Here is a 288358-nt window from a genome sequence, read left to right as displayed (position 1 = left end):
AGGCCATAGAACAAAAATAAAAACGAAACACCCACCCCCACACCCCCCCCACCCTGCACCCCTGCTGATGATTACGGCCACCCCCGTCACAGCGTGCCTGTCGCCCAGTAACCAGAACTCGAAATATAGTAGAAAGGGAAAGAAAGGAAAAGGCAAAGAACCCCACACAATGAGGGAAATCGGAGGAGGGCATAGTTCTACGGGCTCCCGGTCTCCTTCCCCCATCGTAGCCAGACCCGCACCGGACTCCGTTAGGTCAATAATAAACAATCCCGTTAAACATAGTGCCACAATGAGAGACTCGGAGAAGAACCTCAACCCTGGCCCCGTCGATCAAATTCACTGAATTCATCAATTAAGGACAGCACTTCCCACAAAGTACTGTCAAAGTCTACCGAACAGGAGTACACAGATGAGAGAGGAACGGCAGGTTCTGATGTAGATGGCTGGTACCAATGTTGACCCTCCCTGCCTCCGAAGCCAAGTTTTACCCCATCCGCCATCTTGAGAGACCGACAGGGGAGGGGTGTCGACACGGTCCGAAACAGCAAAGGATAGAAAGTGGAAGGATCCAAAATGGAGACGACATGTAAATGTTCCGGGGGATACACAATCGGGGGTTCCAATGGTTCCGTGGGGTGACCAGGCACAGTACAGTCAGGTAGATCCACTTCAATAGGGGCAAACACTGCTTCCATCGTCGGGTCAAGATACACCTCCGAGACATCCATTGAAAAGCGGGCTGGCTGCCGGGTGGCGGGCGTCGAGTCAGGATCCGGTCTCATGCCAAGTCAAGTTCAAGTTTATTATGATAAGGAACTCTTTATGAGGTCCACATAAAACAACATGTACATCAACACAAGAAATACATAAAATATTATTCCATCACAATTACCAAAAAACATCCTAATACAGGTCCAAAAAACATTTAAAAAAGTTGTACAGTTTAAAAGCAAACATTTCATTAGGTGGGTTAATCAAGGCTGCCTTAAATGAAGAAGCGGATAGTATGTTGAGTTGTAAGCAAATTGGTCTTAACCATCTACGCCTGCAAGACATCAATGCAGGACAAACAAACATGACGTGATTTAAGTCCTGATCAAACAATTGACAAAGATCACAGCATGCCGAATGACCATACCAGCTGGCATGTAGAACTTTCAACGGAAGCAAATTATGTCTTAATAAGAACATAAGGCGTCTAACGCCATGGGCAATGTTCCAATACATATATGGTTGAGCTTTCCGCAGGGTATAAGATTCAATAACAGGCGTACAACCTTTTCTCGCTAAACAGAAGTCTCTATCCTGACGAAACCCCAATTCCCAAGAGGCTGACTTCAGAACAGATTTTAATTGATGAGAGGATAATAAAAATAAAGTCTCCTCATCCAATTTCAATTGCAGCACAGCAAATCTGAAGTTTTTTACAATCAGGGAGAAATCATTAAAAGATCCTAATAATTCATTTTTTATAAGATCTCTTAGAGTATTAGGTTCACCTTTAGATAAAGCTACTACCCAACGTATAATACTTGCCAGACCTTGAACCCAGCTACTACGTTAACCTAGTTCCTGTCTCAAAGAAGCGTTCGAATTTGCTGTACCTACAGACATTAAATTGCGTAAAATTTTCCCTTCCACAGAGTTTAAAAAACTCCATTTTTTTAGGTCAATTAGCTCAATTCCGTATAACAGGGAGGCCGGAACTTTCGCTCTGAAAACATCTAAAAGAATAGAAAAATGCCTTCTACCTGTGGCTTTATACAGGGAAACTAAACTCTTTCCCTGAGAGATAGCTTTCCGCGAGTTATTGTCAATGTGTAATTTGTCACTTAAATTATAAGTGACAATTTTGCCTAGGAAGGTATAAGTTTTCACACATTCCAGTTTTTCCCCCCCCACAACCCATGGATAATTAAGGCATTTAGACTTTTTTCTACCAGAAAAGCAAATCACCTTGCTTTTTGCCGTATTTATTGATAAGAAATGACTTTCAGCATATTCAGAGAGTGCTTGCAACCGATTGTTCAGGCCCTTTGGTGTGAGATCCAAAATCAAGATGTCGTCTGCATACATAAGGCATGCAATTGGAACTCCACCCAAGGACGGGGCAATACCGGCGCAAGCAGAAAGAGTGACAGGTAAATCAACTGTGTATAAGGAAAATAGCAAAGGAGCCAAAAGGCAACCTTGCTTCAACCCATTGGAAGTGGGAATTAATTTAGATACACCACGTTCACCTCCAAGTAGAACCCTGCACCAAGTGTCAGAATAAAGGGCGCGGATTAACTTAATAAGGAATGGGGGCATACCTAAATTAACTAACTTTCTCCACAGCAAAATTCTATCTACTTTATCAAAAGCGGTGGAGAAGTCAATAAAGGCTCCATATACCTGACCGCCACGGACTTTCACATATTTTTCACTGATAACTTGCAATGCAGTCAGGTTATCTAAAGTTCCATGATTTTGTCTGAAGCCTGTTTGTTCCATGGGAAGAATTTTATGTTCAGATACCCATTGATTCATTAAAGTAAGCACACATTTTGCGAAAACCTTACCAATGGCATCAAGCAAAGCAATTTGACGGTAATTTTGTGGTAGATCTCTTGCCCCTTTTTTATATAGAGGGACAATAATACTTCCTTTCCAGGAGGGGGGGACTGTTCCACTAGAGAAACAAAATTTAAAAACAGGATAGAGTATTTTACTCCAAAGTTCACTCTGGTGTTTTAATACTGAAATTGGGATTTTATCAGGACCCATCGCACCAGAGGAACGCATATTCTTAATGGCACATTCAATTTCCTTTTCCGTTGGACAGTCAAGTATACGTGAGACATTATCAGATTCAACATTAAAAACTTGAGAATTATTATTACTGTACAACTTTTCGATATAATGAACCCACACCTGTTCCTCAATGGCAATAGGCGTTGGACTGGCTCTGGTACCGCAACCTTTGCCAATTAAGGACCAGAATGTCTTGGCCTGGCCATTATAAGAAGCTTCCCTCAATTGAATCCAGAGGGCATCTTCCTTAGAGCGTTTTAAACGGGCCTTAAGCCTGACTCTCCTTCTTTTTAAGTTAGACAACTTAGACTTGGCTTCTTGGGAAAAGAATAAAAATTGCCCCCTTACAACTTTGTTTATTTCTCTATTTATAGCCCGTAGAGAATGAGGGACTACGGAGGATTGTTTCACACCTGGTTTCTTTTTTGCACTAGCAGTTACAGAGTCTAAAAATTTAATAAAACTCAACAGCTCTCTCCCTTCCCAGAGAGGTAAATTCTCAATAGTAAAATACAAAAGAGGCACCACATTTTCAACAATACAAGGGTTCCAAAAACATTTCCCTGAGCTGGAATCAAAGTTCACAAAATCTGTATCCAGACTCCACGGATCCACTTTCTGAAGATTAATGGAGACAGCAAGCATCAACGCATTATGGTCACTGAGATTAGACTCAATGACCTTCATATCCCTCAGTAGGTGAAAACCGGCATAATCTACCATGATAAAATCAATAATAGATTTTCCCTTATTAGATTTACGGGTATAAGCTGCCGGGGTGTCAGACGGAAGCCTCCCATTTACTATTAGGCATTCAACTTTAAAAAGACCATCTAAAATAAGTTTACCTCTTTTATTAGTTTTAATTTTGGGGGGTAACTGGGCTGATGGAATATTCAAAGACTCTTCCATTTGAATATTTCTAAACAATTCCAACCCACAGTTAGATATATTACAATTTAAGTCCCCAAACATTAACACATGCGGAGTTGGGGAGATATCCAACGTTTTAGTTAAAAAAGTGAACAAAGTTTTTAAACCGGCATTAAAACTACAATTGGGGGGAATATAAATATTTACCACAATCAACAATCTATTAGGGCAATCCGCAAATATATCTTTTAGGGTTATTGCTTGGAACAGTTTCCCTGGATCTAGATAGTGTGAATAGTTCCATTGCAATCTGTTAGATAACAAGCATGCTAACCCTCCCTTAGCATGGCCTCTTCTAGTGCTGGTTGCGCTGTATTCCAAAACAAAGTAGTCTTTTTCCAAAGCTAATCTTCCTTCAACCCAGGTTTCTTGCAGGCAGATTATGTCTGCCTTTTGGGAAAGCAAGAAACCCAATTTCTCCTTATAATCCTTGAATCCGGCAGTGTTCCATGAAATAAATTTCAGCTCTCTGTTAAAAATTAGAATGTTGTTTAGAACAGGGAGCAGATTTACTCGCTAGAACTCCAGGTAACCAACTCCATTTAGATTGATCATCCTTCACTGTCTGTTTAAGGGGAGGGTTTTTGTATGAAACTAGCCTTTCATTCCTAGCCACACAAATTTTTAGGTCCTCAGATCTAAGATTAGACCAATCCGACAACAGCACACCCGTGTTAGAGGGAAGTGATAGTGAAGAATTGGCGAGAATACCTTGAGTACATTTTTCCCCAAAGTGAGGCATGACATCTATCCCTCTAACTTGTAATTCCTCTGCCCACTGTAGAACAAGATTTAACACAACTTTCGAATGGAATTTCACCCTTGTTGATCTTATTGGCTTCCCCACAAAGGAGTTAAGGAGAAATACAATATCTAAATCGGACGTTTGAATTAATTTCAAACTTTCGATCTCTTTAAAACAGATCAATAGGGCAGATCTATTTAAGATTAAATCTGGTTCAAATAAGGGCGAGAAATCAAGATACAAAGTATCCACATTTATTTTTTCTTTAGGGAGATTAACTATCATTGAGGCCGGAACCTGAAAGGATCTTGCTGAAGGATTTAGAGAAGTAGGGGACGGAATGACAGAAGGAGAGGTAACCTTAGAAACTACTTGGCAAGATCCTGCTTTAACATTGCAATATGATGAAAAAGGATTAGCGGAAGGATGGAAAACCTTGGGAAGGAAAGGATTAGTAAAGCTTATAGGACCTAAACCAGAGGAAGGGGCATCTTCTTTAAGCGAGACAACCCTAGCTTCTACATGAGAGGTAGGAGACTGCTCCACCTGCGAAGGATCTTCTAGACTTAATTCAGCATTCTTATCAAAGAGAAGTTTCCTCTGTCTTTTTTTAGCAAATCTTCGGATGGGTTTCCTCTTCTTCATTCTAATCTTTTTGTTTTTCAGGGGACTCGCTTTTCCCTTCAATCCAGTATTTACTTTAGAAATCTCCTCTTCTTTGCTTGATGGCAAGGAGAATATAGGAAAGAGGGATGGAATTTCGAATTTGGGAATGAGTGGAGAAGTTGCTATTGCCTCTATCTTGTCACTGATTGGAGCTATACAATTGGCGCCTGCCGAAACCACTTTGGAAGGATTGGGGACAGCTGGGAGTACTACAGGCTTCTTTTCCTTTTGACCTTCTGTCAAAGGAGAAGCTTGAGCTGAATCCAAAACTGCCGAAGCGGAAGGAGCACTTATTTTTGAGGGCAACAACACAGAAGCCGATGAAATGGGCAGATCTGACACTAACTCATTTTTACTTAGCAAGAGAACTTGCAAAATTTGCGTTACAGTGTCAAAAATACATTCCGAACCTCCCACAAACTTTTCGAGTAAGCTCAAAATCGAGGAAAGAATCGATTCCAAGGAGGACAAAGAATTAGAAATTAGCCTCCCATTAATGTTTGGAGAACCCTCGACTAAATTGTTCAACACTGGACCTGAACAAGATGTAAAGTTTAATTGTGGAAGGGAAAAATCTAATTTATTAGAAGGTGTGCTACTTAGAGGACCGGTACTCGAAATAGTTATTGCTTCCTCTATAGGCACACCTTTAGGGTTCCCATGTATCGATCCCACCCGCGCCCTATGAGCTGTTAAATCAATGTCAGGAAGTGTAAAATCATTCCCTACTACAGGAGATTTAACTACCGCAACTGACAAAAGATCAGTATTCACTGAAACTTCAGGCACATCCATTATTGCAACCTGGGGGGGGACAATTTTATCAGTTTTTGAGGTCATATTACCCGAAGAATCAAGGGGAGCATTCTGTTTCAGATGTACATTATTTGACACCGAAGGCGGGCCCCTTAGTTCCTCGGGACTAACTAAAATAGGCAAAGATTGACTAGCAACCGAGCTTAACCTAGAGGAAACATCAATGACCCCATTAACAGGCACCGAATCGTTAGAACCAGGGATTTCATTTAGGGCCTGTGGATCAGTGGGTTTATCTTTCCCTTTGTCCCATAAATTGAAAAGTTGACATTGGCCTTTTAATTGCATAGAAGATGCAATTTTATTCCGTAGGGGGTTAGATTTGGTTTTAGACCCCGATCTCCCAACAATCACTCGCCCAGAGCGTAGTTTTTTAGCCGTCATGAGACTGTATTAGAAGAAGAGTAAAAATAAATTAATAACAATTAAAAAATATGAAACCAGAAACCCTGAAGTACAATACAAGACTGTAGAGGCAACGACACACAAATTTGATAACGGAGAACCAAGGGAGGGGGCCCAGCCCAGCCTTCTTCAGCCTCTGACGGCCTCAGACGGTCCCGCCCTTGTCCCGGGCTTCTCCCGGCGCGCTCCCGCGCGCTCCCGCGTTGCGGTGTCACAAAGGTGGATTATAGCCGCGCTGAGGCGGGGGAGGAGCCAGCAGGGAGAGCGGGTCAGCTGCTGGTGATGCCGAGGGTCAGGCGCTCCTGGGACTTGAAGTCCTCGCCTGACCACGCTCGCAGCCCTGCCCACACCACCGCCACAGAGGCTCTGTTTACTGAAGTCCTCGCAGTCACAGCGCACTTCCAGCAGCGCTGACAGAGAGCCAGAAACGAAGCGGGACCAGCGGAGCTGGTTCCGCGAGGAGTTGATGAAGGAGAATTACAGGAAGAGCAGCTCCAGCGTGCTCGCAGTCCGAAGCTCCCACTTCTGTCCAAACAAGCAACAGGTGAGGAAACCAACTGGGAAACTGACGCGCTGAATTTAGCCGCGCTGAGGCGGGGGGGGAGCCAGCAGGGAGAGCGGGTCAGCTGCTGGTGATGCCGAGGGTCAGGCGCTCCTGGGACTTGAAGTCCTCGCCTGACCACGCTCGCATCCCTGCCCACACCACCGCCACAGAGGCTCTGTTTACTGAAGTCCTCGCAGTCACAGCGCACTTCCAGCAGCGCTGACAGAGAGCCAGAAACGAAGCGGGACCAGCGGAGCTGGTTCCGCGAGGAGTTGATGAAGGAGAATTACAGGAAGAGCAGCTCCAGCGTGCTCGCAGTCCGAAGCTCCCACTTCTGTCCAAACAAGCAACAGGTGAGGAAACCAACTGGGAAACTGACGCGCTGAATTTAGCCGCGCTGAGGCGGGGGGGGAGCCAGCAGGGAGAGCGGGTCAGCTGCTGGTGATGCCGAGGGTCAGGCGCTCCTGGGACTTGAAGTCCTCGCCTGACCACGCTCGCAGCCCTGCCCACACCACCGCCACAGAGGCTCTGTTTACTGAAGTCCTCGCAGTCACAGCGCACTTCCAGCAGCGCTGACAGAGAGCCAGAAACGAAGCGGGACCAGCGGAGCTGGTTCCGCGAGGAGTTGATGAAGGAGAATTACAGGAAGAGCAGCTCCAGCGTGCTCGCAGTCCGAAGCTCCCACTTCTGTCCAAACAAGCAACAGGTGAGGAAACCAACTGGGAAACTGACGCGCTGAATTTAGCCGCGCTGAGGCGGGGGAGGAGCCAGCAGGGAGAGCGGGTCAGCTGCTGGTGATGCCGAGGGTCAGGCGCTCCTGGGACTTGAAGTCCTCGCCTGACCACGCTCGCAGCCCTGCCCACACCACCGCCACAGAGGCTCTGTTTACTGAAGTCCTCGCAGTCACAGCGCACTTCCAGCAGCGCTGACAGAGAGCCAGAAACGAAGCGGGACCAGCGGAGCTGGTTCCGCGAGGAGTTGATGAAGGAGAATTACAGGAAGAGCAGCTCCAGCGTGCTCGCAGTCCGAAGCTCCCACTTCTGTCCAAACAAGCAACAGGTGATGGACTCACATGCCTATGAGTCCATCCGTCGCAGACAACAAACTGCAAGTCTGGACTTCAATAGTTCCCTTAAGTGCCCTAAGTGCCTCCAGCACCGTACTCAGTGACGGGTCATTTCGAGCCTGTTCCGCTAGATTCGTTTTGTCCTCAAACATGGTGGACCCCATGGAGAGGCGCCTTCTCCGGGGCAAAATTAGGCGGAGCAGGAGTAAGCCATGAGGGACTGACGGTTAGCGAGCAGTAGTACGCAGCGAGGCACCGATTCGGGGGAACGGCGATGTGAATACGGACCCCCGGTCAGGGACCCCCGCGACACAGCACCGTGCGTCACTCGTCACCTCACCTTCTGTAGGGCACCACAGGAGCTGATGGTAGTAAAACATTCAAAAAAGTCTGAGTGTTCCAGAGACCGGACCCAACCACCTTCAGCAGTTCGTTGTTATTCAACTCGGACCCGGCAGAGCCAGCACTCGAGACCCCGGCTTCTCTGCTGGGTTAGGCCTCAATGCGACCATCGACGTAGCTCCGCTCCACAACGGCGGAGAAACTCCGGGATTGCACCACTGGAGTGCGGGTCGGATATCACACACAGATCCAGTGCAAGTAATCAGGATAAGCAACAGGATGATAGAGCAAAGGACGGAGGTCAGCGGAGCCGGGAGACTATGCATCCATCTTGGTTGGTGTTGTAGCTCCTCCGATGAGGCATTATCTTATGTCGATGGCATCTATCTAATAGACGATGACTTGGACAGGCACTTAAACAGAGTGAACACCATAATACTTTGTTTCGGATCTGAAGGGTATAAATTCAACTTTAAAAAAGCAAGAATTGCCCATCTCAATATCCTATTCTTAGGATACAAACTTTCAAGTGAAGACAAAAGCCTGGGAGCAAACTTTTTAGAGAAATGTGCGCTGCCCCAACCTCCAAAAACGCTGAAAAACTTACAGTCAATTCTAGGCTTCCTGAATTTCGGAAGAACTTATATTCTAAATTACGCAGAAAGGGTTAAACCTCTCTACGAATTAATCAAACCTGATTGCAAACCAAGTAATTGGATTCAAAAACACACAGAAATTTTGCGTTCAGTGCAAGCAGATATGTTAGCAACATCTCATTTACAGACATGCGTAAACATACGCAACATTGTAATCAGAATAATCCCAGGAAGATGCAGATTCATGTACTTAACCTTTAATGAAGGTGAAAAATCACCCTTGTACACACAAGCTGAAATGAAATTCACTTCAACAGAAAAAATTCTGACAATGGTTCAGAATGCAGTAGCAAAAGAGAGAGCTCTAGAACAGGGTAAACGCATAATGGTCGTTACTCTTGTACCTGCCTTAGAGGCAGTGACAAAAGCAAACATCTTAATGCAAAGGCTTTAGATCCAAGATGGATACAATGGGTTAACTCTCTTGCTGCAACAGACGTTGAATACGTTTTTTGACCCCTGTTTGAAAACTCAAGAACTTTTACAATACGAACAAGAATGTCCTCTGCCCACTGAGATTCTGCCTCTGGAATAGTACGAATGTATAATTTATACAGACGGATCAGCACAGCCCGTAATTGGGGGTAAACAAGCTTATAGTGCTGCGTGCGCAATTGTTAAAGGTCGCTGGCATGATGGTAAATTTTGACCTATGGATACAAAAACTCAATCTCTAGGAGACTGTACAGTTCAGCGAGCTGAACTACAGGCTTTCAAGATGGTGCTTGAAAATACCGATCACGAATTCCCCACACTCATAGTGTGCGATTCGTATTACTGCGTCCAATCTTACAATGAATACTTGCAGAACTGGGTTCAAAACGGTTTCAAAGATGCAAAAGGTGGTACAATTAAGCATAAATTGCTTTGGGAACAAGTAGTTCAATTTCAGAAAGAACTACAAAAGACTCACGTGATTCATACAGTGAGTCATCAACATGATGGCGTTCATGTTGAAGGGAATTCATTGGCTGATGAAGCCGCGAAGGCAGCTGTTCAAACGGCTTCCATAGCTGCAATCACTCGTTCAAAAACAAAAATAGACAGCAAAATAATGCAGGCTGTCGCGCTTTCAATAAAGACAGCGGTAAAACGTTAACAAAGGAATTTCCACTCAAGTACCCATATATAACTGATGTAAATAATGTTCCTTTTTCTCAAATCCCTGGAGTGGGGGATAGAGTAATTCCAAACATGGAACATAGATTAGGATTAGTTTTAGCAGCACATGAAGGGCTCGCCTCTGCACACGTAGGTGTTTCCGCCACAGTGTCAATGTTAAAACAAAGATACTGGTGGCCGCGCATGAGGAAACAGACCAGAAAATATGTTTTGGAATGTGAAATATGCCAGAAAATGAAGGTTTCAACAGTGAAACGCCCGGCGCAGATGCCCCTTTAAATCTGAGGTAAACCATTAGCATGTGTTTACCTGGACGACTGTGGTCCCTTACAGAGGGATGGCAACTATAAATATATCATGGTCACAGTGGATTCATGCTCAAGATTCATTTGGATGTGTCCTCAGCGCTCGGCTGACGCCCAAACTGTTATATAGCCCCATATTTAGGCAATGTTGTGACCTTAATTAAATTCAAAGAACGCCACCATATGCCACCCTTTTCATTTTTTTAAAATAGCTACCAATATTTATGACGATTTATAGATAGTGGGCTTTAATAGGAAAATTTAGAAATAAAATGTGTCTGGGTAGATAAGTAAGGCTAAGTTTATTAAAAGATCCTTCTGCTTGGATTTGCATCCGAAATGACTGAAAAAGGCATTTACATTTCTGGGACAATTCCTGAGCAAGTACATTATATAGAGCATATTTTCTAAAAACAATGTATTTTGTGGAGCATAGTAGTGGGTTCAGCCGGACTGTTCCTATTTCTTTCCGTGAGAGGTATGAGTTTACAAATGCATTACTCTTTGTTTTTGAAGGAGGTGGTTACATCTCTTAAAGACAATAGGTATAAATCATATAAATTAAAGTACTAAAAATGTATGCGTCATTATAAACAGGACTAAAAGCCTAATTTGGAGTTTGGCGTACAGGTCAGTCAGACACAAAAGTGACACATATGTCTTCCGCCCTATTATTTATTTATTTATTTATTTATTTATTTTAGAGGTTTTATATAGCGCTAGCTGGACCCAGGGGTATCAGAGCGCTTTACATTTTAGAGACAAGAAGGTCAATAAGACAGGGGACATACATAGCATCAATGTATATAAACAACATCTAAGTCTCCGCCTGACAGATTTCAATAAGATACATATGGGAAATAAGCACATCAAAATATGGAAGATGTGAATAATCGAAAATATCAAAAGGCAACAAATTGAAATCAAGCGGGAGGGGCAGAGGTGATGGGGTGGTTGGAGGGGATGAGGGCTGAAGATGGACAAGGGAAGGGGGTGCAAGGAGGAGTGAAGGTGGTAAACAGGGAGGGGAAAGTGACGAGGAGGAAGGGCGAGTAAGGCTTAAAAAAAACAAGCATTTGCAATGCAATAGGTCTCGCATTAGGAAAGTTTGAGCTATTGGTATTGTAAATGACACATTTTTTATTTGTGTTGGTTTGAAAATAGTGAAATTTATAGCTTTGTCATTTACAATGCCAATAGTTTTAACTTTCAAAAATGTGACACCTATAGCATGTTGTATTTACGTGGCTTAGATGTATTGATATTACAAATAAAAATGGCTTTTATTTTTTTTAATAATTAATACTTAAAAGTTATTGTAATTTATAATGGCAATAGCTTTTGTAAATAACTTTTGTGAAGATTATGTTCATTGTATTTTATTGTGATGAAAATCCAAGAACAAAAGTGAACTATTAACATATTTTTGTGACATTTGTAATGAAGCTTGAAACATTGAGAGAACATATTTGAACCAGTTGTTGTTGAATGGTTGCACAGATTGATATTGTGGTGGCGCGGAGTGATGTTGTAGTGGCGACGAGTGATGCTGTGGCGTTCAGTGATGCTGTGGGAGCGCATAGTGATGTTGTGGTGCCCCTGAGTGATGCTCTGGTGGTGCTGAGTGATGCTGTGGTGATGCGATAGATAGATAGAGTCAGTGAGATAGATAGATAGATAGATAGATAGATAGATAGATAGATAGATAGATAGATAGATAGATAGATAGATAGATAGATAGATAGATAGATAGATAGATAGATAGATAGATAGATAGATAGATAGATAGATAGATAGATAGATAGATGGCGACAGATAGATAGTGGGAGGGTGATAGATAGAGTGAGGGCGATAGTTAAATAGAGTGTAATTTTGTGGTGTGTAATTATGTGGCAATGAGTGGTATTTGGAGTGTATGTTGCATTGAGCACAGTGTAATTATGTAGCGTGTAATTATGTGGCACTGAGTGGTAATATGGGGAGTGTGTGTTGCATTCTGTAGAGTGTAATTATGTGGTGTGTAATTATCTGGCACTGAGTGCTATTTGGAGTGTATGTTGCGTTGTGTGCCGTGTAATCATGAAGCATATAATTATGTGGCACTGAGTGGTATTGTGTGGGGGGTGTATGTTGTGTTCAGTAGAGTGTAATTGTGTGGCGTGTAATTATGTGGCACTGAGTGGTATTGTTTGGAGTGTATGCTGCATTGAGTGCAGTGCAATTATGCAGCATATAATTATGTAGCACTGAGTGGTATTGTGTGGAGTGTCTGTTGCATTCAATAGAGTATAATTATGTGGTGTGTAATTATGTGGCACTGAGTGGTATTTGGAGTGTATGTTGCATTATGTGCAGTGTAATTATGTTGCATATAACTATGTGGCACTGAGAGGTATTTGGAGTGTATGTTGCATTGAGTGCAGTTTAATTATGTGGCGTGTAATTATGTGGCACTGAGTGGTATTTGGAATGTATGTTGCATTGAGTGCAGTGTAATTATGTGGAGTGAAATTATGTGACACTTAGTGGTATTTGAAGTGTATGTTGCATTGAGTGCAGTGTAATTATGTGGTGTGTAATTATGTGTTAACGAGTGGTATTTGGGGAGTGTAGTTCAAGTTCAAGTTCCAACATTTGTATAGCGCACTACTCACCCAGAGGGTCTCAAGGCGCTTGAGGGAGGGAGGAGTATTTATTTATCGAATATCCAAGTTTTTAGTTGCTTTCTGAAGGAGAGGTGGTTCTGTGTAAGGCGGAGGTGGGTGGGGAGAGAATTCCAGGTTTTAGCTGCTAAGTAGGAGAAGGATCTTCCTCCCATGGTGGATCTGTGGATGCGCGGAATTGCGGCGAGGGCTTGATTGGACGATCGTAGTAGTCGAGGGGGGGTGTAGAAGGAAAGACGCGTGTTAAGGTATTCGGGTCCTAGGTCGTAGAGGGCTTTGTGTGCGTGGGTGAGGAGACGGAACGTTATTCTCGTGTTGATAGGGAGCCAATGGAGTTCTTTCAGGTGGCCGGAGATGTGGGCTTGCCGAGGGATGTCCAAAATGAGTCTGGCTGAGGCATTTTGGATGCGTTGGAGTTTTTTCTGTAGCTTGGCTGTGGTTCCGGCGTAGAGGGTGTTTCCGTAATCCAGTCGGCTTGTGACCAGTGCGTGGGTGACCATCTTTCTTGTTTCGGTGGGGATCCAACAGAAGATTTTTTGGAGCATTCGTAGGATGTTGAAGCAAGAAGATGAGACGGCGTTGACTTGTCTGGTCATCGAGAGGGAGGAGTCCAGGATGAAGCCCAGGTTACGTGCATGGTCCGTAGGTATGGGTGCGGTTCCGAGGGCCGGAGGCCACCATGAGTCGTCCCAGGTAGAGGAGGATGGCCTTAGGATGAGGACTTCTGTTTTGTCCGAGTTTAGTTTTAAACGGCTGTTCTTCAACCACTCCGCTACTTCTTTCATTCCTTTGTGTAAGTTGGTTTTGGCGGTGTTTGGGTCTTTGGTGAGGGAGAGGATCAGCTGGGTGTCGTCTGCGTAGGAGATGATGTTGAGGTTGTGTTGGCGTGCGATGGAGGCGAGGGGACTCATGTATACGTTGAAGAGGGTAGGACTGAGTGAAGATCCTTGGGGTACGCCGCAGATGACTTCAGTTTCCTCTGATCTAAAAGGGGGGAGGCGGACTCTCTGTATTCTTCCGGTGAGGAACGAGATGATCCAGTCCAATGCTTTTCCTTGTATTCCGACGTTGCTGAGACGTTGTATGAGGGTGCTATGACAGACTGTGTCAAAGGCTGCGGAGAGGTCAAGTAAGATGAGAGCGACTGTTTCTCTGTTATCCAGTAGTGTTCGGATGTCGTCAGTTGCGGCAATGAGGGCGGTTTCGGTGCTGTGTTTGGCTCGGAAGCCAGACTGTGAGGGGTCGAGGGATTTGTTGGATTCGAGGAAGGCGGAGAGCTGACTGTTGACGGCTTTCTCGATGACTTTGGCAGGGAATGGGAGGAACGAGATGGGGCGGTAGTTCTTAAGTTCGGTTGGGTCTGCCGTGGGTTTCTTCAGAAGGGCGCTGAGTTCGGCATGTTTCCAGTTTTCCGGGAAGGTAGCGGAGTTGAGGGAACAGTTAATGACATCGCGGAGATGGGGTGCGATGATGGAGTCTGCTTTGTTGAAAATGTAGTGGGGGCATGGGTCGGTTAGTGATCCTGAGTGGATGGAGTTTATCAGGCAGATGGTGTCTTCGGTGGAGAGTGGGTTCCAGGCGCAAAGGTTGTTAGAGTGCGGTTTAGGTTCGGAGGTGGTTGGAGTGAACTGGTCTTCGGATTGGTTTTCAAAGCTATTATGGATTTTGGCAATTTTGTTGTGGAAGAACGAGGCTAGAGAGTCGCAGAGGTCTTGGGAGGGAGTGATGTCATTAGTGCCGGCGGAGGGGTTAGTGAATTCTTTGACGATGTTGAAAAGTTCCTTGCTGTTTTGGGCATTGTTGTTGAGCTGATCCTTGAATGCTGATTTCTTGGTGGATCGGGTGATAGAGAGATAGACAGATAGAAGGGTGATAGATAGATAGACAGATAGATAAAGTGTATTTATGTTGCATTGAGTAGAGTGTAAGTATGAGGCATGTAATTATATGGCACTGAGTGGTAATATGGGGAGTGTATATTGTATTCAGTAAAGTGTAATTTTGTGGCGTGTAATTATGTGGCACTGAGTGGTATTTGGCGTGTATGTTGCATTGAGCACAGTGTAATTATGTAGCGTGTAATTATGTGGCACTGAGTGGTAATATGGGGAGTGTGTGTTGCATTCTGTAGAGTGTAATTATGTGGTGTGTAATTATCTGGCACTGAGTGCTATTTGGAGTGTATGTTGCGTTGAGTGCAGTGTAATCATGAAGCATATAATTATGTGGCACTGAGTGGTATTGTGTGGGGAGTGTATGTTGTGTTCAGTAGAGTGTAATTGTGTGGCGTGTAATTATGTGGCACTGAGTGGTATTGTTTGGAGTGTATGTTGCATTGAGTGCTGTGCAATTATGCAGCATATAATTATATAGCACTGAGTGGTATTGTGTGGAGTGTCTGTTGCATTCAATAGAGTGTAATTATGTGGTGTGTAATTATGTGGCACTGAGTGGTATTTGGAGTGTATGTTGCATTATGTGCAGTGTAATTATGTTGCATATAACTATGTGGCACTGAGAGGTATTTGGAGTGTATGTTGCATTGAGTGCAGTTTAATTATGTGGAGTGAAATTATGTGGCACTTAGTGGTATTTGAAGTGTATGTTGCATTGAGTACAGTGTAATTATGTGGTGTGTAATTATGTGTTAACGAGTGGTATTTGGGGAGTGTAGTTCAAGTTCAAGTTCCAACATTTGTATAGCGCACTACTCACCCAGAGGGTCTCAAGGCGCTTGAGGGAGGGAGGTGCTTGAGGGCGGCAATGAGGGCGGTTTCGGTGCTGTGTTTGGCTTGGAAGCCAGACTGTGAGGGGTCGAGGGATTTGTTGGATTCGAGGAAGGCGGAGAGCTGACTGTTGACGGCTTTCTCGATGACTTTGGCAGGGAATGGGAGGAGCGAGATGGGGCGGTAGTTCTTAAGTTCGGTTGGGTCTGCCGTGGGTTTCTTCAGAAGGGCGCTGAGTTCGGCATGTTTCCAGTTTTCCGGGAAGGTAGCGGAGTTGAGGGAACAGTTAATGACATCGCGGAGATGGGGTGCGATGATGGAGTCTACTTTGTTGAAAATGTGGTGGGGGCATGGGTCGGTTGGTGATCCTTAGTGGATCGAGTTTATCAGGCAGATGGTGTCTTCGGTGGAGAGTGGGTTCCAGGCGCAAAGGTTGTTAGAGTGCGGTTTAGGTTCGGAGGTGGGTGGAGTGAACTGGTCTTCGGATTGGTTTTCAAAGCTATTATGGATTTCGGCAATTTTGTTGTGGAAGAACGAGGCTAGAGAGTCGCAGAGGTCTTGGGAGGGAGTGATGTCGTTAGTGCCGGCGGAGGGGTTAGTGAATTCTTTGACGATGTTGAAAAGTTCCTTGCTGTTTTGGGCATTGTTGTCGAGCTGATCCTTAAATGCTGATTTCTTGGTGGATCGGATCAGTTGATGGTGTTTGCGGGTGGCGTTCTTGAAGGTTGCTTGGTTGTCAGTGGTCGGGTTTTTTCTCCAGGTCTTCTCAAGAGTATGACAGAGCTTCTTGGATTTTTTTAAGGTCATCGTTGAACCAGGGGGCTTTTTTGCTACCTTGCTTGATTAGATGGATTTTCAAGGGTGCTAGTTCGTCAGCGCTGTGGGTGATCCACTGTGTGAGGTTGGTGGCTGCTTGGTTAGGGTCCGCTGAATTGGGAGGGGGGTTTTGGAGAAGCGATGTGAAGAGCTGGTCGGTGGAGATTTTGTTCCAATTTCTTCGGGGAATGGGCTGTGGTGGGTTGTGGGTCGTGGACTTTATGTAGATGAAGTGAACGCAGCTGTGGTCCGTCCAATGGAGAGCTGTGGTGTAATCGAAGGAGATGTGCTTGCTGGAGGTGAAGATAGGGTCAAGCGTGTGTCCGGCTAAGTGGGTGGGGGTGTCAACGAGTTGTTTTAGTCCGAGATTGGCCAGGTTGTCCAGGAGGGTGGTGGTGTTGTTGTCGTTTTTCTTTTCCAGGTGAAAGTTGAGGTCTCCCAGTAGAATGTATTTCTCAGATGGGAGGGCATGTGGGCTGATGAAGTCAGCGATGTCTTCGCTGAATTGTGTTCGGGGTCCTGGGGGTCTGTAGATGAGTGTGCCTCTGAGTGTGGTTTTGGGGTCGGTGTGGATCTGGAAGTGAAGGTGTTCGGCGGTAGCGAGGTTATCGTCGGAACTGGTCGTGATGCGGATGGTGTTCTTATGGACAATGGCGATGCCTCCTCCTGGTTGGTTGGTGCGATCTTTTCGGATGATCTTGTAGGTGTCTGGGATGGCTATGGCGATGTCGGGGGCTGATGAGGTGTTCATCCATGTTTCTGTAAGGAAGGCGACGTCCGGCGATGTAGTGTCGAGTAGGTTCCAAAGTTCAATGGCATGTTTGTGGAACAGGCGGGTGTTGAGCAGGATGCACTTTAGTTGGTTAGTGTCGGAGCTCTGTGTCTTCCATTGCAGAGCGTGTGAGGGTGCAGAGTGTGAGGGAATGGTGGCATGCTGCGCTTTAAATGAATATGTTTAAAAGTCAAGTGTGCCATACTGCGATTGCTACAATTGTTAATTGTGGTTGTGTTAACAATTGATGTGTGCACTGATGGCTGGTGGTGTGTGTGCCTGTAGAAATGGTGCACGGATGGCTGGTGGTGTGTGTGCCTGGTGAAAGCGTGCACAGATGGCTGGTGGTGTGTGTGGGCCTGGCCGGCAGGTGGTGTGTGCGCCTAATGGAAGCATGCACTGATAGCTGGTGGTGTGTGTACCTGGTTAAAGCATGCACTGATGGCTGGTGGTGTGTGCCTGGTGAAAGCGTGCACTGATGGCTGGTGGTGTGTGTGTGTGCCTGGTGAAAGCGTGCACTGACGGCTGGTGGTGTGTGCCTGGTGTAAGCGTGCACTGACGACTGATGGTGTCTGTGCCCGGTGAAAGTGTGCACTGACGGCCGGTGGTGTGTATGCCTGGTGAAAGTGTGCACTGATGGCTGGTGGTGTGTGTGCCTGTTGAAAGCATGCACTGATGGCTGGTGGTGTGAGTGTGCCTGGCCGGCTGGTGGTGTGTGTGCCTGGTGGAAGCATGCACTGATGGCTGGTGGTGTGTGCCTGGTGAAAGCGTGCACTGACGGCTGGTGGTGTGTGTGCCTGGTTAAAGCGTGCACTGACGTCTGGTGGTGTGTGCCTGGTGGAAGCGTACACTGACGGCTGGTGGTGTTTGTGCCCAGTGAAAGCGTGCACTGACGGCTGGTGGTGTTTGTGCCCAGTGAAAGCGTGCACTGATGACTGATGGTGTTGGTGCCTGGTGAGAGTGTGCACTGACGGCCGTTGGTGTGTATGCCTGGTGAAAGCGTGCACTGCTGTTCTGGTGGTGTGTGTGTGTGTGTGTGTGCCTGGTGAAAGCGTGCCTTGACGGCTGGTGGTGTGTGCCTGGTGGAAGCGTGCACTGACGACTGATGGTGTCTGTGCCCGGTGAAAGTGTGCACTGACGGCCGGTGATTAATCACAGGATGTTGAGTTGATGCCGGGATACAAACCTGGTTCCTCAGTTTCTATATTGGCAGCTCTGGTCGTTAGGTCACATCTAAAGAGAGATATACGAAGTACTGAGGAAGACAAGAAAAACTGCACTTCAATAATAATGTTGAAATTAAGTTAGTACCTCTGTGATCGTTTTACTGCAAAATTGTGAAAAGGATGAGACTCTAGTGCACAACAGTTCGAATTTAGTTGTAGGACAAAGTGCAAAGTGTTGGAAGCAACTCTGGCCGAGCATCTACTGTAAGCAGAGGCCACGTCATCAGTAAACTTGGAAAAATATGTAGCCTGGCCCAACCTTAAAAGTATTGCCGTCACTGTGGGTGTAGCCCATTATGTGGCCGACTTGATTATGCTTTTAATAGAATAATTGGATTCTCAAAAGTGATACGTGGTGCAAGAGACCCGAAAGGAGTGAGGGTGACAATACATGTATGGTTATACATACTAATTAAACAAGCAACCTCAAAGCCGTTTCGGAGTTTGTGTGCCTCCTTATAAAAGATGACCTTTCGGTCCTAGACACAGTAACCATGGGGCTCACATCTGGGCGTACCCGTCAACCTTTCAGCATCTCACAGAGAAAAATAAAACAAGCGAGGGAGCAAGATGACCGGAGAGAGTGAAAAAGCAATGTAGGAAGAGAGAAAAGAGATGGGGGATAGGAAAAGTGAAAGTGATGAAAAGTCCAAAGTAAACAGAGAGCCCCTTTTAAACAGAACACACAGATAGATAAAACCTTGGGTAGATGTTCACAAGCCACATTATCTCGAGAAGTATAATATCTGCAGTATTATGGAGCATGAAAACTGTAGAGATCACGAATGTGACAGAAAAGAGATGGTTCATGTGCACTTGGAGGCGAGATTCTTTATCTTTGGAAGGGGAGGAGAGATCAGCCTGGAGTGAGATAAGAAATACAGGGGGGTCTCCAAGGCTTATAAAGTGTCAACCAAACAAAATGAGCAAGCGGCACCACCGAGGAGCCAGCCATACAAGGAAAATATGGCTCAAAAGTACAGCACCTTTACAAACGGAGTACAGAAGAGCTCACTGAAGAGACTTGCATTTGTCTCCTTGTCACGGAGATAGGTGTTGTAAAGACTGGAAATCGATGACCCAGGAAAGCTACCTACCCTATCTGGTAAATAAGTGCGGATGATGGTGAGGGTGGGGAGAGGGGTTTCAGCAGCATGGAGAAGTGGTGAGTGGGTGGGAAAATAAAGAACACTGGCAACACGTAAACATATATAAAAGTACCTGAACCTCTATGAACTAAACTCCCATAACTGCAGTAATTCAGGTTAGACCCCCGACTGATAAGAAGACACCCCGTCGGCGGCAAAGTTCCGAGACAGCACAAAGGCGGGTGGTTGACGAACGATAAACGCCGGATGTGAATGGGCACGGGTGGAAGCGGAGGAGTAACTGACAGAGCCCCGCCCCCTCCCTCATTACGGAGAAAAGTCGAAAGGGGGGGGGGGGTGCGCACTGTACTCGCGTGCAAAGGCTTGCGGACTGTGGTTTCTACCTAGGAAATGTGGGAAACGAGAATGACTCACTGCATGGAAGCCTGGAGAGTGGTCTACGCAGCAAGAGGCTGCCCCCAAAAGTTGGACCGAATATGGGGAAGGTGGAGACAACACTCAGGATTGATGTAGGACAATTGAGAATGACCGAATAGCTCTCTGGCAAGAAATGGAATCCGTACTGCAGACCCTGTCCCCTGACATCTGTGGAGACAACACCCCTTGTCAGTGGCTGGATCATATGTAGCCTGGAGGGGATGAGATTTGGGTAGGCAGCTGCCACTACCGGAACTTGTCCTCTGGGAGGAAGCATACAAAGATGGATGGGTTGATGGTCACATCCTTGTGGCATTTAGCTTGAATTTGTTTGCAAAATTTTTAAAATAAAAGTAAAACAAAAAACACATCATTACCGATGCACACTGCTTGTAAGCAACTTGCTGCGTACATTGTAGAGTAGGCTTCTCCAAACTGTAGCTCATGACTGCTGGTAGCTCTTCAGCTACCTGCAAGTAACTTGCAAGTAACTCCTGTGTGCAGTTCAGCCTAAGTCTGAAACTTTGGTTGGCTGAATGAATATATTGGACACCAAAGTTAAAACGTATGTAATTGAGACTAATATGTATTTATCCCACGAACCAGCCACATCACCGGACATCTGAGAGACCTTCACTGGCTCCCCGTCAACAAAAGAATCACCTTCCGCCTCCTCACCCACGCACACAAAGCCCTACACGACCAAGGCCCGAGCTACCTCAACAGCCGGATCAACTTCTACGCTCCCAAACGCCACCTCCGATCAGCCAACCACGCCCTCGCCGCCGTCCCCCGCATCCGAAGAGCGACTACAGGAGGAAGGTCCTTCTCCTACCTGGCCGCCAAGACCTGGAACTCCCTCCCTCCCGACCTGCGCCTGACCCAAGACCACCTCTCCTTCAGGAAGAAGCTGAAGACCTGGCTGTTCGAGCAGTAGCGGCACCCCCCCCCCCCCCCCCAGCGCTTTGAGACCCTACGGGTATGTAGCGCGCTCTATAAGTGTCACTGATTGATTGATTGATTGATTGATTGAGAAAAATGTTTCCTTTTCCAAAACTAATATTTGACTGATAAATCAGGTAGAATTGAGGGACACGTATTACTAGTTTTATTAACCTAATGCCAGAAGCCTTGCAGCTATAGTCACGATGTATTAGCCTCATGTTAAACTCAGTACTATCCAGGAAAAGGCATTCTAAATTATTTTTTACATTACTGCAAGTAACACTGCCAGGTGGACAGGAGGTGTTCACTGCTGACAATGATATGTAATGTGGCCACTAAGTTATTTAATCAAATTGGTCAATATCACAATATTATCATTAAACATAACTCGTTCTTATTAAAGAAGAGGTTGCAGGCCCCTCAGATGCAGAAATTCCAGCTCTGCAACCTCATACTCTCTATCGAAGGATACTGCTCTCCACTACACATCACTGCGAGGGCAAGCATAATAACAGGATCCCATAAGCTCCGCTCTACCCCATACAATGCGGCACGAGTGCAAAACCCTTTTACATGTCTGTTGTCTCTTACGCTTGTAGGTGTGGATTTGCAGGCATGCGGTCTATACCATTAAAATACAGGTCTAGACCCTGCACACAATGTGCGACCATGTAGTACATACAGTATGCATGCACAGACCTCAACCCCATCCTACACAATACTACTACCTCAGCCCCAAAATGAATAGTGAGCAGTAGAACACTCTCATCCCCTCCGTACTGAGAGACAGTTCAGCGCTCAGTAAGCAAAATAGAAAAAAACACGGTTTGCGACAATCGGACACATGCAACGCATAAGCAATGAATAACAGATGATCAGATGCTCTCTTGATTCTACCCCTCCTTGTTAAATGCAACAAAAAGTATATCATAACAAATCAGATAGGCATTATGGGGAAAAGGCACACGTGGTACACAAAGCGATACTGTATCACATACAAACTGGTAGCTCGCTGTGAAAGCCAGTTTTACACCAGTAGCTTTAACCCTGTCTGAGTACAAACAGGAATGCTCTAATGTAGAGACAGGAGACAACAGATTCGTCAGCCAATGAGGGGCCGTGGATTGAAGGCTCGGGGCGGCGGACGGGGGAAGCCGCGTGACACTCCGTACAAGCCAAAGCAAACTCGAACAGAGGCAAGAGGAACTAGCCAACGACACAGCAGTGCTAAATAGAATATAACAGATATATGAAGTGTGCTGTGATCAGTCTGTTGTTTTTCCTATTTTCTAGCGCGTAAGGGGCTGCATATAAGGGGGGGTGCTGTGGGGCTCAAGGGGCGCATTTCGGCAACAGGCCTGAGTCGATTTACAGTTTTTAAGGGGAGGCTTTGGGTTGCGGTGCTGACACTGGTGGGTGTGGCATCCATAAGGAGGAGTTGTAAACTGGGGTCCGGAATATGGGGGGAGTCGGATCCGATCCTCATACGGAGAGGACTCTGGGAACTGCTGGAGTCCTTGGTAGGTGGTCCGGGTACAGTGGACGATGGAAGGTGAGGGAGGGCTCAGAGTGACGTCACCTGCAAAGGACGCGAGGGGCAAATATGATGCTCCTGAGGTGTTGATTCTGGGTTTGGTACAGGGGTGGAAGAAGAGTTGCGATTGGTGGCATGCCGGGCTCGAGAGGCGGACGGGGTGACCGGGTCTATGGGGGGGAGAGCGTGTGCTTTCATTAGCAGCCTACAATACTCTGAGTACTGAAGGTTACAAACATATGTAAAACACGGGTGGAATACAGTTTAAGATATGGACATAGCTGCTGAGGTCTCGGATAGTTATTGTGTAATAGTTTGTATTTTAGGCAGGGTTGTTGTGAGTGTCGTTGAAGCCGCAGTGAGGGAACCTGTCCTGGGGGCAGGGGGTCGGGCACGGAAGACGTGGGAGCCGATGGGAGGGCAGCATCTCGGAGGTTTTGGCCGGGGAAGCTTCAAAGTATGGGATGGTGGGATTTGTGGCCTCTCGGGCGTCCTTTGGGCATCGCTCCCGTGCAGAGCCCAGGGGGGGAGTCGCGTCCACCCAGCCTCGGGGGATCTGGCGCTGGCTGGGTAGGGGTGTTATTGCAAAATACGGGGGTAATGTGTTAAGTCACACAGCACTGAAAGGGGGCAATAAGGTTGGGTGCAGGGGCAAGAATTGTGAAGAGAGACTTTTTTCGGATTGGCTGGAGGCTCCCTTTGGGAGTGTGCTGGTTATAAAGGGGGATCGGGAGCACATGCGTTATTAAAGAAGGCAATAGTGGGGTGAGATTGGGATCCCAGGGGGAGGCGACAGGCCGGTGGTCTTGGGCAAATTGTTTGATGTCTTCGGAGGAGGACTGGCAGGTGGGGACATGGGCACAAGTTACGCAGTCTGGGAGCCTTCAGCATTTTAGGCCGGTCGGTTGATGGCGATTACTACGGGGACTACGGACACATTGGGGGGGTGGTCTGAGGAGGTGGTAATTGTGGTAAGAAAGGTGGGGAGGCCCTGGGGTTGTTGGTGAGGGGGTAGCCTTCAAGGGGGTAGCTCAGGGGAGCTGGCACAAGTGGGATGCAGCTCAGGGCTTGGTCAAATGCTAGTTAGCGGGTGTGATGAAAGTGCCAGACTCCTCACTATAAAGTGCCAGACTCCGCACTACAAAGTGTGCAGGAGGCCTCCTTCAGCAAACTACAAGCATGCTTCACTCGTAAAGTGTGGCTGTGGCCTTCGTGCACCGCCATGGGTGCGAGCTTTGTGCAGGGTGCTGGGTGGACACGTTGTGTAGAGGTGAGCCCTCGCATGGATTTTGCATGCAACAATTTGCACAAAAGTGCCGACTGAGTCCTTTATTAAAAGTGCTGGATGTGCTCTTTGTGCAAGGTGTGAGCCCTTTGTAAAACAAGCAACGTTTTAGAACATGGAAATGGGATTAAAAAAAAGCCGGGAAATGTATTTTCTGCATTGATTTATTTAAAAGCGGAGGCAATTTTGGACTGGGGACCGCTGAAATAAAGCAGTTTTGGCTTGAAAAATCGTCAGCCACACTATCAAGAATCCTAAATAACAAGTGATTACAGTATAAGCAGGAGAAGGGCAGGGGGTTTCAACTGCAATTGCAGTGTCACGCACGCTGTAAAAAACAAGCAGCACAGGGAAATCTGCTGGCGACGGCCCCAATGTAAGAGAAGGAGGGGGAAGCCTGCTGCCGATGGCTGCTTTACCTGAAGGTGGGAAGTGCAGGGCTGGTCGAGGTCGCACAATCATGGGAGGCCCCTGGGTGACCAGTGATGAAAGAGAGGGGGGAGGAGAAATCCGAGTAAGGCTGTGTGCGGGGAAAGAGGAACAGATGGCCGTGAAGCAGGGGGCGGGGCAGCGGAACCCTTTGATGTGGCCTGGCGACCGTGAAAGGAGAAATGCTGCTGCCAGGGGGAAGGCTCGTGCATGAGAGCAGGTCACGTGATTGTGATTCACTTGAACTGTCCAAAATCCTCTGGAGGAGAGCCCTTGGCCTGAAGTTGTGGTTTAGCTGCATTAGGGCTCTTTTTCCTATTCCTGCGGAATAGGCAAGCGGCGAGCCCTAAAAAGGGAGAGCAGATGCATCTAGGGTCGGACAGATGTGGCCAGTGGAAGAGAACAGATATGGATTAGGGTCCCCAGTATTTATTGAGGAGATGTAGTTTGAGTTCTTTTTTGAAGCTGGAGTAGGAAGGGTTGCAGCGAAGGTCAGTTGGAAGGACATTCCAAATGCAAGGAGCGTTGCCGGAAAAGGATCGTGCATTATATGTAAGGCTCCCTGTTCTCCGTTTTTACAGATTTTTACAGATAAATACAGAGAGAGAACTATTTATTTACCTGTCTGTATTCATTTTTAGATGTGGATAAAAACGGAAATTGGGTCGTTTTTGACTGATTCTAAATGTTGTCAATCATGACTGCCAGGCCAATAGCTGTGTGGATTGACAAGCAAGGGAGTTAAAATAATATAGGGATTTTAGAAAAGAGCCTTAAACAGCAATAGAGTTGCACAGCCTTGATTCTTAAATTTACATATTTTCTTACAAGTGCATATTTCGCCACCTGAGTGTGTATATATCATTGAAACCTGTCAGCCGTTTGGGCATGAGTGCACGTTAAATAAATGCACAAATATACAAATTTCAGCTTAATTTTTTTACAAAACCTATAATAAATATGGATAAATACAAGTAAAATTTGCAAAAAATAAATATGGATGAATACAGACGGAAACGACAATAATATATATACCATTAAACCGGGAGCCCTAATCATATCCAACTTCCGTTTGTTTGTGACGTAGAAACCTGTCCACCGAACTCTTAATCAGGCCCTAAATCGTCAGTATTCATTTGCTCTGTTCACCCATAGGCATTTTATCTGATCTTGAATAATGCATAGTTCTCCCACTTTCATCATATTCCAGTAAGAAAAGTTATTTGGATCATATAAACGGGTTCATTCGACTTCTTCTTTTTTCTGGTGACCCTTTGTCATTCTGCATCTTTTGCGTCATTTTACATGTGTTTCAAACACCCAGGTTCTGTATAAATGATTGTAGATATTTTTGGTAAGAAAATTAAAGGTTTAACATTAGGATAACAGCCATGGCATTATTTTTCTTGGAGTGAACAGTACCCAGGTCTGGCAGCTCAGTGAACTGCTTACTACATGTACTACAAGGAGCAGTATTTAACCTCTTGGTCAAAGGTTTGAATCCTGGTGGGTCCACTCAGCCTTTCATATTTCCGAGGCCCACACAATGAGCTGAGTAAACATTGTATCCCTTGTTAAACACCAAGAAATCCTAAGTGGCAGGTCTGTGCGTTATATATATATATATTATGATGCGTGTATAGTATTTTTAATATGCGGGCTGTTTTGAACAGTAACGCCCAGAAGAGATTACCATAATATCGATATGATCTTTTTCATACATGTCATATATAAACAAAACGAAGCAAGCTGGACCCATTCAACAAATCATTGTATTGTAATTGAGAACATTATTTCACAGTCTTGTAATTGCTATTTTTTATTTTAAAAAAAAAGCATCCTATGTGAATGATTAGCTCACTGCACTGCGCCCATGATAATAGTTTGTACAGTTTTGCAAAAAAAAATTACAAATTCTCATTTTACAACATAAAAAATTAGCTCATGATACATGATTTTGCATATAGTAAAAAATCACCCCAAGTTCTTTGTTTCAATGCTCCAATTAATGAATATTGATTTTCGATAAATCATTGCTAATATGCTCAAGGTATCTAAGGTAGGATTTTAGTTGGAGTTTGCTAAATGAAAATTTCGTTTTGGAATTAATGAAAACGGATACACCGAAGATGTTATACTCCTTGTCATCTAAAAATACGCCAACTCTGTACTCGGGGCGGGCAAGAAAGTGTGTATGTCCGAGTTGTTTTCAACTGGAGCCATCCCCCGCCCCAGGCGACATGGGCAGAGTGCCCAGGACCGAGCCATATCTCAAATGCAACCATTAGCCTGTTTCTTTAACTGATAAACCGTGTTTGCAAAATGGCTTCCCGGGAAGGTCGCCTGCTCAGAAACAACAGAGAGAAAGGAGCAGGCAGCAGGCTTTCCTTTCAAAGTCTCCGCCGTGAAGGGAGTGGAAGTTATTAGTACTGACCCCGTTCACTTGGGAAACGAGAGACCAGACAATGGATGGGTCGTTCATCTGGAAAAGCATTAAATCAACCAGATATCTGCAAGGAGAAAACCAAACAGATGTCGTGCAGGAGATTAATCATGCTTGGCTCATTACAGAAGGAATTCAGCCTTCAAGAGACCAGCTTCATTGAAGCACTAAAATCAAAGCTTTTATGAACTCGACCAATGTGTTTAGAGGGCGATGTGTAGCGCGAGCGGAGTTTAGTTTGCTGAAGTGCACCACAAAAGGGCGCGAGCAGATGTCGGTTTTATTGTCAGCATGTTTAGCAACAGCGCTTAATGCGCGAGGCCCCTCTCGGCATGGCACATGGAAACCACAGATGTTCTAAAATAACGCCCGCTCTGGGATTTGCAGGTGGGCAACAGGTCTTTTATGTCACTTTACATTGCATAGAGTGCACGCCTGCATGTAAAATCAAAGATGTTTTAGGAACATTTTATTGTCCGGACCTATCATCATGGAGCAAAAGGCGCTTTAAAGAAAAAGCCTGTTTTATGCAGGTGAGGATTTCGAATTTGGGTGTTGGGGTATGGGAAGAAGGGACTCTACATATATCTATATGGCAGAGGCGTAAGTAGACCCAAATTTCGGGGGGGGGGGGGGCTAATACAAATTTTGAGGGGGTGGGGGGCTAATTCTTCCAGCAATAGGCAGAGTGGAGATGCAGGGGCTCTAAGAAGAGGTAAAACCACAACAAAGCCTTGTTAACAAGTAAATGGTCTTTAAAGACCTGTGAAATACTCAGGTGCAGCTGCAATAAGACCTTCACCAGCCGGGGAAGCTGTCTTAGCCCGGGCTGCCACACACACAAACACACGACATGCAGGCCCGGACTGGCCGTTGCGGGCACCGGGCAATCCCCCGGTGGGCCGCACGGGTGGGGGCCGGTTTGGGGCCCCTGGGGGCCGCTTTTGTTACAGGGCTGTTTTTGCAGCATAGCTGCAAAAACGGCCCTGTAACAAAATCGGCCGAAAACCGGCCCTGGCAAAGAGCGCGGCCGGCCCCCCCTCTCCCCCGGGTGGAGGGGAGGGGGGCCCGGCCGAGCACTTTGCCAGGGCCGGTTTTGGTTCCCAGTCCGGCCCTGACGACATGTGGGGGGTTGGAGGGGGCCAATGGGCGCCGCTCGCCTGCTAGATGGTGTATTGCAGTGATACTCAAAGTATGGCACGGGGTTGCATGCAGCGCTCCTGACCTTCATATGCGGTCCCCGGCTGATCGACTGCACAGGGCTGCTGTTCACTTGATGGAGCACTAACATTCAGAAAGATGTTAAATAAATGGCAAGCGTTTATTTACACTAACTGCAGGGTTTTAAGTGGTATGAAAAAACTGGAGGGGGTCTCTTAACCCCTTGGGCGCGGCGGTAATTCCGCCGTGGCGCTAGGGGGGAGGGGGGCCGTGCGGCGCCACCATGCTCGTGACGGAACCACTCCGTCACGAGCCGAGGTGGCGCTGTGCTTTTGACGGAATGGTTCCGTCACGGCCCCGCCCGCTCAATAGAACGCGCCGCGCAGGCGCGAAATCAGCGCCGCACAGTATTTTGCTGCTTCTGTCTTTGCATCTAGATATATAATAGAAGTATAATGACACCTACAGCAAGCCAGGACTATTGGCTTTGTCGATGGTTTTTAGTTGCGTAAGATAAATAAACAACTATGGCTTCATTATATAGAATACTGAAAATGCTTCAGTTCTGACATAATTAGACTGTGAAAGAACTATAACGAGTCTCTTCGAAGTTACATTAAAGGCAGTGATGAGTGGTGCTGCTGCAGAGTTAAGAATGTATTTTCTCCCTGAGGGTGAGGTAAAAAATGGAGAACCCAATAGGGATCCATCTCAGCACCTGCTTTTCAGAACTGCTGATGCTGAGCCCAGCAGGATCGGGCCCACTTAAAGCCCTGACTAACTAAAGAAAAAGAGAAGAAACAAATAAGGTGTCCTGCAACACAACTTTAGGTAAGCATTATTTTTGAAATACATTTAGCAACAAGTGTTAAAATGTGATAAAGTCTCTTTAAAAAAAAGTGTATTTCATTAACATGCAGATGCATTTCACCTTAGTACATCAGATTATATCAGTGCATTCAGAAGTATTTTTAAAACTGATAGTTTTCAAAAATGAATGTAGAAACATTCCTACCTCTGCCCCCTCTGACAACAATGCCAATAGTGAACTAAGAGGTAAGTCAGCTGTCACACAGAACCTTCTGGGTGACCTGGGCTGTTATTAATGGACAACATTATAGTTTATTCAATCAAACACAAAAGAGAAGGTTTAGTACATTCCTCATCCTGAACTCATGTTTTCAAGGTGCACTTACATTTCATAACGAAGAAAAAAGAGGAAAAGTGAATTTAGACAACTGTCTAGGATCACACAATTTGGTCAAATAGGGAAGCCAGGGCTGATCCCAGGTTTTCTGGTTTCACATTACGCAATTCTATTTCATTCCAATTCAATAATCAAGTTACTTCCTTTTTACACTTGAATCTTCCAAGCTAGTGATAGAACCGATCTACACCCCTCTTCGGACAAAGTCCCACTCCACCATGCTGGCATCAATGTGGTCCTCCAGCACACCACAGACCACACATTGCAGCCCTAGGGGAAATCTTTGTGAGTACCCATGGTGTAATGGGTCCTGTTGGGAGCAATTACAGAAGGCATGACTTGGTAAGACAGGTAGGATCAGAAGACTGGGATAGTCCTAGGCAGCACACTTTGCATGTTAACATAACATAACAGTGCACAACACTATCTCAGAATTTGGTACTGATGGGTGCTGGTACTTTTCATTTAAAAGTATTTCATTCCTGCTGAGAATTGCATGTACTCTCCCTTTCAAATTAATGAAGTGCAAATACTTAGAGCCTGGCATTACCTGCCTATTAAAGCATTGTATCTTAACTACAATTTCAGGAACAAAAGAGATCACATGATATGACTCAGAATCAAACAATTTTTGGTTCAGTGGAAATGCTGGTATTAGAAATTCGGCGTCCAGGTTTCTGAAACAGGAAGCTTGCAGGCAGGTGAATGGATGCCAGTTTAATTAGCTTGGGTTTATTAACAAACTCAACATGAAAATAATGCTGCATTCTCAAAAACAATTTCACTGACCCAATGGAAAACAAATGTTCAAGTGTTCAATACATATAATATTGCCTCAGGGAAATGTTTCTTCGGAATGAAATGTCTGACATTGCTCACATCTGCAGTGAATGAAGGCAATCGCATGGTCTATTTTAACCTTTAAATATGAAAGCTGTCTGCTCCTAAAGTCTGAGTAGACAGGAGATCTGAGACTCAGCTCACCCCCCCCCCCCCCCCCCCCCATGGAAAACAAGTCTGGGAACCCTGACCCCTGCCCCCAGACTGGTACACAACCCCACCGATTGAAGAACACTCCACTTTTCAACCCATTGTCCCACTTGCACAGAGCTCTTATGGTGAGCAGGTCATATATAGTGACAACAAGGTTTTTTTTTAAAAATTGTAATCAACTGTGTATTTATTGCAATTGACTGTACACTTTTTATGACTGTGTTTTCTTGTCTTTATATGATATTAATTTATCGAAAATAAAGGAATTGACTTGACTTGACAACAAGGTGGAACTTAGTGCTGTCCAAAGGCCAAAAATAAATAGTTAAACACATTTCATGTGCAAAGGCATGAAATCTGGAACCCAGTTGAAAACGACGCCGACCTAATTTAGGCCTATAACACAAGAGGAGCTCTAACAGACAACAATTACATCCTGCTCAGAATTGTGGATTGGGGGATCTTTTGGGGGACCACCCAAAGGTGCAGGGTCACCCTATAGTCCACGGGTCTGAAATACAAACTGAGACCAACTCTGGAGCACGGAGAGAAAGGATATTTATTACTATCTCATGAGAGAGAAAGCATCAACAACAGACACCCATAGCTGTCTGAGGAGGCAGTCTGCTGAGTGCTTTGGTTCTGCACCTTATATACCCTTCATCCCCACCCTGTGGTGCTAGGTGAACAATAACAAACACCATTAGTTTACAGACAGCAATGGTCAGTTTTGATACAATCAACAGGTGGTGGCTGTTGGACCCCTGCAGGGCATAGGTGAAAAAGGCATGATTATATGTCAAACAAAGGTTAATCTGATACGTCCACGGATGGTAGCGGTGAGGCCCCTGCAGGGTGTAGGCGAAAATCATGTTTCTACGACAAGTAGAGCTCCATCTGATAAGTCCGCAGATGGTAGTTGTTGACCACTGCAGGGCACAGGCGAGAGGAATGATTACACAGCAAGCAGAGGTCAATCTGATAGGCCTGCTGATGGTAGCTGTTGGATGCCTGCAGGGCGTAGTGTGCAGGGTGAGGATGATAAACATCTGGGAAACTCCCTGTCCGACTGGTTGAGCATGGGCTGGTCAGTTTGTGGCAGGCCAAAGCATGAACAGGATGTGAGCATCTGTGCAGGAATGTGGCAGGTCAAAAGCGGAGCTCCAGAGTGTTTGTGATACAGAGAGAAGGTCAGTCATGAAGGGTATAGCACAAAATGGCAGAGTGAATGGCAAGATAACAGACCTACTTTTCCACAGAAATGAGGATGGAGAAAAATTAAAAACTGCAGGCTATCCTGGAGAGTGGAAGGTGATCACGGTACCATCCTCCTTGATATTAGAGGCAATAACCTCAAGCAGTTTTTGGACACTCAGGATCTGAGTAGTACATGAGAGTATGGATCCAGGGTAAGGTGGAACTGGACATTATGTCAAAGAAGGAGGGGAGAGGCAAACAGGAGTCAGGCGTGCCATCCACTCATATAGTCAAACAATTAAATATAAACTCCTGCTCAACCACCCAATGTTGTTCACCATAAGCATCACTGTTAGTCCTAGTTATATTTCAAGGGCATCTAAGACCAGCCTTCAATTGGTTCATTGCAGATGGTACTGGTGGTGGAATTAAAACAGTGGTGACTTCTGTAGAAGTAGGAGACACCCCATGTAAGCTACAGAGGCAACAACACTGGATGTTCATTTATTTAACACAGGCTTCTCATCCTTAATGTGTGGGGCTGTCCGTCTGACCATGTGTCAGACCAACGTAGTTGTGCTATCCATCTAACCTTAGTCAGTTTACACCTCTGCTTAGTTGTGTGTCTTTTCTGGACCCCTTTCAAAGACATCCTACACTCCGTCAGTGTAATGAAAGTAAAACATTTGTTCTAAAGGGCAATCCACATTTTAGTTATATGTGGTCCCTAAGCACATAGTTGAAGCACACTGATACAAGGTTATCTCCTGTGGGTTGTGTCAGGTCAACATGTTCCTAAGTTGGTAGGGTATGGCCAGACGTGGATCCCTTGCTCACTTTGCCACTGGATTTCAAGCTAGCCTAGCTGATGATGGGTGCTACTCCAAAATCGGTCCCAGGATGCTTGTTTCTGGTCCAGGTAGACCTTGCTTGGCAGTTCGGGCTGGACTATTCCCATGAGGAATAGGGTCAACGCTGATTTGCATATGGCTGGGTCTGAACTGGGGTGGCGAAGTGAGCTAAAGAATGATGATGGATTCAACCAAGATCTGTGACTGGGGGTGAGTATCTGAAAAGTTTCAACGCTCTGTTCATCATCTCCTTGTGTTTTCATTGCTGCATTTCATCATGGCAAATTGAACAAGGCCGAAGGACTAAAGTACACACCCATAATAAACCACAACCATCTGTCACTTGAATGAGAGCCAAGCATTGGACAGTTTCTCCAAAGTAAAAATTTTTTTTTACTTTCATCCATCTGTTGTGATGGCAGTTTCCGGCGGTTTTTGGCAATGCATTGCAATGGAACCAGACATTAGAACCCATTTGAACAAAGAGGTAGAGAAATGACCATGAAATCCAGGACTGTCATGTGAAGTTGCAGAACACAGTTGCATATGTGGGACACGGGTTGACCTATTACTAAGGTCTCCTGGGCTTAATAACTCTCATAGGTACGAGACATCCAAGCATGAACAGACTGAGACTTCCAAAGAAACCTGATAATGTGCCCTTGTTCAATGAGTAGTGCAGACAAGTAAAGAAGTATTGAAAACTCAACTCACGTAAGAAGCTCCCTTTGAGGAAATAAAGAAGCAAGGGAAGGCTACAAGATGCTATTAAAAAGGAAGAATTAGGCAAATCTGAAAGCTGAAATACCTTGGATAGAGCAACCCTAGAGAATGACTTCCTCACCTCTGGAAAAGTAATTGGGGAAGCTGTGGATGCCCGAAGGAGCCCACTGGAGGCAAGCATCACAGAAGAAGCCTGGATAAGCCATTTCAAAACAGTAGTCATTGTAGAAATATCCAACAGCTGTGATCTACCAAACACAACTCCCAAACTATCTCCCTCAATGAATGAAACAGTGGATGGAAGAAGCACCAGAACCTTCATTCCTGGAGGAAAAATAAAGTTTGTTATCAAGGAGCTCTCAAGGAGAAAAGGCCTGGATCTGAACACAGGGGCAACTGGTACCCTTTGAAAGTGCCAGGGTGAGTGAAGTGCCGCACCAATTCCCAAAAAACTAAATAAAACACCCCTCCCTCCAAAACCCAAAAGTAAAATACCCCTTCCTCCAAAACCCCTAAATAAAATACCCCCTCCCTCCAAAAGCTGAAAAAGTAACTACAATAACATTCAAATAAATTCAATTAATCTTACTTAAGTCTGCTTTGGGCCTACAAGCTCCCCTAACCAATCCAAACTCTGCTCTCATGCTATTAACCACAGTGAGAAAAGCGCCTGGATTGGATTGAGCGGGCTGGCTGGATGCGCCTCCAAGCTCTGGCGTCCTATGCTTGGTCGCCACCCAGCTGTCTAAGACAGCTGCTGTGGAGAGCTTCAAAGTATGCATGTCACTTTTTCGAGCGAAAGACAGCCTGCCAAGTGACATGCGCACTTTGAAGTGTGTAGCCAGCCACTGCTTCAGTCCTCCATGCTGCCAATTGGCAGAAGAGTACATGCCCAGCATGTCTCTATGCTCCTGTATGCTGGCTGAGTCGGTGTGCACATTGGTAAAAATTAAAATTGGAATGAAACCTTTTCATTGACGTTTTATTTTTACATAAATTATTGCAGCAGACGGGGGTGATGCTCCTCCTCCCTCATGAAGAAATGGCCCCTGGCCAAACATGATCCCACCAAAAGGTTTTAAACAAACTTCTGAATGGAGATCAAAAATTCTAAAAGCAACCTTCTCAGAGATTTTTGCCTCCCAAACCTGTCTCCTTTCATGGCGAAAAAGCATTGTTATTCTACTCTACAACAAAGGCCCCAAAAATAAACTCACATTATTCAGGTTCATTATTCTTATTGATACAGCTGTAAAATGTTTTAAAAATTGCTGGTGAAATCATTAAAGCACTACATCAAAACAAAAACGTCTTAAATCCAATTCAAGGTGGTTTTAGGGAGGGGACTTTTCGTGGCAGACCAAGTATTTGAATGTCTTTGCATTGTCCACCATTACAGCACATTTAAGAATAAACTGCTGTATATTGTCTTCCCAGATGCACCTTGGCCTTCAACCTTGTTCCTTGGCTAAGACTGTAGAACAAACTCTCACATATGGGACTTGACCCTGCTCTGCTGGCACTCATAAAATGCTGTACTCTGACACAACATCTCAATTATAAACCACAACAGACACATTTGCTTGTGGAGTTAAATAGGATTGTCTAATCATCAGCTACTGTTTTAACTTTACAACAGCAACCTTTACTATGAAATTTTAAATGTCTTTTGCGATATTCCTTTTCAATCAAGGACTTCTAGATACCTGCGTTATAATGTGAAGATGACTGAATGCTCCTCTCACTCACACACCTTAAGTTCTCCAGATACAATTAACTGCAATTGAAAATTGCTGCTTGTAAAGTGGGATCAAGATAAATAAACAATGTTCATCAGGAAAAATTATAGAGAGAACATGACCATTGGTGATACAGCCTTGATGAAGTAAACTCTTACATACCTGGGATTTACCATAATCTAGGTCAATGAAAATATGTGATTCTGTGGCTGCAAAAGTCTTTACGTAATTATGGATTTACCACATTTACCGCTTGTTGTTCTGCAGGGCCATTCCTAAACTTTTTGCCTTCACTCTCCTGTTTTCTAAACTTGTTAATGTTGTATTTTAGGACTCTGCACACTTTACTACTGCTAGCCAGTGCTAACGGGCTTGGGCTCTCTCATTAATCATAGTAGAATTGGCTTACATCTAACTGTCACATTTAATTTACTTACAAGCCCCTAGTAAACTGGTACTACATGTACCCAGCACCTGTAATTTTAATGCTACAAGTGGGCCTACAGCACAGAGTGTGCCACCCACTTAATAGCTCTTTCAAACATGTCTCACGCTTGCTATTGCAGCCTGTTTTGGCAGTTTTTAACTGTCATTCCGATCTGGCAATATAAACCTTCTTCCAGGCCTAAACCTTCTTTCCTAATACAGACAAGTCACCCCTAGGGTTGGCCCTAAACAACCAGAGGCACAGTGCATTGTATTAAAAAAATTGGACATGTACTTTTACGTTTTATATGTCCTGGTATTGAAAAACACTTAAATTCATTTTTCACTGCTGCAAGGCATGCCTCTCCACTAGGATAACACTGGGTTATCTTATGACACTTAATAAGTGAAAACTTTCAGTTGAAAGCAGGTAGGAATGTTGAGTATGGTGTCTAAGAATTGTAATTTAAAACCCTCTTTACTGGTAAAGTTGGATTATAAATCACAATTCGGGAATTGATTGGCAGCAAGCTCAATGACCCAAGAGTGCTTGCAACAGAGGCAGACCTCAGGATCAGTACTAGAGAGCCCAAGAAGGTACCTGGGAGTGTCCCCAAGAAGGGTGGTTCAGGTTCACCTTGACAGAGTGAGGATGAGGGTGGGAAGATATAGACAAGTCCCAGATTAAGGGGGAGAGAGGAAAGGGTTTCCATGCCCCTTCTGAGAAACACAGAGGAGGTTCTGGTGGGCTGTGGCACAGGGCACACCATTTTCAACACTGGTGATTTGATTGTTCTGAGTTAGGACACAAGTGAGGAGACTCTGTCCAAAGGAGCCATCAATTGTTGGGACCTCGACATTGAGGGGGTCAATGTGACCTTAGAGGGGAGTAGTACCAAAGTGCAGGTCATAGACCATGCCATGATCTCCCTTTGCTGGCAGATCGACTCAGATAGTGAATTGTGATCCCTGAGGTTGGAAGTTATCACTTCCACCAGGTGAAAGTAAAACAGATCCCTGTCAATGCTCTGAGAGACACCGAGGTTACCGTGCTTAGCCAGACCATGGTAGTTGAAAGGCTGGTTTCCCCTGAATAGTACACTGGTCAGTTGTGTAGGATAACTCAGGCTCTTTTTCCACCCCACGGCCCTGGTATTCCTGGCGTGGGTTGGAGAGGTGACCCAGATGAGGTTCATAATTAGTCTCCATATAATTCATCACCTGTAGAATTTAACATTAAGATCTCAACCACAGTAGGTTAGGCAAATGCGTCTGTTGTAGGGCAGACTGCCAGTGTTACTGTCAGCCCAATTACGATGTGCCTTCTCGCCAACGTGACTGTAGCAGTCCAAACCCCATATCTGATCTGGCGGAAAGGGAGGAATATAAGGCTGACCCTCACCTGCACTCAGCTTAACATGTCCTGCCACCACCATGGAGCCAATCATAAACGTCCTGCTGCTGCTGTTCCTTCTTGATGACATCTATAACCGTATCTGTCAAGAACGTAACTGATGTTAAGCTATACTCATACCCATTTCCATCGACTGCTCAGAAAATAAATGCCTGGCCATTGACCTGGCAAGGGGTTCGGGCTCCCTGGGTCAAACATATTTTGTGGGCCCCCATTCGGAATTGTTCTCTTTTTTAAAACATTTTTATTTTATTTTTCTTTTAACCATGATACATGAAGATATCCAAACAATCAAGTATTACTCCCCCCCCCACCCCTCGTGACCATATTTACAAACGGAACAGATGCAAAAGGTTTGAAAATAAGAGAGAGGAAGACAAAAACACAAGGAAGAGATGTCATATTTGGCAACATCATGAACAGGCAGTAAGGAGAATAAGAGAAAGCATGGCTCTGAGAGAGGTCCAGCATACAGCGGAGGATCCCCTATGGAGCATTTCTAACCAGGTTGCCCCTGTTGTTCAATCCAAAGAGAGAATTTTTTCCCAAACCTCCAAACCTTTCTTCCTACCTATACGCCCTTTTTTAGCATACACCTCTTTTTCTAAGTGGAAGGTGGCTGCTAGCCTAGCCAACCAGTGAGAAAAAGAAGGGGGTTCAGTATCTAGCCAGTCAGAAGAAACACAAATCCTCCATACTGCCATTGCAATAAAAACCAGTCCATCTTCTTTAATCCTCGATAAGCCCAAAAGAATGGTTGTGGAGTTTAAAGAGATTGATTGGTTAACAATTTCGCTAAGCAGCTCTTGTATTCTGAGTAATATAGGGGAGAGTTTTGGGCAAGTTGCAAAAATGTGTATTGAATCAGCCCCCACTTCAGAGCATCGTGGGCATAACGTCCCTTTACCCACTCCCCATTTGATGATTTTGCTAGGTGTCATGTACAAAAAAAAAACGGTTTTAAAATGTTGAGCTTGTATTGTAGTTTAGCGAAATTAAAATCTGTTGTGATAAGGCTAAGGAATTATAAAAGATACTTTGGGAGGAGTTAAGTTTGGTATGCCATTTATTAGAAATGGGCAGTTTTCCTCGGTGTACAGCTTGGCGTAATAGCCCTGGAATTCCCTCCGTATTAAACTAGGGTCTGTGGTCTCCGTGCCGGAAGGGAGTCTGATTACATGTATTTCACTGCTAGTTATCTGTTGTCTAGTCCTAACGGCAAGGTGCTGCCCAATACTGTAGCTACACTCGTAGTTTTTTTCCCTTGTGGCTGCCCACTTTGCTGCAATTTTTTTCCATAAAGTCAGCTCCTATCTTGACTTTGGCCAGAACTACCTCTTTTTGGACAGACTGGCTGTCTTGTCCTGTGTGAATCATTTGAGTTAATTTAGTTTGAAATCTTATTAATTTGCCTTGTAAGTTGCTAATTAGGGTTTTTTCTGTTTTGTTTTTCTGTATTGAGAAGCTTAAGGTCTCACCTCTGATCCCCGCCTTTAAAGTGTCCCATACAATCATGAGGGAGGCAGAGCCAGTGTTTATTTCCAGGAATTCCTGGATCCATCCCTGCATGTGAGCTAGATATCTGGTATCGTATAGTAGCGCTTTCTCGAAGCTCCATTTAGTAGCCTCCTTCAATTGCCCAAGCCCCTTAATGTTGATAATGATAGGATTGTGATCGGATAAAAAAGTGGGGTGCGATATCGATAGTATAGCTATTGGCGAGTGAAGCTGAAATAAAAAAGTAATCTAATCTGACTAGAAGTTGGTGTGGGACAGAAAAAAAGGTATATCCGGGTTGTGTGGGGTTTTTTCTAGCCCAACCATCTATTAAGCCGTGGGTCTGCGCGAGATTGACAAAGGCATGGAAGACTAGGGGATTCCTACCTTTGTATTTCCATTTTTTGTCAGTCTCCCAGTCACTGGGTAGGTGTATATTAAGATCACAGCATAGTACAATGGGAGTAGGCCAGTGTGCTAATTCCCCAGAAACCTGGTTGAGAGCCCCGGGGTCATCGGCATTGCTCCCGTATATTGAACAGAGGGTAACAGATGTATTATTGGGAAGTAGGAACTCAGTGATAACCCATCTCCCTAATGGATCAGATTTGGTTCGGGGGTTGCTAGTAAAGAGTCTTCTTTCTGCCATGATTCCAACTCCCTTTGTTTTGCCCCCCTGTGTCGTGGCACACACTACCTTGAACCCTAGGGTGTCTAATAGGTGTTTTTGCGAGTTTTCTACGTGAGTTTCTTGCAAGCATATGATGTTCCCCCCAAGGGACCACAGTCCTTGAGAAACCTTCTGTCTTTTAGAAGAGTCATTCAGTCCACAAATGTTGATTGAGACAATTCGTAGTGAGTGTCTACACTAGCCATCTAAGGATAGATATGGAAGTAGTAGGAAGCAATACATATTTTTTTGCTGTTTCTTTGCGCTGTTTGAAGTTTATAAATGTGCTTAAAAGTGTAATTGTGCGAGCGTGTAGGTGTTGTGAATAGGTTTTGCGCCTGAGTGATCTTTTTGTGTCCCCTCCCCCCCAGACCACCCATCCTCCCCACGCACCCCTTACATGAGCAATCAGGAAAAGCCTGAATGATGGTGGTCTGTCATGAGCCTCGGCTGCTGATCACGCCAGTTAGAAATAAAAACAAACAGATCTATGATCGGCCCTGCCACAAAAGATGCTGCGTGGACTAAGTACTAATGAAAAAAAAGAAAGTTAAGGATCAAGATTCTCAACAGAAATTTTGAAAAAACTAAAGAAGACAGCGTCCCCTTAGTTAAGATACATTTTTTGCTGTATAAGAATAAAGTCGGGTGTTTTTTGTTCGTTTTTTGCTTGTTTTTCTTTTTTTTCTCCTTGGTGAGTTTATGGTGCCTCTTTCAGGTGGCCCAGTCAATGCGTGTGAGAACATTTAGTAGAAGAGAAGGGTAAGATAGCTTGGTCATTTATTGTCCTTCTTAGTTTTGATTTCCTCCAGATACTCTCTGGCTTTAATTTCAGACAGGAAGACCTTAGTAGTGCCATTGAGGATGGCCTTCAACCTGGCCGGGTTCATAAGGTATACCTCCGCTCCTTGTTGCTGGAAGGGAGAGATCAGTTGCCTCAAATGCCGCCTCCGTTCCACGGTCTGATGGCAGAAGTCCGACTTGGCGAAGAATGTAAACCTGTTGGCCCCTTTCTTAAATTTGGCTGAATTTCCTGAAACAGCATGACATCCTGGCTTTCCAAGAAACATGGGATGTAGACTCAGGCTTCATATTAGACGGCTACCAAAGCTTTGCTATTCCCGCGGTCCAAGGCTCAGCGGGAATACCCAAGGGGGGCTTATTATTCCTGATTTCCCTGGATTTGACAGGTAAATTCCAAAACCTTAAAGGGAACTCAGATAATCTCCTTATAATTGATTGGCTGATCGCCGACCATCACTACCTTTTAATAAATCTGTACAACGCCACAGGAAACTCCCCGCAAGAGGATCATTTTAGTACATTAGATCGTTATTTGTCAGCATATAAGTCTAAAAACTCGTTTGACTTCGAGATAATTTTTATGGGGGATTTTAATTTACACCCCTGTCAATGGGACTGTTATGGCAAGGATATAATGGGTCTAACAAACGGGAAACTTCCCCACTTCGAACACACTAAAATGGGGGGCATTTTAGAGGAACTACTATCCAAGCTAAATCTAACTGAACCAGACAAGGAAGAGGGAGGAGAGCAGGTTGCCACTTTTATGGGTCGAGGTGTGGAGTCTGTGATCGATTATATCTTTGTCTCCCCAGGTATTAAGACAAACACTTGGTCATATAAGGTGGTGACATCGACTTTTAGCGACCAAAACCCGCTTGCATTAGAAATTAAACTGAGGTGCAAGGGCACCACTAGCGATCTAGGCAAGGCTGTCTCTATGCCCCTGTCGACGAAAGATCAAGGAAGACGAATAAAATGGGAGGCGGTAGTCCCAGAAGCTTTCTTTGAGAACTTAGCGACCCAAGTGGAGCCCGAACTTGGTATATGCCTGGACGAGAATGCCGAGGGGCCAGATATCCTATCCTCCTTTTCAGTAATTTGTAATCAAATATCTGAAAATCTACACAAGGAGAGCAGGTCCTATAACAACAAGGCATACAGATGGTTTGACTCAACCTGTACTAAAGCACATGGGGCTCTCCTAAAAGCCCTTAAATGCACCCCAAGGGATAGAACTCTCGTCTCTTCCCTTCGCAAGGAATACAAACAGGCAATATCTATACGGAAAAGTAAACTCAAAGAAGAGGCATGGGACAACCTGCAGTCAATAGATGTATTGAAAGACAGCAGGAAGTTCTGGGCCACCATAAATCAGTCCTACTTTTCGGAAAGGGCCAACCCAGACACAGATTGTGTGATCCCTGATGAAGCCTGGCTAAATCACTTTAAGAACATCTACAGTGACAGGGATCATCAGGAACCATACCCTAATGACTTGACCTTGAGACCTCAACTACAGCCGGTGAAGTTTAGAATAGCGGATGTAGAAAAGGCCATACACGAAACACTGAAACACAAGGCCCCAGGCCCAGACGGGGTGCCCGCTGATCTTTATATTTTATATCCCACGTTTTGGGCAAAGATCTTAACTAACATTTTTAATGCAGCATCTACTATGGGTTTCCCGCCCTCTTGGGCATCTTCAGTAATAGTTCCCATATTCAAAAAAGGGAGGAGAGAGGACCCCGCCTGTTATAGACCAATCTCCCTCTTGGACTCAGCAGTTAAGATCATGGGCAGAGTCATCTTGCAGAAATTGGGGGATTGGTTGACTGACAGGGGGGTGCTCTCCAATCTACAGTATGGATTCAGACAACACAGAAGCACCATAGATCAATGCCTGAACCTACATCTTCTGATTAATAAATACACTGTGGCAAAGGATGGGTTTTTATACCTTGGGTTCATGGACCTTTCGTCAGCTTTTGACATGGTGAATCGTTCCAAACTGTGGAATATATTACTGGAACTGGGTATTGAAGCACCCCTAGTTTATTTCTTCAGTGATCTCCATCAGAACCTTACAGCAGCGGTGAGGGTCACCCAGGGGGGTAGGTGTACCAGCCCTTTTAATTCTAGGTGGGATGTCAGACAAGGCTGCATTCTGGCACCTCTGTTACTTACTATATACATTAACGGCCTTGAAAAATCATTGACTGGGGTTGGGGCAGACATTTCGCGTGCAGGGGGATTGGGTATCCCGGTTCTCCTATACGCAGACGATGCCGTCTTAATCGCACGGACGGGGATGGGTCTCCAGAGGCTGCTGGATAACTTTGGCACCTTTATGGAGTCCTTAGACCTAAAAGTTAACAGCAGCAAATCACATGTAATGATTGCGGGACGTAGAAGGAAGACCAGTAAAGTCCCCACATTTAGGTGCCTGGGTAACAATCTTACAAGGGTACCTGCTTTTAATTATTTAGGTGTCCTTTTTGATGAAACAGGTAATTGGCTCCCCCAAGAGAAAATGAATAGCAATGCTGTTTTAAGATCTACATCAGCCTTACTCAACTTTGCTAAAAAACTGGGAGCCAGACCCATGGAAGCAATGCTAAAAATATATAAATCTAAATGCTGCCCTATTGCTTCCTATGGGGCATCTATCTGGGGCTATGCTTCCGTTAGCAAAATCCAGCTTGTGGAAAATAGATTCCTTAGATCCCTGTTATCTGTCCCACAGTCAACCCCAACTTTCTCCATACATTCGGAATTAGGCCTAGGTTACATTACAGATCACCTAAAGACCGCGCCCCTGATCTGTTGGGCATCAACATGGCTCAATGAGGAAATCACACTTAATCATTTGATCCTAAAAGATTGTTTGGCATTGGAAAAGGCAGAGGGAATCCACTGGCTGGCATACGTTAGAGCGGCGTGTGCAAGACTGGGCAGACCCGAACTTTACACAGCTCCTGAGACCATCAAGAAGGAGGATGTGGTTTGGATCATACAAAATTTTAAAATTTTGTTGGAGTCTGATAGAGAGGAAGAGGAGCTAAAAAAAAAGGCGTAAGAAGTATTTACCTTCTGCAGTCATCCCCCTCACTAGAACCCTACTTAAGGATTGTCACAAAACCTTTCCATCGTTTCTTGCTGACAAGACTCAGGTTTAATTTAATACACTTTTCTTTGGGTTCCTTTGAACAATGGGCGAAACCGGAAGATTCTGCACCTTGCTCCTGTGACAATTTCTCCTCCCAAGATATACTCCATCTAATTATGTTTTGTGAAAAGTACTCTGTGCCCTGTAAAAAAAATGTATTGCCCATACTAAGGAAAGCTGGATTCTTGCAAGTGAAACCAGCCCTCTTGCACCTGCAGCTACTGGGTAGCGTACACACTATTTTCAGTGCAGCTAGCTTCCTGGTGGCAGCAGTGAGGATTAATAAAAGTATTGGGAACACCTGTCCACCTCAGGATGTAGCAGATTGAGAAGGGGGTAGTCACTTTTAGTAAACAGATAAATAGAGGTGATGTAAGAACTTATATATATGAATACATTGTGAGTTGCAACTAAGAATGTATACTTGAACTTTATATCTATTTGTATAACATTATACCTGCACAGAGCTTTTGTGGGGCTACAAAATCTGCTATTTGCACCTTCAAACTTGCTATTTGCACATATTTGTACATATTATGCACAAATCATGAATTGTATATACTTCGTATATGTTTTAATAGCTGCAAAAATTAGTACCCCCATCCGTTTGTGTATAGCTTTTAAAAAAAACTTTTTTACCTGTATGTATGTTGTCTTCGATGCTGCTTTTATGATTTTAATTAATCGAATAAAGACTTTTGACTGACTGACTGACTAAAGTTGGGACGGGCCTGGTCGTATACCATTTGTCTTAGGAGAAAATTACCAAAGTACACAAGGAACACACTGGGCTGGCCTCCAGTTGTGTTGCCGCTGTTATACTGCCGTTTCAGGAAGAATGGGAAGTGGTGCGCTCGCTGTACTTCTCGGTCCCAGTCCCAGCCTGGATGTTCCGGAAAGGAATCTTGTAACAGCTTGACAATAAATTGTGTAGGATCTTCCCCCTCCTTCTCCTCCGGAATACCAAGCAGGCGGAGGTTATTCCTGCGTTCAAGATTTTCTTGTTCTTCCATCTAAACCATCAGATCTGTAAGGCATGCAGTGTTGGACTCAATCAGTTGTTTGGAGGCCCCTGCTTCGGTTTCCAGATGCTCTGTTCTGGTTTCCACCATGCCCACCTGGTCGCTAATATCCGTGCAGGTTTTATTCAGCCTTCTGAGCCCCCTGCATCTTTTTAGCGGTGTTTTTAGCTGTCCGATTGTCGGCCCTCACCTCCTCCTGGAATTCTTTGATCAAGGCTAGTATAGCTGAAAGCGAGGGCTCGGCTGTCTTGGCCATTTCAGTTTGTAGGCTTCTCAGGCTATGCAACTGTGGTTGGCTCGAGCCGTCTTCCTCCAAAGGGTAGTAAATCTGTGAGTCGGAGTAGTCCCACTTGAGTTGGCTACGCCGCTTACTCTTACTTCTTGGTTTTTTGGGGTGCATGACTGTCTCAAGATTGTTACGTGAGACCTCGCTATCGTCTTCACTGGCAACATCATCATCATCGTCCTCGGTCCCCCCTCCACCAGAGGAGCTGGGTGTGCTATCTGAGACCGAGTAAAAGTCCTCAGGGCCAGTTTCTGGCCTCCAGGGGTTCTGCATTCCGAGTGGGATCTCCAGGTTTTTAATAACGAGTTCAGTCCCCGCTGAGTGTGCTCCCACATCAGAAATAGCAAGGGTTGTGCAGACACCGTCATTGCTTGCTCCCTTATGTGGCTCCAGCTGTCCTTGAGTGGCGGGCAGAGCGTACAATGAAGTATCTGATGGGGCAAAGTTACCAGGGTTCTCTCCAACCTGGTCATGCTCATGGTCAGATCCCCCGGTGGAAGCATGTGGGGCGGGAGCAGGCTCGATCAAGCTAACTAGGAGGTCGCTAGAGTTTATGCTTTTGGTTACATCAGTGCTAGTGGGTATAGTCTTCTTGGGGCCTTCTTTGGCAGTAGCGTCATCTTGCCGTGAAAGGACTTTAAGTGAGGTAGGGGATTGATTCCCTGTATTATTTTTGATGCTGCGAAAATACCGTGAAAATGTTCGCAGGGGGGGTGTGAGGATCCAGGGTCTTTACAGTCTTTTTGGATGACCCCCCCTGTCTTGTCCAAGTTAAGCTTTTTCACCCCACCTACCTGATCGTGTTTGGGTTTCCCGGCTCCATCGCCTGCTGAGGGGTCCTTGGTAATTACAGGCGTCTTCTGTTTGAGCCCCTTCCTTGCCCCACGAGCGCTCACCTCCAGGTAAGTGCCAATGTCCGTGATAAGTGACAGCTTTGGGTCTTCCAATATTGAGGAGCAATTCTGAGGTTTCTGTGTACAGGTCAGCGCCGCAGCCGTGGCCACAGCTAAGGGAAACCAAACGCTCCAGCTCCAGACCAGTGTTGCGAGTGCTCTGTCAAGTGCCTCGCACCTATCCCCGCAGGCTGCGTGAAAACGGCAAAGTTTGTTCCCCCAGGCCAGCAGGTCAGCAGGCAGGTTAGAGACGTTCTTGCGGGGCCCCTTGATCACATATGCGGGTCCGGTGGAAGGATGCACAAGCCTGAAGTATCCAGGAGACAGCCGCGGCGTTTTCCGCTGTCTCAGTATGACAGGCGATCTGTGTGCACAGCAGCCCAGCATCTCCTACACTGATGCAGGGCGGCTAGCCAATCATCTCCGCATTTGGCGTGGGCAGCCAAGCAGCGCGAGCACTCACGCTCACTCCATCTTGCTCGTCACTCGTTCGGAATTGTTCTCAATGTATGATCCAATTACAGCTCTATGATGCCCTCTTTGGACAAGTCACAGACACTGCACAGCCACACTCTACTAAAGTCGACATATGTTCACATCTCATAATCAGGGACAGTGATGTGTGCATTAAATTGTGTCACACAATGGAATCTCCTCGTCAATGTCACACCTATTAATCTCTGTGACACCCTCACATTGCTCAGGTGCTAGGTCCTGTTATACATCTGTATGGATGACTCATAAAACTGAAACACACCGTCTCTGCTAAATCTCTGTAATGGAATCTCACACATCACCCACATTAAAAGGTAATGTCAAATAAATGGGATTCCAATTAATCAGTATGAGAGTCAAAGGTCACAATGTAAAGACTCTCTGCAGAATAGGTATGCCTCTACTCGGAGGATCCCTAGAAGGCAGGGGTACTGGGCCGCAGTCCACTTTGCACATGCCTCAAAACCTCTGTATGCACAGGACCTGTGGATTGCCATATATCAAGGACAACCAATAGCATAACTAAGTGCCATGCTTATGTGGGAAATGTGTAAGTGCAAGCAAACGCAGCTGATCATTTGCCACACATTTAGATATAGTATGTGTAAGGTACACACACAAAAAAAGAACACATGTCGATAAAAATGTCTACAAAGGTATGACAATTTAACACCCTCCATGTGTGGATACACAAATATCTATCTTGCATACACCAAATACATCATAGGGAGAAATGCAAACTAAATGATCTTGACATTGGCCAAGCCAAGCTGAAATAGTTGCCATATGAAAAACCACCCAATGCAATGCCAGCCCAAATTGGATTTCATCCCACATATCCATCCATTAAACATTTCCCATTGTCTTGGGCAACTCCATCACTGGTTTAAATTTAAGATCATACTAACCACTTCGAATGGATCAGTAATCAGGGTGAAACAAGCACAACAGGAGTCACACATCATAAAGTGTCAAATAGCATCAAACAGTTAGAAAAGTAACGGCAGGAATAATGTGTTCAAACCAGCCAAATATTTGTATTTGTCTAAAAGAACTAGATGGAGTAACCCAAAGCCAATGGGTAGTTCTTGTTTACAATGTGTGCTCCAGTATTGGGAGGGGTGGGTTTGATTTTGAGAGAGGTGGTCCTGACTTTGGGAGGGATTTTAGTCTTCGTGGGGGTACAGCTGGGTTTAGTGATGGGGAGCAGGTTTCTCAGGGGTTGATTGGGATGTGGAAGGGATGGGTTGGGGTGTGAAAGAGGTTCTTTTAGGTTTGGGGGCAGGTTTGACAGTGGTAAGTGCAAGGGTAAATAACACTTTCACAGAGAAAATGGGCAGGGTGTTTGGGAGCGAGTACAGGTTGGGAGATAGAGCGAGTGGAAATGTCAGGTGTGGGTGGGTGTGCTCTCAGTACATGTGTCTATGTGTCTGTTGTATCATGTGTGTGTTTTGTAGGTGCCTGTTGTGTGGGTGGGTTTGTGTTTTTTGGATTTGTGATATAGACATGCCGAGTATGCTGGGTGTTGTGGTGGGGTCTGGTGATGCATATGTGGTTTCTGGGGGTATGCTGTGGTCGTTGGTGGTTCTGGTTGTGCGGATGTGGTTTCTGAGGGAATGCTGGTGGTGGCAGATGGGCCTGTGGGGGTGGTTGTGGAGACTAGGGGAATGTTTGTTAATGGGGATGGGTCTGTGGGTGCAGGTGTGGTGTCTGGGGGTATGTTTGGGGTGGGTGATAGAGAGGGGGTATGAGTGTTGTGTGAGTGATTATGTGCTTGCAGGTTTTCTGGTGTTTCTGTTTGCATATGCTGCTTGGGGCTGTTGAAGTGTATGTGTGCATATGTGTGAGTGTGATTGGGACCAGCACAGGAATAGGGAATTTAGATGGGGAAGAGGCAGGAGGTGGGGTGGAAGTTAGGAATGGGGAAGGCTACCGCGAGGGATGAGGCCAGAGCCTGGAAAGATCTCTGTAGGACAGACATAGCACTGTGGATGCCTTCCAGCTAGGCCACTATCTCTTGCAGGTGGCTGCCTTGCCCCTGGATGGCATGCAGTAGTTCCATCTGACACACAATGATGTTTCTCAGGAGGTCAATAGCCTCCTCACTCATGGCACCGGGGGTAACAGGGGCAGGGGGACTGAGGTACCTGGAGTGAAGGGGATGGCTCCCCTCTTAGGGTAGCAGGCTTGGCCAACTAGGTGGGGAGCAACCGGGAGGATGGAGATGGAACAGGGGGTGGTGGACAAGGATGAAGGTGGAACAAATCCTGTAGGGGCCACCACCACTCGGGAGTGTCAACTGGAGGATGACTCTGATGATGAAGAAGTCAAGCATAGATGCTCCGTGGCACTCCCCACACCTTCTTAGTCACTGTGTCCCTCCTGTCTGAACTCTCACGACCGGAACCACTATGACCAGCTGTGTCCCCAACGATGTTGGTCCTTTCTCCTTCTCTTGCCCTCGATGAATGTGAAATGACATATAAAATTGGTTTATTGCAACTGCGTTACCACACTTAACCATCAAATATGAACCCAAAAGATTTCTAAAGTGCTCAGATCACACCGGCTGCATGATTCACTACATAGGCTTCAACATTAGCATGAGTATATACATGCATGTTACATGACCTGTAAACAGTTGCTCACAGCGAAGTCATAAACACAGATAACTTCAATTGCATGAGTGAAGCTGTCTGATCTCCATCCCCATTTATCTAGTAGGATACTTCATCACCTTATCTATGTTGGCTCTTGTAGTATACCTTAGTAACCTGATGTCATCAAATAGGATGGCAATGACAAATTCATTTCTACATATTCCACACAATGTCCTGCAATCAGAAAATGGTCATAAACCTAATACCACATCATGATGAAATGTTGGTCAACTAATACAGCTATGTTGCACAGATGTGTACCGTAGCAGGAAGATGGTGACATGGAAATGCTCATTTCACACTATTGACACTTCCTAATAGAAACATCCTCATATGTCCATAGTCAAAATAGTCTCCTGAAAGCTGTGCTTAAGTACCTTCGCTATGTTTCATGTGTAGCACAGAAAAGGAGACTGAAGACAATCTGGCCCAAATATCTTGGAGATTTGTCTACAAATATTCCCAGCATGACAAAGCAGCTAGGCCTAGGGCCATCCCCAGTCCAGATTGGTACTGGTGAGCAAACCATTCTTACATTGCATACCTAAAAGCCAATAGACAATTGAAGGTTGTTGAGGTTTAGGAATTCACCATTATATGAAGATGTGGTATAACATGTGCCCTAATGGTAGGGCACATCACAGTACCTTTTTGTCTTGCAAGCACAAATTCCTTTGTATTACTGAGTGTAAACACTCACCTACGATCTCTACATTTCCGCATGTTACTCCCTGATGCATCTTACCAGTCAGTGAATGAGCCTTGACAAATCAACATGTGCATTTCACATAACTGAATACTCCCACATCAATAGAATAGAAATTCACCCTGTGAGAAACTACTGTAAGTCTACCTGTCATGTCCTTCAGTGCTGCATCAATTGGACCTGACTAATGACATTGAGTAATGGCTTAGGGTATGTGTGACCCACCCACCAATGTCTATACACTCCTGTCTGTGGTAACACATTAACTGTATATCCATCACAGGTAACTATTTTCCAATACATATTGGCCTACACACACATTTGAGATGGAATCAGATCTCAACCTATGAAAAATAGGTAGATCAGGTATTAAGCAGTAGTGCATATGATACTACAACAGGGAAAGGTACACATGCCAACATGCAGGCAGTAATACTGATGGCACCAGTAATGTTTGCTGTCTCATGTTACTGTACATTCCCCACATACCAAGGGGAAGTATTGCTGAGTCACTGCATCCAAAGTGCACGGTATGCCATGTCACATGTAAGGGGGCCACCATCACATGAGTCACAGCAGTGAGTGGGCATCACTCCTGACACAATGAAGACAAGTGGCCTGTTTGGTACAATTTTTATCCACAACATCAAACACCATGAGCTGATTAGTCACTTTACCTCAGCCATGTTTCTGCTCATGACAGTAAATTAGTATTGGACTGGTATGTGCTGCGGTCCTAGTCAAAAAGACAATAGGAACAGCACGTCAGCTTGCACCTACTACCAGACCTACACAACCAATAACTCTTCTTGTGTATCGCAAGTAGGCCACCCCCAATATTGATGGGCAAAAAGCCTACCTGTAACACACAAAGTTGGCAATGTAACACGTATGACTCTAAACAGAGCGTACCCCTTGTAGCTGCTGTTGGGCCCTCAACTTTCCATCAAACTCCAGGTAGGCCACCACCAGTATGCGGGCAATTGTGGGGGTCAGGGTATGGCATGCGCCCAGTCCACGTTAGGAGGACGTCCTCAGCTAGACCTCTGTGATCTTCTGGGTACAGCACCTCTGGTCCTCCCTTCTTTTCCTGCAATGGATGCTGCACCGGCGATAGACCCCCAGGGTCCCCACCTTCCGGGCGATGACTTTCCAAATAGATTACTCCTGATGGGCGTTGACCTGTATGGATGCAATAGATGAAAAAATAGATTAGAACTGCAAGTTTTAAGATATCTGTTTGGTTGACACACATTTTGTATACACCTAGCACAAGCATTAATCATTAGTTAACATACTACATGCTTAAGTCACACATGCTGAGCACTACAAAGACTTGAATACACACTTTTGTAGTCATCTGTTGACTATCCTCAACCCAGGTCATAAGTTGTGATGCAGTTTGAATGTAAAGTGTACATGCATTGTTCCTGGAAATGACTAACAGTCTTTGGGTGAAGAAGGACTGAACCAAGACAGCTTGCACAGCATTAGGATGGAAGTTAAGAGAAATCCATCAGACTTGTCCCTTGTCATGTGGTGGCCCTAATGCAATATGCGTGCCATCATGTGCTCCACCAAAATGTTGTTGTGGGCCTAAATCATGCTAGAATCCCTTCTCATTGGCTAAATCTAAATTGTATTTGTGTATGTAGCTATTGATGTGTCTCCACATTGTAGGCCAAAGTGCGTGTGGCACATCACTGGCATTTGTTTGTGACATTCCACAAAATACTCTTTTACAAGGGGGGTTATGTCCGATAATGTGGCCGGGTAGGACAATATTCAATTGGGAAGAAAGAGAGGACCCGGTCACTGATTTTTGTTCTGCTATCTTTTTTATTTAGAGCAGAATCATACACTAAGGTATTTAATCCTTAGATGTATATTTATATTTTAAGTAGATGAAAAAGAAAATTGCATCTATTTTTACGTAGTTTTGACAGTCCGAAGATTTACTCACTGTCCTACACAAAAACACATATATTTACAAATGACTACAAACGTACATTACATTGATAACCAAAAAGAAAATTGGACATTTGAAAAAATTAGACATTTATAACAATTCCAAACAGAAAATATTCAACAAATGGATTACTTTTTTGTAGAAGTACCCTGTCCACTATTTCTGTGTCAGGCCACTAGGATGCAATTGTTGTTCTGTGTTTTTGGCCTGATAGCGCAAAGGCAAGTATCACAATAAACATTCAATTATGTTTGATGATATAGAACAAAGCCTTATGCGCAACAAAAAAACATTCGAATTTAAGACGAATGAAAAGCCTGTAAGCCGACGCGTTTCTGAGCCTGTCTCTCTACTTGTTCAGGCTCTTCTTCAGGGCTTCGGGGCTGGGTACCTATGTGAATATAAGTAAAGGGCATATTAAGTTTGGGACCCTTACTTATGCTGTCACTAGTTTAGTTAAGCATGCATTGTTATTACCTTGTTTCTGAGTTTAACAATTTTCTTGATCGTGTGTCAGATTTCTTGGAGGACTCCTTGTATTCTGCAATGGAAGCAGTGGTATAATATCTGTCTCCTAGTGATATTTTGTACCGCTAATTGTTGACAATCATTGTGCACTTCACTCACGTGTTTTCCAGGCAGAGCGTTTTCAACTAAGTTGTGGATTTCAGTTTGTGAAGTTGACTGTCGCTACGGCTGAAAAGTCAACAAACGTGTGTTTTTAGAAATAATCGATCTTTTTTTGAAAAGAAAGCGAAAAACTTCACAATATTCTACAGGCAACTGATTGTATCAGCACTTACTTCTTAATGTTCAGTTCGGCGCGGAGCGCCTGGCTTGTCAAGGCATGGGACGCCACCTCTTGTCTTTTGAATATTATCGGCGCTGAAAGGTTTTAAATGGTGTTACATTTTAGTAGGACACATGTCTAATCGTCCTATATGTTCAGAGGTTTTTAATAAAGTAAAACACCTACTTGCACTCCATTACTAGGCGTGCCAGACGCCAAGCCTTTGCTGAGCGAGGGCGTTACTCGTTTTCTTATGTTGTTCCGTGGGAGCCGTTAATGCTAAAAACAATCAACGGAACAAGGGTTTTAGAGTTTGCGATACCCCGTTTTTGTTAAAACGTTGTCTAGTTCAAGCGCATTAAATCATTTACCTGGAGAATCATTGCGAGACGCTGCTGTCTGCTTCGAAGTTCCTCGAGTGAGTGAATGCTCAAGTCACGCAGAGGTTTAGAGCTTAAACATGTGACTTGATGCTTCTGGGACTTGTAGTCCAGAACTTGCATAATGATTATTTTGCGGTGGTCTATACAACCTACGACTCAGTTACTGGTTCTGGCATTCAGTATGTTCGTTCAATCCGGCACTCACGCAGTCATATTTCAAAATTAAATATGCTTCCCTTTTTGATAGCAGTGCCTCTACATTGCCCCCTCTTGCAGGGGCTTTGATTTTTGATAACATGGACCACTTCAAATCTTTTTCTGTGTGACCAAGGTCTATGCAATGTTGTACCATTGGTGCATTGAGAACTTTTTGTTTTATCCTGGATCTATGTTGAGCCAATCTTTGTGAGACCTGTTGTGTAGTTTTTCCAATGTAAAGTTTGTCACATGGACAAATAATTACATAAATTACATTTTTACTCTTACAGTTCGTGAATTCCACATGGGTCCATTTAATGCTGTGGTGTTCAAAAGTAGAGCCTTCAATGGTATTTGTACATGAAATGCAATTACCACATTTATGGTGTCCTTTAACCGGATCTAATTTCCACAATGTGGGTAAATCACTTTTGGGTTGCAGAATGCCCAGATCCGCTCGGATTATTTGTTGTCCGATGTTTTTGTTCTTTTTTAGGGCAAACAAAGGTTTTGGGAACGGTATGTCTAAATTAGACAACAAATGCCAGTTTTTTAATACTATGGCTTTAAATTTGTTTGTGAGTGGGCCATACGTGGTAACACAAACTAGTTGTTCCAGTGGTTTTTTTCTTTTTTTGTTAGCAACACTTCTCTGGGCGTGAACCATGCACGTTTAGTGGCATGTTTCAACATTTTTCTGGGATATCCTCGTTTGAACAATTGACCACATAGTGTTTCTGCGTGTGTTGTATAGTCCTCTTTCCTCGAACAGTTACGTCTAATTCGTAACAATTGGCTGTAGGGTAAATTTGCTTTCAAGCTTTTAGGATGGAAGCTTTGGTAGTGTAGAATCGTGTTTTTGTCAGTTTGTTTACGGTGTAGGGTGGTGGCTAGCTCACCTTCTTGTTGAAACACTTCTACATCTAAAAAAGTTAAGCGAGTGTTGCTGCTGGTCATGCTGAATTTTATGTCAGGGTGTCTGTTGTTCAGCCATTCATAAAATTCTTTTAATTGTCCCTCAGTTCCTCTCCACTGACACCAGATATCATCGATATAGCGATACCATCTCTGGATGTGTATGCTATATGGGTTTTGGTGGTAGATGAAACGTTCTTCATACAATGCCATGAAGAGCACCGCCATTTCTAGGGCATAAGGACACCCCATGGCGGTGCCCTTCACTTGCATGTAAAAAGTGTCCATAAATCTGAAGTAGTTGCGTTTGAGGTCCAAGCTTGCCAATTCTATGATGAATTTGGTTGGAACTCTATGGGGTCTGGGATGTGTTTCTAGAAAAAATTCTATGGCTTCTAATCCCTCCTCTTGGGGGATTTGTGTGTATAGAGAGTTGACGTCAAGGGTGACCATCAACTCTTTCTTGTCATCAAACGGTGTGGTTTCTATTTTTGTGATGAAATCAGTTGTGTCTTTTATGTATGATTTTACCTCACACATGAATGGTTTTAGGAACACGTCGACATATTTGGCCAGCGGTTCCAGGATCGAATCACACCCGGAGACTATCGGTCTTCCGGGTGGATGTAGTAGGTTCTTATGAACTTTCGGTAAAAAATAAATTACCGGAGTTCGGGGATTTCGCTTATTCAAATAGTCGAATTCTTTTGGACCCAAAATTCCATCATCTAATCCCTGTTTCAATTTGATTTGAATTTCATTTTGGATTGTAAAGGTGGGATCTTCTGTTAGCTTCCTGTACCATTCTGTGTTACCAATCTGACTGTTTGCCTCATCAATGTATTTTTCTTTTTGCCACAACACTAAGGCTCCCCCCTTGTCGGCCGGCTTGACCACTATATTTGTGTCAGTGCTGAGTTGTTTAATGGCTGACTGCTGTTCTCTTGTGATATTTCGTCTGAGGTAATTCTTCTGTTTGCCCAACTGCGTGAGTGATGACAGAACGACCTATTCAAATGCCAAAACTTGTTTAGGTACCATTTGGGATGTAGGGGTAAAAGACGACTTATTTGATAAATTAGATGGTTCTAGAGTTCGATTGTTTTCTCTATCGTGAAAGAAAGCCTTTAATCTTACCTTTCTGAAAAGGTCTTGTGCCTCTATTTTCAGGTTGACTATGTCTGTATTTACACTGGGTACGAATCTGATCCCAAGTTCCAAGACTGATCGTTCATGAGTAGTTAGTATTTTAGGTGAGAGGTTAATGATGGATGACTCTTCTATTGTTTGTAATAGTTTTTGTTGCGGGTTCTCATGTCCCATGTTTGTGGTGGGGGTTTGAACCTGACTCTGCCTCTCCCTTCGCCTTTCTCTAAAAAAGGATTTTGACGTTTAGATGTTCCTTCCCTTGGATCCGATTCCCCTGAGGTCTCAGAAGATGAGCTTTCTGAGAATGTCAAAAAGCGATTTTTTGATCTTCCCTGATACTGTGACAGGGCACGGCGAGATTCTTGTTGAGTGTAATAGTCTTCCCTTAGATAGGGGTACACTGTTTCTATGTTAAACGATTTCAGGTCTTTCTCAAATTTATTAACTCTATAGTTGATTGTATTGTCTTTAAAAGTTTGAAGATCTTTCTCTATTTTTTCTAATAGGTCTTTTGCTTCCTGGCTATTATGATTGTCATTAATGGCTTTAGTCAAAGCGTCTATTTCCTCCTTTTCTTTTGCACAAATCCTTTGAGCTGTTTCAACAGTATGGACCATCAGATCCCGACTGCATTTTGTGGCTATAAAGCTGAAACCTTTTTTATAAACTGGGTCGTCTGTAAAGACCACCGGTACGTTTTTCACTTGGAGTCCCCAAGGTATTGTTCCTGTTTTTAAGTGCTGGAACAAAAAATGTCCGTGTAATTCAGTGCGAAAGTTTTTCTTGCTCAAGCGCATTAACTTATCTGTTTCATTTTGTTGTTGAGCATTGGTGCTCAATTTTAGTGACGCGAAAGGTGAGGGTCCTGCAGTTAGGTTTTTGTATTATGCCTCTGTGAAGGACAGGGTTTCTTCTTCGGACATATCTAAACAGACTGTGACACAGTCTGTTGTCAAAATTAATCAGTGCTTTTATTTATATTGCACTTGCTTGGGTGTTGTAACCCTCGCGGAGAAATTACCGCTCTTTGAACTCTTTTACAAGGGGGGTTATGTCCGATAATGTGGCCGGGTAGGACAATATTCAATTGGGAAGAAAGAGAGAACCCGGTCACTGATTTTTGTTCTGCTATCTTTTTTATTTAGAGCAGAATCATACACTAAGGTATTTAATGCTTAGATGTATATTTATATTTTAAGTAGACGAAAAAGAAAATTGCATCTATTTTTACATAGTTTTGACAGTCCGAAGATTTACTCACTGTCCTACACAAAAACACATATATTTACAAATGACTGCAAACGTACATTACATTGATAACCAAAAAGAAAATTGGACATTTGAAAAAATTAGACATTTATAACAATTCCAAACAGAAAATATTCAACAAATGGATTACTTTTTTGTAGAAGTACCCTGTCCACTATTTCTGTGTCAGGCCACTAGGATGCAATTGTTGTTCTGTGTTTTTGGCCTGATAGCGCAAAGGCAAGTATCACAATAAACATTCAATTATGTTTGATGATATAGAACAAAGCCTTATGCGCAACAAAAAAACATTCGAATTTAAGACGAATGAAATGCCTGTAAGCCGACGCGTTTCTGAGCCTGTCTCTCTACTTGTTCAGGCTCTTCTTCAGGGCTTCGGGGCTGGGTACCTATGTGAATATAAGTAAAGGGCATATTAAGTTTGGGACCCTTACTTATGCTGTCACTAGTTTAGTTAAGCATGCATTGTTGTTACCTTGTTTCTGAGTTTAACAATTTTCTTGATCGTGTGTCAGATTTCTTGGAGGACTCCTTGTATTCTGCAATGGAAGCAGTGGTATAATATCTGTCTCCTAGTGATATTTTGTACCGCTAATTGTTGACAATCATTGTGCACTTCACTCACGTGTTTCCCAGGCAGAGCGTTTTCAACTAAGTTGTGGATTTCGGTTTGTGAAGTTGACTGTCGCTACGGCTGAAAAGTCAACAAACGTGTGTTTTTAGAAATAATCGATCTTTTTTTGAAAAGAAAGCGAAAAACTTCACAATATTCTACAGGCAACTGATTGTATCAGCACTTACTTCTTAATGTTCAGTTCGGCGCGGAGCGCCTGGCTTGTCAAGGCATGGGACGCCACCTCTTGTCTTTTGAATATTATCGGCGCTGAAAGGTTTTAAATGGTGTTACATTTTAGTAGAGCACATGTCTAATCGTCCTATATGTTCAGAGGTTTTTAATAAAGTAAAACACCTACTTGCACTCCGTTACTAGGCGTGCCAGACGCCAAGCCTTTGCTGAGCGAGGGCGTTACTCGTTTTCTTATGTTGTTCCGTGGGAGCCGTTAATGCTAAAAACAATCAACGGAACAAGGGTTTTAGAGTTTGCGATACCCCGTTTTTGTTAAAACGTTGTCTAGTTCAAGCGCATTAAATCATTTACCTGGAGAATCATTGCGAGACGCTGCTGTCTGCTTCGAAGTTCCTCGAGTGAGTGAATGCTCAAGTCACGCAGAGGTTTAGAGCTTAAACATGTGACTTGATGCTTCTGGGACTTGTAGTCCAGAACTTGCATAATGATTATTTTGCGGTGGTCTATACAACCTACGACTCAGTTACTGGTTCTGGCATTCAGTATGTTCGTTCAATCCGGCACTCACGCAGTCATATTTCAAAATTAAATATGCTTCCCTTTTTGATAGCAGTGCCTCTACATTGCCCCCTCTTGCAGGGACTTTGATTTTCAATAACACGGACCACTTCAAATCTTTTTCTGTGTGACCAAGGTCTATGCAATGTTGTACCATTGGTGCATTGAGAACTTTTTGTTTTATCCTGGATCTATGTTGAGCCAATCTTTGTGAGACCTGTTGTGTAGTTTTTCCAATGTAAAGTTTGTCACATGGACAAATAATTACATAAATTACATTTTTACTCTTACAGTTCGTGAATTCCACATGGGTCCATTTAATGCTGTGGTGTTCAAAAGTAGAGCCTTCAATGGTATTTGTACATGAAATGCAATTACCACATTTATGGTGTCCTTTAACCGGATCTAATTTCCACAATGTGGGTAAATCACTTTTGGGTTGCAGAATGCCCAGATCCGCTCGGATTATTTGTTGTCCGATGTTTTTGTTCTTTTTTAGGGCAAACAAAGGTTTTGGGAACGGTATGTCTAAATTAGACAACAAATGCCAGTTTTTTAATACTATGGCTTTAAATTTGTTTGTGAGTGGGCCATACGTGGTAACACAAACTAGTTGTTCCAGTGGTTTTTTTTCTTTTTTTGTTAGCAACACTTCTCTGGGCGTGAACCATGCACGTTTAGTGGCATGTTTCAACATTTTTCTGGGATATCCTCGTTTGGACAATTGGTCACACAGTGTTTCTGCGTGTGTTGTATAGTCCTCTTTCCTCGAACAGTTACGTCTAATTCGTAACAATTGGCTGTAGGGTAAATTTGCTTTCAAGCTTTTAGGATGGAAGCTTTGGTAGTGTAGAATTGTGTTTTTGTCAGTTTGTTTACGGTGTAGGGTGGTGGCTAGCTCACCTTCTTGTTGAAACACTTCTACATCTAAAAAAGTTAAGCGAGTGTTGCTGCTGGTCATGCTGAATTTTATGTCAGGGTGTCTGTTGTTCAGCCATTCATAAAATTCTTTTAATTGTCCCTCAGTTCCTCTCCACTGACACCAGATATCATCGATATAGCGATACCATCTCTGGATGTGTATGCTATATGGGTTTTGGTGGTAGATGAAACGTTCTTCATATAATGCCATGAAGAGCACCGCCATTTCTGGGGCACAAGGACACCCCATGGCGGTGCCCTTCACTTGCATGTAAAAAAGTGTCCATAAATCTGAAGTAGTTGCGTTTGAGTGCCAAGCTTGCCAATTCTATGATGAATTTGGTTGGAACTCTATGGGGTCTGGGCCGTGTTTCTAGAAAAAATTCTATGGCTTCTAATCTTTACATTGGAAAAACTACACAACAGGTCTCACAAAGATTGGCTCAACATAGATCCAGGATAAAACAAAAAGTTCTCAATGCACCAATGGTACAACATTGCATAGACCTTGGTCACACAGAAAAAGATTTGAAGTGGTCCGTGTTATCGAAAATCAAAGTCTCTGCAAGAGGGGGCAATGTAGAGGCACTGCTATCAAAAAGGGAAGCATATTTAATTTTGAAATATGACTGCGTGAGTGCCGGATTGAACGAACATACTGAATGCCAGAACCAGTAACTGAGTCGTAGGTTGTATAGACCACCGCAAAATAATCATTATGCAAGTTCTGGACTACAAGTCCCAGAAGCATCAAGTCACATGTTTAAGCTCTAAACCTCTGCGTGACTTGAGCATTCACTCACTCGAGGAACTTCGAAGCAGACAGCAGCGTCTCGCAATGATTCTCCAGGTAAATGATTTAATGCGCTTGAACTAGACAACGTTTTAACAAAAACGGGGTATCGCAAACTCTAAAACCCTTGTTCCGTTGATTGTTTTTAGCATTAACGGCTCCCACGGAACAACATAAGAAAACGAGTAACGCCCTCGCTCAGCAAAGGCTTGGCGTCTGGCACGCCTAGTAACGGAGTGCAAGTAGGTGTTTTACTTTATTAAAAACCTCTGAACATATAGGACGATTAGACATGTCTCCTACTAAAATGTAACACCATTTAAAACCTTTCAGCGCCGATAATATTCAAAAGACAAGAGGTGGCGTCCCATGCCTTGACAAGCCAGGCGCTCCGCGCCGAACTGAACATTAAGAAGTAAGTGCTGATACAATCAGTTGCCTGTAGAATATTGTGAAGTTTTTCGCTTTCTTTTCAAAAAAAGATCGATTATTTCTAAAAAAACACGTTTGTTGACTTTTCAGCCGTAGCAACAGTCAACTTCACAAACCGAAATCCACAACTTAGTTGAAAACGCTCTGCCTGGAAAACACGTGAGTGAAGTGCACAATGATTGTCAACAATTAGCGGTACAAAATATCACTAGGAGACAAATATTATACCACTGCTTTCATTGCAGAATACAAGGAGTCCTCCAAGAAATCTGACACACGATCAAGAAAATTGTTAAACTCAGAAACAAGGTAATAACAATGCATGCTTAACTAAACTAGTGACAGCATAAGTAAGGGTCCCAAACTTAATATGCCCTTTTCTGATATTCACATAGGTACTCAGCCCCGAAGCCCTGAAGAAGAGCCTGAACAAGTAGAGAGACAGGCTCAGAAACGCGTCGGCTTACAGGCTTTTCATTCGTCTTAAATTCGAATGTTTTTTTGTTGCGCATAAGGCTTTGTTCTATATCATCAAACATAATTGAATGTTTATTGTGATACTTGCCTTTGCGCTATCAGGCCAAAAACACAGAACAACAATTGCATCCTAGTGGCCTGACACTGAAATAGTGGACAGGGTACTTCTACAAAAAAGTAATCCATTTGTTGAATATTTTCTGTTTGGAATTGTTATAAATGTCTAATTTTTTCAAATGTCCAATTTTCTTTTTGGTTATCAATGTAATGTACGTTTGTAGTCATTTGTAAATATATGTGTTTTTGTGTAGGACAGTGAGTAAATCTTCAGACTGTCAAAACTATGTAAAAATAGATGCAATTTTCTTTTTCATCTACTTAAAATATAAATATACATCTAAGGATTAAATACCTTAGTGTATGATTCTGCTCTAAATAAAAAAGATAGCAGAACAAAAATCAGTGACCGGGTCCCCTCTCTCTTCCCAATTGAATATTGTCCTACCCGGCCACATTATCGGACATAACCCCCCTTGTAAAAGAGTTCAAAGAGCGGTAATTTCTCCGCGAGGGTTACAACACCCAAGCAAGTGCAATATAAATAAAAGCACTGATTAATTTTGACAACAGACTGTGTCACAGTCTGTTTAGATATGTCCGAAGAAGAAACCCTGTCCTTCACAGAGGCATATATCAAAAACCTAACTGCAGGACCCTCACCTTTCGCGTCACTAAAATTGAGCACCAATGCTCAACAACAAAATGAAACAGATAAGTTAGTGCGCTTGAGCAAGAAAAACGTTCGCACTGAATTACACGGACATTTTTTGTTCCAGCACTTAAAACAGGAACAATACCTTGGGGACTCCAAGTGAAAAACGTACCGGTGGTCTTTACAGACGACCCAGTTTATAAAAAAGGTTTCAGCTTTATAGCCACAAAATGCAGTCGGGACCTGATGGTCCATACTGTTGAAACAGCTCAAAGGATTTGTGCAAAAGAAAAGGAGGAAATAGATGCTTTGACTAAAGCCATTAATGACAATCATAATAGCCAAGAAGCAAAAGACCTATTTGAAAAAATAGAGAAAGATCTTCAAACTTTTAAAGACAATACAATCAACTATAGAGTTAATAAATTTGAGAAAGACCTGAAATCGTTTAACATAGAAACAGTGTACCCCTATCTAAGGGAAGACTATTACACTCAACAAGAATCTCGCCGTGCCCTGTCACAGTATCAGGGAAGATCAAAAAATCGCTTTTTGACATTCTCAGAAAGCTCATCTTCTGAGACCTCAGGGGAATCGGATCCAAGGGAAGGAACATCTAAACGTCAAAATCCTTTTTTAGAGAAAGGCGAAGGGAGAGGCAGAGTCAGGTTCAAACCCCCACCACAAACATGGGACATGAGAACCTGCAACAAAAACTATTACAAACAATAGAAGAGTCATCCATCATTAACCTCTCACCTAAAATACTAACTACTCATGAACGATCAGTCTTGGAACTTGGGATCAAATTCGTACCCAGTGTAAATACAGACATAGTCAACCTGAAAATAGAGGCACAAGACCTTTAAGAAAGGTAAGATTAAAGGCTTTCTCTCACGATAGAGAAAACAATCGAACTCTAGAACCATCTAATTTATCAAATAAGTCGTCTTTTACCCCTACATCCCAAATGGTACCTAAACAAGTTTTGGCATTTGAACAGGTCGTTCTGTCATCACTCACGCAGTTGGGCAAACAGAAGAATTACCTCAGACGAAATATCACAAGAGAACAGCAGTCAGCCATTAAACAACTCAGCACTGACACAAATATAGTGGTCAAGCCGGCCGACAAGGGGGGAGCCTTAGTGTTGTGGCAAAAAGAAAAATACATTGATGAGGCAAACAGTCAGATTGGTAACACAGAATGGTACAGGAAGCTAACAGAAGATCCCACCTTTACAATCCAAAATGAAATTCAAATCAAATTGAAACAGGGATTAGATGATGGAATTTTGGGTCCAAAAGAATTCGACTATTTGAATAAGCGAAATCCCCGAACTCCGGTAATTTATTTTTTACCGAAAGTTCATAAGAACCTACTACATCCACCCGGAAGACCGATAGTCTCCGGGTGTGATTCGATCCTGGAACCGCTGGCCAAATATGTCGACGTGTTCCTAAAACCATTCATGTGTGAGGTAAAATCATACATAAAAGACACGACTGATTTCATCACAAAAATAGAAACCACACCGTTTGATGACAAGAAAGAGATGATGGTCACCCTTGACGTCAACTCTCTATACACACAAATCCCCCAATAGGAGGGATTAGAAGCCATAGAATTTTTTCTAGAAACACGGCCCAGACCCCATAGAGTTCCAACCAAATTCATCATAGAATTGGCAAGCTTGGCACTCAAACGCAACTACTTCAGATTTATGGACACTTTTTACATGCAAGTGAAGGGCACCGCCATGGGGTGTCCTTATGCCCCAGAAATGGCGGTGCTCTTCATGGCATTGTATGAAGAACGTTTCATCTACCACCAAAACCCATATAGCATACACATCCAGAGATGGTATCGCTATATCGATGATATCTGGTGTCAGTGGAGAGGAACTGAGGGACAATTAAAAGAATTGTATGAATGGCTGAACAACAGACACCCTGACATAAAATTCAGCATGACCAGCAGCAACACTCGCTTAACTTTTTTAGATGTAGAAGTGTTTCAAAAAGAAGGTGAGCTAGCCACCACCCTACACCCTAAACAAACTGACAAAAACACGATTCTACACTACCAAAGCTTCCATCCTAAAAGCTTGAAAGCAAATTTACCCTACAGCCAATTGTTACGAATTAGACGTAACTGTTCGAGGAAAGAGGACTATACAACACACGCAGAAACACTGTGTGACCAATTGTCCAAATGAGGATATCCCAGAAAAATGTTGAAACATGCCACATTGTGGAAATTAGATCCGGTTAAAGGACACCATAAATGTGGTAATTGCATTTCATGTATAAATACCATTGAAGGCTCTACTTTTGAACACCACAGCATTAAATGGACCCATGTGGAATTCACGAACTGTAAGAGTAAAAATGTAATTCATGTAATTATTTGTCCATGTGACAAACTTTACATTGGAAAAACTACACAACAGGTCTCACAAAGATTGGCTCAACATAGATCCAGGATAAAACAAAAAGTTCTCAATGCATCAATGGTACAATATTGCATAGACCTTGGTCACACAGAAAAAGATTTGAAGTGGTCCGTGTTATCGAAAATCAAAGTCCCTGCAAGAGGGGGCAATGTAGAGGCACCGCTATCAAAAAGGGAAGCATATTTAATTTTGAAATATGACTGCGTGAGTGCCGGATTGAACGAACATACTGAATGCCAGAACCAGTAACTGAGTCGTAGGTTGTATAGACCACCGCAAAATAATCATTATGCAAGTTCTGGACTACAAGTCCCAGAAGCATCAAGTCACATGTTTAAGCTCTAAACCTCTGCGTGACTTGAGCATTCACTCACTCGAGGAACTTCGAAGCAGACAGCAGCGTCTCGCAATGATTCTCCAGGTAAATGATTTAATGCGCTTGAACTAGACAATGTTTTAACAAAAACGGGGTATCGCAAACTCTAAAACCCTTGTTCCGTTGATTGTTTTTAGCATTAACGGCTCCCACGGAACAACATAAGAGAACGAGTAACGCCCTCGCTCAGCAAAGGCTTGGCGTCTGGCACGCCTAGTAACGGAGTGCAAGTAGGTGTTTTACTTTATTAAAAACCTCTGAACATATAGGACGATTAGACATGTCTCCTACTAAAATGTAACACCATTTAAAACCTTTCAGCGCCGATAATATTCAAAAGACAAGAGGTGGCGTCCCATGCCTTGACAAGCCAGGCGCTCCGCGCCGAACTGAACATTAAGAAGTAAGTGCTGATACAATCAGTTGCCTGTAGAATATTGTGAAGTTTTTCGCTTTCTTTTCAAAAAAAGATCGATTATTTCTAAAAAAACACGTTTGTTGACTTTTCAGCCGTAGCGACAGTCAACTTCACAAACCGAAATCCACAACTTAGTTGAAAACGCTCTGCCTGGAAAACACGTGAGTGAAGTGCACAATGATTGTCAACAATTAGCGGTACAAAATATCACTAGGAGACAGATATTATACCACTGCTTCCATTGCAGAATACAAGGAGTCCTCCAAGACATCTGACACACGATCAAGAAAATTGTTAAAGTCAGAAACAAGGTAATAACAATGCATGCTTAACTAAGCTAGTGACAGCATAAGTAAGGGTCCCAAACTTAATATGCCCTTTACTTATATTCACATAGGTACCCAGCCCCGAAGCCCTGAAGAAGAGCCCGTACAAGTAGAGAGACAGGCTCAGAAACGCGTCGGCTTACAGGCTTTTCATTCGTCTTAAATTCGAATGTTTTTTTGTTGCGCATAAGGCTTTGTTCTATATCATCAAACATAATTGAATGTTTAATGTGATACTTGCCTTTGCGCTATCAGGCCAAAAACACAGAACAACAATTGCATCCTAGTGGCCTGACACAGAAAAAGTGGACAGGGTACTTCTACAAAAAAGTAATCCATTTGTTGAATATTTTCTGTTTGGAATTGTTATAAATGTCTAATTTTTTCAAATGTCCAATTTTCTTTTTGGTTATCAATGTAATGTACGTTTGTAGTCATTTGTAAATATATGTGTTTTTGTGTAGGACAGTGAGTAAATCTTAGGACTGTCAAAACTATGTAAAAATAGATGCAATTTTCTTTTTCATCTACTTAAAATATAAATATACATCTAAGGATTAAATACCTTAGTGTATGATTCTGCTCTAAATAAAAAAGATAGCAGAACAAAAATCAGTGACCGGGTCCTCTCTTTCTTCCCAATTCCATAAAATACAGCAACAGCGGATTCAAACGACCCTGTGATCAGAAACTGTTGTACTGCCATGTGTCTGTTGGTTGGTTTAAATGATGTGGGATTCCTTTTGTGAGGTAGGCAATACGGCTCCATCTGATGACATAGACCAATTTTATTTTGCCTCCTCAATAGGAAATTGTCTAATGTATCCCCCCCTTCCATGTTGTTAAGGTGTACACCTGAAAATGTGATCACTGGCACAGAATATTTGAGTCATGTTTGATTTGCCATGTTTCTGACATAATGCAAGCCTATGATTGGAACAATGGATTAAAGATGTTATAAGACACTTGTATGTATGTGTTTGCGTGACTTGGTTTTGATCCTGAGCTAAACATTGTGTGCATGCAACATATCCATGCTTACACAAGTAGCTTAGTTTGGCATTGTAAAGTCCACATGGGAGTACATATATACATTGCTAGATGTGAGATTTACTACAGCTGACAATCAGTTTGTGACTTGTGTATTTATTGACGTTATAAAGGTGACGAGATACGAAACACAAAAAAAGTGAAGTAGTCAGTCATGATGAAGGAAGCTATATTCATAGAGGCCAAATTGTCTGAAATCTAAAGTCCAAAATTCTACTCCCATCAAAAAGGAAAAAGTGTCCAGAAATAGTCCACAGAGAGAATGTGTTGCACACACTCGTGGAAATTAAGGTTGAGATTTTTGGTGGCGGTGGTGGGTGTCTTGCCATGCGTACCTTTTGAATTTTTGAATGGATGTCCCCGCTCATGACCACGAGGGATCCACTGCTGCTGAGACAGGGGTGTCTGTCAGAGTGTGTTCCTTTGACAGTGCCTCCCTTCTTGTGGCTGCTGCACATGTAGACAGGCTGGATGCAGTTGGATTACAGGAAGAGATAGACAGTAGTGGAAAAAGCTCTCCAGACGGTTCTGATGATGTTCTGCAGCACTCCAATGAGCTGGGCCTATCTTGGTGTTGTGGGTGGGAATCTCCTGGTGTCTGTCCCTTTGCAGCTATTTCATCTCCCAGATTTCCATCAATACCTGGCCCATCACACCTTTGGAGTCTTGATAGGCTCACATGACTTGGTTGATGGTGGCCTAGGTGTGAGTAGCCCCAGTGGCCTCACTCAGCGGGTCCACAGTTACCCTCCCACAACCCTATTCCCACAAGCCTGTGCCCTTGGTCCAGGGTGCACTCTCCCACTGGTTCCTGATTCCTCTATGACTGGGTTGGTGATTGTCACCTCAGGATCTAGGACTGGGGGAATAACATGGTAGTGACTGTGCTAGGCACACAGGTTGGGGGGAGTGGGGTTGGCTGAGGTGTTGCAGCTGGGGTGGGAGTGTTGATATGGGCACAGTGAGACTCACTCTTGCCATCTGCCCAGGCTGACCAGATGTGCTAGGACGGTCAAACATGTCCACATGTCCACAAGTGTTGTCATCACTGAGGGCTTCATCCGGTGGTGGAGTGGGAGTCTGTTCAGCGGCCAAACTCTGCCCAGGAGCTGTGCCAGATCGACTTGTTCTGAAAAAGAGAACATTGTAATTGGTGGAAGTGTGGAATCTACATCCAAATGTTTTGTGTCACAGTAAGTAGAGACCTAGGAAAAACTAAATAGGCAAAGACTACTATTGTAATATATTTCCTTGGTATTGAACTCATTAACAAGACATTAAATAAATGTATTAGAATTGAACAGCTCATTAGATGTGCTGATATGTTGCATTTTGGAGTGAGGAATGAACATGACATCTCCCAAATATTAAGGCAGCACAGTAGAGAATTAACGTGTATTTGACCATTCCAAGGCGTAGTTGTGTACAATACAGGTGAACTCACAACTTGGTTGCATATTTACCATTAGTCATCATGTGAGCAGTGCAGTCAATGGGTCACTTGCCACTTCGAATCAACTGAGTTGCCCTAATGCCTTACAAATATTTGAGGTATACACTTGTTATGGTGTCACTAATGCCATCAATAGTTTCAGTTGTGGAGACCAGGACAGTATCAAGCTAAAAAGGCAGAAATGTCTCTGAGTAGAGCATTGTATGTAGATTGCTCAGTCCATGAGAAATGAACATCAGTTGTAAAATGGCAGACAAGTAAGACTGGGCAAAATCACTATTGCATCTTTTTTTTGAGCTACAGAATCAGGGCCTCGTGATAGTTTTCCCAACACTTGACAAATGGTTAACTCCATGAAAAATTAATATCAGTTGTTACATGGCTGACAAGTGAGACTGGGCAAAATTACTATTGCATCTTGTTTTGAGCTGCAGAAACAGGGACTCGCAGTAGTTGTAGTCATTTCAATCTCTACTTGACGACACTTGACAAATGGTTAACTTCATGAGAAATTAACATCAATTGTTACATGGCAGACAAGTGAGAATGGGCAAAATCACTATTGAATATTGTTTTCTGTTACAGAAACGTGGCCTCATGGTAGTTGCTGTCATTTCAATATCTATTTCCCAATACTTGCAAAATGGTTAAGGTAACATACCTGTTGTCAAAATGCAGTTGGGCTGGACCATACCTTTACATATTGACACATATCATGGGTCCTGGGATAATGCTGTAATAGAAATACATTTACAGACACCATTCCAACATGTGGCATGTCATGGAGATTGATACATTTGATCTTATATTCAACAATACACATTGAGACTGACAATCAAACATCTCTGATACTTTTAATAATGCATATTAGAAAAGTAGATACACTACACAATAGCAAAAGTTGAGATGAGATGAGAACATACAGGACATTGAAGTATTGTGACAGTTATTGTGGTGTAACCAGACTCCACTTCCCCAGCTACTCCTGTGAAGCCCTCAGACCACAGGATCGTAAAGACCTTCTCCTTCCAATGAAGCAGTTGTAATGGGGTGCTGGGAGGACCACCACCAGTCCCCTGAGCTTCCAGGTGTTGCTTGGAGGCCAGGAAACACACCTTCCCCCTCAGGCCATTCACCTCTTCCTAATTTCCTCCTTTGTGCGCAGGGTGGTACCTACAGCATTCACTCTATTGACTATCCTGTCCCACATTTCCCTTTCCCTACTGAGAATAGTATGTTCAACTTGGGCTCCAAACAATTGTGGCTCTACTCTTATGATTTTATCCACTATGACTGACAACTCAGCTTCTGAAAAACTTGGATTTCTTTTAATGTAACAAAAGTGCAACAAAAGTGTGTGGAGAGTGTTCAATGGGATATTGAAGATAGGGCTGTCTTATCTGACCAATCTTGCTGCTCTGACTTTCTGTGCTGCAGTGGGGAGCCAAAGGATCAGGATGTGGGATGGGGTTGTGATTTGCAACTGTGCCCACTTGGTCAATGGATATCTGCTGTGTTGTTTTTGTATTCATACAATGGGCACTGTTTTGGTGTTTTTTCTGGGAGCGTACCACAGCGATCTACTGCTGTCAAGGAACCGCCGCAAGGGGACCACCAGTACAACTGTGTTTTCGTAATTGGCTTGGTGGGAAGCCGCGGCTCCAACGGCGTTGGAGTACACATCACCAACATGCAGTCCACAGCGGTGGAATGGTAGGCGCATGGAAGTGCTAGACTAGGAGAATTGCAATATTTTGTAATGATTGGTGCATGCTACGTGCACTAATCTATTAGTGAATGCAGGTAGAACAGAGGTAGGGAGAAATAATAGGTCTGATTCACAAAAGTAAACTTACATTTTGTGTAAGTTTATGATTTTTTGCAACTTGCAAAGCAACTGTACGAGTGGTAGCTTTGCTACTGCTTATCCTTTTATATGTGAAGTCTCCACCAAGTGCTGAGACTCTGCAGTCATAAGGATGCTACTTGTAAAATTCCTTGGTGAATTGCAAAAGATCACAATCTTACACAAAAGTGTAAGTTTACCTTTGTGAATCAGGCCCAGTGTCATCAGTTTATGCCAGGCAACTAGAACCATGGAATTTCCAGTTTCAGAAAGAAAGTGAACCAAAACCCAGCCAGCTGCCCTTTGTAATTTGGATGCCCAAAAATACAGCCCAAAATCAGGGACACCAAGCCCTCCATGAGTAGTGGGTTTCTTAACTTTGGCCAGTGCCACACTCCTTTGGGCCTCATTCCAAATGAGATTAATCTACTTAAAGCGCTCCGAAGTTGTGAAAAGTGAGAAGGATCACAAATACATAAAAGAGATTCAGGGAAAAAAACTGATTTCTTTAATTATCATACTTCCGAGTTTAAGTTAGCTGTGTTGGACCTGCATGAAGACAGCACCAAGGAGACCAATTAGAGCAGGCAGCACAGTATTGTCTGTATTTTTGTAGCATCTTGAAACCTGGTGTGACTTGTGGGGGCTTTCTTTCAGGCAGGACGAGAGGGGGCATGCCACGAAGGAGGGAGGGAGGAGATAGAGGGGTGGATGGGGCAAGCCACAATGGGTAGGGCAGACTTGAGAAACCAAAATGCAAAAGGGGTGTAAGCAACAGTGAAGGAGGGGGGAGGGAAGAATGGGATGCAAGTAACAGGATAAAACGTACGTCTGAAACCAGCGCGCAGTGGAAGGATACTGGACAAGGGAAGCAGTACTTGGGCCATGATCCATTGTGCAGACAAATACAAGAATAAGAAGTGAAACCGACATTTGCTGACCAAAGAGAATTAAAGGATATGAGAGTGACAATTAAGTCAACCAATGGTAGGCAATGGGATGGCAATGGGGCGGGCTCTAAGCCCCCGTATGTAAACAAAATGTCTACCAAGCAACAGCTCATGTGCTGTCTTAGGCGCAAACTAAAGTACAGTGCATGGGGCAGAAAGAAGAGGCGAAGTGGTGATGGTGCGCAAAAAACATATTGAAGGCCATAAAACAACAAACAGTGCCCCCAAAATATTTAACGGCCTTAGTGTATAGGCAGGAGAGTATTTAAGGAGGGAACAAGAACGAGTCCTTCCTGAAGGAAAATAGGTCAAGATGGCAAGTCCTTGGCCTATTGAGAGATGCTGCAGATCACCTCTCTAGAGTTTGGGTAGATGGTACCATCAAAAGGGGTTGTTCAGCCTAGTCCCAATGGGTGGTTTGGTGTGTGCAAAGGAGTCTGGATCCTGTGGGGACGGACATTGTCCACATCCTGAACTTCTCGGTATTGTGAACGGCAGGAGGAATGGCGTACAGATCGGTCAAAACATTTAGATAAGTGATTTCCATAGGCCACGTAGTGATTGCATCCTCTACTTCAGATGTTGCTCCATGGCATTAGAACCTAGATACTCGGTACTCTGGGACGTAAATAAAGTTTTAGAATCTCCTGTTCATATGGCCAAGTAACAGATACATTTCCCTGAAACAATTATCGGCTAATCTAGCCATCCTGCTCTGCTGGATTCCCTGCCACAAGGAATGCTTATAATGATTCTATTTATCAGTAAATACACCCTTTACTGCGCTCATTTACATGACTGTTGTCGCCCTTAAATGCTGCACCTGTTTAGCATAAGAACTGCAGCAAATTGATGGAAGTAGAAAATAACTGGATTCTAACAAGATCTCCTTGAAACCTTTCCAAATTTGTTATGTCTTTATCATTAGCAAATTGTTGGAGCATTGAGCAAGTCATGTTTACGTCTATACTAAAACACATAGGTCTAGACTAGAGTCTGAAGATTTCAATGGGTTTAAATATGCTAAAATGCTGTGCCAAGGGTCCTGTTGTGCATAATGCCTCCCCCCCCCCCCCCCCCACCCCACCTTCATGGGAACAGCTAAGAGATTTGATGATGTATAGTATTATATGTTCACTATAAAAAAATCAATTTCTTATACAACTATGTAAAGCATTTCCTAGATTTTCTGGTGAGTTAGTTCTGTTTTGGGTTTCCTTCTAATGCTTTTTTTCCTTCCTATCTTAACAGCCTAAAATATGTGGATTATGCAAGCTTCAAGACCAGCTAAATTGAAAATTAAAATCAATCTTGTTTCATATGAAATCTACTGTTGTCATCTGTAACATCCTGACTGTCGCAAGTTCAAATCCGGGCAAAACCAACTTAGACTTTGCTCCTTCTGATGTCAATAAATTGAGTACTGTTGAATATGTGTTCCAGCCCCTGCCCATGCACGGAAGAGTAGTTGGGCCGAGGGGGGGGGGGGGGGGATTTTGACATTTTGACAGATGACGAGAGAAAATTCATTATTTATTTAATTTTCCTCACCGCTCTTACCTGCATGGGCCATTGCTGATGAGATCTAGTAATGTCTATACTATGGATCTTAGAAACTGCACAAACTGCAGTTAAAAGTGCTCTTTAACAATCTGCGTCGAGGTATTTTTGCATACCATTAACATGTAAAAAGGAAGAAAATGCATCTGGATGGATGTTGGGGTTGGAAGGAAAGGAGAGTTCGCAGCACCAGAGAGAGGTGCCGTCCAAAACAAATAGGGAATGGCGTCCGGGTTTTGACCACAAATGAGGATTTTGGGGGGTGCACATCCAAGGTAAACTTAGTTCTGATGTATTCCTCACATTTCAAGTGTTTTGTAAAGTAACAACATCTCTCCTCTGGATCATCTAAGAGCCCGTGATTGGCTGTGACATAGCAAATGTACCAATCCAATAGCAGCATCCTGAAAATTAATTCAGTGATATTTGACAGTTTCAGAACCATGCATCTCTGGAGCAAGTAGAGTAGTATGTTACATGTGCGCAGCATCATGAGTGCTCTGATGAACTTCTGACAGCTACCAGTTGACAGACCATAGTCGTGATCGAAAGAAATACACCATTCCTGACCTGATGACCATGATTGCATTGGTGCACGTTTGGTTCCAACATTTTAGGGTCACATAAATTGCACTGGTGGTCGTGTAATTTTAATCGAGATTTGCACCACCAGCAAAAACTAACTTTTGAAATGACAAACCATTTCACAGACATTTTGTACCCATCAGTCACTCCAACTTTCGATGCAAGGTTTGGCCTCACTCCAGGCTTGCTTGCTTCCGTAATTGCGGATGCTGGAACCCATCTTTATGAAGTCTGTACAAAATCAGAAATCGAGCGCCTATTGGTTTGACTCTAATTTCCTTTTCCCGAGTGGCATGTACTTTCGCCCTCACGTGCACTCACATGCTTCTGATTTGTGGAACTTGGAATGGGGGGGGGTAAAAGTGCACTGGGAAAGAAAACATACCAGGGAACATAAGTAAAGTAGCTTAATGGCTAGAGTGCATGTCATTCCTATAAACTGTATTCCATAGGTTAGAATTCTGGCATAGTGCAGTCTGCCCTTCATCAGCCTTATGTGCATATTCAATTTCTGATTTGAGGCAAACAAACTATATAAGAAAACTGTTACTGGAGACTTAAAAGCCCCTTTGGAGCTTAAATGAAATAGTAACTTGAATATAGGGAAATGCCAAATCCCTGGCGGTTTTGATTGCTTAATATGTGTGTTTGTCACGAGCAGCAGGATGTCAGAGATCTAGCTCTGAGCTGCTTCCTGTCCGCTGCCAGATTAAGATCAAAGGAAAGGACACAATAGGAAGGGTTGGGTGTGCTGTGTAAAAGGAGCTGGCCCCATGCTGGTCTGAATTTGATCAGGACTCTGGTGAAATATTTGGGACTGAATATTTGGGACTGAAGAGTTATAATGTTATAGCCTTTTAGAGTTCTTCTTTTTAATTGGAGGACTCTACTGAAATAGAGCACATACTATTGTTGCAATGGTGGGAGGAGCTATCTCTCTAGGCTAGGTGCATTAACTCACCCATCAACAGCATTTCAATTGGAACCTTTGAGAAATCCACACATATGCACACTTTTCTGTGGTAGGCGCATAAACCCACTGAGCTTTATTATTTTTTACAGAGCTTAATAAAAATTCATGAATGCGGTATTAAACCTGCTCACCCACACCGGCCTTGCTGTCGTAGGCAAGAAATCTCCAGGATGCGTTGAAAGATAACAAACCACAGCAGTTCTTGACAATCTTTGTATATGACAATATATTCAGACAATAACTAACAGATATTACTATTTTTCGATGTTTTGTACTTACTGTCAGAATATGTGGGTATTCTGTACTCGAACTTGCGACTTTTGTGGGTATTTCTGTACTCGAACTCGCGACTTTCCAGTCACCACTTTGGTCAAAGCATGAATACTCAACTCACTGGGCTGGTCCTTCTTCATGCTTTGTATGGTTTGACGGCTGAGGGAAGAGTGCTACATGACAGAACCGACATATCAAATGAAGCTACTATGCTAAACATGACATGCGCCTGAACACTGTAGGAGCCTATGACAGATTGTTATTGACCCGCCTACGCCTTGGCATTTTTCACACTAGGGTTACCTTCCCAAAACTTAAAGACTGGTCCCGCACCTTATGTCTATGCCCGTATGACAATATCTCTGTTCAGTCGACAATCCATGTTATGTTTTTTTGCAAGTTTTATTCTATGCCCAGGAAAAAATGGATATTACCAATTTTAATGAGTTATGGCTTGAGACAATGTCGCCCCGACGTTCTAAAGCTGCAATATCTGAATGACAGACCAGTGACTGATCACATTGTTAAATATTTGAAAGGGGTGGTTAGACAACGGCTGTCAATGGATGGTACTATTTCTTCTTAAAACATCGCGTGAATTTGTATTTTGTATATATACATGAAATGTATGTTTTTATTGTTTATTATGTTTTGTGCTTTTATGGTTTAACAATATTTAAATCGAATAAAGCTTATTCTGATCTGATCTGAATCATGGTTTACCCACTGAATTTCATACTCTGCCTCCTTTATCTCTCAACCATTTGGCATTTTGTGCTATTTGCTTTCTCCCTGTGCTGCTTAGCCATTTTACTCCATTTGTGACCATATTTCATCTAGTTTTTTTTCCTACCTCTTTTTAGATTTCTGCTTTTTTTCGTTCCTTCTCTCCTTAGTCACAACATTGCTTTTTACCATAGCGTTCCGCTTTGGCCTCTGTTTTCTGTGTCCTCCCTGCCTGTATTGATGCAGGTAAAGTAACAAGGGTAGCTGAATGTTCTTCACTTGGAACCTGACTTTAAACTACAGCAGACCCATGTACAAAGGAACAGATGTCACAGCAGTAAATCAGGTATCCTCTTGCAGTTGAATACCTGCCAGTTCCCTTCTCTTGCCCCTTCCTTACAGAGCTGCAGAGCCGGGACGTAGCTTTCATTGGTGCAACAGGTGCAGTGCCACCGGGACCAGAGGCCTGAGGGACCCACTCAACCCTGATTATTGCTTTTTGTTATAATTCAAACAGAAGCCAGAGGTACAATGTCCTTACTTGCACTGGGGCCCATGACAGCCTGGCTATGCTACTGCTGCAGCGGCTCACTTAGTTGCCTGGTGCTTCGATGCTTAGGGAGAGTGAAGACAGCAGATGGCCTAGTAAAAGCAGAGAGAACATTCACTCCTGCAGGGTTGTCTTCAGTCCTGGAGAGGCAGACTCTCCAACTCTGAAAACAGCCCCTCTCAAAACATCCTCAAATTGTGAGGTTTCCCAACACATTCATGTCCTGTGTTCAAGTCATACCTGAATCCCTCCCTTTTGCATAGTCAAGCTACACTTGTGTTCCCAGGACACTCAGGGTTCTTGGCTGAGAAATCATCTGGCTCATTTGATAAGAGAGCTACTTCTTGTCTTGAATCATTCATTCCATTTCTGATCCTTGCCAGAAGGCTGCGTCTCTGTTATACCTGCTGTTTAGCATCTTATCCTAAATAAATCTACATGAAGAAACTACCTGGACTGGACCATCTTTTATTTTATCACAGTACCTTTAAAGATCACAATCTGATTTATTGAGTATGCTATGGCCATAATAGAATGAAAGGCCACGGCCCTTGAGCTACATGAGTGTTGAGGCTGTAGAGAGCTTCTGAAAATAATTACATTGAGAGGAGCTCAAAAACAAGCAATCTGGCATTGTGACAGTAGGGGAAGTGTATCCTCCGGTGGAAGTGACCAATGGATGGGCGTTGTGTTCTTGAGAGTTCTTTAGGACCTTGATTGAGTCAACATTGTTTGTGTTGACTCACTACCGAGTGAGTCAGTAAATGTACACCTTTTTGTAGCTCCACATGTCTATTTGCTCTTCGTTGTAGATTATAATATTCTGTTATTTGGTCAGACAGATTACTGTTGGTTAATAGAACTACTACATTGATACGTTGTCATTCTTCCAAAGCTATGTAATGAGCACCATTGAGTTTGCAATAATTGTAAATATCTAGACAAACCTAACCCCTTAAGTGCTGCGTCGGGGCGTTGGCCGATGGCAGCACTACCTCCCCAGTGCTGCGCACGACCATTGGACGTCCATTCAGCACTAGTTCCAATGGACAGTGCAGCACTGGGGAGGGATATTTGCGCCGCATCTATGAGGTTAAGCATCACTATCATTATTACGGTTGTTAGTGTTATTGTTGTTGTTATTGTTATTATTATTGTTGCTGTTAGTGTGTTGTTGCAGCTGCTGTTTTTGTTACTATTGTCATTATCATTGTTATTAGTTTTGTTTATTTTGACTTTGGTTGAGGTTACTAGGCGTCTGTTTCTCTCTGCAGACTTAATATGTGCTGTGTCCTTTCTTAAATACATTCACTGTGTGCTTTCTCTTACTAGGCTCCACTGCTAATTTAAGACTGTTTTAGGGACTGCTGATCATAAATAAATACAGTGGACTAGTTCAGAATATACTGCTATGAGTTTAGAAAAAAACACTGAACACCACACTATAAGGAGAAACAAAATCTGATCAGAGAGGTCTATTTCAGCCATGATTTATGCCAAAGCTGAAAAATAGAGATAGGTGCTTGTATGACGCAGATCTACTTCTACTCCTATAAATCCTTAACCCCAAAACTACTCAAGGGAAGGTGAAAAGCGGGCAGAGCATGCACCTTTCCAATAGGACTGTGCAGTCTTTTTTTTTTTGATTTCAAAGTATTTCATTGATTTTTTTTATAATCAAAGACATTAGCATTTCTGTTACAATGTTAGCCATTCGTAGTTTGTACAAAAGTGTTTATAGTAATTTCGAAGCATTTGCTTGGCTAACCCCACCTGACGTGGCTTAGTGAGAGAAAGAAAGAAGGTGATAGAAAAAAGCAGGAGAGAAAGGGGTGAAAGAAGGGCACAAGAAAGGCTCCATATTTGTGGGACTTGTAATCGCCAGGCCAAGCCACCACATCACTAATTTACTTGTGGCGAGTTAGGGAGACAAGTCAGTCCAACCGATCCGTAGGGGCGTAGTGATTGAGCTCAGTTACGTTCTTTTTACCACACTTAACGGAGGTCAGGGGGTTGTCTTAACCGGACTCAGGAAAGGGTTGTTCTGGCTTCAATTATGTCCACCCTAGCCTAAACTGTTGTTAAGACTGCCATTTCTGGTTTATGAGAATCATGAATAAACCAACGATAACATTTAGTAACTCAGGCCCTATGTTCTCTCAGGGTTCGGACTTGGACAGAAAATAGGACAGACGCCGAAATAAAGGCAGTCCCCATTAGTGAATCCAGCCGCTAAAAAAGTGGCCAACTTTTTTAAATCAGGGCTGTTATGAACATGCAAATACAAACTGTACAGGACAAGAAAACGGTAACAATCCAATACAATGCTGTCATTACAATGCACTACCTTTACAACGCATATCACTACAACGCATGCCATTCCAACACATATCATTAAAACGCATACCACGAAAACGCATTATAAGGTAAGTAATGGAGATTTTTTAGGTTTAGGGTGGGTATGGGTTTTGGGGTACATGGGAATAGTAATTGTTACCCCTACACTATCCAACACTCTCCCTACTGTTGCACTCACTGGAGTGGAAATAGTAATTTTTACCCCTACACTATCCAACGCTTACTCTACTTTTGCACTGCTGTTGCCCTAAAAGTATTATGCGTTGTAATAGTGTGCATTGTAATGGAATACATTGTAATAGAATGCGTTGTAATGGTAGTTTTATGGTAGTTTTAAAAAATGTGTTGTATTGGCATGCGTTGTAAAATCATGCAATGTAATTGTAGTTGTGATGTAAAAACTGCATTGTAAAAGCATGCGTTGTAATTGTTTGCGTTGTCACGTCATATATTCCAAGAAAACACAATGAGCCACCACAAAGGCATGCCCATCGCAGTAAAAGTGCTAGAAAACACTCCTCTATTCCATCAAAACAACATTGTTGATGATGCTACAGATAAACATAAAAAAAAACAATTTTCCAAACTTGGGGACGAACGCTTCCACAAAAACTATGCATATGGCAAAGCCGACCTTAAAGATGCCGTTGAAAACTCACATTCAAAATAGGCCAACATGAAGATATCTAAACTTGAGAGCAGAGGGCAAGATCATGAACATCACTTGTCCATTTTCTCAGTGCCCTTGGAAAATCGAGCCTAGTTTTTTCTTGACAAGTTTAAACCATTTTCTGCTGGTGTCACTGTTGCTTATCTGCTTTAAATTGTGTAGGGAGGTGGGTTTGCCTTTCCTTCATTGTGTCCAGAGACTCCCGTTATTAGTTGGTGAAAATTCGCATTTGCATATTTTGAAAACTCAGTTCTTTCCGAAGGTGCCTGAATTTGCAGTTATAATGTATAGAAACATATAGAACGACATACATTTTCCATTTGTATGAGGAAGTGTTACATTTAAATATCAACAATGTTGAACTACCAACAGTTCTTTATAGTATAAACCAGGGCTTTGTTTATCAAGTTCCCTGCATGTTGTATAAAGTTTCCAGCACGTATGTGGGGGGCGTGGCCTGGAGCTGTTGATGGTGGACGTGTAGTTTGCCAGCTCCGTCCTGTGCCCTGAACACTAGCTGATTATCCTGTGATCCCCTGCCTGCAACCCACCTGATTCCTGCCCAGGTTGTCTCCAGGGAGAAGCGGCGTGTAACGGTGCCTCGTTGCCCCGCCGGGCCCGCTCCTGTGGGAAGCTCTGCCGACGGACCCTGTGGCGGCCTTCAGATCGAGGTGAAGCCCCGGCCTCGAGTGACTGGCCTGACCGGCCTGCCCCCATCCTCCTTCGTGGTCCGATCGGGACCCGGGATCGGACTGCTGCCGCTTCACTGGCCGGTGCCGCAGGGTGCGGTACCCCCGCTGAGGCTCCATTGCCCCCCCCCTCCCCCCTCAGCTGCTGCAACACGGACTGCCTACGCTGCTGCGCAGCCCCTCCGAGGCGCAGGAGCGCTTCCGCGCTGTACCCCAGCCGCCCAGGTACTCAGCGGGGCTCCGGCGTTACCACCACCGGGTTAAAGTACTAAGACCGGGCGGAGAACGCGGCGCAGCCGGCGCCGCAGGCTAGCATTGTCCCACATAGGACATCAGCGCCGCGGAGCGGTTCTGGCTGGATTTGAGGTGAATACTGGCGCCATCTTGTCGCCGCTTGGGAGCTGAGTGGAGACCCTCGGACCCTGGCAGTCTTGCCCCCATTGACCACGGCTCCGCCAGTCAGAGGATCAGAGCCGGCCACGTTCTGCGGGGCGACAGACATTGGAACCCAGCAGCCCACGGGCGTGTGGGCCTGTACAGGGGTGGTGTGCCTCGCGCTTTGACGCCTTCTTACAACGCTATAGGCCGGACCTGACTGCGCTCTCGGCAGCCACGATACCCTTGCTTTGTAGCAGTCTGGTTCCCGTCACCATTGCCTCCCCCACCACCGCGGCGGACCTCACCAAGACACCAGGGGCGCACCGACCCACCCTGCATTGACGCCTCGTCTAGGTCTGCTACACTGCCTCGCCAGCCCTGGGATCTACGCTGCATCTGCCTCTCCACAGCACATAGTGGTCGAGCCATAACCACTGCCATATACACAGAGGGACCACGGTGAGCGGCTGCCTCTACTACAGCGACACCCTGCTAACAAGATCTATGGGCAGGCCGAGGGGCAAACCTCAGGACCAGGGCGCCCGAATGGATGTGCAGTCCACGGGGTCGGAGGACCCACTAGCCTCCTCCAATATGGACATCATCCCGCCGACCGGTAAGGGCTCTCAAGACGCCAAGCTGGACCTGATACTGAATGAAATACGCGCGACGCGCGAAGCGCTAGAATCGCGCATAGACAATATGGCGACTGGCCTATCCTTACTTAAGGCGGACCACAACAAATTGGCGGATCGAGTGGCGGAGCAGAAAATAGCGCTGGACGACATTATCCCGCAACAAACGGAACACTCCGCGAAACTTGAAAACGTGGAGAAGCAACTGGGGAAGAGTGGACGAGGCGGAAGGACGGGCCCGCTGCAACAACGTCCGCATCCTGGGCATTCCGGAGAGAAGCGAGGGGAGAGACCCCACACAGTTTGTGGAGGATTGGCTAAGGAAGCTGGTGGGCCAGAGGGATCTCACTGCTCTCTACAGTGTAGAGAGGGCGCATAGGATGCCATCACGGCCCCCACTAGCTGGGGCGCCTCCGCGCCCACTGATCGCTCGTCTCCTCCATTTCAAAGATCGTGACACTATCCTTCAGGCGGCGAGGGAGGAAGCGCCGATACGCTTCGAAGACAAGACCATCTCGGTCTACCCTGATTTCACACCCACTGTACAGCGAGCCAGGTCCACCTTCATGGGGGTGAAACGCAGGCTGCGGGACAGGAACATGAAATATGCCCTTTTGTTCCCTGCTCGGCTAAAAATCCTGCATAACAACAAGTCCCACTTCTTTGACTCGCCTGAGGAAGCGTCTGAATGGATGGAGGTCGCCCTGACTCCGCCGACATCACAGGACCAGTTCACAGGCCATCACGGCAACGCCCGGAGGGGCTCACCAGAACGACGAAACAACGCTCACAGCCCTGGACGACACTCATCTCATGGAGCAACAGGAGCGGCGCATACCCTTGGACAACAGGCGACGGACCCCACGTCATCTTCCACGCATCAGCGTCTCACTGAGGCGGCCCTGGCTGCCCACGACGCGGGAGCATCCGGAGACAGACTCACCGTTACCACTGACACTCATACTGAAGTGTCTGGTTCAATTGACAGCCTACAACTCTTTCCGAAGATCACGGCACAGATGGCGGCGGAGTTCTGAGCCACGACACAATTACTTCCCTTCAAGTGGTAACGTATGCCAAATCCCTTCCCTCATATAGGGTGGGTTGAGTGTGCAGGGATCCACCATATTGTGGGCTTTTACGCCCACGCAGACAGTTCAGTGCCAACCGTCGGAGGTCCACCACCCCCCGGTATGCACACGTACTTGACTGTGTTGTGCCCACGTTGGACACCATGGTTTGGCTCCTGGGTACGTTGGCTCAGGGACCTTTTTGTTTGGGGGTTTGTTGTTTGCGAGACACTCTTCTATTTCAGCACAGCAGAATATGTGGGGTCACCCAGTTGTTGCACATTGACACACTACACAGATGGGAATGGGACCTCTTAATAATTACCACTTGTGCACCTGGAATGTTCGTGGCTTGGGATCAGTGCATAAACGTCATAGAATCCTTGCGCAACTCAACCGGAGAGGGACACAAATTGCCTGTTTACAGGAAACACATTTGAATGCTGCTGAAGCGGTGAAACTACGAAAAAAGTGGAGAGGACAGCTCTATGCCACCTCATATTCCGCATTCTCAAGGGGGGCCGCAATTTGGATGCGTGGGTCTCTTCCTTTCCAGTTGTTGGAACAACGGGTGGATAAGGAGGGTCGCTATGTGTTTGTGAGGGGTCTGTTGGATGGGGAGGAAATTGTTGTGGGATGCATGTACTCGCCTAATACGAACCAGTTGGGATTTCTGTCCAGTATCAACGGGGTGCTTGCAGACTGGGCTGACCTTCGCTGGGTGGTAGGGGGAGATTTTAATGCTGTACTTGATGTCTTACTGGATAGGTCGCACCCCCCATTAATGGCTACTGAGAGCAGGAAGCAAGCTGCTGCGCTTGCGAGTTGGGCTGAGGGCTGGGACTTGGCAGATGTGTGGCGTAGCATTCACCCCACGGACAGGGAATACACCTTTTTCTCCCCTCCCCACCAGCTTCACACCAGAATCGATCATGTGTTCTGCTCAAGGTCCCTTACTGCATTGATTGTCCAAACACAACACATGGGGAAAACGTTCTCGGACCATAGCTCAGTGGAGGTCACATGGCAGTGGGGTAGGAGGCTAGCCCCCATACCGACCTGGAGACTAAACCCTGAACTCCTTGAGGACTCGGTCTTCCGGTCCTCCCTCTCCGACACTATTGATACCTACTTCTCCACGAATGCGGGCACGGCTAGCTCCCGACAGGTAGAGTGGGACACTTTCAAAGTATGCCTGAGGGGGGCTGCTATGACTACTAGGGTGGGAAGGAAACGGGAGGTACTTAGCCAGCTTAAGGAGGTGGAGGGCTCACTTGCATCATTAGAGAACGAGGCAGCGGGTACCAATGCTCCCTTTTCACCACTACAGGAGGCACGTATTAGACATGCAGAGCTGCTAGAAGAGCTGCAAGTTGTTGACTATAGGGAGTACACGAACAGGCAGCACACACAGGCCGACCGAGCCGGCCCCCTACTTGCCCGCATCCTGCGGGACTCCCCGATCAGCCAACCCATTCTGCGAGTCTTGGACCACTCTGGCCAGCTGGCTACCACCCAAGTGGGGATTAATACAGCATTCAAAGACTACTATACCGCGCTATATGGCCCCCCACTACCCCTGTCCGAACCCGCATTAGTGTCCTTCATGGCGGAACTGGTTCTCCCGCAGCTTACTGCAGATCAGAATAAAGACCTGAAGCGTGCCATCACATTGGCAGAACTCAGACAGGCAATCAAAACCCTCCCTAAGGGTAAGGCCCCTGGAACGGATGGCCTGCCAACCGACTTCTACGCCACTTACATGGACCTCCTGGCACCGCGACTACACATTGTTTATCTGGAAGCCCTACGCACAGCCTCTCTACCACAATCAACCATGCAGGCTCTGATTACGTCCCTCTTGAAACCGGCCAAAGAAGGTCTACAGCTGGCCGATTACAGACCCCTGTCCCTTCTTAATACTGACTCAAAAATTTTGAGCAAGATACTGGCGTCAAGGCTTGTACAATATGTGCCACACTTGGTCCATCAGGATCAATGCGGCTTTGTCACAGGCCGTAATACGGCCATGAACCTTCGGCGATTGGCCCAGCTCATGCTTGGGAACGATACGGCCGTGGGCTCCGAAGGATGCATCTCCCTGGACTTAAGACAGGCTTTTGATTCCCTGAGATGGGACTATATGTTTGCCACATTATTAAAATATGGGATCCCACCGGAATTCCTCGCTTGGGTCAGATTATTATACACAATCCCCACGGCGAGGGTACGCACTTCCAACCAAATCTCGGGCCCCATGGCCATTGCCAGAGGCACCAGGCAGGGCTGCCCGCTTTCCCCCCTCCTATTCGTTCTTGCCCTCGAGCCATTGCTCTGCAGACTTAGGCTGCTAGCCCCCCATTACGGTATACGGCGGCATGGGACGGACCACATTGTTTCTGCATACGCGGATGATATCATCTTATATCTCCGAGATTTGAGGGGTGAGCTGGGCCCAATTTCCCAGGTTTTTGAGGAGTTTCGAGAAATATCTGGCCTCACCATCAGCGAGACTAAGTCCTACGGATTTGCCTTTGTAGATGCGGGTGATTCGACCCCCCTGTCTTTTGCCCCACATGAATTCCAGATGGCGGAAACCACCTTCCGTTACCTGGGAATACAGATATATAGAGAGGCGAACATGATGATAGATGGCAACCTGGGGAGGGCCATTAGAGCACTGAAGTCTCAAGTTCAATTTTGGCTTACGTTGCCGCTCTCCATACCCGGTAGAGTGGCAATTTCCAAAATGGTGATGTTGCCCCGTCTTCTCTATTACTTCACCAACCTGCCGTTTCAGATCCCAGCGGTAACATTCAAGACCCTCGACTCACTGCTCACAGAACTTGTGTGGGGCCATGGCCGCAGGCGTATAGGGTTGGCTAAGTTGCAACTTCCCTCCAACTCCGGAGGCATGGGCTTGCCGGACTTTAGGGCTTATCATTATGCATGTCAGCTACAATGGTTGGCTTACTGGGTGGCGGGCCGCAATCTTCACGAGATTAATCTGACCCGAGAGGACCTTGCTAAGGGGAAAATACACCTCCTGCTCCTACCTGGCTCGGATCTGCCTAGAAACACTGCGCCCCTACTCAAACTGGCGATCACACTCTGGCGAAGGGCTTTGAAATACACGTCCGCAGGGACACCTTATGCCCCCACAATACCACTCCTGGGCATACCGCTGGGCCCGGGCACACTTACAACGACTCTGCTGGAGCCCTGGCATGACGCGGGTGTGACACATGTGGGTGACCTGTTTGAGGGGGGGCACTTGTTGTCCTTCGCAGACTTCAAAACCATGCAGGGCAGACCCGGCGGCTCCTTTCTCCTGCATGCCGGTCTCCGACATTATATCTCGCACACCTGGTCACCCGACGGACAAGAACCCATTGCAAATCCTCTAGTCACTATGCTTTACCTCATGGGGACGGGCGGCCATCTAACTAAGTGGCTCACTGTTAGCATTAAATCGGGGAGGGCGCTTACACTGGCACCACTAAGAGCGTCTTGGGAGGCGGATATAGGGAGGCCATTAAGGGATAAGGAATGGGAGCGCATATTGCAATTCCCCAGAAAGGTGGCTAGAAATCCTAAATACAAGTTCATCCAACTGATGGTGCTACATAGAGCTTACCTAACACCACACCGCTTACATATGATGTTCCCTACGTCCAAGAGCAACTGTCCCCGGTGTGATGCAGGCGACGCGTCTCTGGTACACATGTTGTGGCAATGCCCCAAGCTGGGGTATTTCTGGACCACTGTACATGGCTCACTTGAGAAGGCAGGTACATTGACTCGATCACCTACACTTGAACACATGCTCCTAGGGCTAGGTCCATCGACTCGCACCAGGACCGTGGCGGCACGCTTCTCGGATCTGGCCCTGTTGTTGGCTAAGCGTGCCATCACGATACGCTGGAAGTCATCGAAACCGCCCAACCCTGACATGTGGAGGGCGGAAGTTGTACGTTGGGGTAAGGCTGAGGGCGAGGCACTACAAAGGGAAGAGAGTAGGGGCCTCCGCAAGACACCTATCTCACTGGAATGGTTTGACACATTAGGGGTGTTTGAGGCTGGCAATGACAGTGATGATGAGGATGTTAGTGAATAGCCACTTGGGGTGCGGTTGCGCCCATCATATGCACTACCACGAATAGTACCTGCGGTGCACTATGAGACTACACGGGTAGATCGTACCCGTCTATCGCATTCCACTGCCTAACCAGACTGTGTATTGACCTTAACTGTGTGTAAATGACTAAAGTGTGACCCGCATAACGATATTTAGATCATATGCCTAGTTAGAGAGTGAAGGGTGGGAACTCGCAGGGTGGGGGGTGGGGTTGGGAAAGGAAGGGGTTTGTTAGTTGTAATGATTCATCGACAAAATGAAAAATCGAATTTATCATGCCTGTATACTTGATATGAGCAACCGCATACGTGTGCAACGAAGTTAAACATTAATGTTGTATAAGCATGTCTATACTCTATTGTTGCTCTGAAACTTTGCTAATAAAAAGATTTTCAAAAAAAAAAAAAAAAAGTTTCCAGCACGTATGTATTGGTATTTATTGAGCACAAACCAACCTGGAGAGCAGTTTGAGATGAGGGTGATGGGAGACAGGATTGTGAAGGTCAATTTGGGACTTGCATCTTTGAACTGAAATATACATTTTACATTTTAATGTACAGCAAGACACATTTACCTATCTTGGGCTCAAGGAGGTTAAGGGACTGATGTAGAGTTGGCGGAGAGGTGCTCTGTTACAACCGTGGCAGATACCCTGTGCCATAGTTGATGATGCTCTTGAAATATGCTGGACGGGGTATCCCTCACATTGATGATGGATTAACCAGTCCACTGAAGTCAGCATCAGGCCCTAAGGGGCTTGACCAGAATCACATGATTTTCAGTCAAGAGCCAAGCCTAGGATTCAAATCCAAGCCCACAGGTTCCATAGTCAGCAGCATAGCCGCTATGCCAGGTCTCCAATAACCAGCCAATGATTAGTATCCAGATGACCAGCAATTCCCAGAATGCACCTCTGCCCATAATTACATGGTGCTTTGAATAAAGGATTAAAGTGCACCACTAGATACAAGAATGCATAACGTATTTTGAATAAGTAGAATGTCTGGTGCTACTTCCAAAGTGTGATATTGAGAAGGGCAAATAAATAATTGAATTAAAGGGAGCATCATTCACAAATCCTATCCAAGAAAAGATGCCATAGGTAATCTTCTTGCCACGTTTGTGAACTAGTTGCCAACATTTTTAATATTAACAAAAAGAAGAAGCAGAAAAATAAACAAGGCAGACGTCAATGGACTGACAATAGCTTATGCCACTCGCTTGTGGCTGCACTAATTGCTTTAAATAACCTGTTTATTGTCTCACAATGGGGACACACCACTGAAGACAGTTGAAAACTAGGTGATGCACTGTGTTGCAGCTACAGAGACTGAGGAAGGCATCCAGCTCACATTCCACGCATCCTTAACATGTCCACTGAGCGAGGTGATGGAGTGGAGATGTTGCAGAACAGCCATGTGAAAGGCCCAGAGGAAGACAAAACATTCCATACATAATCTAACATCAAAGTAAATTCTCCAATGGTTCTTCAACTATAGATCTCGTTTTTGCCCTATTCAGTGGTACTCATTTTACCTTCTGCAGAAGGGTCAAAGTCCGCACTGCTGGGATGACTGCCCATGAACTGAATGCCCTTGGGCAGCTGTTTCTCGTTGGCATACTCTTTAGGTCTTTGGCAATTCAGGTGTGAAAGAAAACATGTGTGCTACTGGTAAGCAGTTATCAGGCACGGCCCGTGCCAGGCTTTATACTGGGGCGGTGACATCAGGCAGGGGAGGGTCAGGGGGGGGGGATGTAAAATGCGGGATATGGACCATTAGAGGTAAGTACCGAAAAAAAAACAACGAATTTCGTTGCCCACGCTGCATCGCCAAATGTGATGCAGCGTGGGCAACGAAATTCGTTTTTTTTTTTGGGTACTTACCTCTAAGGTGCTGTTTGCCTAACTGTCAGACCCATTTGTTTAGGGTTCCTTCTTACTCCAAACCCTATGGCTGCTAAGCTAGAGGTTCTCCAGAATATATTGTATGCTATCATTAGAGCACCTTTTAAGTTGGTCAGGGGAGATCACACAGAGAATCAACTGAGGTAGCAGGTCCCAAAGCTTGTGAAGCAGAATCAAAGTTTGAATACAAAATATTCTGGTTACACCGTGTGCTCTAATAAGGTGTCTCCTGGGTGGTGCATTTATAGGGTTTTGTGAAAATATAGACTATTAACCACTGATGTGTTAAAACGTCAACATTTTTGCATCCCATATTCACTTTTCTATTAGGGTTTGGGAACCAACAAAATGTTCTATTCTGTTGTCCTCTTCTTACCCATCTTCCATCGCTCTCTTCGTTTTTGTGCTTCTGCAGTGTGCTGCTTTGCATGGGGGTTGCCTTGGTGGTCTCGTGCTGCAGTACCCCTTGGCACAGAGTCCTCTGTCTGTTTCAACTTCCAGGAACGCGGAAGTTATACACAGCCCGATTTACAGCTGCTCGCTAGCTGGAGGCTTACTCGGCTGCAGAACGTGGATCATACACACGGTACAAGAGGTGGGACAGTACAATGGCCAGGCTCTATTGATGATGAGTATTAGAGGGATGAGGAGCATCTGATTGTTCTCTAAAACACAGGGCTTCACTACGCAGACTCTGTTTTTTTTTTAATTTCCGTAATTTTTTATTGGATAACAAATATATATTTACATGGAGCATGGAATATACATGAGTGGAGGGAGAGAAAGGAGAGAGAGAAAGAAAAGAAAGAAAGAAAAAGGCGCCAGGAGGTGAGGGGGGAGTGTGGAGTGTTGGCCATCAGCCTTCCTTGTCTTTGCAATAGTTCGGTCTTTGCAATGGTTCGATAGATCGGATAGTTCGAGTAGTTAGCACACCTATACAAAGCCCTCTGCCCCAAACACACCAAACTCAACGATAAGGTCACAAACTTCTGGGGGACTTTGGCAGGGAAGGAACTAAGCGAGGCCGAGAAAGCAGAGCTATGGAGATCAACCTCTAGGAAAAAGATAACAGCAGACTCTGGTTTTGATCAGGCAAATTCTTCTCTCCTTGGGAATTGAGGAATAGGGACACCCTGAATACGAAAAGTGTTATACCCATTATCGAAATTGCATCCCATCGACTACGCATTCGGATCAAATAATTCATGGAAGAAGTCATTCCTTTCAACCACGTTCTGGATTGAAGAAAACTTCTTGGGCGCGTGGGAACAATCGCCACCTCATTCTTCAGAAAGGGGTCATCCATTACCCTTGGTTGCCTCGTTACTTCTTTGTCCTGATGAAGACTCACATGGCTAAGGCTTAACTGACCGACAGGCTACCTGGACTATTCTGTCTCTGTATATGTATGTGCAGACCGTATTGTTGACACTGATTAGTCATGAACATTCAAAGATAAACATTTGACCTAATTTTTTTTGTTTGTGGCCAGGTTGTATACTACAATTAATTAATTTCTTCGTATGATACATAAAAAAAAACAGTTACGATTATTTTATGTCACAAATATTTTTTGTGAATTCCTTTTCCGTCTTTATCCTTCACACACCTTTTCACCCAGAGCTTTTCTATCTGCACGCTCGTATTGGGGCAACCTTTGCTATTTAAAAAAACAAAAATTTTGAAATGAGTAATTTGCTGACCTGGTAATATTAAAATATTACTTGCGTGTTTGAATATAATTTATCTTTTGCTGCTGTTTCTTTTCAAATGCGTTTTGGTTTCTCATGTCTTGTAGAGTGAGATGCATTTACTGTGTTGAGCTGATCTGTAATGACAAGCTCTCTAGTTGGAAATTTACTGATTAATTCAGGGACATACGAAAATATATAGGTCTTGGACCAATTGTTTTGTATCGTACCCCTTGGCACGACAGTCATAAAATGTTTTATGTGGGTTGTTGTGCTACCTAAATGTTTCATGGTTTAACTTCTCCCATTAAATAGCCAACCCCCGATCTCAATGTCACATTGCAAATTGGCCGCAAAATCGATGGATGCCAATCGCCAGCCAAACTGTGAAATTGTGGCATGTTTTATGCTTCAAAACATCTCATACAAATACGGCGAACACATTTTTATGTTTGCTGCCAAAGTTTTGAAGGCACTAACATCATTCATAAAATAGGTAAGAAAAAAAAATACTACATCTGTGAATTGCTTCTTCGATTTGTGTATGTTTTTCTTCATCAGTTTTCCGAATTATTAGTCCTTTTTGCCTGTCTCATTATTTAAAGCTGGGTGTTTTTTTTTTAACGTAGAATGGTGCGTTGCGGAAAGTGGCAAAAGAATGCTAGGTATTTATTTTGAAAACTTCACAACTTGCCTAACCAAGGAGGCTTGTACGTCACTCACTGTACATACTTCCCTGACAGGAGATATATTGCGTCTGGTGTCAGCCAGCCTGTCGCCTGTGTGTATTAGGGGTCAGCAGACTGCATGTTTGTGCGGCGATGAAACCTGTTACTGCTGCCCCGGCTTTTTTTGGGAAGTCTAAGGTTAGAACGATAGATAGAAAGGCACGAGAAGGGACGTGTAAAGAAATGTGGGTGTGGATTAGGGTGAGGCTTTTACAGTCGTTTGTCAAACAATTTACCATATAAAACATCTTTCCACATTCTCTGCCTGACCTGTAAACACGTTTACAGGTCAGGCAGACCTGACCTGTAAACGTTCTTTTCCATTATCTTCGTCATTTTTCGGACGTGATAAAAAAAGTTGATTTTTGCAGGGAAAAACAACTGTACTGCCTATGAATAAACGATGTGAATGAAATCAATCTAAATATACAGGGAATGTAATGTGTCCAAGCACTGTAGGAGAAACACCTGACAGTTTAATTAATTGTCATTCTATATTTATGTAAAGTATGTATTTATTATTTATTATTTTAAAGTGGGTGTGTTTAGGCACCTTGCTATATCTAGGTTGTTACATCTCAAGGCACCCTTCTGAGTCTGTCTCCATAACGGTTGTATTTTGAGTGCGTTTATATAGCGCTTATTACCCCCTGACGAGGCATTGGAGCACTTCACTCCAGGTAGCATGGGGCTTCAGAACATAAGGTTAGTGAATAATACAGTGGTCATTGTTTATTGTTGGTTATCAGGATTAGTAATGTGCTCTCAAGAAAGCCATTCCATGCATATACTCCAGTTTTTTTGCGGTGGATTAAATTAATAGGAGTTATGTGTGATTATTAGATTGGGTGGATGTTGAATGCGAGTTCATGCAGATGGTTGATGGAATTAATAGAAATGATAGAAATGCCTAGGTATTGTTAGATTGTAGGTGTGGATTTCAAAGAAGGAACACTGATTTTTTTGAAATTGTAGAATGCAATGAGGGTAATTTGCAAAAATGCATTAATAAAGGTACAGGTAAACATGCATGCAACTTAAGGTAGGCTGTGCGCACAGAGGGGAGGCATGCAGAAGATGGAAATTAAGGAGAAAGTCATTTGAACAAAATGGAAAGGGAGGTTTTTCATGGAGGATTTTGGGAATACAAGAGAGACTTTTTTAGATAGAATGTAATAAAAAAATATGGATAATGCTTGATAATGGGGTCTCTGCTGAGCCTCATTGTTAAGCCATAAATTGATGAAAAATTCCTTCTGAAAAAAGCCTATTATTTTTAAAAGGACTGCCAGTTTTAAAATAAGTATACATTATACTAGATGTGCATGTTTCAACGTGCCACTTTAAGGTCCCTTTGTCCTGATGAAGGCCACATGATTACTGCGGAGGGCCAAAACATACACAGACTACATAGACATTGCATATTTGGATCACATATTTACTTAACACGTTTGTTCCTAATACTTGATCATACGATGTTCCTGAGGTAGTTGAATATGCATGTTGTAATATTGAAATATTGCATGTATGTAAAAATATTGTGCTAACTTTGCAACTATTTATTTTGAAATGTTGTATAGTGTGGATGAGACCAGAAAACTTGACACTTTAAATTAAATAGCTCTAATAAATAAGCACCTATGTTTCATCATACATCTTATTTTGCTGTGGAAACAATTCATGTTGCAGGTTACAATCAAACAAGCTATGCAGATCATGTTCTCATTTTTTGCCATAATCAAGACAGATATGATAAGACGGAGGTGCTTAGACATATTATCCACCTGTTCGTTATTTGGGAATGGAGCTGCTGTCAGTCCAGTACAGACATGTCTGCCACTTCCATTCCTGGGATGGGGCAAATCAAAGCAGGGTTCCAGTCACATCACGTCCCAACTGCTTGGCATTTCCTGGCTGAGTCTTAAAATATATAATTTGCAATGCTAATATGGACATCTGGAGAAGTTAGGTAGAAATTGTGTTTACACATTTACTTTGTGGGAGTTAGCATATTTATAAAAGTTGCTAAATCGGACAGGCGAGTTTTACTTCCAAACTGGTCCTTGCAAATTTAGGATATGCGATAACCCTTACTGCAGCATAGGAATTTAAAAGAAGAAATCATTCATTAGAAGGAAAACATATATTTACTAGTTGCTGACACACCTTGTCATTGATGTGACTCATACTTTAGATAGATTGTTTATTAAATATTTGTCAGTAAAACATATTTTATTTTGTCTATCACAATTACAATTATGCTCCTGGTAATCTTTATGTTAAGTGTTAGACCTTGGCGTGTTTCCCCAGTCTTTTTGCTTCCTGACCTCCTGTTTTTGATGGTATGCTGAAATTCGTTTTTTTCTGGTCTAGTGTCTCTGTGCACTTTTTCACTGCTTGTTAGTGTTAAGGTGCAAGGTTTCCTACTGTAAATTATGCTATGATTGGTTTTCCATGATTAGTATATTGGATTTACTGGTAAGTCCTTAGTAAAGTGCACTGTGTGTGCTCAGGGCTTGTAAACCAAATGCTACTAGTGGGCATGCAGCACTGATTGGGCCACTCGCACAAATAGCCTTTCAAAGGTATCTCAGACCTGCCACTGCAATGCCTGTGTGCACAATGTTAAACTGCTATGCCAACCTGTCAAGTGTACCCACTTGCCAGGCCTAACCGTCCATTTTATTACATATAAGTCACCCCTAAGGTAGGCCCAAGGTAGCCCCATGGGCAGGGTGCAATCAATGTGAAAGGTAGGACATGTGATGGTGTTTTTTACATGTCCTGATAGTAAAAGACTATGAATGTGGTTTATCTCTATTGAAAGGCTGTCTTTCCTAAAGGTGATCATCTGAGCTGCCTTGTAACATGTTACCAATGTAACTTTCAATTGGGAAAAGATAGATAAATGGAGTTTAGGTTCCTTGAGCTCAGAATGTGATGCCACAGATTATACAGATTTTACAGACAATAAACCATAGAAATTCTGCATTTATAGTAATAGTGTCTCAAGAAACTATAACTCGTGCCCTAAGGTAACTAAAACTCGCGCCCTCGCCATGTTCCGCTAATTACCCCACATATATAATCAGTCATGACATCTTCTATGACATCATTGATAATATTACTGCACATTTTCAATACAATTATTGATGAGAAAACTGTGCATGGTGGGGGCGCCAGATATAGTTACATTAGTGTACAAGTTATAGCTTCTTGAGATGCTGAACTTCTATAGTTTTAAGTGTGTGAAATCTGAACCTAACTATAACGTCCTTGTAACCTTTGGTTTTTTAGTGAATTTCTAAGGTATTTTTGGTTGTATTTCCTAACCATAACGTCCCTGTAACAATGTGTTATTTCAGTGAATGTACACATGTATACACTCTCAAATAAATCAACACTATCAATCAATCAATAAGTCTCCATTGCGATTCTTCATCATAAAAGACAATCTAAAACAGTAATACAAAATCCATGCAACATAAAAATCATCGTATACAGTATCATGAATCATGTTGTGAGTGCGACCTCATGAAGATTGATCTATCTATCTATCTATCTATCTATCTATCTATCTATCTATCTATCTATCTATCTATCTATCTATCTATCTATCTATCTATCTTTATAAGTACTGAGAGAGAAAGAGGGAGAGGGAGAGAGAAAGAAAGAGCGAGTGAGAGAGAGATATGATCAGTTTCATGCACATTTACAACCGTCAATCTAGTGTGGGAGAAAAAGTAGATAGAGGGAGAACTTAAAATATCGTTTATCAGTGTACATTACATGGGTTAAGTGTAAATTAAATATACTCATATTAAGAGAGACATAGTCTCTATATGTTGGGAGGAGTGTGTAAAGGAAAACCCATAGCATGAATGGAGTCTTGACAAATAATATCACTTCTGCTTTCAAACCGCACACTGCCAAAATCTGCCCCTCTGAAGCTCCAGTGCTCCATTTAGAAGGTTTCAGAAGTAAATGACACACACATTAAAGACAAACCTTAATATTGATTCTACAGGGGTACTCCAATGTTGACCTAATTTAAATTTTATGTAATCTAATAGTACTGCTGTAGCATACAAGTTACATATGCTGAGAAGATTTTCTAACAATGCACCTTTACAAAAAAGAGGAATACGACCTGTTAATGCTTTAATTAAAAACTAGGCGTGAGTGGAGAACTCCGCTCCGCCCTCGTAGTGTGCAGAGATTTGCCTCCTCCGCGTTCCGTGGAGAACGCGGAGTAGGCAAATCTCTGCAGACTCCGCAGCGGAGCGGAGTTGGCCAGCCCCCGCCTCCACCCCCCTATTAACAATTAATTAGACATTATTAAAACTAAAACAAAAAACACTTACCTGGACCACAGCATCCCCGGGCTGCCCTCCTCCTCTTCCTCACCATCTGCAAGAAATGCGCATGCGTGGGTGCGCACACTCGCAGTTTTTGCAATGATCACCCAGAGTCGGCGAGGAAGAGGAGGAGGGTAGCTTGAGGTCGCAGCGGGACAGGCAAGTGTTTTATGTTTTAGTTTTAATTAATGTCTAATTAATTGTTAATGATGGGTGGAGGCAGGCGGCATAGCGGAGTTCCCCGGAGTTTGTTCCCATCTCCATTGACTTCCGCTTAGTCCCGCTACGCCAGCTCCGTCCATGGTTATTAAAAACCAGTGCAGCAAATATTTTATATATGATTGCATCTCTACGGTAAGGCATTCTAAGGATATTATGGTCACACCTTTCTTTAACACGAACTGGCTTCATGATATTCTAGGGGTTAAGTCTCTTGTCTATTTTATGGATGCGCATATCTTGAAATATATAAACAGTTGGGGGCTTATTTACGAGCCCCCTGCGCCACTGGAGCCTCACATAATCATTTCTATGGGGTCATGCAATGCCTCAATGCATGGCTTTGAATGGCCTCATAGATATGGAGTAAGCCAAGGTAGTTGTTGCTTTACTCTGTGCTCAGGAGGTGTTTTGTGGGCATTGCCGTGGGTTTTACCATGGAACACCCATGGATTTTGATGCTATTCCAGATTTGCAAGAGCATGTGAACCGAGGCAAGTGCCGAATCTTTACACCTCCCAAGCTGAGGCGTAACATGAAGAAATGTCTTTATTTATCCTCGTTATTTCCTCTTTCTATATGTGCAGTATTCTTCATCACACATGAAAAGTGGAAAACACCTCTTAGGATTGTTTCTGGGCTGGAAGGTGCTCCTTCCTGCACAAAAACAATCCTGCTGACAAACCAGGTACCCTTGGGTGCCTGTGTTGGAACAAGGCTACTGAATTGGCATAATCGCAGACCGAGGACAGGAATGGACTGTATTGAATAAATACGGTGCATTCCTGCTTCTTCCCATTGGCATAGTACAGCGAAGCAAGATGACTGCCCTACGCTAAGCCCCCGAATTATTCTTTTGCCTAAGAATCAAAGATGAAAATAAGAGGACCATGCAACATTGTAACATGGGTTTACACATGGAGATGGCTTGCTAAACAACCAGTTCCTTGAATTATTGAAAGTGGTAACTTCCTTGAAAAAATAGCAAAAATCAAAACTGGAACAGAGGTGGGGGACGCAAGTGGCAAATTAAGTTAAATAAGGGCAGTGAAATCCAAAGCATTCAGGGTCGTGGACCAGGGTCAGCGGACTCGATAATTCTCATCTCGGTGCCTACTCTAACCAGGGATCACACTTGGCAACTCTGGGCATTAGCTTGCCTCATCTCCACAACGGCCCCCCACATACGCCGGGGATGCCTGGTTTCACCTTGGAGATACCCAGTAGGGACCATCTCACAGGGAAAGCCAGGACGGGTTCCCCAGCGGTCTACTGCACAGAGATACTCCTTCGGGAGTCGATTCTAGCGCATTACAAAACCACAATTAATTAATTAATTAATTCAAAGAGATTCAATCGCGTGCACTGAATGAGGGAAGGGCTGACAATTCTACGTAATGGAATAATATTGCAGGGGGCAAGTTGGATTGTAGCCCGCTCAGTGCCTATTGAAAACATTGCCATTTAATTTTGATTGTTATAGGTTTACATCCTCCTCATTTTTTGTCTCTACACCAGGGCCCCCAGTGTTCATTAAATGGACTCGCATCCATCTGTGTTACTGGAAGATCAAGTGCTTTGAAACCCTGTACCATATTAGTGGCTGCCAGCTTTGCCAGGATCTGCATCATGTTTATTTTTTACTCTTCCTCTCCGGTGCCCCCTTAGTTTTTGTGTCCAATTTACAGATCTACGCAACAATTCAGGAATATTGCATGGGAACAGAATTTGGGTCCATTTTGTCAGTTTCATTTTCATATTTGTCCACATTTGCTCTCACATTACCTTCTATTACCTTTATTTGGATTACATTTATAACAATTTTAGTGTGCACTCAGTTTGTAGGTTTCACAGTCAGAAAGCTTTTAGCGGTCTGTTGTCGAAAATTTGTTGTGTACAATAACAATACATTGAGCCGATTGTTAATTTTTTTTTATTTCATGGTAAACCCATTTGCTTGGTTCTTTTTGAATGACTTCCCTTCCCCTGGAGCATAGGTTGTTTTCTATAGTTTTGACTGAATTAGTTGTATCCATCCACGGCTCACATAGGTAGCCTAGGTTTTCCTTGTTTAAGCACTCCACGAGAGTGCAAGTGTTTTCTTGCTCAGTTCCCTATGTGCTGCTTCTCCCTGACATCATACCATATACTCCGAGCTTTCCATGTTGCTCCTTACCCCTTTCAGCCCATCCATAAAAGCACAACAGCTGGCATATTTTTTTCCCCTCCTGCCTTCTGCATATTGCAATAAAACCAGGCCTTTGCGCACCAAGGAACCATTTATAGTTTTGGGGGAGGGGCAGGTCCTTGCCCTCGCTCTGCATTTGAGACAGAAGGTTTATTTAGAGTGTCTACATAAGAGATGTTTCTTCTCCCAGAAACCTACAAATCTGCTCCCCAGACATCTACAGAGCACCACATGGCTGGCTCTTTGCGTTCAGTTCTGTGCCCTATAGAAAGTAGTAGCAAGCATTTTCCTTTAAATTCTGACACTTCCTCAATGAGCATAACAGCTGTTATGCTCATTAAGAGAACATACACCTAGTTCTCTGTTATTTTTATGCTGGATTAAGTGCAACAGCTTTCTTACATTTTGTTCAGAGTTTTCTCTGTGAAATTTGGAAAAATAATGTCACTTGTAAAGATTGAAAATATTAAGCTGATTGTTTATCTTTCAGATACTTTAAAATGTGTTTGATTTTCCTCTAGCATTTTTAAGTATATTATTTTAACAACGCCCTACAATCAAGCATGTGCAAAGCCAATAGCTTAGCACTTGCATCATAAAGGTGAAACGGAATTGGCTTTGCTAATGCTTGTTAGTGTGTGGAAGGGCCGGAAGGCTGGGTTACTAACAACCTAAACCTGATTGATTGACTGCAATGGACCTCTTTCCTTAATAACACTCTGCTGTGCGGACCCAGTCTGTACCTCAGCTGAGCTGCCATTAAAAAAATCTTCAGTAAAAAATGGTACCTCTGCCACCCTATTGCTTTGGTTCTCTGTTTCCAGCTCTAAACTGATGCTTTTGCATGCTTTTTCCTCCTGGAAGTACAGAGCAAGAGATAGCCCGCAAGTTCAGAAAGCCCACTCGTAACTTTCGAAATTTTCACATTCTTCTACTATATTCCTCTATCTGTACCCTGTAAAAATTAGCATTTGCTGCAGAAACATGTGCACCGCAAATGTCTACCATAGCGATGAATAGATCCGCACGGCATGAACACTAAACTCAATTTCAAAGGGCCTCTGAAATTGCTAGTGTGCTTTTCAGAGGCAACATGAGTGCAGGACGGCAGGAGCAGGGTGGAAAAATATGAGCCAAATGTAAAACGAAAAGCGTCTGCAAACCGGAAAGATTTTTGTTTTATAAGCAAAATATGTTGTAGGTGTCAAAAGCGTTTTATAAGTGGAATATGTCATTACAGGGTTATGGGTAGACCAGGGTGGCCACTTTAAAGGCTGTGGATGCTAATGCAGCCGGAGGCACAGAGGGCCCTTTGTGTGAGTAGCACCTGGACAAGTTCTTTTCAGTTTATGAGAATTCCCAAGTAGGAAATGTCATAAGTACGGTGGGGATAATATACTTGCTTTTAAGAAAAAAAGTTCCTTTTTACCCTGATTCCATATCTGTCAAATTAAGGGAGGAACTATAATTTGATCTATACGTTCTAGTCTTATGTAGAATTGTAGATCTCACTTAAACAAAGATCAAATTTCCTTGTGGGTGGAAAATGACAAATGAGTGATGCTGTAATATACTTGATGGAAGAAAATGATAATTTGCCATGTATGAACACATTGACCTCGATTACATGTAACGTTTCTATCTTATACATTTACCGCCTGATTCATGAAGCAAAATTGCACTCGCAAAGGGCAAGATTCTCAGAATCTTGCCTTTTGCGAGTGCAATTTTGGCATTTGGGATTCACAATCCCAAATGCTGAAATCGCTAATGAGGAATTAGCAAATATGCGAGGATTAGCATTTAAGGAATCTCTATTAGAGATTCCTTAAATGCTATTCATGACACTTGCAAAAATTGCGATTTAGCAAAATTGGGCCGCTATTTACCGAGAGGTCAGACCTCTCGGTAAATAGCAAAAACATAGAAAAATGCTTTTAAAAGCATTTTTCTAAGTTGCATGTTGCACACACACATGTCCTTTGGACATGTGTGTGCGCAACACCTGTTCAAATGTGCATTTTAGGGGTGCTACAGGGTGTCCTTTGGACACCCCTGGCACCCTTAAAATCGCTATCTGATTTGCGAGTAGCAAATTGCTACTCGCAAATAAGGGATACTCCCCATTCATTCCTATGGGCCTTTTGGCCCATAGGATTGAATGGGGAGAAATTCCTTTTTTTGCGAGTAGCAAATTGCTACTCGCAAATAGAGAACATGTAGGAATCGCTATTGATTTAGCAATTCCTACATGAATGCCGTTTTGCGTGTCCTCAATAGCGAGTCGCTATGATTCGCTATTAGGGCCACGCAAAACGGCCCGTACATGAATCAGGCTGTTAGTAAATTAACTAGAAAAAATTAGGATTATTCAAGATTAAAAAAACAATTATTTTTCCAAGGCGTTAATTAGTTTTCATGTTTCCATTACTAAATCGATTACGGTCTTATTCACAAATAAATTCAGAAAACTACCATTATAATTTTCCTACTGTGATTCGTGTGGTTTTTCGACCGGGAGGTCATCCTGGAAGTCTCCTGGAAATCTCCAGGTGAAGACAAGGAAACATGTGCAGACATACCCCAGCCTCTTTTAAGGATACCCTTAGATGTATTTCTGGATTTGAAATAATTATGCAAAACATTTCTGAATTCCGACTTTTAAGGCACTCTGGGCATATGTCATTTTTGCTCCAACACTTCCCTTAAATTTTCATTTCTTGCCACTACAGCTAAGCTTAATGCTGTGAAAACCTTTGCCATATTTGTGGCTTTTACATTGTAAAGAGGATTTGCAGTAGTAAAATTCACTAATTTAATAAAGATTTGACATTTCTAACAGCGAATTCAACATTTGCTCGTCCAAGTGGAACTAGAGTGTACAACAGTGTTCATTGTATCCTATGTTATTACTATCACAATGGATATCATTGTGACCTCATCACCCTTGTTATGGATACTTCTCATGATATTTTAGTAATATAATAAAAACAACAGTTTGGAAATCGTTTTTTTACATGCCCAGTTGTGTAATATGTGGCTAAATTCTGTAACGTTATTTGTCACATGAACCTCACTGATCATGTAACCAAATAATTCTGGGCTACAGTAACATAAGCCTCTAACAAAAGCCTAGGCAATGTGTTAACATATTATGGGCGTTTGTGAAGCACACGTTCATGCTGTAGGGCATCTTAGCGCCGAACAATAGATGTTTATTGTTACCCAGTTGCACTCATGTTTAGGTCTGGTGTTAAACAAGACCTTTTGATTTTGCTAACATTGTGTGTAATTTACTAACATATGGGATTTTTCTACCAGCCCTCTTTATCCATCGGTTTATTATTTTTTCAGTCACATTTTAATTCTGTTCACTAGAGCATACAGCGTTGGGGTCGTGGGGTGAGCTAAAGAATGATGATGGATGAATCCCAGATCAGTTGACTGGGAGTGAGTGTTTGATTTGCTCAAACGCTCCGTCCATCATCCCCTTTGGTGTCGCTTTGTTCGCCCTAAGTTGGCAGGGTATGCCCAGACATGGGTCTCTTGCTCACGTTGCCACTGGATTCAAGATAGCCTGGCTGATGAGGTTTATGAACCCGAAACCGGTCCCAGGATGCTTGTTTCCGGTCCAGGGAAGACATGGCTTGGCAGTTCGGGCTGGACTGTTCCCATGAGGCACAGGGTCAGACTGATTTGCATATGGCCATGTCTGAACTGGGGTGGTAGAGTGAGCTAAAGAATGATGATGGAGTAAACTCAGATCAGTTGACTGGGGGTGTCTGTTTGATTTACTCATGCGCTCCGTCCATCATTCCCTTTGGTGTCTCTTCGTTCGCCCTAAGTTGGCAGGGTATGCCCAGACGTGGGTCCCTTGCTCACTTTGCCACTGGATTCAAGATATCCTGGCTGATGAGGGTTATGAACCCGAAACCGGTCCCAGGATGCTTGTTTCCGGTCCAGGGAAGACATGGCTTGGCAGTGCGGGCTGGACTGTTCCCATGAGGCACAGGTTTAGACTGATTTGCATATGGCCATGTCTGAACTGAGGTGGTAGAGTGAGCTAAAGAATGATGATGGATTAAACCCAGCTCAGTTGACTGGGGGTGAGTGTTTGATTTGCTCAAGCGCTCCGTCCATTATCCCCTTTGGTATATATTTGTGGTTTTAGCAGGGTAAAGAGGATTTGAAGTCGGAAAATTCACTAATTTAATAAGATTTGACATTTCTAACAGCGAATTCAACATTTGCTCATCCAAGTGGTACTTGAGTGTACAACAGTGTTCATTGTATCCTATGTTATTAATATCACAATGGATATCATTGTGACCTCATCACCCTTGTTATGGATACTTCTCATGATATTTTTGTAATACAATAAAAGCAACAGATTGGAAATCGTTTTTTACATGCCTTGTTGTGAAATATATGGCTGATTCTGTAACGTTATTTGTCACATGAACCTTACTGATCATGTAACCAAATAATTCACGGGCTACAGTAACACAAGACTCTAACAAAAGCTTAGAAAATGTGTTAACATAGGTCTGGTGTTAGACAAGACCTTTTGATTTTGATAACATTGTGTGTAAATTACTAACATATGGGCTCTTTTTACCAGCCCTCTTTATCCATCGGTGTATTATTTTTTCAGTCACATTTTAATTCTGTTCACTAGACTAGAGCATACAGCGTTGGGCATTTAGGCAATCCACTTCAGCCATTCTCTAACTTCACTGTGAGCAACAGCATTCTTCCCTTTAACACGGAACAAGTCCACACTCAAAAGTGCCCTTAAGTTCCAGGGACTACTGTGGTAATGTGTGCTTTTTGAGACCCCAAAATGTGTTTGCTTGTGGCAATTTTGTTTTTAGATTGACGTGGGCAAGCAGCTTACTCTCGACCCAAGCTCTATGTGAAGATAATAAGTATATAGAAATAATTTACAATAATATTTAACATAAACATATTCCTACTAACTTTTCCAAGTTTAATACACTTTTTTAGTTTTCCTTGCTCACTGGGGAATCTAACTATAGTATTTTTTTTATTTAACTAGAAAAAAAGTGAGTAAAACTATTTTGTTAAATATTATTGTAAATTCATTTCATATATTTATTTTAAATGTAGAACTAAAGAAAAATGCAACAGCACTATTAACTTAATTGTGAATTAAATATGTAATTAATTTAAAAATATTTTTTTTTCATTAAAAAGATGTAAAAAATGTAATGTAATCTTATATTCATTTTTAAATTAAGAAAAGAATGTTTAAATATTTTATAATTAAATAAAGAATATGTAATATTTATATGTATATTACATTAAATTATGTTAATTTATCTTTTTAAATATTTGAACTAATTTAATGTAATTTACCGTTATTTCGTGCAGGTTTATATTTTAAGCCATTGCCTACATTATTTACTATGGGATGGTGTTTCAGTACCAGTGGTTGGCCATATGAGGTGCTGAACTTTTTATATTTTGCCTATACAGTGTTTGTGGTCTGCTTGCAAAATCGTTTGTAAATAAAATAACAAATCTAATGCCCAACGTTATTTAACATTTACGTGTCTGAACTGGCACCACTGATCCAAAAATGTGTTTTTAATCTGACATTTTACGTGGACATCACACAAATAGTGGTAGCAGCGTCCAAAAATGAACCTTCCACCTCACTACGCTTTCAGCATTGTATGCGGGAAATAAGTACTTGGATGGGTAGCACTGCCTAAAGCACAATTCAGATAAAATGGAAGTAATGACATTCAGCAGCCTCTCGCCAACCTAGAATCCCAGTTGTTGGCTGGCTGAGCTAGGCGATCTCCCCAAACCAGTAACCAAGGTGAAAAACCAGGGGATTCTGTTGGACAACAATCTGACATACGTAAACCAAATAAATGCCATAGCTTGTTTTATATAGCGCACATTCGACCAGAAGGACTTGGGGTGCCTTACATGGCATGAACACTATCGTAGGCTTGTAGAGACTAAATCATTTTCCCAGCATCAGCAATCTGATCAATACTTAGCCGTCCCTCCCACCACCTCACTCCTGTCTATCTTCAGATTGTGCACAGAAGGCATATGCTTTTGATTCTCACACAAGCCATCCATGTGTTATGCATCCTCACAATGTGTAGACAAAGGGATGTCGGTATCTGTCAGTGCAGCAATTGTATTCAAAGTTTGCAGACAGTGTGTCATGGTTGTGTTTAAATGCACACACTTTCCACATGTCTCGGTGGGCCTAAGTTGGACATGTGTGGTTTTACATGCACACCCTTCACATGGCTTCACTGAATGCATGGATAAATGTGCAGACATGGAGGGTGTAGTTCTGCATACGTCTCTGCCTCTATCCATATTGTGAGGCTTTTGCACCAACCGTTGAAAGACACAAACTGTTGGCAGCTGTGAAGTCATTGACAGTGTTCTTAACCTCATGGGTGCTGCTGACGAGCTCAGCTCGTCACGGCCGTTGGAACGTTCGCATGCAGGGCTAATTTCCCCGCTGTGCTGAACGTTCCAAAAATGGGTGCGGCCGTGACGAGCTGAGCTCGTCATGAGGGCAGCTCCGCTGCACTTCATGACGAGCTGAGCTCATCACCAGCACGGCGGCACCGTGTGCGGCCCCCTCCCCCCGAAGAGAAGGGGCTTACGAATTGCATCCCAAACATCATAATGTGGCTCCTCAGAACAGAGCCACTGCTCTTACATGCTGCATTGCCATGGACATGTCCATGTCTGCAATATTGGCACACCTGCTGCCCACTCATATTGGTGGCATCTGGAGTTCAAGCATCTCTATGGGGCCACATGTACCCATATCTACATGACACTGGTGCACACAAGACAACCCCTGCCTTCTATTGGCGCAAAACACCACCACCTGCTGTTCCTAATAAATCTACACATGCTGTTGCAGGCCAGCAACACTGAGTTTGAAACATCCGACCAGGTACAGGTACAGCACACACCAAACTCGACGTTCTCACAGGTAGAAAAACATTGACAAAGCCAATAGATTTTGCATAGGCTTGTCCTACAATTGCCCATAATTTTCTTGTTGTTGCTTATTTTTGGAGGTGGTGAGCCATTGCCTACCTAGAGTCTTGGTTCAAAACCTTGACTCCAACCTCAGACCTCACACCCTTTTTCTCCCTTGAGAGAGCACAATGCGTTCCGGCACATCACCCACCCCCAGACTCCCCTACTATCCAATGCTGGCGAAACGTCTTCACTTCAAAAACAGGGACTAGGTGCTTTATGCCGGCAGGCAGGACCCCTGCAGGTGGAGAACAAGCATATCATGCTATTCCCGGACTACACCTGCCCCGTGCAGTGCCAGTGCTCATCATTCTTAGAGGTGAAACACCGCCTTCGCCAGCAGAGGATACAATACTCACTGCTGTGCCCAGCATGCTTCAAGATAATCTCAGAGGGTACTACTCTCTTCTTCACTGACCTTGCTGAGGGGTGGGATTGGACTGACCAGCACTCGAAAGAACCTAGGCCATCAGACACTGACCGCACCCTGCCCACTCAAGTACCCCGGAACAAGTGATGATGCAAGAGGGGGACTCAACCTTGCATGACTCCTTTGTATCGATGGTCCTTGAGTAGTTCCCCCAATCTGGAACAAATCATTGCAAATTTCAGGCGAGCCCTAGAAACTGCAGCGGACTTAGAGCCTGCCGCCATGGCCACGGAAGATGGGAAAGGCCCTCTCATCTTTACTTCAAAGGAGGACCCCAGCTGCTCAGGCAGATCCTGGGCTGATTCGTCAACACCTCCCGTAGTGACTCCTCAGATGGCAGATACCCTTATTTAACTAACCCACGATGTCCCACTTACACCAAAGTTTAAACAATGTTGTAGCATTGAATCGGCGAATCCCCAAAGCAACCGTTTCCCTTTCACCCTAGACATTTAAGGTCAGTTCACCTGACCTATTCCGGGCATATGTTTCGCTCGCTCCCCACGATACACTAGAGCTTACGATTTGTGTTCTGTTTGGGCGTACCACCAGTTGTAGTGGGCCCCCAGTATTGGAATATCTACCTTCGCAGTTACTGCAAGTTCTCCTTACCTTTCTCATCCCTCCATCCTCAACAGTATGGTGGGCAGGTGACACAAGGCTCTGGGGAAAGATGTATCACCACTGGGAAAGGGCCCCCTTGCATGTCTTCCCTACACTCCTATCACCTCGTCATAGCTTCTTTTGCTGACATCCATATTTTCAGTCTCAACATTGGAGGCATGCACACTGCTTGAAAACGCTATGCTGTCTATTCCTACATCAAGCACCAGCAGGCACATATCGTTTTTCTGCAGGAGACACCTTCGGCAAGGGAGCTGGGCTGCCTGCATAAGCGCTGGAGAGGTATTTTCTGCACCACTACCTATTTGGCGAATTTGCGAGGGGCAATGGAGTGGATTTGTGCCGGGGTTCCTTTCCAAAAAACTCACAGGGTGGTTGGCACAGACGATCGGTAAGCCTTCCTTGAGGTACATTTGTATGGCTAGCCTCTACTTCTAGGTAGTATTTCACCCAACATTGACCAGGGAAAATTCAGGAAATCCCTCTCTGGCACGTTGGCCCACTATATAGTGACATCATGGATACCAGGGGGGTTTACAATTGCATGCTTGACCTATCCCTAGACAGGTCCCACCCTCCATTTCCCCACCCTACACGCAGGCAGAACGCTTTTGCCTCTGGATACACCACTGGACACTTACGGATGCTTGGAGATCCTGTCCCGCTATGTCTCAACAATATTCTTTCCATTCCATTATGCATAACCTTTATGTGCATCTTGACAGCTGTCTCTGCTCTCTCACAATTTCCCCTTTGTTCCAGTATACAGACTATTTAGGTTGGGTAATTTCTGACCACAACATGTATATTATGAGTTGACCCTTCAGTGGAGGCCCCTCTCACCTTCCACACCGCCTGGAGGCTGCCACTTGATTGTATGACCTGCTCTTTTACATACAGGACATAACAGCTGATCTCAACCCCCTATGTGCCACACTAGTGGACTTTGCTGCCACGGCTGGACTGCGAGTCAAAGGGACGAAATCCACTGCTTACTCACTCAGCCCTGACCTTCCATTATGAGAGGTGCACCTTGGCCACTCCTGTCTTAACTGGCATGTGCAGGTGCCTCGCTATTTGGGAGTCTGCCTATATCATAAACCTGCGATCTTTACGAGGGCAACGATTGCAGGGCTTTAGCGGGCATGCGCTCCCAGGTAGGCTTTTGGAGAACACTCCCCCTAGCCCACATAAGCAAGACTAAAATGGTCATCCTTCCTGCCTTCATACTACTTCGCAAATCTTCCAGTTATCACACCCCATTCTTTTTTTTAAAGAACTGGACGCACTTCTTTGCTCACTCATATGGGGAACTGGAATGCCGATGAATTGCCCTGACCAAGCTATGGCTGCCAGTGGACCAGAGAGGTCCTGGGGCCCCATCCTTTGAGGCACATATTTTTGCGGTGCAGCTCCAGTGGCTGTCCCGCTGGACAGAAGGGCGCTATCTCGTGGAGGCTTGCTGGAGTCTGGGCCCTTGTCGATGCTGGCAATTGAATACTTGCTTTTATGAGGAGCCCAGCCCGTCTCGACCTATCCCATACAAGTGTTGCTAGTGAAGGCTAGTATGGCTAGGATACATCGCCTCTCCTGGATTACTCTGCTTTATACCCCTATGTTGCCACTGGTCGGCTTGCCTGAAGGCCGGGGCTATTACAGAGCCAGGCAACTGCAAGTCTGGACCAATCACTCGCTCCTTGAGGTGGGGACTCTATTATCTGGGGGGAAGCTTCTCCCCTTAGATCAGCTGGCCGAGGTGAGCGGGCTCCCCCTAGGGCAGTTCATCCTCCATTGGCAGCTCATACATACCTGTCAGCACCTCTGGACCTATCCAGAGGTGACACAACCAGTGCTTCAAGCCGTGTTAACAATGGGTTCCGGTCGTCACCTCATCACCTGGTTGTACAAAGCCATACGAGAATTGTCAACCGCCCTTCTCACCACACTTCACAAACAATGGGAGGACGACTTTTGGAGGGTGCTCCATGATAAAGAGTGGGAACGTGCCCTAGAATTTCCAAAGAAGGTCTCCCAAAACTCACATTTCAAAAACATACCGTTTTTAATACTATACAGGGTCTGTACAACACCTGCGCAGCTGCACCTCCACTTCCCGGAGTCACAATTTGCTTGCCCCCAATGTCAAACCCTTAACGCAATGCTTTTATACATGTTGTAGTCTTGCTTGGCTTTGCATCACTACTGGTGCACCATTCATGCTACACTGCAGGGAGTTACAGGACTCCCCAACATCTATTCCTGGGAAGCCTGCTCCCTAGGCATAATCAAGAGTAGGAAGCAACACACGGTGCAGACACGCTTTGCAGCCCTGACCCTCCTTTTAGCCAAGCGAGTAATCACATTACACTGGTGCGCCCCTGTGGACCCCCAGTGGAGGCAAGGACAGGAGCAGTGCACAAATGGAGCACTGCAGAGAAAAAAGCACTCTGATATGAAGAGGTGCGCCCCATCTCCCCTCAGTGGGCCATATTGCTCATTCACTTCCAGCAATCAACCGACAAAGACACTACATCCCTGCAGTCTTAGGGCCCGTAATAGGTATCTGGCTGGGCAATCCTCCCCGCGTAATTGACCAGCCTCCCCTACGAGGGCTACCTTTCATAAACTCCTTATCACTTCCACCCGTGTCAAGTACACTGAGATGACATAGCGCACTTTCCCACGCCAGGACTTGCATTCCCTACCGGCATTACAGTACCAGAAGACATCCGCCCCTCCCTCCCCTCCTTTTCGCCCCTTCCATGGTTTGCTCCCCAAGTTATCAGTTTCTCTCATGGGTGTGATAACACGAGGCAGCACTTATCACAAGTGTAGCTTCAAACTTTTAGGTGCATTATTGGTTACTACCCAATGCTTTCTACTTAAATTTTAATGACATGATATGCCTCTGAACTACAACTGTACTTCCCATGTTCCTTTGTAATATACTGTGACACATATGGCTATGGCTTGTGAAACTACTATAACACCGAACAACCAAACAAAATGTTGTTTTATTAATTGGTGAAGGTGGTGAAAAATGTAAGAATGCATCGCTCCCATTGGATACACAGTACAAGGGTAGTGCCTTCTGATGCCAGTCTTCTAAAGTGTTCACGTCCATTTCTCCAGTAGGCCGTGTAGGTAACACAACACACTTTAAATCTGATCCTTCACTTAATTGGGTGCCATTGGAGGTCTTTCAGGATGGAGTGATGTGATCAGGCTTCTTCCAGTGAAGGTAAACACTGAATGTCTGATTTTGTGTTCTGTTGAGTTTCACACTGTCTTTTATATGCGCTCCACACAGTGTGTTTGCAGTAGTCAAAACTGGACATTATTGATTATCATCACCTCTATTCCGTGATTTCCATGCTGATTATGAGATGGACCTTCATGTTTTGTGTAAATGCTGTGGTTTGGTGAGAAAATAACAGGTCACAATCACAACCATATGTCAAGGTTTTTCCCTTTTGAATAGAAACAGTGTGGGCCCTAACTCCTAAGGCCTTATACTGATTAGTTTGCTATCAGTATAGTTCCAAGACACCATGGCTCCCACTGAGACTGCATCTGTGTTCTCTAATACAAAACAATGTTTGTCCAAAGCTTTTTGTTCTCTTGTTAGTCGTTTGGATTGCTTTTCCAACATGGTGTTGAATTGCATATCAAACGGTGTACATTTGGAACTGTACTTCATATTATGCAATTAAGTTTGCCAGGAATCAAAAATAGACAAAAAAGAGCAGTGGTGATAAGGTGAACCCTCAAGGATTGCAGAGGATGCATGTTTCTCTGGTTCAATGACCAGTTATGGGTCCAATTTTAATGAAGTGGCTGTGGTTGTCAAAGAATTGTTTCAATAGAGTGATGAATAGCACTCCCACTCACTTCTCTAGAAAGATTAGAGCTTAACCTGATACAATTCATCATAAGTCGCTAAAAGGTCAATAAGTATCCAAAGTTCTAGATGGCCAGCATTCAGGAATCTGATACTAGTCAGAGTGAACTTAGTGCAGCAAAGTTGTTAAAGCTGAAATAACCATGTAAACAGATTAGATGCATTCCAATTAAGTTTTGCAGTTGAAGGCTAAACATTCTCTCAATTCTAAAACAAGAGGAAGGAATCACTACCATGCTTAGTCTATCTCTCCATACCCGCCCAAGGGGATCACCCTATGGTGTTAAAAGGCCATCACCCACTGGGATTCCAAGCGGCATGCTTCATCATAGAGTCTTCGTCCAGACACCTTCGGCCTGAATCACACCTGATTCACAAAGTTAAACCTAGACATTCGGTCTAAACTTAGGCCAAACGTCTAAGTTTAAGACTTTGGGAATGCACAAGAGGCATTTATTAATACTATCTTTATATCCACACTCGGGGCAGAGATCCAGCCCAAGTGTGGACATAAAGACAGTACATGTAAATGAACTTTAGTGAATTTCCAAAGTCGTAAACTAAGACAGTTTAAGACCAAACGTCTAAGTTTACCTTTGGGAATAGGGTCCCCAGTATATCTGGACAGGCTCAACCTTGGTAGCCAAGGGATATATTTGGTTATTGGGTGGAATCTTAGATTTAAAACAGGTTAGGGTGTCCTAAGGGTTAGTTTTGTACTTCAAAGGGCACCCTGATGGAGTTAAAAACAGATGGAGGATGCACTAAGGAATTTAGTATCTTCTGTATCCCTGCGTCAACGTGTGTCAGCCATCACACCAATGCCTCACCGGGTTAGTTTACTTTAGTCAGGATCTCCCAAGGATCTTGCCAGCATCCTATTTCTGTGCATTTAATTGTGAAACATCCATTCACCATACTCAAACATGCCATACATTCTGACCCAATTGGTCTCTATGTTTGTATTTCTTTAGTAGTGTTGTGTTTAGAGCTCCATGAGGGTATGATCCATGGGAAGGAAGAACCAAATAGGTTCACACCCGAGAAGAATCCTTTGATGAAAGTTTGACCACAAGGTCCACCTGCCTCTTTGTTCACATTGATCTCTAAATAAGATGAATCCTAAAGAGAGTTGTGTTTTGCTTCCTGATAGTGAGTATCTCTAGATTCAAACATTTAGTATTGTGCACTGATCAGTGCTGACCAAATGCAACCACATTTTCAGACATCTACCTGGCTGACTTCTAGTAGAGAATATATTGAATTGTGCTGGAAATTATGAAAATACATCTGCTTCAATATGGAACAATTGTGAGGAGATGATCACTGGGAAATGTAAAAACAAGTGATGCTAGTCCAGTCGCAGCATAACTAACATTTTTCAATGAGGCAAGGCACTTTTTAGGTAACGTGGGTAAAAGAGCATTAACATAATCCAGTCTGGAGATGTCCAGCGCTTGTACCATCTTCTGGAAGTAAGCATTTGAAGATTAGGTTTTTGACGCCTTGAGTCTTTGTCAGTGCCAAGTACTCTTGAATACATTGATGTCATGAAGTATATACAGGGACTTGGTGCTGTCAGAAATATTAGGAGCAGCTTTAGGTTTCATCAGAGAGGACAGCCATGCTAGGATAGGTAGAGTAGAGGGTTTAGGTCCTTTACCAATTTACCTGAGATGGTAGTGAGCCATTTATGTCTGCAAATTGATTCACGTTTTCAAGAGCTGAACGATGTTAGGTGGATTCAACCCTTTAGGTTAAGTTTTGTTCCACTGGGGGGCGTGGACACGCAGGCGACTAAGATGGCTGCCTGCGCTTGAAGCTCTGCCGGGTGGGCACTTTCAAAGCCCGATTTCATCAACATATGCCGAGAATGACCTGACGGACGCCTCACCATCATGCCCGGGGGAGTATGCAGAGCGTGTAGAGACCGGCACCGGGCTGATCCGAGGTGCGGAGCAGTCTATCCGAGGTGCGGAGCAGTCTTCTCCTGTGCCTGCGATGCTGGAAGCGGTGCGTAGGTCCTGAGGCCTTCCCGGAGGCGACACTGGTGTGAGGGTAGCGTCTGGGAACACTGAGGTGAGCGGAGGCCCCCGGTCGGTGCCCTTTGGCCGGTATCGCCCCCCGATTAGGTGATCTCCCTCCCCCACACCCCCCTGTTGGCGCTGTGTGTCGTGGCCTGTCGCGGGCGTGGTGGCTGCGGGGCTTTTTCCGGGCCTTGCGGTCGCGGTCTCGCTGCGCCGTGGTGTGCGGCGCTGCCGCTGGGGATGTGGTGGGCTAGTGGGGAAGGCCCGATAGGTCTCGCTTTGGGGGTCATGATGGTGCTTGGCCCGATCGGGTGTGCTGGCTCCCTTCTCCCCCCTCCTGGATGGCCCTTGCTACTGCGCTCTGCATTGGCCCGAGGGTGCTGGAGCTGCTGCCCCTGCGCCGGCCCTGGGACTTATGTTGTGTTGGGCACCGTTATCTCTGCCCTCATTTGCGATCTGACTGCCGGCGTGGGTGAATGCCATCCTGTACCTCTGCGCCACCGCTACCGATCCGCACGGAGGACGCACTCGATTCTTCACTAGCACTGATCCTTTGGGGCAGGGCGTGACCTACAGAAGGGTGTCTGGCTCCCCCACGCTGGAACACTCGAGCTCTGGCTTTAGGCCCCACTGTTTCCACTTTCTGTGCTGTGGGCTGAGCGTGTGCTATGGTCAGAGCACTCCCACTAGCGGGCTTCTCCTTTTGGCTGGCTGACCGGCGCTGAGTTGCACTTGAGCTCCTTTTCTCTGCACCTACAGTTGTCCGCCTCTCGGGACACAAGCATCGAACCTCTGAGAGACCAGTACTATTGTGCACACTCTTTTGGCTTGGAGTGAAGCCTCCCACATTGAGGATCGGCATTGAGCAGTTAGGCCTGGTGGCCTGTCCTTTCCCATAAACCCACATCTCTGTGATACTGATTCTACGCGCCATCTACGGGACACGTTTCTGCCTATTTCTGTCTGCCCTGGTGGGGACGGACAGTCACATTGAGCAATGGGCGGAAAGACCCTAAGTAGCAGATGCTGACGTTCAAAAAGGTCACGGACGCTACATCTGACGACCCCACAGACGTGGCCGATAGTGCGCAGGGCAATGAGGATGTCGACGACCCTACTTCACTCACTGCTGCAATGCTTAAAGAGATGAGGGCTGGCTTCAAAGCCCTGGATTGCAGGTTTGATGTGTTGGATAAGAGGCTGGCTGATATGGGCGCAAAGGTCCAGGTGGACGACCGTCGGCTGGATGTGGTGGAGGCTAGGGTCTCCGATGTGGAAGATGGAGCGGCGTAGTCGCAGAAATGGCTACAGAGGGTGGAAAGGATTTTGAAGGAAGTAGAGATACATAATGAAGATTTAGAAGCCCGTAGTCGATAGAACAGCGTACCCATTATTGGTGTGCCGGACACCAATAATGAGACACCACTGGCCGTATGTATGTCTTTGTGGAACAACTACTATCTGATGGGTTTGGCAGAGAGAGCTTCACACAGGGCTTTGTGTTGGAAAGGGCCCACAGATCATTGGGGCCCGCCCCAAACTCAGTCAGCCTCCGAGACCCATCATTGCTAGACTCATGAACTCAGGGACAGGAACACTGCCCCTCGTTCCGTCCGTGAGCTAGGGGAGGTCCTGTGTCAGGGGAGTAAGGTATCATTTTCCCCAGACTTCACAGTCGTGGTACAAGATGCAAGATACAGGTTTAATGGCGTGAAGAATCTGGGTCTGAGGTATGGTATGCTCTACCCGGCTAGACTGAAGGTGGACGTTGACGGCAGATCCCGCATTTTTGAGAACCCAACCGAAGCACAGGAGTTTTTTTATGAGTACAAGAAGAACAACAATGGTGTGACGGCTGCTGTACGACCTCACCCCCCACATAGCAGTTCAGAAGCCAGTATGGAACTCATCTCCAATCCTGGGACTGGCTGATTCATTCTTGCGCTTTGAGGCTCTGTAATGTATTTTCCATTGTTGAATTTTTTTCCATTTATCAATATAGTATTCTGTTTTGCCCGGCGGGCGTGGTGAACACCAAGGTATGTTTGCTGCTTTTGCCAAGTTTACGGTGTTCATGTGTGATTACTGTATTACAATGCTCGTTCAAATTGCACCGTCCTTTGCTTTATGGGGATGGGTTCTGCCTCACCAAGGACAGGGTGTGGCTGGGTGGTGGTGGGTGAGGGGGACATTTGCTGTTTCTTCATAGTTTTTCAGGTATTACTACACAGGTCAATGATACATGGCGCTGGGTTAGATTAAAAGGACATATGCTAGTTGTTACATTCGTTAGATGGTACAGTTAGTCTGGCAGCCGGTCCTTCCAGACTGTCTCTGATGTCCTGGAATGTCAGAGGGTTGAATAACACTCGAAAAAGACGGCAAGTTCTGAATTATATCGCTGGACATAACATTGACATAGTATGCATGCAGGAGACGCACTTGCCCAAGTCCGATGCGCTGCCTATAGCGGTGAGCTGGGGGCCCCACAGATATTTTTCTATATACAGGAATTATGCTAGAGGTGTGGCCATATTTATCCATAAAAGAGTTCCTTTCTCTGTTTTACTAGGTTATAACTGATGGGAAGAGCCGCCTTCTGATAGTTGTCGGCTCACTGCTGGGACACAATGTCGCTCTACTGGGCATATTCGAGCCTAATGTGGACTCACCGGAATTCTACCATGCGTTGCAATTGCACCTCCTGGCGCTTGATCCCTGCCTATTGATAATGGGAGGGAATTTTAACTTGTTGTTAGATCCTGCTAGAGAAAGTACTTCCTCCTCTCCTGACACTAAGCACCGCTCACGCCTCGCCCTGAACGACATCTGTAGGCAGTTCTCACTGGTCGATATTGAACGCACACATCACCTGTCCCTCACATCTTATACTCATTATTCTGGGTTCCACAACACTTGGACTAGAATAGACTATTGGTTGGTCTCACCGGGAGTCGCTGGTTGGTTCAGGGGGTAGGATACGATGCCACAGACGTTTTCAGACCATTCACCGATCATACTTTGAATTAACATTCCCAGGCCTGGGGGATATGAGAGGCAATGGCGGTTTCCTGGAAAGGCACTTCAGGCCCTGGTGTTTCTTGAGAAGGTGAGAGAGACCATTGAGGACTATTTTGAGATTAACACTGGGTCGGTAGATACCTGGGCGGTACTTTGGGTGGGGTTTAAGGCCTATATCAGGGGGGTTTGTATTGCAAAGAATGCAGGGGTCCGTACGATCGACTTTAGGCCGTATTGAGAAAGTACTCGCTGCCCTAAATGTGGAATTGCTAGACCGTGTGTCGGAGGACGGTGAGGCTCGACGGTTGGCTTTAAGGATGGAGTTTCGGGAGACCGCTGAGCGTGAACTTTTATTCCTCAGCACACAGCATGTGGCCAGACGGAATGGGGAGGGTGAACGGCCTAATAAGGTTTTGGCGCATACGCTCCGCCCGCATAGCAAAGCCTATATCACTGACATTGAAGGCCCGGACGACCAGGTGGTACACTCTACTCCGGAGATATGCAGCACTTTCCTGTCTCACTTGAAAACTCAGTACACCTCTAGAATCACCGGGGACCTCCTTGAACAAGTAGACTACCTAGTCGAAATTGCTCTAGTTTATCTTGAACGGCATATGCAGGACTTTCTGGCCATTCCCATATCCCAGGACAGTGTGGTGGAGGCGATTGAGGCACTTAGAGGTTCCTCAGCCCCCCGCCTTGACGGGTTTTCCGCAGATTTTTACAAAGCATATAAAGATGTATTGGTTCCGCGGTTGATAGTGGTGTATGCGGAGGCACTCAAAGTCGGTATCCTTCCTCCAACCTTCAGGGAGGCTGCTATTATTCTTCTCCCTAAGCCCGGCAAGGACCCTTCACTCTGGCTCCTGCCGGCCATTGTCCCTGCTGAATCTTGATTATAAAATTTTAGCCAAAGTAATCGCAATCCAGCTGTCTTTATTGATGGAGTATATTATTTCGCAGGCACAGTCTGGCTTCGTCCCTCACAGGTCCACTTCCCTTAATTTTCATACTTTGTTTACAGTACTACATAGGATAGACCCCAATACACCAGCCGCTGCGTTCCTCCTTGATGCCGAGAAGGCATTCGATTCCCATGAGTGGCCCTTTTTTCTTTCGATGATGCACCGTATGGGAATGCCTGAGGGCTTCGTCTCCACCACTGCTCTGCTATACATGGAACCCACCGTTAGACTGTGCCTGAATGGCACAATCTCCCCACCTTTTTGCCTATCCTGCGGCACCCGGCAGGGCTGCCCCTTGTCCCCATTGCTTTTCATTTTAGCGATGGACCCCTTGGTGCGGCATTTTCAAGACAAACATTTGCACCATGGCTTGCAGTTTTGCACTGGCCCTCTTTTGATGTCACTATATGCCGATGATACTGTTTATATGATCGACAGCCCCACCTCATCCTCAAGCCCCTTATTAGGGAAAGTATTCATTTTGGCAGGTTCTCCGGTTTTAGTTTAAACAGGCATAAGTCAGTGATTTTTCCGTTAACAACTAGTACTACTACATGGGACTGTGAATTTCCGCTAGAATGGTGCCATGACGCGGTTAAGTATCTCAGGGTTTATATTCATTTAGATGCAGCTACCATCATTAGATTAAACTATGGCCATGCGATTAGCTTGTTGGAATCACAGGCGGCGAGGTGGTCACAGCTGTCTTTGTCAATGGCGGGTAGAGTGGCCATTGTCAAAATGGTAGTCCTCCCGAGATTTTTATATCTTTTCAACAACATTCCCATTCCTCTTACCAAGTCATTTTTTTCACAGCTGCGCCAACTTCTTTTACGATGTGTATGTGACAAGAAACCACGGGTGAGCTGGCAGATTCTGACACTACTATGTGAGCAGGCGGATTTGGAGTCCTGGATATGTATCTATACTATTTGCCTGCGCAGTGTTGTTATTCCTATGCTTGGTCTCACCCAGACGTCCGAATTCCCTATTTGAAGCCGGAAGCGGATCTGATTCTGCTGCAGAAATTGTCCACAGTGTTGCCTAAAGGGATTCCAAGAGATCCAGGGGATATCTAGATGGTATCCACCACCAGCTGGGCATGGGATAAGCTACATAGGCTATTGGGGTTGGACCTATTATATTCTCCGGCATTGCCACTCCCAAATACCCCATTGCTCCCCATTGCTGGTAAAGTTTTAGTGCAACGCACACTGGCTAAATTCCAAATTCATACGATTGGTGATCTTTTTCCAGACAATCATGTCTTCTCGGTATCTGAGGTGGCGCAATTTCAAGACTGCTCCTTTATGGATATCTTTGTATTGCGACGTATGCTTTCCATGTTGCGGGCTACCTTCCCCAAGTTTCCCGTTGCTCCTGAACCGGTCACTCCACTGTCATTAATAATCGAAAGTCTAACTGGTGCACATTTGGTTTCCAAACTGTATAAACAGTGTATTATGGATCGCCCCTTCTCGGACGTTAATATTCGTACGGCATGGGAGCAGGATTTGGGCCGTCCTATAGCTGATGATCAATGGGATCAATGTTGCAGGGTCACGAGGGAGGTGTCCCTAAACAGTAGGCACAAGCTGCTACATTTCAAATATCTCTGCAGGATGTATCACACCCCGGCTTGGTCCCACAAGATAGACCCCTCTAGGCCTCACCATTGCCAGAAATTTTATGCACCACACGCAGACTTTGCTCATCTCTTCTGGACCTTCCCAAAATTGGGCTATATGGTCAGAAGGTTAGCTGCGCTGGGATTTCTACTGGCCAAGCGGGAGGTGGCATTGCTATGGGGTGGTAGGAAAACCCCTACTTTACAGGCAAGGCTTTGCAGTTTGGCGTATTGTGATGTGAACTGTGAGGAATATGCGACCCTTGTGCCCAGCTCCTCACGCCCTGTAGACATTTGGGGCCCGTATAAAGCATACATTACCAAACAAGCATTGGAAATGCAATAGGGCTCGCATTAGGAAAGTTTGAGCTATTGGTCTTATAAATGATTTTTTTGTTATTTATGTGTTATATTTTAAAATAGCTAAATTATTAGCTTGGTCATTTACAATGCCAATAGTTATAACTTTTGCAAACGTGACACCTATAGCATTTGTAATGCAACATGTTTTGTATTTACGTGACTTAGATGTATTGATATTACAAATAACAATGGCTTTTAATTTTTTTAAATGATTAATACTTAAATGTATTTAATTTGTAATGGCAATAGCTTAAACTTTTGTAAATAACTTTTGTGAAGATTATGTTCAGTGTTTTTTATTGTGACGAAAATCCAAGAACAGAAATGAAATATTAACATTTTTTGTGATTTGTAATAAAGCGTGAAAGCTTGAAAACAGCTTGAAACATTGAAAGAACATATTTGAACCAGTGATGCTGTGGTTGCGCTGAGTTATGCTGTGGTTGCGCTGAGTCATGCTGTGGTTGCGCTGAGTCATGCTGTGGTTGCGCTGAGTCATGCTGTGGTTGCGCTGAGTCATGCTGTGGTTGCGCTGAGTCATGCTGTGGTTGCGCTGAGTGGTGTCTGCATCGGTGTAGCTTAGTGGGTGCATTGGTGGAGATGTTTGGTGTGTGCATTGGTGAGCTTAGTTGGAGCATCGGTGGAGCTGTGTGGTGGGTGCATCGGTGGAGCTTAGTGGGTGCATCGGTGGAGCTGTGTGGTGGGTGCATCGGTGGAGCTGTGTGGTGGGTGCATCGGTGGAGCTGTGTGGTGGGTGCATCGGTGGAGCTGTGTGGTGGGTGCATCGGTGGAGCTGTGTGGTGGGTGCATCGGTGGAGCTGTGTGGTGGGTGCATCGGTGGAGCTGTGTGGTGGGTGCATCGGTGGAGCTGTGTGGTGGGTGCATCGATGGAGCTGTGTGGTGGGTGCATCGATGGAGCTGTGCGGTGGGTGCATCGATGGAGCTGTGCGGTGGGTGCATCGATGGAGCTGTGCGGTGGGTGCATCGATAGAGCTGTGCGGTGGGTGCATCGGTGGAGCTGTGCGGTGGGTGCATCGGTGGAGCTGTGCGGTGGGTGCATCGGTGGAGCTGTGCGGTGGGTGCATCGGTGGAGCTGTGTGGTGGTTGCATCGGTGGAGCTGTGTGGTGGTTGCATCGGTGGAGCTGTGTGGTGGTTGCATCGGTGGAGCTGTGTGGTGGTTGCATCGGTGGAGCTGTGTGGTGGGTGCATCGGTTGAGCTGTGTGGTGGGTGCATCGGTGGAGCTGTGTGGTGGGTGCATCGGTGGAGCTTGTGGTGGGTGCATCGGTGGAGCTGTGTCGGTTGAGCTGTGTGGTGGGGGCATCGGTGGAGCTGTGTCGGTGGAGCTGTGTGGTGGGGCATCGGTGGAGCTGGGTGGTGGGTGCATCGGTGGAGCTGTGTTGGTGGAGCTGTGTGGTGGTTGCATCAGTGAAGCTGTGTGGTGGGTGCATCGGTGGAGCTGTGTGGAGGGGGCATCGGTGGAGCTGGGTGCATCGGTGGAGCTGTGTTGGTGGAGCTGTGTGGTGGTTGCATCAGTGGAGCTGTGTGGTGGGTGCATCGATGGAGCTGTGTGGTGGGGGCATCGGTGGAGCTGGGTGGTGGGTGCATCGGTGGAGCTGTGTGGTGGTTGCATCGGTGGAGCTGTGTGGTGGTTGCATCGGTGGAGCTGTGTGGTGGTTGCATCGGTGGAGCTGTGTGGTGGTTGCATCGGTGGAGCTGTGTGGTGTGTGCATCCATGGAGCTGTGCGGTGGGTGCATCGGTGGAGCTGTGTGGTGGGTGCATCGGTGGAGCTGTTTCGGCTGAGCTGTGTGGTGGGGGCATCGGTGGAGCTGGGTGGTGGGTGCACCGGTGGAGCTGTGTCGGTGGAGCTGTGTGGTGGGGCATCGGTGGAGCTGGGTGGTGGGTGCATCGGTGGAACTGTGTTGGTGGAGCTGTGTGGTGGTTGCATCAGTGGAGCTGTGTGGTGGGTGCATCAGTGGAGCTGTGTGGTGGGTGCATCAGTGGAGCTGTGTGGTGGGTGCATCAGTGGAGCTGTGTGGTGGGTGCATCAGTGGAGCTGTGTGGTGGGTGCATCAGTGGAGCTGTGTGGTGGGTGCATCAGTGGAGCTGTGTGGTGGGTGCCTCGGTGGAGCTGTGGTGGGTGCCTCGGTGGAGCTGTGGTGGGTGCCTCGGTGGAGCTTTGTGGTGGGTGCATCGGTGGAGCTGTGCGGTGGGTGCATCGGTGGAGCTATGCGGTGGGTGCATCTGTGGAGCTGTGTGCTGGGTGCATCGGTGGAGCTGGGTGGTGGGTGCATCAGTGGAGCTGTGTCGGTGGAGCTGTGTGGTGGGGCATTGGTGGAGCTGGGTGGTGGGTGCATCGGTGGAGCTGGGTGGTGGGTGCATCGGTGGAGCTGTGTTGGTGGAGCTGTGTGGTGGTTGCATCGGTGGAGCTGTGTGGTGGGTGCATCGGTAGAGCTGTGTGGTGGGTGCATCGGTGGAGCTGTGTGGTGGTTGCATCGGTGGAGCTGTGTGGTGGTTGCATCGGTGGAGCTGTGTGGTGGTTGCATCGGTGGAGCTGTGTGGTGGTTGCATCGGTGGAGCTGGGTGGTGGGTGCATCGGTGGAACTGTGTTGGTGGAGCTGTGTGGTGGTTGCATCAGTGGAGCTGTGTGGTGGGTGCATCAGTGGAGCTGTGTGGTGGGTGCATCAGTGGAGCTGTGTGGTGGGTGCATCAGTGGAGCTGTGTGGTGGGTGCATCAGTGGAGCTGTGTGGTGGGTGCATCAGTGGAGCTTTGTGGTGGGTGCATCAGTGGAGCTGTGTGGTGGGTGCATCGGTGGAGCTGTGGTGGGTGCCTCGGTGGAGCTGTGGTGGGTGCCTCGGTGGAGCTGTGCGGTGGGTGCATCGGTGGAGCTATGCGGTGGGTGCATCTGTGGAGCTATGCGGTGGGTGCATCTGTGGAGCTGTGTGGTGGGTGCATCGGTGGAGCTGGGTGGTGGGTGCATCAGTGGAGCTGTGTCAGTGGAGCTGTGTGGTGGGGCATTGGTGGAGCTGGGTGGTGGGTGCATCGGTGGAGCTGGGTGGTGGGTGCATCGGTGGAGCTGTGTTGGTGTGTGGTTGCATCGGTGGAGCTGTGTGGTGGTTGCATCGGTGGAGCTGTGTGGTGGGTGCATCGGTGGAGCTGTGTGGTGGGTGCATCGGTGGAGCTGTGTGGTGGTTGCATCGGTGGAGCTGTGTGGTGGGTGCATCGGTGGAGCTGTGTGGTGGGTGCATCGGTGGAGCTGTGTGGTGGTTGCATCGGTGGAGCTGTGTGGTGGTTGCATCGGTGGAGCTGTGTGGTGGTTGCATCGGTGGAGCTGTGTGGTGGTTGCATCGGTGGAGCTGTGTGGTGGTTGCATCGGTGGAGCTGTGTGGTGGGTGCATCGGTGGAGCTGTATGGTGGGTGCCTCGGTGGAGCTGTATGGTGGGTGCATCGGTGGAGCTGTGTGGTGGGTGCATCAGTGGAGCTGTGTCGGTTGAGCTGTGTGGTAGGGGCATCGGTGGAGCTGGGTGGTGGGTGCATCGGTGGAGCTGTGTTGGTGGAGCTGTGCGGTGGTTGCATCAGTGGAGCTGTGTGGTGGGTGCTTCGGTGGAGCTGTGTGGTGGGTGCTTCGGTGGAGCTGTGTGGTGGGTGCTTCAGTGGAGCTGTGTGGTGGGTGCATCTGTGGAGCTGTGTGGTGGGTGCATCTGTGGAGCTGTGTGGTGGGTGCATCGGTGGAGCTGTGTTGTGGGTGCCTCGGTGGAGCTGTGTGGTGGGTGCCTCGGTGGAGCTGTGTGGTGGGTGCCTTGGTGGAGCTGTGTGGTGGGTGCCTTGGTGGAGCTGTGTGGTGGGTGCCTCGGTGGAGCTGTGTGGTGGGTGCCTCGGTGGAGCTGTGTGGTGGGTGCATCGGTGGAGCTGTGTGGTGGGTGCTTTGGTGGAGCTGTGTGGTGGGTGCATCAGTGGAGCTGTGTGGTGGGTGCATCGGTGGAGCTGTGGCATCGGTGAAGCTGTGTGGTGGGTGCATCGGTGGAGCTTAGTGGGTGCATTGGTGGAGCTGTGTGGTGGGTGCATTAGTGGAGCTTAGTTGGAGCATCGGTGGAGCTGTGTGGTGGGTGCATCGGTGGAGCTGTGTGGTGGGTGCATCGGTGGAGCTGTGTGGTGGGGGCATCGGTGGAGCTGTGTGGTGGGTGCATCGGTGGAGCTGTGTGGTGGGTGCATTGGTGGAGCTGTGTGGTGGGTTCATCGGTGGAGCTGTGTGGTGGGTGATTCAGTGGAGCTGTGTGGTGGGTGCATCGGTGGAGCTGTGGCATCAGTGAAGCTGTGTGGTGGGTGCATCGGTGGAGCTTAGCGGGTGCATTGGTGGAGCTGTGTGGTGGGTGCATTGGTGGAGCTGTGTGGTGGGTGCATTGGTGGAGCATCGGTGGAGCTGTGTGGTGGGTGCATCGGTGGAGCTGTGTGGTGGGTGCATCAGTGGATCTGTGTGGTGGGTGCATCGGTGGAGCTGTGTCGTTGGAGCTGTGTGCATCGGTGGAGCTGGGTAGTGGGTGCATCGGTGGAGCTGTGTAGGTGGAGCTGTGTGGTGGGTGCATCGGTGGAGCTGTGTGGTGGGTGCATCGGTGGAGCTGTGTGGTGGGTGCATCGGTGGAGCTGTGTGGTGGGTGCATCGGTGGAGCTGTGTGGTGGGTTCATCAGTGGAGCTGTGTGGTGGGTGCCTCTGTGGAGCTCTGTGACGGGTGCATCGGTGAAGCTGTGTGGTGGGTGCACGGGTGGAGCTTAGTGGGTGCATTGGTGGAGCTGTGTGGTGGGTGCATTGGTGGAGCTTAGTTGGAGCATTGGTGGAGCTGTGTGGTGGGTGCATCGGTGGAGCTATGTGGTGGGTGATTCAGTGGAGCTGTGTGGTGGGTGCATCGGTGGAGCTGTGGCATCAGTGAAGCTGTGTGGTGGGTGCATCAGTGGAGCTTAGTGGGTGCATTGGTGGAGCTGTGTGGTGGGTGCATTGGTGGAGCTTAGTTGGAGCATCGGTGGAGCTGTGTGGTGGGTGCATCGGTGGAGCTGTGTGGTGGGTGCATCAGTGGAGCTGTGTGGTGGGTGCATCAGTGGAGCTGTGTCGTTGGAGCTGTGTGCATCGGTGGAGCTGGGTGGTGGGTGCATCGGTGGAGCTGTGTAGGTGGAGCTGTGTGGTGGGTGCATCTGTTGAGCTGTGTGGTGGGTGCATCTGTGGAGCTGTGTGGTGGGTGCATCGGTGGAGCTGTGTCGGTGGAGCTGTGTGGTGGGTGCATCTGTTGAGCTGTGTGGTGGGTGCATCTGTTGAGCTGTGTGGTGGGTGCATCTGTGGAGCTGTGTGGTGGGTGCATCTGTGGAGCTGTGTGGTGGGTGCATCTGTGGAGCTGTGTGGTGGGTGCATCTGTGGAGCTGTGTGGTGGGTGCATCTGTGGAGCTGTGTGGTGGGTGCATCTGTGGAGCTGTGTGGTGGATGCCTCGGTTATTTTCTTTCTATTTTGTAAAGGAGTCAGGTAAACGGAGCTACCAGGGAATATACAGCAACTACCTTTTTGCACTCTAGGATCAAAATGTGCTATAAGGTGTCTGAAAGATGGCATGTTGACGCTATACAAACAACAGGACCTATACTAATATCCAGCAAATAAAACATTTTTAAAAAGTCTCTTTAGCTTACAGGCTAGCTCAAGCCCGGCTCATTCCTCCTTCGGGGAGTCAAAAAGCTCTAAAATGTATAAACGCAATATGTAGGCACTACGGAAAATACCAATAAATAAACAAATAAATATATAAATGAAGAAATGTGTCTAGCTTGTAAACAATGCCGCGTGGCATATCTAGCTTTTCTTCAATCGCTGCAGGCTATGCAAGTGATCGGACGTGACTGGAGGGCTACATGTTGGTGCTATACAAAGCACCGATACCTACAATAGTAATATAATATAGTATACCAAAAAGTGAGTACTTGCTGCTCTGGAACGTCTAAGTGTTCTGAAGTTTTCGAACGGCAGATTGTTAGCCCTATACCTAATAGGAGCACACATTTGAAGAAAATACATTTTGATGTCTCCTCTGTGATAGTACAGCACTCTGCCTCTCTTACCTAACACTCACAGACCGCCATGTCAACACAGTCTGCGAGTTCCATTAGGGTTTGTGATAGAGGAAATATGTCGTTTTTTATTTGTAACACATTTAGATATAAGCCTGTATTTATTTCTACGAAGCCCTGCTTCTGGCAATCGAACAGTGTACATTTCAAGCCAACAATCGAAGCCATTGTAGAAAAAAACAAGCAAAGTCTGCGCTGCACATCTGTCATATTTTGCTAAAGCACTGAAATTTATAAGCAGCAATGTGCAGGAGATGGTGTGGGGGCCTTGGGATTTTTAGATGAGGCAAACTGCAAGCCTTGATGGGTGGTGAAGCCCTGAATTGCTTTGCAAACAAAGGGAGGGAGCGGAGACGACCACCTCTGTTTTTGAGCATCTGAATAATAAAGCACCGAGTCAGGGAAACCCTGGCACAGACTGTAAAGCTGAAGCCCTGGTGGCGAAAGATGGGAGTCAGCAATTGAGAAAACAAGTTAAACAGGTTGTAAAAGGAGACTGAAAGTACGGCCGGCTGGCCGTGAATAATTAGGGGGTGAGAAATGCGCTGGGAGGGCTGCCTTTGATGTGGTAATGCGAGGCAGGCAGGCAGGCGGCTGGTGGCATTGTGCACGCGCTTTTTAGGGCTTGCGCTTGCGCAATGACCTAAAAAGCACATGCACTTCAAGAAATCGCCAGTGGTAGATAAAGTCTGGATAGGCCATAATAGAGCTTCGCCAGCGATGCGCAGAAGCGCATCAGCAGGCGAGCCCTAAAAACGCAGTGAAGCAAACGGCATTGTTCCCGAAGGGGTTGGCTCAGAGAGTTGTAACGTATTATATTTATTAGACATGATTTTTCTTCTGTGCTATGCATGTATGTCACTGTAGACTGGGGCTTGGGCTGGAATGGGGTGGCGGGACTGTAAAGGATGATGGAGACGTTCATGCAGGATGGTTGGCACTATGACTTGGCTTGCATATTTATTCACTTGCTTACGGTTGCCATGGGTACTACCATGCAATGTTTCTCATGATACAATTATGTGCGAAGGCGCATTATCATTGTACCGCTGTGTGCACTGCTTATTGACATGTATGTGTAAAACTGAAAATAAAGATTAAAAAAAAAAACCTTTGTTCCACTGGCACACTGTTGTAGTGAAATACAGAATCTCACATCAGTTCACCAAAACAGTCCCCGATAGGCTGGTAAGGTGTAGGGATTAAGTTAGAGCCATATAGGATTCCATTAGGCAGAATGATGGAGCAGGAAAAGGAATCTTCCTTTTTTACCTATTAGGCAGAGTTCTTTGAGTAGGAAAATTACTAACTTGAGTCTAGATGCAAATTTTCAACTGTGGAAGCAGGCAAGCTGCCTTTTAAGATTAACTTTCACTGGTGACCAACATATGTGATCTTTATGTGACCCTTATGGACCCTCATGAGTTTTCAGGGGATTCATCTCATGTCAACCAATGTACATGGACAACCCGTCACACAAAGTAAGTGTGCCTGAAATGTTGCCAGGAGATTACTAAATGGAATATGAACACCAAAAATTAATGTGACATTTGAACAAAGATTACCTTTACAGGAAATATTCATTGTAGCGTTCTTAATTAGAATTGATTCTCAAAGCAACACACAGAGACACACATGCAACACACTCAAAACACATACTTGACAAACTACTAGGATTGTATTTTGCAGCTACTCAGTCATTGGTCCTCCTAGTTGTCAGTCCTGACTCCTATACGCTCTACTGCAGTGTGCTTATATGGGCTTTTGAGAGTTTGTATAAATGGGCTGTTTTCTATTGTAGTTTTATTCCTTTATTGTGGTAAGACTGAAGCAGTTTTTGTTTCTAACCATGACAAGCAGAGTAGTCACTTTTGAGAGTAGGAGGGGTCTCTTACCTCCTACAGCATATAGTGCGCCGCTTGTATAGAGGCTTACAGGTACTGTGCAGGACCTATCACACCTATCTTGGTAAAAAATGTCTGTCAAAACCCCCTCATGGCTGATTAGTGCATTATACAAATAGAGATGACATAACATAGAGCATTAGGTCAATACACAAAGTATGAGCTCCAGGACAGCCCAAGCATGGGGATGCAAAGAGTAAACTCACCAGTTCAAATAGGAAAAAGTATAATAATTAATGTCAGTCTATTACATTTTCTAAGTTTACAGAAAGTTTAGGTAATGTAAAAAGGCTTTTTCATTTTTAAAATACTTATGCTCGTTCTATCAAAGACAGTCGGAGAATGTATTACTGCGATACTAAGGATATAGGGCCAAGATGTCCTAAGGGTTTGTTCGCAAAAGGTGGTCCTAGATTTCACACCAAATTATTTGGTAAATGGACTCTGATTTTACAAAGTGACCTATGTATTAACTGGTTCTGTTACAAAATCACCTTTTGTAGCTGGTTTCAGAACGACTTCCCCAATGCACATTAACTAGGCATGTTGCAATTTGCAGACCCCGTGATTGGCTGCATACACAGGGATGGTTGTCTGTAAGGAAGGGCAGGCCACCAACTCTGTGTTTGCATTTCCCAATGGAAGTGTTTTCTTTTTAAAGCAGCTAGTGTTACTTAAAGGAACCGGTGCTGTTTAAAAAAAAGGTTTTCTATTTTGAAAACCACCAGGCAGTCCTACTCCATTCGAAGATGCAAATGCATTTCCTGAAAGGGAAGGGATCCCAATGAACCCTTTTCCCTTTGTGAATCACTTACCACCTCCATCGAGGTTTCTTTAACTGCTCAATATTATGTGACCTGGATTGAAGTTGCAAACTATCGATATATTGCATACTGAATCGCAATTTGGAAACTTTTTTGAGTGCCTTCCACATTGAGAGTGGCATCACAAACGCCATTTTATGAGTTGGAAAACCGTAACTCATCAATTGGGTTTTGCAAGCTTCGAGAAAGGCATGTTGTAATCACAAACCAAGAGATTTTGTAAATCACAACTTTCCTTCTGTACATTTAACATATACGGGGTCATTGCGATGGCGGTGATACCGCCACCGGAAGGCTGCCAGTTTCACCGCCATCGCCAATCCCTTCTCCGCCCGCCATATAATGATGGTGGGTGGTGTGCTGGCAGACACAAATTCCGCCCTCCGCAGGTCTGCCACAGGAAATCATTGTGGACCCGGCCAGCATCCATACACTGGTGGCGGTGCCTTGCAGGCAGCACCCACCAGATGAGGATGCTGCAATCTGCAAGCCTTTGAATGGGGGTTCCTCTGCAATTCACAGGTTGGCGGAGATTGACTTTCGGGACCCGTTGCGGGCCCCCTTGTGCAGGGGCACTTTTGTTTTGTGCTTGAGGGACCCCCCTACATTTCCTTGCACCAGGTGGCAGGCACTGCACGGTGCCTTCCACATAGTGCAGGGAAAAACAAAATGTGCACTTTTGCCATTGGGGTAGGTGCTGAGGCCAGCAGCACCCACCGCAGTTACAACAGTTACAACTGCATTTTACGGCCGCCATGGTGGCGGACGCATTGTAATCAGTAGTGCGGGACCGACCCCATATAGGCGGGCATTCCTATCCCCGGGACAAGGGCAGACAGACTAAAGTCTGTCCGTCCGCCATCGTAATGATCCCCATAGTTATTAATATTACCGAATTCAAGGATCAGGTTGTGGGATTTTGAGTTGAGTTTTCTTTTAAATTCTGTGTTGCACAGCCTGTACCCTGACTTGACTTGTGTGTGAGATTTTACTCGATGTGCAAATTAACAACTCAAGAAAAGAAAACAACTGATGATGCCAAGATCCCTACTGTGGTCAGGTTCAGTAAGAAGTGGACCTGACTTCTTTTTCACCATAGATGTTTACCAGAATAAATATCTTTAAATTGCACTTTAGGCACCAGAACAATGAAGGCACCGTCAGGTCGCTTCCCTATTTCCAAAGGAAATCACTTCTGGTCACACGCCTCTTTTACTTCCCTCATTTACTCCCACAGTGGCTGCATTGCTTGCTCGTGGAATTTACAAACAAGTTGAGCTCAGATGCCTTCTATTGTTTTTCAGACTGTGGTTTTGGGAACATAGCAATTCCTTTGCCTGGGAGACATTCCTCTCATTGGAAAATGCAGTTTCATAAGTCAAGAAAATACTTCAGCTTTTCGGTTTCGACTGTATTGATTTTCATTGAATAACCTGCCCAGCAGCCTCTAGCCATCTCAAGTTTGCCTATTGGAAATGAAATGAACGGAAAAATATTTAGGCGAAATTATTTCCAGTTATAGAGCAAGTTGGAAGGCCTGACGATGACTGCAAGAAGCAGCAAGAAAATATTGATAGGAGCTGGAAAGCAATGAGCCACGAGTGGCTCCCAGTTGGACAGCTAACTAGTCTGAGCAAAAGGGAGACAGGAATAAAAGTTGGCTATGGTCCAAAGAAAAACAGGATAACTAAGCAAGGCAGTACCTGCCGGGCCAACTGTTGACAGAGGGTTGATTAAGGTGGCATGATCCACTGTATAAAAGGCAGAAGAAGATATTTAAAATAAAGAGCCTGTCAGTGTGCCCAAGCAGTCCCTCTGCCTAAATTAAAACCCATATGTGTGAAATTGAAGAAGGCAAGAGAGCCATTTGGCAATACATGTTTGATCATTTTGCGAATTGCTAGAGGGCGGTAATAGGAGTAAAATAGATGTTTTAATTGCCTTTAGATGCACTTTTGTAGGAAAACTCCTTTCCAACGTCGAATTATTAGGCTTGGCGGTATTAAATAGTTGTCAGACCTGGGACAATTACAGGTGATAGAGCATGCTGCTAAACCCCAAGAATGAATGTCAAGCCTGATTAAAATGCCTGAGAATCTATCAAATTCTTTATTACTGTATGATGATCAGATGATATAAAAGTGATGGCACTTTTTTTTTTAGAAATTACGCAGATTTTTGTCAAAATGAAACGGGCCAGTCTATTACCAAAGCCTTGTGAAGACATGATTGTGACAAACAGTTGAGCGGGACAAATAATATTTCTAAAAACTTTAAAAGAGTTCCCTAGGAGAGATATCAGCATGTGGAATATGGTTGCTGTCAAATGTTGATTTAGCTTCGAAGAGATAAGCTTTATAGCGCCTAAGCTGAAACCTACACATTGTGCATGCAGCCCCGTGAATAAACACTGTCATGCCTCCCCATATTGGCATCTATCAGCTTTTTGGTCTTCAGAGCCAGGGAAAGCTAGCAATGCGTCATTTAGCCATGTATTGAGGAGGGTCCTTCATGGGAGTATGGCACGCCACTCAAAAGTCAATTAAAGGGTGCTGTTAAAGTCATGCAGCACATGACATGGAGCTGAAGAATATTCAACTTGGGTCTCTAGGTCCACAGAGTGAGATGATGTTGCTTCAACATCTAACCTCTGCCACAGTTAAATCTTTTCTTGAATCCCGGTAGCTGAGGAAGGGTGGGCTAGAGGTAAGATATCAAATTACACAAATAACTATTTTTTCTTTATAAGAGCCTTGATGCCACCTATATACACTGAGACAACTCAGTATATAAAGTTCAGCTTAAAGTCAAATGAGCAGCTACAGTGTCCAAATAACATAAATTAAAGTTCCACAGGATGCTAGTACTGCCTCACTGAAGTATAGAAAATTGATCGACCAGTTTAACTAGAAGTTGCACAACCTTTAAAAAGGCTGGTAGATAGGAACAAAGAGAATGCACTGGATTGGAAAACCTGGTGTCGGAAGACAGGAACTTCTTTAAGGGGTACAGCATAGGTAGAAAAAAGAGATAAAGATGGACAGTCTTCACAACCTCCATGTTGCTGAAATGTATATTTACAGGGAATTAGAGATCTTTCTGGAATAGTGATATCTAGGTTATGGCCAGAGCCCCAGGTTTCTGTAACCAAAAAACAGTTCCAATTATGGCCCGACAGTAAAGTGGCAAATTCCATGCGAGCACCTGCAGTGAAGAATACAAAGATGATGGTCTGATTGGAAGAGGTGAAGGGATTGGCTCTGCCAAAGAGGGGGCCACAAAGAGTGGAGTAGAGGTAGAGTCTCATAGGTAATGTAGGTTTGCTGCATTTTAAACATATAGTTCACCCCAGGTACTTGACAGGATTTCTCCAAGTCCTAAGATCCGATGGGAGCTGGAAAACTTGTCTTTTGGTGTGACTTTATACCAGTGACTCGTTTTCTTGTAACCTTGGAGTAAATTAGATTCAAACTGAGGGCATTTTCATTGGTTCATATTAAGGAATTCTGTTTGAACATTGTGCAATGAAACAGATTATCCATTTTCTCTCTGCCTTCCTTAATAAATAAAATTATTGAGACTGCTGGGATAATCCATTTTAGTTGTTCAGTTGAACTATTTGCATATCGTTGGACGATAATATAATGTTCAAAATAGCATAAGTAATAAAATATTCTAGGACAGAATATTGAGGGATTGTAGATTATTTTTTCCTTTGGAAAGAGAGTGTAAAATATTGAGACTGCTGGGATAATCCATTTTAGTTGTTCAGTTGAACTATTTGCATATCGTTGGACGATAATATAATGTTCAAAATAGCATAAGTAATAAAATATTCTAGGACAGAATATTGAGGGATTGTAGATTATGTTTTCCTTTGGAAAGAGAGTGTAAAATATCAAACACTAAAATATTATGGTATAACATATTTTTGTATGTTATGTGCTTATTTTCTAGTACATTCTTTCCTAAATATTTGCTAAATAATCATTTATTTTTAAATTTTGAATATTTGTTGGGCTTTAGGGTTTAATGGGGGATTGAGTGGTTAATTTGTTTGAAAAAGAAGCTAATGCTGTATTGGTTTTTTATTTAATTCTAATATTAATTGTAATTCAAATAATTAACTTCTAGAGTTTTTAAAAAAACAAATAGCATTTTAATTGATTTTATTTCTGAGTTGTAGCATATATTGGAAGATATGGTGAGAATTGTTTTATTGTAAGCATATGCTAATTAATATGACCATTTTGTTGTAATAAAATACTATTTTATAAGGACATTAAAAAAATGGGTTTGTTATCTTTTAGGTGCATTGGTTGTGTACTTTTGTTTTGTTAGGAATGTACTTATTGATTGATCATTTTTATTTTTGTTTTATTATCATTATGATTATCAGTATTTATTATATTTGTTATTTTATTGTTAATTGTTTTAATTATTTACTGTGTATTGTTCTGTATATTGTTAAAATTCTCATTTAATTTATAACAAATATTTGTGGTTCATATTGCTTTCATTTTATTACATGCTATATATTTGAAATAAAATATTTAAAATATTGAAATATTTAACATAGGTTAAATGACTCTGTTTGTTAAGGAAATAATACATTTAATTGTAAATTAAATTACAATAAGCCATCAAATTTATAGTAACTCCTTAGGGCCTAATTACGATGTCGGTCGGAGTAGCCTCTAACTGACACCATTTCAGGGAAGGAACGATCGACCATAAGTCGCTGTTCCGACAACCCCACATAGTGCTGTCACAAACTTCCATTTTTCAATGGGAGCTTGTGCTGTGGGTCGAAACTGCCCACAGCACAAGCTTCCATTTAAAAATGGAAGTTTGCAATGGTGCCTGCCACACAGTGCAGGGATGTTCAGTGGGGTACCATAGGCCCAAATGCAAAGGGCCAGAGTGTAAGGGGGCCCTGCTAGGAGCCCCAAAAGGCAGTTTCAGTTTCAGAATGGCCGACATGGATTGGCTTTCAGACACTGACATCATAATCCTGACGGCGGAAACAATGGTCTCAAGGGATTATGAGTGCTCTCCGACTGTCCGATGGGCTCCTGGAGCATGCTGTCACCGCGTTGGATTCCCCAGCTGGTTTAAACTCCAACCACCGTCATCATAATATGGCAGTCAGACTTTAAACCTACCATGTCGGTCAGAAAGCCTCCGACCAGCGATCAGAGGCTTTCCGACTGAAATCGTAATCAGGACCCTTAATTAAGTTATACGATTGCTTACATGATGTTCAAATATAATGTTACTAGATGTTGCTTATTTACAGGTAGACTAATGACATATAACCCTTCCCTCTATTTCTCTTCAATGTTTGCTGTTTGTGGGCATGGAGTTAGAATAGTTCATCTCCCCCTGCCACCCACCACACTGGTTAATATAAGTTCTTTCCACAATGTTAGAAAACAGTTTAAATACCCCATATGCGTTTTCTCTTTTGTACTGACTCCTTTAAATATATGCACGTTCCAATATGTTTTGTTGGACTGGGGTTAGAATATTAAATCTGACCACCACCACCAACCAAAGATATGCACATTCCTCCGTATTTGTGGGACTGGAGTTAGGATAGTTAATGTGTTCCCCTGTCAATGTTTTACAATGTCTCCACGGTGTACTGGATTGGGGTTAGAACAGTAAATCTGCCACTTACCTTTCTCCCATTGCATGCACTTTCCCCAAAGTAAATTGGACTGGGGTTCTCTTCTGTATTGCTTTTTGTCACTGCCTTCTGCTCAGATTTACTACTGTAATTCCAGCCCAACATAAAAAGGGCACAGTGCCTAAATTGAAGAGAGTCAGATAAGATTTTAAACCACACTGTATCATTCAATGTACGTGGCATGACATTCTTTTAATAGTATTTTAACAGAGCAGAAGGCAGAGTTAAAAAAGCAGTATTTTAATAGAAGAGCGCTCTTTTTAAAGTGAGGAAATATAAATGTTATGGTCAAGAAATGTTCCCTAACGTGTACCCCACCGTCTCCATGTACGAGATTAAAGTGCATGTAACTTCCCTCCTGTGCCAGCTATGAAGACACAAATACATTTGCGTTCAACGTTAACATGTCCTCTTTCAGATCCACCATGAATGGGTCGGATATTCAGTTCCTAAGTATGCCTTGCCACCGTCTTTGTATGGTGCACTTTTCTGTATTTCTGGCTCTGTGCGAGCTAGGCCCTGTTTTCTGTCATCAAGCCTCTTTTAAAAGTCATCTCTGCCTCCTGAAACTGCAACGTGGGATGCCCCCCTTCATGAACTTTGTCCTACTCCCCGTGAGGCGAGCGGAGCCTGGCTCGGCCTGCTTGCCTGCCAAAGACAGTATTTTACCTTCACCTTATCAGTATAGCCAAGCTTAGCTTCCCGAAAACACATTCCAGTCCAGCAGAATAGATCAACAATCCCTCAGCTGCAGAGCAAAGGGCCCGGCCTCTCTGTCTCCATGCAAGTAATTCATGTCTTCATTACCATGGTAGGCCCATGGCCCCCTCGCTTTACCCACAGACACGTAGGCGCATATACACGCACTCATAGTCAGTATAGGATAGCCTCTGCCCAAGAGACCTTTCCTTCCAGATAATATTGTCCCCAAACATCAGATATCAGATATGATATAGGAACGAGTTGATCTGACATGCCAGACTTCTGTCTCTTTCCTCTAGTGTAAAATGTCAAGTCCCCCTGCACCCTCCAGTTTCACGTCAGTCACACGTCATGCAGCTGCGCGCGCATCCAGACCTTAGATTCCTGCTGACACTGCAAGATTCAGTCATAGAGCCACCCACTTGTGACACATTCACATGACGTTTCTAGAACACACCTCTGTGCACGCCTAGTTTACGCCTTCTGATTACGTATTGCTAACACGTGTGTATCCTTATCTCGTTTCTCTCAGCTGTTACGCCTTCTGCATTGACTTCCATTCTGTACATCATGTATATAAGTTGTGTATTGTCAATAAACTATGCTCTATCCCTTCCTGCACCCCTGTGGTGGCAGGAACACGATATCCAGTACCTGTCCCATTCCTTTTTAAGGAATAAAACCCCTAAGAACTCTAGCACCACGGACTCTGCGTCTTTCTTTCCAATTGAGTTATTTTTTGTTTAAGTACTTACCTGCATAGAAATTAGGACGGTAATTAGTTATTTACCACATTAATTTGGCGCCCAAATAGGGACCCCTCCCCCACCTCACACGCCGGTAGGTGCGTTGCAGCCTTGGCCCCCTGCCACGGTACGAAGGACAAGTTACGCGTACCCGCAGGATTTCCTGTATCTCCCTCTGGCTTACGGAGGTGACGGAGACTGCGATCAGCACCCAGACGAGGCGGTGAGGAGTGCGGAGGATCCCGACCAGAGCCCAGCCAAAAGAAGCAAGGTCCGAGGTGTCAAGAGGCCCACCAGTTCCGAAGTTCCGAAGTATTCACGCGTCGAGTCGAGCCGAGTCCAGTCCGGTCCAGTCCAGTCGAGTTTTCCGAGGCCTTCTGTTTCCGTGCTTCCCGGTGAGTACCGTTGCTGGGGACGCATCTAGATGGGTGCATTACTATGTATCAGGTAAAAACGGGTTTGGGTACACAAACGCGGTCTGCACTGTTTTAGACAGTGTATCTGTACTGTTTAGCAGTATATCTAGTATTCTAGTTCTTGCACTGTTCTCAGCAGTATATCTGTGCTGTTTAGCAGTACATCCAGAATCAAGGGTAGTTATATGTGTTCAAAAAAAAAATGTTTTATGTGATTTATATCGTGGTATGAGTGACTGTTTTATGTACATTACTGTGTTTTTGTGTAACTAGTTGTGTTCAAAAGTAAGTGACAAGTACCGAGTATCCAGCACTAAGTAACAAGATGCCGCTGTTCAATAAGTTAAGACAGATAGGAACTAGGAAAGGGATACTAGAGGAAGAAATTCCTATCCCCCCTAGGGACACTCCCGGAAACTTTATGTACCACAAACATGGCTTAGATGCCATACTGTACTTAGATTTATGGGCCGATTATACAAAGCACCTAGAAGAGAAACACAGGTGGCCCGTTACAGGAACATGGGATGCAGAGTGCATCATGAGAGTAGAGGAAGCGTTGTGGAAAAAGAAAGCCAGACAATCCCAGAAAGATGCCATAGAATTTTGGCGTAAGGAATCACATAAACGTGCCGAAAAAGCACTCCGAAGAGAAGACAGACATAGAGAAGAGTCGGATAAAGTCCGAGAAAATGAATTAGTTGCTGAGGGGATCCGAGTAAAAGCAGAGCAAGTAGACCGCATGCGAAATAACCTTGTAAATGGCATGTACTTAGTGACCGAGGGTTCTCCTGAGGCCACTTCAGAAATACCAAAAGACCTGCCGCCACCATTGGTTCCAATTAAAGTAAATCACAAGACCACAAAAGACATATTCCTTTCTTCCTATCTAAACGATGTAGCTCCCGCCTATACAAATCCACGTGCCCACGCACCGCCTACTGACGGTGACGGTAGTGGCAACCCACCCCAAGACGATGCCCAGCCTGTACCGCAACAGAGTTCACCCGTCCGGAATCCTGTTCCACATGATCCACCTGTTCCTCCACCACTTCCTAAACCCAAGACAAATACTCTGAATCCGTTTGGACCTGACTCTGGGAAGATACCAGTTCAGTTACTTACACAGTCCCCACAGACAATTCGTACTCAAGCCTCCGCCTCTGGAGGTGCGACAGCAGATTTCCAGACCCCGCCACAACAACATAGGTTAAACATAAGGGACATATTAAAGAACCGTACACCCCGAACCTCCAATTTCGACATGCTTAACGAACCCCTTCCAGTTTGCAGATACGATCCAGTACCCGGTAAAGACAATCGGATGTTATTAGCATCTCTACGCTTACGAAAAGTCACAGATTGCTTAATGCTATTTCCTGGAATGAGTGAGTACCTAGACAGAATATATCATTTTGTCCAGACTGGGGAAGATCCCAACAGTATTAAAGAGGCCCTGGCTCATCAGAAAGTTGACACTCAAGGTTGCATATTGCGCTTCTTCATAAATTGTTTGATCAGAGAACGAGACAGGCCTGGAGTAGATAAAGACGAGATAGACGCACTGAACAAGTGGGGTCAGAACATAGCCGAGGGAAAACACGATAAACAGAATTGTATAGCAAGTATGTATAAAAAGATCAGGAAAGAAGTAATAGAGATACACGAAAGGAAGAAACAAGAAGAGGAAGCAGATAACGGTAGGCTTGATTCCTCCGAGGAGGAAGACCCAGAAGAATCCGAACAACAACCTAAAGAAATAATAGCGTACGTAGGTAAGGGAAATTACCTTAAGAAAGGTATTCGTCCAGAAAGCAAGAGAGTTTTTCTCTCTGGAATGAAAACGAGTTCTCCCGAACATCTGTTCCAAGATACCGATAAAAGACTTCAAGACCGAATGGGGTACCATGTACTCAATTCTATGGACAAACAAGAACTAGCCCGGTCAGCAGTACTATGGGCTGACAATCCTAGCATATACAATGATGAAACAGTAGCACAGACATTTCTGAACCTTTCGCCAGACGAGCAGAAGTTAGCTGGTGTATACATGATTCAGCATCTTCTCACGTTATACAGAAACGAACATTCCGACCCAGGTCCCTTACCTGATACATTAGAAGCACTACTTATGAATAGATGGAGAGGCCTAAGTACCAGGTTAATCCAAATAATTCTAGAGCAACGACACAGATATAACGCTTTCTTAGGCCCCCAATATGTTTCAGCTCCGCCCCCAGAAAGAAAAATGTTTCATCTGGAACATCTAGACAGACAGAATCCTTTACGAGAAGTACACCCAGTTATGGGCACCGATAATACTCTGAAACGCGTGTATGTGTACACACCCCTGACAAAGTTAGAATTGTTAGAAATGAAGAAACTAGTACCCTGTCACGATAAAGACCCTGCAGGTTTTCACCGAGAACTTAAAGACATGTTACTCATGGGAGACTACACATATACGGATATTATGAAATTGTTAAAAGTACTGTTGCCTACTGGCATCTATGAGAAACTCAAAGAAAAGGAATGGGAGGTGGGGGAGAAAAAGATAATTTGGACTGAAATAGAAGACGAGGAAAAAACTCGCACTCATGGGCTAGGCCTTGGGGAGAAAGCTAAAGCATTACCAGGTTTAATAGTACAAGTTCTGCCAAGATTATTGACAACTAAAAAGGAAGACTGGGACGCGATCTCAGCCTGCAAACAGAAACACGATGAAGATACTAGTGACTTCTATTCAAGATTCGAGAAATGTTTCATTATTAATAGTGGCCTGAAACCAGGTAGCGAGTCATACCCACACCTTTTTGTAACAAAGTTAGTCGAGAATTCCCTGACCCCAGTTAAGAATCGTGTATATAAAGTTGAAAGTACATGGCAAGCAAATACGCCATCCCAGATGTTACAAATGTTACAATATCACCAGAACAGAATTAGGGAAGAACAAGATCATGAACAGAGACGTATGAAGGACACGAAAATGAAAATGTTAGTAGCCCAGTCGGTTCCAGCCGACGGTCAGAAAAAGGGTGCGACCCAGACAAGTAATTCAGCAGCTCCCGTTAAAGGGACATGCAATTATTGTAAACAGCCAGGCCACTACGTACACGAATGTGCAGTTCTGAAACACAATATAGCAACAGGTAAAACTAAAGAAAGACCGCGTCAGCCTAGACAAGACCAGGTCCAGCAACAGACTTCACAGAACATACAGCCTACGCATGCTCCACCACTTACAGTACAGACCGTAGCAGTATCACAGCCACAGCCTATTGCCGCGACACAGCAAGTCTCACAACAAATGTACCAGTATGCCCAATCTGATTACCCCGATTATCAGCGATATACATGAAACAGCCTAGAGAGGGAGGTTGGCTTGCCTCTTATTGAGATTCCGGTAGATCAAGAGGGTCCTTACGTACACAGTCAAGTATTAGGAAAAGACAGAAAGTTTTTGATTGACACAGGGGCAAGTCGCACCACAATCAGTCACAATGAAGTTCCAGGGGCACCCCTCTCAGGCTTACAGAATGTTTCCCTTGGTTTTTCAGGACAGCCTATTGTAAATGAAGTATCAGAACCTGTCCCCCTAGCAGTCGGTCCATTATCACGTGTTACAGACCTGTTACTCACAAAATCATGTCCAGAAAACTTGTTAGGAATAAAGACGCTGAAGGCTCTAGGAGCTGTGATATGTTGTTCCCCGGAAGGAGTTAGACTCTTTCTTCGTGACTTTAAGGGTCACTATGTATTACGAGATTTTGATGTCAGATTGAAAAATGTACCGAAACACCTGTGGGCACAAGGCCCAACTGATGTAGGTTGTATGCACATTACACCATACCTTGTTACACTTAAACCAGGAGTTGTTTTACCTCGAATCAGACAATACAAGTTACCACCTGATGCTGTAGTGGCTTTACTGGAAATCATTGAAGAGCTCATTGCCCAAGGAGTGGTCGTAGAAACCGACTCCAATATCTGTAATTCTCCTATCATTCCGATTCTTAAACGTACTGATCCCAATGCACCGCCTGTATATCGGCTGGTGATTGATTTACGAGAGCTGAATAAATGCATTGTACCGCAGTATCCTGTGGTCCCGGACATATCATCCTTATTGACTGCCATTGATTCAGACGCGACGTTCTTTACTGTAATTGACCTCAAGAACGCCTTCTTCAGTGTACCCATTGATCCAGAGAGCCAATATCTCTTCGGATTCAGTTTAAATGGGCGAAGTTTCAAATTTTCACGCGCACCTCAAGGATTCACAGAAAGCCCCAGCATCTACAGCCAAGCACTGAAAAGACAACTTGATTGTATCCAAATGCCAGTTAACACTGCCCTATTGCAATACGTCGATGATCTGCTGATCATCGCACGAAGTGAACCCGAATGTGAACAAGCATCACTGACAGTTTTACATTTTCTGGCTGACAAGGGACACAAGGTGTCTCCTTCGAAGCTACAATTCTGTGTTCAGCAAGTGGTGTACCTTGGGCACTTGCTGTCCAAAGTGGGGAGAGAGCTCACACCTGATCGCATTCAGTTAATTGTAAATATGCCACAACCCCAGACACAAAAGGAAGTGCGGGCCTTTATAGGCCTCACCTCGTACTGCAGACAATGGATTCCTCAGTATGCATTTCTAGCTAAACCACTGATACAGTTGACAACACAGGAGGCAGCGACTTCGACTGTCCTCCCTTGGACTCAGGAACATACACGGGCTTTTGAGACATTAAAGAAAGCTTTATGTAAAGCACCAGTTTTAGCGACACCATGTTACAGCAAACCTTTTACACTTTTTGTTACAGAACGTGATGGTACAGCATTGTCTGTTCTCACGCAAGATCAAGCAGGTTCACATAAGCCTTGCGCTTATTTTTCAAGTACATTAGATCCAGTAGCCCAGGCACTCCCTGCGTGCTTAAAGTCAGTCGCAGCGACAGCCCTAGCAATCAGACAAAGCGATGCAATAGTGTTAGGACACCAATTGACAGTACAAGTTCCACATTCTGTAGAAGTCCTTCTAAACCGAACCCTGACTCAACACTTGACTATAGCACGACTGATAGGTTATGAATTGACACTATTCCAGCCACACATAGAAATCAGACGCTGTAGCATTCTCAATCCTGCAACACTGTTACCTACGGTTATGCCAGATTCAGCCCCGCATGATTGTATAGAGATCATTAATGCAGTAACAAAGCCCCGACGAGACTTAACAGACGTTCCATTGACAAAACCAGACCTGACACTTTATGTGGATGGTTCATGTATGAGAACAAGTACAGGAGAATTAGTGGCCGCGTATGCCGTGACCACTGAAACTGAAATCAAAGAAACACGTCGCATTGACACACTGTCTGCTCAAGCAGCAGAGCTCATCGCTCTGACCCGAGCCTGTATACTAGCAAAGGACAGAAATGTAAACATATACACAGATTCACGTTATGCTTTCGGAGTTGTACACGACTTCGGAATGTTATGGCAAGAACGAGGTTTCTTGACCTCTCACGGTGCCAAGATCCAACATGGTCCGCTCATTCAAGCACTACTAGAAGCAATACATTTGCCTTCAGGCATATCCATCATGAAGTGTAAAGCACATACTAAAGTTACAGATTCTATTTCCCAGGGTAACGACCTGGCAGACCAAACAGCAAAACATACAGCATTGACTCACACACAGACAACTGATGTGACAAAGACAATAGTACCGACACATTGTATGACAGTCAGGGATCCCTCACTAGATGTAATCGACATTCAGACACATGCGACTCCAGACGAAATCAAGAAATGGATCGAACAAGGAGGGGTCCAGACAGATCAGGGATGGATGACGAAGGGAAAATCTACATGGTTTCTCCCCGACTCTATGGTTCAAGTCATAATAAATACAGCACATAGTCCAGCGCACCTGGGAGAAAAAGCCATGTTAGACAGTTTACAGAATCTCTGGTACAACAAACATTTACGAGCAGCAGCAAAACAGAAAGTGCGTACTTGCATGATCTGTTGTCAGTTCAATCCAGGTAAAAGCGTCCCTGTAGAGCAAGGTGGATTTCATCCTCCCGATTACCCTTTTGAAGTCCTCCAGATGGATTATATCCAGATGGAACGTTGTCGTGGATTCAAGTACGTCCTCGTAGTAGTTTGTGCACTTTCCCGTTGGACAGAAGCATACCCAGTCTCAGATTACACTGCCCCGACCACTGCCAAGCAGCTGGTTCGAGAATTCTTCCCACGGTACGGCTTGCCTCGTATCGTGTACTCAGATAACGGACAGCCATTCTCATCCGAGCTTATGAAGCAGGTTTCACTCCTGCTAGGATACCAGTGGAAGTTCCATTGCGTCCGACATCCCGAGGCCGCTGGCCTTGTAGAGAGGCACAATCAGACACTAAAAATACGACTCGCCAAGATATGTAAAGAGAAAGGGGTCGACTGGATAGTCGCCCTGCCAGTTGCATTGTTCTACATGAGGATGGTCCCACATTCTAGATCAGGGCTAGCCCCGTATGAAGTGGTCTTTGACAGACCACCGAATATGTGGGGGACGCCCATGCCTAAGAAAATAATCGATGTCGATTGTAACATGTTGACAGATTACCTTGCCTCCTTGATGTCTGCACTCCAATCATGTCGTTCACAGGTTGCCGCAGCTTTTCCCAACAACACTGAGGTGAAGCCCCATGAAGTGGTCCCTGGCGATTTTGTCTTCGTTCGTAACTTCGACCGGAGAAGTCCGTTGGAGCCCCGCTGGCAAACCCCGAAGTTGGTTCTTCTGTCGACGAGGACCGCCGTTAAAGTGGAGGGCAGAAAAGGGTGGCTACACTCGAGCCACGTCAAGAAATTTTACGGACTCCCTTCGGACTTGGACTCTAAGCCCTGCCCTCCTCCACAGACTGATTCAAAACTCCCCCTGGTTGAGAAAACCGCTTCCGAAGAATATAGACTCAAGTTACGGTCTAGCAAGTCAGACAGTTTAATTGTTTAAGTCCTCCCCTAGGTGAATCGGTTAAATAGTTTCTGACATGTATCCCCTAGACCCCAATAGAGAGAGAGATAGAGAGAAACAGATCAAGAAGCAACGATATTGCAAATCGCTCAAAAGTTACTGTATTGTTACATTATGGATTATGTTTTCCTTAAGTCTCATGATTATTGTCATAAGTGTAATCTTACATGTTTACTTTCCTATTGCTACACGTGCACATTCTTTTGACAACACTACCGAGCATTCTTTTAGCGAGTTACCCCCTCAAGAATTATCATACAGACTCGCGCTGCGCAACAATACATTCATCCGTATGTTACACCATTCCCAGCAGATCAGTAATGCTACCAATTGTTGGATATGTGGCCGACTCCCTCCCTATCAGAATTATAAGGGAGTTCTGCCCCTTTTTCCGTACCCGTTCACGCACAATGGATCATGTGGCGCATGGTTCAGTTTAATTAATTCCTTAGATTCCAATTCTGTAATATACCAAGGCAACTGGGTATGGGGAAATCTGAACGTAGTTCTGCATAAAGCATGTTATCCTGACAAGGAGGGCCTTCCCAAACGGACAGGGACTGATCTAGAAAATGAAGTATATGGATTAGGAAATTTTACACTTAACCTCATGATTTTGAATGTTGAATCTGAAACCAAGCCAGACTTGCCCACTATGTCAGTACTACCAGTCAAAGGTGAATTATGTGTCAGAAAGAGTGGTTCCGTACACCTGGGTCATAGTAAATGTACTACTGTGGTCGAATTTAGTGATAAGGGCAAGTCCACATTCAAAGCTACACGTCATTCCTATTTTATATGTGGTCAGACAGCATACATACGTTTGCCACTAGATTGGGATGGTACCTGTTACATTGCATTCTTACTACCACCTGTTTTCCTAGCTCCACCTGATTATCATAGAAATTCTCGTCTAGTTCACAGACCCAAGAGAGATCTCCCGAGTGTCGACTATACTGAGACAGCATGGGAAAAGTACACAGATTTCAATAAAGGTCTTTTTCCTTATCTAGGGGCCGTTTTTTAATAGTAAGTCTATCCTTCACTTGACCAGAACTCTCGAAGCAGTAGTGAGAGAGACTACTTCTGCCCTAGGTAACTTGACTGAGGAACAGTCTGCTATGAGACTTGTCGTTCTTCAAAATCGTCTTGTTATTGACGTCATACTCGCCGATCGCGGAGGAGCCTGTAAGGTCCTCGGGTGTTGTGTTTTCATTCCTGATAATGCTCCGTCCGTATATAAGGCTATTACCCGTCTCAATAAGATAGCTAGTCAGTTACATCAGAATCCAGGCACTTGGACTTGGTCCGGTTGGCTCTGGACCACCATTTCAGCTTGGGGATGGAAAATACTGTCACTCCTTGGAGTAATACTGCTTATAGTATTCAGTTGCTGTCTATGTTTACAATGTGGGCCAGCGATTTGCGGTCTGTGCGCCACATCCTGTACTCCCCATTCAAGTCAACGTCCCAAATCCCGTTTGAAAAAGGATGAGCAGATGATGTTAACTACACAGATAAATGGATTAATGAAGATTGATGTATCATGAAGGGTCCGTAGGGAACAAGGAGGGAATGAGGAAATATAAATTTTATGGTCAAGAAATGTTCCCTAACGTTTACCCCACCGTCTCCATGTACGAGATTAAAGTGCATGTAACTTCCCTCCTGTGCCAGCTATGAAGACGCAAATACATTTGCGTTCAACGTTAACATGTCCTCTTTCAGATCCACCATGAATGGGTCGGATATTCAGTTCCTAAGTATGCCTTGCCACCGTCTTTGTATGGTGCACTTTTCTGTATTTCTGGCTCTGTGCGAGCTAGGCCCTGTTTTCTGTCATCAAGCCTCTTTTAAAAGTCATCTCTGCCTCCTGAAACTGCAACGTGGGATGCCCCCCTTCATGAACTTTGTCCTACTCCCCGTGAGGCGAGCGGAGCCTGGCTCGGCCTGCTTGCCTGCCAAAGACAGTATTTTACCTTCACCTTATCAGTATAGCCAAGCTTAGCTTCCCGAAAACACATTCCAGTCCAGCAGAATAGATCAACAATCCCTCAGCTGCAGAGCAAAGGGCCCGGCCTCTCTGTCTCCATGCAAGTAATTCATGTCTTCGTTACCATGGTAGGCCCATGGCCCCCTCGCTTTACCCACAGACACGTAGGCGCATATACACACACTCATAGTCAGTATAGGATAGCCTCTGCCCAAGAGACCTTTCCTTCCAGATAATATTGTCCCCAAACATCAGATATCAGATATGATATAGGAACGAGTTGATCTGACATGCCAGACTTCTGTCTCTTTCCTCTAGTGTAAAATGTCAAGTCCCCCTGCACCCTCCAGTTTCACGTCAGTCACACGTCATGAAGCTGCGCGCGCATCCAGACCTTAGATTCCTGCTGACACTGCAAGATTCAGTCATAGAGCCACCCACTTGTGACACATTCACATGACGTTTCTAGAACACACCTCTGTGCACGCCTAGTTTACGCCTTCTGATTACGTATTGCTAACACGTGTATATCCTTATCTCGTTTCTCTCAGCTGTTACGCCTTCTGCATTGACTTCCATTCTGTACATCATGTATATAAGTTGTGTATTGTCAATAAACTATGCTCTATCCCTTCCTGCACCCCTGTGGTGGCAGGAACACGATATCCAGTACCTGTCCCATTCCTTTTTAAGGAATAAAACCCCTAAGAACTCTAGCACCACGGACTCTGCGTCTTTCTTTCCGATTGAGTTATTTTTTGTTTAAGTACTTACCTGCATAGAAATTAGGACGGTAATTAGTTATTTACCACAAAAGTTTGACAGACATGGTTCTCCATCAAAAGATGGCAGATGCCTGTCTGCTGGATTTAGAGTGACATTCACTATAATGTACCTCTAATACGGTGGACGGGCCATGTTTTGGACAGAGTAACCTGTCCGGCAAACTCTAAAAAAGGCCTAAAGTCTCACAAAGCACTTTTTAGTTCATGTTTTCTTTTTGTGCCTGTGTTCTGTTAACGTCCTCCTGCTAGCTACCCCTGTAATAGTTCTCCTGTCCAGCTTGCCTGCAATCTGCTACCCTCTGCTGTCTGTCGGCATGCTGCACTCTGTTTGTGCCTCCTCTGCTCATTTCATTTCTTGCTGTTTTGCCTTTTTTGCTTGTTTTTCTGCCTTCTGTTTAGCCTTTTCTGCCCATTTTTCTGCCCTCCATTTTGCCTTTGCTGCTTGTTTTTCTTCCCTCTGGTTTGCCCTCCTCTGTTCTGTTTTGCCTTTCTGCTTGTTTTTCTGCCCTCTGTTTTGCCTTTTTCTGTAAATTTTTCAGCTCTCTGTGTGGCTTTTCTGCTTTTTTCTGTCCCCTGTTTTGCCCTCTTCTTCTCTATTTTCCCTTTTCTGCTCTTTTTTCTGCCCTCTATTTTGGCTTTTCTGCTTGTTGTTCTGCCCTCTATTTTGCCTTTTCTGCTTACTCACTTCTCTGCCCTCTGTTTTGCCTTTTTTCTGCTTGTTTCTTCCTTCTTCCCACTGTTTCCTCAAATCCACGCTTTTCGACTGGGACCTCGCATCCCAGCTCCCAGATACCCCCAGGGGTGACTGTGCCACTTTCTACAAATGCTGATTGATTGATTGTTTGTCAAGGAATGGTGTTCATTAACTGGAATAATATCCGTTAAACACTTCGGGCCTCATAACGATGAGACCATGGTTATCCGAGTCCCACCGCGGGTTTCACTTTCGACTGCCGAATTACAATGCAGACTGTTGAAAGTGATACCAGCCAGTCATTTTGGCTGGATTTCAAAGAGTTCAAGGAGTCCGTCGGCTAGTTGGAGGCCTCACCATATTCCACATGGATGGTGTTGGTGTTTCTGCCATCGGAATTAGAATGTCGGTTTTCAACAGGCTTCCATACCCGGCTTTCCGACATGGAAAGCCTGCCGGACAGCGACTTTACGGAACCCTAGAAGGGCCCTCTTCTCCCTGAGATCTCCGGTTGGGGGCCGAGGGGACACCTTTGGGGCTCCCCTGTTGATCCGTGCACAACGTGGCAGGCACCTCAAGGTGCCCGCCACATGGTGAAGGGGTGAATAGATTCTCCCATTTCTCTATGGGAGTATGCAACCACATCATGTGCAGTTGCATTGTAATGCTGCAGTCGGGACTGCTGACTGGAGGTCGGTCAGTCGGTCCAGTCCGACCAACATCATAATAAGGCCCTTAGTGTGAGCTTGGTTTGTATTGTTTCACAAGGATCTGAGCTTAGAAGGGGCTTCTTAAGTGAATGAATATAAAATTAATTTTGTTTTCAAAATGAATACAAAACATTTAAATAATATCTGTTGCAATTGGATAAAGCACATTCTGTATGGCCGGATTCACTACATGTGTCCGACCCTTGGTAATTACATGGCAAATGGACTGCATATGTTTAACGCCAGTGTGAGACTCTTCAGATGAGGCCACTGGTTACAACAATGGTAAGGGGCATTTGGGTGGTACACATGAACATGTGTACGCACGTGAGTGCACACTTGTGAGGGCTGCTCATTTGAGACAACTATTGTACACATAAGAAGTGCACCAGGACAAGTAGGTTGTTCTGTAGTTGTTCGTTGTAAATCAAATTCAAAACCTTTGGGGCTCATTAGGATGGCGGAGGGCCCGCCACCTCCAGCCGTGCGGTGACGTGCACTCCGTCATCTGATTGGCAATTTCCTCCCGCAGCATCACGATGGTGGGGGGATTTATTCCCTAAGTGTGGCGGGCGCAAAGACCGCCCACCACGCTAATCGTCGACTGGACCAGGGAAATGGTGGTGGTGACTAGCAGGCACAGCCCGCTAGATTACAATGCTGGCATCAGCCAGCTTTTCCATGGCGGTGAGACCGCCATGGAAATGCTGGTGGGGATTGGGTTTGGGGGGCCATTGCGGGCCTCCCTTGTCTTGGGGGGAGGTGTTGCTACACTTGGGGGTTACCCATGGTACCCCCCTGCATTTCCCTGCACTTCATGGCAGGCACCGCATGGTGCCTGCCACATGGTGCAGGGAAATGCAAAGCATTACATTTTGACATTGCATACAGTGCTGCAACTAGCAACACCGTCCATAATGTCAGATCCCCTGGACGCACCCGCCATACTGGCAGGCGCGTCGTGATTGCAGTGGTGGGATAGCTGCATGACTGACAGACGGTCCCAAACACTACAACGATGGCAGGCAGACTCCCGCCCGCCATCGTAATGAGCCCCAAAGTTAAGTAATAGCTGTGGAATTAGGTTGGAAACTCGTATCTTCTCTTGATTTCTCCAAAATGTATTTGAGGTTACGAACGATCATGACAAGAAACCTTTGTTATGTATAGCTGACACATGTTTTGCCCCCTGAGCCAGTGAACGGTTGCTGACAGAAATTGACGAGGATGCCCTATGAATACTTGAACTAATCTACCTCTTTACAGAAAGTCTCTCAAGCCAACACGAGCAAATATATATCTTCTCAACAATAGAACGATATAGGCCTTTCATTAGAAAAACAAAAGGGGTTTTATTATCTCTTACCCAGTGACCTTATGCCTTGAGAACGCCCAGGCTCATGGGCCACAGGGGGGAAAACACGTGCTGGGTGTGCATAACAAAAGTTTCTTTATCATGATCATTCGTAACCTCAAATTTATTTTGGAGAAATCAAGAGAAGATATGAGTTTCCAACCTTATTTCACAGCTAGTACTGAACTAAGATTCTGAATTTGATTTACAACGAACAACTACAGAACAACCTACTTGTCCTGGTGCACTTCTTATGTTTCTGAACTAATGGGTAACGGGTTTCCCATTTCCATGGACAAGGGGTACCAGAATCATCTACACTGAGAAACAGGCTGGCAAAAGTACTGAGCCATTACCCCGTCTATACTGTCCTACACAGCCTGGTAACTGGGCAAAGCTAGCCTGGAGCAGAAAGGGCGCTGCAGAATTAGATATTGACCTGGGCGTAGGCCTTATAATGTTACTGGACACTCATAGGGAAAGGCAGTGAGGTTTACTGTTTTGTCTACAGTGACACTTTATTATACATGCCAGAGAAAACTACCTTGGAGTGCAGGTTTGCTTCTCTTTGGTCTACAAATTCCAGTGACATATCAAAATGGAGCGGATCGTGTGCTCCAAAATCAAATCTGAGAGTTCCAAGAAGGTATCTGTACATTTTTATGGGTTATGCTGAATTTGCATATTTCTCTGGATCAGCTCAGGATCAGAGCCCGGGCCTTTTGTCACTCTGCCAGGCTAAGTTAATTACATTTCTCTCCAGCAGCAGGAACAACGTCTAACAAGGGCTACCTCACATAAATGAGTAAATAACAATGCTTCTCTCTGCTCCTGAGGCAGAACATGTGGGAATAAAAATCTGTATTTATTAATTACTTGCCACACTGCACTAAGGCTGGGGCAGCTCAGGCAAAGGAGGAAGCCCAGACAACGGAATCCAACACAGGAAGGGACTCCTCTTTGACGTTTTAGTAGTAAAGGCTCTGTCAGTAATGTCAGGGAGAGGCAGAGCTGAGACCCCAGGAGCAGATATGTCCGGTGACTGCTGGATGATGCCATTTTTTACTGTCCAAGAATGCTGTGCAGGAGAATTGGGGTAGGGGTGGAGAGGTGATGTGGCACCCCAGGATTAGCCAAATGAGCCTGGCTTCTAGAACCCTCCACAAGTGAGAGAAAGAGGGAGTGGTGTTTTTGTGCTGTTCATTGCTGGACTCTGGGACTACAACAGCCAACTGGAACGAGAAACCTCCTGAAGCCCAAAAGGACTAAGGACCCTGCCCCAGTTTACCCCAGTACCTCTGGGTCTTTCCAAGTGCCAACAGGGCTGGTCTACTTACACCACATCAGGACTAGTTGGTGGAAATATCAGTACTTCTGCACCTAGGTAGGAACAAAGACTAGGAGGAAAGCTGGTGCAGGGAGCCAATAGAACCAGGTACCTGCGAAGTACACAACCTTGAAGGTGAGGAGGTCTGCTAAAACTGCGCCAGGAGTAAAATGAGCCCAAGATCCCCCAAGTCACTCCAAGGGGGTCCGAGTTATGATGGTTTAAAGGTTGGCATCCTTTGACCTCATTTAAGGACTGGCATCTGCATCAATTACCTTCGGATGGTCCAGGGCCTGGGTTCAGTGCAATAATTATTTGAAGGGAGGGGCATACGTGGGCCCCCTTCCTGTTTCAGCTTAAGTCCCCCAGGTCACCCATCTCCCCAGAGGCCGACTCAGACAAAGAATGGGGAAGCTACATTAAGCCCCCCCAACAAAGTTAAAAGGGGCCCAGGACCTCATTCTGGGCCCCCACTGGTGGTAGTCTAGCTCCCACTTCCCGTGCCTGTGTCTGTGGGGAGCAGAGCAGCCACCACATCACACAGTCCCTGCCCTCATGGGGCAGACAGCAGAGAAAAGAGTTGTGGTGTTACAGCAGCCCCTAAGGAGTAATGTTTGGGCAACTGGCCCTATGTTTGCGGGGTCAGGAATACATGGCCTTCTGGAATTTCCACTTCATTTTTAAACCATACCCAAGGTTGGAGCTTTAGCTCTACAGTGAGTAGTGCAGTGCCCTCTAAGGGCTAATTGTATGGCTGTATTTTATATAACAGGAAGGTGTTTAAAGAAGGTAAAAGGTAGAGTGCTCTCTAGAGACTTAATCTATGCTTGCATTTTATGTGATCAGAAAGTGTTGCCATCTAGGGGCTGTTAATTGGTTGCACTTCATGTAAACTGAAAGTATTGAAAACGTATCATACACATATTATGATTAATTTAAAATGAATTATTAATATAGTAATGTTGACAGTGACTACTGATAAAGGTTGTTGTGCTTTAGTAGCATTACTAAGTGCTTTACAGATTTGCAGTATAAAATGATGTTTTTTTTAGCATGTGTTCTTTTGTCTGATCATATAATTTATAGTATTTTCACTCTGCCTAATGTATATATCTGCAAATTAATATGTGGTTTTAGTAGTCTTTGTGTAATAAGTGGACTTTTCCTTTTTTCGAAAGAAAAAGCACTAACTGGACAATCATTTATTGACTGTTATCATTGCATGCCAGTGAATGGTTATTACAAGCCCACACCACCTCCCCTGAGTAGTCCTCGGACTGCTCTACTTTACTACCTTGAGAGAGTCAAATACTACAACGGGGTGCATAGTTCCCAGTAAGGGGACATTTTGGACAATTTGCTAATATATCAAATTCCAAATCACAAAGTGCCACTTAGCCTCATACATATTCATTGTCAAAATCCTGAAAACCAGACTGGATGGTATTATTGGATGGTTCAAATAGTCCAGCCATCCTTCAAAAGCCTACATCTAGCACAAGGGTAATTGCTATATAATAAGTACTTATACATTAGAGTCAAGCAGATAACGAAAACGCTACAATTAGCATCAGACGATTAAAATCAAATGAGGCTATTTATAGGTTTTGCAAAGTATTAACGGTGCAAGCTGTTTCACAATGTAATGCACACATTTAATGGGAAGGATTAAAATACAAAAACATTGATATATAAATCAGTGCAAGAACAACAATCATTGGTAAGGCCAACAATCACACATTATGTTAGAGGACTTTTTTTATAATAGTTGGCCAAATATGTGTGTGGGTTGCTGTCTGCTGTCTTAGAAAATAAATGCCAAAACAAAGCAACATTTTAGGCTTCAAAAATATTTTAGCTGGGAGGGTTCCTTTGCTGAACATCTTGCATTAGCAGAGTTACGCTGAACCCTGGAAGGAGGGTGTCATGTGAAGAAGCCAGAAGATAAAAGTGGTTAATCCTAAAGCATCCACAGCAAGATATTGCTTAATAGATACTTTTGATTGGGGTGAGGATTTTCCTTGCATCTTTAAGAAAATCTATGTGTGCGGACTGTGAACAATAAAAACCATGGATCAACATGTTATTATCATTAGAGCAAAGTGCAAAAAATGAACCCCACTGACGATTGGTGAATATCACTGTGCATTTTTGACAGATCATGGCATTCAAACAGCAAATACTTCAATAAAAAAAATATATCATTGTGTCATCAAAGTAAATACTTCAAAGACCACCTCAGGGGTAACAATTGCAAGCTTCAATGTAACAAAAGGACTACTTAAGGCCCTATCACCAAACTAATGGTAATGCAGATAGAGCATATTACCATCCTTGAAATGGCAAGGCCTTGATGGACAGCACATCCAAGTAATAGTAAACCATCAAAAATATACGAAATGGGATGACTTTTGGAGGCAGGACCCAAAGCTCACTCTCTCTCTCTGTACTTCTCATTGTATTATATTGTATTGTTGTATTTATATAGAGCTTACTGCCCTATGTGGGACGTTTATTTATTTATATTTTTTAATTTATAAAGTTTTATATAGCGCGAACATGATCCCGAAGGATATCAGAGCGCTTTACAATAGGACGGAAGGAAGGTAACACTTGCAGTACAGAAGGGAATTTTTTATCTTTATCACAAAACTTCACCATCCGACATTGGAGAAGTGTGGCTCAATGGTTAGAGCGGCAGACCCTGATGCAGAGGTCTGGCTGGGACCAGGATTCAATTCCCGACACAGCAGGGTCTTGCGCTCAACGTCCACGGACTCGATAATTCTCGCCTCGGTGCCTACTCTAATCATGGGTCCCCACTCTGCAACTCTGGGCAATAGCTTGCCTAATCTCCACAACGGCCCTAAAGCGCTGGGATGCCTGGTTTCACCTTGGGGGTGCCCAGTATGGAGCATCTCACAGGGAAAGCCAAGACGGGTTCCACAGCGGTATACAGCGCCAAGATGCCTGTCAGGTGATAGTGTGCTTTAAAAGTATACATACACACACACACATTTTATGGGATACTTTGAAGGCATTTAGGCAAGGGAGAGTAATAGGCAAGGATGCAGAAAATTGTTTAAAAGCCAACAAAAACATATTTAGAACATAATGTACAGCAGAGCTATAATACCTTTAAGAATTCATCTAGGGCTACTGAAAACGCATTTGACATCACTAGACAGGCAATGAGTGAAGTATATTATGCAAACTGCTCCATGGTCAGTCGGGCCCATTCTTAAAAAGTATACGAGGGAAGCAATTTTACAGGGACATTTCTAGCCTGGTAGCAAAGTACACTATCCAGGAGAGTGTTGTGTACTGGCAGCCTATGTGAGAAGTGTTTTGGTGTCATGAGTGACTAGAGCGGTGCTCGTAACTTATCTTGGGTCGCAGTGTTTAACATTGTGGTGGTAAGAAGACGTGTGAGAGATGGAATGTGTGTTATTTAAATTGACTCACCCCGTAAGACACTTTTAAAGCAACTAGGGTGTATGCACCAGGTAGGGTCTTTAGAAACAAACCACTGGGCACACTTAAGCAACAAGGGAATAGGTTATCTAATTTGGGTGGCATATGGGAACTAAAGCCTGAAGGCAACTACACCACTCACACCTACCCAGTGGGGCAACAGAGTGCTGGTTGCATTTACACCAGAATGCTGAGTAATTCAAATGGCACCATGCCCAAGGCAGGGATACTATCAAATGAGTAGAAAATGCAAAAAGAATGAAGTAAGTAGTAAGAGCAGTAGTTATACAGCTTTAAACACAGGGACAGTTCCTACGGATGGTCAAATACATGTGAGTAAGTTAAGTGGTGAAAGAACTTTCAAAATTGCCAACCTGACCAAATTGCCCTTAGTCTACTTCTGCTAGAGTGAAAGAGGCTAATTTTTTTTAGCAGGGATTTGTGCCCCAAGCCTTTCTCAAGCTCTCAAAGGCGCCAGATGACCCTCCAATGTGGTACTTTTTTGAATAATTGATATCATAAGGTATTCCAGTCACAAAAGCGGTTCAAGTTCAGGCCTAAAACGAGATCACAAGAAATGTACAATGCACACCTTATTTGCTTGGCCTGTGCACTCACTTTCACTCCATCAGTAGCACAAAGGCTTTCACATAAAAATAACTTTTGGGCAGAAATATACCATGTGTGTTTGTGTGTGTAATTGTGCATTAATGCATGCACCTTTGTTTGTGGCTATAGACTGTGGCTGTAGGGGCTTCAGTGAACTGTGAAGGCGTATGAGTGGACTTAATATTTGAATAGTACATCAACCCTTAATGCATATCGCTAGTGGTGCAAGGGTGTCTGCATTGGCACTAGGTGGCACACAGTGCACGGACGCTGGCGGCATAGAGGAGAAGTGCGCCATATCTTAGTAGGTATGGCGCATTTCTCTTCTCTCCCTTCCACACTGTGCTGCGTGGCAAGAAAGAAAAGCAAATCTGTCCCTTGGTTACTTGTGCGTGTGTGTATTTGCCGCAAGCAAAAGTAGTAAAAAGCACCGTTTGCTGCATTGTACAAAAGGCGGCATTTATAACAAGTGCAGGTGGCCTGCGCATTCCTCGCTCCCTTCACATGTCCTTGAGGTATTTCCCAACCGCCGCCCGGCTGAAAGCATCCTTCAGAGTCCGCACTCGGAGGGGTGAGGTGGAGAGACCTGTCAGGCTCCAGCTGTGAGATCAAGGCGATGCGGGAACTCGCCCAGGTATCCCTTTCATCTCCCGACGTTTTTCAGCAACTGAGCGGGCTGTATCCCTGCTGTCGGAAAGTGTGTGAGCGAGCTTCACATATAAGGTTGCCTGGAGGTGACACCTTTCTAAAACCGCTAACCTTATATCACACTAGGCGAACAGACCGTTCAGAGGAAGGATTCAATCAAGTGGATTTTATGTGGACAACCTGTTCAGAAAGTAGCTCATTAATGTGCTTCCCTTGGTTAATTTATAGCTAGTGTATGAAAAATCTGACGAGTTATGCATTGTTTATAAATGATGCCTTTCTTAATGATTACTGTTCCTCTGCCATGTGCTGCTATCAGAAATGTATTAATTGATGCGCGTTCGCATCATAAAATAAACACATTAAGAGAACACGGAGGGCTTCTGAAAGATTTTGCTGTGAGTAGATGGATTGTGCCTCTAACTGAAGAGCTGCTGTATCACAATTCAGCACAAATGCAGTTTATAACTTGTGTTGCAATATCTCAAGTACCATGCTGCTTCCTTCATGCAGGTTTTGTCGGGTAAAACCTTGTGCAATTTGTGAAAGACTGCATTTCCATATCCTCTTTCCAGGGCAATCCGAATAAACACTTAGGGGCATATTTACCAGCCCGTTTGCGTCACTCTTGCAACACACGACCCACACAATTTAAAATTAAGATGTATGAAGACATGCAAGGCCACCTTGCATGGCCCTGAGTGGCTTCGTAAAGTAATGCAACGCAATGCAAATAGCTGTGTTGCATTACTCTGTGCTGGGGAGGCATTTTGATGAAATCCAGTGCTTAATTTGAGCCAGTGGTTTCCGGTGCTTGGCACCCGCACTTAATTGGCAGCTCCGACACTTATGTCAGTCCGCTACATGGTGGGCTGTTTTTCTGATTTAGAGTGAGCACAACAACAGTTGTTTACTAATTCAATACACGTTAAAAATGACTCTTACCTGCTGACCTTGCTAATCTTATTGCTTTGGGGGCCCGGAATAGTCTGAATTGCTACACTTGCAGTAGTGTGATGGTTAGTAGCTGGTTCGGTACTGTCATTGGCAGCACTGACAGGGGCAATGGGTGGTGTAGACCAAAGTGGCCTCCTGATGAGGGCCCTGGCACTTATATTTTTTACAAATTAAGCAATGATGAATTCCCAGATTTACCAGAAGCGGTAGACCTGTAATGCGCCAAAATCCTACACCCCCTCAGATGAGGCGTAATGAGGGGAAATGTCATCTTTATATTTCAGTTTGTTTTTTCCTCTTCCGATGTGTGGTGTATTCTGCAGCACAGATAGGACCAGGGAAAAGCCCCAGGGGATTGTTTTTGTGCAGGAAGGTTCCCCTTCCTGCACAAAAACAATCATCCTCACAAAGCCGTCACCCTTGCGCAATGGTGCAATCCATCAATCAATCAAGGATGTGGCCTTACTGTCAGAGCTGCTGACTTTGGATCTGGGGAACCAGGTTTGAGCCTAGGCGTCGGCTTAGCATCCTGGGATTCTGGGCAAATCATTCAAACTCCCTGTGCCTACCAAAAATGAATGTGTCCTTGAGTGAAGTAACTGGTGCTCATGTAAAGCACTCCAATACCTTCGACGCACTCCTTCCCTTTCCCTGTCACGCAGTGCAACACAGCAAGTTGACTTGCTGCGCTGTGCTGTGCTGCACTGCATGACTTGACCATAAATATGGCCATTAGGAGCCTATTTACAAAGGCAAATTTACATGTGAATAAATCTACACATTTAAAGTTACTCACACTTTGTAGTAAATTTAATATTTTTGGCTGAATGCCATTTATGAGTGGAGACTTACACATCTTCAGCCCCTGAATATTGGGGGTGGAGCTTAATTTAGAAGTGTAAAGTTTCCTACTAGTAATTTTTCACATTTAGATGGAGACCCACCTACGGTAAAGTATACGAGAAAGCAAAAAAGTTAAATAAACCTTATGTTCAATATTAATGTCAATTATTTTAAGTTTGTCATTTCAAATGCAGAGCTAAAAAAATGTTACAGCAATATTTACTTACGTTTTAATTAATTTTTTAAAATGTAATTATATTAAATTAAAAAAAGTGTTAAAGATTTATTTAAAAACACCTTAAGTAAAATGTTAATATGTATTTAATATGCAGTGAAAAACAATAAATGGTTTGTAAATAATTAATTTAATTATTTTTAAATAAATTATGAGTAAATATTGATTTTTAAGTTGCAAAAAAGTTTACTTAATATATTAGATTTTCTATCTATCTATTTTTCTATCTAACAGTAAATTAAATGCATATACTTTTAAGAAGTCAAAATAACTTGGTTTATTTTAATATTATTTCCTATGAGTTGTTATTTTATGCCCTTGCTGACATTATTTTTTTGTAGGAGGTTGCCACATTATCAGTGGTTGGCTATGTCTGTTGCTGGACTTACTACAGTCTCCAGGTCTGAGCTGGAGTGCATTTACCACTGTTTTGGATGTTTTTTGGCTGTAGTCACTTTAGAAGTGCAGTTTGTTAATAGGAATCGGCTTACTATTTTTTTGGGGGGTGTGCATATCCCTCCCTATGCCTTCCTTACCTCCTCCTTATTACTTCCTAAATCCCTCCCATTTAGTAGCAAGTATTCCCCATTTAACTTCTAAAATGTAGGCGTACATGTGCTGAGGTCTTTGTAGTTGGGAGTCGATCTCTTTCACAGTGTCTGAGAACAAAATCTGAAGACATTGTTAAATGTTCCTATGTAACAAACCACAAGCTTTGACTGAGCCTTCTGTTGTTCTTTTGTTTCTTGTTCTGTACCTGTTTGGTTAAGTAGGACACAGGCTTGTGTCCCATTTTATGTATTAACGTACAACCACTGTTTAAATATTTATAAGCAAATATTAGACCTCAGTACGGCTGGGCATGTCCACTTAATATAGTAACGATTGAGTCTATATTTATTGCTTGGTTTCTTATTTTGAACTTCTCTAGGGACCATTGTTGTTTAAAATAATTGGTTCCCAAGGTCCCTGGTCGACTTATCTTGGGTCCCCTTGTTGTTTTATAATACAATGCAACGGAGGAGCAAAGGGGGTATCTCACTGCATTTGTCATGGAGAGAGTAAGATTTTTACAAATCCAATGGGATGCATGTAGTCAGCTGGAGAAGAAGAAGATAAAGTACTTGGAAATGTTGTGTGACGTCTTCTCTGCTCTGGCATAGAGGATGGAAAGAATGGCCTAGTGAATATCAGTGTCAATGGTGTTTAACCGCTTCAGCGCGGCGCGTATTTTCGCGCTGTGCTGAAGATTCGAAAACGGGCGTGGACGTGACGGAACGGTTCCGTCATCGGCACAGCCCAACCAACGCTGATGACGGAACCATTCCGTCATGAGCATCGAAGGGGATAAGAGATCAAAGAAGACCAGGAGTATTTATTTTGTTGGGAAAGAAGGGGTTATATTGTAGGACCTTTTATTTGAGTGTGAAATGTTCAGTGTGAACATCTTAACAATCCTTTATTTTCTTGGGGGCGGTGTTTGTTACAAAACATGTTTATTAGCTTTTTGTAAATTATGCAGTATATATCAAGTATGGATAGCTACAGAGTCCAGCAGGCTTTACGAACCAAAAGGATAAAACTCTTTATTATTCTGATTGTAATGTGGAATATGTAGAAAGGAATAATAAGTGGCCACAATATTGGGACCAATATAGCAAAACACCAAACTATAGAGGAAGAAAAGGCACAGAGGAGGTAGAGTGTTACTATTATTAACTCTGCATCTACATACCTTGAAGATATATGTATCATCAAGGTACATATGTGTAGAGTTAGGAAAATCAATTCATACTTAGCTGCCTATACATTGGTCCTCAATATTCCTGTTACCTTATTATGCAATATTTCAGAGCCACACCGTTATTCTCTAATATTCATTTAAAAGTCCTTTGCTATTAAACAACAATTTGCATGTATGCCTACCCATGCCTGTAATTGAAAGCACAATTATATGTTTCAGCATTCTAAGTATTGTTTACTAAATAGCCAGGACTTGACACATGCTGTTTTATGATGTTGAGTGAGTTGGTGCTTTGCTGTTGTGTTTAAAGAGATGCATCGTGGCTGGATCTGTTCATGCAATGTGAATCTCTGTGGTATGATTAGATCAGTCCCTGAGCTGGGAATCGTTTCTGGATAAATAAATGTTGCATGATGGGATATATGTATTGTTTTACAAAAGCAGCTCAACGAAAACACATTTTTAGTTAAAAAAAGACATGTTCTTTATGAAAGATTGTAATACTGTATCTGCCTGATTAAATATAACATATCCATAGCTACCTCTAGGTCTCTCAGATGACAGGTTTGCAAAGTAGGGTAGGGAGAGGGAGTGTCCTCTCCTTTTAGACCTCTCTCTCAGATGATGGGTGTGCATAGTAGGGTGTGGGGAATGACTGCTTCTTCTGTCAGACCTCTCTCTCAGATGACGGGTGTACATAGTAGGTTGTCTACATGGACTAGCATCCCCTTCCAGACCTCATGATAGTGGAGAGGTGTTGTGCAGTGGCCAGGGCAGCTGACTTTGGAGCACAGGGTTCACGGTTCAGTCCCCGGCTCCGGCGGCAGCTCAGCTCAGCACCATTTGACTCAGGGCAATAGCTAATTTAATTTCCACAATGGCCCCCAGGGCCTGGAGACCCATAAGGGTGAGTAGTTTGTGTTTTACGAATAAAGATTTACATTTTGTTTATGATGGGTATAGAAAGATATGGGGAGTGAAAGACCTGTCCTCCAAGGTCTCTCTCTCATATGACAGGCGTGAGTAGTAGGGTATGTACATGGAATGGCCTTTCCTTTCAGACCTCGGCCTCAGATGAAAGATGTGCGTAATAGTCTGTGTGGAGAGAGACTATGCTCTCTGCTGAGACCTATCTCTTGGATAACAAGTGTGCCTAAAGTACTCTGTCCAAGGACTCTCCTCCCTGCTAACACCCTTCTCACTGATAATGGGTGTGCATAGTAGGGTGTGGGAAGAAACTATACTCTTCTAACAACTCCTACAAAGCTGATAAGTGTATATAGTAGGCTCTAATAAACACAAGCTCTAGAAATGCACCTTCCTACAGTAACTAATGTGCATATCAGATTGCATTAGAAGATCATCTACTCCTTTCTACTGTTCACAATCCTGCAAGAGTCTCGCAAGTTTGTAACATTTTATTGAAAAATAGAAATTAACTATCTACTTATAACTACATAGCTCTCAAAGAAAACAGGTCTCTTTGTAGGTATCCCGAGTATTTGCCCTCAGTTGAACTACTGGCTGCTGATTTTCGACTCACTGGAGCCTGCTAACCAGGCTCCAGTGCCAGTGCTTTTTGCCCTAAAAGTGATGTGTGTGAATTGGTAATCCCCCTTATAAGTTCCTTGTATATATGTATGAAGACTTGAGCAGTAAAAGGGTCCCTACGGATTGCAGCACTGTTTGTGCTACTCGGAGTGACCCACATAAACTACTGCTGAGTGTCCCAAATAAACTACTGACAGCAGGCCAGCCATTGCAGGCTGCAAGAGCAGTGCAAACTGCTCAAACATGACTTTGCCCTCACCATGTGTGGAAAAGTAAATGCAATGTCTTTGATATATGCCAGTCACCCCTATGGGAAGCCTTCTAAAGCCAAGAGGCTTGGTGCAGTATTTTTAAGGTTTGGGACTGTACCTGAAAGCTTATATGTCCTTATAGTACCCTTACTATTAAAGGACACTATAACTGATAGACAGTCCATGCGATAAAATGGGCTCTTGCCTGGGCAAACCAGAGGTTGGCAGCTCCTTTATGGTGCTGCCTATATATGTCATGTTTGGTATGAAACAATGTGCCTTCTCAATCCTGACACACATTTCGTGCGAGGAGTGATGTGGCATGCACCCAAGTGGCTACCTTAGGGGTTGCCCACCTAGTTGCCCTAGCTTTCCTGTGCTCTGGCTGACAGCCTGCACTTCCTGCAGCCAAGAAAAGATTCTGACCCCCTGTCAGGCAGGGTGATCACTCACCGGAGTCAGGAACAAAGACATGGGCAGGAAGGAGGTCACACCTCCTCCCTCCCAGGAAGGCTAGTTAAGTGGCACATCAAGGCAATGAGCTTCAAAGACTGCACCACCTCTGATATGCATCCAGGCTGTCTTTCAGATGACTAAACAGCCCCCTTGCTCCAGGCTTGTTTTCACCCGGGCAGGCAGGAATATTATGTAATCAGGAGGGGTAGACCCATGAAGGCTAGCCGCATCTCTAGGGTGAGCTGCCTGGTTTGTACACCTAAGGAAGACTTCTGCCATTTTTAAAAGTGGTAGTAATAGTGGCTTCTGAGATGCATCCTAGATTAAAGGTCAGTACCAACAGATAGAATAACACCTGCAAGAGCCAGCAGCAACCTCAGACTCCCTTTGGCTAATGGGACTAGATGCCTGAAAACTGCAGCTAAATCAACTCTCCAAATCCAAAGAATTGCTGGCCGTCAGGCCCTCCGAGGGATCACCCAAAAGCAGATGGACCAGTGCATTTTGGGTACTATAATCCTGTCTTCCACAAAGTTTCAGGCCATGAACGTGTTCTCATGGACCCCTGGACGTCAAAGAAGCTCCCTGCTGAGCTTACTGCTGCCAAGGCTTGTTGGTCACCGGTTCAGCAACTGACCCCTTCACTCGAAGCTGCATCTAGAGGACACTCCATAAAACCTTTATCTGACATCAGCAGCAGCGTGGTTGTCAATATTGTGCACCCTGTTCTCCCACAGCACCATGTAATTGGTAATAAAAATCTTCCCCGCAGCTTCCATTCAGCACCCGGGCTCCACAGGCAGGTAAAATTGAACTGACAGTCATAGCTTGGCCCTAGGACCTGCATCACCTTTACCCTGCAAGGGTTCCATGCAATTCAACCTCCAAGTGACCGATTGTCATTAGTGGTTTTTCCCTATGACCGGAATGATAAAATGTCACTATATTATTTCGCACTGATTTTATTTTGCTTTAAACATCTATAACTCCAGTTATATGTTTCCTATTCCATTCATTTTGGTGTCTAAATTACGATTTTTAATAACTGCTTTATTTTTATAAATGAGTGTTAGATTTAATTCAAGTCATGTCAATTACTTATCATCCTTTTTGGCACTCTGAAATGGTTAACACATGGTCCTCTAGTAAAGCCTGCCTGCTCTTTGCCACACTACCAGGACTGAGGGAAGGAGTTCTTAGTGTGAATCCAAGGATCATCATTGGGGTTTGTGATAGTATTGCATGGTGAGGTCTAACCAGCATCACCACATAACATTCCACCTTCCTACTATCTCTTACACACTTTCTCTCAAAAACAATGACCACAAATTGCATTACCACTAATGAAGGGCATTCAGAACTCATCAACCATCTACCCCTTTTTACTATTCATGATCCCGCAGGAGTCCCAAAAGATTGTAAAAATTAGTTAAAAACAATAAACATTTATTTTCTGTTTTCTGCTCAGTAGTTATCCCTTAGATTATATATATATATATATATATATATATATGTATATATATATATATATATATATATATATATATATATATATATATATATATATATATATATATATATATATATATATATTCACTGAAAAAACCATAGGTTATAGACCATATATAGTTAGGGATTAGCATTTACAAAACCTTATTTTACTCGCATAAAACCATTGAAATTCGCATATATAGTTAGTTGCGCTAACTATATATCGCGCACCCGCAATCCACTCCTAATGATGTCACATATTACATCATTCATGACATGGTCAGTGACATCACTGATGACATCACTGATGACATCTCAAATGACATCACTGATGACATCACTGATGACAACATCCAGTGACTGTATGTTTCTGTAAAGTTAAAATATGTATTACATATTGAAGAATGAGTGGATGTATAAGTGTCTGGATGAAGGATTTAGTAGGTGCATGACTGACTGTATAAGTGAGTGATTAAATGTGTCTCACTGAGTGCATGGGTTAGTGACTAAACTGTCTTAATTTGTGCATCATTATGTCTGTTGTTCTGTAAACTGCTGCATGTGTTGATCAGTAGCTATATGAGTAACTATATGGGTTATTGATTGGTTGCCCAAGTATTTGTATGGGAGACTGAGTGTGTGTGGGGGTGGCTGGGAGGTGTATGACTCTGTGCATAGATGTGTGAGCAGTTGATTCACTAGATGTATGGGTTCAAAAGTGCATGTGGAAACAGCTGTATGGGCGGTTGACTGTGTGCATGAGTGTATTGGTGAGTGAATGGATATCTCAGTGCTACATGTCAAAGTAAGTACATATGTAAAACACAGTACATGTGAGAGTTGACATATATAAATAACTGTGCATAAGAGCCAGTGAATGTGAGTGGCTGTATGGATCATTGTGAACTTGTATCAGGGATTGTATAAGGGAGTAAATATGTGTTAGTATATGTTTGAATAAGTAAGATGTGTATAACTGTATAGTTGAGGAAATGGAGGTGTGATTAATTCGTTGCATGACTGACTAGGTGTGTGAGTAACTCCATGGATGAGTGACAGTCTGTGAGTGTCTGTTTACACTGAGTGTATCTAAGGTTATATCAGAGTCTGAAGAGGTTCATCGTATAATCACATGAATGATGTCATCAGTGATGTGATCAGTAATGTCAAATGAGATGTCATCCGTGATGTCATCAGTGATGTCATTTAAGATGTCAGCATTGATGTCATCAGTGATGTCATTTGAGATGTCATCAGTGATGTCATCAGTGATGTCATTTGAGATGTCATCAGTGATGTCATCAGTGATGTCACTGACCATGTCATGAATGATGTAATATGTGACATCATCAGCAGTGGATTGCGGGTGCGCGATATATAGTTAGCGCAACTAACTATATATGCGAATTTTAATGGTTTTATGCGAGTAAAATAAGGTTTTGTAAATGCTAATCCCTAACTATATATGGTCTATAACCCATGGTTTTTTCAGTGAATTTTCAAAGGTTTTGTAAATGCTAATCCCTAACTATATATGGGCTAAAACCTATGGTTTTTTCATTGAATATATATATATATATGTATATATATATATATTCACTGAAAAAACCATAGGTTATAGACCATATATAGTTATGAATTCGCATTTACAAAACCTTATTTTACTCACACAAAACCATTGAAATTCCATATATAGTTAGTTGCACTAACTATATATCGCGCACCCGCAATCCACTGCTGATGATGTTACATATTACATCATTCATGACATGGTCAGTGACATCACTGATGACATCACTGATGACATCTCAAATGACATCACTGATGACATCTCAAATGACATCGCTGATGACATCACTGATGACATCTCATTTGACATTACTGATCACATCACTGATGATATCATTCATGTGATAATACGATGAACCTCTTCAGACTCTAATATAACCTTAGATACAATCAGTGTAAACAGACACTCACAGACTGTCACTCATCCATGGAGTTACTCACACACCTAGTCAGTCATGCAAAGAATCAATCACACCTCCATTTCCTCAACTATACAGTTATACAAACTTTACTTATTCAAACATATACTAACACATATTTACTCTCTTATACAAACCCTGATACAAGTTCACAATGATCCATACAGCCACTCACACATTCACTGGCTCTTATGCACAGTTATTTATATATGTCAACTCTCACATGTACTGTGTTTTACATATGTACTTACTTTGACATGTAGCACTGAGATATCCATTCACTCACCAATACACTCATGCACACAGTCAACCGCCCATGCAGCTGTTTCCACATGCACTTTTGAAACCATACATCTAGTGAATCAACTGCTCACACATCTATGCACAGAGTCATACACCTCCCAGCCACCCACACACACACTCAGTCTCCCATACAAATACTTGGGCAACCAATCAATAACCCATATAGTTACTCATATAGCTACTTATCAACACATGCAACAGTTTACAGAACAACAGACATAATGATGCACAAATTAAGACAGTTTAGTCACTAACCCATGCACTCAGTGAGACACATTTAATCACTCACTCATACAGTCAGTCATGCACCTACTAAATCCTTCATCCAGACACTTATACATCCACTCATTCTTCAATATGTAAGACATATTTTAACTTTACAGAAACATACAGTCACTGGATGTTGTCATCAGTGATGTCATCAGTGATGTCATTTAAGATGTCATCAGTGATGTCATCAGTTATGTCACTGACCATGTCATGAATGATGTAATATGTGACATCATCAGCAGTGGATTGCGGGTGCGCGATATATAGTTAGTGCAACTAACTATATATGGAATTTCAATGGTTTTGTGTGAGTAAAATAAGGTTTTGTAAATGCGAATTCCTAACTATATATGGTCTATAACCTATGGTTTTTTCAGTGAATTTTCAAGGTTTTGTAAATGCTAATTCCTAACTATATATGGTCTATAACCTATGGTTTTTTCAGTGAATTTTCAAGGTTTTGTAAATGCTAATTCCTAACTATATATGGTCTATAGCCTATGGTTTTTTCAGTGAATATATATATATACATACATATATAAACATATATCATCTGTATATCTATATAAATACAAACATAAATGCATGCATACATATACTTATATGCATACAGATGCATGTTATTTACATGAAAGTTGAAAAAACACTAATAAAAGCAAAGCTAAAAAGCCACCTCATTACAAACAGAATGGCTTTAACTTAAACCAGGGCGAGATCTATTGCATTTTCAATGCTTGTTTACTTTGGTTCCATCAAGAAGGTATTCAGATGTGTCACACATTTGCCATAAATTCTGAATGTTAGCACTCTAGTTGCACATTAGATCACTGTAGTAAAGCTACTGCTCACCAGGGACGTCTGCTGCTGGTATTCAAAGTGCATGTTTCAGTCTGCATGTCAGAATTTTTTTAATGAAATAGAAGAGGATTTGAGAAGTCACTCAAAATGATCGCTAATTTTTCTTTCTGAAGCACTAATCATACTTTCTATGGCAAAATTAACCCCCTCATGTTGTTCCTTTTTAAATTGAGTGTTTTCAGACTTACCACTTCATTCCAATCAAGATGGCTTCTGGTGTGCCATACTTTTGTCATAAGTAAGACTGTTAGCGCTCTAGTTGTTCTTTAGAACACTCTGGGACATTCTGTCATTGGGCTATACTTGGGGTACATCTGGGTGATATTTGGGCTACATTTAGGCTCTTTTGTCTCTGGTGGCCATCTTGGGAGACTGTATGTCAGAATGTTTTAATGAAATTGAAGAGGGTTTGAGAAGTCACTCAAAATGTGCCCTAATTTTTCTTTCTGCAGCACTAATCATAATTCATATGGCAAAATATACCCCCTCATTTTGTTCCTTTTTAAATTAAATGTTTTAAGAGTTACCACTTTATTCCAATCAAGATGGCTTCAGGTGTGCCATACCTTTGTGATAAGTAGGACTGTTAGCGCTCTAGTTGTTCTTTAGAACACTCTGGGACATTCTGTCATTGGGCTATACTTGGGCTACATCTGGGTGATATTTGGGCTACATTTGGGCTCTTTTGTCTCTGGTGGCCATTTTGGGAGACTGCATGTCAGAATTTTTTAATGAAATAGAAGAGGATTTGAAAAGTCACTCAAAATGTGCCCTAATTTTTCTTTCTGCAGCACTAATAATACCTTCTATTGCATAATATACCCCCTCATTTTGTTCCTTTTTAAATTAAATGTTTTAAGAGTTACCACTTTATTCCCATCACGATGGCTCCAGGTGTGCTATACCTTTGTAATAAGTAGGACTGTTAGCGCTCTAGTTGTTCTTTAGAACACTCTGGGACATTCTGTCATTGGGCTATACTTGGGCTACATCTGGGTGATATTTGGGCTACATTTGGGCTCTTTTGTCTCTGGTGGCCATTTTGGGAGACTGCATGTCAGAATGTTTTAATGAAATAGAAAAGGATTTGAGAAGTCACTCAAAATGTGCCCTAATTTTTCATTCTGCAGCACTAATCATACTTTCTATGGCAAAATATACCCCCTCATGTTGTTTCTTTTTAAATTAAATGTTTTAAGAGTTACCACTTTATTCCAATCAAGATGGCTTCGGGTGTGCCATACCTTTGTAATAAGTAGGACTGTTAGCGCTCTAGTTGTTCTTTAGAACACTCTAGGAGGCTGCAGTAGAACACAAAGGAATCAACTGACAGTCTCTGTCCTTGTTGGATGTACATGTTTTACTGAGAATGTCAGGCTTCATTTTCACATGACTGAGAAAGATAATGTGAATTTACAGAAAATATGCTTTCAGTTTAGCTTATAGATCCCCTTCCAAATCACTGTGGGAAAATCATGGGATATTAGTTTTCTTTCAAACAATATTCATGATATCACAGCAGAAGGTTTTTTCACATGGTAAAATCACCTTAGAACCCACCACAATTCCTAAAACGAGTATGGTACCATCAACAAATGATTTATAATGTAACTAAAGTCCTAAAACCCTCTATTAACTACAATGCTTTTTAATGAGGTGCTATCATGTATATTGGTCCCAAGATGGCTGCCAACACTTCTTGGATGAAGTGCTGACAGCCAATCAGATCAGATGTGTGGTTAGGCTCCGCCCAGATATATATCTTTTTTTGAACCTAAATTACTCAAAATCCACTGGAGCACATATATTGAGACCTAGCAAAGGCACAGTCCCTACAATTTTGCCAAGTTTCGTGCAAATCCATTCAGCCGTTCGAGCTAAAAGTGAGGCCAACCGCCCTATAGAAATTAACATGGGAAAAATGCATTTTGGGACCCCCCTTTTTTCTCGGCCCCCCCTTGATGAAACCCCCCCAAATTGTCAGGGGCTGCTCAGAAACAAAATGTTCCATTTTCCTGAAAATTTCAGCCAATTCTGTCCACAAACGCCAAAGTTATTAAACATAGAATTTTCAAAAATCCCATAGAGAAAAAATCCTAACTATATATACCTACTGGCGACCACCAGTAGGTTATATATATATATATATATATATATATATATATATATATATATATATATATATATATATATATATATATATATATTTATGAGTATATATGAGTTTCATGACGCTGAGTGTGTCTCCCCTGTGTAATGTTGACAATCACACCAGGGAGATTGGCAAAAACTAAGATTTTATGGCATACAAACAATCACTAAAGGTGAGCGGGGAGGTGATCGAGCTAAAAAACTGAGGCTAGCTGAATCGAGATTTATTATAAACCTGAGGACCCTGCACCCAAATGGGTTAAATCAATTGGAGGAATTGTATGTGCACCTTTGAAATGACAAGTAAATTGCAGTGGACATTGATGAACAAAATGGTAATGTAAAGTAAAGTGATGCCTATTGGGAGGCAGTACAATAACAGAGACATCAGCCTATTGGAAGGCGTATGAGATTATGTGATTAATAATCAATAATAGATTTAATTTGTGTGAGTGCGGTGCGCATTTAAAATAAAGTATAATTTTGTTCAAAACAACCGGTGAAACTACAAGGACCAGAATCCTTAGCATAACATGTGACAGGAAATGCTAAAAATTTAAAAAAAATGTGTATAAATGTTTGAGGGTGGGGCAAACCCGGTGATCGTGAGCAAGGTGGTGATACACCGAAACGCGTAGATCAATGCGCTAGTTGCCCTTTGTCAATTTGAAAAATAAAAGGATTGCTGTTGAAATCCCAGCTGGTTGTGCGACCCGTTGTTTCCCCTTCGGGGAATAGTTGTTGGAAATATATATATATATATATATATATATTAATATATATATATATATATATTTATTACCTACTGGCGGTCGCCAGTAGGTAGTTATAGTTAGGACCCAGTTTCCATAGGAAATCCTCAACATTCTATTTGGAATAACTTTGGCCCTGGTTGAAGAATCTTAGCGAATTTCTTAAAGAAGATGGCTCAGTCCGCTGCGCTCCTTCCCTAAAAGTTTGGGGGGGATTGGTCAAGTGGGGGCTGAGATAAAAGGGGGGTCCCAAAACGTGTTTTCTCCATGTTATTTTCCATAGGACCTTTAGACTCGGCTACAGGTCGAACGGGTGAATGGATTTATAAGAAATTTGGCAAAACTGTACAGTCCGGCTCGCAGATTACGCTTTTTTTGGAATGGTGTAAATCCGTTCAGTAGTTGTTGAGAAAATTAAAGTTAAAGTCAATTATATATCTATAGGCGCGCACGCGTGCGCGCACTCAAGCGGCTGCGCGTGAGCGGAATTTTTTTTGCTGCGTGACGTCTGTTAACGTTCGATTCGAAGGAAATCAGGAAGTTTTGTCCGCCATTTTGTCACTGCGAGTAAATATATTGTTCATTTCAAAGCGTTGAAACATGGAAAGGGGAGAAGGTAGAGATTGTCTTCCTGCGTAGGTTTTCTCAGGGTGTGCAGTAAGGCCCTTAAACGCGAAAAGATATAATTTTTCCCCGAAAAAAAAAATACGGAGTGCGCGCACCCGGTCGCGCACACCTATTTACAAGAGTGTGAAAATGGAGGTAAATCAGAAGTTTGAGTGCTTAGATATAAGGTGGCTCTGAAAAGAGCCCTTGTGTTAATTGAGTGTTTTCTGCATTTATAAGTAAGTACCGATGCAGAGCCTGATGTTGCAGAGGAAGATTCTGTTTCCCTCATTCGTGAAATGAACACCGTCTCTCCTATAGACGTCTTGCATGTGGTAGCGCAAGTTGTTGTGGTAAATAGAACCCATGCTATAATCTCTGAGGAACGCAGAAACAGATTTATTTACATGTCTCCTTGCTTTCTCAAATTGTGCACAATGGTGATTGGACCAATTCCATTTCTGTCTTTGGCATATATTGGAATATACCAAGGCAGATCGAGGAAAAAGTGTCATCAATTGTCGAAAGGTGTCTTTTAGAAGCATTTCCAGACCTACCCCAGTGATTGTGCCTAGATCGTTCCCACCACAGTGCACAATTATAAGGTCTGGTTCTGGGAGATGCATAAAAGTTTTCACCAATGGAATCAATTGGTGACATTTCAATCCTCTTTTGGAAATCCATGTTATGTGTACATTTGGTAAACTGAGGTTGCAAATTCGTCTGCTTACTGCATATTTTTCACTCCAGTGAATATAACTGTGTCCTATTAGCCAGACCTTCATTTTCAAGGGATTTGTAGTCGTCCTCTGATCGGTTCTGGAAGTGGAATGGTAGTTAGAAGTTGAAATTCTAAATAAAGAAAAAGGAAGAGGCTGGGTGTGGTTTAAAAAATAAAAATGATTGGTTGATTGTAAGAAGTGGAGATTGAACAGTACGTTGCATGTTAATGTTTATGTTAAACGAAAAGTACTATTGGGTGTGAAAAAACAAGACATGTAACAGAGTTGTGGATTGGCAGGTGTTTCTGGAGGGAAAATAGTGTTATTAGTTAGCTGTAGAACGTTGAGACATGAACTTTTGACCTCTGCCTTCAGCAAGGTGCAGAATGAGGTGTTACCATGGAAACAGCCGGAGATGGCAGTTGGTGATGGGTTCACTCTTTGGTGCCTCTGCATCTGAGTCTGTTCTCTGGTGGCTGGAGGACAACTGTTTGTTATTGTGGAGATGAAAGGGTGATAAGGAGAGAAATACGACATAGCGTCTGGCCTGTAGAAGCGTGGGAGCAGTGATTAACTCTGAGTAAAGCGGAACTGTGTCGGTGCTTAGTAACAGTAAAAAAAAAAATGTTAACAGTGGTATAACTGTGTTTACGGTGCGCGACCTACTAAGAAAGAGTTCACGGGCCGTAATTGGCTTGCAGGTTCTAGTATCAGTTAGTGAGGTCGAGAAAAGAAAACATTCAGGACTTTATTTATGAAGGCGTTGCGCCACCGGTGCGTTACTTTTTCCCATTTTAAAAAATGAGGCCCCGGCGGCGGAAGGTCTTCATAAATAAGGTCCTCAGTGTCTACAGTTAAGGTTATGTGGAACCCATGAATAGTTTTTCAATATGAAATCATTTCAGTTGAGATTATGGATTAAAAGAGAAACCGTGAATATTTGAAATGTTTATTTAGAAATGTACTATTTTAAAGGCAAATCATTATGTAATCTGAGTACAGAAATTGCAAAAACACAGTAATTGGTATTGTCAGTAGTACATGGAATACAAACGCTATAGTTGAAGAAAAATGAATATAGTTGGAAAAAAACATTGTACAGTCTTATAAGGAAGTATATTATATTTTAATAAATGGAAGAAGGTTTGTGGCCTTTCAGTTTAGGAACGATATATGAAAATGCAAGTGGTTATACATCATTACTTTATGAATCAGCTGTCAAACAACACGAAATCATAATGTCCATTGTTAGTAAAGCAAATAGGTCTGTTCTTCAAAAGAAAATATGGAAAATAACGTGAAGAATATAGAAAACCAAAAGGAAATGAGGACGTCAATGGGTTGTTTGAGAGTTATTGAAGCATTGTTTAGGCAAAATAGGTAGTTTCTGCTTGTAACAGGAAATCAGTTTTATCATTTGAAATTATGTCAGCTATCCAATGGAAAAGAGTAAAGCAGTACTGATAATCTCTTATAATCGGAGCCTCTTTTACCATCAGAGTGCAGGTCGGTGGGTTTTCGATGTAGCTCGCTGTTAGGAAAGAGTTAATTGTCCATTGTGTAGGCAAAGTATGCAGCAAGTGCCTCTAACATGAAATCACTGTTATCATCTGAAAACATGTCAGCCATCCAATTGAGAAGATCAAAGGAGCATTCATGATCTGTCATTATTGGAGCGTCTTTTACCATCATTGGGCAGCTCGGTGGGTTTTCGATGTAGCTCTCTGTTAGGAAATCTTGCGCCGCTGCGAATATATTCCAATGACCCAGAACTCCTTGTATCGCTGCAAAGGCCATAAACCCTCCGTTGTAACAAAGCTGTTCATGATCAAGTAACGGATTCATGAGGTGATTGTAATTCGGTTCAGGAGGTACCAAATTGCAGAGACATAAATCCAGGGCCCACGTGAAATCACAGCTCAGGCAATGAAATACAGGCTGCACACAGGTGAAATACGAATATCGAAATGATAATCGATATGATGCATTCAAAGTCGAGAGTGGTAAGATGCCGTAGTAGTCAAGCATCCTCTGGCGAAATAGTTCTAAGTGGCCCGGCTCGTTTGCGAAGGCAGGAGGGACATCCATTTTGAATTTCCCAAGATGGTAAAGGAAACGGCGCAGCACCGCTGGTTGTATAGCAACTCCACAGAATTAGGTCACCGGCTATGCAGTGGAGAGAAGCAGAATGACTTGATACATTTTCTAAGAGTTTAGTCACTTATATATTGCTTAGTGGTTATTAAAAAAGTAGCTTTTTTTGAACTGGAGGATGCGTTAAAAAATAAGGGAGTGATTTGAGGGAGTTGTAAAGCAAGGTCAATTTTTTTTTACATCAATGCTGTTTTCTGTGAATGTTAGCTTAGTGAAAGATATGTGTGTGAGCAGATGCAACGTTCAGTTTTAAATGTGACAATGGCGGTCTTGTTCATGTCTTCCGATTCAAGGTCGGTATTCGCTGCCAAATACAAAGATTAAGAAACGCATGCGTGGGGTACATAGTGTGCATTCTTAAAGGAAAGCAAATGAAGGGTTATTTTTACCGCGTTAGCATTGTCGTTTAAAAAGTTACAGTGATTTCTATTATATGTGAAGAAAGTGTCACTGATGAAGACTGAAAATAAATCCTTATAAATGATACGGACTGGTGTATTTTAGAAAAGGTTTGTAACATTACATGAATTGTGTAAAAAATATAATGTAATTGAAAGTGTATGGTTTGAAAATGAAAAGTAGAGGTTTATAGTTCATGTTTTGAAAGCAGTTCTAGAGGGTCAGAAGAAAGTGTATGGATTGAAAATGAAAAGTAGAGGTTTATAGTTCACGTTTTGAAAGCAGTTCTAGAGGGTCAGATGCATGATAGATTTATTAAAAATAGAACATGTTTTTAAATAGTATTTTGGAAAAAATATGTGACTTTATGTACTATTTACATTATGTGCCTGTTGCGTATTCTTTGAGTTTTAGTAATCCTGTGTCTTATAAGTTTTCTAGGGGCGGTTTGAGGTTCATGGTGGGTTTGGGCAGGGAGGGTAGGTTGGGGGTTTGTAATAGGGGGTTCGGCTGGGGTGGAGTGCGGAGTTTAGTGAAAAGTGAGGGGGGCGGGGAGTTACGGTGTTTGGTAATGGAGCAGAGTCAGAGGACGCCACATTTGTGTTATGGGCTGCCACGGAAATATGTATTTATTCTCAGAGGTTTATTATATTAAGCATATATATTAGCATGGTGGCTCTTGTCGTTTTGTGGTTCTGTGTATGTTTATAATGCTGGCTCTGTAGTTTTTGTTTATGGACATTATTGCGACACACAGGGGACCTACGTTGCACAGTTGGAGATCAGAGACTTAGGAAATGAAACTTTATAATTGTAAGGGCTGTAAGCGATAGAAATCGCCCGTTCTCGGTGTAAAAAATATCACCGCTATTGGTGGTATTTTCTACGGTGTTAGTACTCGAAGGAGACTAGTAACATATATGTGAAAAAAAATTATGTAATAGGCTCAGCATTTTACATTATCTTGGAAAACAAAAGTTGCTTTTACATAGCAATACGTCTCTTATAATTAAGGGACGGAGTGTATATAGTGCTATTTAGTACTCTGCTATGTGATTGATGTCGAATATTTCATAAGAGGAGGCTTTAAAAGTTTTACGATAAACTGGTTTTCTAGGGAAGTGGGTGGAGTGTTCCGTGTAAATTGCAGAATAGAAACTAGTAAGAACCAATTGGAAGTGTTGTTTTCAAGTCACATGACTGCACATGCGCGTCTCAACGCGATAGGTGGGTGCGCGCATCCGGTCGCGCACTATAAGAAAGCGGCGAGAAAATATCAGCTACTATGCTCTTCAAGCTTGTTTTGGTACAAAGAGTTAGTTCTGAAAAGAACTTTTTTTTTTTTTTTTTTTTTGGAAACAAGTGTTATGATGCTTTTGATTTCTTAAAGTTGCGACGACATTTTTCAGTATGTCATACTATCCAAATAAAGTGAAGAAATTTAACTTTTCTTGGAGCATTTATGACTCTCAATTATTTGTTTAATTAGAGTAAAGCTTTGCTCTCCGTATACAAGAAGTTCTCCACAGTTCGTGCATTTCATGTGCACGTTCGCCAGATATGGTCTCAAGTCCATCTCAGCACTCGATGGAGATACAGGTCGTCCACCGGAAGATGTGTTGATTACTTCTGATGGTAATAGCGTGGCCTCCGTTTTTCTTGTCAAAGGTGGTCGCTCATTTTCATCAGATTCGGAAGATGAATGCGGAACGGTAGCCATTGTACCGAAGTCTTCGGGAAGATGTTCGACGTTGTTGTCTCTTGAGAGTAGAAAAGAAAGTGATGGTAGTGGGTGGAGTGCTGCGTGTAAATTGCAGAATAGAAACTACCAAGAACCAATTAGAAGTGTTGTTTAGAAGTCACATGACTTCACATGGGAGTGTCAGGTCCTGTACGCGATAGGAGGGTGCGCGCACCCGGTCGCGCACTACAATAAAGCAGCGAAAAAATATCTCATAATATGCTCTTGGAGCACGTTTTGGTAGAAAGAGTTAGTTCTGAAAAGAACTTTTTTTTTTTTTTTTTTTTGGGGGGGGGAAAGAAGTGTTATAATGCTTTCGATTTCTTAAAGTTGCTACTACATTTTTCAGTCTGTAATAGTATGAAAATGAAGTAAAGAAATGTATCTTTTCTTGGGGCATTTATGACTTTCAATTTCGAGTTGAATAAGAACGAGGCTCTGCTCTCCGTACAAAAGAATTTCTCCACACTCGTTGCATTTCATGTGCACCTTCGCAAGATATGGTCTCAAGTCCATCTCAGCACTCGATGGAGATACAGGTCGTCCACCAGAAGATGTGCTGGGCACCTCTGATGGTAATAGCGTGGCCAGGGCTCTTGTCGATGCTTTTGCGTAATGCTCAGGGTGCCTTTGTTTAACATGCCGCAGCATGGTGTGTATAGAAAAGGAATATTTTCTATTTGGATTTCCCCTTGAGAGCTCCGAATTGCATATCGTGCAGGTTACTTTTGGCGCATTCACTTTCTTTTGATCTTCAGGATAAGTGAAAAATTGCCAAATGAAAGATTCCTTTTTTCTTCTTAACGGTGGTCGCTCATTTCCTTCAGATTCGGAAGATGAATCTGGTAGGGCAGCCATTTCAGCAAAGTCTTCCGGAAGATGCTCGACGTTGTTGTCTCTTGAGAGTAGAAAAGATTGTGAGGAAAGTGGGTGGAGTGCTGCGTGTAAATTCCAGAACAGAAACTACTAAGAACCAATTGGAAGTCTTGTTTTCAAGTCACATGACTTTACATGCGCTTCTCAGGACGTGTAGGCGGTGATACTATCTAGTTACGAACGTGATTACATACTTAGGAACTAGCATTCAAAAAAACTATGAAATTCACTGAAAAAACCATAGGTTTTACACACGTTATAGTTAGGAAGTAGCATTTGAAAAACCTATGAAATTCACTGAAAAAACCATAGGTTTGACACCAGTTATAGTTAGCTGGAAATTTTACTGACATAAAACCAATGAAATTCCACGTTATAGTTAGTTGGACTCACTATAACTTGCGCGTGTAATGCACTGCTGATGACATTACATATTACATCACTCATGACATCACTGATGACACCATCTTTGTGACAGAGTGACAGACCTCCTTTCAGTGTAAGGTAACCCTTAAAACACATATTGGAAAATAGAAATTAACATTTTCAAAAAAATGGAGATACCCATACCAGTTACAACAACCAATTCAGTAATTCCACCATCTATATACACATTCTCTCATTTACCAACAGTTCTATATAGTCACGCATACATATACTCACTCATCATATGTAGTGATACACCTATACATCCTGTAACACACCGACAATCATCCAAAAGTAACTCACACACATACTCACACATGCAAATAAACTATTGAACATCCATTTATTTGCATATAAAACTATACACACTCAACCACCCATACAGTCCTGCACATATGGTGTCTTCTAAACACATGCAAAAAGAGAGTTAGTCATTCATGCATCTATGTGATTAGTAATACCCCCATAAAACCATAGAAACACTCATACTGATACTAAAAAAACATCTAAGAACCCAAATACCTACACATGTAGGTACTCATCAATCCATGCAACCAGTTATTCACAAAGTGAAACACTGATACATATAATCAAATATTTAAACATTACTCGCTAATATATGTATTCACTAAGATACACTTAATAAGCCAGTTATCCAATCATTTCTTTTTGAAAAAAACATTCATTAAGACAATAATTTAAACATTTATTCTTCCCTCGACCTTTACATATACATATATAAAACATATTTATTTTTTAGAAAGACACATATTTACTGGATGGTGTCATAAGTGATGTCACTGACCATGTCACGAGTGATGTAATATGTAATGTCATCAGCAGTGCATTACACGCGCAAGTTATAGTGAGTCCAACTAACTATAACGTGGAATTTCATTGGTTTTATGTCAGTAAAATTTCCAGCTAACTATAACTGGTGTCAAACCTATGGTTTTTTCAGTGAATATATATATATATATATTTATGAGTATATATGAGTTTCATGACGCTGAGTGTGTCTCCCCTGTGTAATGTTGAGGTGGAGTTGTGAACAGTGCCAAAATAAATACATTCACACACCTACTCACATCCACTCACAGACCCACTCACACTCACTCAGACACTCACATACCCACTTACAAATCCACTCAGAGACTAATGCACCAACTCACAGACCAACTCAGAAATGTATGCGCCTAGTCACTCACTCAGTCATATTCTCATGTGCACACTCACAGACCAACTCAGACACTGATGTACCTACTGGTAGACTCACTGGGAGACTCATGTACCCTTTCACAGACCCATTCAGACACTCATGCTCCCACTCACAGACCTACTCTGACAGTCATTCACCCACTCATAGACTCATTCAGATACTCACACAGCCACTTGCAGACCCACTTAGACATTCATGCCCCCACTCACAGACCCACTCAGACACTCACATACCCACTCAAGGACCAACTCTTATACTCATGCACCTACTCAAAGACTCATACACCCACTCACAGACCCAGTCAGACACTCATGCACCCACTCACATATTTACTCAGACACTGACACAGCCAGTCACAGACCCACTTAGACAGTCATGCACTCACTGACAGACCCATTCCAACCTTTCTACACCCACTCACAGACCCACTCTAACACTCATGCACCCAGTCACTCACTCAGTAATATTGTCATACACCCACTCACAGATCTACTTAGACATTCATGCACCCACTCACTTACCCAGTCGTATTTTCATGCTCCCACTCACAGACCTATTCAGACACTGATACACTCTGCTTACAGACTCACTCAGAGACTCATGCACCCACTCACAGACTCACTCAGAAAGTCACATACCCACTCACAGACCCACTCAGACACTGACTCACCCACTCACAGAATCATCAGAGACTCATGCACCTACTTGCAGACCTACTCAGAGAGTCCAGCACCAAGTCACAGACACACTCAAAGACTTATGTACCCACTCACATACCCACTCAGACACTCAGGCACCCACTCAAAGACTCACTCAGAGGCTCATGCAGCCACTCTCAGACCTACTCAGACACTCACACACCCACTCACAGAATCACACAATTACTCACTAACCTACTCAGAGTCTCACACACCCAATAACAGACCCACTCAGAGACTCATGCACCCATTGACAGACCCACGCAGTCACTCATACACCAATTCACAAACTTACTCAGAGACTCATGCACCCACTCACAGACTCACTCAGAGAGTCGCACACCCACTCACAGACCTACTCAGAGATTTACACACCCACTCACAGACCCACTAAGAGATTCACACACCTTCTCACAGAACCCTTCAGGCACTGAAGCACATTAGTCACAGGCCAAGTCAGACACTCACAGACCCAGTGAGACACTTACTCACACACTCATACATTCATATTATCATGCACCCACTCACAGACCCACACAGACACTTATGCACCCAGTCACTCAGCCAGTCATATTCTCTTGCTCCCACTCACTGACCCACTCAGGCACTCATGCACCCACTCACAGACTCACTCAAATTCATGCACCCACTCATAAAATCAGTCAAACACTCACATACCCACTCACAGACCCCCTAAGAAAGAGACACACCCACTCACAGATCCCCTCAGAAACAGACACACCCACTCACAGACACACTTAGAGATTCATGAATGCACTCACAGACTCAGTGAGACACTCAGGCATGCACTCACAGACTCACTTGGGGACTCACACAGCCACTCATAGACACACTCAGAGAATCATGCACCCTTTCTTAGACCCACTCAGACACTTATGTACCCACTCACAGACCCCCTCATATTATTATGCGCCCACTCACAGACCTACTCAGGCATCCAGTGACTCACTCAGTCATATTGTCATGCAGCCACTCACAAACCTCCTCAGAAACAGACACACCCACTCACTGGTCCCGTCAGAAACAGACACACCCACTCACAGACACCCTCAGAGATTAATGAACCCACTCACAGACTCAGTAAGACACTCAGTCATGCACTCACAGACTCACTCAGGGACTCACACTGCCACTCACAGACACACTCAGAGACTCATGCATCCACTCCTGGACCAACTCAGACACTTATGTACCCACTCACAGACCCACTCATATTCTTATACACTCACAGACCAACTCAAGCACCCAGTGACACACCCAGTCATATTGTTATGCAGCCACTCACAGACCCACTCAGAAACTCACAGATCTGCTCAGACAATCATGCACCCACTCAGTCACCTAATGAGAGGCTCATGTGACCACTCACAGAATCACTCAAGCACTCACATACCCACTCACAATCCTACTCAGAGTCACATGCACCCACTTGCAGACCTGCTCAGACTAATGCACCCACTCACAGACACACTCAGACACTCATGCAGCTACTCACAGACCCACTCACATTCATATGCATCCACTAACAGACCCTCTCCGAGACTGATGCTCCCACTCAGAAAGTGATGTTTGTACTCACAGACCCACTTACAGACTTCTCCACCCACTTACAGAAACACTTAGATACTCACAAAACTTCTCACAAAGCCATTGTCATGTGCTGAGAGTCAAACTGAGAGTTATAAATCTTGAGAGTTGTGTTGTGCATTGAATTTGTGCTTTTGGTTTGTGGATCTGTGACTTAGTTGCAACTCCAAATTTCTTTTGTTAAATAGATTCAAAATGAAAATTAATTAAGCGTATGTTAATAGAGTGGCTCTTAGAAGAGCCTTTGGGGTTATTGTGTGTAGATAATTACTACACACAAAAGAGGATACAGTCTATCAAGTTGGCAAGGAATATCCTGATACGTTTCTCAGAGAAATATACTCCATCATCTCTATATATATGCTCCATGTCAAAGCACAAATTGTTTTTGAGGGTGGAGCCCTTATTGTGGACTCTAAGTAATGGAGAAACATTTTTATTAACATTTCATGGCTTTGTCTATTTGTGGACATAATTCGTCTGACCATATCCATTTCTGTCTTTGGCAAATGCTGGAGTACATCAAGGCAGTGTGAGGGAAGAGTACCATTAATTGGTCAAAGGTATAGTTCATTGCTCTTTGCTATACTACCCCAGAAAGAGTGCCTATGTAATTTCCAGCATAGTGCACAATTAAGAGGTCTGGATGTTGGTAATATGCAATGCTCTAAACCAAAGCCAGCAATTGGTGCCACTTTCACCTTCTCTGGCCAATCCAAGTAATGTCCATATTAGGTAAGCCCAACTCCCTGTCTATGCTACTCTGTCTAGCACTCTTTCTGGCCCAAAAACATAGCTGAAGTCCAAAATCCACACTATAACCGTTTTGAAAGAAGGAGCAGTAGCACACAGGAGAAAGCTGCAGCTGAATCTGACAGTTGGTAGAATGAACAGCACTTAAAACGGAGGAGTGGACCTGGTTTAAGAAAAAGTTGTATTTGATTGGGTGGAGTAAATGATCTGGTAGCTGAACATAGGTAGTGATTTAATAGGTAAAGTAAGTAGAGCTGTGATTGCTCTGGATAAATTTAAGAGAAGTTACACTATTGTGAATATGCTTACATTTTCAAGCAGTCAACATTTTCAAACAGTTGAACTTGAAGCTGGTATGCTTTAGTTAGAAAGTGGTGTGAACTTTTGACTTACTGGTACAGTAGATTGTTTCAAACAAGGTTGCTATGGGAACTGAGGTAAAGCGGTGTGGGGGAAGGGTTCTAAATACACTGCTGTTTGAAACCACGAAGCAGAGTACTTTGGAGATGGTATGTGGTCTGAAATACAGTTTTGCAGTTCCTAAAAATACGTAGGATCTGCACTTTTGTAGGTAACATAAAGTAAGGGCTTGGTGTCTGGACTGATTCCGGATACCCTAGAAAGATATGTCAGCCTATAGACCAGATAGCTTACAGTGCCACAATAGGCTCCCTAACCTTACCAATGAGTGTATAGTTTCTGGAAACCATCAAACTTGACCCTTCAGGGATCTTGGGAACAGTACAGTACTTTTTGCTCAGTTAATCGTGCTCACTTAGCCTCAGAGAAATACACAGAATATACGTTAGGGACGCTTTCAATAATCATTTATTGAACCAGCGTCATTCTAGTATAAAACATGTATGCTGCAATAACCATTAGACAGAAACAAATGTAAAATAGTACAAGCAGTAACAGAGTAAATGGAAGGTAAAATCCTACCATGGTGCTAAAACAGTGAATAAATGCAGGCATATAAACATGACAATAATCAAGCGTACTCCTACGATGTGGACCCTGTCTATGTTTACTTAAGTGTACCTAGCATGTATGTGGGTGTAAAGCCAAGAATCCCCTAGGAAAGAGCCAACCCCATTACTTGATGCGAGTCAACCAAGGACCAAGGAGTTGGACACCCCGCAAGGGATGTCATGCCACTGCGTGTTGAAGCTTTTTTTGTATAGTATTTTGGGACCCTATTGTAATTTTCCCGATTCATACCTTTATATAGGTATAAATCACCATATCCTTATATAGGCATAGAATTCATAACCATATTTAGACATAGCTCATACAGTCCAAATACGGCAGGGCTACTTCCACTAGTTCCGAAAATCCACAAAGATTTCTTGGAAAACTCGGCTTCAGCACCTAGTGACTTCCCCTTGCTCGAATACTGACTTGTCCAAGAACTAATGGAGTTTTCAAACAACTGAGACTCTTTGATGACGTAATTATGTCCACCTTTACGTCAAACTCTGCACCTTCAAGGTATAAATATACCCACACTTGCCATAGCAAACACACAGTGGTTTGGAGAAGTTCGACTATCTACTTGCCCGACGCATCCTGCTACAGCAAGTGCTGAAGGAAGCCGACCCTCCAGCAGACGCTATCTATTGGTTAGAGAATGGAGTTCACTTTACCCTGGGGGCCAAGAAACCCTCCTGGTTACTCCTGTAAGTCCTACACAGTAAGATTCCTGAGAGCTGGTTGGAGGTCCCGCTCCCTTTCCTTACCACTCTGCAAATGTGACTACCACTTAAAAAAACATACAAATTCACTGAAAATCCAAAGGTTACTGGGATGTTATAGGTAGGATTTAGCATTTAAAAAACCTTAGACATTTACTGAAAAAGCCAAAGGTTACAGGGACATTATAGTTAGGCTTTGATTTCACTCTTACAAAACTTGTGAAACTCGGCAGTTATAGTTTCACGAGCTAACTATAACTCTCACCCCCACAATGCACTGCTTTTGGCCTCAAATATAAAATCACTCATGACATGGCCAGTGACATCACTAATGACATCACAGATGACATCTCAAATGACATCACTGATGACATCATCCACAGAATCACTGACTTACCTACTCACAACCCATAGAACCTTTCATACACCCACTACTACACAGCCATTCATAAACACATTCACAGACCCATACCAGTACCTATACTCCTACTCACTGATTCATAGATCTACACAGACATGCACTCACCCACCTGTACAGTCACTCATACCCACTCATTCACTAATACAGCCACTGACATACACACTCATACACCCATACAGCCACTCATACACTGAGTCAGTCACCCTTAGAACTACTCACATACCTAGTCACTCACTCATACAGTCAAAGAGCCACTTATTCACCCATACAGATATAAACATACCCACTCACTTACTCATACAGATGCTAACACATACTCACTCACCTATATAGTCTCTGACACACGCACACACTCACCCATACAGCCACTCTCACAGTCACTCATTCACAAATACAGTCACTCATGTACCCCATCGCTCACCTATACTACCTTTCACAGACTAAGTTACCCATATACCACTGACACATCTACTTACCCACCCACACAGCCTTACACACACTCACCCATACAGCCCTTCACACACGTACTCACTAACCCATACATCCACTGACTCAAGCACTCACTCATCCATACAGGCAGTCACGCACCCTCTCACCCACCGACACTGACACTCAGACAACCAAACAGGTACTCAGACCACCAATTACTCACCAATACAGCTACTCACTTACCCATTCACACACCCATATAGTCACTTACACACCAACCGACAGACTGATACAGACAGTCACACAACCAGTCAGTCACCCATACATTCACTGAGACACCTAATCACTCACTTATACTGTCAGTCACACACCCACTGAATTACCCATACAGGCACTAATACACCCACTGAGTCACCAATACACCTTAGTATATTTATTTAATGCATAAACATTTTTAAAAGACTCATAGTCACTGAATGGTTTCTTCAGTGATGTCATCAGTCATGTCATTTGAGATGCAGTCAGTGATGTCATCAGTGATATCACTGACCATGTCATAAGTGATGTAATATGTCATGTCATAAGCAGTGCATTGCAGGGGATGCAAGTAATAGTTAGCTCAGGTAACCATAACTGCTGAATATCACTGGTTTTGCAACCTCCTAATTACGACCCTGCTCTCTTTTATCCCTCCAAATATGAATGGCATAGACATAGACAATGATGTTAGGATGTTAGAGACCTGGTTGCTCACCGCGCTGGACAAACTTGTCCCTGAGCAGATGGAGAGCACTAGAACTAAAGGGAAAGGAGCGCCATGGTTTGATGCCTCCTTGAAACAGAAGAAGCAAGCCCTTCGTAAGGCAGAGAGAAGGTGGAGACTCCATTATAGGCAATCAGAGGCCGAAATTTTCAAAACTCTGCTCTCAAAATATAAGGCAGATATCCTGGAAAAAAAGGCTGCTTTCTATGAGGGAAGAATAAGAGAGGCAACTAACATTCAGCGAGAGACCTTTGCGATTCTTAGGGAACTCACACAACGAGAAGGGAAAATCTCGGCGGAAGATCAACCTGACTGTGACTCCTTTCAAACCTTCTTCCTTCGGAAGGTACAGGACATCATCTCTGACATCAAGGCACGGCCAACTATAACTATGCTGCCCAGCCAGACTGCTCAGGTGCCATCCATGACTTTGAACAGCTTCCCTCCCATCGACGACAAGTGCCTAGTGGAACTGGTCGGTCAAATTAAATTAGGTTCCAATATAGATCCATGCCCCCCTAAAATTTTTAAAATGGCCCTGCCAGGCATTCAGCCCCAGGTACTGAATCTATTGAACAACTCACTTAAATCAGGATATTTGCCTACCCAGGTGAAAGAAGCCAGGGTCTCCCCACTTTTAAAGAAAGCAGGAACGGACACGACAGCCTTAAAAAATTACAGGCCCATTTCGCAGTTGCCTTTTCTCAGTAAGATCTTAGAAAAGCACGTTCTCAGCACTCTAGCCGGCCATCTGGAAGAATATCATCTTCTACACACCAGACAGGCTGGGTTCCGGCCCCAACACAGCACAGAACTAATTATGGCCTCAGTCGCCGATGAGCTGAGAGTCAGGGCAGATAACAAGCAGCCGTGTGCCCTGATTCTATTAGACTTATCGGCGGCCTTTGACACGGTCTGCCATACCATCCTGCTGGACCGTGTCGCGAAGTTGGGGATCACAGGCCAGGTGCTAAAGTGGCTAGAATCCTTCCTGTCAGGTCGAACCCAGAGAGTGCAGCTAGGAGACCAACTGTCTGAGACCTGCGAAGTGACCTGGGGGGTGCCCCAGGGGTCGGCCTTAACCCCCCTGCTTTTCAATATCTATCTACAACCATTAGTGGAGGAGCTTATGAGTATGAACTGCGCAATTTTTAACTACGCAGATGATACTCAGCTCTTAGTCCGGCTGGACAACACCATTGAGGCCCAGGAATCAGTGAGGAATCTGCTCTCATTCACAGTCAACTGGATGACTAACAATCTGTTGAAAGTGAATGCTGATAAAACAGAGGTGCTGGTGATCAGCAACAAAGAGGATCCCTGGAGTGACCTGTATTGGCCCCCGAGCTGGGAACCACTCCGTCTCCTGGTACCGTAGTAAAAAGCTTGGGGTTAAGGATTGATGCAGACCTCTCAATGGCCCCTCAAGTCTCTGCTGTCGTCGGATCCTGCATAGGTGTGTTGAGGCAATTGCGAAAGCTAGTTCCCATCTTATCTGCCTCCACCCTGCAATCGATCGTATCCGCCACAGTCATTTCGATACTCGATTATGGCAATGCCTTATATCTGGGCTTACCACACAAGCTGTTGAGGAAGCTGCAGCTAATACAGAATGACGCAGCCAGGCTGATCCATTCTGTGCCTAGAAACTCGCACGCATCCCCCCTGCTTCAGAAGCTGCACTGGCTTCCAGTGAAATTCCGAGTCCAGTTCAAATGTCTCTGTGTGGCCCATAAGGCACTTTTTGGGAAAGCCCCAGAGTACATTAAGCAACGTCTGAAGAGTTACATTCCCGGGAGACCTTTGCGCTCAGGATCAACCTCCAACCTGATTCAACCTAGGTTCAAATTAAAGACCAAAGGGGGCAGGGCCCTGTCTGTGCTTCTCCCGCAGTTGTGGAATGAGCTCCCGTCCACCTTGAAAGAGGAATCACAGCTTCTACCCTTCAGAAAGAAATTAAAAACATATCTTTTTAGAAGGGCTTTCATGACATTATAGGAGGTGAAACAACTGAGGTTCTAGGAGCATTAGTGTGTTATGTTTTTGTTCTGGTAAGCGCTTAGAGACCGGCGGTGATAGGCGCTATATAAATACTCCCTAACATAACATAACATAACATTCACACACACATACAGGTTTTATGTTACTAGCAGTAACGAAGGCAGTAGCACACACCGTTAGATGCCCCAATACATACTAACACATCCAGCAAGCAATCCATACAGCTACTTACATACAGATTCAGACTTCCATAGAGTCACTAAGAGTGCCACACAAATACCAGCATACTTACTTAGATATTCAATGAGACACATTCATAAGCACTGAGACACTCTTTCAGATATGTACTAAAGAACTGACACAAGTCACTCATGGAGACAAGTAGGTGTTTAAACATATCTCTGGCCTGCTACAGTAGAGCGTGTATATGCAGTTTTCTTGGTAGGCCGATTTGACATATAAAACATATTGCTAAGCCTTAAACTCCGGATATACTACATATAACTCACTCCTAAGGCAGATTGTAGGTAAGTTGTGGGACAGGAAGCTATGAGCTTTAAAGATAACACATTGTTTCAAGTTTGATTGAGTTACATGTGCACTTGCAAACCCATGTGTTCAGTTATAGAGGCACTCTCCTAACCATACTGTAGCTCACATACCTATGTGTAAAAGGATAGAGCCAGTAATACCCCTAGTCAGACATTAACAGAGGCAGTTAAAAATTCACTCACACACATATAGTTCTCATGTATCTAGCAATAATGGAGGCAGTCGCACAAACCGTTAAATACCCCAATACTCACTAACAGAGCCAGCAAGCAATCAATGCAGCTCCTTACAAACAGATTGAGAGTCTGATAGAGTACCTAATTAGACAGGGATATATATCGACATGTTTACTTACATATTCAATTATGGAGCAGGACTCGTAGAAAAGAGACTTCCTTGAAGGCAATCCGCTCCTTTAACTCATGTGCACCACACCAACACGCGGGTTAGTGAAGCTTGCATATCTGTTTACCAATGTTAATAACTTGAACGCATTTCTAAAATGGCTTTAAATGGAAAAGCATGCGTCAACTGCATCTACACAGTATGACGAGCTGTCGCTTGGAGGGAAATTCTTGCGCATGAGCAGAAGGTACTAATATGTAAATGTGTAAATGTAAATGTATTGGCATTTATATAGCGCACTACTTACCCGTAGGGTCCCAAGGCGCTTCGACCGCTGCGAAACCCTTCCTGGCTTCCCTGAGAGATGGTCCCTTAATGGTTATCTCCAGGGTGAGACCAGGCATCCCCGGCGGTCTGGTGGGGCCGTTAGTGAAGATGAGGCAAGCTAATGCCCAGAGTTGCCGAGTGTGAACGCTGATCAGAGTGGGCACCGAGGCGAGAGAATTATCGAGTCCGCTGACCTTGGTCCAGAAACCTGCCGCGCCGGGAATCGAACCCTGGTCCCGGGCCGTCCTCTGCTCTCGGGTCTGCCGCCTCTAACCAGTGAGCCACACTACTTCAATATGGAGTCTAGAAGACTCGGGTGCTTTGCATCTGCTTGCTTGAAACTAAATTGAGTGATTGTACTAATGCTAATGTGGGGAAAGAATTAATGAATACATTGGGATAGAGTAGAGATGGGTGGTATACAGTGAAACCATTTATTTTTTAAAGTAACATCTGTCTTTCTGACTTTATCACTAGTGCGCATTTGGGCCTCTCGTGTATGACTGGAGTGAGCTGAGCCATGTGATATTCGCGCATGGGCACTGAAAGTCAAACCGGAAGGATGACATAAGTGTCAAGAAGAGGACAAGGATGCAGAGGGCCTGAGCCTGAGAACCGGCAGTGAAAAACTGAAAATGAATTAGCTTACATGCTAAAACGTTTACATTTGTTGCAGATGAAATGTGAATGCAGGTGAGAAAATAAAGTATGAATACAAATTAAGGGGATGGGTTCAGGAACAATGGTCTGATAGAATAAAGTGACATATAAGCATGTTGTTATTATCTTCCCCCTTTGCCTGACCAATCAGATTTAGTATGAAACATTAATGGGTGGTACATTCAGAACGAAAGGGATAATTGAGATAGTTTTAGGTAGTTAGAGAGACGTCTATGATGAGATGCTGTGAGCCGTGGGTGCTGTCAGAGTAGCGAGAGATGCGGATGAAGAATCGAATGCAGAGACTGATATCCTAAATGCTTAGGATTAGAAACAAGATCACAGAAAATCTCGAGAAGGAAGAGAGTGTCAGAGAAGGGTGCGATGCAGTCGTCGGTATTCTAGAGAGGTCATCTATCCTCTCCTGAAGCCTTTGTCGTCTGATCTATCCCGGGGGATCCTTATCAGCCCTTGCTAACTATAATTTCGTGCTACCTGCAGATGTTCTTTTCTCTCTTCCTCTCCCTTTCCGAGCATTGATCATTGCGTGAATCCAAAGTATGTGTTTAATTGTTTTTTCCCTCCAATGAATGACAGTGACTGCACTGTGTATTTGAGATGGTTCACATGCATTTTGAAATTTAGATAAAGACTTAAATCTTTCCTGAGTCAGTGGGTATTTATATTAAGTAAAGAATAAGGTAACTTATGTCATTTCACCATCAACTAGTTTAACTAATGGTCCATCGACCAGAGAAAATAACTTTTAGATCAATGAAAGATTAGGCAGGGATAGTGAAGAACTAATCTTGAAAACTGTGAAGAAATGTATAAAACTTTGACTCCAGCGGTTTACTCAACTAAGTGTGTGTGTTTATGGGCCCAGGTGAGTATATGGTATTGGATTATCTGTTGTTGGTGGGCTGCTGGATCACAATGACACACCCACATAGGCACAGATAAGTAGCTGTTACTGGGCTGCCAGCCCTGCTTATGCAGAGCTTGTGTGTCCAGTTTAAGTGCTTTGTCAATTTGACATTAAAATGCCTTAAAGTACTTGTCTAGTACATATAAATTACTCTTAATGTAGGCCTCCTGTATTCATATCATAAGTCATTAAATGGTTCTAGTATGGAATTTTATAATATAGAATAACAATCTAAATCTATTTATTCGTTTTTTTCTCGTTTCCAGAGTTCTACTTATTTTTAAAAACAGATACTTAAAATGCCAAATAAAATGCAAAGAAGAAAGAAGCAGAAGAAAGGATACCAGTCATTAAGCTTTATTTCGACAGCTCAGGTCATACAAGCTAAAAAAACATACATAGTAAAATACAATCAAGAATATAAGAAATTAGCAATTCACACAGCACATGTCACAATAGGTGTACGGGATCTTCCTTTCACAAAACTGTAGTTTCTACAACATGCCGCCTATAAGATAATATCATTTGCAAGCAGCAAGTAAAAATTGCATAGCATACTCAGTCCAAACTGCTGGTGCCAGCTAAAGTTAGTAACAAGACACCTTATGGGCTAATGAAAGAATACAATGCTTGTTCAACATAAGCCAATAACAAGTAATATAGCATACAAACTCATTCTTACAATAAAAATTGGAATCCATTTGATTTAAGATTATGCCAATAAATAATATAACAAAATCTGGCAGAAAGTAGTAAAAACAGTTGTAAAAAAAAAAAAGTTAAAATGTGCTTTAAACTGTATCAATAGACAGGAAGAGCTAGTATGCTATTACATCAGTTAAATGTGCTAGATAGAACTTCATACACGATCATCATACCTTTGGCCTCTTGGTCCTTCTCGTGACGAAGCTAGTGGGGTGATCATTTTACAATCAAGTGCTTGTGCGATGCGTCTGGTGGGGCCGAGGTTACCGTGGGTAGAATTACTAAGGCTCAAGGGCAGCTAGGTCTGGAGACCGGCCTGCTGCTTGCTAAAGTTCTCTTGTTCGGGCCGTCCTGATACCCCACATGTGACTTAAAAACTTGGCCACTGCACAGGCAAAAATGGGTCTAGAATCCGATTTTAAAATATGCAGGGCTTTCCTGTGGTTCCGTGTGCCCAGTTGCCGGCAGGTCGGTTTTAGCCACTTGGACCTAGGCTGAGCCTAAGCAGGACATGCAAACAGCACATGGGTAATAGACTCTACTGGCGCCTTGCATCCAGGGCAATTGCTGGGGCTTAAGTCATTTGAATGCCACTTAGATGTTACCTTACCAATAGGAAGGGTGCCACCCCTAATTTGAGGGTATAGCATCCTGTCCTGGGGGACCTGAATTAAATCTAGGTGATCTTGTTGCATGACCCATTCCCAGTAGCGTTTCCCTAGTGCCTATTTTCAGAGCAAAGGTGGATCTCGTTTTTCCCATAAGGCTTGGAGCCCACATCGGACACCAGTTTTGTAATGTTTCAGGTTCACCCTACCTTGTTACATGTGTCTAAATGGGCGACCTCTGACAAGGCTTCCGCATATGGCAGTATATTCAGTGTCCTCATAATGCGAGCCCAGTAAAGTAATCGGCGGAGCTTCGCTATGTCGCCGATAGGACGTTTGCCCATATCGAGCTTTAGGGAGTAAGCGGGGTACTTTGGGGGAACGTCACAAGACTCCTAAGGAATTTATGCACTGATCTCGGATAGCTTGTCAAATCCCCACAGCTAGGCACCGTATAGGGCTGTGCTGATTGCTTTCAAATCGTAGACCTGCAGGGCGGCTGCTACAGGTCGACTATGTGAAGAGCGATGTGCCTTCCCTAGGGCCCCCGTGAGGCGCATGTGGCCCAGTAGCATCTTAGGTATGTGGTGCTTCCACAACATTCTATCTGAAAGGTGGACACCCAGATATTCAAAAGCACTGAATCTTTCCAAGGGGATCCCTCCTAACATAGGGTTACCTTTGTAAGACTTGTGGGGTTTAAAGGCCATAAATTAGTTTTTTAGTGGTGTTAATAACTAAGCCCCTAGTGTCGCAGACAAGTTGGAATCTATAAAGCAAAAGTTCAAGCCCCGCCAGGGTCTTAGACACCAACAGGGTGTTGTCTGCAAACAAAAGAGTTGCTACCTTATCCCCTCCCAACGTTGGAGCATTGCCTCGTTCTTGTTGCAGGAAACTAACCACTCCATTCATGTACAGAGAAAAGAGAGTGGAAGCCAAAACGCAACCTTGGCAAACTCCTCTGCTAACTGGAATATGCTCAGTCAGCTGCCCCTGTGACCCCCATCCGATCTGTGCATAATTATCTTTGTGCAATCGAACTACCAAGCTGAGAATATGTAATGGAATGCCCATACGATTAAGCACATGCCATAGTTTGTGCCTGGGGACTAATTCAAAGGCAGTCTTTAAATCAATAAATGCTAGATAAAGACTGTCCCGGCCAATAACTACCACTTTCCAATAAAGAGGAGGGATGCGAAATACTTGATCGATTGTCCCCGTCTTTTCCCAAAATCAAGCTTGATATTGGGATAAGATTACTGATCTTCTGCCCAAGACAGGATTTTATGCAAAAGGCCTCTACAAAAGACCTTTTGAAGGGCATCGATCAGGCTAGTGGGCCTATAGTAGGAGGGCTCATCTCTATCCCCTATTTCGGAAATTGGGACCACCTCTGCCCCTTCCACGACCCTGGAACTGGGCACCGCTAGCAATGGCATTTGACAATAATAAAATGGAGTGAGCCCAGCTAGAAATATCTGATAGGAATAGATCCCCCGGTATGCCTTCAGGCCCTGGGGCTTTAGACTGAACAATTCGACCTAAAGAGGTCTCAATCTAACCTAAAGTAAAAAACAAAATTATTCACAAGCTGGCTAAAAACCCAACATTCTCCGTTGGGGGCGTCTCCCCAGGGTCTGAACAAAGCTTCCAACAATGGTTGAACCATGCCTGTCCTGTAATGTAATTGGGTAGTGGTTGGGCCCCTGATTGGTTACCCCAAGTGACTAGGGACCAGAATGATTTAGAGTCTCACTGCTCCTCTCCACTCATGCTTCCTTTAGTTGCTGCCATCTGGATTTGTCCCGTGCCCATCTCGCATGGGGCAAAGTTGCCTTATAACATTTCCTAGAGGCTTTGATTAGGGAGCTGTCCTTTGCTTTAATAGCTGATGCTAAAATTAAATGCTCGCATTTGCAATCCCTTGTGTACCACGAGGCTGTTACCCTTTTGGAATTTTTAACCTTCGGTCTGTCCTCGGAATGATAAAATAGGAACTGAGTTGGTCAAAGATGCGAGAATGAGCAGTAACCACTTCAACTGCTCTACCAGTACTTTTGGCCAAAGACTGAAGCTCAAGAGTGCCTGCTTCCAAATCGTGCTGTATACCCCTGTTCTTATCTTCTTGTAAGACTATCGTCCACCATTTTAGTGTTCGCCTGTTGTTCGATGGATAGACCTCATGGTATTACTCAGGGGTAGGCTTCTCATGGGATCAGGAAGAACATCCTAAAGAGGCTTCATGTTGAGACAGAGGGGCTTATGGTCGCTATCAGTTGTGACACCCACACTCATATCAACCATGTCTCTCCAGAGCCTCACAGGAAGGAGGATGTAGTCAATGTGGGCTGGGCCTCTGTTCCTATTGAACGTGTTCACGCTCAGTCTGTGGGAGGGAGCTCTTCCATTCACCGCCCTTAGCCAGAATTCTGCATTTAGAGCTTTCACTTAGAACACCAACATTGTCCATTTTTTAACTGGAGGGAGTACTAAATTGGGAACAGTACATCTAAGGTCGTCCTTGTTCGTGCCCATTATATCCTCTTTATCTAGGGGCTCAAAAGTGGTGTTAAAATTGCCTGCTACTATTGTCTTGAGTGAGTTGGGCACCTGGCTAGGCACTCTTCCAAATGCATGAGAGTTGGCGAAGATCTCCCCCCTTTGGTCCCCCTCACATAGATGTTAAATAAATCAATAGAATCTCCCCGAATATATGGACTGGACTTGAAGGAAGGGTAATCTGGCATCCCAATGTAATTCCCATCCAAGATTGTCAAACCCCTGCCGGGCGCCCTCTCCTACTGGTAGTTGCTGGTGAACAGTAGCATGCATACCTAGATTTAAATAAGGGGAACAAACTCCAAGTTTCCTGGAAGATGCAAATGTCAAATCCTTCAATTAAGATGTTGCAGTGAGGGTGTGGCATTTTACTACTTAGACTCGCCACATTCCAGGAAATTAGTCAAAGGTGCTGAAGGGATTCAGAACTAAGGAGCAATGCAGTGCTTGGCCTGGCAATAGCTAGTAGGAGCCTGGATCGGTACATGGGTGTTGATATTTTTGCGGAAGTCTGACCCGCTAGAGGTGGATGGGGGCCCGCCCTCTTCTGCTTCTTGAGGTGTACTAACCCCCCTCATTTGTGCCGTCCTCGAAACACTCTGTGAACTAACACTGGTAGTTAAATTAGTGGAGTATGGAGGGAGAGGCCTAACATGCTGGTACTCTTCCCCCAAAAGTCAGTCATTTGTCTCTATTGGGAAGCCTCCAATTTTCGCACCCGAGGTGGCGAGTGCATTATGGTTTCTCTAACTTGTACTCTACTGTACTTGTGGAATATATTGTTTACAATGAATTAGGGAAGCATTGGGGGAACAGGTTCGATATTCTAGCATGAGAAGATTTTTGGCCAGGTCTACCCCCTTGAGTGTTAGTTCAATGCAGTCATAGTGTTGGTACATCTTTTTGGCCTTGTAATGTTGTTGTGAATCACAGACCTGCATCCCCTAATGTACCGGATCCAGTGGATCACTTTATTGATCAGTGCAACTTCTCCCTTGTGCCCCACTCTCCCTGCAAATTAAGGAACGTTGACCATATACATTTTCTGTGCTGCTGGGAGGTGAGGGGGAACTGATGAAGTTAGCTGTGTCCTGCCTTGTTTTGGCAATACTAGCTCCTGTTGCAAATGTTTTCTTCTTGCCTTTGGGTGTTTAAAGGGGCTATTCTCTCCCATTACATTAGGAAGATAGTTGATTTGGGTGAGATGGTATGGGGTGTTGCTTGGGTATGTGGGATAACAACAGGATGTAAATAGGGACGCCTATGGGAAGGGCAGTCCCTGACTTCTGCCATGTGACGGTAGAAAGGAGATGGAGGCTAAGACAGTTAATCGATCCCTTTCAGAAGATAGGTTGCGAGGCCTATCTTTTGTTTCCAGCTAGGCTGAAAGTTGTACTGAACGGTCGTACTAGAATGTTTTTCTCTGAAATTAAAGCCCAGGGTTTTATGACAGAGTTAAAGGAAAAGAGAAACTGCTGGGAGGCTGGGACAGCTGTTAATAATAGTATATAAAGTATATAATGCTAAGAGGGAGCAGTGCTATGAATGTACATGTACGAGACAGAGGATGGCAAAAGCTGAAATTAAAGAGATAAAAGATAGCAGGAGTAATATGGTTTCGGATAGTGAAGGTATCCTCGAGGTCTTTAAGGAGTTCTATAGTAAGCTTTATGAGGAGGAGCAGGATAGGGTTCCTGCCGATATTCAGAGGTACCTGCAAGAACTACCACGTAAGGTTTTACAGGATGTAGATAGGGACTCTCTTGAGGTTTGCTTAGAGGCAGAAGAAATTAAGGAAGCTATGCTCAGCTTGCCTTCTGGCAAGGCTGCCGGGCCGGACCTGATACCCGGGGAATTCTACAAAGTGTTTTTTGCATCAATCATTTTAGATTTAGCCAAGACACTCAGGGAGGCACAGGCAGGGCAATCCATACCAGCCAGCTGGGCAGGGGCAGACATTGTTGCAATCCTCAAAAAAGGGAAACCCCCGCAGAGCCCGGGTCATACGGCCCGATTACATTGATTAATGCCGACCTAAAAATCATATCTAAAGCATTAGCGATCAGACTCGCTAGGGTAATAGTGCAACTAGTAAGCGTTAACCAGCATGGCTTTATTCCACAAAGAGGAACTACACTTCACCTTACAAAGATGATTACGCTACAGTACAAGGGGTGGAGGGGAAACCAATGGCAGCTATGCTATTAGACGCCGAAAAAGGCCTTCGACCGCGTTGCGTGGGATTTTCTGTGGGCAGTGCTAAGGAAAGGGAGAATTGGAGCAGGATTTATAAAATCGATGCAATCACTGTATGCAGGACCAACGGCTTGTGTAAGATTGAATGCAGGCCGTACTATGCCATTCAGAATTACACGGGGCACATGACAGGGGTGCCCGTGTTCACCCCTGCTCTTTGCACTATAAATAGACCCACTTATTAAGAAATTGGAGCCAAATGATCGAAATAAGCCGCTAGATACTAAAATGGGACTGATCAAGGTACTAGCATACGCAGATGATAGTGCGATTATTACGCCTTCACCTGCAGAGGCTATCAGTATAATAGAGCAGGAGGCGGAGCAATTTAGGCGGGTTGCAGGGTATGCATTAAATAAAACTAAGACACAAATTATAAAGAACACATACGCAGCATGTACAGATTCACGGGTTGTGGGCGAGGGGGTTTACTGAGGAGTAACTATCACTGCTGACTTGAGCAATCTAGTGGACCTAAACACTTCTCCTATTATTGCAAAAGTGAAGAAGGATCTGGATAGGGAACACAACCTGCACATGTTCATAGATGGCAGGGTACATTTTATCAAAATTAATTTCCTCCCGAAATTTCCATACTTATTTAGAACTATCCCTTTATTCTTAAGCCCACTTTTGTTTAGTAGAATAGAGCTTATAATGGTCACAGGGCAAAACAAGAAGGGCACTAAGATTCATGGCATTACCAAGAGAGGGGGGGGGTGGGCACTACCGGATCTGAGACTCCATTACTGGGCAGCAGTGCTGCAGCAAATAATGGGTCTGACTGGCGCGGCTGAGATGGAAGTAGATTTTTACACCGGCTTGTTAGAGATCTTTGTCTGATTCTAGGTGAGGAGGCACAGAATGTGTTCCTGAGACACACTGAACCGAGCTATTTTAATAGGACCAGATTTAAGACACTGGAGGCAGCCTGTAAGGTGTGGAAGTTATTTAAAAAGACTTTTGGACTGGGTAGATACCATGCGTATACTAGGTTAGGGAACGACCCCACATTACCCCCAGAGATCTTTGTTGATGCTTACTGGCTGGAAAGAGAGGAAGACCTTCAGGATTTGGAGATAATACAATACTACAAGTAATAGAAGGGGGACACGGCTGCACGATCAAAAGGCTCTATGCCGAACTTATAGCACACAGGGGAGATGATTTGGGTAAATTTGAAGCAAAATGGATGGATACGCTAGGGATTACGGAGGGGATCTTTGAGAAGTCACTGTAGATGGGACAGGAGGTTCTCCGCTCTTCATCACTGCAAGCCCAACACTACAAGACCCTGTATAAGCTCTACCACACCCCAGCCAGAATTGCACAGTGGGGTGCACACAAGGGATAACATGTCCAAGATGCGATTGCCCGGAGTGAGTAGTAGTGCACATGTTTGGCGAATGTCCCAACCTGTTCCCCCTGATAAAAGAAATTGAAGGGTTCCTGGATAGATCGCTGAACTGCAAGTTAATGATGACACTCGATGACACCCGAAGCAATATTAATGGGATTGGATGGGTCTAGAGTGCAACCACAGTTGGAGAACCTTGTGTTTGTAGCCATGGCAGTATTTCGTCTATGCATAGCTTCGGCATGGCGGGATAAGCTCCCTCCCACTATGCAGCAATGGTTGGCCAGGCTTTTGTATATATACAACATGGAAAAAGTGTTATATGCCAGAAAAGGGAAGAAGGGCAGATCCCTTGGTCTTCAGATCTGGAAACCAATAACAGATTGGAAGAATAGGGTGGTGGGAAATACAGAACTTCCGTAGGGTTTCCAGGCGGGTGTGCAATGTAGATCAGGAATATTAACTACGCTGTATCCTTGGGGTTATGTATATATTTATATGATTCTCCTTCGCGTTTTTCTTTTCTAGCTGCTCTGATTGTGCTCCTGGTTACCCTCTTCGCTATGCTAGGACAAAATATTGAAACCTGAGATACAGAAATGTCCTAGAAAGTCGAAACTGGATTGTATTCTTTGTTTTTTCATGTCCTGTGCAGGGGGGGAGGGGGGATTAAGGGGAATAAATGTTGTAAAAACTTTTGAAAAAAAAACGGAAGGGCAGTCCCTTTCTGGTATACTAGACAGATGTGGGGTGGATCTGACGTTAATTGGTTAATTGACTATTCCCTGGGCAGACTCAATAGGCAGTAGAGGTCACATGCCATTCTGTAGTAGTTGCTTAACTAACATTGTGAGGTCATCGATCATGGGTCTCATGGCCCCTGCTTCTGCCCTTAGATCGCTAATAAGCTGGTAAGTGCTTTCGTTCTGACAACCAAGGTCAAGTGCAGGTGCAGAAATCGGTATGCCTGGCACATCAGGGGGCTGGTGACTAGAATCACCCTTTGGGTCATCAATCAAGTCAGTCCAAGAGGGGAGTAAACCTGTTGCTGCACTGGAGTGTAGGCTCAGGCTGACTTGTGAGACAACTAATATAGTTTCTTGCGGGTGAGTGGACCCTCACAGTGTGGATTACTTCCCCCGATTGCTTAATAGGGTCCCCTTAGTTGACGGTCTCCTAAACATATCCTGGATCATTGGTGGGCCACTAGGGCTGGTGGAGCCAATTGAGGGATGACTAACAGCAGTGCATTGAGTGGGGACCGGCTCAGCATCTAAGATGCCTTCACATTTGTTTAGCAGGCAATCAATGCAGTCTAAAATGTTTCCCCTTCTCCACTGGCCCACTGCCAAAGCCCTCGATTATTTTCCAATACCCCATCCCTCTCTGCCAAGAACAGGATGAGTTGGTGGGCCTGAACCTTGTCATTGGTTTGCAGAAAGGTTGCTGAACAGAGGTGGTTATGAGCACCTGGGCAAACAGGATGGTATATGCCTCCAAGAAATTATAACTCACCCAATAAGACAATTCAAGAAACACCAAGCAGAAGTCTCTTCAATAGTCACAGAATAAAGTGTATCAAAAGTTACACCTCTCCTGGTGGGCGAAGCTTGGGAGGGCAATTGTTGACAGACAGTTGGGTTAGCCAAGGGGGGTTGAAAGTCTCACACAGTGTCAGGCCAGATAGTCAGTGCCAGGAAGCAGGTTGGCCCATAATCAGAGACTGCTTATGGGCCACTAAAAAAACAAACAGGAGAATCACAGTACCTTATGGAGCTGCAATGACTCCTCGTTAAACAGTCAGAAACCGGACACAAGGGGGGTGGCCCTGCCCTGCCTTTTCCTGACCGTCAAGGGTGGGCCCACCCTTGGCCCGGCTTTGCCCGGGCATGGCCATGTGCGTCTTGCGCAGCAGGGCTCCTGTGCTGTTGATAAGCTCCTCCTGGCGTGGAAAGGATGATGGGGCCAGTATGCGGCTCTTCCCGGTGGAGCTTGGGGGCTGGAGTCTTGCCCAGCTCTGCAGAGTGGAGTCCTGCACAGCAGGGATCTTATGCTGCTGATAAGTGCCTGCTGGCACGGAAAGGATGGCACAGACTCGAAGCGTCCGATCCCGGTGGAGCCTGGGGGCTGGAGTCCTTGCCCGGCTCTGCACAGAGGAGTCCCGTACAACGGGGCTTGTGTGTTGCTGATAAGCGCCTCCTGCCGCAGAAAGGATGACGCTGCCTGGATGCGGCCATTCATGGTGAAGCCTGGGGGCTGGAGCTCTTTTCTGGCTCTGCAAAGCGGAGTCCGATGCAGCGGGGTTCCTATGCTGCTGATAAGCACCTACTGGCGCAGAAAGGATGAAGCGGCCTAAAGCACCATTCCTGGTGGAGGCTGGGGGCTGGAGTCCTTGCCTGCTCTGCAGAGTGGAAAAAGGATACTATCTTCTTCCAACACAGAAAGAAAAGGGACAGATTTTGGATAATGTGGTTAAAGAGACAGGAGCTGCTAGTAAAAAGACGAACACGTTTCTTAAAATACTATATATAAAACCACAAACCAAGTTAATAAAATGGAAAGTCTGAAATCAGATAAGAAAGGTGACAGCAAGACTAATAAATAATGTAATAAAGGAAATAGTTTAACAGGAAGAGAGTGGCAATTAAAAAAAGATATGAGGCAGAATAATAGTAGGATAACTCAGTATCTCATACCTACTGTGAAACAGTAGAAAAGGAGAGGAAAAGGAATGTGTTGAGGCTTCAGTTGGTAAGGCATTTGCCCTGAAGAGGACACTATTCATTTTGATCCTGAGCAGAATGAGAACACAGGACAAAATAGTGTTGTGTTTGAGGAATAGAAGCCAAAAGAAACGACTTGTGAATCGAAGTAAAATTTGCAAAGTTTTCAGTGGTGAATGGAAACATAGTTCCAGTACTGAGCCTTTCTGTAGCTAAAAAAGCTACATTCAAGAAAATACATTTATGCAGTTGGACAACTGGTTGATGTTATGAAATGAAGGATGGTACTCCAATTTAAAAAGAAGGAATGTTGAAAAAGTGATAGCTGAAGAGGTACAGGGAAGATGTAGTCAGGCGCCTTTATACAAATGGAACAGTAGCAGTATTTGCAGTGTTTGGCAGGAATCAATTGATTTTTTTGAGAAATGTCATGCATATCTTTCCACGCAGAAGTCTGAAGCAGAAAATTGGCATTTTGTAAGGATTAGAACCATGCAAAGTAAGGAAGCATACACATTTACAGGGACATTCACTAGCATGTCTATCAAAGGAAGTGTGCAAAAGCACCTTTCATCACTTTAAATTGTTAGCCGTTCACCATTCAAAAATGTGAAATTTAATTAAACAGCTTTACTACATCAATACTCCTGTCCTGAGTTTGGGAGAAATGCATCGAGCTCTTTTATATGGGGCAGTAGCAGAGGTGGAAAAACTTTGTAAAGATGTTCAGTTTCGTTTCACTGGGCCTGAATAGGAGTCTAGGGAAAATGAGGAGTTGGTATGTGCAGATTACTAGAAAAAGGAGACAGATATTAGTGTTGATAACTTTACAGAAGGTTGTGGGTGTTTATCACAGTTTCTTCTGAGAAATCAAACTGAGACACCTGAGAGACCTGCACTGGCTCCCCGTCAACAAAAGAATCACCTTCCGGCTCCTCACCCACGCACACAAAGCCCTACACGATCAAGGCCCGAGCTACCTCAACAACCGAATCAACTTCTACGCTTCCAAACGCCACCTCCGATCAGTCAGCCACGCCCTCGCCGCCGTCCCACGCATCCGTAGAGCGACAACAGGAGGAAGGTCCTTCTCCTACCTGGCCGCCAAGACCTGGAACTCCCTCCCGGCTGACCTGCGCCTGACCCAAGACCACCTCGCCTTCAGGAAGAAGCTCAAGACCTGGCTGTTCGAGCAGTAACGGCACCCCCCCCTTAGCGCCTTGAGACCCTACGGGTAGGTAGTGCGCTCTATAAATGTCTTTGATTGATTGATTGAAACTGTTTTTTTTTATTTGTTGTCAAAGCACTCACTACAAAAGCTAAACTCGCAATGTTATTCTGTACTCAAAGACTGAAAAAGAAAACAATGATAAGTCACAACAATCTGTTGTATATTTATTTGTAGAACACTTTGATTTGTCAACATGCCAAAATATTTTAAGTATGTTATGATAAGCCAGAAGATAATAAAATGTCTGCTAAAGCGGTATATAACAAGTTACAGTTAGTTTCAATTCAATAAGAACTTCAAGATTTAAATGTTTATTAATCCATTCTCATACAATGTGTCCATAGTTCGTATGCAAAGATATTTTTTGCGTCTTCCATTCAGCGAGCGGAGCAGTCCAGCAAAGAAGTCTTCAAGATTGTTCAATCTTTTTTTAAGCCCTCATCTATTGAGACTGAAGTCACTCCGTCGGAGAAACTCTGCGAGGATATCTCAGATTTTTTTTATAAAAAAATTGAGAAGGTTTATGCCTCTTTCATTAGCCCCGAGCCCACAGTATTGACGGATATGACCGACATAGTGCTGCCCTCCCCCTCCCTAGCCCATTTTCACCCCATTCCCTTGGCCGAGGCCCTGTTGGAAATAAAAAAATGTAAAGCAGGGGCCCCTGACGACCCCTGCCCGCCTAAGCTTTGGTCAAATATGTCGGTGGCGATCGCTTTACCGCTCTTACACATATGGAACACGTCCATTGCATCAGGCATATTTCCGGATTGTTGGAAACATGCCACTCTCCTTCCCCTGAAAAAGAAGCCAAATGGCGCTCCGGATGATCTAAGTAATCTCCGCCCAATCTCCCTTCTAGCAGCCCCGGGCAAAATGCTCGAAAAATTGATACAACGTCAATTGAACAGATTTATCGAGGACAACGAGATTCTGCATGAAACTCAATCAGGCTTCAGATCGGGATTTAGCACCGAGACTGCCCTCATTGAGGTGGCTGAGTCGATTAGATGGTCTTTAGATTCAGGAGCATCAGCCATGCTGGTACTCCTGGATCTATCAGCCGCATTTGATACGGTGGATCACGACAGATTGATCTCACGGCTGAAGGATATAGGACTGAAAGATAAAGCGTTGGGCTGGCTACAATCCTATCTTACAGATCGCTCCCAGAAAGTAGCGCTGGGCACCTTCACCTCAAAACCAAAACACCTCAAGTGTGGCGTCCCTCAGGGGTTGGCTCTCAGCCCATTACTTTTTAATGTTTATTTAGCCCCACTCTTTACCTTGATCTCAAAATGGGGAGTGAAGGCAATTTCGTATGCAGATGATACGCAATTAGTCTTCCCTTTCTCTGACGTATCTGAGGCAGCCTTCAGCAAATTGAGGGGATGTCTTCGGGATATTTCCACCTGGATGAATACTAACAAATTAAAACTGAATGCTGGCAAAACGGAGGTTGTCTTTTTTGGCAAACATAATCGTCCTCCCTCTGACTTGTGGTGGCCTCCTGAAATGGGTCCCCCTCCTCCTCCTAGCACCTATGCGAAGAACTTAGGTGTCAGATGGGACGAGGGTCTCTCCTTTTCGTCACACATACAACAAGTCACAACTGGCTGTCTTTTCAAACTTAGGAACCTTCGGAAGTTCCTTGCGCTTTTGCCAGCAGACTGCCGAAAAATGGTAGTCCATGCAACAGTTACATCCAGATTGGACTACGCGAATGGCCTATATCTTGGCCTACCCAAATACTTGGTACATCGCCTGCAGATCGTGCAGAATGCGGCTGCGAGACTGCTAAAACACATCCCTTTTAGACAGCATGTCTCTCCGCATCTACACAACCTGCATTGGCTCCCTGTGGCTAGTAGAATAAAGTTCAAAGCTCTAACCTTGGCGTTCAGAGCACTTAAGGGGTCCTGTCCTGATTACTTAAAACTTAGACTCCCCAGGTATCACCAGGAGAGGCACCTGCGTTCTAACGCTCGGCTTCAGCTCCTCGTCCCTCTCGCCAAAAAAGCCAGACTCGGTGGCAGGTCCTTCTCTGCTAACACGGCAATTCTTTGGAATACCCTGCCGGTCGCCATCCAAGCTGCCACGACTGAATCCTGTTTCAAGAAGCTAATAAAGACCTGGCTTTTTGCCCAGAAAAAATAAGCACTCTCCCCCCTTTTTAGGTTTTGCCTCGCCAAAGATGCGCTCTGCGCATCTTTTCGGCGCAGGCGAAAACCTGATGAGAACTGTAGTGTGGCTTGGTTCGGCCCTCGTCGTTGATTGGCTGGCTCCGTAAACGGAGCCTTGCCATTGGACGAGGGGCCTGTCCGTCAATGCCGGACCAGACACGGGGGCGTTCCCGACATTCTTTGGCTTTTGCCGACGTCACGCAACGCCGGGAACGCCCCCGAGTCTGGTCCGGCATTGCCGGCACCCGCCTTCCGTCGTCAGCGTCTTCCTTCGTGCTCCGTCTCTCCTCCCCCTTTCCCGCCCCCTCCCGCTTGTTTCCTCATGGCCGCCTTCCTGCTCCAAGGCCGTCGTCGGCGTCTCTCCGCCCCCTCCCGCTTTTCTTGTTATTGCCTTATGTCTTCCCGCCCCCCTCCGCTCTCCGTGCCTGTCCGTGTGTGTCTGTTCCTGCTCCCCCCCCCCACCCGATTGCTCGTTGACTCTTGGGACAGTCCGTTTCAGATCTCCCGGCAGCATGGGCCTACTGGAACGTGTCCGCAAGGAATGGTTCATCCTCGGCATCGTTTTGGTGATTGGAGCCGCCAAGCTGCAGCCCGCTATCGGCGAGAAAGGGGGTGAGTGCTGCCTTCGTCCGGGCATATGGTGAGGGCTGAGGGGACCCCTGAACTCCCGCCAAGACCGTCACTAACATGCCTGTGCTACGTGCCCCCCTGTGCCAGTTATTCATGCGCCCCCCTTCCCGGTGATAAAGCTGTTGAGCTGTCAGAAAGTAGGCAGGGGAGAGGCTGCAAGAAGGAAGCGATTCAGCTCTGACACTGCGAGCTTTTCATCCCTTCTGTGCCGGCGCTGATCCCTTGCCCCACTGCCCGGTGTGTCCAGCTGTCCGTCCACCCACACCACAAGCGCCCGCGCTCTCACCTCTGCGCCCCGATGGTGTCCCTCCTGTGCTGCGGGCCGAAGATGGCGGCCTGCGGGATCGTGCTCAGTATTTGGGGGGTCATCATGCTGGTGAGTGGGGGAGGATGGGGGTACGAGCTGGGGGGGGGGGTGGCGTTGGAATGACCTTTCCTCCGTGTCTCTGGAAGGGGGCGTGTGGAGGCTGTTGGATGTGTTGTTTCGGGGATGGTTTGGGTTAGGGGCCACAGGGGTAGACCAGCGACAGAGCTGTTGAATTGCATCATTGGGGAGCACTGCAGAGGGAGCTGTACCTTGTCAACCCTGAAAAGAAGGCTTCTTGAAGCTGAGGGATGTGCTGTACAGGAGCTTGGGGTGAAAGGCATATGAGGTGAGGTCAGCGCGCAGATGCAGGGTTCTGCGGTTTCCACCTTTAAGTGGCACAGCAAGACCTTAATATGCTGGCTGGGCAGGGCACTAGTCTGTCATTTTCAGTCCGGTGTAGCCCATGACGAATTTAGGGCTGTAAGCCATTGAAAGCAAAGCAACAACTCCAGTAGAAGAGACAATCTGGCATGGAACTGGAAAACTTGAGAGCCCTGGTGATAACGCCCTTTAAGTCCTGAGGAATGAGAGCCCTGAAGTAAGTGCTTCAAATAAGTCTGGAATTAGAAGTAAGGAAACGCGAGGGAGTGGACTGTTTCCTGTTGTATGGATGGAGCTGTGACATGACCTCCGTGGGGCGACCTGTGGGTGAGTGGAAGGCCAGTGGTGAGTTGTGGAGGAGGGGAAGACGTGTTAGAGGTCCGTGGAATCGACGGGAGGGGAGTTGTGGATTAGATACAGTGGATAGTGGAACAGCGACGAAGTTGTGGACCGCTGTATATAGAGGGACCTTTGAATGACCTCTGTGGACTGAAGACCTAACTTGGGGCAGGGTTAGAAACCTGGGTCTCGGGTGATGGCATGTGGGTGAGCATTAACAGTTGGCTCCTTCTTGTGGCTTTAATATGAACTAGACATCTGATGTCCCTACTTCTGATAGTACGTCGGGTTCCCTCATACGAATGAATGGAGTTGGTGTCCTATGATTGTCTGTAAGGTCTGATTAGTATTGGGCATGTGATCACAGGAGGGTGTGGCTTCCAGTTACTGTTTCTGCCAAACTGCATGTGTTTACCAAGGAATGGGGGGCTCTAGGTGCTGCTCATCTAAATGCTCTTCAGTGTGGGTTCATGCCTGGTGTCCTGTGATTTTAACTTCAAATAATAGACTAAAGTTTCTTATGTAAACTTCGATTCCAAGTATTTTTTTTTCGTAATCCAGACGGTAGCCTTTTAAATAACTTACAGGCAAGCAATGAAACATCGAGCCCCTCCAGTTTTAAATGTATGATGTGGGAGGAGCTGGATGTCTGCATGCATTACTTTTGTACACGCTGAACCCCGTGGATGTGGCCAATAGTTTGGATGTCTGGTCCTGGCTGGAACTTCTGCTCTTGTACAACTTTTTCACTTCCTCTTTGACTAGTGCCTGATCTCGGATTCCTCCTCTGCACTTCCCTTCTGAGTTCTGGAAATTATGACTGCTACTGTAACAAGGTGGCGTTCTGGTGTACTTCATTCTTAGTTTTCTGTGATCTCTAGAGGTGACCCCAAGGGTAACTTCTTTATGTGCTGGGCATGTATAGATGGGATCCCAAGCAGCTTGCAGCAATTGGTACCTCTTCCTCAGATAGCCTTTGAAGCTAATATTCTGAGCTGTAGGCGAGTTCTGCCCCTTTTCTGCTAGCAGTCTTTTGAGGTAGCTTTCTAGCCTCTGGAAGTTAGTTTTCTCCCTGAGGTTGATTCATTGTCACTATGTGGGTTTCAGCGCCTTCATTGCAGGCCATCTTTAGAGATGACCTCCAGCTGTATGGGTGGAATATCCTCCTCCTACTCTGGCTGCAGTCTCTGGAGGTGAACTAAGCTACGGGTACCACGGCACCACCTTCTTCTAACAGTCTCTAATCATGACTCCTGCGGGCTAGGTGGTTGTGATTCTTCTGCAGCTGGTCTAGAGATTACCTTCTGATTTGTTTGTTTCAATTCCTATGCTGCACGCAGAGTCTGTAGGTGACCTCTAAGCTCTCTGTAGTTCATCTCTATATGCCATCTCCCTGGGTGGCCTGCTAAGCTCGTAGTTCATGTTGTCATTTACCCGCACTTTCTGAAGATGCCCCTTTGCAGTCAGTGTGTTCAGGCTTTCCTGTATCTGCAGCTCAAAGTTTTAAGTGGCATGAAAAAAAAGTTGGAGGTTGGGGGGCGGGGGGTTGTATCACCCAACCAGTATTTTGGTTTTTGCTGTGCTTTCTGTTCTTGTATCCAGCTATATAAACCAACAGCTGACATGTGGGCCCCTGTTGCCTGCTTGTGCCTCTGTGTGCCCCAGTTGCCTGCTTGTGCCTCCGTCTGCCCCTGTTGCCTGCTTGTGCCTCCGTCTGCCCCTGTTGCCTGCTTGTGCTGTGTTGGTGTGTGTGGAGGGCTCTGTGTGGCTGTGTGTGTAGGAAGCTTTGTGTGGCTGTGTGTGTGGAGGGCTCTGTGTGGCTGTGTGTGTGGGGGGCTCTGTGTGGCTGTGTGTGTGGGGGCTGTGTGTGCGGGGCTCTGTGTGGGGGTGTGTGTGGGGCGGCTCTGTGTGTGTTTGTGTGTGTCATTTGCGATAGATAAAGCTAGTGGCATTGTAAATGACAATGCCATTTATTTATGTTAAAAAAACATAAATAAAAATAATGTCAAGAGCAATGCCAATAGCTCTAACTTTAACAAAGGCAAAACCATTGCATTGTAAATGCTTGTTTGTTTTTCCTGCCTAACAAGAGTTGCCCACCTAGCGCCAGGACACCTCCTTGTGAGGTAGCTGATCGCGCTTTAGAAATATCAGTATTATTATTATTATTATGGAGCTTAAAAAAGGGAAGCTGCCACCAACTGACCTTCAGAAAGGCATTAAAGAAAGAGTTTTGTACTTACCTTTAGATTTAATACAGAATGTTGAAACTTTTGGGGTACACTGAGGTGTCATTCTAGTAAATGGTGTGCCTCAAAGAGTAGAAAAATCTGGGAAGAGTTAGTTAATGTTAGTAAAGTTAAAAAAAATGACATTATACTGGGTACAAAATAATGTTTATTATAAGAATTTTCATGTTCTTCGAGATATGACATAGGTAGAGGATGAAACAGCACCATGAAGTTTGTAAAAGTGGATCAATCCAGATCAGAAGAGATTTACAAACACCACAGCATTCATCCTCTGCATTCTAAAGAAGTCATCAGTGATGCTATTTAATCGCCTTCAAATTAAGCAAGCAAACGGAGCTCCCATGAGTGTGTGGAAGAAAAGCTTAGAAGGTGTTACCCATTGGAGAAGGAGGCCACTTTGATGGCCGCCCTGTACAGATACCAGCAGCTGAAGACTGGTCTTCCAGATTATACTCAGAGGACCCAATATTTCAACAGTGTATTTCATGTGTATTCCATCTTCTATTTGAGAGTGACTTATCTGGACTTTCATATGCTGTTAACCATATACTGAAAACAGGAGTTAATCTTCAAAATCTGTCTGCATTGGAATTCATTGACAAAGCTCATGGGAAGGGCAAACAATTTGGAGTACAACTTGATTACTTTGATGGCTTGCTAATGTGGCACAAATGAGAATTGGTATTACCGTCATGCAGAGCTGAAATGTATGTTGAGAAATCTAGGTTTTTGACACTCAGCTGGGCTGAGTACGCATTGGATGACTTACTTGGATTTTTGAGAGAAGCAAACTCTAACATTAGGAACATCACAGTGAAGGCGGCTGGAGATCTTTGCTCCCTGGATCCGGCTAATGTTTGCAGAAATTTTAGCAACAGGTTTCAAGCTATGATGTATTTCAACTGCAACAAAGAAAATCCTCCTCTTGCCAAAGTAACTGATTTCTTTTGGCAAAAAGATTACTAAGCAAGAGATACTCCTCATATTCACATGCTGTTATGGATAAAGGTTGAACCGAAATTTGGAACAGACAGTGATGATTCTAGCTTGTCTTTCATACTACAGCATGTAACATGAGCCATCCCAAGATGGTGGTGAAAAGGACTTGAGACAACAAGTTCATCTGTTTCAAACTCATAGATGTGGGAAGTACTGTCAATAAAAATTTTGCTCAAGATGTCGATTTGAATTCCCTTGACCTGTGATTACACAAGGAAGAGTGTTAAAGTGTGTCTGCAGTCAGACACACTTTAACACGGAAATCACTGAAAAACACAAACAACCTGAAAAGAACTGAGGCATCCAAATATATAAATGACTACCACCATGTGATTCTGAAGATGTGGAATGCAAATATTGTTCTACAATTTGCTGCAGACAACTCTATTGCTGTTGCTGGGTACGTCACTTTATATACTACTAAATCAGCGAAAACAGAAATAAAGGAGATGTTGGAGGAGATTTCTGTAGAACAGAGTCTATCTAAGAAATTGTAGAGCTTCAGCTTGAAAATTCTTCCTAATAGAGAGATGGGCTCCTGTGAGTGCAATGACCAGCTGAGCTTGGCCAGTTTGTTCTCAAAGTCAAGTGGAATTGTTTGGGTACATCTAGGCCTAGCAAATACACGGAATAGAGTGTTAAAATCTTTCCCAGGAATTCAGTATCTTGCAGAGATGGATCCGGAGAACACAGAAATTGTGAAAACAAATATATTCAATACGTACTATCCAGAAAGATGTCCACATTTAGAAGACATGTGCCTTTATGAAGTACTTCAACACTACAGATGCAAATGGAATGCAACAGAAAACATAGAAGAAGGAAAATATGTGTCAGTTGGATGTAATAGTTGTTCATTGAGACATAGCAAAGGAAATCTAATTAACCACAGGAAACTGAGTTGCCAAACTGTAGATAGAATTTTATTTTCCTATTTGGCACTTCTGCAACTGTTCACGCCCTGGCAGGCTGAATCTGTACTACTTGGAAACTATTTCAATGCTGTAAAAGGCAGAATTCAGTGTCCAGCCTTTTCAAACTACTTGCAAATATTGAAATATGAGATTGAACAGGAAGAAATCATTGCTGCTGATGTAGCTAAGGAGAGTTCACAAAGCAACCAAAGTTCTGCACCAAGTCAAAATCCACTTGGACAACCAGTTATTCAAAATGAAGCAGCCATAGCCATGAATGAGGCGTAGACTGCAATGCAACAAGTAAGAGAGGAAAGTGTTGATTTCAAACACTTAGTGGCACAAACGAACAGAGAACAGAAAGAAATGTATATTGAAGTAAAAGACGAAATAGAGCATGGATTCCTGCATGAGAAGAAAGAATGTGAATGCTCTTCATTAAAGCTAATATGACTATACATCAGTGGTCAAGCAGGCACTGAGAAAGACTTCTCATTTAAAGAACTCACCTCTTATCTACAGAGGACTACAGAATCAATGTATCTTGTGTAGTATAGCACTAACTGGATTAGCTGCATGCAACATAAAAGGAATTATTTTACACTGACTACTTGTGCTGCCCGTTGAAATGGCCTACCGGATGTTTTCTGGTGAAGCTTGTCATGAGGTGTCAAGAGTATTGAACAAACTGTAGCTTTTGACCATCGATTAGGTGAGCATGGTTTCAAACCTAATGCTTGCCTTTGTAATCTTAAGTCTGCAGCAGTAAAGTATGACATGCTGTTTGGAGGAAAGCGTTTAATTGTCTTCGGTGACCTACTGCAACTCATCACATATATTTTATTTCGACTTCAAGTCATAAAAGTTCGCTTACAGTACAGCAATGGTATGAAAATGGAACAATAAGGTGCAGATCTTAAGCCAGGCTTATTTAGGACGTACAAAAGTGCAACAATGATGTAGGCGGTTCTGCCATTGGTAAATTGTCTCCTAGCAGTCATACAGGCCAAAAGTTGTTTTATACATCAACCTTGTGGCACATAGAAAGGTGGATAAGCAATACTATATTGATATCATTACTTAAAGTGCATATCATAAAATAGAGTAATTACAGTTGGATGTGATAGATAATCTTATTAGGAGAGCAATAATTATCCTTATCAATTCCTTTGTTCGGATGACAATCAGTAGAGAACTATGTAAAAAACGAACCTAATAAATACTTTAAAAAGAACAAGACCATAATAAAAGTGCATCAAATATGAGAACATATAAAAAATCAACAGATACAATACAACAATAAGGATCCATGGGCCAGATGTAGGTTGCCAAATACCGGTCGGTAACAGTAGAATTTGGCCGTTACCGACCAGTATTTAGAGATGGAGATGTAGGGGGCCTAACATTTACCTATTCGGTAAATTTACGGATTCGGTAAAGTTACCGAATCAGTAAAATACCGAATCGGTAAATCTAGATGTAGGTGGCACTGAAAACAGTGCCACATGCCCTTCAGAATTCGTTATTTACCATGAAATAAGACGGAGGTTGTTATACTGGGCAAGGGGAGAGATTCATGGGGCCCTCAACATTGGCCCTATGAAATGGGTCCTACTCCTCAACCTGTTGCCCAGGTCCGCAACCTCGGAATCCTCATTGATGAGAAGCTTACGATGCACCAGCAGGTAGTAAAGGTGGCTTCCATCTGTGTTGTCACTCTAAGATGGCTCCAACAAATCCTCTGGATGCTTCCTGTCCCCACACAGAGGACTTTGGTCCAGGCGCTGGTTGTTTCCCGCCTGTACTATGGAAATATCCTTTACCTAGGAGCCGATCTAGCAACGCTAAACAAACTTCAGGTTGTGCAGAATGCGGCTGCACGGCTCCTACACAATGTCCCTCGGAGAGCCTCAGTTTCCCAAGCACTCTATGATCTTCACTGGCTTAGGATTGCCAGTCGAATTAAGTTCAAGGCTCTTTGCTACATTTTTAAGATTAAACAAGATTTAGCCCCTGCTTATCTACATGACCTCATCCAACCCTATCATCCTAGTCGTTCCCTGAGATCATCTGGGAAAGGTGATTTTGTGATTCCGAGATTCAAGCTGGTGAAGATGGGCGGCCGCTCATTCTCCCACCTGGGTCCAAAGTTCTGGAATGCTTTGCCCACTGTCTTAAAAACTGAAACCAATCTTTTTCGTTTCCCCAAGGGACTTAAGATGTGGCTCTTTCAGAAATGACTTATGGTGGCTCACTTCAGTAATGACTTATGGTTGTTCTTTTTTTACAACGGGGCCCATATTAGTAGCATCAAAGTACCAATGTGCAAAATATTACACGATCAACCCCAGGAGGGCACTATCTGCAATAGAATTTCAGCAGTACTATGGCGTAGGGAAAACTTCACGTGTTGATCGTCTTCTGGGACCTACCCCTAATACCTCACATTTGACCCAATAACCTGGCCACATCATAAGCAAATAGTGGCCTAGCATCTAACTTCAGGATTCTCAATGCAATCCGATAGTTATCTGTTCCTATTATCTTACAAATTTGGGTAAGCCAATTTTTCCTCAGTGTAGTATACAGTGGACAGGTGTGGGGTAGGGTTTTTGATGGAATTTAGCCAAGGGTAGCTTTGTTCCTAGAATTCCAATTACTGGTAAAGACATTCATGGGCAGTATACCAAACCTGCACTGGGTATATAGCGTCCTATACCCCGGGTGTTCTATAAAATCAACATAGCCTTCCAGGGAGCGATTACATTTGTGGGCCATAAAATCCAAAGTAAGCTTCCCCTGAGCCTTGTTTAATTCACCCTGAAATACCCACTCCCAGTAGGCGTTCTTCACATCACATTTTCGGGGGAACAAGGTAGGATTGTTGACTTCCCAAGCCTCCCCATCCCAATAGCTATAAGCAGATTCTTGACCACTCTCAGCCAGCTGATTTTGTTGGCTGAATCCCTAAATTCTACATCCTCTAAAGCATTAGCACACAGCAATAATTCAGGGATTGTCTTGATCTTAAGCCAAAATAACAGAGGGCGTAATCTTACTTTAGCGGCAAGAGAACGCCTGCCCAAGTCTAGCATGAGGGGAAGAAGGGTGTGCTCTGGGGTAGCATCACTAAGCCTCTTAAGTACTTAAAATCAAGTATACTTAGCTCCTCTACACGATCCAGGCCCCATAGTTCTGCACCATACCTCACAGAGCTCACCACTTTAGCATCGTGTACCTGGAGTGCAGGGCCAATCGGTTTGCTATGAGACAATCTTTAAATCCAAAGAGTCAAAAGCACTGACCCTTTTGAGCTGGATACCTCCAAGCCTCGGACAGTAGGTTTTGGGAGAGTTCAGGGCCATACATTTGTTTTTTGCTGTATAGATTATTAAGCCTTTGGTATGATAGAATTCTTGGAACATATCTAGCAAATGTTGAAGCCCTCCAGGTGTTTTGGATACCAGCAAGGTATCCTCTGCAAAAACAAGAGTGGCTACCTTTTATCGCCTAGCAATGGAGCATATCCTGGTTTTGTACTGAGAAATTGTACCACACTGTTTATGAACAGAGAAAAAGTGTTGGGGCCAAAACGCATCCTTGGCGGACACCCATCGATTGAGTCTGTGAGTTGGCCTTGCCAGCCCCATCTCACCCTGGCAGAATTTCCTTCATGCAGGAGGATTAGTAAAACTATCATTTCCTCCAACAAATACAGATCTCTGAAGGTTTGCCACAGTTCCTGCCTGAGCACAAGATCAAACGCCTTCTGCAACATCTATGAATGCGACATACAGATTGCCTTTCCCAATTAGCACAGTTTTCCATCAGAGTATGAGAAAACAGAAAACTTGGTTTATAGGTCTTGTTTTCTCTTTAAACCCTGCTTGGTATGGGGATAAGATATTATTATCAATTGCCCATAGTGGATTTTATTCAAGAGCACCCTACTAAAGACCTTCTGCATTGCGTCAATAAGGCTGATTGGCCTATGATTACTGGGAGATGACCTATCGTTTTTTTTTTAATATTGGTAAAACTTTGGCGATATTCCAAGAGTCTGGGATAGGGACACCTTCAGCGATAGCGTTAAATAATAAGTACATATATTGTGTCCAGCCCTGGGGTGTCCCAAAGGAAAAGATTGCCCGGTATCCCATCAGGACCTGGAGCTTTAGACGGGACAATAGTTCTAATTGCAGATGAAATGTTCTTCATAGAAAAAAAGACTGTGCTGGAAGTAGAGTGCCTTCTAGGTTGCACAACCAATTGCTTGAGTGCATCTTGATCAGTGTAGAGGGTATACAAATGGATATACCAGGCATCAGGCGGAATGTGGTTTTCTAGTGCAGTATGCTCTGGTTCAGTCCCACAAGCTAGCATTGACCAACACCTACAAGCCTTGTTGTACCAGGTCTGTCTTGTTATCGTTAGAACGCAAATGTTTGGTATGTATGTTAGCTGTAAAATAGTGTGTCGGCTGGGTGAAGAAACTGTAATGGAGCATTGTAGCTACACACCTCCCTCCCTCTGTTGCCTTCAATGCTGCAGCCTTGGCTTGGCAATCCCTAGATCAGACCGAATACTCCTTAATTTGTCCTGATCAGTAACTAAATTATGCAGCTTAAGGCAGTGGCTATCATTAGTGGGGCAAACTTCTTTTGTAACCAGCTCCTGGCTCTTTGAGAGGACTATTGGGGTGCCCCATAAAGGTTGCATTGTAAGGCAGAGGGGGTTATGATTGCTGTCTATTGTATCGCAAATCACCATATCATCTACCAGGTACCACAACCTCAAATCCAACAGGATGTAATCAATGTGGCTTTGCCCCCTAGTCTGTTAAAGGTGTTGGCCCCAAACCAATCTTATTACTTCAGAGCCATAGCTGTAACTTGCAGGACTATTTAGGTCCAACAGGCTTCAGGTCCACGGTGTGACCCGCCACTTCTTTTCTTCTTCCAATGCTTCCTGCATCTCATCCCTGTTTAGAGGTTCAAAAGTTATATTAAAATCCCCTTCTAATATTAGGGGGAGAGGGACTTCTTGGACTTAGGTAATCCTCCAGTGTAGTGCTAGTCACAGATGGTCTACCCCCTCTGGTGCCTCTTACATCGACTTTGATGATGTTAATAGCAGTGTTTGTAAATCCCTTGAGCTGAATTCCCATAATATCTGGGTTATTCACATGTAGCTGTGAAATATTTCTACAAAGGCACAGCTTAACCCACAATAAAAGGCACCCTGATGTACGGCCATTTTGTTTTTGATTGCTGGTACAAAGAAGCTAGCAAACCCTACCTTATATACTGGGGGCAATGCTCCAGGTCTCTAGGACTAGCCATAAATCAAAGTTGTCCATGAACTCAGACCAATGAGAGAGCAATAGCTTGTTCTTAATGCCCACCACATTCCATGAGGCCATCATAAACAGTGGGGATGCTTCTTTACTTGTTGGTCTATTTAGGCTAATCGTCACACAGTTATGATTAATACTGCCTATGGGGGTCGGGCCGCTAGCTGATTTGTTCAGGTGTGGGGTCTCTAGAGAGATGCCCAGTGGATACAAGGGCGCTCCTCTAATCCTTAAGCACAAGGGACAGCTAGCCTCATCTAAAGGCACTAGAGTACCGGAGGTAGCAAATAGTAGAGTGGGGGGCTCTGGCAATACATCTTGACAGGCATGGACGAAGTGGTCAGCGAACCATCCACTCTGCCCTGCAAGTCAATTGACCTCCCTAAGTGGTGACTTGGTTAACGACCCATTCATGTGGACATTCACCATCAGTGGTTGATCTACTTGTGGTGGGCTACGTCTAAACTGGATAGCCGAAGGGGCAGGTGGACATGTTCTAAATCCAGGGCAATTAAATCCTCGCCAGTTTTTCATTGACCAGGATCAAATCCAGACAATCAGTGCTGGAATGAGGAATCACGTGCCTTCTAACCATAACAATGTCTTCCCTGATTAGGGATCTGCACCCTCTCACTTGCCGTAGCCAGTGAGTCACCTTATTTCTCTGGGAATCTTCATTCTCGAAGCCTGTCTGTTGAGCAAGCTTCTGGACATTAGTCATAAATACTTTGCAAGGGTTATTGGTTGTTGGGCACCAATTGGAAAGAGGTCTTGATTCATTCCATATGTGTACCACTAGGTGGCCCAACCTTCCGAGGTCTAAGACAGTGTATAAGAGAGTCTTCTGATCCTGCAACTTGTCTCCACAAATTGGTTGTATTGTACATACATGATTCTTTCCCTAGCCTGCGTGGTGTGCTACGTCCTGCTAATCCTGGATGGATTTCCCTAGCAGCAAATCGATTAGTATGTGCCTCATGACATGGGGGTGCCAATTTGTTGAAGGCCATAAGTCCCCTCAACAACCCCATAAGGTCACCTACCATAGATTTCAAAGTGGTAACCTCAGCTTTTAGATCGCTAAAGATGTCATGGGCACTAGGGATAATGCTTGAGATGTTTGGGGTTTTATTGGTTTGGCTTGAGGTAAGGGTCTCAATACAGATGTCCCTGTTTTTGTAGGGCTCTGTAAAGGTGCAAAACGATTACTGCATACAATTAGCAGATCTACTTTGCTATTAAATTGTATGTCAGAATGGTTTCCACTGAAAATTATGGCCACTGCCTCTGAATGTGTGTTTAACTGTTTGATAATGAGTGCAGGGTTAGTTTTATTCTTGGGCATCAAAACCCACCTCCCCCCATTCACATCTCAAATATCCCCACACTCAACCAGGAGGGTATCAATAAGGTTGAGAGCACAATTGCTTCCAGCATGCTCAGCTAATTTCTTAGCTTTCTTAGGTTTCACTACGCTTTGTCCACCCCACCCTCCACCACCTTCCTTTTGGCCATCAAACTAAAGAAGCAGTAGGGACAGCTGTTACAAATGGTGACCTTGACCATGCTACACTACCACAATGACAGTTAACCAATCTTGGAGTTGTTGTGCCTTCCCTGCTTTTATACCTCCCACTAGGTAACTGTTACAAACTCCATTTGGATTCAGGTAATCTTTATTCACTGTCCCCACTACTCCAATCCTGTCACAGCCTCAGTCCCTCACAAGCCTCTCTCAACATTCTTAAGCACCCTCCAAAACCCACAGAAGGAACGTTCCACTTTACAAGCGTAGAGAGGGGGAGGAATGTACCAAGAGGAAAGGAATACATCACAATAGTAACGTTCAAATAAATTGAAAATTGGACATTAATTATACCTTGCAGTCCAAGGAAACAAAATGTAAGGGTGGTGGCCCAGCCTATGCTCTAATGGGTGCAGACGGGCCCGCCCTTGGCCCAGGTTTTTCCTGGGCATGGCCGGACATGGTGCCTTTATGGCGGGTCAGATGCTTCGTCCGCCCCCTTTCAATGATGTCATTGTGGTGGGGGACCGAGTACCACCCCAGCGAGAATGAAGAAGGGAGCAGCGGTGTGAGCCAGGCAGCAGGTGAGTAGGTAGGAGCCTCCCCTGGCCCAGGCAAGCGTCCTGCGCTGCAGGAGAGTTCCGGTGCCTTTATGGAGCATCACCTGCTTGGCCCAACCCCCTCCGCTGACCGCGTTGCGCTGGGGGACTAAGTCCCATCCCAGCGAGAATGAAGCAGGGAGCAGCGGTGTGAGCCAGGCAGCAGGTAAATAGGTAGGGGCTTCCTCTGGCCCAAGCAAACGTCTCACGCTGCAGGCAAGTTCTGGCGCCTTTATGGCATGTCAGGAGCTTCACCCCGCCCCCTTCCGATGCTTGCATTGCGCTGGGGGATCAAGTCCCAACCCAGCGAGAATGAAGCAGGGAGCAGAGGTGCAGCTGTGTGAGCCAGGCAGCAGGTGAGTAGGTAGGGGCCACCTCTGGCCAAGACAAGCCACTGCAACTCAGTCCCATGAAAGGACAGCCTGTTTTCAAGACACTTCTTTGGGAAGTATTGGCAATGTAAATAGTTGGTTAAACATTGAATACAAGGAGTTAGTGAAAAATATGCATCACGCATCGGATGTGGAATATGGAGATATTCTAAAGGACATTAAAGTAGGCGTTCTGACAAAGAAGGGGTAAGGTGCTTTCGACTTACCAATAAACTATTTTCATCTGGCAATATAGCAACACAACTAATTTACAATTTCATTGAGAAATACAAATCCATAGTCTGTTTAATGTCTCCACTTTAAGAGTTTTCCAACTTCACAAACAATTACTGAAATTGGAGAAAGACGTTTTTTTGGAAATTGCAGCTATCCATAAAATGGAAAACCAGGGGGTAACAATATTACTAACTGAGAAGCTTCAAGCAAAATTGAAATCTTTGAAGAAGTCTTTGTCGAGTACTACAGGATTAGAAAAGTATTTAGGTGTGTTCAAAAAGTGTTGAGTAATTTTGTGGCGTAATTTAAAGATGGAGGAAGGGTTAGCGAATGATGCAAGGAGAAAAGTTATTGATGTCATTTATTTTTCAAATAGGAATGAGGTAGAGTACTTATCCGTAAAATATGATCAGATTGATGGCGTGAAGCAGATTGGTCAATGTATTGTACATTTTTTGCTTGTGAAGGACTTATCTGTGCATTGGCATCAGTTTCCAGTCTCTCTAGCATTTGCTATACCTATCCACAAAACTCAAGGTGTAAGTGTATATGCAGTATTATTGAAAGTACAGAATTTAAAGAAGGTATGTCTAATGTAGCATTATCCTGAGTTAGAACATTGTCCATTTGTTTTCAGTTGAATTTATTGATTATAAAGTTAGTGCTGATGCAAGCTGTCTAAGAGAGTACAATTGGTTAAGAAGTCTTTACGATCCTGATCAGCTCTTGGGCGAATGGCTAACCAACTCTCTGGACTTACTGATCCCGAATAAAAGGAGGCTTGTCAGGGAGAGAAGAATTGGCTCTGCCCCCTGGTATACCCCCGAACTTAGGAGTTTCAGAACCTCTTGTAAAAGGCTTGAACGTGCTTGGAGGAGAGAGCAGACGGAAGAAAGCCGGGCCAATTATAAAAGAGAGATGAGAAAATATAAAAGCTCACTGAAGGATGCTAAAAAGAACTTCTTTAGCGATAGGATTGAGAGAGCAAGTAATTCTTCAGGAGAATCGTTTAAAATCTTCAAGGAACTTCTGAAAGCCCCGGTCCCGCCAGTTGTGCATGATAATCTCAAAGAAAAATGTGAGGAACTGGCCAGCTTCTTCCATTCTAAAATAGAGAAAATATTATCCTCCTTGCCCGCTACCCCTCAAATCCCTGAACCGGCTACTAGTCCAATAAGTTGCCCGATTGAGCTAGCCTCCTTTGGCCCCTTCTCGGAAGAGGAGGTTATAAAAGTCCTGTTAGAGATGAAGAGTGGATCTCCGAGTGACCCAGTCCCCATAAAATATCTTAAGCTTGTGGCTAACACCTTGTCAACCCCACTGACTGACCTCATGAATCTTTCACTCTCTCATGGCACAGTGCCCCAGAGATGGAAAAAGGCTGTGGTAAAAGCCTTATTGAAAAAACCAGGATTGGATCCATCCAACTTGACCAACTTCAGGCCAATTTCACTTCTGCCTGGATTCTCAAAAATTGCAGAGAAGCTGGTCAACCGTCAGCTCTCTTACCATCTAGAGTCTAACCACCTGCTGGGAGACTCCCAGACTGGTTTCCGCCCCGGCCAGGGAACAGACACAGCCTTGCTGGCAGTAGTGGAGGAAGCAAGGAGCACTCTAGATACAGGAGGGTCAGTGGCAGTGATCCTCCTGGACCTGAGTGCTGCCTTTGACACCGTGAGTCATCAGGTGCTCCTCCAACGTCTGTTAGAGGTAGGTGTCTCAGGGACGGCCCTGAAATGGTTGGGATCTTTTCTCTCCAACCGTTTCTACCAAGTCTGGGAAGGATCAGAGCAATCTGCCCTATTCCCTCTTCAATGTGGAGTCCCGCAGGGCTCATCGCTGAGCCCTACCTTATTTAATATATATATGACTCCACTTGAAAGAGTGGTCACCCCTTCAGGGGTGAAGATCATCAGCTACGCTAATGATACTCAGCTGGTGGTGGGCCTCACTCAGTTGGCGGAACAACCTGAGGTGTTACACGACTGCCTTGCCAATGTTTATCGTTGGATGTCTAACTCCGCCCTAAAGCTTAATGGAGGTAAAACCGAGCTGATGCTCCTGGGCAATTCCAGTCCCTCCATTATTGCGAGCTGTTGGCCCCGGTCTCTTGGTGATCCACCATCTCCCAAGAAGGAGATCAAGTCCTTGGGAGTATGGTTGGAGGAAGATCTGTCCTTCAGGACCCATGCCAGGAAAACCGCAGGGGTTTGATTTGGTCTGCTGAGGTCAGCCCGAAAGGTGTTACCACTGCTTCCTGATCCAGCAAAGAAGCTGTTGATACGTGGCCTAATCCTATCGAGGCTCGACTATGGGAATGCGCTGTTTCTCGGTGCTCCCGAAGCGACCTTTAAAACCCTCCAACAGGTGCAAAACGCAGTTGCGAGAGTCCTTATGGATGTTCCCAGGAGGCAGTCTGCCGCCCCGGCCCTCAAAGCGATTCACTGGCTCCCCGTGAAGGAGCGGGTGAAATTTAAAGCGCTATGTACGGCCCACAAAATTCTGCATGGCAAAGGTCCCCCCATCCTTGCTAACATGGCCCGTCCTTATAAGCCCCCATGCCTGTTGCGCTCGGACCAAAAACATCTTCTGCAGTCAGCGAGAGTAAGGAGAGCTCGTTCTGGGGGCAGGCGTTTCTCTGTGCAGGTGGCGACTCTTTGGAACTCTTTGCCCCTCAAGATTCGCTCAGAGCCCAGGATCCTACCATTTAGGAAACTTCTTAAGACCTACCTGTTTCCACAGTAGTGATTAGTTGAGTCTCTCCTTCTGGTCGATTGCGCCGGGATGCCCCCGGGTAAGCTGAGCGCATTACAAATTTCATATAATTATAATAATTTAGGTCAGTACCCTATTTATGAGAAATGGGTAATCTGTCCAAAATGGAAGCTTACAATACAGACGATTGATGTTCAAGAAAAGCAAGCAAACCAGCACAAGCTAGAAGGCATTAAGAAGAAAAAACTGGAAAATGAGGGAAATATTGTAGGATATCAGTCGGAAAACAGGTCAGGTGTCAACTGCTATGCAAATGTTGTTGTCAATGTACTGTTTCTTTCGCCACATCTTCTCAATCAAATTGAACAAAAAACAGATAATTGCTTATGTTCTGCACTATATCATCTGCTCCAACATTTGCTCAGTAACAGATCTGTAATACATTCTGCTTTAGGCATTCAAGACCTTTTAGATATAGGTAGCGGATCACTAATATACACTCTCAACACTCAGAAAGATGCACAAGGATTTATAATGGTCTTGCTTGGAGTACTAGCAGATGAAGAAGTACATATTACTGACTTATTTGGACTCACAAATGCAATCCTGACTGTGAGGATTGGTCTTTACATCCAACACTCAAATAAATTCTGAGCTAATTCATTACATAACACTACCATATTGCAAAATTGTTGCTTTTTGGTATATTGATTAAAAACAGAAAACCAAAATATGTCCTGCCCAAATTGTATAACAGATCTAAGTTGTATCTGCAAAGAACTGGGAAATACCTTACATTAATGTTACAATGATATACAGCAGATGGATCTAAACTGGAAACCAAAATAACAAACTTCAAAGCTGGAAAAAATATCTATTTGTGAAAGAACTTACAGTACTATAGGTATTATCTTTCACAAAGGAGTTAATATAACATCTGGACTCCATGCTGTCTATTTAAAGAATGAAAGTAGATTGACAGCAACCTTGCATTTAAATTAAAACTGCCTTTCAAACTATGAAATTCTTACCTCTTGTTTCTCTAACCAAAGTTCTAAAGATTATTTTTCGGGAAAACTAATATATGGTGTTTCTTATACGTGAATCATTAATGTTTTAGACATAATTTGGCCTATCAGAGGTGATGTTTTGTAAAGGTTCTCCAAAATTCAACATTCCTTTGTCTTCGACAAAAGAGTTAAGATAGCACATCGATGCTACTCTCTCTAATAAAATACTTTAATAGAACACAATCACACAGTTGACTCATTGAAATCACACCAAGCTTCAATTGACACCAAACTACCTTTCAAACTTCAAATTTGTCACCTCTGGTTTCTTCAATCAAACTTCTATGTACTATTTCAGGATGAAAAAGTAATATATTGTATTTTTTCTACATGGCTGATCAGCGTTCTACAAATTAGTTGGCCTACTAGGGATGATATTTTGAAAAAGATCTCCAAAATTCAACTGTGGATATCATTATTAGTAGCTGTGTGCTGGGTGTAATAATAAAGAGATAATTTACATTTGTTACATTAGTGTAGTAAGTGTAGGTAAACAACAGTTTAACAAATTATAGTGAGTACAATGCATAGTGTCACCTATTTACAATGGTGTACAGTGCAGTTATGTTTTATTCTACAATCCAGATTGTTTATCCCCACTGTTCAAGGATGAAGCTTCAAATATTTTTTCCTCACTGTTCAAGGATGAAGCTTTATATAGTACATCATTTATTGTGTAAAAGTATGAAAGCAGAGCGCGGTAAAAATGGAAAATAAAATATTTTACTTTAAATATGGTATACTGTTTCAGCATGAGCATTATATACTGTCAATGTTCTTGAATTTTGAGGAAATATAAATTTTATGGTCAGAAATGTTCCCTAACGTGTACCCCACCGTCTCCATGTACGAGCTTAAAGTGCATGTAACTTCCTTCCTGTATCAGCTATGAAGACGCAAATACATTTGCGTCCAACGTTAACATGTCCTCTTTCAGATCCACCATGAATGGGTCAGATATTCCGTTCCTAAGTGTGCCTTGCCAACGTCTTTTCATGGTGCACTTTTCACGTTTTCCCTGGCTCAGGCGAGTTAGGCCCTGATTTCTGTCATCGAGTTCTTTCCTGCTTTCTGCCTCTGAATGCTCCAGCTAGGATGAGCATCTGTATCCATGACCTTTGTCTTACTCCCTGCGCGGCTAATGGTGCCTGGCTCAGCCTGTTGCCTGCCAAAACGGTATTTTGCCTTCAAGTTATCTGCTCCGCTCCTCGAAAATACATTCCTGTCTGATAGTTTAAGAAAACATCCTTCCAGCTGTAGAGCAAAGGGCCCAGCCTCACTGTCTCCATGCAAGTAATTCATAGCTCCTGTTACCATGGTAGGCCCATGCCCCCTCGCATCTCATGCAGACACGTAGACACATATGCACGCACTAGCCGTCAGTATAGAATAGCCTTTTGCCCGAGAGACCTTTTCCTTCCAGATAATACAGTTCCTTAAACACAAGATATTAGATACGATTTGGGATTAGGTTGTTCTGACACCCCAGACTTCTGTCTCCTCATGTAAGGCTAAATGTCAAGTCCCCTTCACCCTCCAGTTCCACGTCAATCACACGTCATACTGCTGCGCGCGCATCTCTGCCATATATTTCTGCTGACACTGCAGGATTCTCTTGTGGATCCACCCACCTGTGACATCTCATAATGACGTTTCTAGTACATGCCCTCATGCACGCCTATTGTAACGCCTCTTTCATTACGTATGTGTATTCTTATCTCTCCTCTCAGCTGTTACGCCTCCTACATCTGTCTTTACTGTAATGCAATGACTATATATATGATAACTTGTCAATAAAGTATTGTCTATCCTTTCCGAGCCTTAGTGGCAACGGAAATCGATTTGCCATGGTTCGAACCATATAACCAATTCCTTTTTAAGGAATAAAACCCCTTTTAAAACCTCAAATACCACGGATTCTGCCTCTTCTTTTTGACTGAGTTATTCTTATTGAACTTTACCGCATAAATTAAGTATAGGTAATTAATATTTACCACAATTTTGTAAATCAAATACTAACTGTTATTTCTATTATTTTTGGATTGATATGTATCTAGCTGTAGCAAGATGCATCTACTGATACAGACATATTTTTCAACTAGGTATTCATGCACCATTTCAGTCACTCATAAAGGAAACCACATACAGTTACTCACCTATACAGCCACACACATATATTTACTCACCCACATACCACTCACACACTCACTCACTCTCCTATACAGCTACTGACAGATGCCGTCAGTGACTGATACAGGCACTCTGTTACATACTCAGTCACCCATGTAGTCACTCACACACCCTGTTAGTCACTCATACAATGACTAACATATCTATTCACTCAGTCACACAGCCACCAAAACAGCCTGTCACTCACTCATATAGGCACTCATGCACCCATTCTTTATCTATACGCCCACTCATATAGCCTGTCACTCACTCATACAACCACCAACACACCCACATACCCATACATCCACTCAACACCCACTCACTCACCTATACATGCACTCATGTACCTTCTCACATATCCACATAGCAGTCACAGCCACTCACTCACACAGCCCCTCACTCACTTATAGAGTTACTCACTCACTCACTCATAAACCACTCACTCACCATACTTCCACTTAACAACAAGTCACTCATGTACCCTTTCATTCACCCATATAGACAGTGATACAACCACCCACTCACCAATTCAGATATTCACACACATTCTGACACACCCATAAAGCCACTCAAACACCTTCTCAATCTCCCATACAGCCTCTCATGCAGCCTCTTACTCACTCATACAGTCTGTTAAACACCCACTCAGGCACTCATATAGCCAGTCATATAGCTACTCAGTCACCCATGTAGTTACCCACACACTCATTCAATCACCCATGCAGGCAGTCAACCTCCCTCTCTTATCTATATAGCTACTCATATAGCCTCTCACTCTGTCATACAGCCACTCACAGAACCTCTCAGTCACTCATATAGGCACTCATGTATCCATTCTATATCTATACACCCACTAATGCAACCTGTCACTCACTCATATAGCCATTAACACACGTACTTACTCACCCATACAGCCAATCCAGAACCACTCATTCACCAATACAGGTACTTGTGTACCCTCTCACTCACCCATGTAGCAGTTAAACAGCCAATCACTCAACCATTTAGCCACTCACACAGCTACTCACTTACCCATAGAGTTACTCACACACTCATTCACTCATGCAGCCATTCATGCACCCACTCACTCACCCACACATTTACTCATGCACCCTTTCACTCACTCATACAACCACTCACACACCCGCTCACTCATCCATACAGCTACTCAACAACTAACCCCATACAGACACTCATGCACCCTCCCACTTACCCATATTTCCACCCACAAAACCTCTCTCCAAATCATACAGGCACTAATACACGCTCTCACACACCCATACAGTCACACACACACACACACTCATTCACCCATACAACTATCCATTCACCCTGCCACTCACCCATATAGGCACTGATACATCCTCTCACTCACTCATGCAGGAACCTAGTCATCAGTACTGCCACTCAGACACACACTCACTCACCCTAAAGCCACTCACACCCAAGTACATACCTATAGAGCTATTCACAGACACACTCAATGATACAGGCACTCACAAATGCACTCACTCACCCATACAGGCACTCACACCCACTCAACCACCCATACAGGCAGTCATGCACACTTGCACTCACCTATACAGCTACTCACACACCCACTTACTCACCATTACTGCCACTCACATACACAGTCACTCACCCATATACTCAATCAACCATCCAGCCACTCACCTATACAACCACTATTTACATATGTATTCACTCACCCATACAGACACTTGTATATGCACTTGTTCCCATATTGAATCACTTGCATAATCATATGCTCATTCTAACATTCAGGAACATACTAACAGACATAACATGACGCATTCACACTGTTACAAACATACATTTTACATATATATTTTCTTTCTTAAATTGTAATGGGTGGTTCTAAGAAGAACCATTTTTAAAACATTTTTGACTTTTTTGGATTTTGTAACAGTTTTGTATATAATTTTTGTTTTTTGTTTCTTTATGTTAAAATGTAAATGGCCTTAGGAAGAACAAGCCCACAAAAATGGAAAGTGCTCTAGTACTTCAAACATAATTAACAATTGTGTTCATTAATGATCTGCACTAGAGTAGGCACACCTTGTTTACCTACACTCAGTATTGCTCTGCACTTTGGGCACAAAATGCCAACTTTAGCAAACTCCGGAAAGGCATTCAGAAGGCCCAAATTTCTCCATCAGCAGATGATGTGCCTACTTCTCCTTCTGCACCAGCAGAACCTCTTTCTTGGCTCTTCAATCTTTCCATTTCAGCTCTTGCCAGATGCATTCTGTGGAGGGTTCGCAAGTGTCTGCACATACTTGAAGTACCACAAGAGTACTTTCTCTCACTTCCTTGTGACAGAACCTTCTGGTACAGAGTGCATCTTACTTTTGGTGCACTCACTTTTTTCTGTCCCTCCAGAATGGAGAAAAGCTGGCAAACAATTTTTCTTTTTTTTAATCGGAACCATTTCTTCTTCTAGCGAAGCACTGTATTGTTACTCCCCAAGATCTTCTAGAGCATCTGCCATCATAAATTGGTGAAAACACCATGCCAAAATGCAAAATGGCCAGTGTAATAGGGAAGTGTGAGAACTCACAGTCACTCCTAAAACACGGATGAAAGGGGTGGGGCAATTCCTGTATTCAGGATAGAAAGGTGCTAAACCTATCAAATACATTTATTTCTGTGTCACATGGGATACACAATGCCTGTGCAATAAAACTACTTCTGAAATATATTTGCTTTCTAATTATACTACTTTTCTATTAGTGAACCTCTTTCATTGAGGTGAACCTTAAAAGTGTCTATAAATGTGTTTTACTACTGCAAACAAAAACTCCGGAGTTGCGTCGGTAGCCCAACTCTGGAAATAGGTGCCTGCACAGTACACAATATCTTCAACATCTATTTTTTCTGTTATTATTCTACTTTCCTTAGCATATTACCAAATCTCTTACCTTAAGCTACACCTTTACAGTGTCTCTATATATGTTTTACTACTGCCAAAACGATGCCAGAGTTGTGTACCCACTGCAACTGGTCTCAGCCGGTGCACAACTCCTGATTTTATTGAGAAAAAAATTACATAAATTTAAGCAACATATTACTGTACATGCCTCACAGCCATCCGTATTCTGCCAAGATGATGGGCTGCATACCACAACTCCCCCAGTGCATATCCCTCAAAATGTGTTGATGTTTTCTTGATGATGAGGAAGATGACCACAATTCCACCAAGCAAAGAAGCACTTACTTTATATCCCTAAAAGGAAAAAACATTGTTTGGTGGATATTTATATCTTTGTACCCTTGTCATCTTTTATAAAGGAATACTCATGATAACTTTCTGCAAAAAGACGCACTAGGAATAATCACATTGCCAGCACACCAGGGACATAGCTTCATGGGGTTGTGTTTGGAATGTTAAACCCCATGTATTAATGTATTTTCTGATGAGCAATTGGGTACAGGTGCTTTAAGTCAGGTATTGTGAGTTGCCAGTCACATTTCAGCAGGAATGTTTTCATATACACAGACAAAAATGCACACACACTCCCTCTTTCTCTGTTTTGAAAGTCCTCCAAAGTATTGGTTATTTTACAAAATATTGTGGTTTTTCTCTTAGCACTCCTACCAATCCATATTCTTCTTCCTTTCCACTGCATCTCAGGCCCTCTCGTGCACCCTGCTTGCCGAATAATGTGGTTAATCATTATATGCCAGCCTGATTGTTGGAAAATCTGAAGCTCACACCACCACAATCTTACTGACCAAGGTACGCCCTAGCAAAAACTCACAAAATGTCACAAGTGACATTTACTCATGATCCATTACACAGCTGTAGTGTAGAATACATACTGGGCATTCACCATAAAGGTTACACTCATTAATTAACCAATAGAATCTTCTCCACGTGGGTACATATGTTGTGGAAATATGTGCATTCTTTTTTGTTAAAGGAGCAGGTTTGCTTTTGCTGTGGCCCACTGTTACAGCTACTACCACACCCACACAGACACCTAAAGTTTTAAAAACCCTTGAAATTGACTGAAGAAAACAAAGTTTACAGGGAAGTAATAGTTATGAAATAGAGCATGGAAATGCTGGGGGGATTGGCTTTTGGGGCCCGTTGCAGGCCTCCTTGTATGGGGGGTTTGCTGCACTGGGTGCTACCCATGGTACCCCCCTGCATTTCCATTCACCAAGTGGAAGGTACTGCATGGTGCCTGCCATGTGGTGCAGGGAAATACAGTGCATGCACCTTTATAATTTCGTAAAGTGCTGCAACCAGCAGCACCGCCCACAATGATGAAGGCCCAGGATGCGCCCGCCAGTATGGCCGGTGCATCCTAATAGCACTGGTGGGACCGCTGCATGTCTGGCGGGTGGTCCCAAACACCGCTATGGTGGCGAACGGACCAAGTCCGCCTGTCATCATAATGAGCCCCTAAATCTTTGTGAGTATGTTGTCTCTCCCGTGTTGCGTTATTGGTACATTTAGCTTTAAAAACATATTCATTAAACCAAGTTGATGATTGTACACTTCTTGCACGGACCTCTGCTCTAATTCATTTAACCGCACACAATCTGACTTTATAAATAAAAACGAAATAAATAAATACAAGCCTTTACCTTTGCTATTACCCTCTTTATGGCCACTTATATAATGCCTCATTTATTCCACAGTTTAAATGTTCAGTTCATTTTACCTGCCCATAACTACTAGTCTGCCATATGGCATATTATCAAATATATCACTTCAACTGAGATTTCAAGGGAACTATATCCCCTTTCTATGACATTCCTGCACTTTTCCACAAAGAAGGTAGTTACATTAAATTAATGTGATGCAATTTCCACACACCGACGTTGGCTGCTCTTTAAGAGGTTTTATGCTTCCAGGTGCCCCATATACTTCCCCCTATTGTGTGCTCTAGTAATTTGTAAAGGAGTGAAGTGGATTTACTGGAATGTATTTCCCATGGCTGTTCGTTTTCGTTTTATGAATGTGACATTGTATGTCTCAAGTGATTACTCAAAGGGTTTTGGCAATGAACTTTCCTACATTTTGCTCATTCCCGTCTAACATTAAAATGACTGTTGCCTGCTTTTTACATAGTCAAATCAATTTATTTTTAACTTACTTGACTTGGACTTTTATATGAAGGCTGGAAGAAATGATCATTTTTGTAATGTGTACATGCCCAGACTATAAAGAAGACATAGACATACTTTATATTGTTGATCAGGAACAACTTCATAAAATACATTTTAATATATTACTGCATTTTGCCTGGTAAAGTGCAAACATCATGGAGACAAGATTTTAGACACAACATGTTTTGCTCTGCAGAGTCAGTACCACCCTACCAGTTGTTTTTCCAACTATCTGATCAGGTCCTTATTATTTGAAAGAGCATGGTCTCCATCACTTTGCCGAGTCACAAATGATGGCCCCTGCGGAATATGAAGAAGGGCCATTGAATCTCCCATATTACACATATATTCATTGGTCTTGGGATGAATGGGGGCCCCTCAAGAGTTGGGAACTTCTAATGGGTTGGGCTCCACCCTGTACCACAGGGGCTGAACCCAACATCACGGTTCACACTATTGGTTCTGGTGTGGCGTATGATGCTTTTCCTGTCCACTTATGCTTACACAATTGGCATTTCAATCCAACAATCCTTGTCCCTGACACACGGCTCTCATTATAGATTGTCATGTGAAAATATTGACCTGTCCATTTATTGGCTCCAGAGTATTGATTACAAACATATCATCTAGGTACACATGCATAGGGGAGTGCAGATCTGCTATTCTTAACACTGCATCTACTTACCTTGAAGATATGTTAATCGAAATTGTCGAGTCTATACAAGTATTGTTGATATTCTTGCAGCACACTTTTTTTAGATAAAAACCTCATTGTGCCCTAGAAAGTGAATGACGGCATAATTTAAGAATGGATTCTACCTATGAGCTGGGGATTACATCTGTGCAGTAAAATAAAAATCCCATCACACAAATGTGCTTGGAATGTTCGTTAAAGTAATGAGATCTGGTAAATTATTATTATTAATTATTATTAAATTAGTTTTGTAATGCGTGCAGCTACCCAAAAAGGGTTTACCGGCGCCTAGCACACAAATTGCTAGAAAAAGAGCAGTCAAGAACCATTTGCTACTAAAAGAGCCAAGTTTTAAGATTTCTTCGAAAGCTCAGATAAGATGGGTCATTCTTCAAGGACACCCGAAGAGAATTCCTGATTTTGGGGCCAAGACAAGAAAAGGAACGGCCTCCCATTCTTACAAGTTTAAATCTGGAAATCACAAAGTCTCCGTGGGCTGTAGAGCGCAGGGGATGAGAAGGAATGTAAGGTTGGATGAGCTCTTGCAGATACACTGGTGCCACACCTTGTTTGATTTTCAAGATGTAACATAGGTTCTTAAATTTAATTCTTTGATCAATTCGAAGCCAGTGAAGATCACGTAAATACGGCGAGATAGAAGCCTGTCTTGGAACTTGACAAAGAAGGCGTACTGCAGAGTTCTGAACTACCTGTAGCTTTCTGAATACCGTTTGGCAGCTACTGAGATAGAGAACATTTCCGTAATCTAGGCGAGGGAATGAAACTAGTTGCATGTACAGTACAGTAGACCCATGATAGTTACCACAGATAAGTTATGTTACGTTAAGTCGTGGATAGAGTCACATCAAGAAGAACAAGACATCTGAAAGAAGGAGAAATATAATTCCTTAAATGTATCTGGGAAATAAAATGACCCCTCCATTAAATATTATTGCAATTTACTGAAGCAGCTATCAGCACAATTCTATTTCAATATTGATATACATTTGTTTTTTCAACCTTTATAAGCATCCCATAAAAAAATATATCACAGTGATCCCATTTGACTTCTTTTGAGAGCTTTGCCCTATCAGGAATTTAATACATAAATATATGAAACACGCAGGGATCGAGTTCCAAAGGAGTGACCATGAATTGAGACATGCACTTGATACACAAAAGACTAGGGGGCATATTTACGAGGGAGTGGCAAGCAAGACGTTAGCCACCTTGGCTTAACGCCGCACTCCACCACTTTAAAACACAGGGCTGCACTGTATTTAAAAGTATACGGTGCAGCCATGCGTTTCCCCCTGCCTTGGCGATCATTTTAGCTGCCTAGTATCAACGCAGACACCATTGCACCATGGTGAAAGGGTGCCTTAGTTGTAGAGGAAGATTGTTTATGTGCAGGAAGGTGTCCCTTCATGCACATATACAATCTGAAAAGGTATTTTGAAACTTCTATGTGTGCTGCTTAATGCAGCACACAAAGAAGTTGCAAAACGTCATTTGTTTTTATTGACCGTTTATGTGCGGGAAGGGTCACCTTCCTGCACATAAACAATCAATAGCCTTTTGCTGTTTCTATATGTGCTGCACAAAGCAGCACACATATAGAAACAGCAAAAACAAGGGGAAATGAAACATTTCTCCTCATTGTGTCTGTTTAAGACCAGGTTTTCTCTGGTCTTAATTTTTGCGCTGCCCCTAATTTTTCCACCGCCCTTGTAAATATTGGGGCAGCATAAAAATCAATGGGTGTTGCAGTGGAAAGCCCACCACAACACCCATTGCCCACCCCTTTCAACCAAAGCATAGTGTGAAAGGGGGCCTTATTCACAAGGCGGCATTAACGCTGCCTTGTGAATAAGGCGAAGCCCCTATCGCCACCGCAACGTCAAAAAAAGTGACGTTGTGGTGGCGATTGGGGCTTGTAAATAGTCCCCTAGATTTGTAATCAGTCTGAAAGAGTACATGGGTCCTGCATATATGTGATGAGTTATTGATATTTCCACTGGTTTTAATATTGTCGATACAGGCACTTTCGAGGTTTGAGAATACCAGGCTATTAAGAGACAGCACAAAAAAAACTGAAAATGGCCTGCACTAATTCTGGACAGTTATTCCTCATTATGATCTGTTTTTGTCCTGCATATTTCCTCTGTTCTTAGCAGGCAAAATATCCAGGGGTGAAAACATTGAGAATGCAGTGTTCCTGCTCTACTAATAATTCCAATGTGGACAGTAACTGCCATTAAAGGAGCACAAAGGAATTACATACAACTCAAAAAAGAGGTTAAAAGCAAGAGTTAATGGCTAGTGTAGGGTTTTATGGTTCAGGGAATGAGAGCATTATAGGATAGTGACTGGGTTTTTATAGTCCAGGAAAGGGCAGTGTTAAGGGATAGCAGAAAGTTTGTAGGGTTCAGTAAATGGTAGCCTTAAGGGGAAGTAAGAAGTCATTAGGATTCAGGGAAGGGTAGCATTAGAGGGTAGTAGTTTTTTAAGCATTCAGAGATGGGCAGTGTTAAGCTGTAGTAAGGAATTAGTTAAGAGTTAGTTAGAATTAGTAGGAAGTAGTTAAGAGTTTGTAGGGTTCAGAGAAGGGCAACGTTAAGGGGAAGTAAAGATTTCTTTTGGTGCATAGATGGGTAGTGTTTAGGGTTAGCAAGGATTTTATGGTTCTGGGAAGGGTAGCATTAAGGTGTTCTAATGATTTTTCTAGTGCTCAGGGATGGGTGGTGCTAAGGGGTAGTAACAATTCTTAAGGGTTTTTTGGATTCAGGAACCAATAATTTAAAATGTCAGTATATTAAATAAGTAAATTCATTTCATTTAATAAATAAAAGTTGCTTGCATTTTGAGAAGTTTCAGGAGACACCTACTGATGACTGACGTCGGACTCTAGGAGTTTGGCACCCGGCTACTGGGCTGCAGTGTTGCTAGGAGGGAGGCGGATTTGGTAATGGAGCAGTTGGGGTGGCCTTGAGTGGCCTCAAGGGTCTGATGGGGGAAGGCCCCCTGTGGTGATTTTCCAGTGACGGTGGGTGGCCTGTGTAGGTAGCCTGCGTCAACATCCCCCCAGTGGCCCCCAAAAAATCACCGGGCTTCGTATAGGAGTCATGGGCAAGCTCCCTGAATACACCACACGCCTGCATCCTTGAGGAAAATGTCTGGATTTACAGCCCACTGCTTTCCCGACCTCTGCAGGCAGGAAATAGGAAGTTGACTCCTCTGTGTCTTTAGACTGTACAGAGTCCAGAGTTGTAGTCTCTGCTTTTGAGGGGCCTTTCGACTCAAGTTACTCGAGTGCTTAAGTGGATTAAGTAGTGGTGTGATGGGAAGGCCTAAGCAGCAGGCCCCCTCCGTGGTGTAGAGGCGGCTGGCATTAGGCCAGTGCCGCTTGTGCATCAGGGGCCATGCTCCCTTCAAGCACACTGATTCACTTTGAGCCCCCTTGCTTTTGGCCCCCTTACTCTCTCCCTCTTGAGAGGGGATTGATGCCAGTTTGTGGAGGGGAGAGGAAAGAGAGGAAAAAGCTTGGAAAGCAGGCATCTGGCATTCAAGCCATCTGTGGTCAAGTATTGTATAAGATGCCATCTAGGTGCTTGAGCTCTGGCTGTGTAATTGTCACGTCCGGCCCAACTGCTAACCACATTAGCTCTCCCAAACTTTTAAAAATTAAAAAAAATTATTTACCGAAAGAAGCTTCACTCTCATCTGCCTCTCCTTAAGTCTCACCCCTCTGTGTTGTCCCTGTTCTCAAAGAGGGGGACAGGGGAGGAAATTAGGATTTGGAGATAATTTCAAGCTCAAATAAAGTGTGAACTTGAAGCTTGAGTCTAGTTATGGCTTTGTCCCAGGGTACTCATTTATGTCAGACCAATCAATTTGGCCACAGCCCAGTTCTGGCCATTCCCCTAAGTCAGTCCAACAAGTCATGTTATCCAGTGGAAGTAGTGAAAGAAATGGACGTAGAGGCTGTTCCTGAGATGATCACTGCTGGCATTAAGTTGGATTCTGAGTCTGATCTTAAGAGTCCTGTGGCCCCACTCAGTGGCCAAGATGTTGCTTTTGTTTCAGCAATGTTGCTGTCCAACGAGACCTATCGAGCAATTCATGGTGATCTCTGTGATGATTTGTGTAGCTGTGAACTTGGTGCACTGGAGGACAATTACCTGCCGGGCGTTGCCACTCTTATAGAAACAAATCAAATTCAGGAGGCTAACTTAAAATCGCCAACTACATTGGACATGGTCTTGAGCCTGCCACTGAACTGTCTACCTAGCCGTTCATCATTACCAGCTTTGTATAATAGAATGCCATCTTCAAGAGTCCCTTTATTGGGTTCAAGAGCTCTCTGGGCTGTGATTTATCTGCGTCCCCAGGGGCATAAGTTCTTCTGCAGTAATTTAATCTAGAAGGGGAGGGGGCAGGCAGTAGAAGAGTCAACTCCTATATTTTATTTTCTATTGAGAAAGTCCTATCCTGGATTCTAGCCTTGTTTGATAGATCAGTTGCTAACTCTGATTATTTGCTGGATGTGTTGTCCCCAATGTTAATGTGGGCGCAGCACCACACCACCTTTGGGTTATGTCCAAGGAAGGAAGAAAAAAGGATTGAAATGAAATCCAAGGCCTCCCAGACAGACACAATAGCAATAAATGGGGTGCTAGAAATTGGAATTCAGATGGGTGACTAGGTGGATTTGGGGTCAGCTCTTTTGGGTGAAACATTGGTAATCCAGAGGCCTTGAAGGACACAGACAATATGTCCTGTTCTTCTTTGTCAAACCATTTATCTGAAGATCAATGTCATGCAACCCAGAGGGCAAATGTAACTGTAAATGAGAATCCTCTTCCCATTTTTCTTATATTTAAAGATGGTGCTCCCCTTACCCCCGGGGTTGTAGTTTTGCAAGATGTCCCTTCTAGTGCTAATTAATCAACGGCTCACCAAGATGGTGTTTCTCCTGTGAAGGGGACCCACTGGGTTGTAATATGTCAAAATGCCAGAAGAGGAAAAAGAAAAAAAACTCACTGCATTATGATGTGTAAGTCTAAAACATTGATTTCTTAATGCTCTAGAAGAGTCTGTTCACATTATGCAGCCTCAAAAGTAGAAGAGCCAATGATTGTTGTCCTCCATTTAGGTTGGGAGTTTGAGTCCCCAAAAGTAACTAGGATGCCCCTTTACCTAATATTTCAGAAGTATCAACTCTATGTTGCCATTGGCTAGAGAAGGGGCTCGCAGACATGGGGGTACCTGTCCATAATAACTGGTGTGGTTTGAATGTGGGTATAGTGAAGGATTATGCTGGGGATGGTAGTATTGAATTCGGTGGGCACTGATGAAGAGGTTTGTGGAGTCCCCCAAGATGCTGAGTCTATCTCTAAAAAATCTCCTCCAGTCGTCTCTTGTGGGAATTTTTCTTCTTCTTCTTGACCCCAGCAGACCCTGCTCAGCTGGACCCCCCTCACCTCTGATGACACCCACAAAATCACGAAGGGCATCCACACTGGAGCTCCTTTGGATCCATGCCCTCACCCCATCTTCAACAAAACCGGCACATCCTTTGCCCTCAAACTCTGATGCACCATCAACTGCTCCATCATTTCCACCACCTTCCCGGAAGATTTGAAACATGCAGAGATCAACCCCATGCTAATGAAACCGGCTGCCGATCCAATAGACATCAAGAACTACAGACCCATCCCTCTGCTCCTCTTCCCAGCCAAGGTCATTAACAAGTCCATCAACCGCAACTCTCTGAGTTCATCGAAGCAACCTCAGCACAGAGACCACTCTACTTGAGTACAGTAATCTTTATTGATTGGTTAAAAAAAAACCATATACAATTTGCGACATGACAAGAAAACATTAATAAAAATGAATGTAATAAAAATAATTTAAAACAGTTAATTTAAAATAGGTTGGGATTCAGGGGGCCATTAAGATCTAATAATGTTCTGGTACAGTACTTAAATCTGGATTACTTGTAGACTGATTCGGATATTGTGTGTGTTAACACCACCGGCTGCTATAATGGGGAGACTTTGGGTTGGAGAGTGGCTTCAAGAGATTTTATCGCTTTATGGACAAATTTTGAAAGCCCAATGTTTAGCTTGACGTTGTCAGGGTCAAGAGCGGCCATTATTGCCTGGCGACAAGATCGAACTTCCAACTGGATACATTGGCCACGCAACAGTAACCGTCTGGCTGTAAGCAGTGCAGGGCATGCACAGACGATATGTTCAATTGATTCTGAATGGTAGCCGCACAATCTGCATTTCGTGCAACTACTCGGCCGCCGCCATTCCGGAAGGTTCTTCAGAAAGGGCCATTCTCCCATCCTCAGGGCTAAAAACTTGCGTTTCCAATAAAGTGCGTATGTGCTCGACAAGTAGGGCGGCAGAACACCCACTTTAAGATTGGCAATTACAGCCCAGGCATGTCTCCTCTTTGAAAGGATCGCTCTGTCAGAGTGGAAGGACCACGATCTAACGGATTTTTTGATGGCAGACTTTAGCACGGGAACAGATGGATTTATGGCCCAGAGATCTTTTGCGCCTAATAACTGTAGGCTGTAGTCCAGGAGTTGCCGATGCTTATGGCTGGTCTGTTTATGCTGTATTTCCTGCCAGAGTCGGGCCTCCAAGGAACCCTCCTCGGCACGGCGCAGTCTATGGCACAGTTTGATGAATGCACCTGCCTCCACTCCATGCTGATCTTGGAGACCCAATTCTAGTCTCACTTGGGCTGGCGAGGCAGATTTTGGCAACCCAAAGGCTCTTTTGAAGATTTTTGTTATTAACTTGTTTATTAGTGTACTGGTTGCGCCTTTGGTGATTTCGAGGCCATACGTTAGGGAGTTGATTACTTTGGTTTTCATTACTTTCAGCATGGGTATTAAGCTGGGACCTAGTAGCTGTTTTGCCAGCTTTGCAGCAACCACCTCTAACGACAGAGCTTTGATTTTTAATGCTTCTTTGTGCTTGATAAAGGAGCCTCTTCTATCAAGATAGATGCCCAGGTATTTGTAGCTGTGGGTTGAATCTAACTTTGTTTTGCTGAAATACCACCTTTCTGTTGACCTTTTTTGCTTCCCAAAAGAGATGGTTTTGGTTTTTAATAAGTTGAGCTCTAGATGGTTTCTTGTCGTATAGGGTAGCAGTTCATCCAGCAATCTCTGGAGACCCACTTTTGTGTGGCTTAGGAGCACCAGATAGTCGGCATAAAGCAAGTTAGTGATGCGAGTCCCGTCAAGTTGAGGAGGGTGGCAGTTTACACTGTCGAGAACTGGAGAGAGATCAGATATAAACAAGTTGAAGAGAAGTGGGGCCAATACGCACCCTTGTTTGACGCCGGTTTCAGTTTGGATCTTCCTGGAGACATGGCAGCCTTCGCCTAGCTTAATTCTTATCCACGTTTCCGTGTGGAGTTGAATTATTGCCTGAAGAAGGGGCTGCGGAATGCCCCACGATTTTAGTTTCTGCCATAACAGGCCCCTCGGCACACGATCAAAGGCTGCTTTGAAGTCTACAAAGCAGCAGTGCAGCGGGATATGTTGGCAGGTCGCTTTATCCAACAAGACGGTTAGCGTTAGCAGATTGGTTGTGGTACCGGTTTTAGCCACAAAGCCCGTCTGGTTGAAAGGAAGCAGTGCAGTTGATTTGGTCCAAGCCTGTAGCTCCTCCAGTAGAATATTTGCGTAGTACTTAGACTCCAGATCAAGAAGCGCTACCATTCGGTAATTTTTTGGCTCATTTCTCTTCCCGCCTTTGTAGATTGGATGGATAACTGCGCCTCGCCAGGATTCTGGGACCGTGTTGTTTAAACTGCAGTGGAGAAATAAAGGGGTCAAGTATTCTGACCATAGGCTGATGTCGTATTTAAACATAGCTTGAGGGAGGCCGTTTGGTCCTGGGGCTCCATCGGCTCTGGCTTTCCTTATGCAGCTAGAGATCTTATTTTTTAAGGGAACCAGCGACACCGTGGGCTCCAGTGAAGTATCACACTGTTTCGCTAGTTCCTTGTGTGTCAGATCTTCAGATGGAATAGCTGCGGGGCAAGCCCTCCTCAAATTCTCCAGTCCCGGGAGAGATCTCGTGGAGTTGGCCGGGCCGGCAGAGTCGGTGCAAGCATTGTTTATGTTAGTGACTCTAAAGTGCAGAGATAAAAACTTGCACCAAACTGCTTCGCTGATGTTTGCGCTACCATATCCACTTGCACTTTCTTTACTCCTATTTACAAGAGACCAGAATTGCTTTGGGTTAGGATTTTTACTTTCATGGATAAGCTTCATCCAGAATTGATCTGATGCCACCACTGAGCTTGCTTATAGTTATTAAAATAGGTTTTGTTGCTGAGGAACTTTCTTGATTGACGGAGTGCTCGATTCCTCTCAGTTCTTAATTTCCTTGTGGCTTTTGAGATGTAGAATTGTGAAATTTGGTTTCTTTGGCCCCTCTTTATTGGGAGTTCCTGGAGAAGGAGGTTTGTAAGAGAGGTCCAACCACTGACCACATGGGTATTTAGAGCTGAAGAATTTTGTAGTAGGGCTCTACTTTTTTCCATCAGGGATAGAGCCGAGGATTGTGACCACTTTATCCGCTTTAAATCCTCTGTATGACTCCCTGAATGGGGGTGGGGCAGTTCTTGATGATATGGGTTACTAATAGAGAGTGTTATTATTTGTGCCCGGTGGTCGCTCTCTCCTTGTGGAGCAATTTGGTAGTTCTTGATCCTGGGCAGTATTTCTCTGCTCCCTAGGGTAAAATCCACTCTACTTGCCACTACAGATAACATTCGCATCATCCTCGACAGAGGCGAGACTGCAGCCCTCATCTTCCTCGACCTCTTGGCAACCTTCGACACCAAATCCCACCACACCCTCTGCGCAAGACTCCACGATACCAGCATCCGCAACAAAACCCTGGAATGGATCCGCTCCTTCCTCACTGGCCGAGAGTCAGACTTCCTCCATTTCATTCAGAACCCAGAGGGATCAGCTGCAGAGTGCCTAAGGTCTCATACCTGAGCCCCACCCTCTTCAACATCTACATGGCCCCACTTGCAGCCATCATCAGAAACCACAGACTCACCATTGTATCCTACCAGACAACACCCATCTGATTCTCACTGACGACCCCATAGCTGCCAAGAGCAACCTCCTCAATGGGATGAAGGCAGTCACCACCTGGATGAAGGTCAGCTGTCTGAAGTTTAACTCAGACACAACTGAAGTCCTCATCCTGGGCTCCACACCCTCTGCCTGGCATGACTCTCATGGCCTGCAGTGCCATGCACCCCCCTCACACCCAAGGACAACGCGGAAAATCTCGGCTTCATCCTGAACTCCTTGCTCTCCATGAAACACCAAATCAATGCGATGTCGTCCACCTGCTTCCACACGCGCTGCTTTCATTGAAAGATCTTCAAGTGGATCTCCACCGAGTTCAGGAAAATGGTCACACATGCGCTTGTCAGCAGCAGACTCGACTACAGCAAGAATTTTATGCTGGCATCACCCAAACACTTCTGAAAAAACTGCAGAAAATTCAGAACACCTCCGCCAGACTCATCTTGAACACCCTGCAGCCACATTAAAGGTCACCTGAGAGACCTCCACTGGCTCCCAGTGAGGAGCTTGAAGAATCACCTTTGAGCTCCTCACACATGCCTATTAAGCCCTCCAAGACGCCAGACCTGCACACCTTCGCACCCACCTTTCCTTCTAAACACCCACCAGACACCTCTGCTCCACCCAACTGGCCCTGGATCCATCCCACTGATCCGCAACACTTCGGCTGGAGGAAGATCCTTCTCCTACCTCGCTGCAAAGACCTGGAACACCATACCATTACACCTCAGGCAATCACTGTCACTGTATCAATTCAGAAAGGACCTCAAGACCTGGCTCTTCAACTGAACTGCAGCGCTCCCCCTACCCCCACAGTACCTTGAGACCCTTACGGGTGAGTCACCTGATTGATTGATTGATTGATTGATTGATTGATTGCTTGATTGATTGATGTATTGTTCCCAAACTTATGACGAGTCTTAATGGGGTGGATCCTTCATTTTTTTCCACCAGCACAGTCGCTTAATGCAGGGGCTGGGCCAAAGCATAATAATAATCTAGCCAAAGGACTTCATTTTGGCCATCTTTCTAATACTCTGAATTTTGTTTCTCTGTTTAATAGCAAATTGGGCCCATTGAATAGAAACTTCATCTTGCTGCTCTCATTTGAAACCGAGGCCCTGTGCCTGGTGTCAAGTAGAGATATTGATCCAGTGTATTTGGAGACTCCCGGGTTCTAGGGTCACATTTAGCTCCAGGATTGTTGCAATGTTAATCCTGGAAAATGTGGACCATTTCTGGAAAAAAGGGTATTGATGTTTCTCTGTTTGAACTGACCATAGGCCCTAAGCTAGATAGCCACAGATTGGGCACCCAGGAGTCACTTAAGATACATGCAGTAGTAGGGGGGTTGCAAATCTGAAGGACATCACAATCTCAATTGGTAGAGACACGGGGAGGACTGTGATGAGTATAATGAGACATGAGGACAGAGGGTTAAGGAATGTATAAAGGGAGATCAGCTAGCCCAATAGACTTAGGTAGCAGGTGCATTGAATGTTTAAAAACATCCATAAAACTTCCAATGTTGCACAGGTAGCTCCTTGGGTAAAATTATTTCCTGGAATATTGCGGACCTGGGACAGTCTAATTCCAACTAAAACATTTTAATGCGTTTTGTGTCCATTGATAATTTGCTTACAGAAGAACCTGAATAAGTTCTGATTTTAAATACGGGAATTATTTTATATTTTATTGAGCAGCAAAACCTATGATAAAAGGTCACGCCATTGGAGGTATAGCTATTTTACTCAGTAGCGGTATAAATTGGAACCCTATGGTGTTTGTCCATCCCTCAAACTTTTGCATCTGCGTAGTTATCCCTCTGTAAAGCAATAGGAGGATCGTATACATTTCTTTTGGTAAATGATTACATTCCGCCTAGTAGATCGTCTGACTATTTAGTTAAGCTCTCTTTTGTACATAACATTAGTGTCTTGGAAGTTTGCACATTGATACTAATGGTGGGTCATTTCAATGCTAAAATCTCAAATTGTTCCTTCTTAACTTTTGGAAATTCAGAGTCGGATGAGGTGTGGAGTATCCCAGAGGCAAATATACCTGGTAATATTATATCAGATAGGCAGGTTATATGCTTTTTGGATTGCCTGAGATCCAATTACCTTATTGTGTTAAACGGCAGGTTCTGAAAAACATTTCTGAGCCTTCTTTACTTTTCCTTCCTCTCAAGGGCAATCATTAATCGATTATACGGTGGTATCTTACCTAATGTTTGGTGTTTGTTCTCAAGTTGAGATATTGAGGCCGGTTTTAAGAGATCACTGTATTCTTTTTGTTTCTATTAATTTAGAGGTTAAGTCGCTTGAGTCCTGGAATTCCAGAAATTACACTATTGTTTATAATAAAACAAACTGGCTTACTTTTTGGTCAAATAATATTATGATGAATTTGGCCAGTCATCTTAAAACCGCGAATTTAGGACCTTCACAAGAGAATCCTATTGCCTGGTTTGAAAAGCAGCTGACCCTGTTTCGATCATGTGGGAGTAATAAAAGAATTCCCACTGTTAAACGCTTGGTGATTACTCTCAGGGACTAATAAAAGGTCAATTGTGATTTAAATTCCCTAGTAAGGGAACAATTTAAGGAGTGGTCACTATTGAGACAAATTGACAGCAATCAGTTGAAGCGCATGAGAACAAGACTGAAGGTGTCTGAAGAAAGAAGTGAGCAGGACCAGAAATCAATTAAGCTTTTGGAAGTTGTGTTTGCTGGCAATTCGTGTAAATATTGGTCCTTAATACCCAATTACTGTGATTATAGAATTAAGGCTGAGGCCGTTTCAATATCCGATGTAGGGTGGACCCAATATATCTCGCAGTTATACACACTTAATTTTTGTTGGGGGATTCTGTTGGAGTCAAAAGAATCTCCCTTATTGGGAGTCAAAAGAATCTCCCTTATTGGATGTACATGTCTCTCCTTCATGTGAGTAGATAGATAGTTGTATTAAGGGCGCAAGGTATTCAGGGGCGATGTACTGGGATGAACTTCCAATATTTCTTATTAAAAAAAAAGTTTCTGATGGGCTCTTTTTCTGTGCCTGGTGTTTCAATATTGTTATTTACATGAAGGTATATTTTTTCCTTGAAAAGAAGTGTTGCGGTACCTCTATATAAAAGGGTCCTAAAACCTCTCCTGCTAGCTTCAGACAGATTGCATTATTGGATGCGATTGTGAAATTGTTCGCCAATAATTTTTTTCTTCACCTTCAGGATTGGGCATTTGGTAATAACCTTGTTCCTGTTAAGCAGGCTGGTTTTTGCAGATACTGCGTTACCCTAGATTATATTACGGGCCTCCACACAATGATTGAAAAGTATCCTGCTTTAATTGACTTCTCCATAGAGTTCGACAGGGTTGACTGTGGGATGCTTTTGAGAAAATTGACTGTTCTGGGGGTCCCCACGCACTTGCCATGGTTAATTGTTGCTATGCACTCTTCAACTTGAATTCAGGTCCTGATGGGAGGGAACCAGGGTCTGTTTAGTAGAGATATATAATGGTTTGAAGCATGCACCCCTTCTTTTCTTCCTTTCCATCCATGACTTACCTTCCTGAGTGGTACAGTGTAAGGGGGACCCACATAAACAAGGAACAATGGGTGTTTCTTCTTTACTCTGATGATGTTGTTCTTTTAGACTTAACCCTGAATGGACTACAGAGGCATCTTTCCGAGCTGGGAAACTATGCTGATGAACATTTTTTTAAATAAACATCTCAAAGAATTTTCACTGGGTTCCGGGGAAAGACAAGCTGGAAGTGGTGAAGCTGTACCCATATCTTGATAGAATGTTTTCCAGTATCAATTCAATCTTTATTCGGATACAAATATCCATAAAAGCACAATTCAGTCACCACCAAACAGAAGAAATACAACTCTATTTAAAAATATCATATAGATTCGCATTTAAAAACTGATATAAAACCGCTGAGCTACGACTGGGATAAAACATATACATTTGATAGAAAAAATTGCAACAGTGTATGAAAAGCACAGTAAACGACAGCGAAGCCATATTAACAATTTGCAAATAAATAGACCGAAAAAATAACATTTAAAATTTGTTAAAAACAGGGGTTTGAATTGCCATTAGCAGCAACAACATAATAGAATAAAGTGTGATTAATTGTAGACAATATTAGCAGCATCTTGAATAGAATTAATTATATGTAAGCTTTCATACCTGTGAAAATATACAAAAGGGTTGGGCATGCATTTAGCAGCAACATCATATTGAAATAAAGTGCAGTATAGTTGTAAACAGTGACCGGAGCATAGAGCAGATGTAATTGGTTTTGTTTGAGCTTGCACACCTGCAAAAGTGGCACCTTCAATAATATTCAAGCAAGAAGATGATAATAAATATGTTCGTCTGAACATTATTAGGTACTCTTATCACATAAAAAATTGCTCATGGAGGCACGTGAGCGTACTGCCGCTTGTAAGAATGAACTTACACGGCAAATCAGGTCATCACTTCCGAGCTGTAGGATTTCGCGGTACGCTGTTTTGTGATCAAAAATGGCTGATGCCTTAAAATATGGAATAAAGTATTGTTTTGTGTATGTTACATAGAATTTACAGAAAAATAAAAAATGTACTACCCTTTGGTTGCTGCCTGTACCACACGGGCAAGGCATCTGCTCAATATTGTTAATAAATCCCGAAGGAAAACAAAGTGAATATTTTAGTGCCATCCCTGAGATGGAAAAGTAGGCTCCTTTTCCATCACCCGATGCTCTTCAATAAGTATTTGGGTAGCATGTGGTGTTGAGAGCCCATGTGCTCATACAATGCCCCCTGAGTGATTTTTTATTCATGCCCTCTGGTGCTAAAGGATGTAAAAAAATATGTTTGAGGTTCACGCTGGTTAAACTTTTTCTGACAGTGGAGAGCCAAGGTATAGAACTACCCTTATTGCACTTAAGGCAATCTACAATAATCTCTCTTGTTAGGATTGCTGCTGGGTTCTGCCATATTTTTAACCAAAATATAGGTGGGCGCGACCTGATACAATCTTCTATGTAATACAAATGTAATTCCCTGTGACATACGTAGATCCATGAGGAAATTTGGGCCCCCAAATTTTTCTGCAAAATCTGTTTTCTTCCCTTTGAATCCCGCTGCAGTTTGTGAATCCCCAAACTTCTGCCCCATATGTGGCCGTCGGGATGCACTGCAATTTATAAATCTTCATTAAGGGTGAAACCACCTCTGCCTGTTTTGGCTGCCGAAGACTCAGAATAGAATTAATCGCTTTTGAAAATTTACTTCTGCTGTGGACAGCATGAGCTTGCTAGGATCCAGTCTCTGAAAAGACTATGCCCAAATAGGGAAAGTGCTAGTGCGTAATGGGGATTCACTTCCAGAGGTTATTAAGTTAATACAATGTATTTCGGGGCGCAAGTCATTATATATAATTTCTTAAAATTGGTACAGAGCTCCAAATCAGCCATAAAGGACACAAAGCCCTTAACTAAAGGGGCAGTGCGTTGGGCGTGCGGCCCATAAGGACCACATCATCTGCGTATAAAAGCACGGGGAGTAAGTTGCCATTAATTTTTGGGACGTCATTGGTCAGTTTTGACAGGGTATTGTGTAATTCATATATATAAAGAATAAAAAGTAGAGGGGCAAGAACACATCCCTGTCTGACCCCTCTGCAATAACAATATCCCCTGAGACCTCCCAATTATTACTAATTCTCACCCGCGCCTTCAGATGCCTGTGCAAATGTGCCAAAAAATAAACCAAAGCCTCGTCCAACCCATAATTTGAAAGGATATATTGATCTATTGACAAAATCAAATGCTGATGTGAGGTCCATAAAACCCAAATAAACAGGTGAGTTTTGTGCTATCGTGTATTTACCAAGGATAACATTTAAGTTCAAGCACTGTTCAATTGTTCCAAGTTTGCTTCTGAAGCCCAGCTGACACTGATTTAAGATTTTGTCCTTTTCGGCCCAGGTTCTGATTTTGTTGAAAATGACCCTACCTAAGATTCTTAAGGTGGTATCTATCAAAGAAAGTGGTCCGTAACAACTAGGATTAGATTGAACTCCTTTTTTTTAAATGGGCACTATAATACTAGTGGACCAATTACTCAGAATAGCTGTGTTGGTCAAGTTATTAACACCATCGCTGCTAGAGAGATTTTCCTCCTGTGCTGACTCTCATTCATTCCCATTGTTCATGACGAGCTCAGCTCATCATGAGCACAGGAGCACTGTACTGCAGGACGAGCTGAGCTCGTCATGAGCATGGAAGGGGTTAAAAACATTACATAGAAGAGGTGCCCAAAAAAACAGTTTGTGTTTTTTAATAAGATCGATGGAGAGCCCATCTGGTCCTGGGGCTTTGTTGCCTATACTTTGGTGTATGGCATTCTCAACTTCTGTCCTGATATAAATACCTTAGTGACTGGGGGGCTAATGCTGTTATTCGGGGTCATTGAAGGTGCTGTGTAAATCCCAGCAAAATGCGCCTCCCATGATTCGCTCGTTATATTACAACTTATGGGAGTTATATTTAGATCCGTAGAGCTCATAGCTTTAACTGCTGCCCAAAATCCATTTTCGTCATTAAGCGTGGCGGCACAGGCAAGATTGACCCAACGTTCTTTTAAGATCTCATCTGTTCGCAACCTGGTCGCTTTCTTGTAACAGGATCGTAACAATCTGACAAGAATTGTATCCCTGGGTGTAGCCGCTAATGCTGCATGCAGTTCTCTATTAGCCCGCGAGCAGGTGCTGTCAAACCATTTGGGTTTCTTGCTGGTGTTTGAGGCTGGTCTTGAGATAATGTGTTTGATGCCGGCGCATAAACTGCTAAACGCCTCAATGATCCCTGCATTAAAGACACTGCATGACAAACATGTTTCAATAAGCAGTGGGTACAATTTTATCATGTTAGCAAATAAAGCTTTATTGTCTATGCCCTTCCAAATCACTCTAAGTTTATCAGTAGATGCCACTGGGTGTTTAGCCTAAGGTTCTTTTGCGGGCCTAGGTTTAGGAGAAAATCTAATGGTTGTAGAGATTGGATTGAGGTCACCCAGAGTGGTTCATAAAACCTCTTCTTTTACTAAGAGGTTCTCCAGTGAGGACGATATAAAAATATAATCAATTATAGAGGAGCAGCCTCGACCCCTATAGGTAGGTAATAGGCAATTCTTATTTGGATGTACAACAACTCTTTCCATTACATTATTTAAGTTACAGATATGTAAGTGAGCCACTAATTCCGCCCCTCTTTTACACGTTGGCTCCCTGGCCGAGATGATGGCAGTGGAGCCAGTGTCACTGGGAAGTCTTGAATTAAATTCATCGCCTAACAAATTCCAGCCAGTTTATCGTGCACATTCTGATTTTCTAAAATGGCGATAAACTCAAACAAATTAATAAAATTCATGTCTGGTAGTGTTGTGAAGTCATTATTATAAAAATTAATAAAACAAATTGAGGCCCCCGTGTATAGGTCATTGCTTGAAAATTCTTATTGTTTGTCACAAGGGGTTTTATACTCCCCCCAGCTGACATATTTATCCAAGTCAAAAGACCACCGGATGGGCGGCCTACTTTAGGACTAGGTGCAATACTATTATTACACACAAAACCTTCTAAAAATAATTCCTTTGTGCACCATGTTTCTTGAAACATCAAAATGTCATATTTTTGGACTAAGTCAACCCACTCTGTAGAATTTAGCTTAGATGCTAGACCTGCAACATTCCAACTAAGCACGTCTAAATTTAAATCGGGGAGTCCAGGGTCAACAACAATGGAAAGGTTTGTTGAAGGTCCATTAGTCACAGGTGCAACCGATAATAAGCAGGTCGATAGTCAATCTAGGCTCTCTAGCCTGGACAAAACAGAGAACCGATTCTGCAAAGTGTGTGTAGAGATAGGGAGTTATGTGGGGCCAGGGATGATTTGTAGAAAAAACCCAAGGGCAATGAACAAATGAGGGTTGGAAAATGATTATAAAATACCTGTGCTGACAATAACCGTTTACCAGTGGTGGGCGTCTAAAGTTGACGACAATACAATATTCTTTTGAGAGGATCCGACCCAGCCCACCCTACGCACCATTAGTATCTCACTGACATTTGCCATCCTTAGACCTTTATGTTTTGATAACCAGTCGGCACTCTTATTCCGAAGTTGCTCCCAGGACTCCGTTTGGTCTTTCTTTAGGGAAGGGACCACTAAAACATGAGGACATGCTTCAGGTGGTAAATTAAGAACATCTGTGGACGGCTTAATGTCAGGATTGTCTGCAATAGAAGTGGCACTTGAAATATTTGGGATATTTGGAGGTATAGGGTCCGGGGATATAGGGTTAGCCGACACAAAGTTGCAAGGCAAACTATTGCTATTACTATTTTTACTAGACACTGTGCGTGTTGGAGGGATCTCACTGGGGGTTGGTTTAGGGAGTGAGCTAATTTTATCATTGCCACACGTTACTCAGGCAGTATTGGAGGGAGAAGACGTGGAGTCAACAATCTGCTGAGACGTGTTCTCAGTAACTTTGTGTGCTGGACCCCCTAATTTTACCAGTAACACTAGGTGTACCTTTATGTGTATCAGGTTTCTTCATCAAATTCTCAATCTGGTCTAAACGTTTCAAAAGAGCATTAAAATGTTTATCAACCAGGTTTTTCAAGCGTTCATAGACCGAGTCCACTATAGTATCAATTGAAATGTCACCAGGCCGAACACAAGTGGTTGGAGCAATTGTGTACTCAGTTTGGATATGGATAGAATGGACTGTGGCTTTTGATACAGTCAGATCAACAGTGATATCAGTTGTAGTCACAATGGGCCCCGCAGACACAGCAGTTGTGCCTTGTATCCAAGAGCTCAAAGCTGTAGATTGTAGTTTAGAGCGAGGTGGCTGTTTTCTGTTGGTGCTAATAGGTTTTGCTGCAGTTCTTTTCCTTTTGGCCCCTGTTACTTTGGGGTCTGAAACAGCATTTTGGGCAGTGACCTTGACATCAGTCGGAGATTGACAGTCCGTAGAGTCCTCATTGATCTCATTACCCTCAGTGTTCAGCAACTCTGGACTGTCTAACTGTATTTGTGGGTGTCTGGGAGTACTGACTATTACATTAGGTATCAAGGGAGGGTCACTAAAGGTCCCCCACTCAACTCCTTCATGCAGGGTAGGTTGGGGTGCAGATAATCCCAAAGATTATTTCCTCTCTGTTAGTTCAATCTCTGATGAGACAATGCTAACTCCTCTTTCAAGCATGCTGTCTATGGTGGTGGTGGGCCGTGAACCTGGTGTGGCTGTGAGTCTCCCCATACTTCGATTACCAATTTGCCACTGAACTTGCTTAAGAAGTACCTCTCACGCCCGACCACCTCCGGCCTCTGATGGGCGCAGACGGGACTGCCCTTGGCCCGGGCTTTGTCCGCGTGTGTCCTGCGCTGCAGGAGTAACAGAGCCCTTAAGAAGTGCCCGTCTGGTGCTCCAGTGTGACGCGGGATGTGTGTGCCAACCAGGGGATGCTGGGAGCTGTAGTCCAGGAGGCGGGAACAGCGTGAGGGCCTGTGCGGCGCTGTGGTCTCTTCGGACTGTTTTTGGGTGGCTGCAACAGTAGCAGTCAGGTGGGCACCAAGAGATAGAAGAACCCACGCTGCGGGAGTCGTAGACCCCTTAAGAAGCACCTCCTGGCACTTCCCTGTGACGCGCGATGCGTGCGCCGACCAGGGGATGCTGGGAGCTGTAGTCTGGGAGGCGGGAACAGCGTGAGGGCAGGTGCGGCGCTGCGGTCTCTTCCGATCGTTTTTGGGTGGCAGCAACAGTAGCAGGCAGGTGGGCACCAAGAGACAGAAGAACCCGCGCTGCGGGAGTCGTAAAGCCCTTAAGAAGTGCCTCCTGGCGCTCCCCGGTGACACGCGATGCGTGCGCCGACCAGGGGATGCTGGGAGCTGTAGTCAGGCAGGTTTGCACCAAGAGACAGAAGAACCCCAGTAACTGCCTAAACTGCAACTATATCAGTCAGTGTAGTAGTAAGGCATTATCCCAAGCTTTTTAGCCCTTTGCAGACTATGTAAGTGTTGCGGGCAAAGGCATTTTGCCCATGTTTTGGCCATATATAAGATTAAAATCCCGCCTTCATTGAGCTATGCCTGTGAAGTAGTGGAAGAACGATATTCATCCTTTCTCGAGAAGGTTGAAGGGCACATCTGGCACCAAATTTGTAATTTTTCACCTGTATCTTTGGCTCTACGGCTTGAATGTGTGCTTGCCCCTACAAATGTGTGTTGTCATGGCAGCTCTTTTAAGGTGGAGGGATAACGTATTGAACTCGTGTTCTATCCAGGCTGCATTAAAATATAAAATCTTTTATTGCTTGAAGGGAAGAAATATAGTTTTCTCAAATTATATGAAAGTTTTTGGATATGTTTAAAATGCTCAGAGTGAGATAGCACCTCTCTCAAAGCTTATTTTGAAAAATCTGATTAGATCAAAGTCGGACAAGGGATATTGTATTGTGTACTCAGCATGCCCAGAATAAAGTATTAGTGGAGAGCAGGATCTGTAAAAAAAGCACAACCATATGTTCTATGGAACCTCCCCCATGTTGTGTGTAGAACTATTGTGTTAGTAAGGCTGAATTTTCTTTCACTACAAATTATCACTGGAGCCTGGGAAGGATTACCTAGGGATGAGAGGCTTTGTGATCTTTGTGGGAATTTTGTCCAAGATCTAAATCATGTAATATTTGTTTGTCCTTTCCAAGATAGTTAGCAGAGGCCAAGGGAATGTCTTTTGGTACCACCATTGAAAATATTCTGGTAAAAAATGTTAAAATGATTCATACAATTCCTAAACATTTTCTAGATATGTTTATACATTATAATTCTATACGGACTTTGCAGCTCTGCATTCATGGAATTGGGCATTTTAGCTCATACAATTTTGCACAGTATAAATAGATTTACTATAGTGATATTGTTCTGTGAAGCTGAATGTATTGTATAAATAGGAGTACTGTGCTAGTGTTGCACTGTAAAACATGTTTGCACTATTTATCTGCTGCATTTATTACGCTTGGACTGTTTAATTATTTTGTAACACTTGATTGAAGATTCAATTGCACATTTGCACTTTATTGGTCCCTGGGACCTTCTTATCAACATAGAGTATGTTCTTATGCTGAAAAGCATTGTGTATTTTATAATTCCATATATTTATACTGTGCAAATTGCTTTTTATGAAATTGTGTGTGTATTTTATGTGGATCTCTTTGTGTTCCAATTCATATTAAATAATTTGACTTTTGAACCTTGCATAAAAATAATTTGAAGTAAGTCAAATATAATATATATCTATTGTTTAATAAAAAAAATGATTAAATTAGATTGGAGAGCGCAACTTAAAAAAGTTTCAGGAGCCCAAAAATCTTAAACTGTGAATTAGAAAGAACAGACCCAATTCTCTCAAAAAGTACTATGTTAAGGTGTCTCTGAAGTTGATGATAGAAAGAGAAGGGGGGCCTGGTACTGCAACACAGCAACACATTCCTCTGACTGCCCTCCTCCCATTCGTGCTGCTGCAAGAGAAGAACAAACACCACAATTATCTAGGAGGCAAATAGCATTGCAGTAGTATGAGTTTAACTTGCAGGTCAAGCTCTGCTGTAACATAAAGGCTAGACTTGATAAAGAGCTCTGTTGCATTCAACTTGCTAAACAAATGATTACAAATCTTGGAGGGTTCAATTTTTTTCTCTGGAAGCACATAACGTGTTCCCAATCAAAACAGGCACTCCTGCTCACTTACACATGGGTGGAGTCAACGCTCCTCTCTGTAGTACTCCTGAAAGCTCTTTTATTTATGTTGATCCCATAAGGTTTAGTGTCTTAATATTTTCATGCATTACTTAAAAAAAAGACTTCAGCACAGAAAAGAAAATGTAGACTGAAATAGTACAGAAAACATAATGCAATAAGACTTCATTGACATGGCATGCCGGCCACCTGCCACTGCAAGTCAGGAGGAAGTGAACAGTTGGGGCTTCATCACACCCATTAGCAGGTGAAACTCACTACACTAACAACCAATCGCACACAGCCTGCCCAAAATAATTTTTTACCATGTGAATGAATATATTTGTTAATTTACCCTTCATGCTGAGGAAAAGTAATTGAGAAGCAGATTGATAAACAGGCAGATGTTCAACATCTCTGGTATGTCCAGAGAAGCCGTAATGGCAAGTTGTTGCTTCTCATCTGATATGACTCTTGACATGGTTGCTGACTAGGAACATGAGTTCACTTCACGTATAGTCCACTTTCAGGCCATCTCTGTGCATGTATAAATACTTGCTGTGCTCTATATACTGGCCTATGGTTAGAAGCTAATTGGGGACATAGTTGGCATCTCACAAGCTGATTCTGGCGTGTGTGCTAGGTACTCAAATGCATCACCATACGAGTGCACCAGTATATTGTCATGACATATACAGTCACTAAACTTTAGGATTGCAAAAGGGAAAGCTGCAAGGCATCAAGATTAGTATAATCAGTGAGAGAGCGCAATTTGAGTAAAATGTAGAAGTGCACCATATTTACAAGCACATTGCACGAGTTTAGTTAAAGGAACATAAGAGTGTCGAATATATATAGAGTGCATACACATGAGTGTTTAATTGAAATAGAATGCATATATTAGAGTGTGAAGCTAATGTAGTAATGTTTAGAAATGTTAGAATGTTATTAGAGTCCATGTTATGTGACTGCTGCAAATGAGAATGTAATGCTGCCAAACGTAGAAATGTGTAGGCCTCATGGCAGTGCATTAAGAACGAAAACATGCCTTTACATTTCACATAAGATGGATTACTATTATTCAAAGTAGTATTGATCATAGATTGAAATTATGTTTTATAGAAGTGTTTCCTATAATCAGAGTGTAATAAGTTAGAATACTGTTTTAGGTTGAGAAATAAAGGTTCATAGAGTGCACAGGCCGTTTCATGTAATTTAGTAGGCCTGGAAAGATAAAGTCGTTTCTTTGATCTGCATGTGCTAGTTAAAATCGAGTCTTGTTAAGCATAAATTGTGGACCATGTTGGAAGTTTTACGACTTGTGAGATAAGCTGGAGGCCGGAATTTGGGGCCCACTTCATGGGTGTCTGTTTGCAGGTGCGAGGGGGTTCCAATCAAGAGAGTGATGAATAGAGCTCTGTTCTGGGAGACAGACACAGGCCTGGAGGAGGCTTCAGGAATTTCCTGGGGGGTACCGGCTTGCCGAGAAGAGCCTGAGAAGCAAGATCAACGCTAACGAGAGGCCCAGAGGAGTATCAGTATGGAAAAAGCCAGAACCGACACCACGTGAGAGGTGTACGTGAGGGGCGTCTCTGAGGGGCGTTTCAACTGTAATTGTGATTTTGTATTAGGGACAGCACCCTGGGGTGGAGATAGAGCAGATGGCCTGAGGAACCTTAGAGATCGGATGGGTAGGCAGAGAGGGCATGACTGCGATGCACAGATTTACAACAGAGACTAAGGGAAAGTGAGTGGACTTCTTTGGAAGTCACCACCACTGACACCTTTTTAGGTTAAGATTCTGCTAAGTAGTGATGTCACTTAGTCTAGTGTAGGGACAGTCTAATCTGAATTTTTCTCCTTTTGTAAATGACGCTCAAGTTACAACTTGTGTCTATTCTTGCAAACTTGCTGATCTTTGAATTAGTCTTGGTGATATTCTTCTGTCGCTTAAGAGCTTTTGGAGAATTCATGTTTGTATTGATGCCAGTATATCTTTTGAACCTTATATTGAGATGTTTCTATCTCCAGTTATCTTTGGCTTTATAATAAAACTTTAAATCTTATTCGTGGTAAGTGGTTCTTCAGAGTTGTGCAAATTATTGAGCTGATTAACCTGGTAGTGGATTGCTTTTTACTCTATGACAGGCAACAAAGGTTCAGTCGACCTGAGTGGGGATCTAGATCTATAGTAATCAGATAAGAGATCAAAAATCCAGCCGTATCAGTTGGTAGCAGTGTAGGATGGTTGCCTTCTAGAGGAAGGTGATCTAGACTAGGTTATGAATTCCCTGACGCCCCTAGAGATCGAGAGATGAGCAACAGACGAATCGCCTACCGAAGAAGGTGCTGACGGTACGAGAGAAAAGCAGCAGAGTCGGTCGAGAGTGAGTATAATAAGGATCATGCGGTGTCAGATTGCGGTGTTTTGTGTTGTATTTGTGTTGTAATGTCATGCGGAGTTGAATGCCTGTAGTGTGATTGAGGCAGGGTTGTGAGCGCGCGCAACCTGGTAAAAATCTTAAATTCAGAGAAGAGCTTAAGTGGTTCGGGTGTATCGGACATCCAGAGTAATTGTCGACCATTGTAAAGGGGGTCATGAGGTACCATTGATCGATCGCAGGACCGAGATAGGGGGAACGCAAGAGTGAGTGTATGGGTAACGAACGCTGGTCGGAAGTTACCGTGTGTAAGTAACCTATCAGTTAAGGCGATTGTCTGGACGTTTGCGGAAAGACATTTCATCAGTTAAGGTGACAATTACAGTTAGACTGTGGACGTACAGTCAAGAAAAGTGATCGCTTGGTCGGAAGTAATCATTTTTCAGAGTATGAATGGGACGCATGCATGACTGGGAGACGAGCTGAGAAAGGAGGGGAACTGCTGCGAAAGGGAGATGAGTGACGTCAGAGAAAGCCGCGCTGGGATAGGCCGGTGGGTGTGAAGCCACGCTGGGATAGGCCGGTTGGTGTGAAGCCGCGCTGGGATAGGCCGGTTAGCGAGAACCGCGCTGGGATTGGTGGATTGTCATCAGGAAATAAAAGAACGCAGGGAAATAGGGGAAAATTGTAGAAGTTGAACATGAAGTGTTTTAAATGCTTGCGAGCGATCTTTAAGAGAGAAAGGAGAGAATCTAATTACGGGGAAGAGGCCCCGCCAGAGGGTACACCAGCTCATTATATGGCTACGAATGTTGGGTTGCATACTATACTGTGGCTTAGTACTTGGAGTAAGATTACAGAAGGGAACGAGGAACTGACTTTTCCGAAATACGGAACGTTTAGATTAGAAGTTTTGCACCAGTTAAAAGCAGTTATGTCTGCATCGAGACCTTTGCCTAGACCAACACAGTTTGAAGCTCTCAATGCGTGGATTAGAGCGGCGCACGACAGGAATCAGAACAGGCGTCAAGAAAGGGTGAGACGATCGGTAAGAGCAGTGCAAGACGCCAAATGGGATGCAGAAGCCAAGAAATGGAGAGTGCAGACTATCGAAGTAGAGAAATTGTACCCAGTGATAGAAGTTACAGGAGACAAAAGAACACCAGAGGAGGATGATGAAAGCGAGACAGAGGATAGCCTGATAAGTAGGTTGTTGATGGATAGACCACCTCTGTACAATAGAGAGATGGAAGGTGCCGAGCTCCCAAGGGAAGATAGAGTTGGCATAGGGGAGTATAGACCACTCCCTATAACGGATTGGGAACCCATCAAAGGTGAGGAAACACCTCAACCTAGTCCAGTACAGAGAGTAGTCGGAAGGTTCGTGGTACAAAAGGTGCCAGAAAGGGAGCGTGCTAAGTCCTATCAATTGCCAGATGCTCTTCAAGTACCCGTTACCATAGGCCCTATAGTATCGATTTATGACCCAGAGAAAGTACGAGAGGAGGAACAGGTACGACTAGACAGAGAAAGAGCAGAAATGGAAAGAAGGAACAATATGACCAATGCCCGAAGGCAGTTCCCAGGACCAAGAGATCGGAGCACCCCATTAAATTCAGCAGTGGGTCCCATAATAGATCAAGGGGGTCAGAGAGGACCGATGGATCTGAGAGGACCACGGCCAAAATCCTTTAAGGAGTTGAGGGCTGATTTGAGGGAGTGGGATGCTGCCACAGGAACGCAGAGTAGCAGGCCAGGAGCGGAAGCTGAATGGGGAAGTCGAGGCTATGGGATATTGTCTCACTGCGGGGCTAGCGAAAGTGGTCAGGAGTGTGATGGCAAAAGTCAGGAGAGTAGAGGAGCTACACGTCATCTCCATAGCGGAAGTAGACAGGAGCAAGAAGATAGAAGTACAGAGAGTGGAAGGGCGTCTCGTCTTATTCACAGTGAGGGAGACCGAAGGACGCAAGAATACAGGGATAGCTTTAAGTGCACTCACCATGCACCTGGCGATAGTAGACAACATTGGGATCGCGGGAACACGGGGAGCTGCGAAGGGTCCTATCATGTGCTGAGTGATACTAGACAGCAGGGGAATTGCGAAAGTATGGGGAATAATGGAGAGTCTTGTCATGCATTTAGAGAAACCAAGCAGAATGGGAAGTGTGGGACTGTGGGGAATAGAGCATTGTTTCACCACACACCGAGAGGGGATGGAACTGCATGGGACCTGGAAAGGTGGGAACATGGGAGGACTCCCCATAACTCACCTGAGCCCAGGCGTAGGGCTCAGAGCTGGGATGGGAGAGATGTCAATGCGCTCTCTAGAGACAACACACTGAAAGCTGAGATAAAGGCAAAAAGGCTCGATGTAACCAGTTTAAAATCTGATCTGGACGAGATAATAGATGGTACGTTGCCTTTGGAAAGGATTGACATGTACGAGCAAGATGAGGTGCTGTTTATAGCAAAGGATATTACTCGGAAAGCGAGAGCCATTCACGAGAAATTATCTGAACTGGCCGACAAGTATATGGTAGACTTGTCGAGAACAAAGGCATTACAGGGTAACCATAGATTGCATTGTTCAGATCAGGACCTTGATGAGAGGAGGACAATTGGGCTAAAAACACACATAAGGGAACTGATCACAGGAATAAGGACATGGAGAGATTTAGATAAGTGGGAAGAAAGGTGGTCCAAGAAAGGGACTGTCAGGCGGAGCACGATTGTGATGTCCCCGGAAGGAGGGCCACTGCGGAGGGAGGCATACCCTTTGCGAGAAATAGCGAATGAGAGTTATGTACATGTGACCTGAAGTAGGGAAGACTTGGCTGCATTTACCAATTCATTTCCTAAGTTAAGAGAAAATCCAGTGGAGTGGTACAAACAGGTAGAGAGGTTCGTGAAAATCTCGAAGGTACTGTGGATTGATTTGAACACCTTATTTGATATTGTGGTGCCAGGAGACTTGTGGACAGCATGCAAAGTTAGTGTTAAATGGCCCACAGCAGAACCAGAAAGAAATGCTCATACTAATGGACCGTCAGAAAGAGTAATGGAAAAATATGAAAGGGTAATGACATGGCTGAAAGAGAAGGTGCCACCGCAGGATATAGATTGGGTGAAAATAGACCGAACTAGACAGGAACCCAAGGAGACAGTCCATGAATTTTATGAGCGATTGCTGAAAACGTTCAAACAATACAGTGGACTAGATGTAATGGATCCCAAAGACATAGGACAGTTCGTATCGAAATTCGTTTTGGGATTGAGACCTGATATTTGTTTGATGATTCAGCAACATTTAATTTGCTGGCAAAACAAACCATTAGATGAAATTTTGAGATACGCAAGGTATTGCAGTGATGAAATAGATTCCAAAGCAAAGAAACTTAAAGAGAAGTTGATGATGGTTCAGATGCAGTCGGCTGGAAAGGGTGAACAGCAGCAACAGGGAACAGGGACAATAGGAAGGAGACCAGTGTCACCAGGTGGGACATTGGAAACGCGAGTGTCCCTATAATCCTGAAAACGGAGAACTTGAAGTAGAGGAGGAAGAAGTTCAGACCATTCCAGTAAAAGGGGTGACAGTACCTAAGGGTAAGGTGGTCAAAGGGGGGACCTTTGCCCCTCGAGCCCAGTTCCCTCAACCACCAAAGATTGCGACAGGAGGAAAGACCTATAGACAGATGCCTCTTTTAGTAGGAGGAGAAGAGTGTTACTACGTTGATCCACTAACTAGACAGCGAGTGAGTAGAGAGGAGGACTGTACCCTCGGGCAGTTCTAGAAGTGGACCAAAGGGGACCGTTTGTGGAGGCCGAAGTGGCAGGATGTCCTACATCATTCTTGGTAGATACTGGGGCTACTCGATCAACTTTGAGATCGGCAGTGGTTCCGGACCTGCCAATGTCGGGGGAAACAATTCAAGTGGTAGGAGTCGCAAATAGGAGAATGACTAACCCTTTGACGGAACCGGTGCTAGTGACAATAGGGAAATACAGTGATGAACATCAGTTTGTAGTATGTGATTCTAGCCCTGTGTGTCTGTTGGGAAGAGACTTATTGTGCAAACTAAATTGCACCATATATTGCACGCCTCAGGGAGTAGAGGTACAGACTAACCTTTAAGGTTGCAAATTCAGAAGTATGCATAGAACTGTATCCTACCTTGACGGTGGAAGAGCTCCCTTGGGACTTAAGGGATACCGTGTCATCTGAAGTGTGGGATTTTACTGGAGAAGAGATAGGACTGATTAAAGGAGTAGAACCAGTGAAAATCATGATAAAACCAAATGTTGAATTTCCAAGGACGCCTCAATACAAATTGACTACGGAGACGATTGCAGGAATAAAGCCTGTGATCGACTCCATGATTAAGCAGGGAATACTGAAGGAGATCGTGGGTAGTCCATGTAACTCCCCGATTATGGGTTTGCAGAAACCTAGTGGGAAATTCAGAATAGTTCAGGATCTCCGAAAGATTAATAACATAGTTGTTTCATGTTGTCCAGTGGTACCGAATCCATCAGTGATATTATTTCAGATACCATTCCAAGCTGAGTGGTTCACAGTGATAGACCTTTGCCAGGCTTTCTTTTCAATTCCATTAGATGAGGAGAGCCAGTTTCTTTTCGCATTTAAGCTGGAAAATCGCGTTTTAACATGGTGTCGTATCCCACAGGGGTATGCAGAAAGCCCATCGATTTTTAACCAGCTGCTGAAGAAAAATCTTGAAAGTCTAGTACTGCCACAGAACTCGGTTCTAGTTCAGTACATAGACGACCTACTTGTTGCGTCAGAAACAGAGGAAGCTTGTAAAATAGACACCATCACCTTGCTGAACCATTTAGCTGAAAATGGACATAAGGTGTCTCCGAGCAAATTACAGTACTGTCTGACAGAAGTACAGTACTTGGGTCACAGAATTGAAAAAGGGAAACGGAAGGTGTCACCAGACAGGATAGAGGCGATCATGAAAATGAATTCGCCTACGACACAAAGAGAGGTCAGGATTTTCCTAGGAATGGTTGGTTATTGCCGACAGTGGATAGCTAACTTTTCCCTGAAAGCAAAACCCTTACAAAAACTGACGCACAAGGAGGTGAGTGATCCGGTACCATGGGACAAGGATTGTTTGATGTCATTCCTACAGCTGAGAGAGGACTTGTGTCATGCTCCCGCTTTGGGAATGCCAGATTACGAAAAACCATTTTTACTTTACTGTTGCGAAAGAGAAGGTTGTGCTTTGTCAGTCCTAGCACAAATTCATGGAAATGCCCGTAGACCAGTTGCATACTTCTCGGCTACCTTAGACCCAGTAGCCGCAGCGTTGCCCGGATGTCTCAAATCCGTTGCTGCAACGGGTGTCAGCATTGAGAGGTGTGAAAGTATAGTAATGGGACACCAATTAGTGGTGTATGTACCTCATTCTGTGGAATTGTTAATGACCAGGACCAAGACACAGCACTTGACCAATAATAGGCTCACGCGCTACGAGCAAGTTATTCTTGCTGCGGAGAACGTGACCCTTAAGAGGTGCTCTGTCTTGAATCCTGCTACTTTGATGCCGCTCCCTAATGATATAGAAGACGAGGAATGTGAAGATCACGATTGCCTTGATGTGACTGAACTATGCACCAAGCCAAGACCAGATATTGTGGATGAGCCATTGACCGACCCTGATGAAATTTTCTTTGTTGATGGCTCATGTGTAAGAGACAATATTGGTCAGTTTAGAGCAGCTTATGCTGTTTGCACCATTACTGGAGTTGTGGAAGCCGCTTGCCTGGAAGGAGTGCACTCCGCTCAGGTAGGTGAAATCATTGCATTGACACGTGCCTGTTTAGCAGGTAGCAAGATTCGAGTCACCATTTACACCGATAGCCAATATGGTTTCGGGGTAGTTCATGACTATGGGCAATTGTGGTCTCAGAGAGGTTACATGACCTCCTCAGGTTCGCCTATTCGAAATGTGGAATTTGTACGACTGTTGTTAGAAGCATTACAAGGTCCGGCAGCAATTGCCGTTGTCAAATGCGTAGCTCATACAAAAAATACAGATTTTGTGTCCCAAGGAAACAGATAAGCAGATGAGGTCGCGCGCTACTGTGCAGAGCAAGGATACTCTTTCACGGAAGTGGAAGTGGGTGGGACACAGGAAAAGACAGAATTGAACATGATGCTAGAAACAGTTGATACTTGGGATGATCTAAAAGGTATGCAAGAGAACGCATCAGATTTTGAGAAAAAGACATGGGAAACTGCAGGTTGTGTAAAAGTGAAATGGATTTGTGGATTTCAGCAGATGGAAGGGCAGTCTTACCAAATGAATTAGTGAGTCCAATGGCACGTCAAATACACGGTCCAGTACATCTAGGAAGAGATGCCATGTTGCGGGTATTTAGGCAGACTTGGTATAATCCCAAGTTTAGAGTAGCCACAGAAGCAGTGTGTCAGAGGTGTGTAACATGTCAGCAATTGAATGTAGGGAAAAGGACACCAGTTACATTGAGTCACATTGGGAGGTCTGGTGGGCCTTTCAACAGAATGCAATTAGACTTTATTGAGATGCCGAAATGCAACCGTCTCAGGTATGTTCTGGTGGTTGTATGTATATTCTCCAGATGGGTCGAGGCATACCCTACACGCAGGTGTGACACACTCACAGTGGCAAAGTTGTTGCTTAGAGAGTTAATACCACGCTTCGGGTGCCGGCCTCTTTGGAATCAGATAGAGGAACACATTTCAACAGTGAAGTTGTGAAGATGCTCTGCTCTGCATTAAATATTGATCAGAAGTTGCACTGTAGCTATCGACCAAAGGCTTCAGGAATTGTGGAGCAGATTAATGGGACGATAAAGTCCCGAATTGCCAAAGTGTGTTCATCGACATCCTTAAGCTGGCCTGATGCCCTGCCATTGGTACTCATGAGTATACGTAGCACACCAGACAGGAGAACAGGTCTCTCTCCACATGAGGTTCTAATGGGGAGGGCAATGAGACTTCCATCTGTTCCAACTGCAGCTTTGTTGAATATCACAGATGATCTGATCCTGGATTATTGCAAGGGACTTTCTGATGTCATTCATTCTGTGTCTCTTCAGGTGCGGGCTGCTGAAATTCCATCGTCCAAAGACCTGTGCCACGACCTGTGCCCTGGAGACTGGGTGGTGGTGAAGAAGCACGTCCGGAAGAACTGCCTGGACGTGCGCTGGAGAGGCCCCTACCAGATAATCCTGACAACGACTACTGCTGTCAAATGCGGAGGGCAGCCAAACTGGATACACGCCTCCCATACTCGAAGATTTCCAGCACCCCTGGAAGAAACAGCTCCTCTCACAGATGAAAATCCAGCTGTGGACGAAGAATCAATAGAGGGGACCAGCCAAGCTGTGGGGGTGTCGGAGGAAGCTGGGAGCGTGTCAGATCAAGCGGAAGAAAGACAGGACGACAGTGAAACTGACGTTGCCACAGAAGGAGAAAGTTGCTGTGAATACGGCTCAGACACTGATCAAGCCGCAAGTGATCAAGAGTCGAGTGTGAGGACAAGAAATAGGAGAACAAGGCGTGGAGAAGCTAGTTGGCCTGAAAGGAAGAAGAGGCCGAGCTTGAAGCCAACTACAGGAAGAACCCTTGCTCCTATATCCGAAGACTCAGATCTGGATGAAGGTGCACAGAATCAAGAACAGGAGGGTCCAAGAAGATCAAGGAGGGTGCGCGTGCCCTGCAGAAGATACGCCACTCCTGAGTGGACCTACTTGGCAGCAGATGTCTTGTGCATGGAGATCCGGGAGGGTGAGGGAAGTGACAGTGACCAGTACGGATCCAATCATAACGTTGGAAGTGGTGTTGTTGGTACCTGGAGTTGAGGCTGAAGGGTTGCTGACACTCACTATTCCCAATCCTCCTTATCTGAGCAGAATAAGAGAACTGGTTTTAAACAGAGTAGAATTTCCGACTTTTGGTACAACGGTATCAGTACTCGAGGAAACCATCCTTCGCTTAGAACTGTTAGAATACGTGATTAGAGCTGCTGGAACACGGGTGATTGTAGACACCTAATGACTTTGTAAATAAACAAGATTGAGAAGATAACCTAGCGCCAAGTGGAAGAAGAAGAAATTTAGGGACTCTTCCATTTAGTGGACGGAGAAGGGCTAGGGTTGTCTGTTGCTATAGTTCAAAGGACTGATTTTGCAAAAAGGATTGTCAGCTTCCAGGTATAGTTCGAAAAGACTGAATAAGCAAAGAAGACTGTTGAAGGAGCAAAAAGAAGAGACTTTGTGTTGAAAAATAAAAATAAAACTACACTGTCTTGAGATCATGGATGCCGGTTACCCGAACCGCAAAGCAAAATGCATAATAGGCACACTTTTAGCGGGAGTAATTTTTCTTATAGTTTTAGTAGTTACTGTATCATATATAGTGGGACACGAAAATGAAGTGAAAGCAACAGAGGAAGCAAAGGTTGTAGTAACATCGAAACCTACTACTGCTGGTAAAAAGGGGGGACAATGCAGTGAAGGATAAAGCTTTACTAGCAGAAGAAGCTCGTAGGTTGCACGTAGATGAATCACAGGGAAACTTCAAGTCAAATGCCTATGCTAAGTTACTGTACGAATACATTGATGCCATGGAGGCAAAGGACTATTACGTCTGCATGCAATTGCCAGCCTCTGTAGACGAAGGTATTAGGTATCATCATCTTCCATTGACTTATGGAATTACATGTAGTTTGTTGCTTAGTATATTTTATGGACGCGATAGCTTTGAGTATTATTTTTCAAATTTTGACGCTGTTTTACCAGAAGTCCCGGCTTACAAGCACATGAATAAATGGGACTATTACAAGAGTGAGGATCGATTAAGGAAATGTTTCATTCCTTGGAAAACGTTAGATACTTCATATGCCCGAAGAAACAATCTGACCTGCAAGGTATCAGAAATTGAGAAAAAGTTTATAGGGCAGGTGGATGATCGATACAGGAGGCAGAAGATTCTAAAGGCTTCAGGCCAATGGAAAACAGATTGGACCGAGGAGGAAAAGTCACACAAAAGGAAGGGTAGTAAAGGTCCAATAGCTTTAGATCAAGAGCAAAGAGGGAAGCTGTGTATATACAGGGGTAAAACCTATTATGAGAATGTATTTGTGGGAGAAGTAAGTTGTGAACATGCTTTCCAAATAGAATACTATACAAAAGATTTCTTGAAGGGAATGCAAGTGATCCCGAATGTATATTTTGTCTGTGGAAGAAATGCATACGTGAAACTACCGGATAATTGGTACGGATCATGTTATTTAGCAATTGTCTTCCCCAAAATATATCATGCCAAGGATCTGGAAATCATAGAGGGAAGAACTCAAGCCAGAGGGAGAAGGGATGTAAGCAATGACGAGGTAGTTGGAGACGTATTTGGTGCTATGTTCCCTCTTCTAGGGTTAATACTGAATGATGTCAAGATCAGGAGATTGGCAACAGTTGAAGATAGATTATCCGCCAGTACTGCTAGATCATTAATGCTGGTGGAGGGAGAGATGCAATCGATAAGGGCAATGGTTCTCCAGAACCGACTTGCTCTAGACGTTCTGTTGGCTAAAGAGGGCAGAGTCTGTAAGGCTTTGAAGGTCCAGTAATGTTGCACTTACATTCCAGACAATTCAAAACCTCTTGAGAAGTATATACAGAATATTACTGAAATACATCAAGAAATTGAGGATCTGACAAAGGTCACAGTATGGGAAAAAGTGGGTCATGGAATGGGTAAAGTTGGAGGTTGGTTCGCCAATCTAGGGTAAAGTTTCATTTGGTACATACTGAAACCTATCATCATAATAGTGATTTGCGTAGTCACACTGTGGAGATTAGTGAGGCTGTATCAATGGTATAGGTCAAATAGGTTGCAAAGATCCATGAGAGAACAGGAGCAGAGGTTAGCTGCAATGCAGGATAACCAGTACAGGAGTCTGAGGGCTTTAGAAATGATAAAGCGAGGGAGCATTGCAACGAGTTCTGTTTGATTCGATTCATTCCTTCAGGGATGGTGTTGTGATGGTGAAGACCTCTAAAGGTCATCAAAGGGGGGAACTGAGAGAGCGCAATTTGAGTAAAATGTAGAAGTGCACCATATTTACAAGCACATTGCACGAGTTTAGTTAAAGGAACATAAGAGTGTCGAATATATATAGAGTGCATACACATGAGTGTTTAATTAAAATAGAATGCATATATTAGAGTGTGAAGCTAATGTAGTAATGTTTAGAAATGTTAGAATGTTATTAGATTCCATGTTATGTGACTGCTGCAAATGAGAATGTAATGCTGCCAAACGTAGAAATGTGTAGGCCTCATGGCAGTGCATTAAGAACGAAAACGTGCCTTTACATTTCACATAAGATGGATTACTATTATTCAAAGTATTATTGATCATAGATTGAAATTATGTTTTATAGAAGTGTTTCCTATAATCAGAGTGTAATAAGTTAGAATACTGTTTTAGGTTGAGAAATAAAGGTTCATAGAGTGCACAGGCCGTTTCATGTAATTTAGTAGGCCTGGAAAGATAAAGTTGTTTCTTTGATCTGCATGTGCTAGTTAAAATCGAGTCTTGTTAAGCATAAATTGTGGACCATGTTCGAAGTTTTACGACTTGTGAGATAAGCTGGAGGCCGGAATTTGGGGCCCACTTCATGGGTGTCTGTTTGCAGGTGCTAGGGGGTTCCAATCAAGAGAGTGATGAATAGAGCTCTGTTCTGGGAGACAGACACAGGCCTGGAGGAGGCTTCAGGAATTTCCTGGGGGGTACCGGCGTGCCGAGAAGAGCCTGAGAAGCAAGGTCAACGCTAACGAGAGGCCCAGAGGAGTATCAGTATGGAAAAAGCCAGAACCGACACCACGTGAGAGGTGTACGTGAGGGGCGTCTCTGAGGGGCGTCTCTGAGGGGCGTTTCAACTGTAATTGTGATTTTGTATTAGGGACAGCACCCTGGGGTGGAGATAGAGCAGATGGCCTGAGGAACCTTAGACTGTGAATGGGTAGGCAGAGAGGGCATGACTGCGATGCACAGATTTACAACAGAGACAAAGGGAAAGTAAGTGTACTTCTTTGGAAGTCACCACGGCTGACACCTTTTTAGGTTAAGATTCAGCTAAGTAGGGGTGCCACTTAGTCTAGTGTAGGGACAGTCTAATCTGAATTTTTCTCCTTTTGTAAATGACGCTGAAGTTACAACTTGTGTCTATTCTTGCAAACTTGCTGATCTTTGAATTAGTCTTGGTGATATTCTTCTGTTGCTTAAGAGCATTTAGAGAATTCATGTTTGTATTGATGCCAGTATATCTTTTTAACCTTATATTGAGATGTTTGTATCTCCAGTTATCTTTGGCTTTATAATAAAACTTTAAATCTTATTCGTGGTAAGTGGTTCTTCAGAGTTGTGCAAATTATTGAGCTGATTAACCTGGTAGTGGATTGCTTTTTACTCTATGACAGGCAACAAAGGTTCAGTCGACCTGAGTGGGGATCTAGATCTATAGTAATCAGATAAGAGATCAAAAATCCCGCCGTATCATCAGTGTTCACTCCACAAGGGCTGAAGTTGTTTTGGACGTGGCCCTTTCTCCAGGGTCAACCCCAACCCTTTTGCCTTCAGCCTTCTGAATCCGTTTTTGTTGCCTTTTAGGACTCCCTGCACTTTACCACTGCTAACCAGTGCTTGTGCTCTTTCCTAAAAACATGGAAAAATGAGCTCATACCCAATTGACATATTTAATTTCGTAAGTCCCTAGTAACGTGGTACTACATGTACCTAGGGTCTGTAAATTAAATGCTACTAGTGGGTCGGCAGCACTGATTGTGACTCCCACTGAAGTAGCCCTTCAAATATGTCTTAGGCTTGCCATTGCACACTTTATGTGCAATTTGTAAACTACTATTTTGACTTGGTAAAAGAAACCGTGTTCCAGGCTCAGTCCTTCCTTTTTAATACATATAAGTCAACTCTATGGTAGGCCCCAGACAGCCCAGAGGGCATGGTGCAGTGTATTTAAAACATTGTACATATACTTTAAAGTTTTACATGTCCTGGTAGTGAAAACTCTTAACTTTGTTTTTCACTACTGCAAGGTCTACTGCTCCCACAGGATAACATTGGAGTTACCTTATTACATTTATCAAGGCGGTGAGATGAAGGTGAGATCTGGATCCACTGTGCAAGAGCCTTTGCCACATGTATCCTGGAAAATATCTCCCTTATCCACCTCGTCTCATCTTGAGGTTTTTTTTCAATTCACCACAGAAAGTACTTCTATACCAATCCATTTGAAGAGTGCCTGACCCCCTGCCACAAGGCCACCTTCTCTGCTCCACTGAAAATGAATAGAGGTACACCATGTATTTCCCTGCAGTGCAGGGTTCCAATACAAAGTTAACTGTAAATGCTGTCTCCTCCTCAGTGAAGTTCTTCTTCCTCTGGAGTAGGTGGGCAGCAGGCTGGTTGATGGAGCTGGTCTCTGGCTGGCCCCCTCTACATCAAGCAGTAGAAGGGGAAGAGGGCTGAGCCCAGGGTACTGACTGTTTATATATGCTTATAGGGTGTATGTGATTTTGCTCCGGTGAATGCTGGTTCGCTGTTGACTACCATTCCTGTTCCTACATAGCATAGGCAGAGAGCTCCGCCTCCGCTGCATAGAAATTCACTTACAGAAATATGCCTGAAATCCGCTTATAAAGTAACTTAGAGTTAGTTAAAATGCAGGGAAATTACCTCATAAAATACCCTAGCTGTAAATGAAAGCTTGTAAAAATATAAACCAGGAAACGATTTCCACTAGTAAAATGCTCTACTTTCCAGACTTCGGAGCATACAACCCACATTCATGAATAACATAAAATGCACTAACTTTTTAAGGTGCGTTTCTCGGTGCAGAGTCGTGTTAGAGACCTTTACTCTTATGTTCTTCAAAACAAAAATTAAGACCACACTGAACTTCACATTGCAAATTTGGTGCATGTCGACTTGTAAACCACTTCTTGGTTAAAGCGCTTCATGTGCACCTTGTCCAGCAGCCATGGTTGGTAAATGTAAAGGGAAATTCTTTCCATAAGAAACAAGGTCATAGTTCTATAAACAAATAATAAATACAAAGGGCATTTGATAAACTTAAAAACAAAGGCTTACAGTAAAGTAAATCTTGCATTGAACGAAATCAACTATCTCAAAAATCAAATTAATTTCGAAATACGATCACGTAAGACTACTTTAAACTACTCAGACAACTTCAGCTTGGTAACGAGGATTCATTTAGGAGCGGTACTTCACTGCATCCCACTATGGTAATCGATCAACGGTGAAGACCCATTCAATGGCACTAACTTACACATGACTCGTCAAATGGGCAAGCAACCATTTACACCAGTTCAAAACATTAAACATTTAATACTATTGACACTCCAAGGCAATGAATGCCAACTCCCACAGTGAATTCAAATCAAGTAGTGAAAATTAGTTAATTACTTCAGTGTGGGCACACAACTGCCCTCTGTCTCCATCAAGATGTTTGTAGTGCTTCATTTGGGAATGAACTAAGGCCCGGATTAGGATGGAATAAACTTGGGGAGGTGTTAGCAGCAGCTGATATATACCATTCTGGGATGTGGTCTTTTCCTCGCCTGTTTACTTATTATGCATCAGTTTTCTACTTGTTATTTCTCCAGTAAATGTCAGAAGGTTAGACCTGGGAATAGGGAATTATTCCTACCAAACAATAATTTTGGTGACAGCGATAGTCTTCTTTACCTTCTGTGAGCCCGAGTCAACAAGATAATTTATGAGGACTAAAGTTAAAAGTGTGAATTCTAGTGAAAAGGCCCTATCGGCCAGATTCATCAAGGTAAGAAATTGTGAGTCCTTAATAGTGAATTTTAAGGATTCGCTATTAAGGACTCACAAAACGGGATTCATGTAGGAATCGCAATTGAATTTGCGATTCCCACTGATTCCTTATTTGCGATTAGCTAATTGCTAATCGCAAATAAGGAATTACTCCCAATTCATTCCTATGGGCCTAAGGCCTATAGGAATGAATGGGGAGTTATTCCTTATTTGCGATTAGCAATTAGCTAATCGCAAATAAGGAAGCGATTTCAAGGGTGCCTGGGGTGTCCAAAGGACACCCTGTAGCACCCCTGAAATGTAAAAAACATTGGTGTTGCGCACACACATGTCAAAAGGACATGTGTGTGTGTGTAACATGCAACTTAGAAAAATGCATTTAAATGTATTTTTCTAAGTTTTCGCTATTTACCACGAGGTTTGACCTCGTGGTAAATAGCGGCCCAAAATTGTGATTTCGCAATTTTAAAATGGTTCATGAATTGCATTTAAGGAATCTCAAATAGAGATTCCATAAATGCAATTCCTCGCAAATGTGCAAATTCTTTAATAGCGAATTTTGCATTGGGGATGATGAATCCCAAATGCAAAAATTGCACTCGCAAAGGGCCAGATTCTGAGAATCTGGCCCTTTGCAAGCGCAATTAAGCTTGATGAATCTGGCCGTATGTCCTTAAATGTTAAATACATGAGTATTTCAAGTGAGACACAAAATTGGAGCAATATTCATGTTTTAATTCAGGGTTTGGAGTGATAAAACTGAAACACTGTGACGGCATCAACAGCTTTTCCAGGGGAGGGCGCCGGGAGATTTGAGAGCTCTCAGTGGTTTAACTTTTTAAGTAAACAATGAGCCCCCAGGTTTTCACTCACAAAGTCTGGGGCATAATCAATAGAATCCGCTTCTGTTAAAGCCACAATGTCTACTTGTGCACCCTTGAATTTATGCTTTTGTTATTATTGTTGGCTCAGGAAAAGAGGAATTAAGTTGATTGATATTGCCCTTTGGTTAAATTGGATTTTACAGGAAATGGAAAAGACTGATCTCACAGAGAGATGCATGATAAAACGTCTCCACAGTAAATGTAGACTTCCTTTGCTTCAGGAAAACTTAATTTGTGTTTATTACCAGCATTTTTATTACATTGTATATTGGCTGTGGGATATTAAGGCATTAAGAACATTTTGAATACATTACAGTGTTCACTCATTTTGTTTGCATGCCCTCCATAAAATCATATTAGTTTTATGAATATATATTTCTGCTTTAAAAGACGTGTGCTGAAAATACATTTTTATATCAGTGTTATAAGGGTATATTATTCCTTGTACTTTTATGCAGTATTTCAAACAATCATAGCGTTTTTTTTATTTTGAAAATGTAGAGGATCATTACTGTCTATCGTTTTGTAAATTTTTGCTACTATCTTCCAAATATAGCCAATATTCAACACAAACATCTGTAAGCTACAGACAGCTGTTTTGATGTCACACATGTGTGAAACAAACATGACTGAATCTAGGACTGGTGTGGCAGGGAATGGTGACTCCTTTTACTGTCTCCGCGGATATGAGGAAATCCAGAAAATGGCTACCTCGCTGTCTGCAACTCCCCAATTTTTCATTCATGACTTTTCCATTACATCTGTCCTACCCCATCAATTGGCTGTCCAATAAAACATATCAGAGGGATGAGAAAATAGCACTGGAACGGGTCTTGTAGAACATATATCGAATTGTAGATTGTTGGCTGTCAACAAAGAGATCTTTCACACTTTTCCCCTTTTCAGTTCTGTGTATTCTGTTTCTCGGAGCAGGGTATTTCCTTGCTATTTTAGATGTGCATAGAAAAATGTAATGCCCTTTAAAATCGTATTATTGCACCTGAAGTAAGGCTTTCTTTGTTTTCCTTTCTTTTGTTGGTAATGATAAAATCATGGAGATGATGGTGGTAGCAGACAGGCATGAGAAGCTAGTTGTTAACAGGCTAGAGGTCTTGTTTTTTCTAATTCAAAATCTGATTGTGAATACAGGTTCCAGCTGTCAGAGCAGAAGAACTGACAGGTGGTCCTGTGTCTCTTCCCAATGCCACCAATGTCTTCTCCACCTTTGAAAAATTGGGTTGTTGGTTGACTGGGGCATGAGACCTGGTCAAGCAACAACCACGATCCCTTGCAGGGTGGACCACAGCATGTCACAAAACCTTTAAATGCTCCAGGCAAAATTGCTACAATCGACGACACCATTGTCTCTAGACAATTAAAATCTGGAATTGAGAGTTATCATGTTGCGTCTTGAGTGGAAAGCAACCATAATCCTCAAATCATATCTTTTGCCCTAACAGCTGATTACCAACCAAAGATGAGAAATATCAACCAATTGCCAAGAATTGGCAAAAAAGAAAAATGACATGGCATGCAGACAATTAATCTGAGATCTTGGCCTCTGTGGAAGTTAAAATAGAATTGGTACCCAAAATTTCCAGTCAGGAAAACCGACGGTGAAAATCTGGCCTAGTCAATGTTCTCCACTAACAGACCTCTTCACCCAAAAACAACTGCCAGGTGTAACCCAACTAAGCCCAAAAAAACAGGTGGTACTCAATCAAATTTTATCTTTAAAAGAAGGCCCTGAACAAAGCAGCAGGGGCAATATATAACCAACCGATCTGTGTTCATAAAGATCTTAAAATGCAACTATTGGCACAATTGAGAGGAACATATAAGAATGAGATCTAGAATGCAAAGAGGGCCTACCATAAAGAAATCTGGGTAAAGCTGCACTATGCCAGCAAAACTAACAACTTAAAAGCCTTTTGGGGAACAATTAACGAGCTGGAGCATGATAGTAGGCGAACAAATAGCGGGAACATCTCTGAATCGAGTTGGGATTCTTACCTCTCCAAAGTTCATGGGGACCCACTGGCAATAAATATTGAAAATATCGTTCACCAAAAATCACCAGTCTTTCGAGGGGATAAGACGAATGAAAAATCCCAGGAAAAGCCCCACAATGAATATCTGCTCCTATTGGAGTCTATTCACGAGGAGGAGACCATAAACATGGTAGGTAGGATCAAATCAATTGGCGTTTCTGGCACCAATGGAATTCAAGCGCTGTGTTTAAGACCAAAATTGATCTGTGGGCAAGACTTCTTATACCACTGTTTAAAGAAGCTGGCATGCTCAAAGTAATTCCGGACTCCTGGCAGGGGAGTATTATCCAACCTATTTACAAGAGTGGTCCCCCGACAATCCTGCCAATTGTTGCCTGATATCCCTAACCGATGTGGAGGGGAAAATCTTTATGACATGCTTACTTAAAGACCTGGAAGAGTGGGTTGACTCACTAAAGATAATACCGATTTCCCAAACTGGATTTAGAAGAGGCCAGTCAATGATCACAAACCTAATATCCCTCATGCTGTTAGCGGAGTAAGCTAAACAAAAAACAAAAAGTTACACATTTGCTTTATAGACTTGAAAGTCGCATTTGATTCTGTTCCTCACTATCTACTTTAGAAAAAGCTGGTAGCATGGGGTATATCAAAACAATCACTGGGCGTGATTATTTTCTTATACTTCAGTACATTGATCCAAGTGAAAATGGGTGATGGTACATGCACTACTCGCCATATTAGAACTTTTACTGGTTTGAAGCAAGGCTGCGTATTAGCTCCTTGTTTTATGAATCCTTTTATGGTGGATTTACCCCGTTATTTACCGAATGTTAATACCCATTCTTCAAATCTCTCTGGATTAGACATAAACTACTTGCAGTACGCCGATGACATGGTACGGCTTAGCCACAAGCCAATAGGCTTAAAGCAGCTATTAGGTTCATTTAACAACTATATTGTAGTAAATTGCTTACAATTTAATATTTAAAAAAAACAAAATGATGACGATAGGGCTAGTTATGCCTGGTAGGCAACTAAGGAAAGCTAAGGTACTAGTAATTAAAACAGTAACATTCTATAAATATTTGGGAATCACATTTGATGATAGGGTATCCTTGAAACTTCACTTTACTAATTTAAAGGCCAATGCTACCTCCCTCGCATTTGCTTTTAGAATCTTGCAAGATAAACTCTCATGCCCTAGTCATGAGCACTTAGTTAAATTTATGAAGGTCAAGATGATTCCTGCCTCAGCCAACGGTAATCTTACGAGGTAAGGATTCTAAAATCTTTGATAATTTACAAATTAAGGAATTTAAATACATTTTTAGGATTCCCAAAAATCTTGGACATGCAAATATCCATATGGAATTTGGCATGTCGAGCCAATCCCTAGTAAGACAATTAGCATTCCTGCAACACTTATACTCCTTATTTTTATCTGATCCTGGCGGTCTCACAAACCTGTGTTTGCAAGAACTCATTGAATCCAACTATGCATGTGGGTGGAGGTCTTACTTAACTGAGAGCTTAAATATTTTTAACCTTTAGCCTTATGATTATTTACTGGGACAGAAATAAATACATCTTTAAACATCTTTTAAATCAATCAAAGGACATTTCATCCCTGATGCTGGATAAGGAGGCTATTTCAGTAAACCAACATGCCCGGCTGATCATTAACTGTTTTAATAAAAAAGAGCCCCAACTCTATTTGCTTTCCCATCTACAGTCAATAATTAGGGATATATTTTTAAAACTAAGATTTGGTCAATATCCGACCAAGGAAGGAAACCCAAGATGGATATGCAACTGGCCAATGGCAAACTGTAGACTCTGTGGGCTTGCCAATTAAACGTTAATACATATTGTGTGTATTTGTCCTTATCTAGTACAGGAAAGGCAAGCATTGTTGAAACCCACCTTTAATGAACAAAGGGTGAGAACATGCCATCAAGGAATAATCTTATGCCTTTCCAGGAAGCTAATCCATCTAATTAGGCAATTTGTCAGTGTTGATCCTTATAGCAGATAAAAAAATAAACTCAAGATTAATTCGAGAGTAGAAACGACTGGAACAATTAGAAGCACGTTATTGACATCTTACCTGCGGATAGAAACATAATGTTTACAGTGTGGGGCAGCACCAAGGCACTGCTAATAGGCACCTTATTGTTCAGAGGCACTTTAGTTATTCTATATTAAATATAATGGGCATTGGTAAATGTTATTAAAAATTAAATTTTAATACTGTTGCATAGAACAGTGAAATAAGCACGCAGTCACTTTGTAGATGTGGTTTTAGGAAAAAGGAATAAGGCAATGATGGTATGTTAATATGGAGATATGTTATCAGTAAGGAAATGCCCATGGAAACTGTGATGATAACTAACAACAAAAATGCTATTTTTAAATTGTGCTTATGTGGTATCAGTGTTTTAAGTGTGGCATGTTTGTTGAAAGTGATGACATGTTAGTGAGCTTGTCTTATTTTATTTATTTATTTGTTTATAACTGATCTTATGAACTCCTGTGATTTCAACTGTCCATGTTCCAAAGATTGTAAGGATTTTTATTAATAAAACAATAAAGACTTACTTACTTACTAACTTAGAGGCAATGTGTAAATTATTTATGCAGCTCTCAAGCAGGCATAAACTGAAAACACAGCACAAGATAAATCCCACACCAATTTAGAGAAAGAGTACATTTTAATAAATTATTTTACACTAAAAAACAAAAAAAAACAGTAGAATCAGAGGAGCTTTGAATTTTTTGAGTTTTAGTAAACACCAGTGCCTAAAAGATCAAAGTGCCAACCGCGGACATATAGTTGTGCAAGACCAAGTCAAAATAAAAATATATGGCTCACTGCAATGGTTTAGATACAAGAATGATTCAGCCCAGTCAGCGCTTGCCTTTGGACTTAGAAGACATTTTAAGAAAACTTGCTCTGGCAAGGCTTCAGGAGGTGTCCGAGGAGGAAGCGTTATCATCGGGGAGCATTGGATCAAAGCTGCGGTGAAGAGTTCTACATTCATACTTTGCTGTTTTTGTAGAACTTGAAAATCTCCTGTGGGACATGGCAAAGGGGTGCAGCTGAAGACAGTTTCATGAGGCCAGGTACCCCTTTGGCGAAGGACTGCTTAAAAGGATTTGCTGTTGCGAAGAAGAACGTAGGAGAAGCCACAATCTGACCATCGATGCACCTCGGGCAGATAGACAAGCAGGTTCGTCGGGGTCTCCTCCTGGTTCTCAGAGCTGTTTTTGGCCCCCAAAAAAATGCAGTCCTCAGTTTGGGGACTTGCCCATCTGGACTCGTGAGACACCACTTGGGTGTCCAGGACTCACTTAGGCTGGATCCAGGAGCCGGTTCAAGATAGTGGGAACCTTTTTTTTCCCTGTGGCTCTGAACAGGAGACCAGTAAATTAGACCTTGGATTCACTCTGGTAGTCCTGGGTTGAGATGAAGATATAGGGCTTAATAGAAGGGCTGGCCTCTGAGGGTTCAACAAAGGCTCCAGGCAGCAAAGCTGCCCTCTCACTTACAGCAAGTAGTCTGATCCTCTGACTGTCAGAGGACTGTCAGAGGACCAGACAGTCCTCTGACAGTCCTTCCACAGGTCTGGGAGTGAACAGAAGAGTATATTTGAAGGTCCTATGTTTGTATGCTAGTGCCCTTCTTCTGGAAGGTGGGCAAGTCTTCTAGAAAGGTTTTTGACGTGCATGGAATTTCCAGACTCTCATGCCCTGGCTGCAAGCTGGCTGCACTGACACTATGGAGGTGACAGGTCATTTGTGTGAAGCCAGAGCACAGCCTATTCAGTTGCAAGTAGGGCTATACTCAGCTCTGCCCTCCCATGCTCCAACCGATGGCTCATTCAAGCACACCTAATCCCTCTATTGTGTGACTAAGAGGAATTCACAAAATCTAACTTCCAGTTACACCCAGTCATGTGACCCAAGATAGGCTGCGGGCACAAGGGTCTAAGGGCAGGAAAATGGCAGGAAAATGGCAACTTTCTAAAAATTGTAATTTAAAATTCGACTTTACCATTTAATTACAATTTCATAGATACCAAGCTTGAGCCAGCTACTTGGTTCCAATCAAAAGTTAGCACCTATTAAATGTAATAAGGCAACCCAATGCTGTAAGTAGGCCTCTCAGTAGTAAAAAAAACAAATGTAAGAGTTTTTCACTACAAGGACATGTAAAACTTAAATGTCCTTGCCCAACCTTTTAATTTCAATGCACCCTATCCCAAGGACTAAGTAGGGCCTACCTTAGTGGTGACATGTTCAATAAAAGGAGAGTTTAAGGATTGGCAAGAGGATTGTTTTGCCAAGTCAATTTAGCAGTTTGAAACTGCATTTAGGCTGCTATGGCAGGCTTGAGACGTGCTTAAACGTGCTACTTAAGTGGGTGGCGCAGTAAGTGCTGCAGGACCACCAGTAGTATTTAATTTATAGGCACTGGGAATATGGTAGGCCACTATACAAGGGACTTCTAAATAAATTAAATATGCCGTTCAGGTATAAGCCAATTAAACCATGATTAGGGGACAGAGCACAAACATCTAGCACTGCTTAGCAATGGTAAAGTGCACAAAGTCGTAAATCCAACAAAAATGAATGTAGCAAAAAAAGTAAAGGGTCTGTCAGGGTCCACAAGAGGTTTCCTCCTTGTGACTCTACTGTAGCTATTGTCTCTGCCCCCAACCCCATTGACAATACCTGGTGTCCTGTTATGGCCTGTGCTGGCGATTATGCTGGGGGCATTGGATTTCCAACATGGCCTCCAGCGAGTCCGCTGCTCAGCGGTCTAGTCTTCCTTAGAACCCTCAGGTGTGGTGATGCGTGCACCAAAAGATCAGGAACCCAGAGTGCTGGATTCAGAGACCTAGTTTGTGTGTTATGGACACTGCATGAATTATGTCAGTACATACCAGAAGAAGAAAGATAAATTTCTTTCTAGAGTCCCCTCACTCACCAAGGTTTCCCCACTGTGACATGCTTCATCATTGGGGCCATCCCAGTTCTCTACGAAAAGGGGCGTGCTGCGACTAGCGAACTACGCAGGAGCACTTTATTTGTGAATAGACTATGTGTGGTGTAAAGTGATGAGGTGGTGGAGTGGGTGTAAGTGAATTAAAAATACTGTGTTAGTGGGCCTCAACAATTTTATTCTGCTCCTAGGTTGGTATATTAAAATGGGGGTGACACTGCTATTTAACCTTAAGTAGGGCCAAATCAGTGTTTATGGTCAACATGTTTCAAGCTCCCCAGGCTTTTCGTCAGGACCTTACAGGGACCAGCCCTGTATTTACCACTCCTATATTCTAATGAATAGGATTAATGAAAATACGACTTCTAACGCTGTTAACTTTAAAACATGCGTGTTATTCATACGATTTGTACTTTCTCGATGTTTCTGTGAAAAAAGAATGACACATGATTAGTGGCAAGGGTCCCCTCCTTTAGAGGAAGGGGGTCACACATATAATTCACGTTTTTTTGTAGGGTAATGGTGTCCCTTGTGCACCTTATTGGTGCGTGCAGGCTTTCCAGTCCAGTGCATTCAAAATTAAAGCAGTGTGAGACTTGTGGTTTCGTGAATTCACACATAGAAACAACACAGGACTTAATGTGACTATAGACAAGACACACAACACATATATATTTTTCATAATGGTAAAAGCAGCATATTTACACGTATTGGTGCTTAATAGCACTTCATGGTCTCTGGTGGGGGCAGGATCACCTCATGGAAACATTGCTGTTGGATTCAATTGAAGTTATTAAAATAGCGTTTCCGCGAAAAAATTGCGTGCATAGGGTGAGTGCGGGACCCTCGTTTCAACAGAAACGTGATCATGCCGACTTTCTATTTGCGTAAAGGTACTTACTTCCTTATTGGCGAAACCGCACCGTGTTCCCTACTCGTTCCCCTCCGGACCGCATATTGTCGGCGGTACGGTGAACGGTGCATTTAAGGTTGCCGCGTTTCCGGGTTTTGGGATTGTGAGAACTAGACAGTTCGATGTGTGGCGGCCATCTTGGGAGGACGTTTCCTTGACGGGACAGTAAAGGCATTGAAAACATAAACGAAAACGTTTATGAACCGTAGTTCGAGTCGTTTTTTTGAAAAAAGTAATTTAGAATGGTTCCATGGTATTTTACTCTTATTATTTGATTTTTAAATTCACGCGGTAAAAATAAAAAATATTAAAGATGTTGTTCGTTTTTTGTGTTGGGGGTTCTATTTTCGCTCGGTCTGCACACCCGTGGGGGCACGGGTACTTGGTACCTTTTAAACTCTAAAAAAAGGTTGCTTTGCAGGCGGTATTCTACTAGTTGCAGGGTTAGAAAAAATGGGCTTCTTTATTTGGTGACAAAATTGTAATGTTTATCACTCAACTTTATTTAGAATCCTGTCGGTGTTGTGGACAGGGCAAATGTATCATTCTTTTTTTGAGAGGATGTTTTCCCTCAACTTTATTTATACTCTTGTGAACACTTATTCTCAATGGTCAAGAAGTGTTTCATATCTTGTGTTCAGCAAAAGTAATTATGGTTGATAGTGCAGACCGCGTTTGTCTGTTGGGTTTGCTTACCCCCTGAGTATGACAGGTCCATGATGATACCTCGATAGTAGGTATATGAGGGGGCAATTTTACTTCCAATTTCCGTTTTTACGATCATTGCTACTCTCTGAATGCACCCCAGGGAATGTCGTTGTTTAACCCATGGGTGTCTGTGTGCAATTTGAAAACCCATCTTTGTTCACGCTCATGCAGAATCTTCTCTTGGTTTTCTTTGTTTTTTACATTCTCCAACACCACCCACGTCAAATCATTGGGTGTGTGGTTGTGCTCACTGAAGTTGCTCGTCATCCTGGTTGTTGCTCGTTTGCAGCGGATGTTACTCCTGTGTTCCACTATGCGGGTGCTGACCTTCCTAGTAGTCATACCTACATAGTGTAAATTGCAGGTGAATGTTATTAAATAAACCACCCCGCTGGTATTGCAATTCGAAAAACTCCTTAGTTCCCATTTGGTGGTGTTGTTTAAAATGACTGATTTCGTCACTGATGTTAAATGACAGGCGCTGCAATTGTTGTAGGGAAAATGCCCACTTGGTAATGGTTGTAGTCTCATGTAGGGATTTTAGGTGCTTGGCGAGTGTGAACCAAAAAGTCTTTAAGGTTTTTTCCTTGGCGGTGGCTAAACATAGGGGTTGGTGTGTTTAATCCACCACTATTGATCACAGGCCAATGTTATTTTGGTTACTGCGTCAGATACTTGATTGAATGTTGTGATGCAGATGAGTCTTTTGTTTTCTGTTTCGGATTTCTCCTTAGGTTTCAGTAAAGCATCTCTGTTGTTGTTTCCAGCATGTTTTTTAGCATCTTTCACTAGTTTCTTAGGGTATTTTCTGGATTGTAGCTTCTTACTCAGATCCTCTGCTTTTATGATGTAGTCTTTTTTGTGGCTACAATTTCTCCGCAGTCGCAGGAATTGACCAAACGGGAGGTTTTGTCTGAGGTGTCGTGGATGGAAACTATCATAAGTTAACAGACAATTTCGGGCTGTTTCCTTGAAATGAGTTGCTGTGATGAGGCATCCTGATTTTGCACATATGTTCAAATCTAAGAACACTAGACGTGATCTGCTCATGGAGCTAGTGAATTTCAAGAAACGATCTTGTTCATTTAGCCATGTCAGGAAGGATCTAGCTTCTTCTTCCGTTCCCTGCCAGATTAAAAAGACATAGTCTATGTAGCTTTTCCATGTTAGTATTTGATGTCTGTATGGATTGGTGTTGTTCAGAATTTTGGTTTTCTCCAGCTGATAGACATACAGACCCGCTACGCTCGGCGCAAATGTGCTGCCCATGCTAGTCCCGTGTTGTTGTTTATGGGTGCCCCAACATTCTACGGCATCCGACCACAGAAACACCTTACCTGCTTCCCTCGTCTTGAGAAGTTAGTCAGAGTAGCTGCTTCGGACCGCTTATAGATTTGGCGGTTTTCCCTTCATACTAGAAGATAAGGTTGATGAGCTTGGTCGCGCATGCCCAGGTACTCAAAGCTGTTGAGTTATGCTCATGGCGCTCGAAACTAGTGGTCCTGACAGAGAGTCTGCGTCTCTCATACTTTTCCCTAAGTAGACTCTGCTTTTTGTTTACAGGCGCTTGCCTGACCCTGTTTTTAATTTACTTTGGTACAATATGCTTTCAGAGAGGTTTTCCAGAGGAAGAGAGAGAGTGTCACGAGAAATGCTCTTCCTCGCTAGAGCGAGCTAAATATAATTCTAGTTACTTGTTCGCCCCCACAGATAAATTCAGTACAGTGCATTGGATACTTGTTTGGAGTAGAACCTCAGGCTGAGCTTCTGTCAGGGCTTCATAGCGGTTGCATACTTCTCCTCACACCGCATTGAATATCTGACTGGTTTAATCATAGTTTCAGAGTGATACAGTGAGGTTACATCGCCCAGCTAATAGACCTAAACTAAAGAGCTTCTAGGACCACAGTATCCCTTGTTTAGCAATACCCTAGTGTAATTGTTCGATATACTACAAGCCTTGAAGAAAGACCTCAAGTAAGTTTTAAAAAGAATAAATAGAAGAAAAAACTAAGTATTGCATTAGCCACAAGAAGTAAAAATAAACTGTATACTTACCTTATGTTTCTCTGTGATAAGTAGAGTATTGTGATTCTTCAGTTCAACCTGCAAGAGACAGAACAGAGAGTTAAATTCTCCTCCAGTTATCTGCAATATAGCATCATTAGATAAGTTATAGAAGAGAGGGTTGAGTCCATGCTATTCATGGTATGATAAGTTACCTTACATATAATGCATTGTTTAAAGTTATGAAGTGATATTTAAAACTGCAACTGTTTTAAGCAACACCAAGAAGGAAGAAGAAGAAGACGAAACAGAACAACAGAATACCAGTCAGGCTGTCTCTTCTTTCTCTAACTCCCACTCCCCTTTCTCCCCTTGGTACTTACCTGAATGGAGTGATACATTACCGTCTAAAACGTCCTGAGATGGGCATTGGGAACTAGGCTTCGTTCTGCTCCAGTGTTAATTAGAGTTTCAGAAACTTGTTCCTGACAGGTACAGGCAAAAGGTTTGAGGTAGACCCTGCAGAGAGACCAAGCCCATCACCACTTCTTTCATTTTTAAAATTCATTACACTATGTAAATTGAAAGGCAGACCAATGCCTTCTGTTATACTAACTTGTAAGATATTCAGGAGTGTAACCCATAAACCAATTCAGGACTGGGTAGGTAAGGTGCAACAAAGAAACAGTGTCCTGAGAGGTAGGACAAAAGATAGTTAATCATCTTTATATTGTAACATTAGTTTCATGGTCGGATCTTATACAGTTAAGGAGAGCACTGCATAAATTTAATTGGTGACAACCATATAGAACTTGGTGCACAAAAGTGTACAAGATCCGACCATGATTAACTATCTTTTGTCATACCAACTAGTATTCTCCTTCTTTCTTTACAAGTAATGCTATGTGCATGCATGTTTTAATTGTCTACAGATCCCTACCTCTCAGGACACTGTTTCTTTGTTGCATTCTGTTATACGAAAGCAGGTATGGTGAAGTGTTCGAAATGCCTGCAAGTTTTGGGAGAGTTTTCTATTGCTTCTCAATTATTGCTATCTGATAATGTTGTGCTCCACAGTCTAGGAGAAAGCAGAGTTGCTCTGGTTCTACCTGGTGCTGAAGCCGGAGCTGCAAGGGACCTGGTTTTACCACTTAGATGGTGCTAGTGAGGAAACAGAAGCAAAAAGTCAACAATGGGGCCACTGCAATGGTCGGTTAAAGCTGCTGCAGAGTTCCCTCATGTTGCAGCATCTAGTAAAGGTAGTGGTAGCCGGACTGGCAACCAACAAGCCTTGGCAGAGGTAAGGTCAGGAAAAAGTTGTTTCGACATCCAGCGTTTTTTGTGTGTTATATAAAAAAATTCTTTTTTTTCCTTTCTGTATATACTTTCTGTATGTTGTTATAGTGTGTTTATTATATTAATTGTTTAGTATATGTTGTTGAGTTGGTTCTCATTGGTAAGACGCTTGCATTTGAATGGTGTGATTGAGTGGATTGTATGGAGATGCGTGGTGGATGTAGATATTGGTTTGTTGGGTTACACTATGTATTGATTTATATATGATAATTATTTATTTGTGATTTACTAAGGAATTTATGTAAAATAATTAAAGAAACGATATATTTTTCTAAAATATCTTTTTTGTGTGGGGCAATGTACTTATTTCAATGAGTTTTGGATATATTACCAATGTTTAAAGCAATTGCCTGAGAGGTTTTTGTTCTTGTTTCGACATCCGGAGGTCCAAGATTAAATGGTAGCCACCTGAAACTTTCTGGAGGTCAGGGCTACATTTCCCAGAATGCACTGGAGCATCTACGTTTGTGCGATCCTTCAGATGGCTTGATGGTCAGTGTTATTTTGGGTTCTGGGACATTGTTTTTACCTGAGGACTGCAGGGCACTGGTGTCACTAGTTCATGGGAGTCTGGAGTTGCCTTTGGCTCTCAAAGCGGTCCTCTGTCTGGGGGAACTGGTCTTTGGTCCAGGATGAGTCACAGTCAGGAAGAATGAGGATGTTTGCCACAGGTGCAGAGTATCACCTCTTATTTGTGAAGGTCCTGTAGTTGCAGACTCAGGTTTCTTCTATGTCTTCTGTTGCAATTTAAATCACAAATGGGGTTCTGGTGCCAGGGGTGCCCCTTAAATCCTAGATTTAGGTGTAGTAAGGGTGTAGGTGCAAGCTACTAGCCCCAGTGGCTAATCTGCCCCTGACATGAACACATGTTCTACCCAGAACCTTCTTATTCTGCAGCTATTGAAAATGGTGACAACCTTCCTTGGCTGTACAGACCAGGTAGCCCACCCTAGACGTGTGGCTAGCCTTCTGGGGATGTACAACTCCAAATGTGCCTGGAGGCAGGTAGATATCTGTGTCCTCATCTAGAAGGCAGCCTGGATGCATATCAGAGGCGATGAAAACTTTGAAGCTCACCACCTTGATGTGCCACTTCACTAGCCATCCTGTCAGGGATGGAGGTGTCACCTCCTTCCCATGCAGGCCATTGTTCGTGACAACTGTGAGAGTTCACACCTAATGGCAAGGGGTTAGATTCCTGGCTTGTTGGCAGCAATTGCAAGCTGTTAGTCAAGGCGCAGTAAAGGCTGTGGCAACCAGGTGGACAACTGCTAATGTAGCCAACTGGGCGCATACCATGTCAACTCTGACATGAAAATCATGTCAGGGACAATGAGGAAAAATGTGTGATACCAAACATGACTATTTCTCTCTTATATCACTGCACATATAAACCTATCAGTCACTCCTATGGCAGGCCTTATCAATTCTGAAGGCAGGGTGCTGGGTTTGATGTGAGAGGGTGCTCCTGCATGAGCAGAGCCCCTCTGCAGCCTCCGGAACCTATTCTCCGGGGTTTTTTGTGATACAACCAACCATATACTCTTAAGTGCATTATTACCTCATCTTAAATGCTAACTTTAAAACGGATGCAAGGAAACATGTTGTGTTTGGAGTCAAACATCTTGAAATCATACCTCCCTGACAGTAACTGGTGGGGAAGGTATGATTTCACCCTCCTAGAGGGAGAAATGTGACAACACCGGTATATCCGGTACCAGCATTCTCAACTCTGGTATCACAAGATGTATGCTGCCAGCCACAGACACGAGTCTGCCCTCCTGCTGCTGTATGAAACTCCAGCAAGTGTAGGCTTGAAAATAGGTTTCCTGTCACAGGGAGGTGTGACTAGCTCCCAGAGAGGCTTTAATGTATTGGGGCTGGGTGGGTGCACTCTGAGAGAGCTTTGATGTCTGCACTGGGGGCACAGTTGGTGTCCCTATGCATAGTCCAGTTCAAACCGGTTGCAGGAGCCATTTGCTCCTGCTTTCGTGCAAAACTGGACAAAGGACATGGGTGTAGCCACCCCTCTGTCCTGACCCTCCCTTAGGTGGGTCCCCAGAGTTTGCCCCACCCCTTCCTTGGGAATACAGTAGGAAGCCCTGACTTACCTGGACTAAACTCTGCTACAGAAACCAAGTACTACGATGATCTGCACAACACTGGATGACTGAAGAATCTCCCTTGGAGTAAAGGAATTACTCCCCTGCTAAGCAGGCACCAAAATGCACTGACCTGTTTGCATCTATGAAGCTCCTGAAGGCTCCAAAGATTATTGCAACACATGAGGTTGGTTCCCAAGGTCTCTGAGGTTGATATGTGCACTCAGCAATTCTGAGGCCTGTATCCCTTGTGGGGACCGTGCAACCCGAACCCCTGTGCACCTTGTACATTTGCAGCAGCATATGCTTTCCGGCGACACCCAAAGCTGTGCTTTGGGCTACTTGTCGTCCTGAACCTGAGCAGTGTTTTCTCCAAGGATTACTGGCCTACACTCCACGAGTGTTCCGTGAGCTGGTATGTTGTGACTCCTCTTGAGGTCCCTTCGTGATCCCTGGTCCATCGACCTGAGGGAACCTGTGAAGGTAACTTTGACTTTCCATGGGCTTTCCTTGTTGCTCCAGATGTGTCCTGAGTCTCCATAGATTGGAGAGTCCCTAGGATCTTGCTTGTCCTCACTGAATCATTTTTCCTCTGACCAAGTGGATTGTAGTTGCCAAGTCTTGTTGGTGTTCAGTCTGGACACTGACCACCCAGCACTCGACATCCTTTGTGGGACAGCTCACCTGTGGACTTCGGTCATCGTCAATGTCTCCTGGTCCCCGTGGCTGCAGAGTCAAGCTTCACCTCTTCTCACTTAAAACACCAGACATCAGGGGGCATTTATCTTCCGTGCCCGTGGTCACTGTGAAGTGACCCAGACTATGTCCCCTCTGCTTTCAGGTTCTTCTCAGCTCCGATCCAGGCTTGGATCACACTGGACACTTCTCATCTTCCGGGCAGCAGCACTTCTTCGCATCACGCCATTAAAATCAACAAGCGTTTCCGACACCACTTGACCCCTATGCACCTGGCTCCCCTGGGATAGGTAAACACAGGTACCTCAGTACTCTCAAGGGTGCTGGCCTTAGAACCTTTTATGTTCCAACAGGTTTGCTTGAAATCCTCTCCTAAGTGTCTTTAATCTTTCAAATTCCCACAGTGACTTTCCCATAGAGTTGTGAGGAACTCGCGTCTGTGTTCTCACAGTGCACACGTCCTCCGTGGGTCTCCTCCATCACTACCTTGGGTGGTTCCTTGGGGTCCCGGCGATTCTACATGCTCTAGGCACTGCGTCTAGTCAAGTCGTGGTTGTTATAACACTTTCTTAGTATGTGGTTTGGTCTCCCCCTGCAGCCCACTGTATATTGTGCTATTTACTGTTGTTCTAGTGCTTTAAAATAGTGTACCTTGTGCTCTAATCTCATAAAGAGGTTAGTAGAGAGTGTTTAGTAATAAATACATATATCTTCATTTGGTCATTCAGGAGGTTATAATCTGGTAAACCAAGCTGCTTTACATTCCTTCGAGACTTAGCCTGAAGGCTGCTCTCCATAGCTACCACTAGGATAGCTTTCAATAAAGGTTGTCTTTACCCTAATCAATAATAATGGTTGTTTGGACTGCTACACGGTGCCCACTATACCAGGCCAACTTCTCACATGCATGGCTTGGAAAAGGCTGCTGGGTTTCCTTGGTTATCCCATATGAGGAATACTTGTTTATCCACATAACTACCTGAAGTATATAGTAACCCGGAGTTGATAGTCCCAGCTATAAAAGCATGGATGAAGTCACATTTTTATGATCATCGCCAGCTTAGCTGACGCTTTAAGGATGCCCTAATTGAAGAGATATTTTCTACTAGATCCTGTGTTCAAGCTTGACTTTTTCTATATTATTTGTTACAGACAAATTAGATGTTACCTTATCAGGTTTCGTTTGAACACATTCCATTGTTCTATTGTGTTCCCACAACAAGGTATGTGAACTGACAACCGTCCACCCTGCCCTTGTGACAATTGTTCTGTTTAATCCACTATTTATTTAGTGCTGTTCTGTTCTTTGTATAAGTCTGTTCATATTCGTTTTCTTTCTCCAATTCTGCACCCTATGAAAGTTTTTGTTACATAGGTTGGGTTTTCAATATTTGTAGCAGGTGGACTCTATTGAAAAATGACATAGTATATGATGTCCAAAACTGGCAGTTTAAAAGACTGATGTCTCTTTCAATAGTTATAAAATGTTCCACTGTTTTTAGGATGTGATGAAATGTTATTGTGATTTTATGATTTTTTCATGTACTTTCATGGTAGTTTATACAGATTAAAGTTTATTTGACTGACTGACTAAAGTATTAACAAAGACCTTGACTACAGTCAAATTTGTAACTGTCCCCCATGCAAAGTTGAGAGACATATTATTGAACTCACCTATGTAATGACTGGGGAAGCATCCTGATGTATGGCCTTTAATAAAGCAAACTATATACGCATTCAGACTTCGTGTCCATGACTGACCATTTCACAAATCTACATTCATTTTCCAAGTTGAGTAGTGGGGGAAGCATCCATAAATGCTTGTATCTTGATAATATAATGGTCAGTCAAACTTTCTTGTACTGTCTGGTTAGCTGATGTCAGGAAAAGGTCAGTGTGCGATCTATTCCCATGCAAACAAGAAGTGAAAATCTCATTTCAGTGAGGTGGCAGAGTCTTCACATCTGCATCAATGCATAATCACCTATTATGTCTTGCAGCAAGAGTCTATGAATATTGTTTTTCTTGTATTCTCTGTTAATCCAGTGAAGGATAAAGGATTCGATTCTTGTCTCTCCTCATTAGTACATTAGTTCTACCAAAACTTTGTATGGGTACATAAAGAACAGTTATTCACAAATTGTAACACATAACATGAAGTAGGTGCTCTTGGTCAAGATGCGTTGTTCTGTTGACATTATTACAAAATTGCCTTATATGGGACCCTCATAGCACTATGAACATGAAGTTGAGCATCTAAGTCAACATTGTATGCTATATGTTTGACTGCGTACTCATTGTTCACCAATTTTTCACCATTTTCTTACACTGTGCCATCCACCAAGAGCACCTACTTCATTTAATTGTTACAATTTGAGAATAACTGTACTTCATGTAGTTGTGTATGCCCTAAATCTGCATAGGATTGTGCAGTTAAGACTCTGTGGGTATCCATTAACAGTTGGTCTAGTTACAATCAAGTTTATAACCACGTGTATCTTTTTTGCCTAGGAAGCATTGTCTTAAGCTTTCCCTGAGGGAACAATACTATTTGCTTATAAAAAAATCAATTAATTGACCAGGAAATACTCGAGATACAGCCTTTTTTTTCTCAACAATAGAATCAGTATGCAATTTCCATGTCATATTTTTTATTGGCAATAAAAAGTGAACTGTGGGATCGACCAAAATTTGCAAACCACTGACTAGTAGAGTTTCCTTGATCAATAATGTAAAACCATCTTTACCGTATGCCTTTGTTGCAAAATGAGTGGTGGACAGATCATGTGTCTCACACGCAAAGAACACTTGGCCCACCGAGTCATGGTTTAGTTTTTCACATTCATGTGTGAATAGGTGTGTTTCCTGAAGTAGGGTTATGTAAGGGGGATTAGTGCACAGAAAGGAAAAAAATCTTCTTTTTCTTAATAAAATAAATGAGTGTGACTATTTTTATTACCAGAGAGTACTGAGAGAGTTTGTGAGGCACAACCAGGCAATGTCACCATAGGAAGTATTGGTGAGCGGCCTGGGATTTGAAGAAATATATAGTCAGGTGTAAAAGGGGTGTCCATATGTCGCAATCTGAAATAATACAGCACGGAGTGTGATTATTGTCAATGCCTTTATTAGCTGGAGGGAGGGCAACATCTGTCACACGCCCAACCTGATCGTATAGAGAGTTTAAAAAGTTGTATGTTTTGCTAACTAAGGTGAAGATCTAAAAATTAAAATCTAGCAATATAATGATATAAAACAGTCAAAAGTATGCAAAGAGTCAAGTAATGGCTCAAAGTAACCAATATGGTGGCTGGTGAAGACATATAAAATCATGCCTACATCATTTATACCTGCTCTTTAGAGGCAGATGAAATTTCCTTTGACTGCAAGGTAATCAAGCTATATCAGGCCAGCTGGGCACTTACCAGTCCATCAATCCTTATCTATCCTTCATGCTTCGGGAGATCCATTCCTGCACATAATACTTGATGTCCAAGCCGGTGCTGTTCTACTTGAATTATATGGTCTACCAGTTAGGTATTTGTTTGTGTCATTTTCAGCAGATAAGGATTGAGCAGTGGGACCATCCATAGCAGAGATTTTCATTGAATCAAGGAAAGTCTCTAACATGATAGGAACGCTAACTTTGCTAGAAAATTTACATATGGTAATACTTTGAAAAGGTTTTGTGGGAAAATGTATGACATTTTCAAATTGCTTGTAGTCTCAATTAAAGCATATCATTCCATTTGCACCAGCAACAGGATTACCACCCCTCTTAAAATGATGTCTGTACTTACTGGCAACCTATCAGGTTATAGCGATATATTAGTTATTTGGTCAATGTTGCACAGTTCTGCTAGAAATTGACATCAGAATTCTGTACATTCAGGAATTTGTTGATCAAGGATGCCATAATAAAATACATTCTACTTTGAAGTAGGACGATCATACTGAAAAGAAGAGGTCGGCCTCCTGGACCATACATTCTTAAGGGATAACATGTATTTGATTTGTCATGGATAGATGGTTATTAGTTATTACAAGGTTGTCTACTTTATTTACTGGCAGCCTTGCAGGTCTAGGTGATTATTTCCAGATGGTGGCATTCTAAAGATTTTTATTGATGTTTGAGTATCATAAGTTCACTCTTGACCATATTTCATTTTAGGAGTAAGTAAGTAAGTAAATTCCTTTATTCGGCATAATTTACAACACAATAAAAAGTACATGTGTTTTAAAAAAAACAAGGATAAAAACACATTAATAAATCATTACAGTCAATGAATCTGACAATCAATAGCTAAAAAACACAGCAGCAGAAATGTTCATTTCAGTTCAATCAGGGTGAGGTAGTCCTGTTTCCTGGCTCGCTCAGCTACCCAGTGAGCCTCTTGTCTCTCTTAATTTCAATGCTAGCCGAAAAAAACTGGCGATGGCGAGCAGGGTAAGAGGGTCCTGCACTTATTGTAAATATAAAAGGGCAACCCTAGTGTGTCTTAATTTCATTTTCTTTAACCAATTTTTTAAATACAAACGCCTTGGCAATTGATAATATGGGCAAAGTAATACAAAATGAAGGGTGTCCTGCGGAGATCTTTGATCGCAGCCGCAGGGCACCTTCGGCTCTCCAAAATTTATAAAACCTGCTGGATCAGCTAATAAATAATGTAAAATGTTGAGCCTAAAACGTATTATTAAAAATCTATCCTGAGGTTTATGAACGAGTGCTAAGTATGGTTCCATTCCTTCACAAGACCTGACCATACTATAGGCTCTCACTGACTGTTTCCCCCATTCCTTCTCTCTAATGGCTGTCTTGTAGGTGAAGAACTTCTTCTTCACACTAGCCTTATCCCGGACTATTCCCCTAGCCGGGTCAGGAAAGAGGTCCTTACAGTCAATTTTCCCAAAGGCTGCCTTAATAGACTTTAGCCAGGGTATATACAGTCCCTTATCCCTCCCGAGACAAACCATAATGATTTGCCTGGTCAAGTCAGCCTCCGGGTTTTCCCAAATCTTGAGCCATGCTAACAGTGGTCTAAATTGTATCCTTTCTTCTAGAAAGGGGACCCCCAATTCTTCGTGAGCAATATAAGCGGGGACGCCCTTGGGGAGCCTTTTCATAAAATTATTCTCTTCAACCTGCAACTTATCCAGATCGGAGACCCCCCGAGTTCCGCTCCATACGCCACTTTAGAGTAGCAGATTGAGTTGTATAGCATCATCATTTGCTCTGGAGACCACCTACCCAGTCTACGGCCAAAGTTCATTATGGCCCCTGTGCTTGACAACAACTTTGTGCAGCGTTCCTCAAGTAAGACATTAAAATTTAAACGCCCATCAAACAATATTACCAAGTAAGAAAAGGATTGCACCTTCTTAATTTTACATTCTCCTATGCTATAATTAAAACAGACCCTCTGTTTCTTATCCATAACATAGGACTTGGATAAATTCGCCGACAAGTCTAAGTTGCCCATAAAGGTCACAAATCCATCTATCAGGGTCTGGAGGCCCTGCGGAGTGCAGGCTAACAACACCGCGCCGTCCTCGTAAAGTAACACTGGGATTGCTCTTCTATCTATTCTTGGGGGATCCACCTGTATTTGTAGTAACGCTTTCTCAAAACCATTTATATATACCGAGAAGAGAAAGAGCGCCAGAATACATCCTTGCCGCACGCCACTTTCGCAGGCAAAGGAATCTGTGCATCCTCCCTCCATGTTATATCTTACATTGGCCGAGGTATTCCAGTGCAGGGCATTTAAAATATATATGAGATTCTGGTATGCGCCTAGGCTATCTAAAAGGTCCAAAGCGTGTCTCTGTTCACGCAGTCGAACTCTGCAGTGAGGTCCATAAAGGCCAAGTAGACCGTTTCTGTGCCTGCAATCACATACTTGGACACCAATAAATAAAGATTCAGGCACTGGTCTGAAGTCGATCTGTTGGCTCTAAATCCGTACTGGGCATCAGAGATGATATGATGGTCTTCTGCCCAGGTCATCAGGCGATTAAGGACTACTCAACCCAGGATTTTTGCCGTGACATCTATAAGAGAAATCGGGCGATAGCAATGGGGGTTATCTTTATTGCCCTTTTTAAAAACTGGCAAAATTGTAGCCAACGACCATGACAGAGGTAGCCCTGTGGCTATTGCGGCGTTCAGTGTTCTGGTAACAATCGGGGCCCACAGCTCTACATTACTTAGAAAGAGTTAAGGCGGAATCCCGTCCAGGCCTGGAGCCTTTTTTTTGTGAGACCCTTGATACCCGCAGTGACCTACTCCAATGAAAACTCTAGCGCTACATTCCATTGCCTGCCACTCTCACCCCTATTTCGATGCCCCTTGTGGCTCCTGTAATAGAGGCCAGAGAAGTGTCCTACCCATTGCTCCGGTAAGATGTTAGAGTCAATCTCTGGGCTGTTAGTCCTATTGAAACAGGGATTATTAATTATGCTCCAGAAGGCAGCCAGATCCTTCCTTTCTGTGGCGCCTCTTAAGTCCTCCCAAACTTGCGTTTGGAGAGACTTTTTACGTCTGCTCAATTCCTTTTTGTAGTGTGTTCTACATAACATAACCCTGAGTCTGTCCCTGGGGTTAGACCTCAGAGCAGCCCTCTGCTTCCTTTGTGCAAGTGAGCAGGCATTATCAAACCATCTGGGATCCCTCCTGGGCCTTCCCTTTCCTTTTGTTCTGAGGAGAGCATCAATTATCCAGCCCATTTCTTCAAAAGCCGCCACTAATTCGGGACCTTCCACCGAGAGATCCAAACATTTATCAATAACCCCTCCACCCTTCGTTGCCAGGGACCTATAAAAACTTTCCCCGTCGATTCTTGCCCATTTCTCAGTCACCTACCCTGGTCAGTTAACCTTTCTTTATTTGGGCCCTCCCCTTTATTTCCCTTCCTGCTTGCATTTGATAATTGCAAGACCAGTGTTAGGGGATTATGGTCGCTGAAGCCACTTGCTTCTATAGAGAAACCCTCAATCTTTTTTTTTAGCAAGTGCGACACTAAGATAAAATCAATAATGGGAGTAGAGCCCCGACCTTTGAAATCCTGACTACATCAATTGTATGAGCCAGAGTATATTTGCACATTAACCTACTCAGACCCTTACCCTCCAATGTGTGCTCGAAGTGTGGCCCTTCCTCCAGATTTCAGAAGTTCCACTCTTCTGTAATAAGAAGCAAATTGGGGCACAAGTGGCAGTTGAAATCCCCCACCACGACTAACATTGGTGCCATGGATTTCTGTTTTTGCTTCAACTGACTAAGCCTCTCATCGAGCTCTCTCACTCTGGAGCCTTTCGAATCATAAAAATTCACCAGGGTTATATTATATCCCCTATTCCTAAACACTAGTGCAAGCAGGTCTTCCGAGTTCCATCTTAAGTCACCCCAGCTCCCACCAAGTGAAACGTCTACAAATGTTAAGAGCCCCCCTTGCTCTGCCGGGCACTGATTTATTGGCAGGTGTCCAGAAGGATTTGTACCCCGCTAAGTGGAACTTGGTACGATCTACCTCCCAGGTTTCCTGAAAGCAGATAATTCGGAATTTACTAATAAATTCCAGCCACTCCTTATTTCGGAATTTTGAGGCCAGACCTGCCACGTTCCAACAAACCAAATTTATGGTGTTCCCTATTTTACTAATAATAGGGCTTGAATTCCTACTTAATTCCTCAATATTTGGGGCTACCATCACTGGCCTTTTTTCCTCCCGGGCCTGACAAACCATACTGGTCCAGGAGCCCTGCCTTGATCACTCTGAGTGGGCTTTGATGGTCGGGGTGGGGGTAATTAACGTATTAACTCCTTTGTGACCCACCCCCTGAAGTCAGTCCACCTCACTAAGATGTCTGCCCCACTAAAGTAGTGCATACCTATTATACAGGGGTCAGCCTGGTCTTGCCCACTCCCAATCTCTCCTTCTATGACAGATGCTTTGGTTTCCCACCCCTGATGGGTCAGCCACGGGGTCACTCCTCCTCCCTCCCTCACCCCATCTTTCTCTACTCTCTCTTTTAGGGCTACCCCGCTGCCCATAGAGACGTTCCAGAGCCTGTTTACATGTCGGTGGGCTACAGAAATATCTTAGGTTCTGGGCTTGCACGGGCGATGTTCTTGAATTTGTCCACGGTCCCCCGCAAACATGTTCCACCACTCTAGGGTCATTAAATTTTATGACAATGCAATCTCCTGTTATGGTTTTCTGCTTGTTCCCCACCCAATTTACTCTTCGTACTGAAAGAATTTAACACCTTACATCATTGGGGAGAGGTCTATTTACATTTAACCAATGTGTGGTCTTGTTTTCCAATTGGTCGTGGGATTCAGTTTTGCCTTCCACCAATTCTGAGACGCTAGTCAAAATGACCACATACGGAGTACATTCTGGTGGCAGGTTCAGATGGGAGTGCGAGTTCTTCATCACCGTCTCTGGTCTAACAGGGCCATCACCCCTCTGCGAACCTTGAGCATGTGGTCTACATGCAAGTTCTTCCCTTACTGGTCCTCCCCTTGAGTTATCAAAGCCTGAGGAATGCTCATTATGCCCTGATACAGGTGGTGTTCCAGATCTGAGTCTAGGGTGGGCCACAGGGTCACCTTCCCCGTCCCTCCCCTAGCCCATTTCACCCCCCCAGCCCAACCCCCACTTCTGTGCATCTTATCTTAGGGGTTAATTTTTCCTCCAATTTCTACAGACTACTTTGGATGTATAACAGTTTGTCCATTAGGGGCTGTAAAAGTGATGCTACTATGACACTCAGTCTCTGCATGTGTTCTGCATCACTATCCACCAAGTCCATTATGTTATCGTCCCCCAGGGCCTGTTCCGTTCGGGGTTGGGGATTGTGGCAGCTCAATGATAGAGTCATCCGTAACCAGTGATGGCACCCGTTTGCTCTGCTTGGTGGTCTGGGCTTTCTTGCCCTTCTGCTGGCTACTACCCCGTTTTCCACCTCTTTTACGCTTGCCCCATCCCCCCTAGTTTACAGCAGCAGAGTCAGTGGGGTTAGGTTGTTCTTGATGCACTTCAGCCATGCAAACTACTGTGCTCCTGGTTTGAATTGGCACTGCACTGACCTTAGTGGCTGTTCACGCGCGCTTACGGGTTCTTTTTCCATGTCAGATACAGGGATAGTCGAATCCTGTCTTTCAGCATCCCCTTCCGTCATTGCTCTGTCTATGGTGGCATGCTGAACGGGAAACTCAGGTGAACGGGCATTGGCCATAGGAGCGTTTCAGGTAAGCCGGTTCCAACGAAAGGCGACGCTCCGTGATAGCAATTTTGTGTGCTAACACAGATGAGGCCCTGATAATAAACTGGTCCAAGGTCCCGGCCACATACCCTACACCCGTTCACTTCCTCCCTCTAGCCTCCCACGATGTCATGATGAGGGATGCGCTTATTGATGCAAATTGGTGAATGAGGAGCCCTTGGTAAACAAAGGTACAAGTATGTGCCGTTCACTTACTCGGATGAAGTTCCTCCGCATTTAGAGTTCCAGATCTTAGGGGGATGGCTCAGCCCTGGTCTCGAATGGGCTTAAACGGGCCCGCCCTTGGACCGTGCTTCGACCGGCGCGCGTCCGTACGCGTCCGCGCTGCGGAGGGATTCGGGCAATTATGTACTTCTGGGGTGATAGTGGGAGGGGCAGGCTCACTGACGGTCTCCCCGGTGTCTGCTGGGGCTTGTGGTTGCGTCTGCTGTCGCGGGTCCTGCCACTGGTCCTGCCGCGGGTCTTGTATTCCTGGCAAGTTGCCGCAAAGCATCTCGAAGCGTCTCAGACGCGAGAAGTATTTCAGCCCCCTGGTCAATGGTGGGAGGGGCAGGCTCACTGCCGGTCTCCCCGGTGTCTGCTGGGGCTTGTGGTTGCGGTTGCTGCTGCTGCTGTGGGTCCTGCCGCGGGTCCTCTATTCAGGGCGAGTTGTGGCAAAGCGTCTCGAAGCGTCTCCCACGAAGCGGGAGATGCGAGAAGTATTTCAGCCCCCTGGTCAATGGTGGGAGGGGCAGGCTCACTGCCGGTCTCCCCGGTGTCTGCTGGGGCTTGTGGTTGCGGTTGCTGCCGCGGGTCCTGCTGAGGGTCCTCTATTCAGGGCAAGTTGTGGCAAAGCGTCTCGAAGCGTCTCCCACGAAGCGGGAGACATGAGAAGTATTTCATCCCTGTGGTCAATGGTGGGAGGGGCAGGCTCACTGCCGGTCTCCCCGGTGTCTGCTGGGGCTTGTGGTTGCAGTTGCTGCCGCGGGACCTGGCGCAGGTCCTCTATTCCGGGCAAGTTGTGGCAAAGCGTCTCGAAGCGTCTCCCGATCGAAGCGGGAGACCCAAGAAGTATTTTAGCCCCCTGGTCGATGGTGGGAGGGGCAGGCTCACTGCCGGTCTCCCCGGTGTCTGCTGGGGCTGGTGGTTGCGGTTGCTGCCGCGGGTCCTGCCGTGGGTCCTCTATTCCGGGCAAGTTGTGGCAAAGCGTCTCGAAGCGTCTCCCGCGAAGCGGGAGAATCGTGAAGTATTTTAGCCCCCTGGTCGAGGGTGGGAGGGGCAAGCTCACTGCCGGTCTCCCCGGTGTCTGCTGGGGCTTGTGGTTGCGGTTGCTGCCGCGGTTCCTGTCACGGGTCCTCTATTCCGGGCAAGTTGTGGCAAAGCGTCTTGAGGCGTCTCCCGCGAAGTGGGAGACACGAGAAGTATTTCAGACCCCTAGTCGATGGTGGGAGGGGCAGGCTCACTGCCGGTCCCCCCGGTGTCTGCTGGGACTTGTGGTTGTGGTTGCTGTCGCTGGTCCTGCCGCGGGTCCTCTATTCAGGGCAAGTTGTGGCAAAGCGTCTCGAAGCGTCTCCCTGTTTCATTTTTGGAAGTTATTATTCCTATGGTCATGCACCGCCAATAGGCAGTTTGGAAACCATCACCTGCGGATGTGACGTTATGTGGACAGACGATTTATTTGTGTGTCATTGCATTAGTATATAAAGTGAAGCTACAATACTGAATAGGTGCTGCAAGTAACCGCATTTCAGTGGAGACAGCGAAATTCCCTGAGGTACGCCACAAATACTAGGCTACTGTTTAGAAGTGAATGGAGGGTAAGAAAAGAATTTAACGTGACCTCTAAAAAATGGCAGGAACCTTTGACACAGTGATTAATTTAACACTTGCTTGTTGTAGAATTCCTAAGACTATTTTGTGATAAACTGTATAGAGATCGGTGCTACTCTTCCATCATCATAATTAGTGTATAAACAATTATTACCATAGCACTCAAACATACCAGCATGTAATATGTCTACCTTCAGTAAGATTGCCTTGAGGTAGACCTCACATCCATATCATTATGGTAGCTTTAGTTGTTGCTTCTTTCATTTCGTTTGTGTGTGTCAATTAGTATTCGGTATATATATATTGAAGGATTAAAAGATGAAAAGAAATGTATCCAGCTCACAAAGGGTTTTTGCCTCTCCATTTGCCGGCCATATGTTACATTAAGCAAGTAATTTGTACATTTGACTGTGTTGAAAAGCAATTAAGAATGTTTAGATATCAATGACTACGCTGTCTTCAAAAGAATATGAACAGATGGTAACATTATTTAACCAAGTTAGGACACCCATGAAGGTCTAATGTTGAGCTCCTCTATACGCCCTGAACTGTGAGAAGGCTGATATATAAATATGGCTTAATGACTAGGTTTTTTGGAAATAATTTAAATTCTTAGATTGCAATTAATTTGTCCGAGACTAAATCACCCATTTTAGGTTCTAGATTTGTCACATTCCAACTTATTATAAGTATATGATTAAAAACCTGTGTGTGTATGGGTACCCGGTTTGTCCTGGCTTCTTTCTGCATAATCCAGAGTTTTTCAAGTTTAGATATAATAAGATTAGAGTGCGTTTTATTTTATTCCCACGACCAGAGGTGGCAGGTGATCTTTGAAAGTGGTGGGGCACAGCACCGTTCAATGAAGGGGGTGTGTGTTCTCCCACTGAGACATGGGGTTAAATAGTGCTTTGTACAGCACATGTTTTACATACGCAAAAGCACATGCCTTCTCAGGCTTTAACACTGTGGTCATTGAGAATCTAATAACCATTTCTCTTTGGTCCTGTCTTTCTTAGACCCTTCTCTTCAACAGTCTCAGGCTCATCCATGTGCCTTTCACACTGGCTAAACCCCCTAAGGCCCTCTCTTTTACTCTTCATTATTTTAAGAGGGACATTTATATGGAACCTTTCCCACGCACTACCCGTGTTTATCAAACTCATCTCAGCCCAATCTGTACAGCATTTTATTTTCCCGTCACCTCATACCCCATAACCCTTTATATTTCCGAGTTACTTTATGCTTTTGATGCATCAGACTGTTCTCAGCTACTTTACCAACGTTATCAGTTACTTACATCCCGACTTGCCAGCCCTCTGAACCCCTGGAGTACATCTGGCATTCTCAGACCTCCTCAGCTACTGTTTACCCTCAGAGCACCTTATCCTACCTGCCATTCACAATATATAGAGGTTCTTCAAGGGGTTACTTGACCAGGAGACAGCCTGCCCAGTATCACAGGTCCATTGCTCAGTCATTGTTGAATCAGAATCTACACTTGCATGACTGTCACACTCACACTCACTCACTCTCTTTCATTCTCTCTATCACGTTATCTCTCATAATACCTTTAAATTTCACTCAGTGACTCACTCAATCCCTCTATCTGTATCAGCCACTCTCTCACTTTATCTCTCTCTGCCTTTCTCTGGCACTCTGTTGCGCTCACTCTCTCAGTCACCCTTTTGGTCATTCTATCTCTCAAACACTCTATTTCCCTCTCTCAGTAACTCACACTCACTCATTCACTTTCACTAACTTTCTCAGTCACTCATTTTTACTCACTCTGTCACTGTCACTCACTCTCGTTGTCACCCTCTGTCCCTCACGGTAACTCATTGTCACTCAATCTCTCAGTTATTCAAGTTATCAGTCACTTACTCTATGGCACTCAGTCACTTGCCCCCAGTAACTCAGTCACATTCTCGCAGTGCCCCACTCACTGTCATTCACTCTTTGCCATTCACTCTCCGAGGCACTCAGTCTCACAGTAACGCTCACTCTATTACTCACTCTGTCTCTAATTCACTCACTCTCCATTTCCAATCACTCTCAATCACTCCATTGCTCAGTCTCTCACTCATTATCAGTGACTCTGACAGTCAATCAGGGTGACCTACTATGTCACTTACCTGCTCTCCCTCTGTCACTCACTATCAGTCAGTCACTCTCATTTACTCACTCT

This window comes from Lissotriton vulgaris, chromosome 12 (assembly GCF_964263255.1).
Source record: "Lissotriton vulgaris chromosome 12, aLisVul1.2, whole genome shotgun sequence".
Taxonomy (NCBI): Eukaryota; Metazoa; Chordata; class Amphibia; order Caudata; family Salamandridae; genus Lissotriton; species Lissotriton vulgaris.
This window is presented reverse-complemented; position numbering follows the sequence as displayed.